At 48.5% G+C, this 228,361-nt stretch overlaps 1 protein-coding gene across 1 annotated transcript; it reads left to right on the top strand.

Annotated features, from left to right (window-relative positions):
• Positions 1 to 67,210: 67,210 nt before the first annotated feature.
• On the top strand, positions 67,211 to 227,009 carry ANKH (ANKH inorganic pyrophosphate transport regulator; the record flags this gene model as incomplete). The annotated part of the gene is made up of 12 exons (XM_080712359.1): positions 67,211 to 67,306; positions 157,051 to 157,267; positions 167,872 to 167,990; positions 172,471 to 172,554; positions 179,360 to 179,530; positions 181,220 to 181,354; positions 183,468 to 183,560; positions 187,273 to 187,368; positions 219,815 to 219,944; positions 223,354 to 223,477; positions 224,007 to 224,106; positions 226,631 to 227,009. The coding sequence occupies 12 exons, from the start codon at positions 67,211 to 67,213 to the stop codon at positions 226,742 to 226,744; spliced, it is 1,479 nt and encodes a 492-aa protein (XP_080568485.1). The 3' UTR covers positions 226,745 to 227,009.
• Positions 227,010 to 228,361: the final 1,352 nt, after the last annotated feature.

Raw genomic sequence — 228,361 nt, 5'->3', positions numbered from 1 at the left:
CCACAGGTCATATGAGCTAAGATGGCTGGCATTCTGAAGACTCACGAGTGGAGCATACAGATACATGAGTACAGTTACAAAATGAATGCTTGAGCCGGACGTGGTGGCGCACACTTGTAATCCTAGCATTCAGGAGGCTGAGACAGGAGGATCACGGTTCAAGTACAGCCTTAGCTACTTAGTGAGGCCTCTGCAACTCAGTGAGACCCTGTTTCAAAATAAAGACTAAAAAATAGGGCTGGGGGTATAGCTCGAAGGTAGAATGCCCCTGGGTTCCATTCCCAGTACCACACATATACAAAAAAAAAAAAATCCTAAACTACAGTTACAAAATAAAAAATAGTACAGTTCTTAGATCAAAAAGATTATTTTTACTCCTTACATAAACAAGTGTGTGCCAGCACTCCAGAAGCCATGTTCTTAGGGCAGACAGCAGGCCCCCACAAAGTAGACCAGGACTTATTCCAACTGATATCTTTTTTTTTTCCAGGTCTGAAGATGGAACCCAGAGGCATTTGACCTCTGAGCTACACCCCCCTGCCCTATTTTTTTTTTAATTCTTTTATTTTGAAACAGGTTGCTGAGGGCCTAACCAAGTAGCTGAGGCTGTCTGTGAACCACAATCCTCCAGTCTCAGCCTCCCAAATGCTGGGATTACAAGCATGCACCACCACACCCGGCTAATTGGTGCTTCCATGGATATCAGACTGCTTTTAGTGTATATCTGGTCATATCATTCAGGGCCAAAAAGCCATCAGCACGTCTCTACATCTTCATGGCAAATGGATTCTATGCGCCAAAGCTCAGCACATTGGTAACCTTTTCAAGGGCATTATTTCCCAAAATCAAAACCTGACAGCCCTGGCCCTGGATCACCTCCCCAACCTTTCTCCTTGACTCTCTTTCCAGTGCCCACTTGTGCTTTGGAGACCAGGGATGGTGACCTCAGGTAGGAAATGAGAAAGGGCTGAAACGGGTGCTCTTCCTGATGGGGACTGCTATTTCAGCATGATTCTTATCTGCAGATGGGCTGTACAGAATGAGCATTTAATTTCGGGTAAATTTAGGCAGCTTGAGAGATTCCTGTGATTCACTGAGGATTGCCACACACCTGAAATAGGCTTCAGGAAGTTTTTATATATTTCTATGCCTTTCTGCACACAGACATTCATGGAGTTTTCTAGAATGATAGGATTTAAGATGCTTTTTATTTTCTGGCATTAAAAATGTGTATTATAAGCCAGGCGTGGTGGCGCACGCTTGTCATCCCAGCATTCGGGAGGCTGAGACCCAAAGGATCGTGGTTCGTGGACAGCCTCAGCTACTTAGTGAGGCCCTCTGCAACTCAGTGAGACCCGGTTTCAAAATAAAGAATAAAAAAATAGGGCTGGGGGTGTAGCTCAGAGGTCGAATGCCCCTGGGTTCCATCCCCAGACCTGAAAAAAAATGTGTATTATAAATACTTGCAGTTTTTATATATATATATTATAGTCAGACATGATAGCCCATGCCTGTAATCCTAGTACTTGGGAGGCAGAGACAGGAGAATTACAGACTTGAGGATAGCCTCAGCAACTCAGACAGACTTTCAGCAACTTAGCAAGACCTTAAAACAAAAAATAAAAAGGACTGAAGGATGTAGCTTAAAGGTAACGTACCCCTGAGTTTAATCACCAGTACCACAAAGAAATAAAAATAAAAAATAAAAATGTAAGTTGGGGGTGGTAGTACAGGCTTATAATCCTAGTATTTTATTGGCTGATATAAGAAGATCACAGGTTGTTGGCCAGCCTCAGATACTTAGTCAGGTACTCTGCAACCTAGGGAAAACCTGTTTTAAAATAAAGAATAGCCGGGCGTGGTGGCGCACGCTTGTCATCCCCTCGCTCGGGAGGCAGGGGATCGCGCAGGTTTGAAGCCAGCCACGTGCGCTGGCTTAGGAGACCCTGTTTCCAAATAAAAATATAAAATAGGTCTGGGAGTGTAGCCCGGAGGTAGAAGGGCTTCCAGGAACCCCAGTACCACCAATAATAATAATAATGAGGAGGAGGAGGAGGAGGAGGAGGAGGAGGAGGAGGAGGAGGGGAGGAGAAGGAGGGGAGGAGGAGGAGGAGGAGAAGGGGAGGAGGAGGAGGAGGAGGAGGAGGGGAGGAGGAGGAGGAGAAGGGGAGGAGGAGGAGGGGAGGAGGAGGAGGAGGAGGAGGAGGAGGGGAGGAGGAGGAGGAGGAGGAGGGGAGGAGGAGGAGGAGGAGGAGGAGGAGGAGGGGAGGAGGAGGAGAAGGAGAAGGGGAGGAGGAGGAGGAGGAGGGGAGGAGGAGGAGGAGGGGAGGAGGAAGAGGAGGAGGAGGAGGAGGGGAGGAGGAGGAAGAGGAAGAGGAAGAGGAAGAGGAAGAAAAAAGAATAAAAAAAATAGAAGCCGGGCGTGGTGACACACACTTGTAATCTCGGCATTTGGAAGGCTGAGGCAGGATGATCACGGTTTGCAGGCGTCCTCAGTTAATGAGTGAGGCCTCTGCAACTCAGTGAGACCCTGTTTCAAAATAAAGAACAAAAATTAAGCCGGGTCTGTTGGCACACGCTTGTAATCCTATTGCTTGGGAGGCGGAGACAGCAAGGTCTGCCGCGGGTATAAGCCGTGCCTGGGCTTCTTGAGCCACCTCTGCAGCTGTGGAGTGCTTTGCCCACTAAAGTGAGGAGCTGCGGGGATCCCCAAATCCATGGAAAGAGCCCTGGGCTCACTGCCCGAAACAACTCTGCCCTGGCAGGCCCCTGGCCCGGCAGGGGGAGCAGCCTCAAAGCTCTGGCAGATGCCCTGAGGCCTCGCTGTAATTGTTCCTGTGGCTGGCATTCCTGCTAATCTCCTTAGCAAGTAGCTGCTTGGCCTTGCCCTCCCTCCTGAACACTCCTCTCTTTGTCAGGCCGTGAATTTTCCGAATCTTCCTGCTCTGTTTCTTTTGCGCTCGACCAAAGCGGCGGTGCTACCCATCCCACAGCCTGAACACTTTGCTGTTTCGAAATCTCCTCCAACAGACGCAGTGGTCCATCACTTGTAGGTTAGGCCTCCCATAAAGTTTTGGGATTTTATAGACACATTGTAGCCAAGTTCCTTGCCATGGTATAGCAAGGCTCCCGCCCTTCCGGTTCCCAACAGAGGAGTCCCGCCTTCCATCCTAAGACCAGCTTCCTGTCTGCCAAGCCCTCACCAGACTCACTTGCAACGCTCCATTTATAGCATTCCAGGCTTGTCTAGCCAGTTTCTCCAAACTTTTCCAGCCTCCACCATAACCCAATTACAAAGCCACTTTCACATTTTTAGTCAGTCGTTATTAACAACAGCTCCTCTGCTCAGTACCAATTTTCTTAGTTCCTTTTCTGTTACTCTAATGAAATACCCAAGATTCAGTGAGTTATAGAGAAAAGAGGTTAAGGTTGGTTCAGGGTTCTGGTACTAGATCACAAGCCCATGTCAGATGACATCCTTCTTGTTGGCAGTATTGACAGGGTGTGATGGTGCACGCCTGTAATCCTAGTACTTGGGAGACTGAAACAGGAGGATCGCAGGTTGGAGACCAGCCTCAGCAATGTAACAACACCTTTAGCAACTTAGCGAGACCCTGTTTCAAAATTAAAAATAAAAATGGGCTGAGGGTATAGCACGGGGGTAAAATGTTTCTGGGTCAAAATACCAGTACCAAAAAATAAAAAAGGTTATTTTGGCTCACAGTTCTAGAGATCCAAGGTTGAGGGCCGATATCTGGCCCTCTTGTAGCAGAGTCCCAGAGTTAACACAGGATATCACACAGCAAGAGAGTTTATGTGTATCTCCTCTGGTCTCTCCCTCTTTTCTTATAAATTTCTCAGAATTCAATCGTGGGGCTACCCCGATGACCTCATGTAATCCTAATTACCTCCCAGAGGCCCTACCTCTCAATACCACAAGCAGATCACATTTCTATCCAGCTAGGCCACTCCTAAGCATCCTTCCAAAGGGACTGCAATCAGAATATTATAGTGATACATGCATATCCATGTTCATAGCAGCACAATTCACCCCGGACAAATCAAGGAACCAACCGAGGTGTCCATCAACAGATGAATGCACTACAAAATTATGGGATATCCATGCACTGGAATTCTACTCAGCAATTCAAGAGGAATACAATAAGACCCCTTTCAACAAGATGGCACTGAAAGCAAAGAAGGAGGCCCCTACCCCTGCCGAAGCCAAAGCAAAGACAAAGGCTTTGAAGGCCAAGAAGGTCGTGTTGAAAGGTGTCCACAGCCACAAAAAGAAGAGCCGCACATCATCCAGCATCCTCCTTCCAGTGCCCCATCCTCCTTCTCTGCAGCTACAGAGGCAGCCCAAATACTCCAGGAAAAGCATCCCCAGAAGAAACACACTGGACCACTAAGCCACCACCGAGTTCCCCCCGCCGGTGAACCAGACATGAAGAAGATGGAAGACACCGCACTGGTGTTTACTGTGGACCTCAAGGCCAGCACACACCAGATCCAACAGGTGTGAGGAAGCTGAGACATCGCTGTGGCCAAGGGCAGCACCTGATCAGGACCGACGGAGGGAAGAAGGCGTGTGGCCAGCTGGCTCCATTACGACGCCTTGGATGTTGCCAACACCACCAGGATCATCTAGTAGGGAGTGGTGGCACATGCTCGTAATCCTAGTACCTGGGAGGCCAAGACAGGAGGATTGCAGGTTCGCGGCCAGCCTCAGATACTTAGCGAGGCCTTCTGCAACTTAGTGAGACGTTGTTTCAAAATAAAGAATGAAAAAGTAAGGCTGGGGGTGTAGCTTGGAGGTAGAAAGCCCCTGGGTTCCATCCCCAGTACAAACTGAAAAAGAAAGAAAGAAAGAAAGAAAGAAAGAAAGAAAGAAAGAAAGAAAGAAAGAAAGAAAGAAAGAAGGGGGGAGGGAGAGAGAGAGAGAGAGGGAGGGAAGGAGGGAGGGAGGAAGGAAGGAAAGAAGGAAGGAAGGAAAAAGAAAAACACCACACACTGACCTCAAATTTGCAATCATCTGGTCCCAGCATCTCAAATACTAAGATAACGGGTGTGCACCACCACACCAGTTTGGAAATGACATTCCAATATATGGCTGGGCGTGGTGGCACATCCTGTCGTCCCAGTACTTGGGAGGCTGAGACCAGAAAGGGATTTTTAAAAAAAAAGCACTTTTCTGGCTATATGAGTCAGGGCTCTTTCAAAGCATAAAAACAATTGGATGTTTGTAGATATAAAGAAATTTAGAATAAGGAACTGGGCCATGCAATTATAGAGCCTGGCAAGCCCAGAGTGATTTTTTTTATGAAATAACTATTAACATTTTGTTGTGATTGAGTTCTAAGAAAAATAATCTCTTAGAGATATGCACCAGAAACCACTACTCTATCGAAGATCTGTGATCTCAGAAGCACAGGATCTTGGTAAGAAGAGGATCTGAAAAGGCACTAAATTTAGAGCAATTATTTATCACCCCTGATTGTGAACTTTTCATATTACTGGATTCATTCAAAGGATAATTTCATATCACTAAATAGTTGATAATTCACTTATATACTTTTACAAAGTAAAATTGAAACACATATAATCTCAGAAGTCTTTTTTTTTTTTGGTACTAGGGTACTATGGATTGAACACAGGACATTTTACCTGCAAGCTACACACCCAGCCCTTTTTATTTATTTATTTTTATTATTGTTATTTTTCTGTGCGTTACTAAAGATTGGACCCAGGGGGCATTCTACCTCTGAGCTACAACCCCAGCTCTCTATATTTTTTATTTTGAACCAGGGTCTCACTAAATTGCTGAGACTGGTCTTTTTTTTTTTTTTCTTTTTCTTTTTCTTTTTTTTTTTTTTTTTTTTGCAGCTCTGCGGATGGAACCCAGGGGCATTCCACCTCCCAGCTACACCCCTGCCCTATTTTTATTCTTTATTTTGAAACAAGGTCTCACTAAGTTGCAGAGGGCCTCACTGAGTAGCCGAGGCTGTCCACGAACCAGGATCCTCCAGTCTCAGCCTCCCGAATGCTGGCATAACAAGCATGCGCCACCACGCCCAGCTTGAGGCTGGTCTTCAACCTGCAATCCTCCTGCTAAGCCTCTCAAGTACTATAATTAAAGGTGTGTACCACTGCACCTGGCTAATCTCAGAAGTCTTCAAGAGGTTCCCCTCCTTTGGCACATTTATATTCCAGAATATTGGTAAGAAGAGGATCTGAAAAAGTACTTTGAGCGTTACTTTGTGGGAGTGTAGGAGCCCCGTCTATGAAACATTAACACTGTCAGACATTCCAAGCCAGTGCCGGGATGCGGTGACTCATGGGTAAGCACCAACTGCACGCCCAGCTCTCCATGTTCTGAAAGACAGCCTGCAAAGGAATTTTAAGTTGTCCTCCTTATCTACTAGCAAAACATACTGGTTTGGCAACAATATTAGGACAAACACAAATTGCTTGCTAAAATGCATAATACAATCATAAAGGATTTCAGCTATTGAGGTAATACAGTTACCACTAACTCTATCTTTACTTATTTATTTGATAAATAATTTATTTGATTGAACCCAGGGCCATTCTACTTGCAAGTTAAGTACCCCAGACCTTTCTTAACTTTTTATTTTGAAACAGAGTCTCACTAAGTTGCCAAAGCTGGCCACATACCTATGATCCTCCTATCTCAGCCTCCCTCTCAGCCTCCCAAGAACTGGGATTACAGGCATGTACCACAGTGCCCAACTTCACCATTAACTGTATTCCCATTTTAAGAAAGACCATAACTCTTTTTGGCTACAGCTAGCAAGAATCATGGCTTCCCTACTGGAAGGTATTATTTCAGACACTAACATCCTATGACTAAAATAACTCTGTAACTAAAATATTCCTACTATCCAGGCATTCCTTCCCCCAGAGGAGAAAGAAAAAAATGAACATTTTTTGACCAAAAAAAATTTTTTTTGCAGTATTGGGGATTGAACCCAGGGGCATTCTACTTCCAAGCTATACCTCCAGCCCCATTTTTTATTCTTTATTTTGAAACAGGGTCTCACTAAGTTGGGGAGGGCTCACAGTTCTGGAGATTTCAGGCCAGGTTACTTCAGCAGAGCTCAGGGTATGGTAACAGGAAGCAGGGGGAGGGTGAGAGAAAGGCTCTTCTTACATCATTGATTTGGAAACAAGATCACAAGCAAGAGATTCAAGGACACACAGCACAGTCCCAAGGTCACACCTCCAGAGGCCCACCCCCTCCAGCCACACCATGGGCTACCACCCAGTAAGTCCAGCACAATGAACTTATCTCCTGATGAGATTTGAACCCTCATTATTTGATTATATCCACTCTCAACATCTTTGTGTTGTGAGCTGTTTCAGGAAACATTTTATATCGAACTATAACAGTTTAAAAAAAAGAAAAAGGAAAATGACAGAATTTGACTGAAGAAGCATGATGGCCACAAAGCTGATCTGAAGGAGGGGTGCCTTTAAGATTGGAGAGACAGCTTGGTCATACCTTCTCTAGGTCATTAGGCAGCCTATGATGCTCTTCAAATAATGCCCTTGCCACTTCTACTCCAGCCAGAGAGATTAGTCAGCATTTCTAAAAGAACACCCGGCTATTATTAAGATATATGATCCTTTCTTTTCCTATTGGATCTGGATTTTATTAATATGGCAGCAAGGTATTAAAAGAGCCACTGTATATTCCCATCTGTGAATTTTACAATGGTGGAAATGGTCCTTGAATAGCAATTTTAAATGTTTCAAGTATTCTGAGTCTCCAGCAATGAAAATAACTGTATAATGAGAAATGCATTATTTCAATTGAGAGTCTTTTATAGAAAAGTAATGGGTTTGAGAAAATCATAAGGCAAATAACTATTTTGCCAAGAATCACAAAACTCAGAAAAAGCTAAAGAATGACATTTCTCTTTGAATAACTTCTAAGAAATCAGGTAGGAATTTCTCAAAGCTTGATGAGTGGTTCCCCACTTGTTGATTTCTATAAGCATCTGGTTTATTTTATTTTATTTGTGAGTGTGTGTGTGTGTGTGTGTGTTACTAGGGATGAAACCCAGGGGCATTCAACCTCAGAGCTACACCACCATCCATATTTTTATTCTTTATTTTGAAACAGGGTCTCATTGACTTGCAAAAGGCCTCACTAAGTAGCTGAGGCTATCCTCGAACCACTCTCAGCCTCCCAAATACTGGGATTACAAGCATGTGCCACCACGCCTGGCTAGCATCTGCTTTAAATAATGTGAAGAAACTTAGACTCAAGACTACCCTGCCCTATCAGCATCCTTTAGAGATACCTGCATGCTCATGTGTATCCCAAGACAATTCGCAATATGATGTGGAATCAGCCTCAGTATCCACCAACAGATGAATGGGTAATGAAAATGTGGTATATAGCTGTGTATGAAGGTGTCCACCTATAATCAGCATTTGAGAGGCTGAGATAGAATCAGCAAGATTCTGTTTCAAAATAGAAATGGCTGGAGATATAGCTCAGTGGTAGAAGCCCATCTGTTAAATCCTCAGTAAAACACACACCCACACACACACAGTGTATGTCATTTTCAGGAAAATGGATCTAGAGAGCACCATGTTAAATAAGTCAGACTCAGAAAATCAAGTGTTGAAAGTTTTTGTTTTTGTTTTCCTGGAATTTTTTTTTTTTTTTTTTTTTTTGGTGGTACTGGGAATTAAGCCCAAGGACATTTTACCCCCAAGCTACACCTCCAGCCCTTTTATTTATTTTTATTTTGAAACAGGGCTCACTAAATTGCAGAAGGCCTCACTAAGTAGCTGAGAACCAACTATCCTTCCATCTCAGCCTCCCAAATACTGGGATTACAAGCGTCTACCACCACATCTGGATTGAATGTTTTTTCTCATATATGAAAGCTAGGGACACACACACACACACACACACACACACACACACACACCTGAAGCAAGGTTTATTGTTATTAGTTTGGATTTAAAATGTCCCCCATGAGCCAGGCGTGGTAGCACAGGCTTGTAATCCCAGTACTTGGGAGGCTGAGACAGGAGAATCATGCAGATTTGCAGCCAGCCTCAGCAACTTAGTGAGGATCTCAGCAGCTTAGTGAGACCCTGTTTCCAAGTAAAATATAAAATAGCTCTGGGAGTATTTCTAGAAGTAGAAAGCCCCAATAACCATATACCCAATACCACTAAATAAACAAACAAATTAATTAATTAAATTAAATGTCCCCCAGACCTCATGTGCTAGACAAACAGCCATTTTGGAGGTGGGAGGCGGGAGCTGTGGGGGGTGTGGGCAGGCTCAGGGTTATCCCAAGCAGGCTGCTGTAGCTTCTTTCTCTCCTGCCACCATAAAGTGATAGCAAGGTCTCTCCCTCTCCTCTCTGCTCCCCATGATCATGCCCTGAGGACCTGCAGCTGTGGTTCCTACTTGGAAGCCGGCCTAACATGGACTAAAATCTCCAGAACCATGAGCAAAGGAATCTTCCCTTCTCTAAAGTTGTGCATGAACACTTTGGATAATAATATGGAGGATCCTCAGAAGAATGGGAACAAATCTACCATATGATCCAGCAAGAACACTTCTGGGTATCTACCCAAAAGAATGGAAACCAAACTAGCAAACTAATGCATGTGTATCTATGTTCACAGCTTCACAATTCACCATAGCCAAACTGTGGAACCAGCCAAAATGTCCATCAACAGACATGGATAGATTACACAATTATGGGATATTTTATTCTTTTCCATGTAATTATTATTTTTCAACAATATTTAGTTAAAAGATTATTATTTCCACCACCAAATGTTCGTGGAAACCTTGTCAAAAATAACTTGACAATATAGGGAAGAGTTTAGCTCTAGGCTTGTATTTAACTCCAATGGTTTATATATCTGCCTTTAGAACAGTACTACACTGTTTCAATTATTGTAGCTTTATATGGTTTGAAATCAGAAAATATATATCTTCTAGCTTTGTTCTTTTTCAAGATCGTTGTGGGTATGTAGAGTCCATATTCCATATTAGGATAGATTTTTTTCTGAAAAATAAATATATAAATATATGATAGTTTCACCAAAAAAAAATAGAAAAAAAATATTCTCTGGTAAGAAAGAAAGTAAAAAGAAATATTAAAATGTTATCTTTAAGTTATCAAAAGCTTGGTATCAGACAAATGAAACTGTTATGTGAGATTATCATTTTTAAATTTGGATAAATTGCTATAATACTAGATGTCAACCACTAAGCCAAGCATGGGAGGGAGGGATGGGGAGAGAATGGGGTGGGGATCGGGTGGGTGCTGACTGGGCGATGTGTGCATGTATGTCTACAAAAGTTTGTATCCCACTATGATGTATGAATACAGATACAGTGCGCCAATAAAAAATTAAAAAAAATAAAAATAAAATAAAATAAAATAAATAAATAAATAAAATATAAAATACATCTGGGAGCGTAGCCCCAAGGCAGAAGGCCCCTGGGTTTGATCCTCGGTACCACAAAAAATAAATAAAAAGTAAAAAAATAAAAATAACTAAAAATTAAAAAAATTAAGTTGTGCATGTCAGGTGTTTGGAACACAGCAATTAGAATGCCTACTGAAACAATCCGTATCCCTGAGGCCAGCTCTGAGGAGGGAGAGCCCGCTGGTGAACCACCTCCCAGCCCTGGGACCTGCTCACAGCCACCAGGGGCCAAGGGTGATCAGGAATTCAAAGTGACCACTCAGGTGGCACCTGCCATTGAAAATGAGACCATTTTTATAGCATCTGAACGTTAAGGTGATAACGCAGAGAAGGAAAGGATTAACGATTTTTACAGAATAGTTGTGACAGATAAGCAACTTGTCACCTGTCACTTAGATAGAAATATTTTATAAGGAATCTACATCAAAGAAACAGCACCTAGAGACAACTGGGGCTCACTACATAATTCAAACTTACTTATGATCTTAATTTTATTTTATTTTCGTAATACCGGGGATGGAGGAGCCAGGCATGGTGGTGCATACTAGTAATACTAGCACTGGGGAGCCTGAGACAGGAGGATCTGGGTTCATGGCCAGCCTCAGCTACTTAGTGAGACCCTCCACAACTTAGTGAGACCCTGTTTCCAAAATAAATAAATAAATAAAATAGGGCTGGGGTTGTAGCTTGAAGGTAAAATGCCACTGGGTTCCATCCTCAGGAAAACACACACCACACACACACACACACCACCTGGGGATGTAACCCAGGAACATTCTACTTCCAAGCCACTCTCCTAGCCTTATTTTATTCTTTTATTCTGAAACAGATTCTTATTAAGTTGGGAGGACCTCACTAAATTGCTGAGGCTGGATGTGAACCTCTGACCCTCCTGTCTCAGCCTCCCAAAGTGCTGGGATTATAGATGTGTGCCACTGCACCCGGCTGGGAAACCTATTTTCTTGCAAGCTGGCTGCACCAGAGTCCTTCTTAAGAATGAGGAGTTCAAGCTGGGTGTGGTGGTGCCTGCTTGTAATTCCAGTACTTGGGAGGCTGAGACAGGAGAATTGCAGGTTCGAGGACAGCCTCAGCAAGCCTCAGCAAGTAGTGAGACCCTGTTTCAAAATAAAAATAAAATAGGGCTGAGAGTGTAGCTCAGAGGTAGAATGCTCCAGGGTTTAATCCCCACTATCACACACACACACACACACACACACACACACACACACACACACACTGGATGACTACAGGGAGGAAAGGCCACTGTCCTCAGGGGAACTAGTTGGGAGGTCAGGGCTCCAAGCAAGAAGTGATGAGGGTCTGGGACAGGTGGTGGCTGCAAAGCTGGGAACACCCAACAGCCTCTTAGAATAAACAGACTCCCATGTCATGCGGGGCAAACACAGAAAGGACAACAATAACATCCTGACCACAACAGAGAAACAGCAAACGCAGGCCCAGCGAAAGGGCCTTTTCTTTCTTGGTTGATTATCCAAGAAGCCAGAGGCAGGCGGAGGAAAGCCAGATCCCACCCTCCACCTCTTCCTCTCCATTCCCCATGAAGGAGGCAGGGGCCACAGCAGCGCTGGGCTTCATGGCTGGAATTCCTCAGTTCCCAGACACGATGATGTCTAGGGTGTGTCATCATTTCCTACTAAATGTTGAGGGCGAAGGGAGCAGAGAATCAAATTTATATAGAACAGCAGGGAGTGGTGGTGCACACCTATAATCCCAGTACTTGGGAGTCTGAGACGGGAGGATCACAAGTTTGGGGCCAGTCTCCGCAACTTAGGGAGACCCTGTTTCAAAGTAAAAAATAAGGACCAAGCATGGTGGTCCACACTTGTAATTCCAGTACTTTGGAGCTGAGACAGAAGGATCACAAATTTGAAGGTAGTCTCATCAATTTAGGGAAACTCTGTTTCAATATAAAAAATGAAATGAGACTTGGAGGTAGAATGCCCCTGGGTCAAATTCCCTGAAGTGGAATTGGACACACATGGACACCCACACATACTTTATATAGAAAAGAAGACATTGGTTCCTGGGCTTGGGATGGGGAATACTGGGGACTGAACCTAGAGGCATTCTACCTTTGAACTATAGCCCCATCCCTATTTTATTTCTTATTTGGAAACAGGATCTTACTAGGTTGATGAGAGTCTCGCTATTTTGCTGAGGCTGTCCTTGAACCCACATCCTCTTGTCTCAGCCTTCCAAGTACTTGCATTACAGGTGTGTTCCACCACGCCCAGCTAAGACACTGGTTCTTTAATGACATTGGGGATATATAGCCCACAAGCTAAAAGCAAACTAACCCATTCAAAGTATTTTTTTTTTTTTTTTTTTTTGGTATTGGTGATTGAACCCAGGGGTATTCTATAACCAAATTATATCATTCATTCAGGGGCATTCTTACCACCAAGCTACAGCCCCAGCCCAATTTTTTATTCTTTATTTTGAAACAGGATCTCACTAAGTTGCAGAGTGCCTAAGTAGCTGAGGCTGGCCACAAACCCAGATCCTCCTGTCTCAGCCTCCCAAGTACTGAGATTACCACCATGCCTAGCTATATATATATATTTTTTTTTTCAATACTAAGGATGGAACCCAGGGGCAATCTACCTCCAAGCTATACCCCCCGCCCTATTTTTTATTCTTTATTTTGAAACAGAGTCTCACCAATTTACAAAGAGCCTCACTAAGTAGCTGAGACTGTCTGTGAACCGTGATCCTCCTGTCTCAGCCTCCTAAATGCTGGGATTACAAGTGTGCGCCACCACGCCCAGCTAATTTTTATTTTTTGAAATAGGGTCTCACTAAGTTGCTGAGGCTGACCTTGAACCTGCAATCCTCCTGTCTCAGCCTTCTAATTACTAAAATTACAGGCAGACACCACCACAACCAGGTAAATGACACTATTAACAGTAGTAAATGGCCTGACACATTCCGGTAATCTTAGTATTTGGGAGGGTAAAACAGGATTACTGGTTAGAGACCAGTCTTACTGAGACCCTCAGCAACTTAGTGCGACCCTGTTTCAAAATAAAAAAATTTTTAAAAGCTGGGAGCTGGGCATGGTGGTGCAAGCTTGTAATCCTAGCATTCGGGAGGCTGAGACTGGAGGCTCATGGTTCACAGACAGCCTCAGCTAATTGGAAAGGCCCTCTCCAACTCAGTGAGACCTGGTTTCAAAATAAAGATTAAAAAAATAGGGCAGGAATCCAGGCGTGGTGGCGCACGCTTGTAATTTCAGTGCTTGGAAGACTGAGATAGGATTGCACAGATTTGAAGCCAGCCTCAGCTACTTAATGAGGCTCTCAGCAACTTAGTGAGACCCTGTTTCCAAATAAAGTATAAAATAGGTCTAGCAGTATAGCCCAGAGGTAGAAAGCCTCTGGGTTACATCCCCAGTACCCAAAAAAAAAAAAAAAAAAAAAATAGGGCAGGAGGCATAGCTTGGAGGTTGAATGCCCCCTGGGTTCTATCCCCAGACCCACACACACACACAAAAAAAGCTGGGGGCATAGCTCAGAGGTAGAATTCCTGAGATTTCATCCTCAGTACCACACACAAAAATAAATAAATAAGTAAATAAATAAACAAATAAATAAAATAAACTCGGCATGGTGGTACATGATTGTAAATCCCAGTACTTGGGAGGCTGAGACAGGAGGATCGCAGGTTCGAGGACACTCTTGGCAATTTAGTGAGACTCTCAACAACCTAGTGAGACCTGTTGCAAAATAAAAAGAAAAAAAAGAAAAATAATTTAAAGTGTTGGGGATGTAACTTAGAGACAGAAAAAAAAAAAATGGCCCCGGATTCAATTCCAAACTCCACAAAAAAGAAAAGGTAATAACAAGGTCTTACCACTAGGAGGTGAGAAAACCTGTCTTGCAGCCTCCACTTGGAATGCCCCCAGGAAGGAATGGCATGCCAGGACAGTCAGCCACCACCGAAATAACGCACCCAGCCGCAGCCGCACAGTGGAGGTACGCACGAGTTAGCTGGCAAGTAGTCACTCCATGGCTCTGTCTTGTGCAGGCAGCCACGCTTACAGTGGTAAGAAAAAGCTGTCCCTTCCTTCATGGCACTCCACACCAATGGGCGCAACAGACATCAAATCTAAAGACCCACAAACACGGAGATTTACAGACTACAAGTCAGGCCTGGCAGGACACACTTGTAATCCCAGCATGTAGGATGATGAGACAGGAGGACAGAGGTTCGGGGACAGCCTCAGCTACTTAGTGAGGCCCTCCGCAACTCTGTAAGACCCAGTTTCAAAATAAAGAATAAAAGCCAGGCCTGGTGGTGCACGCTTGTAATCCCCGCGCTTGGGAGGCGGAGACAGGAGGATCGCGCTGATTGAAGCCAGCCTCGCTGGTTTAAGAGACCCTGTTTCCAAATAAAATATATGAAATAGGTCTGGGAGTGTAGCCAGGAGGGAGAAGGGTTTCCAGGAACCTCAGTACCACCAAAAAAGAAAGAAAAAAAAGAAAAGAAAAAAAGAAAAGAAAAGAAAGAAAAAGAAAGAAAGAGCAGGCTGGGTGTAACTCAGAGGTAGAATGTCCCTGGGTTCCATCCCCAGTACTGCAAAAAAGAGAAAAAGAAAAAAAGGAAGGGAGGGAGGGAAGGAGGGAGGGAGGGAGGGAGGGAGGGAGGAAGGAAGGAAGGAAGGAAGGAAGGAAGGAAGGAAGGAAGGAAGGAAAGAAGGAAAAATAGTTGGGGCTGCAGGGCATGGTGGCTCACACTTGTAATCCCAGTACTTGGCCGGCTGCGACAGGAGGAACCCAGGTTCACGGCCAGCCTCAGCTACTTAGTGAGACCCTGCACAACTTAGTGAAACCCCATTTCAAAATTAAGGATAAAAATAGGACTGGGGAGGGGGATGTAGCTCAGTAGTAGAATGCCCCTGGGTTCAATCCCCAGTACTGAAAATAAATAAATAAAATAAATAGTTGGGGCTTATTTCTGCAAAGACTCTAGAAATAGATATGTGGGCTGTGACATGTCACTTGGTGGACAGGGACTATGCCATTGGCTCCCCGCCGAGCCCTGGGATGCTCATCCCCAGCCCTTAACCAGAATGAGTTTCAGATGTGGGTGGAGGAGTGCTCCCATTTGGAAGGGATTTGGGCTCATTATAGTGAACATCAGGGCTGGATGACTGCATTTAGAAAGGGACGCCGCTGTGAGAATACTGTGCCTGGCTTCCTATTGACAGAAGGCAGCCACAACTGCGAAATAACAGGTTGCCCTTGTCTCTGAAGGATGACTGCCCTGTGTCAGCCACAGTGTAGGAGGCAGAGGGCAATAACAAGACAGCCCTTCACCCTGTTGACTGGAAGTGACCGGACGCATCACAGCGAGGGGGCTGGCGCGGAGGATCCCGCAGGAGCAAATATTAGGGAAATCGCCCACCCAGCCCCTTCCCACAGGAAGCCACGCCCTTCCTGCATTTTGAACTGCTGCGAGAGGAAATCCAAAAGAAAATAGGACCCAAGGATCAGGAAAAACAAATCTGCAGTAGAAGTGGGGAGACTTCAGGAGTCTTAATCCAGTAAAAAGGACTTTAAAATCAGTAAGCATTAGCTGGGCGTGGTGGCGCACTTTTGTAATCCCTGCGCTTGGGAGGTTGAGACAGGAGGATCGCACGGGTTCGAAGTCAGCCTCAGCTACTTAGGCTCTCAGCAACTTAGTGAGACCCTGTTTTCAAATAAAGTATAAAATAGGTCTGGGAGTATAGCCCAGAGGTAGAAAGGCCTCTGGCTTCCACACTCAGTACCACAAAAAATAAAATCAGTAAGCATTCCATATACTACTGAAGAGAATGTAAACTGGTCTAATCTTTTGGATAGCCACTTTAGCAAGCAATGTCTCTCAATAGCTTTTTTTTTTTTTTTTTGTACTGGAAATTGAACTCGGGCATCATACCTCTGAACCACAACCCCAGCCCTATTTTATTTTTTTATTTTGAAACAGGGTCTCGCTAGGTTGATGAGAGTTCCTACTTGCTAAAGGTGTTCACACCCAGTTTACCAATAGCTTTTGGTTTTTTTGTGTGTGGGTCTAGGGATGGAACCCAGGGGCATTTGACCTCCGAGCTACACCCCCTGCTCTATTTTTTATCCTTTATTTTGAAACCGGGTCTCACTGAGTTGCAGAGGGCCTAAGTAGCTGAGGCTGTCTGCAAACCATGATCCTCCAGTCTCAGCCTCCCGAATGCTGGGGTTACAAGTGTGTGCCACCATGCCCGGCTACCAATATCTTTAAAATCTGCATACAAGGCCAGGTGTGGTGTTACATGCTTGTAATCTCAGTGCTTGGAAGGCTGAGACAGGAGGATCACACAGGTTCAAAGCCAGCTTCAGCTACTGAGTGAGGCCCTGTTTCCATGTAAAGTATAAAATAGGTCTGGGAGTATAGCCCAGAGATGGAAGCCAGGGGCTTTTCTACCCCCAGTACCACACACACAAACACACACACAAAAAAAAAAAAAAAAAAAAATCTGCGTACAAGCTGAGCATGGTGACACACACCTGTAATCCTAGTGCTTGGGAGGCTGAGACAGGAGAGTCACAGATTTGAAGTCAGCCTCAGCAACCTAGCAAAACCCTGTTTCAAAACTAAAAACTCAGCCATGCGTGATGGGACATGTTTGTAATCCCAGTACTTGAGAGGCAGAGACAGGAGGTTTGTAGGTTCAAAGCCAGCCTCAGCTACTTAGTGAGGCTCTCAGCAATTTAATGAGATGCTGTTTCCAAATAAAATATAAAAAATAGGTCTGAGAGTATGTCCTGGGGGTAGAAGGCACCTGAGTTCCATCCCCAGTACCACAAAAAAATAAAAAATTAAACAAAAAAAAAAAAGGGCTGGAGTTGTAGCTGGAGATGGAGCACCCGAGTTCAATTCCCAGCCCCACAAAATAAATAAATAAATGTAAATAAATAATCAATAAAATAGGGCTAGGGGTATAGCTCAGAGTAGAATGCCCCTGGGTTCAATCTCTAAAACAACAAATAAACAAACAAATAAATAAACAAATAAATGTATTTTATTGAGACAGGCATGGTGGCACACACTTGTAATCCCAGATCTTCAAGAAGCTGAACAGGAAGGATTTCAAGTTTGAAGCCAGCCTCAGCAACACAGCAAGACTGTCTCAAAAAGTTTTTTTGTATGTTTGTTTGGTTTGGGGTTTGGGTTTTTGTTTTGTGTGTGTGTGTGTGTGTGTGTGTGTGTGTGTGTGTGTGTGTGATACTGGGGATTGAACCCAGGAGCATTCTACCTCCAAACTACATCCCCAGCCTTATTTTAATTTTTTATTTGGAAACAGGGTCTCACTAAGTTGCTGAGAGCCTTTCTGAATTGCGAAGCCTGGCTTTGGACCTGTGATTCTCCTATCTCAGCCTCCCAAACACTAAGATCACAGACACGCACCACCACACCTGGCTGAAAACTTTAAAAAGGCCTGAGGCTCTAACTCAGAGGTAGGTAGACGGCCCCTGGGTTCAATCCCCAGTTCCATACCCACATGCAAAACTGTATTTTATTTTTAGTCGACCTACATGACATCATTTTTCTTAAAAAACAATTCCTCTGCTCCAAATAAATCATGGCCAAAATAAAGGAAGAGGTCAAGATTACATCTGTCCCATTGATCCTAAGTAAAGCCTGAATCCTATGACCGACAAGCAGGAGCCTGTACTGGAAGAGGTGCTAGGTCCAAAGACATTGCCAAATCTGCCGGCATTTTTTATTTATTTATTTATTTTTTTAGTGGTACTGCGGATGGAACCTAGAGGCTTTCTACCTCCAGGCTACACTCCCAGACTTATTTTATATTTTACTTGACAACATGGTCTCACCAAGTTGCTGAGAGCCTTACTAAGTAGCTGAGACTGACTTCGAACCTGTGTGGTCCCCCTGTCCCAGCCTCCCAAATACTGGGATTACAGGTGTATGCCACCACATCTGGCTTTAAGTTACATACCTTTTAATGTCCCCCCACCATGGTACTGAGGATTGAAGCCAGGGGCATTCTACCTTCAAGCTCCATACCCAGTCCAAATTTTTATTTTGAAACAGGGTCTTACTAAGTTGCACAGGGCCTCATTGAGTAGCTGAGGGTGGCTCTGAACCTGTGATCATCCTGTCTCAGCCTCTCGAATACTGGGATTACAAGCATGCACCACCACACCTGGCTTTCTTTTTTTTTTTTCTTTTTTTTTTTTGTGGGTCTGGGGATGGAACCCAGGGACATTCGACCTCTGAGCTACACCCCCTGCCCTATTTTTTATTCTTCATTTTGAAATAGGGTCTCACTGAGTTGCAGAGGGCCTCACTAGGTAGCTGAGGCTGTCCACAAACCGCGATCCTCCTGTCTCAGCCTCCCTAATGCTGGGATTACAAGCGTGCGCCACCACGCCTGGCAACACACCTGGCTTTAGTTAGTGCTTTTTTATTTTCCAAATTTTTCACAAGGAGCATGAAAAGTTTTTAAAAACAGGGAAAGCCAGGCATAGTGGCGCATGCTTGTAACCCCAGAATTTAGGAGGCCAAGACAGGTTGATCCAGGTTCATGACCAGCTCAGTTACTTAGTGAGGCCCTTTGCAACTCAGTGAGCCCTGTTTCAAAATAAAAAAATTTTAGGGGCTAAGTGGGTGATGTGTACATGTACGTGCGCACAAGTTTTTTACCCCAATATGATGTATGAATATAATGCACCAATAAAAAATAAAAATAGATAAAAATAAAAAATCTTTTAAAAGGGTTGGAGGCATATGTTACGGATTGGGAGAATATGGTTTGGGAAAACCGTTCCCCAGGAACCCCTGCGAGGGTCCCGGACACACTTTCCCCCAACCCATAACAAAATCCAAAACGACCCAAAACAGAAAATTACCGCGGGTTCTTGTCCTAAGCTAAGAATAAATATGCATAGCTTGGACAGTTGCTGAAGATTTAAAGAAGTTTATTAGAAAGATAGAAATACAGAAAATAGAAATACAGCCCCATGCCAAGATGGCATGGGTGGGGGGGGGTGACTCGAAATGAATACACCCAAGGGATTACACGTGGACCGGACTTTTTATACCCATGACCTCCATCTTGTTTATGTAATTCTGACATTAGTAAGGGACGTTCCTCAGCGAGGTGTGGCAGGGTGATCCTTTCATGAAGGTCGACCCCTCCTACAATCTTAGCTAGCTTATCCAATCATGTAGATCTGTCTTTAGATAAAGGCCTAGTTCTCTCCTATGGACTTGTTAATCACCTTTTGTTAAGTTGGGTCCTGCACTCATGTGACTTTGTGTCACATGACCTCTGCAGGGCAAGGGAGGGGCTGAAACCCCCGCGAGAATTGGGCGTTCCCACGAGTAAAACCCCCATCTCGCGAGATGCATGCCTTTAAAAGGAGAGCCCGCGTCCTCTAGCTTCGGACAGGCGCGCGGGCCCCACGGTGCCTCGCCCTGATCCCCGGGAGAGCCGTGCCATTAAAACTTTACATGCCACGTGTACCGGACCTCTCTCGTGTTTTTCACACTCCGCCGTACGCACATTATTTTTATTTTACTCGCATTTAATTTTTTATTTTACTTATCACCTTTAACTAGGTTAATTTACATTGGAATAGTTGCCTGCTTTTAGGCAGAAACCAAGTCCTTGCACAGATTTGCCCCTCACCCAATTTTTGAAATATATTAATAATCATAGCTTTCTCAAATCTTCATGCAATGCTGCTGTGTGTGTTCTTTGTTACAGTTTTGGGGAAACTGTTCCCAGGGACCCCTGTTAGGGTACCAGACACAATTTCCCTCAAACCACAAAAAGATAAAAAAGATAAAAAGATAAAAAAGGTAAAAAGCACGGCTTCTTGTCCTGAGCTAAGGATAAATACACATTAGCCCAGACTCTTGCTGAAGATTTAAAGGATTTTATTAAAAACATAGAAATACAGAAGATAGTTACAGCCCCGTGCCATTCAGGAGTGGCATGGGCAGGGGTTCGAACGAATTCACCAAGATACAACATGTGGACCAGACTTTTTATTCACATGACCTCCATCTTGCTCGGTAATTCTGAAGTAGTAAACGTCCCTGTAAGGTACCTCCCCTTACTTTCCCACCAAGGTGTCTCTTTTCACAAAGGTCATGGTCGAAGGTCGACCCCCTCCTCCCATCCTAGCTAGATTATCCAATGATTATGTAAACCTGTCTTTAGACTGAGGATGAGGAAGTCCTAGTTCCCCTCTCCTATGGGCTTGCTAATTACCTCTAGCTAGGTTAATTTACATTGGAAGAGTTGCCTGTTTTTTTGGTAGAAACCAAGTCCTTTCACCAATTTTTGAAATATAATAATCAGAGCTTTCTCAAATCTTCCTAGGCCATTCCCAATACTGGTACATTCTTCACAATCGACTGGAACCTTACCACACTGAGGCCTGCCCTGACAAAGCTCTGGTGGTCTGCAGCAGCTCCCTGTGCTCATTACTAGTTCGTCCACTCATCTCAGCTGCTGCCCAGCGTCCATCAAACAGACACACCACCCTTCATCTGCCCATCCCCAGAGTCAGTAGGTTGTTTTCAATTTTTAATATTATTATTATTATTACTACTACTACTTTGGTTTTTGTGGGGGGTGCTAGGGATGGAACCCAGGGGCATTCTACCTCTGAACTACACTCCCAGTCTGATTTTTTATTCTTCATTTTGAAACAGGGTCTCACTGAGCTGCAAAGGGCCTCACTAAGTAGCTAAAATTGGCCACGAATTGCAATCCTCCCGTCTCAGCCTCCAGAATGCTGAGATTACTAGAGTGCACCACCACGCCCGGCTTCTTATTGTAGGGGTGCTGGAAAGCGGGCTGGAAGAAGCGCTTTCCCCCCAGTATGAGAAGTTAACTAGAGAAGTCTTCTTCCATATTAGGATTAGAAATAAGGTATTAAAATATAGAGTTAAGATATAGAAGTAAGGTAGGATTAGAAATAGAATGGAGATCCATAAGCCCAGCTGCCCAGGTTGCAGGATTCAAGGACGAGGGTAGGGGACCCACAAGGTCAAAGCCTCTAATCTCCAGCTTGCCGGCCAAGGTCTTTGTAAATGGGACCCCATCCCCATATCTCTGAGCTAGATCAGCAAACAAGGCCAGGCTAATCTGCTCTCCAGGCAGATTCTTCAGTGCAGAGATAAGCCTGGCCCAGCCAAGATGGGTGGGAAAGGCAGAGCAGGCTCTGACATGTGTGGATGCATGTTTTAAAATTATTGGTTGTACTTGTTTGTCCTTGTATCCAATTGGTTGTATTCTAAGGTTGGCGGGCTCTGACGTGTGTAACCACTCCCTCGTGTGTAATCACTCCCTCCTAGGGTTATAAAATTCAGAGCGTGGAGTGGGGAGGGGTCGAACCTCGGCCATAATGTCTTGGTCTCGACCCCTGGCTAGCCGGGACAGAGCTGCAGCACAATAAACCTCGCTTGCATTTTACATCTCTTGTGAGTCCTTCGATATTTGGGTTGGTGGGCAATTCTCGGACCCTTCACTTATCTTTAAAGAGGACCTCAATAAGTTGCAGAGGGCCTCATCTCACTAAGTTGCTGAGGCTGTCCTCAAACTTTCAGTCCTCCTGTCTCAGCCTCCAAAGTCCTGGGATTGCAGGTTTGTGTCACCATGCCCAGTTGTTTTCTTTTTTTTTTTTTTAATGGGTCTGGGGCTGGAACCCAGAGGCATTTGACCTCCAAGCTATACCCCCTGCCCAATTTTTTATTCTTTATTTTCAAACAGGATCTCACTGAGTTGCAGAGGGCCTAAGTAGCTGACCCTGTCTGCGAACCATGATCCTCCGGTCTCAGACTCCTGAATGCTGGGATTACAAGCGTGAGCCACCACGCACGGCTTGTTTTCAATTTTTAGATGCTACAGATAATGCTGCAATTATTCTGGGCTTTCATAATGGGAGAGGGAGAGTCATTACATCTAAAATACCAATGACAGAAACTGGAGAGAAGATGCTGGAACATACTGCTGAGCCTAGGAAAGAGAATATTTCTATTTCTATTCCCCAAATTGAGGCTGTGTGTGTGTGTGTGTGTGTGTGTGTGTGTGTGTGTGTAGAGGGGGGTAGGGGGAGAGGGGAGAAGGGAAGGGAAGGAAAGAAAAGAAAAGGGAAGGGAAGAAGAGAAGAGAAGAGAGAGACAGGGGATTGAATCCCAGGCATTCTATCTACCACTGATCTACATCCCCAGCCCCAATTTTTTTATTATTGCGTGTGTGTTGCTAGGGATGGAACCCAGGGGCATTCTACAACCCTGTTTTTTATTCTTTATTTTGAAACAGGGTCTCACTGAGTTGCAAAGGGCCTCGCTAAGTAGTAGCTGAGGCTGTCCGTGAACCCAGATCCTCCTGTCTCAACCTCCCAAATGCTGGGATCACAAGCGTGCACCACCATGCCCAGCTTTAGTTTTTATTTTAAAACAGGATCTCACTAAGTTGCTAAGGGCCTCGCTAAATTTCTGAGGCTGCCCTGGAACCAACATGCCTTTTGCCTCAACCTCCCAAGTACTGAGATTACAGGCGTGCACCACCATGCCTGGCCCAAACTAAGGCTCTTACTCATTATCCCAAGGGCCCTCCAGAGGCCACCTGCCTGGGGCTGGCTCTAGAGCTATAAAGATGGTCCAAAGGTCCCCTGACCAGGCCCTGGGGACCTCACCTCACCCCTGCACCCACACCCTCAGCTGTTGTACAGGGATGTCAGTTTCCCCAGAGCCTCTGCCCAGAGAGAGCAAGCGTTTCAAAAGCATTTCAGACCACTGTACCAGTCTTCGGGATGGCCGAGGAAGATTTGGGAAAGCTCTGATTATTAATATATTTCAAAAACTGGGTGAGGGGCAAAGACTTGGCTTCTGCCTAAAAGCAGGCAACTATTCCAATGTAAATTAACCTAGCTAAAAGTAATTAACAAGTCAGTAGGAGAGGAGAACTAGGCCTTTCTCTGTCTAAAAACAGATCTGCTAGCTAAGATTAGATAAGCTAGCTAAGATGATAGGAGGGGTGGACCTTCATGAAAGGAGACACCTTGCCACGCCTTGCTGGGGGAGGTACCTTACAGGGACGTCACTACATCAGAATTATGTAAACAAGGTGGAGGTCATGGGTATAAAAAGTCTGGTCCACGTGCTGTATCTTTCGTGGGGCATTCATTTGAACCACCACCACCCCACGCCATGGGGCTGTAACTATCTTCTATATTTCTATCTTATTTATTTTTTTTGGTGGTACTGGGGTTCCTGGAAGCCCTTCTACCTCCAGGCTACACTCCCAGACCTATTTTTACATTTTTATTTGGAAACAGGGTCTCCTAATCCAACATGCGGGGCTGGCTTCAAACCTGCACGATCCTCCTGTCTCTGCCTCCCAATCGCGGGATTACAAGCGTGCGCCACCACGCCCGGCTATATTTCTATCTTTTTAATAAACTTCTTTAAATCTTCAGCAACTGTCCAAGCTATGTATATTTATTCTTAGCTCAGGACAAGAACCCACGGTTTTTTTCTGGTTTTGGTTGTTTTGGGTTTTGTTGTGGTTTGAGGGAAAGTTTGTCCGGGATCCTAACAGGGGTCCCCAGGAACGGTTTCCCCAAAACCATACTCTCCCAATCCGTAACAACCACCACCTTTTTTGCTTATTTATTTTATTTTGTTTTGTTTGCAGTACTGAGGATGGAACCCAGGGGCATTCTACCTCCAAGCTACACCCCCAGCCCTATTTTTTATTTTTTATTTTGAAACAAGGTCTCACTGAGTTGCAAACGGCCTCACTAAGTAAGTAGCTGAGGCTGTCCACAAACTGCGATCCTCCAGTCTCAGTCTCCCAAATGCTGAAATTACAAGTGCCACCACACCGGGCTCAGTCTTCTTAACAGGCCTCAGGACTTAGACCCATCTGACTCCCACTTATCAGCTGGTGAAGAGGCACCAGAGGTTAAGTAACTTGTTCAAGGTCACACAGCTAGTAAGAGCAACTCAAGCCCAGGCAGGACTCCAAAGTCCACTTTTTTTTTTTTTTTTTTTTTTTGAGGATCTGGGGATGGAACCCAGGGACATTTGACCTCCGAGCTACACCCCCTGCCCTATTTTTTATTCTTTATTTTGAGACAAGGTCTCACTGAGTTGCAAAGGGCCTCACTAAGTAGCTGAGGCTGTCCTCGAACCATGATCCTCCAGTCTCTTGAATGCTGGGATCACAGGGTGCGCCACCATGCCCGGCTTGAAAGTCCACATTCTGCACTCCAGTGGGGTCATGCAGTTTTCACTGGCTCAAGCCTTATCTCCTTATTTTCTTTTTATGGCCTTCCATCTCTGCAGCTTCACAAAAGAAGAGCCGGCCACCCTAGGTCTGGACTCTGACCCTCTCCTTACTTATCAACCCTCTGGCTCCTGTATATTCACAGCTTTGTCCTCTAAACCACCTATTAACCATCTCTTAACCACCTCTTCCCAAGCCAGCCCTAAATCAATATATATATATATATATATATATATATATATATATATATATATATATATTTTTTTTTTTTTTTTTTTCCTCGTGTCTGGGGATGGAACCCAGGGGCATTTGGCCTCCGAGCTACACCCTTGACTCTGTTTTTTATTCTTTATTGTGAAACTGGGTCTCACTGAGTTGCAGAGGGCTCACTAAGTAGCTGAGGCTGTCCGCGAACCGCGATCCTCTGGTTTCAGCCTCCAGAATGGTGGGATTATAAGCATGTGCCACCACGCCTGGCTTCTGTATTCTTATTTTACATAGCTTCTATATGTTTGTGCGGGGCAGGAGGGTACTGGGGGTTGAACCCAGGGACCTTCTACCTCTGAGCTACCTCCCAGCCCTTTTATGTTTTTGTTTTGAAGCAGTGTCTTACTAGGTTGCTGGGGGTCTCTACATGTTACTGAGACTGTCCTGGAACCTGTGATCCTCCTGTCTCAGCCTCCCAGGGGCTAGGCTTACAAGTGTGTGCCGCCACACTCAGCTTGCCCTGCACTTAATTGCTTAGATACCGAATATTTTAGGTCATCTTCTTGGGCCCCACCCCTGCCAGTTCAATGCAAACCCTGGGTTTGGCCCATCTCTGCCTGCCCTACCCCATCTGAGGGATTGACATTTGTCACTTCCTCAGCATCTCAGCCAGGGAGAGCATCATCTTCCTCAGCATCTCTATCCAGGGAGAGCATCATCTTCCTCAGCATCTCAGCCAGGGAGAGCATCATCTTCCTCAGCATCTCTATCCAGAGAGAGCATCATCTTCCTCAGCATCTCTATCCAGGGAGAGCATCATCTTCCTCAGCATCTCTATCCAGGGAGAGCATCATCTTCCTCAGCATCTCAGCCAGGGAGAGCATCATCTTCCTCAGCATCTCTATCCAGAGAGAGCATCATCTTCCTCAGCATCTCTATCCAGGGAGAGCATCATCTTCCTCAGCATCTCTATCCAGACACAGCATCATCTTCCTCAGCATCTCTATCCAGACACAGCATCATCTTCCTCAGCATCTCTATCCAGGGAGAGCATCATCTTCTTCAGCATCTCTATCCAGGGAGAGCATCATCTTCCTCAGCATCTCAGCCAGGGAGAACATCATCTTCCTCAGCATCTCTATCCAGGGAGAGCATCATCTTCTTCAGCATCTCTATCCAAGGAGAGCATCATCTTCCTCAGCATCTCTATCCAGGGAGAGCATCATCTTCCTCAGCATCTCTATCCAGACACAGCATCATCTTCTTCAGCATCTCTATCCAGGGAGAGCATCATCTTCCTCAGCATCTCTATCCAAGGAGAGCATCATCTTCCTCAGCATCTCTGTCCAGAGAGAGCATCATCTTCCTCAGCATCTCTGTCCAGAGAGAGCATCATCTTCCTCAGCATCTCTGTCCAGGGAGAGCATCATCTTCCTCAGCATCTCTATCCAGGGAGAGCATCATCTTCCTCAGCATCTCTGTCCAGAGAGAGCATCATCTTCCTCAGCATCTCTGTCCAGAGAGAGCATCATCTTCCTCAGCATCTCTGTCCAGGGAGAGCATCATCTTCCTCAGCATCTCTGTCCAGGGAGAGCATCATCTTCCTCAGCATCTCTGTCCAGGGAGAGCATCATCTTCCTCAGCATCTCTATCCAGGGAGAGCATCATCTTCCTCAGCATCTCTATCCAGACACAGCATCATCTTCTTCAGCATCTCTATCCAGGGAGAGCATCATCTTCCACCTTTTTCTAGAGGATGCATGAGCAGGCCTTCTTTCCTTTTTCTACTATAATTCCCCTGAGGACAGGGCTTCCATCAGACGCATCAACACATTGTTCAATCTCAAGGGGCTCCCAGGGAGACAGACACTAAGGGTGTTTGCCACTAAGAGATCCACTTGTATTAAAAAAAAATCTATGAATACTTCAGTCCCAGCCTCCTTTGCGTCAGTGAAGACATGAATATTAATGAATTTCTATAAGCCCAGCGTGGTGGTGGCACAGCTTGTAATCCCAGCATTCAGGAGGCTGACACCGGAGGATCACGGTTCACAGACAGCCTCAGCTAATACTTAGTGAGGACTTCGCAACTCAGTGACACCCTGTTTCAAAATAAAGAATAAGCCGGGCGTGGTGGTTTATAATCCCCACGCTTGGGAGGCTGAGACAGGAGGATCGCACAGGTTCGAAGCCAGCCTCAGCTGGTTTAAGAGACCCTGTTTCCAAATAAATTATAAAATAGGTCTGAAGTGTAGCCCGGAGGTAGAAGGCCCCTGGGTTCCATCCTCAGTACCACCAAAAAAAAAAAAAAAAAAAAAAAAGAATTAAAAAAATAGGGCTGGGGGTGTAGATTGGAGGTAGAATGTCCCTAGGTTCCATCCCCAGAACCACAAAAAATAAATGAAAATTAAAAATAAGTTTTAAAAAGAATTTATATATTGAAACTAAAGTCTCAGCCTGGTGGTGCATGCCTATAATCCCATAGTACTTGGGAAGCTCAGAAGAATCACAGGTTTGAGTCCAGCAATCAGTCATTTAATGAGACCCTATTTCAAAGTTAAAAAAAAAAAAGTAGCCGGGTATGGTAGCACACTCCTGCAATCCCAGTATTTGGGAGGCTGAGAAAGGAGGGTTTCTTGCCTCCCAAAGGCAAGTTTGCACGCAGCCAGCCTCATCAACTTAGTGAGGCTCTCTGCAACTTAGCGAGACCCTGTTTTAAAATAAAAACTAAAGCTGGGTGTGGTGGTGCACACTGCACGCTTATAATCCCAGATTCGGGAGGCTGAGACAGGAGGATCGCCGTGCGCAGACAGCCTCAGGTACTTAGTGAGGCCCTTTGCAATTCAGTGAGACCCTGTTTCAAAATGAAGAGTTAAAAAATAGGGCAGGGGTGTAGCTCAGAGGTAAAATTCCCCTGGGTTCCATCCCCAGTACTGCAAAATAAATAAATACATACATACATACATACATACATACATACATACATACATACTAAAATAGGGCTAGTTGTATAACTCAAACGTAGAATGCCTTTGAGTTCAACCCTCTATCACCACACACACACACACACACACACACACACACACACACACACACATATATAGATAAATAAATAAAATAGGACTGGGGGCATAGCTCAGAACGCCCATGGGTTCAAGCCCCAGTAGCACAAAACAAACAAAAAAATTGAGTCTCAGCCTTTGGGTCACATCTCTCACAGTGAAGAAACACTCCCAGACCATTACCTCCTTTGTCCCTTTGTCAACCAGAAATCCCTGTCTCTTTATCATTGTTGAAAACTTTTCAGATGTGGAATGCTACCAGATTGCATACTTGACCATTGCTAATTTCAACATTATCTGGTTCAGAAAAAAAAAAAGCCATTGCACAACAAACACAATAAATCCATGACACAGCAAGATAGGTCCAGTGCCTTTAACCACACGCAATCTCTCTGGTGTTGCTCTTAAGCTTGTTGCCTCATAAAGGAGGTGTTTTTGTTTTTGTTTTTGTTTTTGGTGGTACTGGGGTTGAAACCCAGGGGCTTTCTACCTCCGGGCTATACTCCCAGACCTATTTTATATTTTATTTGGAAACAGGGTCTCACTAAGTTGCTGAGAGCCTCACTAAGTAGCTGAAGCTGGCTTCGAACCTGCGCGATCCTCCTGCCTCAGACTCCCAAGTGTGGGGATTACCAGTGTGCGCCACCACGCCTGGGCATAAAGGAGGCTTTTTAACTTTGGAGCTACTTAGCAATGAGGGGTACTATCATTACAAGACGGTGGGTGAGCACTGCTGGTTATAAAATTTGTGTCAAGCCAGTCGTGGTGGTGCACGCTTGTAAATCTCAGCGCTTGGGAGGCTGGGACGGGAGAATCGCCCAGGTTCTAAGACAGCCTCAGCTACTTAGTGAGGCTTTCAGCAACTCAGTGAGCCCCCGTTTCCGAATAAAGTATAAAATAGGTCTAGGAATATAGCCCAGAGGTAGCAAAGCCCCTGGGTTCCACCCCCAGTACCACTAAATAAATAAATAAATAAATAAATAAATAAATAAATAAATAAATAAAATGTGTATCAACCGTTTATTGGGTGCAATGATCCATGACTCACCTGGGGACAATAAAGATGAGGTCAGCCACACACCACGCCCTCCCCAGGGTCAAGGTTCCTGCAGAACTGTGTATTATATTTTCTGTTCCGCCGCTTATACATGAGTATTCTTTGTATAGTCATGGGTACCCGATTAATTCTGCTCCAGAAAGCTGAGTGTTGTGAAACATGGGTAAGGCAGAGATTGCAATTGCCTGTGTTTAGCATGTCGGCCATTCTTATGACCAGATTATATGAAGAGTGTGAGAAAGGCGTTCCATGCAACTCTACTCTTTCTGCAATAGAGAAGCTACAACATAAGCCAGGCGTGGAGGTGCATACCTATAATCTCAATACTTGGGAAGCTAAGATAGGAGGATCACAGGTTCGAGGACAACCTCAGCAAATAGTGAGATTCTCATCAACCTGTGAGACCCTGTTTCAAAATAAAATTTAAAAATAAATGGGAGTGTAGCCCTATTTATTTATTTATTTATTTAGCGGGTCTGGGGATGGAACCCAGAGGCATTTGACCTCCTAGCTACACCCCCTGCCCAATTTTTTCTTCTTTATTTTGAAACAGGGTCTCACTGAGTTGCGAAGGGCCTCACTAAGTAGCTGAGGCTGTCAACGAACCGCGATCCTCTGGTCTCAGCCTCCCAAATGCTGGGATTACAAGCATGCACCACCATGCCCGGCTTTTTTAACATTTATTTTATTTTATTTTATTTTTTGGTGTTACTGGGGTTCCTGGAAGCCCTTCTACGTCCAGGCTGCACTCCCAGACCTATTTTATACTATTTATTTATTTATTTATTTGTTTATTTTGGTGGTGCTGGGGATGGAACCCAGAGGCTTTCTACCTCTGGGCTATACTCCCAGACCTTTTTTTTTTAATATATATTTTATTTGGAAACAGTGTTTCACTAAGTTGCCGAAAGCCTCACTAAGTAGCTGAGACTGGCTTCTAAATGCGATCCTCCTGTCTCCGCCTCCCAAGCAGGGGATTACAAGCATGCACCACCACGCCCGGCAGCCCATTTATTTTTTAATGCCCTCCAAGGGTTCAATTTCTAGTGCCTAATAATAATAATAACAGTAATAATAATGGGCCCCAGATAGCTAGCTTGTCCCTTCCGCCATGGGAGGATAGAGCCAGCAGGCACTATCTTGGGAAGAGGATACCTTCTCACCAGATACTGAATCGAGCAGGGCCTTACCTCTGGACTTCTCAGCTTCCAGAAACGCGAGGAGTCTGTGAAACTGGTCTACGTTGTTTTGTTTCAGCAGCTCAAATGGACTGAGGCTGTGATAACCAGGGAAAGGCACGCAATGCCCAGGGGCTTCAGCCCACACTCACAGGTGCCCATTGGAACAGAACTTCCCACAAGGCAAGGCCCTTAACCACTTTCTCAAATCAAGGGGGTGTTCTTTTTATAGATACAGAGTACAATTATCGGGGGCTGCTCAGAGTCAGCTGGGTATGATGGGGAGGGGTTACTTATGAGCCGGAACTTTTACAGCTGTCTCAAAGTCATCTACAAAGAGCACCTGTCGTCTAGCTCTCAAGTAGGTGCTCAGCTGATGTTTGCTTCCTGCTTTCCTGAAAGCAGTCATTCCCCGGCACTGGGGCAGGGAGAGAGAAAGAGAAGGGAGAGAAGAGGACAGGGGAGAGGGGAGAGAGAGAGTGTTACTGGAGATTAAACCCAGGAACATTCTACCTCCGAGCTACACTACCAGTCCTATTCTATTTTTATTTGGAAACAGAGTCTGACTAGATTGTTGAGGGTCTTATTATGTTGCTGAGGCTTTCCTTGAACCTGCAATTCTCATGTCTCAGCCTCCCAAGTACTAGGATTACAAGGGTGTGCCACCATACCCCGCTGGATTTCACAGTCTTTGGGGGATAAAAAGAAAATTTGGGATTATAAATCAGTATGGTTAGTATTTTTTGTGTCAAGTGAGAATTCTTTAAATGAGCTGAGTATGGTGGCATACATGTGTAATCCCAGTACTTGCCAGGCTGAGACAGGAGGATTGTAGGTCCAAGGACAGCCTCAGCAAGTAGTGAGACTTTAATCAACCAATGAGACTCTATTTACAATTAGATAAAAATAAGGCTAGGATGTAGCTTAAAGTTAGTATGCCTCTGGGTTCAATCTCCAGTATCCCCAGTAGTAGTAGTAGTAGTAGTAGTAGTAGTAGTAGTAGTAGTACTACTACTATTAATAATAATAATAATAATAATAATAATGATGATGATGATGATGATGCTTGGAAACTGGGCATGGTGGCACAGGCCTGTAATCCCAGTACTTAGGAAACTGAAACCAGAGGATCGCAGGTTCAAGTACATCCTCAGCAAGTAGTGACACTCAACCTAGTGAGACCCTATTTCAAAAATTAAAATATGAACCAGGTGTGGTGGTGCACACCTATAATCCCAGTACTCGAGAGGCTGAGAGAGGAGGATTGCAGGTTCAAGGCCAGCCTCAGCAATTATCAAGATCCTGTTTCAATCGGGCGTGGTGGCGCACACTTGTAATCCCCGGGTTTGGAGCTTGGGAGGCTGAGACAGGAGGATCACACAGGTTCAAAGCCAGCCTCAGCTACTTAGTGAGGCTCTCAGCAATGTAGTGAGACCCTGTCTCCAAATAAAGTATAAAATAGGTCTGGGAATATAGCCTGGAGGTAGAAAGCCTCTGGGTTCCACCTCCAGTACCACCAAAAAAAAAAAAAAAATCCTGTTTAAAAAAAAATAAGACTAGAGACTGGAGTCTCTGGGTTCCATCCCCAGTAGCACAAAAAATAAATTAATTTAATTTATTAAGGCTGGGGGTATAGCCCGGAGGTAGAATGCCCCAAGTTCAATCCCCAGTAACACACACACACACACACACACACATACACACACACACACACACACACACAGAATGCTTGAAACATACCACAACCATCAGTCACAATCACCGTATTTCATAAAAGGAAGTTCATTTAACTATCAAAAAAAAAAAAAAAAGAACAGAGCTGGGCATGGTGGTGCATGCATGTAATCCCAGTACTGGGGAGGCTGAGACAGAAAGATTGCAGGCTCCAGGCCAGCCTCAGCAATTTAGCGAAGCCCTCAACAACTTAGCGAGATTCTGTTTCAAAATAAAAACTAAAGAAGGCTGTGGAATAGCTCAGAGCAGTGGTAGAATACAGATTCAACAAAATACTCATTAAATTACCAAGATCATTCCTCAGAGACATAGAAAAATTAGTCCTTAAATTCATTTGGGACAACAGCAACAACAACAACAAAAAAAAACCCATAATAGCCAAAGTAGTTCTCAGCAACAAAAACCATGTAGGAGGAATCACAATACCTGACTTTAAACTATACTACAAAGCCATAGCAATAAAAACAGCATGGTACTGACACAAAAACAGATCCATAGACCAACGGAGCAGAAGAGAGGACTCAGAAACAAATCCACACACTTACAACCAATTTATTTTTGACAATGGGGCCAAAAACATACACTGGAAAAAAGATAGTCTGTTCAACAAATGGTGTTGGCAAAATTGGTTAACCATATGCAAAAAATGGAAATAAATCCCACTTTATCACCCTGCACAAGAGTCAATTCAAGATGGATCAAAGACTTAGAAATTAGACCAGAGACCTTGAGGCCCCTTGAAGAAGGCATAGGTCCAACACTGCAACACAGAGGCACAGATACAAACTTTCTCAGCAAGACCCCAAAGGCACAAGAAACTAAAAGGCGAATCAATATATAGGATTGCATAAAACTGAAGAGCTTCTGTTCAGCAAAGGAAACTGTCAAGAACCTCAACCAAGAGCCAACAGAATGGGAGATTTTTGCCAACTACTCTGATAAAGGACTAATATCTAGAATATATAGAGAACTCAAGAAACTCAGCACTAAGAAAACAAATAACCCAATCAAAAACAGAAAGTGAATTAAATAGACACTCCATGAAGGAAGAAATTCAAATTACCAAACTAATGCATACATATCTATGTTTATAACTGCACAATTCACCATTGCCAAACTATGGAACCAGCCAAGATGTCCATCAACAGATGAATGGATTGCAAAACTATGGGATACGTACACAATGGAGCTTTACTCAACCATAAAGAAAAACACAATTACATCATTTACAGGGAAATGAATGGAACTGGAGGACATTATGCTAAGTGAGATTAGTCAGTCACAAAAAATAAGAAATCGGATGTTCTCCCTAATATGAAAAAGCCAGGGAGAAATGGGTTTTAGGAGGAACTCTAGAGGAAGAAGGAGATTCTATAGATGAGCAAAACAGGTGACCTAAGGGGATGGAACGGGGGAAGAGAGAAATTCTCTAATGCCCATGATATACTTTAACAAACATGTCAAAGTCAATCACTAAGCCAAGAATGAGAAGGAGGGAAGGGGAGGGAATGGGGCCGAAATTGGTAAGGGCCAAATGGGTGATGTGTGCATGTATGCCTCCACCATCTTGTATCCCATTAAGATGTATGACTACAATGCACCAGTAAGATAACTAATTCACTGTGGGTACATGCATTCATTTGGTCATTCCAAAGAGGTCAGGAAGAATTCCAAAAGGAGACAACTATTAGGTTTTGCGTGAAGCGGCAGTGTAAAGACACGACAGGAGACCGGAATATGTGGTACCAGCTTTTTTTTTTATCGGGGACGGAATACTCCTCTCCGGGATGGGGGTCCGGTCAGCAAAGGGGTCGGTCCCAGTTGACTGGTGGGACCATCCAAGGCCAGAGTGGAAAAACCTTTCCTTTAAGGGAGAGGTCTCGGGGGTGGGACTAAGCGTGGGAACGCTGCTTCTCTTGTGATACTGCCTGCAAAACAGACTCTCCTCCTGCTGCAGGGTTCCACCTCCTGCAGGGAAGGGGGAGGGACCCGACTTGCCAACAAGCACACCTGCATCTGAAGCCCAGATTCCCCACCAGACAGCTGAGGGTCTTTGACAAGCCACGCAACCTCTACTCCGTTCCTGCTTCCATGTCTACCAAATGAAGCAACAGAAAAAAATAAGTGGTTTTGAGAGTTGAATGAGGATGAACAGCAGGTCGCTGTTTCAACAAACCAGTAATGTGTAACTGGAACCGTTCAAGAACTATACTGGGACTATAATTTGTAATTACAACTGTTAAGAGACCCTTAAGACACAGTTAGAAGTTACCACCTACGCCGGGCGTGGTGGCGCACGCCTGTAATCCCCGCGCTTGGGAGGCTGAGACAGGAGGATCGCGCAGGTTCGAAGCCAGCCTCAGCTATTTAGTGAGGTTCTCAGCAACTTAGTGAGACCCTGTTTCCAAATAAAATAAAATAGGTCTGGGAGTATAGCCCAGAGGTAGAAAAAGCCCCTGGGTTCCATCCCCAATACCACCAAAAAAAAAAAAGAAGTTACCACCTTTTCCTTTACAGAGTTCACAGCCCACAAGAGACCCCCCCAAAGACAGACAGACACATACACACACACACACACACACACACACACACACACACATACACACGGCCAAGGACAGCAAAACCAGTGTTAGGACAGAGACAATAAGCCGGGCATGGTGGCATATGCCTATAATCCCAGGCTGAGACAAGAGGATTATAGGCTTGAGGACAGCCTCAGCAATTTGGTGAGACTCTCAACAACTTAGTGAATCTGCTTTAAAAACAAAAAAAAAATAGTCGGGCATGAGCCAGGCACAGTGGCCCACACTTGTAGTGCTAGCATTTGGGAGGCTGAGACAGGAGGATCACGGTTTGTGGCCAGTCTCAGCTCCTTAGTGAGGCTCTTTGCAACCCAGTGAGACCGTTTCAAAATTAATAATAATAATAATAATAATAATAATAATAATAATAATAAAGATCTGGGGTCTCGCTCAGAGGTAGAATGCCCCTGGATTCCATTCCCAGTACAAAAAAAAAAAAAAATAGCTGGATATGATGACACACGTTTGCAATCCCAATACCTGGGAGGCTGAGATGGGAGGACTGTAGGTTCACTGCCATCCTCAACAACTGAGGGAGACCCTCCACAATTTAGAAAGACCTGTTTCAAAATAAAAAATAAAGCTGGGTATGGTGGCACACGCTGGTAATCCCAGCATTTGGGAGGCCGAAGCAGAAGGATCGCAGTTCACAGACAGCCTCAGCTACTACTTAGTGAGACCCTCTACAACTCAGTGAGACCCTGTTTCAAAATAAATAATAAAAAATGGGACTGGGGGTGTAGTTCAAAGGTAGAATGCCCCTGGGTTCCATCCCCAGTACCGCAAAATATAAAATAGGGCTGAGGGTGTAGTTCAGTGGTAGAATGTCCCTGAGTTCAATCCCCAGTCCTATATAAAAACAAAAACAAAATATATAAAAAGGCATGGGGCCGTGGCTCAGAAGTAGACTGCCCTTACATTCAATCCCCAGAACCAAAAAAAAAAAAAAAAAAAAAAAAATGAATAGAAACAATACTGACTACTGGAGGCTGAGGGACTTGCAGAGGACTAAGAGAGAGAAAGAAAGAGAATGAGAGGCCTTTCAGAGGGGGTGAGGTCTGAGGCAACCCCTAAGGTATGAAAACCTAAAACGAAGCAATCGCAGCCAACCAGCCTGCGACGTGAGAATTACACGGAGTCACCTCCGTGCTGAGCCCCAAGTGTGCAGGTCGGACCGTCCCGCCAGCCGGCCTCCTGTTTTCCTGGGTCAGCCTGTTTATTGATTGAAGGAATGGATTCCATCGAGCAGTAGTTTTCCTTTGCCTTCAGCCTTCTATTTGGGTTGCCCCGAGGAGATGCTTCCCTGCCAGTTCTGACCTGCACAAGATGAGCTTTCAGCAAACAAGGAAACAGAAATCAGAGTGGGGAGCTATCAGGAAGCCTGGGAGCAAAACTCAGAGCAGGGGAACCTGAATACCTGGGTGATGAGACCCGAGTGTTCCAACCCCTTGCTGAACTACCTCCTCCTGTCTCTGTCTCCCAGATGCTGGGATTACTAGCGTGTACCACCAACGCCTGGTTACTTTTTGCCCTTTCAATCCAGTTTAGACACTGAGTGTGGTGGCTCACACTTGGAATCCCAGTGCTTGGGAGGCTGAGACAGGAGGATCGCACAGGTTCAAAGCCAGCCTCAGCTACTTAGTGAGGCTCTCAGCAACTTAGTGAGACCCTGTTTCCAAATAAAGTATAAAATAGGTCTGGGAGTGTAGCCCGGAGGTAGAAAACCCCCTGGGTTCCACCCTCAGTACCACCAAAAAGAAAAAAAAATTCAGTTTGGTGGCGCAGGTTTGTAATCCTAGTACTTGGGACACTGCTGAAACAGGAGGATTGGGAGTTTGCCGCCAGCCTTACAATTTAGTGGGACTCTGTTTCAAGTTAAAAAATAAATAAATAAAATAGGACTTAGACTGTAGCTCAGAGGTAGTAGAATGCCCCTGGGCCCAATCCTCAATACCACACATACACACATAAAAAATGTAAATAGAAACCGGGCTTGGGGCTCACATGCTTGTAATCCCAGTTCTTGGGAGGCTGAGACAGGAGGATCGTGGTTCCCGGACAGCCTCAGCTACTTAGTGAGGCCCTCTGCAACTTAGTAAGAGCCTGTTTCAAATAAAGAGTAAAAAAAATATAGCTGGGCATGGTGGCACACACTTGTAATCCCAGCATTTGGGAGGCTGAGACAGGAGGATCGTTCAGGTTCAAAGACAGCTCCAGCTACTTAGTGAGGCCCTTTGCAACGCAGTGAGACCCTGTTTCAAAATACAGAATAAAAAATAGGGCTGGGAGTGTAGCTAAGAGGTAGAATGCTCCTGGGTTCTATCCCCAGTACCGAGAGAAAGAGAGAGGGAGAGAGGGAGAGAGGGAGAGAGAGAGAGAGAGAGAGAGAGAGAGAGAGAGAGAGAGAGAGAGAGAAGAGAGAAGGAAGAAGGAGAAGAAGGAGAAGGAGAAGGAGAAGAAGAAGAAGAAGAAGAAGAAGAAGAAGAAGAAGAAGAAGAAGAAGAAGAGAAGAGATATAAAAAAAAGAAAAGAAAGCAAGACAGGAATGCTCTCTTGCAGCCCGAGGTGAATGCAGACATCCTGGCTGTGTGGAGAGGAGGGCACACTGAGCTCGAGGAGCCTCTGGAAGCTCTCCTTTAGCTTTTGGCACCTCTGGAACCTCCCAGTGACACTCCAAGGTCAGCCTTGTGACTCAAAGTCACAGCGAAAAGGCTGAGGCCACACAGCCAGCAGTTGCAGAGGCGCTTTCTACCCAGGCATGCCTGGCCCGGAGCCCCAGGTCCCTACCTCAGTTGTTTCTATAACCTACACTACACTACACACTTGTTACACAGGCTGAGAATCTATAATGCAAAATGTACCAGTACTGGGAATGGCTTAGGAAGACTTGAGAAAGCTCTGATTATTAATAGATAGATAGATAAGATAGATTTTTTTTTTTTTTTTTTTTTTTTTTTTTGGTGGTACTAGGGATGGAAACCCTGTTTCCAAATAAAATATAAAACAAGTCTGGAAGTATAGTCCGAAGGTAGAAGGTCCCTGGGTTCTATCCCCAATACCACCAACAAAACAAAACAATAATTAATTTGTAATGGTACTAAAGATTGAACCCAGGGGCACCGCCAGCCCTATTTTTTATTCTTTATTTTGAAACAGGGTCTCACTGAGTTGCAGAGGGCCTCACTAAGTCGCTGAGGCTGGCCTGGCCACAAACCTGCAATTCCCCTGTCTCAGCCTCCCAAATACTAGGCTTACAAGCACCACCATGCCCAGCTTTTTTTTTTTTTTTAACAGAGTCAGCCAGGCGTGATGACACACATTTGTAATCCCAGCATTTGGGAGGCTGAGACAGGAGCATCGCAGTTTGCGGACAGCCTCAGCAGCTTAGTGAGGCCCATTGTAACTCAGTGAAACCCTGTTTCAAAATAAAGAATAAAAAATAGGGCTGGGGGTATAACTCAGAGGCAGAATGCCCCTGGGTTCCACTCCCAGTGCCACAGATATAAATAAATAGCTAACCAGCTAACTAATAGGGTCTTGCTAGGTGGCTAGGATCTCCATATGTAACTGAGGTTGTCCTTGAACCCGTGACTCTCCAGTCTCAGCCTCCCAAGTACTAGGGTTACAAGTGTGAGCCACCACATCCTGCCTTCCTATTGTTTTATTTTGTTTTGGGGGGTTTTTTTTGGTGGTACTGGGGGTGGAACCCAGGGGCTTTCTACCTCCAGGCTATACTTCCAGACCTATTTTATACTTTATTTGGAAACAGGGTCTCACTAGGTTGTTGAGAGCCTCACTAAGTAGCTGAGGCTGGCTTTGAACCTGTGTGATCCTCCTGTCTCAGCCTCCCAAGCGTGCGCCACCACGCCCGGCTTATTTTTGGGTTTTTTTTTGTTGTTGTTGTTGTTGTTTTGTTTTTGCGGGTCTGGGGATGGAACCCAGGGGCATTCAACCTCTGGGCAACACGGCCTGCCCTATTTTTTATTCTTTATCTTGAAACTGGGTCTCACTAAGTAGCTGAGGCTGTTCGCGAACCGCTATCCTCCGGTCTCGGCCTCCCGAATGCCGGCCTCCCGAATGCTGGGATTACAAACGTGCGCCACCACGCCCGGCTCCCTATTGTTTTAAACCACCCAGTTCATAGTGATCTGTTATGGTAGCACTGGGAAACAAATTCATACAGAAATCAACAATCTTTCATTTTTTAACTATCATCTAAAAATCTGTATTGGCACCAAGAGACTATAAAACTTACTTAAACCCCATTTGTGTCTGGACTGGGAAAACCCGTATTTCTCAGAGTATTGAGAAATTTTAAGATATACAGGCAGAAAATAATACAGATAAAGTAGGGCAGCTCATTAGCTACTTTGTTCTCAAGGGGAGAAAATAAAGAAAGAAAATGCTTTTTCATGCAAAATATTTTGCTGTGCATAGATAATATTATTTAGGGATGAGGATTATTTATGCCACCCCTATCGTATCCTAATTAGCTTTTCTTTAATGCACACTGAACAGAAAAGAAAACGAAGAAGAACCAACATAAACAGCTTAGATTTCACCCACCGCAATGCGTGGTAGCCTGCAATCTGTCAGAAAAGCCTGCACGGCCCCCGCTGCATTTTTGGGTATAAACACTTTTTATTTTGAACTCTTCTCTTTCATGCTAATAAGAAAATTTTTAAAGCAATCATGAGCTAAAACGGAAGATAAGTGGTAAAGCAGGCTTCTTCGAAATGCTCTATATTATCCTCCCTCTGGCCTCAATTCGAATCATTCTCAGAAAACTGCAGTCATCTGTCATGCTGCAGGTGGAGCTGAGCCAGGCTTCTGGGCTGGAGCGCTGCTGCGGTTTACCTGGGAGGTGAGGTACTGAGTCCTGGGACTCCAGCACTGCGGGAGAAAGAGAAAGTGCATCTCCAAGTATTCTGGGTTGCAGACGAGGGGGGCTGGAGGTTAGAGAGCCTGAAGGTGACTCCTGACGCACACTTAGCAGTGACACTCTAGCAAGTTACTGTCTCCTCCTTCTCTTCCTCCTCTTCTTCGTGCGTGTGTGCGTGTGTGTGTGTGTGTTACTGGAGATTGAACCCAGAGGCAGTCTACCTCTGAGTTATATCCCCAGCCCTTTTCTTGGCTTTTGTTTTTTGTTTGGTTTTGTTTGTTTGCGGTACTGGGATGGAACCCAGGGGCATTCTACCTCCAAGCGACACCCCCAGCCCTATTTTTTAATTCTTTATTTTGAAACAGGGTCTCTCTGAGTTGTAAAGGGCCTAAGTAGTAGAGGTTGTCTGCAAATCACGATCCCCCTGTCTCAGACTCCCAAATGCTTGGATTACAAGCGTGCGCCACCATGTCCGGCTTGTTGTTTTTTTTTTTTTTTAATTTTTAACTTTTGTGTGTGTGTGTGTGTGTTTGTGGTATTGGGGAATAAACCCAGGGTCATTCTACCTCCAAGCTACACTCTCAGCCCTCCTTTGTGTGTGTGTGTGTGTGTGTGTGTGTGTGTGTGTGTGTGGTACTGGGGATGGAACCCAGAGGCTTTCTACCTCCAATCTACACTCCCAGACCTATTTTCTATTTTATTTGGAAACAGCGTCTCACTAAGTTGCAGAAGGCCTCACTAAGTAGCTGAGGCTGTCTGCAAACCTCCCCTCCCCTATTTTTATTCTTTACTTTGAAACAGGGTCTCACTGAGTTGCAGAGGGCCTCGCTAAGTAGCTGAGGCTGTCCGCGAACCGCGATCCTCCTGTCTCAGCCTCCCGAATGCTGGGGTTACAAGCGTGCGTCACCACGCCCGGCTTGTATTTAATTTTTGAGGAACCTCCCTACTGGTTTTCATCCAGGTAAGTTACTTAAGCCTTTCTGAGCTGTGGCTTTCTTGGTTGTAAAACAAAGCTAATAATGGTGTCCACAGCCTATGGTTTTGAAATCCATGTTGCCAAACCCTGTGGTCAATTCTCAGTCCTCGTCTTACTGGGTCTATCAAAACAAGCACCCTGTCCCAGTTTCCCTTCCCCTGTGGACTCCTCTGGGCGGGGTTCCCTTCGCTGCGTGTGGCCCTGGGAGCGCTGGGTTTGGTCCTTGGCTGTCACAGTCTCCTCACTCCCGGGACCACCTCACCCCAGCCTGCGGCCCCATCTACACCTTCCTGCTGGAGATGCTGTGCTGGAATCCAGCCTTCTCAGGAGCTCCATCCACACCACCCATCTACTCAGTTTAAGACATCTCCACACAAGATTGCCACATCTACCCTCAGCTCTCCATTCCCACCCTGGACCAGCTCAGCTCCTCCCCCATGTGGCCCCTGCCGGGAAGTGGCTGCCGCCCTTGTCTTGGGCTCCAGCCCTGACCTGGGTGTCAGGACTCACAGCACATTCAAGGCCATCTATGCCAGCACGGCCTCGGAGAATACTCAGATCGGCCACTTCTCACCTCCTCTGGTATTAGCCTGGCGCTTCCATCCTTGACCATCTGGCTTCTCCATCATTGCAGCAGCCTCTGCCTGGCCTTTGGCCTCCACCTCGCCTTGGCCCAACCTCTTCTCCAAGTAGCAGAGCCGTTTTAAAGCTTAAAGACAGCAGGGCGTGGTGGCGCACGCTTATAATCCCAGCATTTGGGAGGCTGAGACGGGAGGAGCGCAGTGCACAGACAGCCTCAGCTAATGAGACCCTGTTTCAAAATACAGAATAAAAAATAGAACTGGTGGTGGGGGGGTATAGCTCAGAGGTAGAATGCCCCTGAGTTCCATCCCCAGTACTGCAAAAAAAAAAAAAAAAGTGTCCCTGATCATCAGTCTAACGTTTCCCCACTTCACTCACCACTACCCTGCCCCCACTGCCACTGATACCAGAATCTTTCCTCTCCCAGGCTCTGTATTGACATCCTGTCGCGGGGCTGAAACAATGCAGTTTCTCCTCTTAGTGGGTTCTTGGTCTGAGAAATTTAGTCAACAGACCATAGAAGGGTGGTATAGGGATACAAATGATTGTTTTAAGCCAGGAGTCTTTTGTCTTCTAGAAGACAAAACACACAAACACACACACACACACACACACACACACACACACACACACGGCAGAGATATCTGAAAAAAGCAGCCATCTTTGAAGTTCATAGGAGCTGAGCTTTTATCCCTAACTGTGATTCCCCATCTTCTCTTTTTTTATTTTTATTTTTATTTTATTTTATTTTATTTATTTACTTATTTATTTTTGTGGTGCTAGGGGTGGAACCCAGGGGCTTTCTACCTCCAGGCTATACTCCCAGACCCATTTTATATTTTATTTGGAAACAGGGTCTCACTAAGTTGCTGAGAGCCTCACTAAGTAGCTGAGGCTGGCTTTGAACCTGCGCGATCCTCCTGTCTCAGCCTCCCAAGTGCGGGGATTACAAGCGTGCGCCACCACGCCCGGCTTTATTTTATTTTTTATTGAACATAAGTGGTATACATTTAAATTATACTTGGTGCCCTTTCCCCTCCAACCCCCATTTTCCCTTCCCCCCTCCCGCTAATGATTGTCCAGGGTAACCATGCCATATTCATAATTTTATACATATTCAGATGTAGACCCTCATTAATCAAGTTCAGTCTCCCTCCTCCTCTATCTTTCCATTCAAGCTTTGCTGGTATTTCCCCTCCATTATCTGGAGTACCACTGGTACCCTCTAGGTTCCCTAGTTTGGGCATATTAGAGGAAACATATGTACCTTCTCCTTCTGTGCTTGGCTGATCTCACTTAACATAATGTTCTCCAGGACTTTCCATCTTCTTGCAAATGATATGATTTTGTTCTTCTTTATGGCTGAGTAGAATTCCATTGTGTGTATTTCCCAGAGTTTTGCAGTCCATTCATCTGTTGATGGAGACCTGGGTTGGTTCCATATTTTGGCTATTACAAATTGTGCTGCTATGAACATAGGTATGCATATGTTGCTATAGTTCTCTGAATTCAACCCTTTTGGAAAAATACCCAGGAGTGGTAGGGCTGGATCGTATGGTGGATCTATTCCTAGCTTTCTTAGGAATCTCCACACAGCTCTCCATAGTGGCTGAACTAGTTGCACTCCCACCAACCAATAACCTAAAGAGGAAGCCTAGAGAATGGGAAAAGATCTTTACCAGCCACCACTCTGATAGGGGGCTAATATCCAGAATATACAAAGAGCTCAAAACAAACAACCCAATCACTAGCAAAACAAACAACCCAATCACTAGCAAAACAAACAACCCAATCAAGAAATGGGCAAATGAACTAAATAGACATTTCACAAAAGAAGAGATACAAAGGGCCAATAGATGCATGAAAAGATGTTCTACATCATTGGCCATCAAGGAGATGCAAATCAAAACTACACTGAGATTCCATCTAACCCCAGTCAGAGTGGCAAGTATAAAGAAATCAAACAACAAATGCTGGCGAGGATGTGGGGAAAGAGGTACTCTTTTACCATCTTCTCTTTTGTGATTGGTTGGAATTGGGTGTTGGAGACCTGACATCCATGGCCCAATTCCAACCCCTAACTTGAGTCTCCAGCTTGCAGGTTGGCGGGTGCTTCCAATCTCCTGCCGCCTCTTGCACGCCTCCCCCACTCCCTCTCCGCTTCTACCACGCTTGGGGCTTGTTACACCAGTTGCCCTGAAACTGGCCGGTAGAGGGGTCTGAAATTTCCTTGCCTGGTCATTGTTAACCTCATTATATCTTACTAACCTTTCCTGATTCTGTTCCTTTTTTTTTTATTCTTTTTTATTGATTGATTGTTTGGTGCCAGATATTGAACCCAAGGGCATTCTACCTCCGAGCTACATCCCCTACCCCCCCCTTTTTTTTTTTTTGGTGGTACTGGGGGTGAAACCCAGGGGCTTTCTACCGCCGGGCTACACTCCCAGACCTAACTTATATTTTATTTGGAAACAGGATCTCACTAAGTTGCTGAGAGCCTCACCAAGTAGCTGAGGCTGGCTTCAAACCTGTGCGACCCTCCTGTCTCAGCCTCCCAACCACTGGGATTACAAGTGTGCGCCGCCATGCCCGGCTTCGTTTTTTTATTTTGAAACAGGGTCTCACTGAGTTCCAAACGGCCTCACTAAGTAACTGAGGCCGGCCATGAACCACGATCCTCCTGTCTCAGCCTCCCAAATGATGGAATTACAAGTGTGTGCCACCACACCTGGTTTAGTCTTTTCATGTTTTATTTTATTTTATTTTATTTTATTTTATTTTATTTTATTTTATTTTTGCAGTACTCCCAAATACTGGGATTAGAAATGTGTGTCACTCCACCTCACTTGCTGTCCCCTCCTTGATATATCTATACAGGATATGTAGTACAAAGCTAAAAAACAACACAAAAAAACCCTGTGCAAATTATTAACATCCAACTTGTTTCCCAGTTTTCAAGGCAAATAATCCTACAAGCTTATTCAGTTTGCTACCCCCAGGGTTTACCTAACTTTCTCCCACAAAATCTATATATTTGAATTTTTACAACTTCCAAAACAACATAATGGTCACTAAAGGTAAGATTGATTGTATTTTCTGAGCCCAAAACAAAACAAAACAAGCAGTATGTGGGCTACATTTCAGAATCATTCTGGAGGTATCGTGGGAGGCAGAAATACCTAAGTTTGACTGGCATATAAAGAGAAACACACAGAATACATTATATTAAGTTCTTCCAGGAAAACACATGGTAGCATTTGGCACTCGGACTTGAAGAGCGCATAGTCCCTCTGGCAGGGCCAAACTTGGTACCAACAGAGGAGGGCTAGCCGGGGACATCGTTTCTTGTCATAATAATCTCTTGTTTCTTTCTGGTACTATTCTTAGGCTCCCAGGAGAGCAGATTGGCTGCAGGGATAGAGAGAAGGCAAGGTGGCAGAGTCCTGGACAACTGCTCCTCGCTACTCAACAGAACCGGCGCAGCAGCAGTGATCCTGATCCTCGACACGTCCTCTGCCGTTCTGACACCGGCACCTGGTTGGCTAGTTCACTCGTTCAGTTGTTCAACGGTTATTTATTTATTTATATTTTAAAATTTATTTTTGGTATTGGGGATGGAACCCCGGGGCATTCTACCTCCGAGCTACACCCCTTGCCCTATTTTGTATTCTCTACTTTGAAAAAGGGTCTCACTAAGTTGCAGAGGGCCTCACTAAGTAACCTAGGCTGTCTGCAAACTGTGATCCTCCTGTCTGGGCCTCCCGAATGCTGGGATTACAAGTGTGCGCCATCATGCGCCCCGCTTGGTCTTTTCATTTGTGTGTGTGTGTGTGTGTGGTACTGGGGGTGGAACCGAGGTGCATTCTACCTCCAAGCTACACCCCCTGCCCGATTTTTTATTCTTTAATTTGAAACAGGGTCTCACTGAGTTACATAGGTCTAAGTATTAGCTGAGGCTGTCCTCGAACCACAATCCTCCTGTCTCAGCCTCCCAAATGCTTATTTCTTATTTTATTTTATATCTTTTGCAGTACTGGAGATGAAACTCAGGGACATTCTACCTCTGAGCTATGCTTCCAGGCCTACTTTTTATTCTTTATTTTGAAACAGGGTCTCACTGAGTTGCAAAGGGCCTAACTAAGTAGCTGAGGCTGTCTGCGAACTATGATCCTCTGGTCTCAGCTTTCAAATGCTGGGATTACAAGTGTGTGCCACCATGTCCGGTTTATTAATTAATTTATATTTATTTATTTTTTACTGTACTAAGGATTGGACAGGGTTCTACCTCTGAACTACAGCCCCAGCACTGTTTTTAATTTTTTTTTTTTTTTTGGCAGGTCTAGGAATGGAATCCAGGGTGCATTCGACCTCCAAGCTATACCGCCTGCCTATTTTATATTCTTTAATTTGAAACAGGGTCTCACTAAATTGCGGACAGCCTCAGCTGTCTTTGAACCGCGATCCTCTGGTCTCAGCCTCCTAAATGCTGGATTACAAGCTTGCACCACCATGCCCAGTTTTTTTTTTTGTTTGTTTGTTTTTTTAATTTGAAACAGGATCTCACCAACTTGCTGAGGGTCTAAGTTGCTGAGGCTGGCCTCACACCAGAGATCCTCTTGTCTCGGCCTCCCAAGTACCAGGATTACAGGTTTGTGCCACCACACTAAGCAAGCACAAATTCTCTTAAAAAACTTACGAGTCTTTGGAAAACACAGGAGCAAACAAGATGCTTTTGTTTACTCCTGGGATGGACTTTGTGCAATCAGCTCCCTTGACCTAGGTAGCCCCCACCCAAGATAAGGCTGCCGCAGATCCTTCCCAGACAAGGCTGTGCACGGACAGCCCAGACCTTGTTCAAGGACAGCCCAAATCGGGAACTCACCGGACTAGAGTCAGGTTCAAGTCATACGCCCACCAGTGGCCTGAAGCCCTGGGAGGGACCTGGAAACTCACGAAACCCAAAGCCGGGAGGGCCTGCTGAAGCCCCATCCGCCCTAAGGGCAAAACATTCTTTCAGGGACAAATTGGCAGGGTTCTTAGACTGAAGGAGAAAAAATCACTGACTCAGGGAAACCAGACCCTCGGAGGGCCTGAGCCTTTTAAGGCAAGAATGGAACATTCTTGGGTGGGGCATTTCACTGAAAAACAACTTGAAGAGTTCATCTCCATTCAAAACAAGTTTCCCTGTGAGTGGCCCAGCCTTCCTCCCCCTCAGGTCTAGCCACACCTGGAGGCTCTTCCCAAAGCTCCAGCCTTTAAATGAACCCTGGAGACCACGCCCTGGCTTATCCCAGCTCCTGGCCAGTCCCCAGACCTGTCTTGCCTGCCTACCATCTTACCTGGGTCCAGTTTAGAGCTGCCTTCCCAAGCAAGCCACCTCAGTAAACAGCCCAGACCTACGCGGTTATGGGCAGGCCGAGGGAGGGAGCAGAAACTCTAGCAGCTAAGAGAACTGGCTGTGGACTCCGAGGCCTAAAACCCTGTTTCTACCATTTGCTTCTGTGCGCAGGAGCAGGTCTGCCTGGTGAGCAACTATGGGCACGAATGTGCATTTCCATTTATCTGCCTGCTACCCCCCAAAACACACACGCATGCATGCACCTGCCTGAAAAAGGAACTGCACTGGAACCAACTTCCCATGGGACAAGAGGCAGCCGAGGCGTCCAGGGCGCCACAGCTGGAGCCCCCCCACCCCTCCTCTGTCGGCTGCCACCTAGGCCTAGTGCACCAGGCAGCCGGGCACAAGATGTTTATTCTTTTGGGCAAAGCTATTTTTCCAGCCAAGCATGGTGGCGCAGGTTTGTAATCCCAGCATTCAACAGGCTAAGACAGAGGATAGCGGTTCGTGGACAGCCTCAGCTGTTACCGTGAAATATGTTGCGGCATGTGTGAGGGGAGAAATAATTCCCCCAACAAAACCACACAAAGATAAAAAGTGCAGGTTCTTGTCCTGAGCTAATGGTAAATACACATTCGCCAGGACTCTTGCTGAAGATTTCAAGAAGTGTATTAAAAAGATAGAAATAAAGAAGACAGTTACAGCCCCGTGCCATTCAAGAATGGCACAGGGGGGTGTTTCAAGCGAATACACCAAAGGGACCACACGTGGACCCGGCTTTCTTATACACAGGACCTCCATCTTGTTCACGTAATTCTGACGTAGTCCCCTTATTTCCCTGCCAAGGTGGAGCCCAGGTGTCCTTTCTGCCTAGGTCTCTTTTCATGATCAAAGGAGGCCATGATCAAAGGTCAGGTCGACCCTCCTCCTCCACCAGCGGGTTTTAGGAATACAGAGATCAACCGCGTACTTCATGCGCGGGGGATGTACTACTTGCTTTTCTGCTGAACTGACATCCACTCTAACCAAATTAGTAACCCTGAAGCGGAGAAGGAGATGGGCTTCCCACACCGTGATGGCTCAATGGCGGCTGCTGGCCTGCCTCTTGTCTGGACTACAGAGTCTGAGAAGCAGGAGAATCGCATTTCTCTATATTATCAAAATGCTGAACAGGCCCAGTCGGTTTAACCATGTTATGAAAAAGATAATAATACTCTTGTCATCCTGGAAGTTAAACAGGAAGACATAAAATACTTACGGAAAGCTGGAATTACCTGTATTATTTCACATCTGGTATTGTCTTCGGGGTTAAAGTGAGAGGGAGGAGGAGGTAAAAGAGGTGTAATAGTGTTTTACATAGGTCTCACCTCAAGAAATTTAATGTTTTATGATAGATAGCAGTCTCGCACGCTGGAATAGAAGCGAACGCAGTCCTTTGTGCCAAAATATAAAATGGAAAAAGAAAAGCCAGGCGTGGTGGCACACGCTTGTAATCCCCGCGCTTGGGAGGCTGAGACAGGAGGATCACACGGGTTCGAAGCCAGTCTCAGCTACTTAGTGAGGCTCTCAGCAACTTAGTGAGACCCTGTTTCCAAATAAAATGTAAAAAAGGTCTGGGAGTATAGCCCGGAGGTAGAAAGCCTCTGGGTTCCACCCCCAGTAACCACAAAAAAAAAAAAAAAGAAAGAAAGAAAGAAAGAAAGAAAGAAAGAAAGAAAGAAAGAAAGAAGAAAACATCCAAATTAGTTAGAGTTACACAGAAAATCTTTGTGAAGGCAGCATTTCAAAAAATTAACAGGCCAGGCGTAGAGGCACACACCTGTATCTGGGAGGCTGAGACAGGAAGATCACAGGTTCAAGGTCAGTCTCAGCAACTTCCTAGGACACTCAGTCATTTAGTGAGACTCTATTTCAACATGAAAAATAAGGGAGCTGAGTGTGGTAGTGGGTAGTGCACACTTGTAATCCCAGTACATGGGAGGCTAAGACTGGAGGGTTCTATCCCCGGTAAAATAATGATAATGATGATAATTTTTTTTGTGTGTGTGTGGTACTGAGGGTGGAACCCAGAGGCTTTCCACCTCCGGGCTATACTCCCAGACCTTTTTTAAAATATATTTTATTTGGAAACAGGGTCTCACTAAGTTGCTGAGAGCCTCACTAAGTAGCTGAGGATGGCTTCGAACCCATGAGATCCTCCTGTCTCAGTCTACCTAGGGCGGGGATTACAAGCGTGCACCACCACGCCGGCCATGATGATAATATTAATAGTATTAATTAACAGGACTTGGATAGTAATGTGAATAAAATTTAAGCTTATTAAATTATTATTATTCTTTATACTTTTTTGTGTGTGTGTTTTATTTTTTTTATTTTTTTATTTTTTTATTTTTTATTGGTGCACTGTATTCATACATCATAGTGGGATACAAAAAACTTTTGAAGACATACATGCACACATCGCCCAGTTAGCCCCCACCCAATCCCCACCCTATTCCCACCCCATCCCTCATTCCCATGCTTGGCTTAGTGGTTGACATCTAGTATTATAGCAATTTATCCAAAATTAAAAATGATAATCTCACTTAACAGTTTCATTTGTCTGATACCAAGCTTTTGATAACTTAAAGATAACATTTTAATATTTCTTTTTGCTTTCTTTCTTACCAGAGAATATTTTTTTCTTTTCTTTTTTTTAGGTGAAACTATCATATATTTATATATTTATTTTTCAGAAAAAAATCTATCCTAATATGGACTATGGGCTCTAGATACCCAAAACGATCTCGAAAAAGAACAAAGTTAGAAGATATATATTTTCTAATTTCAAACCATATAAAGCTATAATAATTGAAACAGTATAGTACTGTTCTAAAGGCAGATATATAAACCATTGGAGTTAAATACAAGCCTAGAGATACATTCTTCCATATATTGTCAAGTTATTTTTGACAAGGTTTCCACGAACATTTGGTGGTGGAAATAATAATCTTTTAACTAAATATTGTTGAAAAATAATAACTACATGAAGAAGAATAAAATTGGACCCTTACCTAATCCCATATACAAATATTAACTCAAAATAGATAAAAGACCTAAATATAAATCTTAAGACTATAAACTTTTAGGAGAAAATCTGGGTCATAAAACCTCACAACATTGAAATTGGCAGTGATTTCTTGGATATGATTTCAATGGCACAGGCAACAAAAGGGTATACAAACTCCCTAAAAAATAAAATATTGTATATCCAAGGCAATGTAAACAGAGTTAAATGTTACTAATAGAATTGGATAAAATATTTCCAAATGCTATATCTGAAGGTATATTAATATTCCAACTAGAAATCCTAAAAATTAACAATAAAAGCAAACAATACAATTTAGAGATAGGTATAAGACTGACATAAATAATGAATCTCCACAGATAATTAATCTTATTTGTCTGTTGGATGGAAAATCTTGTTTCTGTGGTTCTGGTGTGTGTTACCTATTTCTTCTTTGTAGTTAATCTCTTTGAGTATTTTATCTAGCATTGGTTTTGAAGACATAAATTCCTTCAGTTTCTGTTTGTCATGGAAGCTTCTTATTTCTCCATCTAATGTGATAGAAAGTTTTGCTGGGTAGGAAATTTTTGGCTGGAAGTTGTTTTCTTTCAGAGTTTGGAATATGTTACTCCAAGCCCTTCTGGCTCTCATGACTTGGTTTGGGAAGTCTGGAGTGATTCTAATTGGTTTGCCTCTGAATGTCACTTGGTCCTTTGTTTTTGTTGCCTTTAAGATTCTCTGCTTGGCTTCCACATTGGTCATTTTGACAATGATGTGGCGTGGGGATCCTCTTCTCCAATCCTGTCTAAAGGGAGTTCTATAAGTTTCCTGGACCTGTGTATCGACTTCTTGCTCTATGTTTGGAAAATTTTCTGCTATTACTTCCTTGAAGAGATTGTTGATCCCTTTGGTTTCACCTTCTTTTCCCTCCTCGATTCCAATTATTCTTAGGTTAGCTCTCTTAAAATGGGCCCATATTTCTTCAATATCAGATTCCTGCTGTTGGATATTTTTTTCTAAATTAGAAACTATGCATTCATTTTTGGAATGATCATCTTCTAAGAGTGAGATTTTATTCTCCATGTGGTCTAATCGGTTGTTTGTACTTTGAATTGAGGCCTTTACTTCATTAATTGCATCCTTTATCTCTTTTTGGCTCTCTCTGAATTCTTTTCAAAACACTTCTATTATTTCTAAAGTTATTTTCCTGATTTGATCTTCTAGAAATCTCTGAATTTCTGTTTTATCAGGTTCTGATGTTGTGGGGTTGTGGGCATTTATTGCTCCATTGTTATTCCTCTTTCCCATGATTTCAGGAGTTTGTGCCTTCTCTGGGTTCTTCCCTTGGGTCACTATGACTTCACTTAAGGTGCTCTGGATCTCGAGTCTGTGGTATCTCAGTCACCACTACTCCTTTACTGGGTTGTATCCTAGAGTCTCAGACCCAGGGAGTCAATAGAGGCTGCTTTAGACTATGGGGGGGTGCCAGGTTGCACGTTCTCCTATGGTGTGATATCTCTGCCACCGCCACTCCCCCACTGGGTCAAGTCCCTGGGAGTCAGTACTGGGATTCTCCTCTGGGGCCCGCAATTTGACTCACTGTTGTTGAATACTCAGATGGAGCTGTAGTGGACTCGGTGAATTCGCTGCCGCTGCTGCTGGTGGCAATATGGTGCCGCTGTTACGCCCTCGGCCGTGAGGCTGCCGTATTTCTTCTCTGTTTTTGAACTCTGCTCTGAGTCCCTGCAGCGTGTGCTGAGCCCAGCCACTGGGAGCTTTAGATGCTTCCTGCGCCGAAAAATCTGCCGAATCCCGCAGGGCTCTTCCATAGTGGCTCACCTCGGCTCGCTGTCCTGGCTCTTCCGCAGCGGCTTACCTCAGCTCATTGTCCCGGCTCTTCCACAGCGGCTCACCTCGGCTCGCTTCCCTCCGCTCCTCTCTGGAGCCTGGTGGGCTGTTGCATGCGTTGGTCTGTAGCCGTAGCCGTCCAGTGAGCTTGCCGCTGCCACTGGCAGTCAGGCGCTGCTGCCGCGTCCTCAACCATGAGGCTGGCGTATCTCCTCTGTGTCTCTGAGCTCTGTTATGAGACCCTCTCCTCTCTGGGGCTGGTGATTTTTTTGTTTCTCTGGTGATGGTGTTTTCTGGCTATGAAAGGCGCTGATTTTGTGGTGATAGAGATTGGTTGTTAGCAGGGCTCTTAAGCCCTGCTTTTCTCGGTCGCCATCTTCCCGGAGGTCCTCTTTATACTTTTTTGTGGTACTGAGGATGGAACGCAGAGGCATTCTATCTCCAAGCTACACCTCCAGTTCTATTTTTTATTTCTTTTTTTTTTTTTTTTTGCGGGTCTGAGGGATGGAACCCAGGGACATTCAACCTCCAAGCTACACCCCCTGCCCTATTTTGTATTTATTTATTTTGAAACAGGTTCTCACTAAGTTGCACAGAACCTCACTAAGTAGCTGAGGCTGTCTGCAAACCACAATCCTCCAGTTTCAGCCTCCCAAATGCTGGGATTACAAGCATGTGCTATCACACCTGGCTTTATTCCTTATTTTGAGGTCTCTCTGAGTTGCAAAGGGCCTCACCTGAGACTGTCCGCAAATCATGATCCTCTTAAATTCTGGGATTACAAGCATGCACCACCATACCTGGCTGTTCTCTCTCTCTCTCTCTCTCTCTATATATATATATATATATATATATATATATATATATATATATATTTTTTTTTTTTTTTTTTTTGGTAGTGGGGGTGGAACCCAGGGGCAGTCTACCTCTGAGCAACACCCCCAGCCCTATTTTTTTTTCTTTATTTTGAAACAGGGTCTCACTGAGTTAGTTGCAAAGGGCCTCACTACTAAGTAGCTGAGACTGGCCACAAACTCGGATCCTCCTATCTCAGCCTCCCAAATGCTGGGATTACAAGTGTGTGCCAGCATGCCCAGCTCTTTATACACTTTATACTGGAAATTGAACTCAGGGGCAGTTTACCTCCAAGGTACACCTCCAGCTCTTTTTTTATTTTTATATTTTATTCTGGAAAGCCGGGCGTGGTGGTGCACGCTTGTAATCCCCACGCTTGTAATCCCCGCGCTTGGGAGGCTGAGACAGGAGGATCACATGGGTTCGAAGCCAGCCTCAGCTACTTAGTGAGGCTTTCAGCAGCCTAGTGAGACCCTGTTTCCAAATAAAATATAAAAAAAGGTCCGAGAGTGTAGAAAGCCCCTGGCTTCCACCCCCAGTACCACCCAAAAAAAAAAAAAAATTATTCTGGGGATCGAACCCAGGGTGTTGGGTTTGTAAGGCAAATGCTTTCTCACTAAGCTGTATTCCAATCCCTCCAGCCCATTTATTTATTTTTTTGTTTGTTTGTTTGTTTATTGGTACTAGGGATGAAACCCAGGGGCATTCTACCTCCAAGATACATCCCCAGCCCTATTATTTTTTATCATGAGACAGGGTCTCACTAAATTGCAGAAGGCCTCACTAAGTAGCTGAACCTCTCTATGAACCACGATCCTCTGGTCTCAGCCTCCCAAATGCTGGAATTAGAAGCATGCACCAGCATACGTGGCTTAGTTTAAATTCTGAATGGACCCCAAAGCCTTTCTAGTCAGTCAGTCAGTCTCTCCCTTCTTTCTTTCCACTTGAACTCATGGACGTTCTACCTGTTAAGTTGGGTCCTGCACTCATGTGACTTTGTGTCACATGACCTCTGCAGGGCAAGGGAGGGGCTGAAACCCCCGCGAGAATTGGGCGTTCCCGCGAGTAAACCCTCCTCTCGCGAGATGCATACCTTGAAAAGGAGAGCCCGCCTCCTCTAGCTTCGGACAGGCGCGCGGGCCCCACGGTGCCTCGCCCTGATCCCCAGGAGAGCCGTGCCATTAAAACTTTACATGCCACGTGTACCGGACCTCTCTCGTGTTTTTCACACTCCGCCGTATGCACATTATTTTTATTTTACTCGCATTTAATTTTTTATTTTACTTATCATTTGGTGCCGAACCGGGAGAACTCTTGGGTCCCTCCGCATTTTTTTTTCCTTTTTTTTTTTTTTTTTTTCTGTTTTCTCTTTTTATTTTTACTCTCTTTTTGAGCCCCGGACTCTCCGACCCGCCAGCAGCTCGACTGTGAGGTCCCACACCAGCGCTCCGCTTGCAGGCGTTGCTCCCACCACTGCCGCCGCTGCTGCCCCGTGCCTGCCCGGACCGTAAGCCATCTTTTCAGCCCCGCGCTCTCCGGGAGAGCCGGCGGCCTTCTTCCAGCCCCGAGCTCTGCTGAGAGCTCACGGCCATTTTTTCGGCCCCGCGCTCTGCTGAGAGCTCAAGGCCGACTTTCCGGCCCCGCGCTCTCCGGGAGAGCCGGCGGCCTTCTTCCCGCCCCGGGCTCTGCTGAGAGCTCGCGGCCATCTTTCCAGCCACGAGCTCTGCTGAGAGCTCACGGCCATCTTTTCGGCCCCAAGCTCTGCTGAGAGCCGGTGGCCATCTTTCCAGCCCCGAGCTCTGCTGAGAGCCCGCAGCCATCTTTTCAGCCCCGCGCTCTGCTGAGAGCCGGTGGCCATCTTTTCCCGCCCATGTGCTCTCTTCCGGAGCGCTGGCGGCCATCTTCCGTGGCCACCACCGCCGGGGCGTGCAGGCTCCACCGGCCGCCAGGCTGCTAGTTCCACCCGCCCGGAGCCAGGCTCCTTGGGTGATGCTGGCACCTGTTCTACTTGCTGACCTCCTGCACGGGCCAGGACCTCTGCCTGCTGCTTGGACCTCCTAAAACCACCGTTCCCGCCTGCCCACGCCGCCCGCCGCTGGAATGGGACCATGCCGCCCGCGGACTGCGCCACACTGCGCGCCTATGTCTTCTCCGCGCCTGGCGTTGCTTAGACCCGCCTGCCGAGGCCGCCTGCCTCCTCCATCTAGGCGGCCGCCACTCTGCTAAACAGCCCCCAGCCCGCCAAGTCCAGCCCGCGCTCCAGCTGGTTCCTCCACTCGGACTCGTGCCCTGGCGCCCTTCACCCTGTGCCTGCCCACCCCTGCTGCCTGGGCCTGGCCATTCCGGTAAGCAGCCACATGGAATTACTGGGGGGGGGGGTCGCCAGCTTTGGCCCGCCATCTTGGACACGTGGAATCACTGGGGGGCCGCCATCTTGGCCCCACCATCTTTAACCCCTCCCACCTCATGGCCTCACTGGAGGCCTCGCCATCCTTAACCCCTCCCACCTCATGGCCTCACTGGAGGCCTCGCCATCCTTAACCCCTCCCACCTCATGGCCTCACTGGAGGCCCCCATCCTTAACCCCTCCCACCTCATGGCCTCACTGGAGGCCTCGCCATCCTTAACCCCTCCCACCTCATGGCCTCACTGGAGGCCTCGCCATCCTTAACCCCTCCCACCTCATGGCCTCACTGGAGGCCTCGCCATCCTTAACCCCTCCCACCTCATGGCCTCACTGGAGGCCTCGCCATCTTTAACCCCTCCCACCTCATGGCCTCACTGGAGGCCTCACAATCTTTAATCCCTCCCACTTTCCACTCCTAACCAATCCTAGGAGTCGGCGGCCATCTTTCCAGCCCGAGCCAGGCAGCTTGGCACTTGCTCTGCCTGCCAACTGCCTGCGCGGGCCAGGACCTCTGCCTGCCGCTTGGACCTCCTAAAGCACCGTTCCAGCTTGGTTCTCCGGTCACCGCCGGGACCTCTGGCCGGTTTGCCCCACCCGCCCCGAGCCAGGCTCACTGGCGGTGCTCCTCGGGGCCCAGCCTCAGCGTCTGGCGCGTGCCTGGAAGCCATTTTGTCTCCACGCCGCGGGCCCGGCAAGCCATGCCGCCTGCGCACCCCCACTGATCCCACCTGCACCAGCCGCCAGTGCCGTCCACACCAGCCACCGGCATCCGCGCGCCCTGGCTCCACCGCGCCCCCAGCAGCTTCTCAGCGCTTGTTACAGCCAGCGCTGGTCGACATCACTATACTCCGGTAAACTGCCTCCTTCCCTTGGTTAGCGGGTTCCGGACTTGGGTCTTCCGGTCCACTGGGACCTTAAAATCCAAGCGCTTGGTGACCCATTGTCCCCTGGTCCACTGGGACCACCCTGCGGATGACCAGGTCATCCTCCGGTTTTGAGAAGGAATGAAGACGTTCTTCCCTATCTCTTAACCTCTGTTTCCGAACGATTGAGCAGGGAAATCGGGGACGCCCATTTCCTGTTCTTCGTTTCTGCCCGCGAACCAATTATGGGGAGTCGAACCTTTATACTAGCAGATGCCCTGAGAGCCTGTCTGCCTTGATACGAGTTGGGAAATAGGTTGCGGTGGCCCAGGAATAGTTAGGAACTTTTATAAGCGGTCTGGTATCCCTCCAAATGCTCTCCCCCATCAGCTTCCATTTATTTTCCCGCCAGCTGCCATTTTGTGATGGCGCGTAGTCGCTGCCTGGTGATGTCACAGTCGCCATCTTGGCCCGCGCCAGACTGCAATTTTGCTGGGCGGCCCGCGTGGGCGCGCCCTAGGTGCTGTGGGAAACGCCGGGGCTGGGGCGACACCCTCTGCCCGTGGGGAGTCTGCGTTGCCATTCTTGCCGGACACCAGCCACGGGAAGCGCTCTTTGTGAGTATAGGTCCGTCACAGCTGACAGAACCTTAACATAGCATCTAAGTTTTAATTCCAGAGAGAAACAGGCGGAAATGGAGCATACACTCCGACTTTGCCAAAAAGCAGATCCCTGGTAGCTGCCCTTTGGCTGGCGGTGGCGGCTCAGCCCCCTGGAGCGCCACCTAGGTGTGGAGGACTGCAACAACAACTACCTCCAGGAGCCTGCCTCAAGTGGGGCAAAGCCACGCCTACCAATCAGACTGCTCGGCGTGTGGCCAGGAGGGCCACTGGAACAGTGCCCTTGGAAAAGGGTGAGCCCCAGGTGCCTCAACACAGGGGGAGCACCTTTCCAGACCAGGCCCCGCCGCTGGCCCTACTCAGCCTGGCTGAAGACTGATGGCTCCTGGATCCCTCAACCTCCATCCTCTTTGCCAGCTCAGGGTAGCTCTCCAGGTACTGAGTAAGCCAGTCTCCTTTTTGGTCGCCTGCTCAATCTCATGATTTGTTTTTTCTTTAATAGCCCTTGCCTGTTCAAGCCTCCTCAAGCGCACATCACTAAGCTGTCCAGGGTAACCTCCAATTCGCACTGCAGCTATGCACCCACCTGCACCCCCTTCTGGGGAACTGGACTCCCGACTCCTCCCGGCCTGGGGCCCCCTGACGACGCCCCTTGACAGCAGGAAGAAGCTAGAGGGTCCAACGTCATCCATTATCCCTACCATCAAAAGGCCGGAATGTTAAGTTGGGTCCTGCACTCATGTGACTTTGTGTCACATGACCTCTGCAGGGCAAGGGAGGGGCTGAAACCCCCGCGAGAATTGGGCGTTCCCGCGAGTAAACCCTCCTCTCGCGAGATGCATACCTTGAAAAGGAGAGCCCGCCTCCTCTAGCTTCGGACAGGCGCGCGGGCCCCACGGTGCCTCGCCCTGATCCCCGGGAGAGCCGTGCCATTAAAACTTTACATGCCACGTGTACCGGACCTCTCTCGTGTTTTTCACACTCCGCCGTATGCACATTATTTTTATTTTACTCGCATTTAATTTTTTATTTTACTTATCACTACCTTCAAGGTACCACCATCCCATTTTGTACCAGTATTGGGAATGGCCTAGGAAAATTTGAGAAAGCTATGATTATTAATATATTTCAAAATTGGGTGAAGGGCAAATCTGTGCAAGGACTTGGTTTCTGCCTAAAAGCAGGCAACTATTCCAATGTAAATTAACCTAGCTAAAAGCAATTAACCAGGCAGTAGGAGAAGAGAACTAGGCCTGTCTCTATCTAAAGACAGATCTTAGTTGAGGAGAACTAGGCCTTTATCCAAAGACTACATGATTGGATAAGCTAGCTAAGATGGTAGGAGGGGTCGACCTTCATGAAAGGAGACACCCTGCCACACCTTGCTGGGGGAGGTACCTCACAGGGACGTCACTACCTCAGAGTCACGCAAACAAGATGGAGGTCATGGGTATAAAAGGCTGAGTCCACGTGTAATTCCTTTGGTGTATTCATTTTGAGTCACCCCCTCATGCCATTTTGGCGTGGGGCTGTATTTCTATTCTCTGTATTTCTATCTTTCTAATAAACGTCTTTAAATCTTCAGCAACTGTCCAAGCTATGCATATTTATTCTTAGCTTACGACAAGAACCCACCGTAATTTTCTGGTTTTTGGTCATTTTTGGTTTTTGTTATGGGTTGGGGAAAATTGTGTCCGAGTCCCTAGCAGGGGTCCCGGGAACAGTTTCCACAAACCATATTCTCCCAATCCGTAACACATTTTATACAATTTTTAAAATTTTTTTGGCCAGGCATGGTGGCGCATGCTTGTAATCCCAGCATTTAGGAGGCTGAGACTGGAGGATAGTGGTTCGCGGGCAGCCTCAGCTACTTAGTGAGCCCCTTTGCAATTCAGTGAGACCCTGTTTCAGAATAAAGAATAAAAAAAATTGGGCAGGGGGTGTAGCTCAGAGGTCAAATGCCTCTGCATTCCATCCCCAGACCTGCAAAATAATAATAACAATAATAATAATTTTATTGATGCATTGTATTCATACATCATAATGGGGTAAAAAACTTGTAGTCATACATGCACACATGACCCATTTAGCCCCTACCCGATCCCCCCCATTCCCTCCCATCCCTCCCTCCCATGCTTGGCTTAGTGGTTGACTTCAATATGTTTAAATACAGCGTGTGCTTTAAAGAGTTTCCTTCTTCCCCCCTCCATCCCTTCAGTTAGCCTGCCTTATTTGCTCCTCTATAGGATTTCCTTTTTCATCTAGAGTTATACTGCTGAGGCGGTCCTTGAATCTGCGATCCTCCTATCCTAGCTTCCCAAGCACTGGGGTTACAGGTGTGTCCACCACACTTAGCTCTATTTCCTTCTTTACTTCAAAGAGGTCAGAATATAGGCTATGGTGTTTCTTTCTTCTCTTCAAGCATTCCCCAGAAAACTACTTGTGAAGGCTTCCAGATACTGGTAATAAATGAGGCACAGGGCCTCATAAGCAGCTGAGGCTGGCCGGGAACCTGGATCCTTCTGTCTCAACCTCCCAGTACAGGGATTACAAAGGCGCACCACCACGCCCTGCTCCAAAATTCACTTTTTAAAGCCACTTTTTAGAAGTCAGAATGACCAGGGGAAAGCCCACCAAGTGCTGTGCGCATATATCACTATAATCTACATTATGATGTGAGTTTACAATGTACCAATAAAAATATTAAAAGTAAAAGTATTAAAAATAGAGATTTATTTTATTTTTGCGGGTCTGGGGATGGAACCCAGGGGCATTCTACCTGCGAGCTACACCCCCTGCCCTATTTTTTATTCTTTATTTTGAAGCCGGGTCTCACTGAGTTGCAGAGGACCTCACTAAGTAGCTGAGGCTGTCCGCGAACCGCGATCCTCCAGGTCTCAGCCTCCCGAATGCTGGGATTACAAACCTGCACCACCACACCCAGCTAACAAAGAGAGATTAAAAAAAAAAAAAAAAGTCGGAGTAGCCCAGCGTGGTGGCACATGCTTGTCATCCCAGCATTCTAGACAAGGAGACCAGAGAATCGAGGTTCTCGGCCAGCCTCAGCTACTTAGCAAGGCCCTTTGCAACTCAGTGAGACCCTGTTTCAAAAAATAAGACTAAAAATAACGCTGTGAGCCGGGCGTGGTGGCGTACGCTTGTAATCCCCGCGCTTGGGAGGCTGAGACAGGAGGATCATGCAGGTTCGAAGCCAGCCTCAGCTACTTAGTGAGGCTCTCAGCAACTTAGTGAGACCGTGTTTCTAATAAAAGATAAATGGGTCTGGGAGTATAGGCCGGATGTAGAAAGCCCCTGGGTTCCACCCTCAGTACCACCAAAAATAAATAAATAAATAAATAAATAAATAAATAAATAAAAATAAATAAATAAATAAAGCTGTGGGTGTAGCTCAGAGGTAGAATGCCCCTGGGCTCCATCTCTAGTACCAAAGAAAAGAAAAGAAAAGAAAAGAAAAGAGAATGAGTTCATCCTTGCCAACGCACAATGCCATCAGGATATATAACTGAGCTCAGAAAGTCTTTCCAAATGCTTTACTGACTGGCAATACAGAAAAATGAAAATTTATAAAAGTTCATAATGCATATATATGTGTGTGTCTGCTTTACTGAACCTGCTTCAAATCCTTTTCTCATATAACAAGAATAAACAAGAAAAAAATCTTTACGACATTTCTATCTGCTCTCCATAATTTTTTCTGTTGATTTAATCTTATTACTTCAACATGTAAAACATGACTGTTTCCAAAGCCAAAATCAGATAATCAGATACAGAGGGAAGTCTGCCCTCCATCCCGGTTCTCTTCCTTCCCGCAGAGATAAACAATTAATTTGGAGCTTATCTTCCCTGTGTGTCTTTTTGCAAGTACAAAGGAAGCCACATGCACATCTATCCTACCAACCAGTGGGCATATTTCTCTTCTTTTTGCTCTCCAAATAACACATCATTTTATTTTTTTATTTTTATTTATTTATGGTTTTACGGGTCTGGGGATGGAACCCAGGGGCATTTGACCTCCGAGCCACATCCCCTGCCCTATTTTTATTTTTTATTTTGAAACACGGTCTCACTAAGTTGCAGAGGGCCTCACTAAGTAGCTGAGGCTGTCTGTGAACCGCGATCCTCCTGTCTCAGCCTCCCGCATGCTGGGATTACAGGCGTGTGCCCCCGTGCCTGGCCCTAGAATGGTATTTATTTCTTTACTGTGGCACTGAGAAGTGAACCCAGAGGCATTCTACCTCTGAGTTACACCTCCAGCCCTATTTTATTTTTAATTTGGGGACAGTCTATTGCTAAATTGATGAGAGTCTCACTACTTGATGAGGCTGTCCTTGAACCTGTGATACTCAGGTCTCAGTCTCCCAAGTACTGGGCTTAGAAACACGTGCCACCATGCCCAGCTTAGAATGATGTTACATGAAGAACATGGCTAGAATCAGAGGCTTTCTCTTGCCCTGGAGCAACATGTCTCTAGGCCTAGACTAGCAATAAGGCTTGAGGTTTTTGGTTTGTTTTGTTTTTGCCAGTCTGGGGATGGAGCCCAGGGGCATTCGACCTCCAAGCTACACCCCCTGCCCTGTTTTTTATTCTTTATTTTTAAACCGGGTCTCACTGACTTGCCGAGAGCCTCACTTAAGTAGCTGAGGCTGTTCACGAACCGCGATCCTCCGTCTCAGCCTCCCGAATGCTGGGATGACAAGCACACGCCACCACGCCCGGCTCATAAGGCTTGAATTTATAGATAGTCTATTTTATCTGGAGGGCTTATGACTCATTCGAAAACCAGAGGCCAGTCTCCAGGGTATCTTCATCAAAACTGTTAAATACATTGGTTAGCCCAGTGTGGTGGCACACACCTAGAATGCCGGTAGTTGGAAGGCTGAGACAAGATGATCACAGGTTCAAGGCCAGCCTCAGCCCTTCACAACTGAGACCCTGTTTTTTTAAAAAAAATAAAATAAAATAGGTGTCAGTTAAAAAAAAAAAAAAGTGGGATGTCAGTGGGCCAGGGAGCCAGATGGGAAATGGAGAGTAGCACACCAAGTGCTATGTCTATGCATGTTTTTATCATTCTGAACCTCACTGTGATATATAGTTACAATGCACCAATGAAAGTATATTAAAAGCCAGGCATGGTGGTGCATGCCTGTAGTCCCAGTATTCCGGAGGCTGGGACAGGAGGATCGAGGTTCAGGGACAGACTCATCTACTTAGTGAGGCCCTCCACAACTCAGTGAGACCATGTTTCAAGATAAAGAATGTAGCCGGGTGTGGTGGCGCACGCTTGTAATCCCCGCGCTTGGGAGGCTGAGACAGGAGGATCACACGGGTTCAAAGCCAGCCTCAGCTACTTAGTGAGGCTCTCAGCAACTTAGCGAGACCCTGTTTCCAAATAAAATATAAAAAAAGGTCTGGGAGTATAGCCCGGAGGTAGAAAGCCTCTGGGTTCCACCCCTAGTACCACAAAAAAAAAAAAAAAAAAAAAGATAAAGAATGAAAAATAAAGCAGGGGGTGTAGCTCGGAGGTTGAATGCCCCTGGGTTCCATCCCCAGACCCACAATAAATAAATAAATAAATAAATAAATAAATAAATAAATAAATAAATAAATAAAATAGGGGGCGGGCATGGTGGCACACGCTTGTAATCCCAGCATTTGGGAGGCTGCGACCAGAGGATCACGGTTCGCAGACAACCTCAGCTACTTAGGCCCTCTGCAACTCAGTGAGACCCGGTTTCAAAATAAAGAATAAAAAATAGGGCTGGGTGTGTAGCTCAGAGGTCGAATGTCCCTGGGTTCCATCCCCAGACCCGCAAAAAAATAAAAATAAAAATAAATAAATAAAAATAAATAAATAAAATTGGGATGAGGGTGTAGCTCCAAGGTAGAATGACCCTGGGTTCAATTCCCAACACCAAAAAACAAAACAAAACAATCAATGCCACCTTGATCTTCCAATGTTTTATAAATATATTTTAAAAATCTGTTTCTTTTTCTAAACTTATATTTGTTCATTATGTTAGATGCAGAAAGTATAAAAAGAAAGTAATAATCACCCATATTCATACCGCATAGCTATTACTAACTACTGCCAGTTGAGCATATCTTCTCCCCGGTTTTCCCCTGTCTGTACATATGTACACTGTAGAGTGTACAGTCTGTAAATCTCATAGTTATCTTTGGCCAAAGCAATCAAATAGAAGACTTTAAAATAGAACATAAAGCTGCACTTGCCAAAAGATAACACCCGATGAATGTAATTTAAATAACTGGGATCTTGTCTTGGCTTCTGGATAATTTAGACAACTTCCTACTCATTACTATTATTTATATTCTGGAGTTATCTTTCCAAACTGTCAAGTTTAAAAGGGGTGGGAGCAAAAAAAAAATCTCTTTAAAATCTGTTATAGGGCTAGGCATGGTGGCACAGGCCTGTAATCCCAGTATTTGGGAGGCTGAAACAGAAGGATTGAAGGTTGAGGACAGCCTCAACAAGTAGAAAGATTGTCATCGATCTAGGGAGACCCTGTTTCAAAAATAAAAATAAAAAGTAGAGCTAGGGATGTAGTTCGGAGGTAGAATTCCCCCGAGTTCAATCTCCAGTACACACACACATACATACATACTTACATACATACATACACACACACACACACACACACACACACACACACACACACACATATATATTTGGTACTGGGAATTGAACTCTGAGGCATTCGACCTCCAAGCTATACCCCAGCCCGATTTTATTTTTTACTTCTTATTTGGAATCAGGGTCTCACTAGGTTGCTGAGAGCCTCACTAAATTGTCAAGGCTGGCTGGCTTTGAACCTATGATCTCCCTGTCTCAGCCGCCCAAGTACTGGGATTACAAGCATGTGCCACCATGCCTGGCTCTGGTTTTGACCCTTTAACAGAAAAAAATGATTGAATACCCCACCTACTTCCACAAAGCTATAGTGTTAATGAAATATCTCTTAAAATTTTTTTTTTTTTTTTTTTTGGTGGTACTGAGGATGGAACCCAGGGGCCTTCTACCTCTGGGCTACACTCCCAGACCTATTTTATATTTTATTTGGAAACAGGGTCTCTTAAGCCAGATGAGGCTGGCTTCGAACCTGCGCGATCTTCCTGTCTCAGCCTCCCAAGAGCAGGGATTACAAGCGTGTGCCACCACACCCGGATCTCTTAAAAATTAAAAAAAAAAAAAAATCTCCAGTGTTCTTTGCTTCATTGAACGTGACATGTAATCACTCATTACAAAACACGCTTTACTTTTAGAATATTCGAGCAAAGATGACTTTGCTCGAATATTCCACTTTAAAATCAGAGGTGAATTTGCATGGCCAGCTGCAGGGCCGTCCCTGTCCAGAGAGCAGAAAAAGCAAACTGGCCTTGTGGAGGATCGATCGAGGACCTCATCAATCCTACACTCTAGACAAAGGTCAGTATAATTAGATTGCGCTAAGTGGAATGAGCCTAGGAAAACCTAGACTCAAAGAATAGCCAAAGCAGGAGGCCATATTTGCTTTAGAAAAGAACTCTTTCCCAGAGAATGTCTTTAAATAACCCTTTATGTGCTCAAAGTAAGAATCCACTACACTGGAACACACCTTCCAGGTTCTTGCTCCTAGGGAGGGTCCTGCACAGGGGAACTTCCTGTTCTGCTGAAAAATCTTATAAATGTTGCTCTTTGATACATTTAATAAAATAAATACCAAAGTTTCGTTTTAATGATAGGTGCTATAACTTGAGTTTACATGAGCCACAAGGTAAATTAGTTTTCTATTTCTCAAGGTCTTGTTCAAACTGTGGAATTTTAAAAGGTATTTTTGTTTTATTATTTTGAATTTTTGTGGTACTAGGGGTTGAACCCACGGGTGTTCTACCTCTGAGCTATACCTCCAGCCCTATCTTATATTTCAGTTTGAAACAGGGTCTCACTAAGTTTGTGGAGAGCCTTGTTAAACTGCTGAGGACAAACCTATAATTCTCCAGTCTCAGCCTCCTAAGTACTAGGATTACAGCTGGTATACCATCATGCCCAGTTTAAAAAGGTTTTCTTTTGTTTTGGTTTTGGGAATTGAACCCAAAGGCATTCTACCTCTGAGATATATCTCCATCCCTTTTGAAAAATTGTTTTGTTTTGAAACAGAGTCTCCGTAGATTGCTGAGAGTTTCACTAGTTGCTGAGACTGCCCTGGAACCTGTAATCCTTCTGTCTCAGCCTTCCAACTACTGGGATTACAGGCCTGTAAAAAAGGTATTTCAATTTTTTTTCCCCCCTAGTACTGAGGATTGAATCCAGGGGCATTCTACCTCTGAGCTACATCCCCACAGCCCTGTTTTTTGTTGTTGTTGTTTGTTTGTTTTTGGTGGTACTGGGGTTCCTGGAAGCCCTTCTACCTCCGGGCTACACTCCCAGACCTATTTTTATATTTTTATTTGGAAATAGGGTCTCTTAAACAGGCGCGGCTGGCTTCGAACCTGCGCGATCCTCCTGTCTTCGCTTCCCAAGCACTGGGATTACAAGTGTGCGCCACCACACCTGACCACAGCCCTGTTTTTTATTCTTTACTTTGAAATAGGATCTCACTAAGTTGCAGACAGCCTCACTAAGTAACTGAGGCTGGCAGCGAACCTGAGCTCCTCCTCTCTCAGCTTCCCCAAATACAGCTTTTTAAAGGTATTTTAGAGCCAGACGTGGTGGCACAAGCTGGTACTCCCAGCATTTGGAAGGCTAAGACAGGAGGATCACAGTTCATGGCCAGCCTCAGCTTCTTAGTGAGGCCCTGTGCAACTCAATAAGACCCTGTTTCAAAATAAAGAATTAAAAATTGGGCTGGGAGTGTAGCTTGGAGGTAGACTATCCTGGGTTCCATCCCTAGTACTGCAAAAAAAAAAGGTATATTATTATTATTATGATTATTATTTCTTTTTTCGAGGTCTGGGGATGGAACAGGGGCTTTTGACCTCTGAGCTATACCCCCTGCCCTATATTTTAAATCTTTATTTATTTTTATTATTTATTTATTTATTTATTTATTTATTGCAGGTCTGGGGATAGTACCCGGGGACATTCGACCTCCGAGCTACACCCCCTGCCCTAGTTTTTATTCTTTATTTTGAAGCAGGGTCTCACTAAGTTGTGGTGGGCCTCAGTAAGCGGGCCTCAGTAACTAGCTGAGGCTGTCCAAGAATCTCAATCCTCTGGTCTCAGCCTCTGGAATGCTGGGATTACAAGAATGCTGGGGTTTACAAACCTGTGCCACCACGCCCGGCTTAATATTTATTTATTTATTTATTTATTTATTTATTTATTTATTTATTTATTTATTTATTTTAGCATGATCCTCCTGTCTCCGCCTCCCAAGTGCAGGGATTACAAACCCAGCTAATCTTTATTTTTTATTTTTTTGCTGGTACTGGGGGAGAAACCCAGAGGCTTTCTACCTCCGGGCCATACTCACAGACCTTTCTTATATTTTATTTGGAAACAGGGTCTCACTAAGTTGCTGAGAGCCTCACTAAGAAGCTGAGGCTGGCTTCGAACCCGTGCGATCCTCCTGTCTCAGCCTCCCAAGCGCGGGGATTACAAGCCTGCGCCACCACGCCTGGCTCAGAGTGGGCGAGGCCCTTTTCACTCACGAGGTCCCGCCCCTCCTGTCCAGTCTCAACTGACTGCTGCAGGCTTGGCGGTAGTGTTGAGTTTTAGGTAAGTCTCTTAGCACCCCAAGCAATTACTGGAAATCACTGGGGACAAGTATTATAAAACAGACGTTTCTTTCCAAATAAGGCTTCAGTTTTTCCACTCACCCACCCACACACACGCACTGGGATTGAATCTAAGGGCATTCTACTTCTGAGCTACACCTCCAGCTCTATTTTACCTTTTTTTTTTTTTTTAACCGGCTGTATAGGTTGCTGAGGCTGGCCTCAAACCTGCTCTTTCCGGTCACAGCCTACCAAGGCTTTCTTTCTCTCTTTCTCTCTTTCTTTCGCTTTCTTCTCTCCTTTCTTTCCTTCTTTACTTTCTTTGTACTGGGGATGGAACCAAGGGGCATTCTACCTCCGAGCTACACCTCCCAGCCTGATTTTTGTGTGTGTGTGTGTGTGGTGACAGGGTCTCATTACGTTGCAGAGGACCTCACTAAATTGAGTTGCTGAGGCTGGCTGCAAACCTGCGATCCTCCAGTCTCAGCCTCCCAAATACTGGGATTACATGCAAGCTCCTCTATGCCCGGCCTTATTTCCTTTTTTGAAACAGAGTCTCAGTAAATTGCTGAGGCTGTTCTGGAACCTACGAGGCTCCAGTTTTTAGCCTCCTAAGTACCGGGATCACAGGCCTTTGCACCACCCAGCACACCCGGCAGCTTGGCATGTATTTATTTATTATTTATTATTTATTTATTATCAGTAGTTACACCACGCTAGAGAACTGCCCAGGACAGGTCTGACTTCCCCCTGAAAACCGACTTAGGGCCGGTCCCCGGCGGCCCTCCGGCATCTCTCCCCCAAGGGATGCGGGTCCTCGTTGCCCCTGGAAACCCGGCGAGGGATGCTCCCCTCCCGGCGGCGGCGCCCTTCTCTCCCTGGGGGTCGCGCCGCCATCTCCCCGCCCCCCCTCCCACTCCCCCGCAGCGGGGTCCCCGCCGGGCCGGGGGCTGCTCCCCGCTCCCCGCTCCCGCGCGCTCCCCGGCGAGGCGGCCCCGGCCGCGCGTGCGCAGCGCCCCCCGCGGGCGGCGAGGGGGGCGGCAGGGGGGCGGCGGCGGCGCTGCCCGGCCCGCGCGGACCCCCCGGCCCGGGCCCCCCCGGCTTCCTCCCGCGGCGGCGGCGCCTCGTGCGCGCGGGTATTTATTTATTTCCGGGCCCGGAGCGCTTATAATGGAGCCGCTGTCAGCCGAGCCCGCCGCCGCCGCCGCCGCCGCCGTCCCTCCTCTTTTTTTTCCCGGCAGATCTTTGTTGTGTGGGAGGGCAGCGGGGATGGACTTGAGCTTGCCGGTCGCTCGCTAGAGCCGCCGCCGCCGCCGCCCCGGCTCCCCCGGCCTCGCCCGGCCTCCGTCCTCGGCCTCCGATCGGCCCGCCCGGCCCCAGCGTCGCTCCGCCGCGGCAGATGAGTGTGGGGTCAGCCCACGGCGGGGACTATGGTGAAATTCCCGGCGCTCACGCACTACTGGCCCCTGATCCGGTTCCTGGTGCCCCTGGGCATCACCAACATCGCCATCGACTTCGGGGAGCAGGTAAGCCCCGGCTCTGCGCCCCGGCTCTGCGCCCCGGCTCTGCGCCCCGGTTCTGCACCCGGCCTGCGCCCCGGCCGCCGCCACCTGCTCCCCGCGCCCGGTCCCGGAGCCCGGGGCCGGGGTCCGCGCTGCCTCGCCCAGCCCCGGGCCCCCTCCCTCGCAGTTAATCCGCAGACTTTTCCACTCCCTTTGGAAAATGGTACCAGACCGGGCGCTGTGAACTTCACCTATGGAAGGGTTTTTAGTGCACTGGAAGAGTATTATGTAATTTGCGATTATGTAAACCGCGGGTCTACAACTCCCCCAGCAGCCTCTGGTGGCTTAAGTGCTGGGGGTTAAGTGCCCTTATCCACGGTGGGGTGGTTGTTGTTGGTGGTGGTGGGGGGGAGATTTTCATCTTATAAATGTCTGCTAGTTGATTTTCCAGGTACTTCCAATTTAAATTTTGTTGTAGTTGTATACAGCCGAGGGAAGGGTGTCCCAAACGTGTAAGGTCGATCGTGGGCTGTCTCTACTTTAGGGTGCCCCCCGCCCCGCCCGCCCTTGGACCACTAAAGAAGGGGAACCATTTGCGTTTGAGGTTGCCTTCTCGTCTGTTTCTTATGCTCTCTCCATGTGGCGTCATGGACAACCCAGCGCCGCAGGCTCCCCAGCAGCGAGGCATTGGTACCCAGCACTTTGAAGGGCCTCCTGCGGGGTACGATTGCATGCTAAGGCCCAGGAGGGAATTGGGGGACGCAGCTATTTTCAGATGTCTAGTGTGCACCTGCTTTTGCACATTGGTTCATTTAACCTCTTTATTGTGCTTCAAAGGAGTTGGGGTAAATGCTCTTTTATTCATTACGAGGTTTTTCATTTTTTATTTTTTATTTTTTTGAGTACTAGAAGAACGGACACATGTAGGTCCTGCCGCCGAGTGGGCAGGTGTATTAATGCCTCTCCCAGTGGAGGATGATTTCTCTATCGGTAATTTACAATATCCAGAGCTGGAGGGGTGACGGAGGAGCCCAAAGGTAATGCAATGTCTGGTCTTCATGCTGCGGAGATGATTAAAAAGTGCAAAATTAAAAATCAAACGTGACTAGTTCTGAAGTCTCCGACTTGCCAAAGGACAAAAGAATAGCCAAAGCATTTTACGTGTTTCTCCCATGAGGGTTTTCAGGATGAGAAGCATCAGGTGTTATTTCTTTAGAAAATATGGGCAGAAGTTTTAGAATGAAAATCCTGTTCTGTGCAAGATTTCCCTGGAAGTTGAGTAAGCCGCATGTATGTGGTGGGGTGAAGGAATTGCACATTAATAGTCTTAGCCTGTGTGTGGAGGGTGGATTACCAAGAAACCTTGGAACAGTCTATCCAGATCTTCCTGATATTCTCCATGTACATTATCTGTTGTGTGTAGATTCCTCTGTCATTTCAGAGCTTGGTCAGAAAGGAAACCCACACTTATGGGATATTTATTCTGGCAAAACCTATTATCTTTTTTTTTTTCTTCCCCCTGGTGGTTGAGACAATAATTTGAAAGGTTGGGGGTAGGATGGATTCTATCCTAAAAAAAAAAGTCATATAGCAATATAGAATAGAACAACCTTATTTAGGAGGATCTCAGGTTCACGCCCAGCCTCCCCTACTTAGTGAGATCCGGTTTAAAAAAAAAAAGAGGCTGGCGGTGGTGGCCCGTAGGTTAGAATGCCCCTGGGTTAAATTCCCAGCACCAAAAAAAAAAAAAAAAGAAAGAAAGAAATGACTTGCTTTTTAATATTAAACATAAGTACCATAGAAAAAAATAAGAATAAGCCAGGAGTGGTGGCCATACCTGGGAGGCTGAGACAGTAGGAATCATAGGTTCAAGGCCAGCCTCAGCAATTTAGTGAGGCCTTGTTTCAAAATAAAATATAAAAAGGACTGGGGGTAGAGCTCAGAGGTAGGATGCCCTTGGGTTCCGTCCCCAGTGCTAAAAAATAAAATAAAATCCAAGAATATATTATTGCATAACCTAAAAATAAATGTTTGTAGGATCCTATAGGTATGCAAAACACATGATGATAATTATATCTGGAACTATCCTTTGACCTTCATTTTTACAGACTGAGAATCTAAAGCAGGAGTCTCCCACTCACAGAGCACCGAGTGTGCGCTTACTCTAAAGTGAAGCCTAGGCGAGGCAAGTTATTTGCCCGTGGTGACGGCAGAGCTCAAGCTCCCCCCACACCCGCCCTGGCCCTTCCCCACTCTGCTGCCCACCTCCTCCAGCCAAGTTTACGCAATGAAATTTGCCCGGATTCCTAGAAATTTGGGGAAAAGTTCTAGCTTTTCCGATTCTCAGACTAACTCTAATTTTTTTTTTTTTTTTTTTGGTACCAGGGATGGAACCCAGGGGCAGTCTACCTCCAGGCTATACCCGTAGCCCTATTTTTTATTCTTTGAAACAGGGTCTTACTGAGTTGCAAAGGGCCTCACTAAGTAGCTGAGGCTGACCTCAAACCCAGATCCTCCTGTCCCAGCCTCTTAAAAGCTGGTATTACAAATGTGCTCCACCACACTCAGCTAGTTTAGCTCTAAATTTAATCTCAACATTTGGACGTTAAAGACTCCACAGACTAGGACAGTCATGCAGACGACTCCCCGGAAAGGGTAACCAAGGTCACTTCTTGGTAACCAAGAAGTTCATAGAGAGCTGGATTGGAGCCAGCTGTGGTGGCGTGCGCCTGTAATCCCAGTGCCTGGGAGGCTGAGACAGGAGGATTGCAGGTTCAAGGCTAGCCTCAGCCACTTAGCAAGACCCTGTTTCAAAATTAAAAATAAATAAATAATAAGGGCTATGGGTGTAGCTCAGAGGTACTGGGTTCAATGCCAGTACCTTCCTATTTAGTTTCCTCCTTAAAAAAAAAAAAGAAAGATAGCTCTGCAGGAAAGACTTTGAAAGTTACAGTTGTTTTCACTTAGGAAGAAATGTGTGTCAGGTGATGCTGTTCAGAATTCAGATGGCTCTGAATTGGTCCCTGAATTTGGAAGGCCCAGCAAGATCCTTCCTAGACCAGAGGAGGTATTTGGGTGTGAAGAGTTTTGCAAATGGATTGTTAGAATTATTGGATATTGGGTGTGGTGGTGCACGCTTATAATCCTAGTACTTGGGAGGCTGAGACAGGAGGATTGCACAGGTTCGAAGCCAGCCTCAGCTACTTAAGTTCTCAGCAACTTAGTGAGATCCTGTTTACAAATTAAAAAAAAAAAAAAATATATATATATATATATATATATATATATATTATATATTTATTAGGTATGAGAGTTGGGCCAGAGATAGAATGCCCCTGGGTTCCATCCCCAGTACCACACACACACACAAAATATTGGATATGTGTAACAGAAATAAATGCTAATGTGTTTCCTCAGCCCACCCTTTTTTTCTTTTCTTTCTTTCTTTTTTTTTTTTTTGTGGGTCTGGGAATGGAACCCAGGGGCATTCGACCTTCGAGCTACACCCCCTGCCCTATTTTTTATTCTTTATTTTGAAACCGGGTCTCACTGAGTTGCAGAGGCCTCACTAAGTAGCTGAGGCTGTCCGCGAACCGCAAACCACATCCTTGATCCTCTGGTCTCAGCCTCCCGAATGCTGGGATTACAAGCATGAGCCACCATGCCTGGCTTTGCAGCCCACCCTTTCCAACTTAGAAAAGTACCCCTTTTTGTGTGTTACTGGGTATGGAACCCAGGGCCATTCTACCTCTGAGCTACACCCCCTAGCCCTATTTTTTTTTTTTTTTTGGTGGTACTGGGGGTGGAACCCAGAGGCTTTCTACCTCCGGGCTACACTCCCAGACCCATTTTATATTTTATTTGGAAACAGGGTCTCACTAAGTAGCTGAGGCTGGCTTCGAACCTGCGCGATCCTCCTGTCTCGGCCTCCCAAGCGCGGGGATTACAAGCGTGCGCCGCCACGCCCGGTTTAGGGTTTCATATTATTAATGTCACAAAATGAAAAAAGAGGAAAAAAAAAAAGCCCTAAGAAGAGAGGTTGATAAATATTGTATCTGTCTATGAAGTAGAAAAATATACCATCTGACCCCTCAAAAATAAACAAAAGCAAACAAATGTTTTCCCTTAGACCAGAAAGTATAGGAGTGAGAGGGTGGATGTGGTCTCCGGCAGCCCCCCTTCCTGGGGAGGGGCTCTCTGAATCCAGGCTGAGCCTTGGGAGCCCCCCTGCCCCCAGGCAGAGTTTGCTTGGAGTAATAATAATCAGAGAATCCTGCTGGGTGTGGTGGTGCAGACCTAGAATCCCAGAACTTGGGACTTGCTGAGGCTGGAGGATGGCAGGTTAGAGACCTGCCTTATCGAGACCCTGTTTCAAACCCCAAAATAAAATTGGCCAGGGGAGGTAGAATGCCTTTGTGTTCAATCCCCAGCACCTCCAACATACATACACACACACACACACACACACACACACACACACACACACAATTATATATTTATATCTGGGATTACAGGCATGTATGCCACCACTCCCAGCTCAATTCTACATTAATGAGGTAAATTTCTTTTGTGTGTGGGGGGCACTGGGAATTGAACCCAGGGGCATTTCACCTCCAAGCTACACCCTCAGCCCTGTCTACTTTTCATTTTGAAACAGGATCTCACTAGGTTGATGAGTCTCACTCTTTGCTGAGGCTGGCCTCGAACCTGCAATCCTCCTTGTCTCTGTTTCCCAAGTACTGGGATTGCTTACCTGGAAGGTAAATTTCAAAAGAATTATTTTTTCTAGTTATCAAAATAGTATATGCCAATTGTTTGAAGTTTGGCGAGTACTGAAAAGTGGGAAAATATGTCTAATTTCACTCCAAAGGGAAAACTCCTTTAATAATTCAGGTATCTCTGGCTAACCGTTTTTTTTTTTTTTAACATGTTTGATGAAATGTGTGTGTGTGTGTGTGTGTGTGTGTGTGTGTGTGTGTGTGTGTAAAATGTTCCATTGAACACAGGTGCATTTTTTCCCAAGTCATTTAGCAGTATTGAAGCGTGATTTTTAAATGGTAGCCTGCTATTTGACTGTATGGCACGTGGAGTGTGATCTTCTTGTCCAAACCCTGAGGTTTCTTGTTTGTTTTTGTGATACAAAGATTCAATGACTATCTTTGTCTAGTAAGTGGTTAATAGGCTCTGACTGCCTTGGGCTTTATGCCTGACATTCTTTGGCGCCTATTTCAGTTCCTCATTCATACATAGAAAATGAGGTCACGCCCAGGTTTAGTGAAGGACACTGTGACCTCCCTGGGCCAGTTGTCCCCACGCCCCTTTCTAGATATACATCTAAGCTTAAAGTGCTTCTTCTGGGATTACTTAGGTAAGCAGGTGGTTTCAAGAGAGCCTCAAAGGTGTAATCCTGTGGTTACTCATTTGTTGACTTACTCAGGTGGTTTAATGACCACCGTAACTACTACTTTGTTCGAATGGTTCTTCCCAAGCATGTCCTTCAGACATGGAGACATGTCCACGCCTCTTTCTAGTAACAGCAACTTCATAGACTGGCCTTGAACCTGAGACCCTCCAGGCTCAGCCTTCCAAAGTCCTGGGATTACCAGCTTGAGCCATCCACCACACCAGGCTCAGATCAAAAAAATTTTTCCCCGTTTCTAAACATTATTTTAGCTATGAAACATGCTTCTTAGCCGGGCATGACGGGGCACGCGTGTAATCCCAGTATTCGGGAGGCTGAAACAGGAGGATCGCGGTTTGTGGATAGCCTCAGCTATTTAGTGAGGTCTGGGGCTGGAATGGAGCAGCGTGTCCTCCCAGGCTGGCCGAGGTGCTCGCTGCCCAGCCAAGCGCCTGGTGTGGCGAGGCGTGATGATGGACACGAGGCGTGTGGGCGTGGCTATCCCGTGGTGCCGCCTGCATCCCCTCTCTAGATGCTCTGAATGCTGTCATCAGAGTGGACAGCACCGGTTACAGAGGGACAGGACCGATCGACACACAAGCGTGGGTTTTGTTTTTCGTGGCTTGTTTTTCTTTTCCCACAGTTTTGGGGTCTTTCATCCATTTCCTAGTTCAACAACCAAGTGGCACTCCCGCTGCAGTGACGACGTGGAGCAGGTACCCCAGTCGGCCTGGAGGCTTATGCACGACTTCATAAGCCTGCTGCTCCGTCCCGTGCAGTTTTTGTTGTAGTTTGGTACTGGGGATTGAACCCGGGGCATTCTACCTGGGAACACATGCCAGCCCTTTTAATGTTTTATTTCGAAACAGAGGCTTGCTAAATTGCTGAGGCTGGCCTCGAAGCTGCGACCTTCGTGTCTTAGCCTCGGGTTGTATGTGTGTGCTACCACGCTGGGCTCCAAAAGTATTTTTAAAGTTCATTGGGGGAAGGCAGATAACTTGGTTATTTGTCAGAGCTAAGAGGGTATTTGTTCTCATACAAAGTTACCTAAAAACAGCCTATGTATCCGGTTCAGGAAATGGCATTAAGTCCTTAGGACAGATTGACTAGCTCTACTCTAAGTAGGGAAGCACATTTTTTTTTTTATGGCCCTTAGGATTGAACCCAGGGGCATTCTACTTCCAAGCTGCACCCCCAGCCCTATTTTATTTTTTATTTGGAAACAGGGCCTCACTAAGTTGCAGAAGGCCTCACTAAGTAGCTGAGGCTGGCCACAAACCTGCGATCTTCCTTCTCAGCCTCTCAAGCACTGGGATTACAAGCGTGCGCCACCACGTCTGGCCAGAGAAGTACACTTTGCTTTAAGTTAGCTCACAAGTCCTTGCTATTTTTAATTTTTTTTTTAAATCTAGACATTGAACCCAGTGGCCCTCTATCACTGAGCTACGTTCCCAACCCTTTTTCTTTTGAGAGATGCGGTCTGGCTAAGGTTCGGCTCTAAAATGGGATAATCCTGCTTCAGACAACTGTACCACTGAGATTACAGACGCATAGTACCGCCTGGCTGGTGTATAGGTTTTTTTTCTCCGTACTGGGGATGCAACCCAGGGGCATTCTACCTCCGAGCTACATCCCAAGCCCAATTTTTTTATTCTTTATTTTGAAACAGGGGTCTCATTGAGTCACAGTGGGCCTCATTAAGTATCTGAGGCAATCAGCCTCCCAAATGCTGGGATTACAAGCATGCACCACCATGCCTGGCTGGTGTGTGGATTTTTTTTTTTTTTTTTTGGTGGTACTGGGGTTCCTGGAAGCCCTTCCACCTCCAGGCTATACTCCCAGACCTATTTTTACATTTTTATTTGGAAACAGGGTCTCCTAAGCCAGCACGCACCTGGCTTCAAACCTGCGCGATCCTCCTGTCTCTGCCTCCCAAGTGCAGGGATTACAAGCGTGCGTCACCACGCCTGGCCTGGTGTGTAGATTTTTAATAGTTTTCATAGGACTCCTTTGGCATGACTTTCATTGATTGTGACATTGTTGGCCCTGTGAGTTGACTGCTTTTCTGTACAGAGGTCACATGTTTGGCAAGATTCTGCAGTTTTCTTACCAGCGTGGGGTGATATCACGGTCCCCAGCTTTGGGGGACTGAGGAGGGGTGCAGGTCCTTATCCTGGAGCACAGAAGGCAGAGGTGCCATCCCCACACCTCCAGGCTCAGCCCTTGACACCTCCTGGTCCCCTCAGACCCTCCCACCTGCACAGGATGGGCTGGGGGGAGGGGTAAAGAGTGTGATTCTCTGGATAGGAAGTTTCAAAGCCAAGACCGCACAGGACATTTAGCTGGAATGAAGTGACTGGAAGCCCAGCGTGCGCTGGTAGGTTGATGAGCGAGATGGAGCAAGGAGGAGGAGGACAGAGGTCCGCCTCGGGCTTGCAGTTCCTGAGAATGTGAGAAGTAAAGGCAGCTTATTTGGGCACTGTTTTGTCTGGAAGCTCTCGGGTTCTGCAGTCCTGTGAAGCTGTGAGCGCTGATAGTTCAGGTGGTTGTCTTGACGTCGGCCAGCCTCTCAGAGCCCGCAGTGGTTAGAGAATGCCCTGTTACAAAGCTCTAGGGAAGCATTTGAGTCCCGGCTGCCATCCCAATTTGCCTTTGGCTTAGGTGTGGCTGTTTTGTGTTCAAAAGGCTCTTTTTAAGATGATAAGAACTTATTTCACCCTGCCCCATAAACACCCCAAGAGCTCTTGGCCACTGGGTCACGCCTTTAATGTAGAGAATCTGAAAAAGCAGATTATATTAAGCATTTTTAACTTCTGGATATCTTTTGTGTGTGCGTGTGGTGCTGGGGATTGAACCCAGGGCCATTCTACCTCTGAGCTATACCCCCAGCCTTATTTTATTTTTTGTTTGGAAACAGTGACTCACTAGTTAGTACTTGCTGAGGTTGTCCTTGAACCTTTGATCCTCTCCCCCCAGCCTCCTAAGTACTGGGATTGCAGGCAAGCACCCTGAATGGCTTGGAAGGAAATCCACCATGACGTGGACACAAGGCTTCCCGCGATGTGTGGCCTAAACTTGACTTTTTTTTTTTTTTTTTTTGCGGGTCTGGGGATGGAACTCAGGGGCATTCTACCTCCGAGCTACACCCCCTGCCCTATTTTTTATTCTTTATTTTGAAACCGGGTCTCACTGAGTTGCAGAGGGCCTCACTACATAGCTGAGGCTGTCTGCGAACCGCGATCCTCCGGTCTCAGCCTCCCGAATGCTGGGATTACAAGCGTGCGCCACCACGCCCGGCTTTAAACTTGACATTTTCTAAAGACCAACAGTGCAAAGGAGAGTCACAGTTGTGCTTAATAAGAAAGAGATGACGCTCCTTCACAGTTCTAGCCAAACCCAGGGCCACCGTAACCAGAAAGCTAGCTTGCACCCTGCCTGATAAGGGAGTCGGGTATCACCCTCCCTGCTTCAGAGGCCACATGCAGGTGGCCGGTGCCTCTCACAACCTTGCAGAGACCTTGTTTCTGTGGGATGGGCGAGGGCTCCAGAGGCAGCATTGCACTGCATTGCCACTCCCACACTGAGCATTCCGCCTCCCTCTCACACCTAGCGGGCGATTGCCTCAGCCTGGGCAGGTGCCCTGGCGCTGTGAGTAGTTCGTCCAGAACTTCCTAGCAAACAGGCATTTCGCCCTGAATAGGAAGGAGCGTGGGCTCAGTTCCAGGCATAGCAGAGACCCACAGGAGAGCTATGTAGGTGATGGCGGTGAGCGTCGGTAGCAGAATTGCACAATTTCTTTTTTTTCCCCTCAAATTCTTTTTGTACCCTGGTATGTCTTCTTTCAGAGAAGAGTGGGGGGATTGCTTTGCTTTCCTTTTTAAAAAGCTGAGTGTAATTTACATTCAGTGAAACCTACAGCTCTTAAGTGTACAGGCCCTTGAGTTTTGACAAATGGCACATGCATAATCCACAGTTGTCAGAATATGGAACATTTTTTTCAGCCCAGAAAGTTCCCTGGTATTCCATCCATCCATCCATCCATCCATCCCTCTCTCCTATCCTGTCCTTCCTCTGAGACTTGAACCCAGGACTTGAACATGCTAAGCAGGAGCTCTACCACTGAGCTACATCTCAGTCCTATTTATTTGTTTGGTATTGGGGATGGAGCCCAGGGGCATTCTACTTCCGAGCTACACCCCCAGACCTATTTTTTATTCTTTATTTTGAAACAGGGTCTCACTGAGCTGCAAAGGGCCTAAGTAGCTGAGGCTGGCCCCATTCACCACCATGCCCGGCTGTTATGTATATTTTCCAAATTAAAAAATTTTAAATTAACCTCATAAGTTTAATGGAAAAGCCTATGGTGTCTCCTTTTGTCTCTTTTTTTTTTTTTTTTTTTGGTAGTACTGGGGATTGAACCCCAGGCCATTCTACCTTTTTGCTACAGCCCCAGTCTAATTTGACTTTTATTTTGAAACAAGGTCTCACTAGGTTGATGCGTCTCTACACTTGCTAAAGCTGTCCTTGATCCTGATCCTCCCATCTTTGCCTTTTGTCTTACTTCTGCTGAGGATCTGCATTAAAAAAAAAAAAAAAAGAACCCAGGTTTGTAGTCTCCTTGTTTGGGAGGCAGGGACAGGAGGATCCCGCTGGTTCAAAGCCAGCCTCTCTGGCTTAAGAGATTCTATTTCCAAATAAAAAGTATAAAATAGGTCTGGGAGTGTAGCCTGGATGTAGAAGGGTTTCCAGGAACCCCGGTACCACCAAAAATAAAAGTAAAGAAATAAAAAACTAAACTGGGTGTGGTGGCACATTTGCAATCCCAGTTTTAGGGAGGCCTCTGCAACTCAGTGAAAACCTGTTTCAAAGTAAAGAATAAAAACTAGGGCTAGGGGTGTAGCTTGGAGGTAGATTGCCCCTGGGTTCCATCCTTAGTACAGCTGAGGCTTAGTTGGGAGGCTGAGACCTGGGGATCACAGGTTCACAACCAGCCTCAGCTACTTAGTGAGGCCCTTCTCAAAATAAAGAATAAAATATGGCTGGGGGTGTAGCTCAGAGGTAGAATGCCCCTGGGTTCAGTCCTCTAGTAACACACACACACACACACACACACACACACACACACACGAAAATGAGAATCTTAGGCAGGCCCACCACCTAGAGATCTGTATCTTATTTTTTTTTTTTGCAGGTCTGGGGATGAAACCCAGGGGTATTCGACCTCTGAGCTACACCCCTGCCCTATTTTTTATTCTTTATTTTGAAACAGGGTCTCACTAAGTTTTAGAGGGCCTCACTAAGTAGCCGAGGCTCTCTGGGAACCGCGATCCTCTTGTCCCGGCCTCCGGAGTGCTGGGATGACAAGCGCGCGCCCGCACGCCCGGCTGCTGTACCTTGTTTTAGTGCCAATGCTTTCCATCTCTTTCTGTGCATGTACTTTAAACACAATTGTAACCATTTCCCACTTGACTTCATGGGCAGTTTCTCTTGATTTGAATATTCATTTGAATATTCATTTGGTGGCATCCATTTGTAATTTCAGTACTTGGGAGGCTGAGCAGGAGGTTTGTGGGTTCAAGGACAGCTTCAGCAACTGTGAGACTCATTACCTAGGGAGTCCCTATTTCAAAATAAAAATAAAGAGAGGCTAAGCCAGGTGTAGTGGTGGCGCACACTTGTAATCTCAGTACTTGGGAGGTTGAAGCAGGAGGATCACAGGTTTGTGGCCAGCCTTAGCTACTCAGTGAGACCTTCTGCAACTTAATGAGATATTGTTTCAAAATAAAGAATAAAGATAGGGCTTGGAGCTGGGCATGGTGGCACATGCTTATAATCTCAGTATGTGGGAGGCTGAGACAGAAGGATCATGGGCAATTTAGTGAGACCCTGTTTAAAAATAAAGAGTAACCAGGGGTGATGGCGCATGCTTGTAATTCCAGCATTTGGGAGGCTGAGACTGGAGGGTAATAGTTCATGGCCAGCCTCAGCTACTTAGTGAGGCCCTCTGCAACTCAATGAGACCCTGTTTTAAAATAAAGAATGAAAATAGGGCTGGGGGTGTAGCATGGAGGTAGAATTCTCCTGGATTCCATCCCCAGTACCACACACAAAAAAAGTAAAAAATTAGGCTGGGGGACTAGCTCAGAGGTTGAATGCTTCTGGGTTCAATCTGTAGCACCACACATAAGAGAGAGAGAGAGAGAGAGAGAGAGAGAGAGAGAGAGAGAGAGAGAAAGCGAGCTGGAGATGTAGCTTGGAGATCAAACGCCCCTGGGTTCAGTCCCTAGTGCCTCCCACCAAAGCAACTAAATATCATTTGAAATGTGATGATTGATGGTTCTAGAATTCTATCACCAGGATATGTCATCATTTATTTAAGCAGTCCTCTGTGGTTAGACGTTCAGGTGGAAACGGTCTATCTCTCCGACTCTGCCGACCGTGGCGTCTCCCTTTTCCCTGGCCCTGGCACTTGGGGTCTACCTTGAAGAAAAGGGGGCAGGAAGAGGGGTGGGAAAGGCTTCTGCTGCTGCAGGAGTGAACTGTGTCCCCGTGCTCCCAGTGCTCCCAGCGGTGAGAGAAAACCCCTACTCCTAGTCAGGATCCCTGGATTTGACCTCTGTCTGCACCCACTGGTCCTGTGACCTTGAGCACAAAACTGTAACCTCTGGGACTCAGAAGCTCCCCCAGCTGTCAGGTGGTAGAGACAGGGTTGGGATGTGGCCCAAACAGGCAGGTGCAGAAATAGTTGGAGCAGCAAGAAGGGCTGAGCGTCAGGATGGCTCAGACTCAGCCCGGCGTGCGGCTGCTGCACCTGTTCATTTGTGCACATTCTGGGCTGATTTTTTTTGCTTTGTCTTCATTCAGGGATCTGCATTAGGGGATTTCTTAAAGTGGAGCCAGCTGGGTCAGGGCACACAGAAGCCCGCAAGTGACAATGCTTGGATTTCACAGCATTCATGCCAGCATGCCGCTACTTATTTTTTACTTTGGGGAAAAGACATTTGAGATTGGGTTTTCTCCGTAATTTTTTTAAAATTTGAGTTTCTAGGATTTAAGTGACGTGGTTTTTGAAATGATAGGTTATAAGCCAGGTGCAGTGGCGCACGCTTGTAAAGCCCGCGCTTGGGAGGAGGAGACAGGAGGATCGCGCAGGTTCAAAGCCAGCCACGCTGGCATAAGAGACCCTGTTTCAAAAATATAAAATAGGCCTGGGAGTGTAGCCCGGAGGTAGAAGGGCTTCCAGGAACCCCAATACCACCAAAAAACAAACAACAACAACAACAACAACAACATCTGAAATGATAGGTTATATTTAAATTTCTTTTCATTATAGGTTGCTGTTTGATGGAAGGTTGGCAGTAGGATGGCTATGGTATACCATCGACCCCTTTAGAGCCTAGACAAACAAGTAGATCTAAACCTTTGTCGATTTTGTCAATAATATTTTTCAGTACAGGGGATAGGTTCCAGGAGCATTCTACCTCTGAGCTATGTATCCCTCACACTTTATTTTTTATTGTTTTATTTTTGGTGGTACTGGGGGTGAAACCCAGGGGCCTTCTACCTCCGGGCTACACTCCCAGACCTATTTTATATTTTATTTGGAAACAGGGTCTCTTAAGCCACCTGAGGCTGGCTTCGAACCTGCGCGATCCTCCTGTCTCAGCCTCCCAAGCGTGGGGATTACAAGCATGTTGCCACCACATCCGGCTTATTCTTTATTTTGAAACAGGTTCTCACTAAGTTGCAGAGGGCCTAAGTTAGCTGAGGCTGGCCACAAACGCAGTTCTCCTGTCTCAGCCTCCCAAGTCCTGGGATTACTAGCGGATGCCACCACCACGCCAGGCTCCAGGAGTGCACTCTTGAACTCATTTGTGTATCAGATGCCTCTTAGACACCTGTCTAAGACGTCCCAGCAGTTCTAGTTACTGAAAACAGAGTCTGGAAGCCAGGTGTGGTGGTACGCACCTGTAGTCAGTCCCAGCTACTTGAGAGGCTGAGGCAGGAGGATCATTTGAGCCCAAGAGTCTGAGGCCAGACTGGGCAATATAGAAAGAGGCCATCTCAAACAAGCATAAAGGGAGACAAGAAACAGGACAATTGGCACCATCAGGAGCGTCTGTCTAGGGGCAAGGAGGCCTGCAGACACGCACCACGTAATGGAATCAGGGCTGACTGAGGAGTTGGCTCCAGAATCTTATAGGAAGAGCCCTTAGCTGGGTGTGGTGGCACACACCTGTAATCCCAATACTTGGAAGGCGGAGATAGGAGGATTGCAGGTTCGAGGCCGGCCTCAGCTACTTAGTGAGACCCTGTTTCAAAAATAAAATAGTTGAGAGTGAAGCACAGAGGGCGAATGCCTCTGGGTTTAACTTTCAGTACTAAAAAAATAGGAAGTACCCTTAACTTATCCTCAAGATTAGGGATTCCCTTCAAGCTAAGGCCTGAATGGAGGGGTGTGCTCCTAGTGGAGAAAGCAAGAGGGTTCCCGCGGAGGAGGGTGCTTGGTGTGCTCAGAGCTGGAAGCGGACCAGGAGGGTGGCAGGAGGTGTGGGGTGGGGAGGGCCATTCGGGAAGCTGAGTTTAGCCTTGAGCGGAGAGGAGAAGGGAGGGTTTTGAGTAGGGTGTGGCGTGCTCCTTTGCATGTGATGGGTAATTTTGGTTTCGGGGTGGCTGTTGAATTAGAGGGAGTTGAGACTCAGGCGAGGCGACCAAGTGGGGGCTGCTATGGTAACCAGCCGGCGGCGACGGCGCCACCAGATCTTACAAGTGCCGGGAGAGGGCTCTGTTCAGCCATCATTACGTTTGTTAGCAGGGTACCGAACTGTTTTTTTGTTTTTTCGGTACTGGGGATGGAACCCAGAGGTGTTCTACCTCCGAGCTGCACTCCCAGCCCGATTTTTTATTCTATATTTTGAAACAGGGTCTCACTGTGTTGCAAGGGCCTCACTAAGTAGCTGAGGCTGGTCATGAACCACGATCTCCTGTCTCAGCCTCCCAAATGCTGGGATTACAAGCGTGCGCCACCACGCCCAGCATCACCAGATCTTAAAAGTTTCAGGTGAGGGCCCTGTTCAGCCATCATTAAGTTGGTTAGCAGGGTACCAAAGTGTTTTTTTTGTTGTTGTTGTTTGTTTGTAGTACTGAGGATGGAACCTAGGGACATTCTACCTCTGAGCTACACACCCACCCCTACTTTTTATTCTTTATTTTGAAACAGGGTCCCACTGAGTTACAAAGAGCTTCACTAATTAGCTGAGGCTGGCCGGGAACCACGATCCTCCTGTTTCAGCCTCCCAAATGCTGGGATTATGAGCATACCCAGCTCTGAAATGGTTTAAATTGCATGCCTAAAAGGATAAAACTTATGGTGGCACACGTTTGTAATCCTTGCGCTTGGGAGGCTGAGACAGGAGGATCGCACAGGTTCGAAGCCAGCCTCAGCTACTGAGTGAGGCTCTCAGCAACTCAGTGAGACCCTGTTTCCAAATAAAATATAAAATAGGTCTGGGAGTATAGCCCGGAGGTAGAAAGCCTCTGGGTTCCACCCCCAGTACCACAAAAAAATAAATACATAAATAAAAGAATAAAACTTATGAACAACAGGAGTTACAATAAATACTTGGTATCTGGATCTCTCTCTCTTCCTGCAGCTATGTCAGTACGTTCTATGTAAATTGAAGCCCTTTCAGGGCTCCTTTTTACCTACATGCAAACTCTATGAATATTCATTTATTCATTTAAAATATAAAAGTTCTTTATTATAATACAGTCAGTTCCCAGCCATTTGCCTTAATGAAATAATGATATGGAAAATTCAAAACTGTTTATGAATATTTGCAGCGGGAATCCATTAGGCCTGGAAGCGGATTCATCTGCAGGAGCATGCTCTGCTAAGGGGAACGTTGCAGCTGGACCAGGTGCCTGGTGACAGCGGGGAGCTGCGCCTGGGATTGAATGTGCCAGGCGCCTGGGTTGGCTCTGTCTCTATATTAACTGCTGTTTGCTTTGTAAACAGTTGGGAGTAGACTAACCTTAGAAGGTTTATTTTTATGTTTTTTTTTATTTATTTAGTATTATCTACAGCTTGGTATTAGCCACATAAAATTCATTTGGAATGCATTTTCCTATAAAAATGATGTTATAAACTGTTAGGATTGTAGGCTCCCCAATGTTTTTACAGTATTATAGATTTGCAATGAGGAGCAGGAGAAAAAGCACGCTGAGTAGTTGTCTTTGGGGGGAGTGGTATTATTGAAAACGGTTATTGTTCGTGTCTTTAAGAACAGTTGGTTTAGCCGGGTGTGGTGGCGCACGCTTGTAATCCCAGCATTTGGGAGGCTGAGACTGGAGGATCGTGGTTGGATTCGCGGACAGCCTCAGCTACTTAGTGAGGCCCTCTGCAACTCAGTGAGACCTGGTTTCAAAATAAAGAATAAAAAATAGGGCAGGGGGTGTAGCCCGGAGGTCGAATGCCCCTGGGTTCCAACCCCAGACCCCCACAAAAAAAAGAACAGTTGGTTTAATCAGAATGTGAGGCGGATGATGGCGGTTTTGGGGGGTAGTTTGGCACCAAGGGCCTTAGAGATTGGATTAATTTTTTTTTTTTTTTTTTGGTACTGGGGGTGGAACCCAGGGGCTTTCCTCTGGTCTACATCCCCAGCCCTATTTTATAATTTATTTGGAAACAGGGTCTCACTAAGTTGCTGAGAGCCTCACTAAGTAGCTGAGGCTGGCTTCGAACCTGTGCGATCCTCCTGTCTCAGCCTCCCAAGCGCGGGGATTACAAGCGTGCGCCACCATGCCCGGCGAGACTGGATTAATTTAAAACCTGAAGGTCTCTGGATGCACGGGACTCGGCTCTGACTGCCATCATTTGAAAACTCACACTGAGAGATGAGTGTAGACCAGCCCGTGGGGATCTTGACAAGACTTGGAATCCAGAGGATGTGTGGAGGGGCCTCTGGCCCTCCTGCGGTGGTTTGGATGGACCCCGGGTGGGGGGGAGGCCAGGGCCCCTGCTTCCCTGTGAGGATGGGGTGTGTCTGGGGGAGAGTGGGTCTGAGAAAGGGATGTGCATTTTGTCCTTTGCATGGGAAGGACATTTTTTCTCTCTCTCTCTTTTTTTTGTGGGTCTGGGGGGGCGGGAATGAAACCGAGGGGCATTCGACCTCTGAGCTACACCCCCTGCCCTATTTTTTATTCTTTATTTTGAAACAGGGTCTCACTAAGTTGCAGAGGGCCTCACTAAGTAGCTGAGGCTGTCCTCGAACCTCGCTCCTCCAGTTTCAGCCTCCCGGATGCTGGGATTACAAGCGTGTGCCACCACGCCTGGCTGGGAAGGACATATCTTTTTTTTCTGTGGGATCAGTAATCATTGGTGCAGTCTAAAGTCCTGGAGCCTCTCCCCGTACCCTCTGCCCTCCCCTAAACTAACTTGAGCACAGGTTCTTTTGCTTATCCATACTCTCAGTAGAGCCGTCTTCAAATCTAATCTTCAGGTGAAAAAAATACTTGCCGTGCCCCCTCCCCCTGCTTAAGTTGGCTGTGCCTCTGGCAGGCAGCGCAGCTTACCTGCTTTTCAGCACCTTCTCATAAATCAGGTCTGTTTTAAAGAGTTTTTTTCCTTGCATGCATTCATTAGATTCAGATGAAGTTGCCACTGTGATGAATTCCTTTCCTCTTCCTAGCAGCGGCTGCAGAGGAGGCAGAGAGAGGCATCGAGTCCATCCCTCCCAACCCCAACCCCTCCCGGAGGCACACGGTACCTCCATCTTGGTCTACCCCGCCTTCCCATGACCCTGAGGGTAGAGCTGCTGCGATGCTGCCTTATGTCCCTGTCTCCTGCTTCTCTCCTGTAGAACTGAGCACACAGTAGGGACTTTAGAAGGACTTGAATGCGTTAAATGCATGAAATAAAAGGGATGCCTAGAGATTCAAGCTACCAAATACAATTGTGTCAAGGTCAGCGTGGAGGTCCCTGTCTTCTATTAGGGGCACGGTCTCCCCTCTTAAGTGGAGGGACAACAAGCTGAGTTTAGTGGATGTTTTCCTGAACACATTAAGCTCAGGGTGTGTGACAGGGAGACCGATGTCACGTGACTGTAGGGGTGACAGCTCCCTCCTACCCAGGGTGGAAGGAGCTTCTCTGTGTGGGATCTGGAGCCAGGTGGGGTGTCTGAGCGGTGGCCTGGACTTGATGTGCCAGCTTGTGAGCCGCTCCGAAGGCAGTTGCTTGTGCAACTGAGGTTCACGTAGGCAGACACACCGACGTGAGGAATGGCGTTGGCGCGAGCCAGCAGCGCTAGCTGTGCGTCCCGGCCGGAGGGAGCGCCGTGCGCTCGGAGGCATCAGCAGGGGCTGTGGCTGCGCCACGAGCCTTCACTGTGCCGCGTCACTGGTCAGACCGCGTTGTCTGTGGTAGCCATGGGGCCTGAACGCAGAACGACGCCGCAGTAAGACTCAGCGCGCCCGCCTCGCCGCCGCTTCGTCTGTGGAGGTCGGAGCAGATCAGCTGCAGTGATTTCCACGCAGGGAGCCCTGGACGTCAGCGTTCTGGCCGCCGTGTGTAGTTAACTTTGTGGGGGACCCTTTGGTGAAGGAGTCCGACGTTGTGTCACTTACCATCACGCAAAGGGAAGGAGCGTGGTCAAAATAGAACCTGAACACTTTCTCACTCCAAATCCAGATGACATGATGAAAGACAAAAGGTATCTGGAAAGTATAACTTACCTGCGTCCAAATCCGCTCAGAACAAAGGTGCTCTCTGGTGTGTGCCGGCTTCTTAGGGAGTAATGTAGAGGCTGGGTCCAGAGGGAAAAGGACAGAAGTAAATGAGAGATGTGGTTTGTTTTTTGTTTGTTTGTTTGCTTTTTTTTTTTTTTTGCGCGCGTTACTAGGGACTGAACTCAGGGGCATTCTACCTCCGAGTTACTCCCCCAGTCCAATTTTTATTCTTTATTTTGAAACAGGGTCTCACGGAATTGCAAAGGGCCTCACTAAGTAGCTGAGGCCATCCACGAACCACAATCCTCCTGTCTCAGCCTCCCAGATGCTGGGATTACAAGCGTGCGCCACCGTGCCCGGCTTGTGATATGTTTTTAAAACATAACTCTGTTTTGTAAACTAAAACCTCTGTACTCTCTCTCTACCCAGAACAGTGATACCTACTTGTTCTGGATCGTTTTAAAACCAGTGTTTCCTTTTGGAAGCCAGCAAATCATTGGCTCCATAACCCTGGCAACATTTCCATAGTGCTGTTTGAGGTTTCCCCTAGTATGATATCAATACAGGCTATTCGACATAAGCCAAATTATTCTTGAAATGGAATGGAGTTCATTCAGGTTTTTTTTTTTTTTTTTTGCAAAAGTTACACCTTAGAAAGTGGGGCATAGATTTGCCATCGAGGTGATAGTGGGGCTTCTAAAAGAAAGTTTTCAACCCAGACTGGAGGAGAGTACAAAACAATCAGTCTTCTAGTGGCTCAAGACCGTGCCGTGGACATGTCACTACTTGATCTCCCCAAATGGAGAAATCGCTTTTTTTTTTTTTTTTTTTTGGTACTAAGGATTGAATCCAGGGGCATTCTACCTCTGAGCTACACCCCCAGCCCTATTTTTCTGTTTTTTGTTTTGTAGTTGTACTGGGAATTGAACTTTGGGGCATTTTGCTTTTCGACTACACTCCTAGCTCTATTTATTTTTCTTTTTTTGCAGAACTGGGAATGGAACCCAGGGGGCATTCTACCTCCAAGCTACACCCCTAGCCCTATATTTAATTCTTTATTTTGAAACAGGGTCTCACTGAATTGCAGAGGGCCTAAGTAGCGAGGCTGGCCGAGAACCTACAATCCTGTCTCAGCCTCCGAAGTACTGGGATTACAAACGTGCGCCATTGCACTTGGCCCCCAGCCCTATTTTGTTTTGAGGCAAGGTCTCCCTAGATTGCTGAGTCTCACTGTTTGCTGAGGCTGTCTTTGAACCTGCCATCGTCCTGTCTCAGCCTCTTAAGTTCTAGGATCACAGGCATGTGCCTCCATGCCCAGCTTCTATTTTCTTTCTTCCTTTTTTTTTTTTCAGTACTAGGGATGGAACCCAGGGACATTCTACCTCTGAGCAATACCCCCAGCTCTTTTATTTAAAATTTTTTAAATTTGAAATGGTCTCACTGAGTTGCAGAGGGCCTCACAAACCGGATTCTCCTGTCTCAGCATCCCAGATGCTAGGATCACAAGCGTGCACCATCATGCCCGGTTTTATTTTCCATTTTGAAACAGGGTCTTGCTAAGTTGTTGAGAGTCTCGCTAAATTGCTCAGGCTGGCCTCGAACCCACAATCCTCCTGTCGCAGCTCCCAAGTACTGCGGTTCCAGGTGTGTGCTGCTGTGCTGGCTTAGAAATAGCATTCCAGTGCGTGTGCTGTTGTTATTTTCCAGGGGTACAAAGCATGTAGGCATGAAAGTATTCTTTTTCTTTTATCTCCATCTTCAGGGTTTGGGGGTTTTGTTGAACTTTTGGGGGTTTTTAGGGGTGTAAAGCAATGAAATGAGGGTAAAAAGAGAGAGAGACATAAGTAAATCCAGTGACCTTTCAGCATATCACCGTGATTTATAACTTACATTTCCACCATAATAAATCTTCTCTTCCCTATAGTGACAGTGTTCTACATAGAGTAGAAGCTTATTTAAAATTAAACAACCTAAAAATCCTTATTGCATTTTCTCCCATTATTCTCCTAGTGTCTCATAACAAGCAGGAGTTATTTGAAAGCACATTATCCAGCCAGACATGCTTGGTGGCACATACACTTCTAATCCCGTTACTTCCGGAGGCTAAAACAGGAGGATCACAAGTCCAAGGCCAGCCTCAGCAACTTAGTGAGACCCTCGGCAGCTTAGCAGAAGCCTTCTCCTTCTTTTCTTTTTCTTTCCTTTTTTTTCTTTCTTTTTTTTTTTTTTTTTTTTTTTTTTTGCGGTACTGGGGATTGAACCCAGGAACAATCTACCTCCAAGCTACACCCCCAGCCCTATTTTATTCTGTATTTTGAGAGAGGGTCTCACTAAGTTGCAGAGGGGCTCACAAGTTGCTGAGACTGGCTGTGAACCTCCTACCCTCCTGACTCAGCCGCCCGAGTATTACCGTGTGCCTCCACGCCTGGCTGCAAGAGCCTTTTTCCAGATAAAAGATAAAAAAGGCTAGGGATGTAGCCCAGAGATAGAATACCCCTGAGTTCAATCCCCAGTACCAAAAAAAAAAAAAAAAAAAAAAAAAGAAAGGAAGGAAGGAAGAGAAAGAAAGGCAGGAAGAGAAAGGAAGAAAGAGAAAGAAAGAATGAAAATGAAAAAAAAAAAAAAAGAAAATCCTCCCATGATAACTGGGAGAAAATCTCTTTATCCTAAGATTGTCAGAGACTGGATTGTATCTGTAGCGTCAAAACAGACTCTTCGCTGCATCCCGATGCGTTGGCAGCTGAGCGGTGCGTGGTCCTTCAGCTCAGGTGGCCCCAAGCAGTTGTTAGGAGGAGGCAGAGGACGGCTGGAAGGAAGCGGCGTCCCAGCCAGGGCTGGTGCACGGGAGCAGCTGGCGGGACGCGTGGCCCTTGCTGATTGCAGCCTGTGTCCACCCAGCGGCCTGTGAGCGTGCTTCTGGTCTTTGCGCCAGCCTGCAGCTCCCAAATGATGAGGACGGAGGACTCCTTGCTTGTGCAGAGGCATCACAGACAGCGGAGGAGAGGCCTTTCCAAAGCTAGTCGCAGCCCTTTTCCCTTGTGGATCTCCATGTGTTCTCCACTGGCCTCCTAATTCAGCTCGCGGTGCTCCCTTCCTCCCCTTTCCCCAGTGCAAGCTGGGAATGGTGGGCTGGAGGCCTCGCAACACCGCCCCTCTGCCCCTCCGTAGAGGTTGGCTTCCTTCCTCTCCCTGAGAGAATGCTCATGCCGGTCCTCCACCCTCAGGACCGCCTGTGAAGGCGATGGCCTGGTGATCACAGCTGGAGGTTTTTTGGTTTTGTTTTTATTTTTGTGGTACTGTACCCAGGGGTATTCTACCTCTGAGCTACACCCCCTGCCCTATTTTTTATTCTTTATTTTGGAAATGGGGTCTCACTGAGTTGCAAAGGGCCTCACTAAGTAGCTGAGGCTGTCTGCGAACAGAGATCCTCCTGTCTCAGCCTCCCGAATGCTGGGATGACAAGTGTGCGCCACCACGCCCGGCCTGGAGGTTCTTTCTTAGCGTACTTCACAGCATGTCAGACGCGTGCACTTTCTCCTCAATAATTTGTGTCGGGTGACGTAAAATCAGACCCCCTGAGACAGTCAGTTGGTGCGCTGGGCCTTTGCTGTTTGGTCTTGAGCCACCATCCCATTGTCCACATGGGAAGTATTCAAAAAGAAATCCTTCAAAAGCTGGACATGGTGGCACACGCTGTCATCCCAGCATTCAGGAGGCCTGAGACAGGAGGATCGCTCTTTGCAGATAGACAGCCTCAGCTACTGAGTGAGGCTCCCAGCAACTTAGTGAGACCCTGTTTCCAAATAAAATATAAAAAAATAGGTCTGGGAGTATAGCCCAGATGTAGAAAGCCTCTGGGTTCCACCCCCAGTACCACACACACACACACACACACACACACACACACACACACACACACAAAGCGACTGATGAAGTCACTCTGAAGCCGATTGTGAGCGAGTCTTGTGTCCATGCCTTGGCCTTGTCCGGCCACGGCCGAGCTCTGGGCTCACCGCCGGCTGTAGGCGCTCTTCCTCGTTGCTGCTCCCCACAGCCCTTGGTGAGATGAGCGGCTGGCATTGCTAATTCTGTGAAAGACTCAAAGAAAGTGGTGGAAACGTAGTCTTAAGGCACTTGCCATATGGAAATCGTATTCTTGGACAGACACTTAGGTAGCAGCCTTGAAACTTTTAAAATTATAACCATTTTCTAGAACTTTGACATCTGCCTTCAGCATGATTTGCCAAAAGATTTCCAGAGGTTCGAATTCAGCTGCATCGAAATAGGAGATTGTCAGCCGGGCGTGGTGGCGCACGCTTGTAATCCCCGCGCTTGGGAGGCGGAGACAGGAGGACCGCACAGGTGCGAAGCCAGCCTCAGCTGCTTAGTGAGGCTCTCAGCAACTTAGCGAGACCCTGTTTCCAAATAAAATGTAAAATAGGTCTGGGAGTATAGCCCGGAGGTAGAAAACCTCTGGGTCCTATCCCCAGTACCACCAAAAAATAAAAAAATAAAAAAATAGGAGCTTGTCTAGAGGCTTGGGCTGGGGGAAGCCAGTGCAGAGGGGCTCCGTGGCGTGGTTCGCAGCACGGGCATGGTCGTGTGTCACCTTTGACTCGGAGCTGGTCGGGCAGACCCTGGTCGCCTTGCACCTCTGGCCATTGGTCAGCGTGGAAGTCACCAGGTGCCAGTGTACCCAGGACCCAGCGTGGGGAGAGTGACGTGAAGTTCCGCCTGGCTCTCTCGGTGGACTGGAACCCAAGGGGGCACCAGCACCCCCCGTGCTGTTCCTCCCAGGCTGGACCCAGAGTCACTCAGCCCACGTCCTCATGGCGGGCTCAGAAGACACTGCAAAGGAATGGGTCTATGTGAGGGCAGGGGCACTAAGATCTCACAAGGAGCCCCCAAGATGGCTCTTCCTGGTCACACCTCTAAATACACATCACGTTTAATTTACATTATACTGTCCTTCCTTCCTTCCTTCCTTCCTTCCTTCTTCCTTCCTTTTTTCTCTTCTTTCCTATCTCTGAGCTATACAACCTGAGCCCATTTTATTTTTTTATTTTGAAGCATGGTCTTCCTACGTCGTGGAGGGCTTCACTAAATGCGGAGACTGAGCCGGGCGTGGTGGCGCACACTTGTAATCCCAGCATTCGGGAGACTGAGACCTGGAGGATCGTGGTTCGCGGACAGCCTCAGCTGCTTAAACTCAGTGAGACCCGGTTTCAAAATAAAGAATAAAAATAGGGCAGGGGGTGTAGATCGGAGGTCAAATGCCCCTGGGTTCCATCCCCAGACCCGCAAAAAAAAAAAAAAAAAAAAATAATAATAATGCTGAGACTGGCCACAAACGTGCCATCTTCCCGTCCCAGCCTCCCAAGTACAGGCGTGTACCACTGTGTGTGGCTTTTCTTGTCCTTTCTTAATGAAACCCGACAGGTTAAAAAACTTATTACCATGCCAATAAAAAAGGAGAAAACACTAGATTTTCTTCTGCCAACAGCGATGCCTCGCTCTGTCCAGTGGTTTCAACACCGAGTAGACGGAAGAAAGACATTTCTAGACTCATTCGTTCTTCCAGACTAAACTTTTAGCACATTTTCTAATTAAAGAGGTAAAACAATACCCATTTTTGTTTTTTACCAAAACAACAGAACGGAAAGCGTGTTACTGGAAAGCGTGTTTCTATCAACACCATTAATCTGGATGCTAAGTGGCCCCATATTGTATTACCGTCTTCTTTGAAAGTCCAGTCGTAGAGAAAGAGTGTTCTTTCTTTTTTCCTTGCACACATAGGTAAACAGGAATACGATTGCAGGAAGAAGTTGATCATATGATAGGTTGGGGTGGGTAAGTAACTTCTCCCCCTCCCCAGGGAAACATTTCTAAGTAGAAAATCAAGACCCTGTGGCTGCAATCTTTCCTGGAGACACTCCGAGAAACTTCAGCTCTCTGAGGCCAAAGCTTGTTGTGCCAAGAGGAAAGTAGGGGAAATATAAAAGGCAGAAATAACTCTCAGACTCAAAACAAATGGGAGAAATCCTTAAAGTCTGAGGACAGAGCCAACACGACATCTGGAATCTGCGAGCTCCCGTGCGCCACTGCGCAGCGGAGCGTTAGAGACAGGGAAGGGGCTTGGCTTTGAACAGCCACTGGTCTTCCCTGGGCCAGCCAGCTTCCATTTGCAATTGGAAAGAGAAAACTTAAGGCGACCTTCATCTCCCCCAGTCCTCCGGATCTCTGAGTTGTAGCTAAGCTGCTCTAATGACCCAGAGTAGCCACGGTGAAAGCATGGCAGAGTCTGAAGCACCAGAAGGCTTCAGTTTAGATGGAGATAGCAGTACTGTCTCCGTGTCACCGAAGGCTTGGGAATGGGTTTGACTGCTTCCCCTGAGCTGGTAGCCAAAAAGTTTGGCCAAAGTACTGAAATACTACGTGCCTCCAGAAACACCGTAGGTCAAAAGTAGGGTCAGAGAAATCCAGCAAGCGGAACATAATTGTGCTTTTTGAAAATAAGCCAGAGTGTCTGGTTACTGTGCAGAGAAAGGATGGATTATGGGAGAGGAGCATGAGATTCAGAGTTGCCTCAAAGTATAAAGGGGAACTTTTCTTCCCTTTTATCTCTCTTGTCTTAGACTTGAAGGAGGAAGGGAGGAATGTGGTGTCCATCACAAAAAGATCACAGTTGGGTGTCTGAAATAGTGCACGCTTCTGTTTACGTTCCCCTTATGTGCAAAACGCGTGTGCTGTGCGTGTGGAGGTGCGGTGCTTCTCACGCACTCTCTTTAGCTCAGTGATGGCCAGAACCCCGCCACCTAGAGAACAAGCCACGCCGTGCCTGGAGGAAGCGGGCGGAGGATTGGTAGAGCAAGGCAGGAGGAGAGCGACCCACCTGGCCCAGCGCTCCCTCTCCTTCCTCTCCGTGTCGTCTTCAGCCAGGTCTGCCCCTCTGCTCTCGCCTGCATCTCCTACTTCATCTTTCTGCCCCGGTCGGTGGCCTCTTCTTCTGTCACCTTTGACCAGCCCCTGATGGTTGTGAGGGAAGGCGGCTTCTTGTTGGGGTCTGATGCGTTATATAATACCTCCTTTGCTAGAGAGCTGAATGGCCCAGGAGACTGGCCGCCCGCTGCGGAGCCATGGACAGTTACTGTCCTCAGGAAGCAGGGTGTCTGAGGCTCAGTCTGTCCAGGGCATCTGGCCCCAGTCAACTCAGGTCTCTTACCTTGGCGCTCAAAACAGCCTTCGCTGTTCCTAAGCAGAACTGCAGTGGGAACACAGCATGCCCAATATGGGGATCATTGGGCCGAGCAGGTGTTTTATCTAGGAGTCTTCTGTGTTCCTCCTTGAAGTGTTCAGAACACTCTGTTCTGGGTGCTGTTGCTGAGAACGAGGGGGAGGATAATCACCATTCCTGCGTGGCACAGTGCTCCTGGCAGGTTCGTGAGCACTGGTGGGTGGAAGGGACCCTTCACAGTTGCCCTGCAGCCTTGGGCTAGACAGAAGCAGCTCCCACTCTCTGCCCTGCAGCCTCATCCCTTCCCAGCCTGGCTCAGGAAACCTAGCTGAGTGTTTTTCAGGATGCTGTAGACTAAAGCCTTTGATGCTCTGATGCAGATCGAGACGTAGCCAGTCCCTAAGGAGGACCACAGGGTGGTTTTATGGTCATCTATAGCCTAACCAGGCTGGCCAAGACTGAACCACCTGGTCCCTCCTGGAGCCTGCACTGAGCTGGCCTGGACTCCAGGCCAGGCTCTGTGGGCTTGGTGCTGGCTCTGTGTCTGGTGTGTCCCTCAGATCTGCCAGGGAACTGAGCCTTTGATGTGGTTCCCGCCTGCCTCAGCAGCCCTGGCCCAGCAGGTGTGGAAATGACTGGCAGGGTGCTCAGCCAGGTATGAAACCACACCCCCGCCATCAGCCGCTGTCAGCTGAGATCGGCATTGCAGAGGGTACTAATTAGCTGTTTACCATCTCTGCTTTAAAGCAGGCTGGACTGGTATTTAAAATTTCCTCATAGTAAAGAGCCTCTTATGTATCTATTTCCTAGGAATTCATCAAATATTAGTGAAAGCCCTATCTCTTTGACCTTTGTCTTTTGGGGGTAGAGAGTGCTGAAAGTTTATTATCCCCGTATGAAACACAAATTCCTTTAAAAAAAAGAAAAGAAAAGAAAGACAAACTAATTTCTTAGTGCTTTGGAATTGGCATCTAATTCTGGAGTTCTAGGGTTTGTGACCCGTGATCATATACTGACATGTGCTACAGTATAACATAGAGGAAGATATTATGCTAAGTGAGGTAAGCCAGCCACAAAAAGATACTGTATGATTTTCTTCATGTGTGGTACTTTTGATAGCTAAATTCATAGGAAGTAAGTAGTGGATAGCAGGGGCTGGTGGGGGGACAAAGGGGAATTAGTGCTGGGCGGGGTGGTGCACGCTTATGATCCCAGCACCTGGGAGGCTGACATGGGAGGATCGCAGGTTTGAGAACAGCCTCAGCAAGTAGTGAGACTCTCATGAACCTAGTGAGACCCTATTTCAAAATAAAAATAAAGTAGAGGCTGTGGGTGTAGTTTGAAGGAGAATATCTCTGGGTTCAATCCCTAGCACCGGGATTAACGTTTAATGATGCAGAGTTTTAGTGTTGCAAGGTAAAAAGTTCTGGAGATAGACTGCGATGATTGCAGATGGTGAATGTTATATTATGTATGTATGTTTTATCATGATTTTTTATTTTTTATTTTTTTTTTTGGTGGTACTGGCAGTGGAACCCAGGGGTTTTTCTATCTCTGGGCTATACTCCCAGACCTATTTTATACTTTGTTTGGAAATAGGCTCTCACTAAGTTAGCTGAGAGCCTCACTAAATAAGTGAGGTGTACAGAGAGAAGGTGTACAGAGAGAAGATGTGGCGAGGGTGGAGGTGAGTGCCGCTCCTGTCACTCACGTGGCAGGAGCCCTTCTCAACATTAGCGCCTCCCTCTAGTCCTTCTCAGACTGTCTCCCTGGCATTCATAGATGAGAGGGGTTTAATGTCTTAGAGATGACCAGCTTAGTTATTAGGCTCAAGCACAGAGAGGTCAAAGTTGGTTTATTTTCTGTGGTTTAACCTGCTGGTGGTGAGATAGGCCTTTGCCAGTTAAGGTAGTGTTTCTGATGGGGAGTGAATGATCTTCTATTTTTACATTTCTTTCCAGGTCAAAAGACATACTGGGTCAGGCGTGGTGGCGCACGCTTGTAATCCCCGCGCTTGGGAGGCTGAGACAGGAGGATCACACAGGTTCAAAGCCAGCCTCAGCTACTAAGTGCGGCTCTCAGCAACTTAGTGAAACCCTGTTTCCAAATAAAGTATCAAGTAGGTCTGGAAGGATAGCCTGGAAGTGGAAAAGCCCCTGTGTTCCACCCCCAGTACCGCGTGCGCACGCACGCGCGCACACACACACACACACACACACACACACACAAATACTGGGTCCCACAGACATCTATGACATATATAGTATCTTATTTATGGTGCAAAATTAGAATATTGAAGCTGAAAGGTTAAAGAGTGAGTGCCATTAGGACTTTCATCATGTTATCCAATGTCCTGTAGTTTCTTTTAGGGAAAAAAAAAAAAAAAAAGACCTAGGGCTTGGCGTGTTCATACTCTTCATTTCAGCGGGACGGTAATGTGAGTTTGGAGACTGATCAAAATCTAGCCAGCCCAGGAAACAAGACCAAACAAAACCCCTTTATTATACTGCAGGGAGGAGGGAGAATCTACGGGTGAGGAGGTGAGGTACTTGGCCTTGGCACAGTCGCTGGTGCATGTTCTTTAAGAAGATTGAGTAAGACACACTAAGTCAAAGCCATTCGGTGTGTGTGTTTAAGTTGTAAAGTTTTAATTATGCTAGCATTCTTTTTTTTATATTACTAGGTATGGAACTCAGGGGCATTCTACCTCTGTGCCACACCCCAGCTCTTTTTAATTAATTAATTGTTTATTTTTACAGTACTGGGGGTGGAATCCAGGGCCATTCTATCTCCGAGCTACACCCCCTGCCCTATTTTTTATTCTTTATTTTGAAACCGGGTCTCACTGAGTTGCAGAGGGCCTCAGTAAGTAGCTGAGGCTGTCCATGAACCGCGATCCTTCGGTCTCAGCCTCCCGAATGCTGGGATTACAAGCGCGCGCCAGCATGCTCGGCTTCTATTTTATATTTTATTTGGAAACAGGGTCTCACTAAGTTGCTGAGAGCCTCACTAAGTAGCTGAGGCTGGCTTCGAACCCGTGCGATCCTCCTGTCTCAGCCTCCCAAGCGCGGGGATTACAAGCATGTGCCACCACGTCCAGCTGGTTGCTGAGATTTTTGTCCAGCGTTTTTCGCGAGGGTTTTTCGCGCGGGTCGTTGTTCAGAGAAGGTGCTGCGCTGCTTAGATACAGCAGCATCTCCAGCGGTCAGGCCCTGAGTGTCCCTTGTCTTCTTGTGAATAATAATTTCATTCCTTGGCCAACATAGGTACAATTGGCGGGCAGGAAGGGCTTGGCTGGGCTTCTGCAGGGACACACCTGCAGTTTGTATACACTGGCAGAAAAATGCACACCACACAGTGTGTTGTTATGCTCATTAAGTAATTTATTGAGAAAATAAGCTGTTTCTAAACTTGCCTCTATCAGAAAGTGTTCAAAGAATCAGCTGCCAAATTAAACAGTCCCGTCGGGGGTGAACGGAAGTCCTTTAGGTGGCTTGCTTGTGTGCAGCGCATCCCCTCCGGCCCGTGGTCACCTGTGCAGGGCGAGGCCGGCTGCCTGCCCGGGGTGCCACCGCAGGCCTTTCCGGTTCAAGCCTGTGTCTAAGAGCGTGGCTCATGAGACCTGTGGTTTCCTGGCCTCGGAGAGGACTGCCCTGCAGTGTGATCCTGTCAGGGGGCAAAGAGAGGACTAGTTAAGCAGAAAGACAAACAGGAAAGGTAACTGGGAGCCAGCAGAAGCATCTGCCAGAATCCTAACAGGCAAAACACGCGCAGTAATATGGCGTTAGAGTTTCTGGATGGACGGTAGGACCAGAAGCCGTTAGGACAGAGTGCAGGATTTGCGCTGTTTACCAGCAGATGCACCACGATGTCTGCAAGGATTAATGGCCCAACTGGAAAATGGTTTTTAAGTAAATGGTGCAGGATTCAGGACGCATTGTAACATGTACCCGCTGGCCATGGGCAGGGACTGTGAGGTTTTCAAAGGGCTCCTTCACAATGGGGCCAGCTCTGCCAAGAGACAGAGGATTCTAGTGCTTAACCAGAAGTGCAGCCGTCGTCTCTTCTGGAAACATCTGTCTCTTTTAGTCTCAACAGAATTAAAAATGTATGGGGAAGCACTTTAAAATTTAACAAGGTCTGTACAAATCCAGAGCTTCTTAAAAAAAAAAAAAAAGCCTGTTAAGAGATTGTATCATCATAAAAATGAAAATTAATTGTGCCAGTATCAGAAATCACAGCGAGTCCTGCGTGGTTTATTAATGTGGATGACATCAGAAAGCCTCTTCTTGCCCACCCCGGCCATTGTTTGGAGACAGTGCTGTCTTGGCGATGGCGAGAGTGCTGGTTATGTGGCCCTGACTTCCTAACTTCTTACTAGTACTGCGAAAGCTTTACTGTGGTCATCGCTTCTCAAAGTGAGGGGACCAAGGCTCGGGAAGGACAGGCTGACTTGCCCAAGACCACACAGTGGATATTTGTTTATTTGTTTATTTTTAAGAATCTTAGGAAATTCTCAAGTAAATCCCCAGAATATATACAGTGTTTCCCTCCCAACACGACGATGTCAGTGTCTCCCCAGGGTCTTTGAGTGTATTTGCCATTCTGTGGCGGCCAGCCACGAGCTTGTTACCCACGCTTGCCTGGCCTGGGTGCAGTCCCGGTGTTATCTCCATTTTACAGACGGGGAAAGTAAGGTAAACGCCGTTAGATAATTCGTCTGGGTCAGAGAGCGGAGTGCTTATCAGGGCTCCAGACAGACAAACATGAGAGCGCTTGCGCCTTCCCGCTCTGCTAGTCCTTCTTTCATTGGACTTTCAGATTTTATACAGAGCCTCTCTGGCCGGGCCCTGCACTCCGCAGATGGCCGCGTTGTGGACGGGAGCGTTCTGTGTGCAGGCCGGGTGGTGCGGGTCAGCGTGACCCCACAATCTCCAGCTGGGTCCGTTTGGTTTCCGAATTCCATTGTGCTGCCGACTCTGAGGCAGTTGAAAGGGATTTGAAGACCAGAGGGGAAGGTCGAGTGGTGCCAGGACAGCAGACCCGCCCGTGCCACTGCTCACCAGGGTTTATGTTGCCTGAGTGAAGACATGATCCAGAAGGGGATGTGATTGTGCAGGACTCCGCGGGGCCTAGAGGCCGGTTGGACTTTTCCCTCAGGCAGGTCTGGGAGGTCGCTGGCAGGCACCACCACTGGCCTCTGGTGTAGTGCAGCAGCGAATGTGTAAGGTCCTCGCCCTTTTTACCTCCGAGTTGGTCCAGGACCACATACTCAGACCAGGGAGCGAGCACGCAGGAAGCTGCCCTAGCCTCCCCTGCTCCCAGGCTTTCAAACGTTGGCTTTGCCCATCAGCTCAACAAGCTCTGCAGGGCAGTCCATGAGAGCTTTTGCTGTGAGTGCCATGAGCCTGACACCTAGTGTGTGTGGAACTTCCTCCAGGCAGAGCTGGCCAGAGCAGAAGTGGACTGGCCAGGCTGATGGCTCGTCTTTTAAGCTAGGATTTCTCTTTCTCTGTCTGTCTCTGTCTGTCTGTCTGTCTGTCTCTCTCTCTGGCACAGGGGATTGGACCCAGGGGTACTCATCTCTGATCTACACCCCCAGCCCTTTGTATATTTATTTATTTATTTATTTATTTATTTATCTATTTATTTATTTATTGCAGTACTGGGGATGGAACCCAGGGGCATTGTACCTCCAAGCTGCACCCCCAGCCCTATCTTTTAGTCTTTTTTTTTTTTTTTTTTCTTTGCGGGCCTGAGGATGGAACCCAGGAACATTTGACCTCTGAGCTACATCCCCTGCCCTATTTTTTTTTCTTTATTTTGAAACAGAGTCTCACTAAGTTGCAGAGGGCCTAAGTAGCTGAGGCTGTCCACAAACTCCAGTCCTCTGGTCTTAGCCTCCTGAATGCTGGGATTACAAGCGTGCACCACCACGCCTGGCTCTAGTCATTTTATTTTTGAAACAGGGTCCCACTGAGGTGCCAAGAGCCTCGCTAAGTAGCTGAGGCTGTCCTTGGACTGTGATCCTCTGGTCCCAGTCTCCTGAATGCCAGCGTGCGCCACCATACCCGGCTCCTTATTTTTTGTGTTGCTACCTTGCCGAGGCTGCCCTTGAACCTGCAAGCCTCCTGTCTCAGGAGGGTGTGCACGTCAGCGTGACCAAGTCCTGGGATTACAGGGGTGCAGGTGTGTGCCGCCACTCCTGGCTCAGTATCTCTCTTTTAGTTTTAATTCTCTGGTAGAACTCCCAAAATGTACGGTTGTGGAATGGGCATTTACCTGCTTCTGGGACATCTGAGGGTGTAATTCTTCACGAGCCTTCATGTGAGCAGCAGGGAAGCCATTGCCCTGTGATCGTTGTGTGTTACCTGACGAATCCACCTGGAAGGAGTGGAAATACCAGCTGGTGGAGAGCAAGGTGGCCGAGCTCGGGCTGCCAGAACTGGCTGGTGGCCACATGGGCAGACGGAAACTCAGGAAAGCCCCAGATCATCGCTCATCCACAGTTGTGGCTGGTTGGTTTTTTGTTTGTTTGTTTGTTTTTGTTTTGTCTTGTTTTGCAGGTCTGGGGATGGAACCCAGGGCTATTTGACCTCCAAGCCACACCTCCTGCCCTATTTTTTATTCTTTATTTTGAAATAAAGTCTGGGTCTCACTGAGTTGCAGAGGGCCTCACTAAGTAGCTGAGGCTGTCCGCGAACCGCGATCCTCTGGTCTCAGCCTCCCGAATGCTGGGATTACAAGCGTGCACCACCACGCCCGGCTAAGGCTGGTTAGTTTTAATTTAATTCCCAGGCTGGAAATAACTTGTGGACTGACTTTCTCCTTTTCAAAACAGTGAGGTGTTGGTGTGTTCTTTAGTATCTCAATAGCCACATTCTTTTCAGATTTTCCATTCCTCTCCCAGTGGAACAGATAGCCTTATCCTCCTGTTGAACCTTGCTCAGCCTCCCTGGCTCCAGATTTTATGAAGATTGGTTTTTCCAACAGCCTGACGAGCTATGTGCTTAGTAGTGGACGACGGCTTTACAACTAGCAAACTGGAGCATGAACAGTAATTAAGACTTAGCTTAACCTTGTTGGAAACTTACTTTTTTCAACCCCTTCTTCAGCACTTTGAAAGTGATCTGTTAGAGTTTTATATTAATTCTTATGCTCTCATCTTCTAGATGACCTGAACAGCCTATAAAGCTGCTTATTTGCTGGATATAATCCACATATTTTTATTTCCTCTCCCTGTGTGTAATGACCCTTAGTACCACTAAGTAGCAATTTGATCACTGACTTTAGTTATTAAATTTTTATTTTATTTATTTATTTTTTTGGTGGTACTGGGGTTCCTGGAAACCCTTCTACCTCCGGGCTATATTCTCAGACCTGTTTTTTATACTTTAAAAAAAAAAATTTGGAAACAGGGTCTCTTAAAGCCAGCACAGCTGGCTTTGAACCTGTGCAATCCTCCTTTCTCTGCCTCCCAAGTGTGGGGATTACAAGGGTGCGCCAGCATGCCTGGCTAGTTATTGAATTTTTTTTTATAGAAAGGATATCTCTTGCTTATAATCTAGAAATATTTTCCCTTTATTGATGCTAATTTGGCAACTTATAACAAATCACAGTTGTAGAAATAATATTTATTCACACCTGGGAAGCTGTCAGAATTTCCACTGAGACAATAAAATTTATGGTGCAGTTTGTAATCCCAGTACTTGGGAGACTGAGATGGGAGGATCTCAGGCTTGAGGACAGCCTCAGCAAATAGTAAGACTCTCATCAACCTAGCAAGACCCTGTTTCCAAATAATAAAATAGGGCTGAGGGTGTAGCTTGAAGGTAGAATGCTCTAGGGTTCAATCCTCAGTGCCACAAAGAAATAAAAAATATGTCAAGTAACAGCAACCTTTTAATAATTTTTAAATATTTTTGTTATGTTTTTAGTTTTTGAATTATGTTGTATTTTGGAAAGATCACTACTTAAAGAGTATGTCATAGCATAATTTTCAGACCAGAAAAAAAAAATCACCTATGTTTGTAGGTTATTGATCTAAAAATTCCTTTTATTGGAAGAGTTTTGCCAGGAAATTTTACTGTGATCTTGAGTAGAGCCGGCGCCATGGGTTTTACGAACTATTGAGTAACACCAGAGAGAATTGGGTATTTCACTAGGCAAGGACTTTTTTCCCCCCAGAAAAAAGGTTAGAGAAAATTTTAAAAGCAAAATCTTTTCTAAATTATTAATCCTTGTTCCTTAAGGTAATTTCTCTTTATCTTTGCCTTTTCTCAGTTGGCGAGGTTAACATGCTAGTGGGGAGATTGCTTTTACTTCTGCAGATGCCTTAGTTGGGAACATTCCACAACCTGCGCGGTGCAGGTGAGCCTCAGGGGAAACTCAGACCCTGTGTCAAGCCAGTTTGGGCAGTGTTCAGCTGGCCTCAGTAAAGATGGCTTCCCGTGGATTCTCAGGATGAAGGTGGGCGGTGAAGCGCCTTCTCTGGCATTTGACCAGAGACTCCTTGCACCGTGGTAATCACCACATGATGACATTTTGGCCAATAATGGGCCACATCTCTGGCGTTCCCTTGTGATCGCAGCGCCTGGTGATGTTGTGGTTTGTGCTATGTGCGCTCTGTGATGGACACATAATGTCCGAATCTCGTTTCTCAGCGCATGTCCCCATCATGAAGCAACCCAGGACTGTGTATCTTAGATCTTTTCATTCTCTCCACATTCTATGAGCAGGCATTTCCTACAGATAAAGAAGCGAGGAACAAGTGTTTAAGGAATGAAACGTGTACCGCCAGCGTAAGTCGAGGAACCAGCCGGGTGCCAGCTTCAGCTGAGCCCTAGACGTCAGACTCCCAGCCGCTAGTGTGGACCGCCTGTTATGTACAAACGTACACGTATCCAGCACACACCTATGGGATCTCTCACCCGTGTGTGCTGTAGGGTCTGCCCTGGCACAGGTAGGACCTGTTGTAAGTAGGGGATCCTCAAGGCACCCTTTTGCAGGCACCCCGCTTTCTCAGTTAACCACACACCTCCTCAGGTAGCAGGGAACTCAGTAGCTTTCCTCTGGCTTCCTGAAGGATCCTCTCTGGGTGCTGTCCATTCTCTGGACATTTGCTGTTTTCTCTCATATTAAAATCGGTGTCCTAAGGCCTGTTTATCTTGGGATCCCGCTCCCTGAGAGCAGGTAATCTTTTTTTTTTTTTTTTTTCAACAGAGGGCTTCTTTGGGTTACAGTGCCATATCTGCGATGGTCATTTGATGGCCAGCAGCCCCACCCTTCCCAGGTGAGTGTAGGTGCCACGCGTGCTTGGATAGAGAGGCGCACATCAGCCACGTGGGCCCTGACAGCGCAGGTCAAGCGTGCTCATTGCAAACTGTGAAACGCACCACCTGTTCCCAGGGCGTTGCTGCAGTGCCCCCCTCCTCTCTGCGGTGCTGCTGATTGAAGCCAGGGCCTGTGTACCAGGCAGCTCTCTGCCACTGAGCTGACCCAGCACGCTCTTTAATCTGCAGTCTACTACGTATGCATGCACTTAAACCTCACCATGCCGGGCACTGCACAGTCAGGGATGGAGCAGCTCGTGGCGGTCAGCGTGGAGCTGCCTGGATACCTTCTCACAATCAAACATCGGCCTAGCAACGTGGGCAATATACTTGTGCAAATCTTACTTGGCCTAGACTCTAGGCACACTATTGGGAATCGTCAGCTTATTAAAATAATGCACAGCCCCTGTCCTATGGCCAAGTCAAAAGTAAGAGAATATGATGGAAGAGACATCGCTCATGTCCAGGGTGTGTAAGATCCGAGTCATCCAGGGAATTCCTTATATGGCAGTCATTCTGAAGCCATTTCAAAGCATGGACCTTAAGTTTTACTTAGTTGATGAGTTTTCTTTTGCATTTTAATGAAGAAGACAATAGAATCAAAAAGGTCTTGTTTAGTACCAGCTATGAACTCTTCATGCTTGATGGAGTCAGAAATTCAATACGACTGCTTCACCATCCTCTCTCTCTCTCCCTCCCTCCCTCCCTTTCTTTCTCTCTTTATGGTACTAGGGCTTGAACCCAGGGCCATCTTGCCTCCAAGCTACACCCCCATCCCTTTTTTAAAATTTGGAAACAGGAAACGGGGTCTCTGCTAAGTTGCTGCTGGCCTCGCTGAGTTGCCAATGCTGGCCTCAAACCTACGATCCTTCTGTCTCCGCCTCCCAGGTACTGGGCTTACAGGCGTGGGCCCCAGGCCTTCGCCGCCATCCCTTTACCATCTGTTTATGGTGGAGGAAGCAGGCTGGGAGAGGTGAAGCGGCTTGCCCAATTCCCATCATCGTTAGCAGGCAGTAAAGCTGGGGCTTGAGCTCAGGTTATTGTTACCCACCTTCACACTGTGTATAACCAGGAACACTTCTTTTGCTAAGCACATGCCCGAGACCCCTCTGTTCTCCTTCCACAGCGTGGTGGTCAGGCTTCTAGAAATAATCCAATCAAACCACCAAAAGCTGATTATACCATGCAGTTAGGATTTAGCTTCTACTGGAAAATGTCAAAGTTGTACAAATAGTACAGGCTCTGAGATGTGAAAGCAAAAAGTGTCAAATCCCGACTTTATAAATAAACTGCCAGATGCCTAGGGCGGTGTGTTTGGGCAGGTTGCCTGTTCTCCTGCAGCAGATCCACAGGAAGGCCCGGCGAGGGGCCTGGAGCTCGCCTCTGCTGGGCTGGGGACACACAGCCGCTACCCATGGCTGAGAGCAGCTCAGGAGGCAGCCCTGGAAAGCGCCTCCGCGCGGGATCGCCTGCAGTGAGGTGTAAGGCGCCCCCCCAGCCCCGGGATAAAGGGAAGCTGGGGTTCAGGAAGGAGGCCAGCGTTCTCCGCAGAGTGCACCGCCTCATAAGCAGTTGTTTCAGCCAGGAAGCAGCGGCCTGGCCTCTGAACTCATCCCTCGTTCTTAACAGTAGTGACCTGGCCAAACATATAAATCAGAAAATTATCATGTCGTGGATTCTGATCCTGGTTTCGCAACTTCTGAATGAAGTTTCATTCTTGACCCGTAAGATGATCGGAAGGGTGAATTAATGTGAAGAAAGTCCCATGTTTGGGGCTGGGAAGTCCCTTGTTAAATGATAACGCGCACGTCCCTATGGCAAGCTGAATATACCGAAGGCCGACTTCTAAGCACGTATTTTTAAGTGAGTGCTGAAGGGAAAATTGTTGCCTGGAATTCTCCCTGTGTATCTGAGGCTGCCCTTCAAACCCATCCTCTTGAATATTTGGGCTCATTGGGCAATCGTGTTTCATAATGTCGTGCTGTATATACCGTTGTGCGGCTTGTCCCCAGGGCCGGTGACCTCACGCCGTTTATACACCTACACGGGCCGGAATGAGCCACGGAGGGGACACCAGGAATAGAAAGTCAGAACGTGTGCTCTGTGTCCCGGGCAAGGGCCAAGCCAAACACACCTTTGGCTGGGGCGGGGGTGCTGGGAAGGTGTCCCGATGGCTCGGGATGTTTAAAGTTTGCGGGGTAGAAGTGGGCAGGAGTGTGCCTGCATGTGTATTTGCTAAAAAACTATCTTAGAAACATTTTAATTTGGCCATAACTGAAAGCGAACCGCAAAACGAGTCCGGGCAGGCTAGCGAGAGCTGGCTAGAGCCGGGTCACGGCCTCTCCTCCCAGCTGCGGCCATCCAGTCTCTGTCCAGAGGGAGTCTGGTCGGCCGCGCTGGGTTTGTGCTTCCCTTCCAGCCTCTAGCCTGCTTGGCATTCGGCAGCCGCCGTCGTCCCGGTTTGTCTGGGACTCGCTGGCCTGAGCGCTGCAGGCCTCACATCTTGGGAAACCCTCGGTTCCGGGTACACTGGGTCAGCTGGTCACTCCAAAGGACCCCCACGTTGAGCCCTTTTTTTAGTGTACCTTCATGGAAAGGCAGTTGAATGGCTTCTTCTTTCTTTTTAAGGACACACACTTTCAGATGCAGTGACTGTCTTTGAGTTGAGAGAATATAATTCAAAGGAAACTATAACTTTGATTATTCTAAAAGCTGAACCATATGGAGGGTGATAAATCCCAAAGCACTGAAAGCTGTTTTTAAAGTCACACAGCTATCTCTCATCTATATATATTTTTTACATTAAGAATTACTATGGCAGATGGGTATAGTGGTTCCTGCCTTATAATCCCAGTACTTGGGAGACTGAGATGGAGGATTGCAGCTTTGAGGCCAGCCTCTGCAATTTAGCAAGACTGTGTCAAAATAAAAATAAAAAACTTAAAAGAGTTGGAGCTATAGCTTAGAGGTAGAATGCCCCTGGGGTTTAATCACCAATACCAGAGAGAGAGAGAGAGAGAGAGAGAGAGAGAGAGAGAGAGAGACAGACACAGAGAGGCCGAGCTACACCCCCTGCCCTATTTTGTATTCTTTTTTTTTTTTTGCAGTATGGGGATGGAAGCCAGGGGCATTCCAAGTTACACCCTCAGTCCTATTTTTTATTCTTTATTTTGAAACAGGGTCTCACTGAGTTGTAAAGGGCCTCACTAAGTTAGTAGCTGAGGCTGTCCTTAAACCATGATCTTCCTGTCTCAGCCTCCCAAATGCTGGGATTATAAGCATGTGCCATCATGCCCAGCTGTATTTTTTTTTTTTTTTTGGGTGGTACTGGGGGTGGAACCCAGGGGCCTTCTACCTCTAGGCTATACTCCCAGACCTATTTTATACTTTATTTGGAAACAGGGTCTCACTAAGTTGCTGAGAGCCTCACTAAGTAGCTGAGGCTGGCTTCGAACCCGTGTGATCCTCCTGTATCCGCCTCCCAAGTGTGGGGATTACAAGCGTGCGCCAGCACACTCAGCTGTATTCTTTATTTTAAAAAGGGTCTCACTAAGTTACGGAGGGCCTAAGTACCTGAGGTTGTCCACGAACCATAATCCTCTGGTCTCAGCCTCCCAAATGCTGGGATTACAAGTGTGCACCACCACACCTGGCTGCCCTCTATTTCTTAATTGGAGAAATTAAAGTTTCAGTATGTAGTCATGCCTTTCTTTTTTGAACCCAGGGACATTTCTGCTTCTGAAATATACCTCCAGCCCTTTTTCTTTTCCTATTTTGAAATGGGCTAGCAAGTTTCTCAGGGTCTTGGTAAGTTGCCAAGGCTGGTCTCGAACCTGTGGTCCTCCTGTCTCAGCCTTCCAAGCACTGGGAGTAAATGTGTTGGAGTCACTTAAGGACGTGAAAGGAGGATCAGTCACGGATCCCAGCATGCTTGCTGCTGGGCTCCGTGCAGACCCTGGTCTCGTCCTGCCTGTCTTGGCTCCACGCACACATCTAGGGATCATGACCCCCTGAATGAAGTAGTTCCGCCATATTCCAGGGCCTCCGAGCTCCAAGCTCTTCAGTGGTTTTTAGCATCTGACCAGCGGTCGAGGGAAGAGAAGGTGTGCACAAGGTTTGCACAGGGGTTCTTGGGGACCAGGCCTCTCCCGCATTCCCACCTCTCACACCTGCCATCGGCTTTACTACTTCACCAGTTCTCCCACGTTTCATTGGCCTCGCCTACCCCCACAGGAAACTGGGAAATGTAGTTCAGCTGCGTGCCAGGAAGCAGAGAACATAGGTATCAGTCAGAAAGAACATGGCTAGGTCCCCAAGCGCTGCGGAGCTGGGTGCCACGGAGCTGGGTGCGGCGGATAGAGCGGAATTGCAGCGCCTGGTGGCGGCGGGGCAGCAGAAGGTGCAGCTCACCGCACAGGTGCATCACTTCATTGTCAGGTCAGCATCAGGCCATAACCGCTCACTGGTGCTAAGAAGTAACAGGCCACATGTTCAGAAAGTGAAATTAATTTGGGATTCAGAAATTCCAGTTTGTATCACATCAGCTTATTCAATAAATGTGAATTCTTACCAAAAAAAAAAAAAAAAAAAAACAACGTGGCTACACCAAGAATCAGTTGATGATTTTGACTTTGGTTAAGTGTTTCACTATGAAACATAGGCAATTTTAAGAATTAATATGAAAATCTCCCTTATTTGATATGTAACACGCAGATTCTTTTGTTTTTTCTAGTATTCATGCAGGAATTCCACTACATTGAATTTTTTATTTTTATTTTTTTTGCAGGTCTGAGGATGGAACCCAAGGGCATTTGACCTCTGAGCTACACCCTAGCCCTATTTTTTATTTTTTATTTTGAACAGGGTCTCACTAAGTTGCGGAAGGCCTCAAATGGCTGAGGTTGTCAGTGAACTGCAACCGCAATCCTTCAGTCTCAGCCTCCCAAATGCTGGGATTACAAGCATGAGCTACCACGCCTGGCCACGTTGTCATTTCTAAGTAAAATGATGAAGCAGGCGTGGTGGCACATGCCCGTAATCCCAGTAGGCTCAGACGGGAGGCTCACAGGTTCCAAGTCAGCCTCAGCGACTTAGCCAGACTCAGCAACTAAGCATGATCCTCTTTCAGAATAAAAAATCAAAAGGGCTAAAGGTGTAGCTCAGAGGTAGCATGCCCCAGGGTTCAATCTCAAGTAGAAATAAAAAGTCAATTAACTGCTGGGTGGGTGGCGCATGCTTATAATCCCAGCATTTGGGAGGCTGATACAGGAGGATCATTCAGGTTCAAAGCCAGCTCCAGCTACTTAGTGAGGCCCTTTGCAACTCAGTGAGACCCTGTTTCAAAATAAAGAATAAAACATAGGGTTGGGGATGTATCTCGGAGGTAGAATGCCCCTGGGTTCCATTCCCAGTACTTCACAAAAATTAATTAATTAATTAATTAATGAACGCTAACATCTATAAAAATTTACTGTGTACCAAAATAGAGATACAAGCAGATAAACTACTTGTTTGATTTTGTTTAATAAGATGAAATTTCCTTAATTCCCACTAGAGCCCTTATGAGGTGGGATAAGAATTATACTCATTCGATAGGTGCCGGAACTGAATTACAGAGAAGTTTTTCATCCAAATGGAAGACACGAGTTGATGAAGAATCAGCAAGAGGCTTAACAAAAATGCCAGTTGTTTTTATTTGCTGTCCATTTACTTTGTAACCCGATAAGATTTGGTAGTGAGAGAGCTTGGTTTATTCTGCTTTCTCCTAAGGGAGATCAAATCTTAGATACATTGCAGAAGCATATGGTTAAACGACTTCATCAGTACAGCGTGTTCCTGTCCGGGTACAGCACCCACCACCCTGTCATGATCCAGGTGGTTTTTCAAGAAAATCTAGTGTACAGATGCATGGAAAAACACGTCAGTGTGTATTTTGTCATTGGATCTGCTTTGTTTACTCATCAGGTTAATCATGTGTGTACTCCATTGGTCTGGAAAGGTGGCTTTAATATCTTAATCTCTGCTACCTGTTTAGTTATTCCTTGAAAAATCATCTAGGCCCTTGGGGCCACACTGAGAATTTTAAACCATAGAAGTTAGCTGCGGGTGGTGGCTTATGCTTGTAATCGCAGCATTTGGGAGGCCGAGACAGGAGGATCGGGGTTCGCAGACAGCCTCAGCTACTTACTGAGGCCCTTTGCAACTCAGTGAGACCCTGTTTCAAGTTAAGGAATAAAAAGTAGGGCTGGGAGTATAGCTCAGAGGTAGAATGCCCTTGGGTTCTGTCCCCAGTATCACATACATACAGACACACACACACACACACACACACACACACACACACACACACAACAAACAAACAAACAGCACAGAAGTTAAAGAACCTGGTGTTCCTGGTATTAAAAAAAAAAGGTAAGGCACAGCTCTATACAGTTCTGTGAGCCGCTTAAAGGAACAGTGTCAGCACACATCTTTGAATTAGGCATTTATAAGCCGGGCACGCTTGTCATCCCCACGCTTGGGAGGCTGAGACAGGAGGACTGCGCAGGTTCGAAGCCAGCCTCAGCTGGTTTAAGAGACTCTGTCTCCAAATAAAATATAAAATAGGTCTGGGAGTGTAGTCCGGAGGTAGAAGGCCCCTGGGTTCCATCCTCAGTACCACCAAAAAAAAAAAAAAAAGTAATAATAATAATAATGAATTCGGCATTTATTTCCTAAAGCTATTCTGCTGATCATCTAAGACAGATCAGCTCATTGCCATTTTACCAGTTCCATACGTCCAGGTGCTGTGGTGGAGCTAAGAGATGTATATAAACCCCACATGGAGGTGCTGGCCTGTTGTCCCAGTACCTGAGAGGCGAAGACAGGAGGACTGCAGCTTCTCAGGTTCAAGGCCAACCTGGGTAGTTTATCAAAACCCTGTTGGAAAATAAAAATAAAAAGAGCTGGGGATGTAGCTCAGAACTCCTGGGCTCAATCTCCAGTATCATGAAAAAAAAAAAAAAAAAAGAAAAGAAAAAGAAATATTTGTACAAGCAGTGAGAAGGGACGATTTTAAGCCCCAGATGTGTAACTGAACAAAGAGCCCCAGCAGGCGAAGGGGGCGCGGAGCCAGCAGTCTCCGTGTGCAGCAGGGCACCTTGAACACTCCCGACCAGCGCACAGGAAGGCTGAGGGATCTCCCAGCCTTCTGCTGTCTGAAAATCTAGGCAGTGGCTGTGCGATGCAGGAGGCACCTGTTCTCACTTGCCCTTTGACCTTCTCCCCCATTTTGCTTTGTTTGCATTTTATAAGAGCATGAGGCCCATTAGACAGACTGTCCAGTCACTGTGTGACTAATAGCCGCGATCCCATTCACCTCTAGCTCTCAAAGCATTTTCCACTCTGCAATTAGAGTCTTTATCATATTTGTTCTTCAAAGTAATTTTCACCGAGTTGAGAGGGGGTATGGCTCAGGTTTTAGGGTGCGCAGCTGCAACCATGAGTCACTGAGAGAATCTTTGACGAGCCAAACTGAAGTTAGGGGCCAGGCAGAGAGCAGAGGTACCCAGGACTCGGTGCCTTTGAGCAGAAGCAGAGGCAATTGAGTAGGGACTTTGGACTTGGGGCCTTATTCTTAGGAGCCAGGACTCCTTTATAATACACTGGGAAACCGGAGTATCTTGTAGCTCTCATGAGCAGATAGATGATCTTACAAACTGTGGGACTTCTTTTTTTTTTTTCTTTTTTTAGTTCTGAGGAATGAACCCAGGGGCATTCTTTCTACCTTTGCGCTACACCCCTGTCCCTATTTTTATTTTTTCTTTTGAAACAAGGTCTCACAAGTTGCTGAGGGCCTTGCTAAGTTGCTGAGATGGGCCTCAAACCTGTGATCCTCTTGTCTCAGCCTCTGAAGTAATGCAAGTACAGGTGTCCACCACTATGCTTGGCTTAATGACCGCCTATTTTTATTATTATCATCACGCAGCTATTCTTATTCCATGAATATTAAAAATTTTGTTTGGTTCTCTGGCATGAGTTGAATTATCATTCTTTTCTAATTCACATATAGCTCAATTTATTTGTCTGTTTATTCATTTGTATGCTGCTGAGGATTTAACAGAGGGGCATTCTACCTCCAAGGTACACTCCTAGGTCTATTATCAACTCTTTATTTTGAAACAGGGTTTCACTAAGTTGATTGTGGAGGGCCTCACTAAGTAGCTGAGGCTGGCGGCGAACCTGTGATCCTCCTGTCTCAGCCTCCCAAGTACTGGGATGATAGATGTGTGCCATCATGCCTGGCTAGAAAAGAGTGTTTGGTTGTGGATATGACTTTCTGTAAGTCAGAGGCCGTGAACTTCAAAGTCATTTGTGAATTTTGATTTCTAGTTTGCTTGAAAACATTATTTTCCTCTATCAGGCTTCCAATCACTGTATCGTTTAAAGGAAGAGCGCCCACTTAAACTCCACGCTGAACTGCTTTCTTGCAACATAAGATTGTAAATTGCTCATATGTACAGAAAAATGTTCTTTTATAAATAGAATCTATTATTGTTATTCCTAATATTCCGGGCAATGGATACAATGACATTTAAGTGAGGCACAGTTTGAAGCACGTAGGACCAGTAGAATAAATGTCTGAAAGTGATTTTCTAGTAATCTGGTAGAAAACACTGAGCCATCCCATCATCCAGGCAACCGTTCCTAGTCTCTCAAGTTCAAACTTTGCCCTTTGTAACAGATAGAGTCAGTGTCAGATGTGTAGATGATTTTTAGGTCTTATTTAGTGTTATAAAATTTCATAACAGTGCAATTAATAGCACAAGCCTAGATAGCCTGACACTAATTATATTATTAGGGGAATTTAGTGGCAGGTACATAGGGCACAAGAAAAGGGAAAAGTGTTTTTCATGTATTTTTTGGATTTAAAGATTTGTGGTCTTGACATCTTTGTTTACTTGCAGTTTTTATGACTGTAGTTATTACTGCTTCTCCATGCGCGCTGTGTCCTGCAAAGTAAAGGCCACTGCCTGCCTTTTTTATATGTTAAAAAGGTTACGTAGCAGAGTGGAATCCATCAGAGCAGATGGGCTCAGGGTCGGGTCATCATGTGACTGCCGGCGTGCTGGCGTGCTATTTCTGAAGTGTGAATATTTTCTCTGAGAAGGCTCAGAGAAAGCCACCTCCCCCAGGGAAGCGCTTTCCCGGGCCCTGTCCAGCAGAAACATCGTAGGAGCCACATGTGAGACGAAACAAGCCCCCAATTAAGAGTCAAAATAAACAGGCGATAGTAACTTTAGCACCATGTTTCATTTAACTTAATGTGTCAAAAACACAGATTTTGATTGAAAATTCTTACTGATGTATTTCTTCTTTTTTTTTTTTTAACTGAGTTTTTAAAATCCAGCGTGTATTTACACTCACCGCACAGACCAGCCACTTTTTGATGGGCATCAGCTCCACGGGTCCCTGGTGGTGCGTTGGACAGCACAGGTGTAATATTCCCGTGGAGTGGAGGGAGTTTGTTGATGGCTTCTTGCCCTGCAGATAGGAATGTGACGGGTCTATCCCTTTGCAGGAAACTAAATGTGGTGTCAGTTCTTGAAAGTGTTGACAGGCCTTTCTGGAAAATATAACTATGTTTCTGGTGTTTATTTGCTCAGGCCAAATGCTGTTCCATAGCAGAGTTAACTTTATTTTCATGGAGGAAAAAGAAAGAAAAAAAACCCCCACCCCTCTGGTTTAATGTTCGTCATTTGCTCAAGGAAGTTGGGACTCCACATTAAGTTGAGAGCCTTAATGTATAGGATTCCCTTTTTCACTCTCTGACTTGGGTCTGCTGTTGCCATGGTCACAAGGATGGGATCCAGTAGAAACGAGACTCCAGTTATAGGCACCGCACTTGTTTCAATTATCAGATTACTGTATCAGGCTTTTCCCCCTGAAAACGTGGATGTTTTGCTTAAACATTCACGGGGGGGGGGGTTATGTTTTATTTAATGTGGTCAGTGGAAAAAAAGCACAGTGGAAAAATGGGTAATGCGGTTTTGAATGCTTCAGAGCCCTTATTACGTGGAGCCATGGGCACCGAGAACAGTTAGGGTTAACTCGTACCAGCTAGTCACACATTTGTATCTGGTCCGATTTTACTTCCTGGTGCTTCTCCAGTTATTTTATGTTACAGTTTTCAGAGCAAAAGAGCTGAGACTGTTATTCCAAGGGGGGTGAAAACCGACTCTGTCTCCCTGGCCAGTTAAGAGGTTGCCAGCCAGGTGGCCCTGACTTTGAAGAAGCTCTGCCTTTTTAGTTTATTAGTATTGATTGGAGACGAGGTTTTGCTGGATTATTACCCTGAAGGCATTAGTAACTGGGGTGTGTGCGTGGAATCAACTTGAAATGTGTCTACAGAACCACAAACCCGTCACCACGTGGTGTCAGGCCTTCGGAACATCTCAGCCTGTTCTTAAGAGTTAGCACCTTAAGTTTGCTATGTGGTCGTAATGGAGTGTCTCGTCGAGATTCTCTCCTTGACAGCTTCAGGAGGGCTCCTCTGAGCTGTTCTCTCAACCCTGGCCTGCTCTGTTCTTAGCAAGAGTCCTGCTAAGAGTCGTTTTAGTGAGAATCCTCTTCTAAGTCTCCTCTTTGGATTGCCTTCAGAAAGAATTCCTTTACTCTGGATGTCTCCTCTTAGTAATTTCCCATCTACTGATTCCCTTCCTCTTATGGTTGACTATAAATCCCCACTTATTCTTGTATTTAGAGTACCTTCTCTTCCCCATATTGCAGTAGAGTTGACACTTGCGGAGATTGTCCTGAATACAGTCTTCCTTACCATTTTAAGTAGTGTCAAGGAATGTTTCCCCTCCTCCCTCCCCCTCCCCTCCTCCCTCCTCCCTCCTCCCTATCTTCTTTCCTTCCTTCCTTCATTGAGTGTGGTACCAGGGCACTCTCCCTCTGAGCTACACTCCAGTCCTTCATCAGGTTTTGTTTTGAAACAGGGTTTTGATAGGTTGCTAGTGTCTTGCTACACTGTGGAAGCTGTTCTGTAACCTGCAATCTTCCTGTGTCGGCCTCCCAAGCACTGGGATTATAGGCGTGTGCCACTGTGCTCAGCTAAGAACATTTTTCTTTATTAAAATTGTCCATAAGTTGCTTAGAGAGCTCATATATTAAAACTTTAGGACTATTTTATCGGAATGATATACAGTAACTTCATATTTCATCCCATCTAAGAAACTAAGAAGACACTACCCTAGGTAGGCTAATGTAAATTCTGTGGTTAGAATTGACGTTCATAATAATTAATAATTTATCAATATCATATTGTATAGACATTTTATTATACTTAACAAAATAATAAAAATATTATCTTAAGATTATATTATAATCTATAAAATGCTGAGTTTTCCCATTCTCAATCTTGTGGAATGTTTATGTTTCAATTTAGTGCAGTCAGTAGAAAAATGGCCCTTTAAATGAGATGCTCTTATGCCACCCCATGGGGTTTGGCTCAGTCTGTGAGCACATACACACCCTCTGATGCTGTATGCTGAGTTGCAAAGGTTCTTAGAGATTAGACCTGTAGGAATCAGCGCGGGTTGCATGGAAAGTGAAGACGTTGCCATGCACCTCGCTGAACCACGCTCACAGCCGAGAAGACGGCCTTGTCTCAGTGCCCGACCCTGTCGGGGGGCCTCTTGCCCTGGGAAGTCCCGACCCTTGTTGGAGATTTTCGTGACCACGTTACAGCGATAGAGCCCAAAAAAGACACGGATGCCCAGGCGGGCTCTCGGCCAATTTCCTGCCCAAATGTCTTTCCTCACTGTAGTTATCTTGCAAGTAGTGCAAAAGAAAGGCTGAGAGGGCAGAATAATCATGTAGTTTCCATATACCCTTTTTCTGAAGATAATTGTGGAGCCCCCTGGAGATTGACATTCCAGGATTCCACCCGCTCCTTCCGGAAGCTGGAGAAGGAGCCGGTCCCTGAGCCGTTCCTGACCGGCCAGGGCTTCCCTCTTGCTGGCGGCCCATCAGTGATTTCCCTCTCAGAGGAGTTGAGCCTTTAGTGCTGTTGGCAAAGCCACCTTCAGTCTCTGTGTTTGTACCTCAATACATTTTTGCGCCGTTATTTTTAGAAAAGAGTATTCCATGATTCAAGGAAACGAGCTCTTTCCAAAAGCAAGCGTTGCATTTAAGTTGTAGGTCGAGGCCAGTGCCGCGGAGTCCCCCGCTAAGCATCCATTGTGTGTGCACTTCAGAATGCCATCGGCTAGAATGATGGTGCTTTCCATGAGGCTTTTATTTCTTTGTGAAACACACAAGGGTGGAATCGCTCCATTTCCATGAAGGAAGTGGCAGCGTGAGACCGGGGTCATACGGAAGCCACTTTGCATGGGTGCGTTCATGTGCGAGGGAGAAGATGGGGGGAGGCTGATTTTCTGCTCTACCGGTTCTACTGGAGACAGATACTTAAATACAGAGGTGGTGGAGTTCTGAGCGTCCATGTAGAATATAGTAGGAAGAGAAAAGCGCTGAAGATTTGATCCTAATGAACGACGACTGTTAGGCCCAACGGTGAGCTAGGTGGCCTCGCGCAGCTAGCCGTTGTTTCCTTTGAATCTCGCCCTTTCTGCCTCGGCTTCTCCATGGCAGAGCTTACCGCTCCCCCCACCGCAAGCCCTTCATGTTTACAGTGAGTGGTGTCTGCCGAATATTGCCTTTACAGGTGCGCAGCGTGTCTGAGACATTGCTGCCGCTGGAAAGCACTTCTCTAGACAAAATACCCTGGGGAAATAGGCAGCCCTTTGATTCTTCACACGTGTGAACCTGAGCAGATGAAGCAGTGGCAGGTGTCACGCTTTGTAAAGCCAAGTCGGCCTTCTTGTCTGGTTCTATGTTGGGTAAATACAGTTGGAGGGGGAAGAGGAAGAAGAAGGCTGGTTAGCCAGTCTCTGGGGAGCGCGGAGTATAACTGGGGGAAGATCCATTTATTTTATTTTACTTTGTGATGCTGGGGTTTGAGCCCAGGGGGCAGAGAGTTCTACCTCCCGAGCTCCACCCCCAGCCCTTTTAACTTTTTATTCCGAAACATGATCTCACTGAGTTGCAGAGGCTGGCTTCGAATGCAGGATCTTAGCCTCCTAAGTATTGTGATTACAGGTGTGTGTCAGCAGGTTCTGCTGGGAAGACTTATTTATTTATTTATTTATTTATTTATTTATTGTGGTACTGGGGATGGAACCCAGGGGCCTTCTACCTCCAGGCTACTCTCCCAGACCTGTTTTATATTTTATTTGGAAACAGGGTTTCTTAAGCCAGCTGAGGCTGGCTTCGATCTGCGCGATCCTCCTGTCTCTGCCTCCCAAGCGCGGGGATGACAAGCGTGCCCACCGCGCCCGGCTGGGAAGGTCAGTTTAGCGTGGCAGATGTGCTCTTACAGCTCCCTAGGTCATTTCTCAGATTCTTTCCAGCTCTTTATTCGTTCGGTCCCTTTTCGCTCTTCTTACGATTCTTCCATCTCACTCCCTCCCGCTCGTGTTTAACAGTTTCCATCGTTTAGGGTCACACGTCAAACCTCGCCGCCTCCAGCGAGCGCCCTGCGCGGTCAGCCCGCGACACTGCCGCAGGCAGCACCAGAGCGGAGCCAGCGCCTCGATTCTCACCTCTGCCCTGCAGAGTCCAGGCTGGACGATGCATCCTTTCCCTCTGCCTCTTTGGCAAAAACAACAGAAAAAGGAGCGCTCGTGTCTGAAGGAACTGGGGCATTTTATCCAGTGAAATATTTAAATTTAGAAAACACCATGCCATGGAGTCATCAAAGCAGATTTTATATTTTTTTCCTGAAAAAAAAAAACAAAAACAAAACTGCATCCAACAGAAACTTGTGATCTCGGTATTCACAGATCCGAAGAACCCCGTGAGAGCAGGCGCCCGGCCTGCGGCCGCGGCCTCTGTCCTCACGTGCTGAATGGCGCTTCCCCTCTGGCTGGTTCCTTTGCCGTCGCGCGGCCCGTTGGTCAAAGCTCGGGCACTGGCTGCCCTGCCGCCTGGTCGGGTGGATTAGGGGAGACATTTTTTGGCGCCAGACCACTCTGGTATAGATGCTGCTGAGGAATAGTCAGGTGTGCTTGACGAGAGTGTCCCGAGAAAGCTGGCCGAGACCCTTGGGCCTCATACAAGTACTGGCGCTCAGAGAGAAACCGTCTGAGTAGGGGGGCCAGGGACACGAGCCATCGCCACCGCTCCCTCACGATGGTCGGGATTCATCTCACTTCTGGGCTTGACAGGCTCCAAGCCGAACCGTTCTTTTCTCCCGTGCTGCGTTCTGTTCCTTCCTTATGTCTCCAGTCACTCTTTGGTGCTAAATCAAATCTGGAAGCAAAAGCTTCTTGAGGGAGAAAATCGTCAAGGCAGCTCTTTGGGGTGTAGAAGACATTTAACTCAGATAAATTTAACTCAGATAAATGAGCTGCTTAAGATAGCTCATTTCTATGAGCTTCTAATCTGACTCTCGTATGTACATATGTATATATGTATGTATGTGCTTATGTATGTATGTGTGTACGTATGTACGTGTGTATGCACGTACGTATGTATGTGTGTATGTACGTATGTATTTTGGGTACTGGTAATTGAACCCAGAGACATTCTACCTCCGAGCTCTACCCCATCCCTATTTTTTTTAACTTAGAAACAGGGTCCTATTGAGTTGCTGAGACTGGCCATGAACCCGCGATCCTCCTGTCTTAGCCTCCCAAGTCCTGGGATTGCAGGCATGAGCCACCACATCCGGCCTCTTTTATCTTGTGTCTGAGGAAACTGAGGACCATAAACGTGACTTCCCAAAGGTGAGCCACTCCCGTGGGCTGGCCAGCCGGAGGATGTCCTCTTTGCAGGCACTGGCCTCCTGCCTCCGGTCACCTTAAGCCAATAAAGTAAAGATGATTTTCAGTTTGGAAAGGAGAGAAATTCAGCAGAGTGTGCTTGACTGCACATGACAATAACAACCGTAGGCATCTTGGAGCCAAGACCTTTGTCACCAGTTTATCTTCAGAACTTTTCAGACTGATAACCGAAAATACCGTCAACTGGAAGCCAGCACCGCGCAACCCGGTGAGCACAAACGAACGAACGCCCAAGCTCAGGGTCGGCGCTCCCGGCCGTAAACCTTCCATCTGCACCTTACGGTGACTACACTCAACCAGCCGAGATTCGGAATCCTCCTGGACTTGCGATTCAAGGTTCGGTCTGTCCTCCGACCCGCAGGTTCGGTACCTGAACAGTCTACCAGCCTTCCCATTGAAACTATCCAGGAAGCCGGGCGTGGAGACAGGAGGATCTGGGTTCAGGGTCAGCCTCAGCTACTTAATGAGGCCCTTTGCAACTCAGTGAGACCCTGTTTGAAAATAAAGAATGAAAAATAGAGCTGGGGGGTGTAGCTCGGAGATAGAATGCCCTGGGTTCTATGCCCAGTACCAAAAAAAAAAAAAAAAAAAAAAAAAAAAAAAACTATCCAGGAAAACATCGCATCTGTGCAACATATCCATAGACTTCTTTTTTGTGTTATTATTAAATACTACAGTAGATCATCTGCTTCCATAGCGCTGACATTATTTTAAGCATTACCAGTCATCTAGAAGCAACGGAAAGAATGCAGGAGGATGTGCATCCAGATACAGGTTACATACAGATACTATGCCGCTTTCTGCAGGGACTTGCTCCTCTGTGGGTTTTGGTACCCAAGCGGGCTTCCCGGAACCACGCCACAGGGTGGCTGTATTGGTTCCTGCGCTTGCCGGTGCCGCCGCCGTGCTCTTGGGTGCTTGTCATCGCGTCTCTCTCCTTGTATCCCCGCCTCTGTGTGTACAACACTTGGCATTCCTTTTTCTGTTTGTGTGGGAAAACCCTGGCAGTGATATTTATTTTATAAAAAAAAAACCTCTTTGATAGGAGCTAATGAGGGTTTTGTCTTCTATAAAACTGACTCAGAGCCGGGCATGGTGGTACACACCTGTAATCCCAGTAGTTGGGAGGCTGAGACACAAGGATCACAGATTTGAGGCCAGCCTCAGCTTGTAGCCAGACAGTCAGCAACCTAGTGAAACTCTGTTTCAAACAAAAATTTAAAAAGGCCGAGGCTGTAGGTCGGAGGGAGGCAGGATGCCTCTCATGACAGCATAATGAGCATCAATGTAAGTGTTCCCATGTAGTTGAACGTGGGAGAGTTTCTGGAAGATGCTAGTTCTGCTCCGGGTCAGGAGGTATCGCTGGCAAATATCATACGATGGTGAATATCGGGACCAGGAGTGCACGCTTGACAGCAGGAACAGATTTATTTGGGGGTAAATCTGGGAGGAGGCACCTGGCAGGGAGCGCATCCCTGAGAGTCAGGGGCCCCTGCCCTACAGACTGGGGGTCTTTAGGGGGCATCAGGAGGGAGGGTAGTTACACAGTCGGGGCTTTTCCCATTGGTGGTCTTGACAGGGGGCCGGACGGGCATGTTTATGGGCTGGGCCAGGGGGTGGTGAGGCCACTTTCCCTCCACTGCCGGAGCGCTTGGCTCTGCCTCCTCCAGCGAGGCCCCACCTCACCGTGCCACAGGATTCACTGTGTACAGCAAGCCACCGTGGCCTCCTACTTTTCTGGAAGACTGCAGCACTAGAATATTGTACGTAGTTTGTGCCTGTGTAGAATTACAGGGTTTCCAGAGAGGGAAGTGATATTTCAGAAAGAGAGAACGGAGCCAGGGATGGTGGTGCACACTTGTAATCCCCGCGCTTGGGAGGCTGAGACAGGAGGATCGCACAGGTTCAAAGCCAGCCTCAGCTACTTAGTGAGACCCTGTTTCCAAATAAAGTATAAAATAGGTCTGGGAGTATAGCCCAAACCCTGTTTCTAAATAAAGTATAAAATAGCCTGGAGCTAGAAAATCCCCTGGCTTTGACCCCCAGTACCACCACCACCACCACCACAACAACAAACAAACAAACAAACAGAAGGACAGAATGGAGATGCTCGGTACAACAGCACAGTACCAGGGCTAGACCTCTGGACTAGAAACACCAAAGCTCTTGTAAGTATGAGCAGAGAAAAAAAGGCTTCTTAATAAATGCTGGCATTCTGAGGTTAGAAAAAACCATCCCCTGTGCAATTCGAAGGAAGTAGACTTGCCTTTAGAGAAGGGAGAGGAGAGGAAAGCGGATCAGGCCACTATCTATGAACCCCGCGGCTCTAGGGATCTCTAGGAGCACTCCCTCCCTCCATCTCTAGGAGCACTCCCCTCCCTCGATCTCTAGGAGCACTCCCCTCCTTGATCTCTAGGAGCACTCCCTCCCTTGATCTCTAGGAGCACTCCCCTCCCTCGATCTCTAGGAGCACCCCCTCCTTGATCTCTAGGAGCACTCCCCTCCTTGATCTCTAGGAGCACTCCCTCCCTTGATCTCTAGGAGCACTCCCTCCCTTGATCTCTAGGAGCACTCCCCTCCTTGATCTCTAGGAGCACTCCCTCCCTCGATCTCTAGGAGCACTCCCCTCCCTCGATCTCTAGGAGCACTCCCTCCCGTCATCTCTAGGAGCACTACCTCCCTTGATCTCTAGGAGCACCCCCTCCCTCGATCTCTAGGAGCACTCCCTCCTTGATCTCTAGGAGCACTCCCCTCCCTCGATCTCTAGGAGCACTCCCTCCCGTGATCTCTAGGAGCACTCCCTCCCTTGATCTCTAGGAGCACTCCCCTCCCTCGATCTCTAGGAGCACTCCCTCGATCTCTAGGAGCACTCCCTCCCTCGATCTCTAGGAGCACACCCCTCCTTGATCTCTAGGAGCACTCCCCTCCTTGATCTCTAGGAGCACTCCCTCCCTTGATCTCTAGGAGCACTCCCCTCTTGATCTCTAGGAGCACTCCCCTCCCTTGATCTCTAGGAGCACTCCCCTCCTTGATCTCTAGGAGCACTCCCTCCCTTGATCTCTAGGAGCACTCCCCTCCCTCGATCTCTAGGAGCACCCCCTCCTTGATCTCTAGGAGCACTCCCCTCCTTGATCTCTAGGAGCACTCCCCTCCTTGATCTCTAGGAGCACTCCCCTCCCTCGATCTCTAGGAGCACTCCCCTCCTTGATCTCTAGGAGCACCCCCTCCTTGATCTCTAGGAGCACCCCCTCCTTGATCTCTAGGAGCACTCCCCTCCCTCGATCTCTAGGAGCACTCCCTCCCTTGATCTCTAGGAGTACTCCCCTCCCTTGATCTCTAGGAGCACTCCCTCCTTGATTTCTAGGAGCACTCCCTCCCTTGATCTCTAGGAGCACTCCCCTCCCTCGATCTCTAGGAGCACTCCCTCCTTGATCTCTAGGAGCACTCCCCTCCCTTGATCTCTAGGAGCACCCCTCCCTCGATCTCTAGGAGCACTACCTCCTTGATCTCTAGGAGCACTCCCCTCCCTCGATCTCTAGGAGCACTCCCCTCCTTGATCTCTAGGAGCACTCCCCTCCTTGATCTCTAGGAGCACCCCCTCCTCGATCTCTAGGAGCACTCCCTCCCTTGATCTCTAGGAGCACTCCCCTCCTTCATCTCTAGGAGCACCCCCTCCCTCGATCTCTAGGAGCACTCCCTCCTTGATCTCTAGGAGCACCCCTTCCCTCGATCTCTAGGAGCACTCCCTCCTTGATCTCTAGGAGCACTCCCCTCCCTTGATCTCTAGGAGCACTCCCCTCCTTGATCTCTAGGAGCACCCCCTCCTTGATCTCTAGGAGCACCCCCTCCTTGATCTCTAGGAGCACTCCCCTCCCTCGATCTCTAGGAGCACCCCCTCCCTTGATCTCTAGGAGCACTCCCCTCCTTGATCTCTAGGAGCACCCCCTCCCTTGATCTCTAGGAGCACTCCCCTCCCTTGATCTCTAGGAGCACTCCCCTCCTTGATCTCTAGGAGCACCCCCTCCTTGATCTCTAGGAGCACTCCCCTCCCTCGATCTCTAGGAGCACTCCCCTCCTTGATCTCTAGGAGCACTCCCTCCTTGATCTCTAGGAGCACTCCCCTCCCTCGATCTCTAGGAGCACTCCCCTCCTTGATCTCTAGGAGCACTCCCCTCCTTGATCTCTAGGAGCACCCCCTCCCTTGATCTCTAGGAGCACTCCCCTCCTTCATCTCTAGGAGCACCCCCTCCCTCGATCTCTAGGAGCACTCCCTCCTTGATCTCTAGGAGCACCCCCTCCCTCGATCTCTAGGAGCACTCCCTCCTTGATCTCTAGGAGCACTCCCCTCCCTTGATCTCTAGGAGCACTCCCCTCCTTGATCTCTAGGAGCACCCCCTCCTTGATCTCTAGGAGCACCCCCTCCTTGATCTCTAGGAGCACTCCCCTCCCTCGATCTCTAGGAGCACCCCCTCCCTTGATCTCTAGGAGCACTCCCCTCCTTGATCTCTAGGAGCACCCCCTCCCTTGATCTCTAGGAGCACTCCCCTCCCTTGATCTCTAGGAGCACTCCCCTCCTTGATCTCTAGGAGCACCCCCTCCTTGATCTCTAGGAGCACTCCCCTCCCTCGATCTCTAGGAGCACTCCCCTCCTTGATCTCTAGGAGCACTCCCCTCCTTGATCTCTAGGAGCACTCCCCTCCTTGATCTCTAGGAGCACCACCTCCTTGATCTCTAGGAGCACTCCCCTCCCTCGATCTCTAGGAGCACTTTCTCCCTTGATCTCTAGGAGCACTCCCCTCCCTTGATCTCTAGGAGCACTCCCTCCTTGATCTCTAGGAGCACTCCCTCCCTTGATCTCTAGGAGCACTCCCCTCCCTCGATCTCTAGGAGCACTCCCTCCCGTGATCTCTAGGAGCAATCCCTCACTCGATCTCTAGGAGCACCCCCTCCCTCGATCTCTAGGAGCACTCCCTCCTTGATCTCTAGGAGCACTCCCCTCCCTCGATCTCTAGGAGCACTCCCCTCCTTGATCTCTAGGAGCACTCCCCTCCTTGATCTCTAGGAGCACTCCCCTCCTTCATCTCTAGGAGCACCCCCTCCTCGATCTCTAGGAGCACTCCCCTCCTTGATCTCTAGGAGCACTCCCCTCCTTGATCTCTAGGAGCACCCCCTCCCTCGATCTCTAGGAGCACTCCCTCCTTGATCTCTAGGAGCACCCCCTCCCTCGATCTCTAGGAGCACTCCCTCCTTGACCTCTAGGAGCACTCCCCTCCCTTGATCTCTAGGAGCACTCCCCTCCTTGATCACTAGGAGCACCCCCTCCTTGATCTCTAGGAGCACCCCCTCCTTGATCTCTAGGAGCACTCCCCTCCCTCGATCTCTAGGAGCACTCCCCTCCTTGATCTCTAGGAGCACTCCCTCCCTTGATCTCTAGGAGCACTCCCCTCCTTGATCTCTAGGAGCACCCCCTCCTTGATCTCTAGGAGCACCCCCTCCCTTGATCTCTAGGAGCACCCCCTCCTTGATCTCTAGGAGCACCCCCTCCCTTGATCTCTAGGAGCACTCCCCTCCTTGATCTCTAGGAGCACTCCCCTCCTTGATCTCTAGGAGCACTCCCCTCCTTGATCTCTAGGAGCACTCCCCTCCCTCGATCTCTAGGAGCACTCCCCTCCTTGATCTCTAGGAGCACTCCCTCCCTTGATCTCTAGGAGCACTCCCCTCCCTCGATCTCTAGGAGCACTCCCCTCCCTCGATCTCTAGGAGCACTCCCCTCCTTGATCTCTAGGAGCACTCCCTCCCTTGATCTCTAGGAGCACTCCCCTCCCTCGATCTCTAGGAGCACTCCCCTCCTTGATCTCTAGGAGCACCCCCTCCCTCGATCTCTAGGAGCACTCCCTCCCTTGATCTCTAGGAGCACTCCCCTCCTTGATCTCTAGGAGCACCCCCTCCTTGATCTCTAGGAGCACTCCCCTCCTTGATCTCTAGGAGCACTCCCTCCCTTGATCTCTAGGAGCACTCCCCTCCCTCGATCTCTAGGAGCACTCCCCTCCTTGATCTCTAGGAGCACCCCCTCCTTGATCTCTAGGAGCACTCCCCTCCCTCGATCTCTAGGAGCACTCCCCTCCTTGATCTCTAGGAGCACTCCCTCCCGTGATCTCTAGGAGCACCCCCTCCCTTGATCTCTAGGAGCACTCCCCTCCTTGATCTCTAGGAGCACCCCCTCCTTGATCTCTAGGAGCACCCCCTCCCTTGATCTCTAGGAGCACTCCCCTCCTTGATCTCTAGGAGCACCCCCTCCTTGATCTCTAGGAGCACTCCCCTCCCTCGATCTCTAGGAGCACAGTCCTCCCTTGATCTCTAGGAGCACTCCCTCCCTTGATCTCTAGGAGCACTCCCTCCCTTGATCTCTAGGAGCACTCCCCTCCTTGATCTCTAGGAGCACTCCCCTCCCTCGATCTCTAGGAGCACTCCCCTCCTTGATCTCTAGGAGCACTCCCTCCCTTGATCTCTAGGAGCACTCCCCTCCTTGATCTCTAGGAGCACCCCCTCCTTGATCTCTAGGAGCACCCCCTCCCTTGATCTCTAGGAGCACCCCCTCCTTGATCTCTAGGAGCACCCCCTCCCTTGATCTCTAGGAGCACTCCCCTCCTTGATCTCTAGGAGCACTCCCCTCCTTGATCTCTAGGAGCACTCCCCTCCTTGATCTCTAGGAGCACTCCCCTCCCTCGATCTCTAGGAGCACTCCCCTCCTTGATCTCTAGGAGCACTCCCTCCCTTGATCTCTAGGAGCACTCCCCTCCCTCGATCTCTAGGAGCACTCCCCTCCCTCGATCTCTAGGAGCACTCCCCTCCTTGATCTCTAGGAGCACTCCCTCCCTTGATCTCTAGGAGCACTCCCCTCCCTCGATCTCTAGGAGCACTCCCCTCCTTGATCTCTAGGAGCACCCCCTCCCTCGATCTCTAGGAGCACTCCCTCCCTTGATCTCTAGGAGCACTCCCCTCCTTGATCTCTAGGAGCACCCCCTCCTTGATCTCTAGGAGCACTCCCCTCCTTGATCTCTAGGAGCACTCCCTCCCTTGATCTCTAGGAGCACTCCCCTCCCTCGATCTCTAGGAGCACTCCCCTCCTTGATCTCTAGGAGCACCCCCTCCTTGATCTCTAGGAGCACTCCCCTCCCTCGATCTCTAGGAGCACTCCCCTCCTTGATCTCTAGGAGCACTCCCTCCCGTGATCTCTAGGAGCACCCCCTCCCTTGATCTCTAGGAGCACTCCCCTCCTTGATCTCTAGGAGCACCCCCTCCTTGATCTCTAGGAGCACCCCCTCCCTTGATCTCTAGGAGCACTCCCCTCCTTGATCTCTAGGAGCACCCCCTCCTTGATCTCTAGGAGCACTCCCCTCCCTCGATCTCTAGGAGCACAGTCCTCCCTTGATCTCTAGGAGCACTCCCTCCCTTGATCTCTAGGAGCACTCCCTCCCTTGATCTCTAGGAGCACTCCCCTCCTTGATCTCTAGGAGCACTCCCCTCCTTGATCTCTAGGAGCACCCCCTCCTTGATCTCTAGGAGCACTCCCCTCCTTGATCTCTAGGAGCACTCCCTCCCGTGATCTCTAGGAGCACTCCCCTCCTTGATCTCTAGGAGCACTCCCCTCCTTGATCTCTAGGAGCACTCCCTCCCTTGATCTCTAGGAGCACTCCCCTCCCTCGATCTCTAGGAGCACTCCCCTCCTTGATCTCTAGGAGCACTCCCTCCCTTGATCTCTAGGAGCACTCCCCTCCCTCGATCTCTAGGAGCACTCCCTCCCGTGATCTCTAGGAGCACTCCCCTCCCTTGGCGGCACATGCACTTCCATCGTTAAGTGTCTACATCGTTAAGTGTCTGCATATGCTGTGCAGAACCTATCTGCACAGCATATGCAGTGTGTGCTGTGCAGATAGGTTCATAGGTGGGTGGATTCAAAGCACATCCTTGAATTTAAGTCAAGGAGCACCATAAAGTTCATCTTAGTGTCAGAAACAAACTATATTGAACTGAAAAAAATTAAATCTCACTTAGTGCCTTCACTTTGGGGTCTCGTCATTGACACTGTCTTGCCAAGGCTGGTCCTGATCTTGCGAGCCTCCTGTCTCAGCCTCCCAAGTGCTGGAATTACAGGTGTGCACCCCAGCCCAGCTAGATAACAGCTAGATAACTTTTAAAAGCCATATAGGAATGAAATGTCAAAATGCCACGCAGGACTAACAGTTGTTTCCAAACACAGTGAGCAAGCGTGACTGGATCTGGGCTGAGGGGTGGGACTTGAAGGACAGCTGGGCAGGGGGCGAGGGCGCCAGGCAGTGGGCTGGTGAGGAGCCAGGACAGCAGGACAGCAGGAGCACGAGGGCAGGGATGGAAGCAGTAAGACTGGAAGAAGTTCAATAAAGCTGGATTCTTAGCGGAAAAGCAAACAAACAACAACAAAAACAAGGGCATCTCCCATCCTGGGGCCTGGCTCCGTGGATGGATGGATTGGTTGGAAAAGGACCAGCAGCACTCAGCTTGGTTTAGCAGAACGCGGGAACTTAGGAGAAAGTGGTAAAGTTCCTCTTTGAGTAGTCCCCGGGGACTACAAGGAAAGAGGCTTTGAGGTTTCATCTGAAACAGAAACGTGTTAAATACCAGTGAACTAAGATCCCAGTGTGTTGCCACCCAGGCTCTGCTGTCCTTTGCTGTTGTCTTGTCACTCACAGTTACTTGTTTGCTGACACTGGGGTTGTATAAGCAGAAGTTCTAAAGCTGTTGGCCCTGGTGAGCAGACGCCACAGGCAAATCAGAAGGACAGACGCCCGCCCGGGAGTCGTCCTGGGAGTCCAGCACCTGCAGCCACGGCCCTGAGCCGGTGGAGTTGCAGGAGGAGAGTCCTGGTGTCCACTAAGACCACAGTGGCCTCTCCCCTCCTTCCCCGCCTCTGTGCTGCAGTTGGTGGTCAGCCCTGCCTTCCCTCACGTGTGGAGATGGACATAGAGTGACTGGGCTGGTGTCGCCGGCAGAGCAAAGTGACTGTTTTGTTACCAGCAGCAGTGACGGGTTCAGAGCACAGGAAGCTGCTCGGCGCTGGGGTTAAGTGACTTAGGAGGCTGCGCCGGCTGCAGCAGAGGGATCGTGATCTACCTGCACAAGCATGATTTATCCTCTACCTCTTATACTCCACCTGTTTCCCGCCTGCCTTCTTCACCCTGCAGTGCTCTGCTGAAATCATAATTCTCTGTTCAGTGGCACCTGTCACCACGGAAATGACAGCATCGTACCTGGAATTTTATGAACGCGCTGTCCCGCCCCGCAGTCTAGTTGAAGAAGACGTAAAACAGGACCTCGAAAAAGACTGGCGAGGCTTCAGCCGGCGCGGTGGCACACGCTTGTAATCCCAGCATTCGGGAGGCTGAGACAGGAGGATCGCGGTTCGCGGCCAGCCTCGGCTACTTAGGCCCTCTGCAACTCAGTGAGACGCTGTTTCAAAATAAAGAATAAATAATAGGTCTGGGGGTGCAACTTGGAGGTAGAATACCCCAGGGTTCCATCCCTAGTACCGCAAACAAACAAACAAACAAAGAAAAAACACATTTAAACACTGTTCTTTAAAAGTGTCACTTTAGTGGCACAAACACTTTCTGTTGGGAGACTGAGTCCACCTTTATAATCTGAACAGGTGACCCGTGAGGTGCCCATGGAGGCATGCACACAGAAGTGGAACATACCTCACCAGATCTCATCTCTCCCCCTCCCCCTCCCTTGGATTGAATCCAGGGGCATCCCTCCCTCCTCCTCCTCCTCCTCCCCCTCCTCCTTCTTTGTCTCTCTCTCCCCTGCCCTTCCTCCTCCTCCTCCTCCTCCTCCTCCTCCTCCTCCTCTTCTTCTTCTTCTTCTTCTCTCTCTCTCTCTCTCTCTCTCTCTCTCTCTCTCTCTCTCCCTCCCTCCCTCCCTCCCTCCCTCCCTCCCTCTCTCTCCCTCCCTCTCTCTCTCTCTCCCTCTCTCTCTCTCTCCCTCCCTCTCCCACCCCCCCCCTCTCTCTCATTGAATCCAGGGGCATTCTTTCTAAGCTACACCCCCAGCCTTTTTTATTTTGAAACAGTCTTGCTGAGTCACTGAAGGTCTCACTAAATTGTTGAGGCTGGCCTCGGTTTTAGATCCTTTTGTCTGAGCCTCCTAAGAACTGGGATTACAGGCACACGCCACTGTCCCCAACGAGGCTTATCTCCCTCTCAGATGGTTCACGTTAAGCATTGGTACCCAAGTAAACGATGCCCATGACTAGTCTCATCCTTAGGCCTCCTAATTCATTAGGCGACCTGGCAGCATAGTGTGGAGCATATAACAAGCCACCCAGGGCCACGGGCAGCTGGGACCCAGCAGCTGCGACTCTTGGTGACACCTACTGCCTGGAAAGGAAGAAAGACAGAAACATTTTTTTCATATGGAACAAAGTTAAAGCAAGGGGTTTGTGTTTGCTTGCTGAACTGGGAATGGAACCTAGGGCCATGTACATGGTGGGCCAGCGTTCCACCATTGAGCTACACCCCCAGGCCTTTTTTTTTTTTTTTTTTTTGCAGGTCTGGCAATGGAACCCAGGGGCATTCAACATCTGAGCTACACCCCCTGCCCTATTTTTTATTCTTTATTTTGAAACAGTGTCTCACTAAGTTGTGGAGGGCCTCACTAAGTAGCTGAGGCTATCCGCCAACCGCCATCCTCCAGTCTCAGCCTCCCAGATGCTGGGATTACAATCATGCACCACCACGCCCAGCTTCTCAGGTCTTTCTTAAAATTTTATTTTATTTAGAGACAAGATCTTGCTAAATTGTACAGACTGGCCTTTTTGTTTTTCTTTTTTGAACCCAGAGGCATTCTACCTTCGAGCTATATCTCCAGCCCGATTTTATTTCTAATTTGGAAACAGGGTCTCACTAGATTATTAAATTTTACTTGCTGAGGTTATCCTCAAACCTGGGATCCTCCTGTCTCAGCCTTCCAACTAGTGGGATTCCAGGCATGCACTAGCGCACCCGCTCAGGCAGGCCTAAATCTCCTGCCTCAGCCTCCCTCAGCTGGAATTACAGATGTGCACCACCACTTCCAGATTTATTTTTAATTAGAATTATATTTCCCAAGCCGGGTATGGTGGTGCATGCTTGTAATCCCAGCACTTGGGAGGCTGAGACAGGAGGATCACACAGGTTCGAAGCCAGCCTCAGCTACTTAGTGAGGCTCTCCGCAACTTAGTGAGGCCCTTTTTCCAAATAAAATATATTTAAAAAAATAGGGCTGGAGGGCATAGCTTGGAGGTAGAATGCCCCTGGTTCCATCCTCAGTACCATAAATATATATATATATATTTATATATTATATATAAATATATATATATATAATATAAATATATATATATTCCCAAATTAATGACAGCCAATGTTGTTCAGAATGTGGGGAGTTCATTTTATATGTAAAGTAACATGGACTTCTCTTTATATACTTTAGTTAGTGTGTTATAATTATACGACATAGCGAGACTCAAAGGGATTCGCTTGCGCCTGCGCACAGCGTTTGGCACACCATGGGATTCAAGGACTAGGAGCCTGCCCAGTGTGACCTGCTGCATGCCTGTTTCTTCCTTGTTTGTTACTTTATCAAGAATTAGTTCAGGATTCACTGAATCCAGCATTTCTTTTTTCTTTCTTCACTTACAAGAGGACGGTTAAAACCAATGCCTAGGACAAGTCTCATCTAATAGCGCCGCTCCGCAGCCCTTCCCACCAGCAGGGCCTCCAGAAACAACACACGCGGGCACGTGTTCCACACGGTTCTCTCGGGCCAGAGTCACCCCTGCCCTAGCAGCAGGAGGTGACCTGCCGCAGTCTCGCGGGGTCCCTGACCCCTTGAGAAAAGGGATCCTCATATGAAAGAAACAGCAGACGCTGTCAGACCGCCGCACAGCCAGTGCCCTGCAGGAATCCCAGATTACTGTTAAGTGGCAATTACTAAAATTGGGGTGAATGTGCTGCTTCAAACATTAGAGTCCCTGGCGTGATGGCGCATGCCTGTAATCCCGGTACTTGGGAGGCGAGACAAGAGGATTACAGGTTTAAGGTCAGTCTCAAGAACCTTGCAAGACCTTGTTTCAAAAACAAAAGGAGCTGGAAGTGTAGCTTGGAGTAGAATGCCCCGAGGTTAAAAAAAAAGTTCTTTTGACACTTACCCAAAGGTTAGGAAGACTTTATCTCAGGACTATCACATTAAGGGTCAACTCTATCACAATATGGGGAAGAGAGGGAACTCTGAACACAGAGCCCCTAGCTCAGTGTTCACCTTAAAAGGTTGAAAATAGAGTCAGGGAGTTTAGGAGGGAGGTAAAAACACCAACCACGTTATCAGAGACTGCTGCTTTATTCGGACTCAACTCGGCACCCTCTGGGAGTCAGCCGGCCATGGGGGAAGGTACCGAGCCATGCGTCTGGAGAGTTGTACATAGTCCCGATTGGCAGCTGAATCATGTGGTGGATCAGAGGCACCGATGTTTTATAGGCATGCCGATTCTCTGGCGACATCTGTAGTCTCCTGATCTCAAGTATGTCTCTGGCACCTGTAGTCTTGCGATATCTCTGCTTCTGGCTTCTGGGGTTCGGCCTCCTGTTCCCACTGTGAGATCACATGGGGGAGGGGAGGGACCCGACTTATCAAACCTGAGCTTGGAAAACATCACACAGACTGTGGAATCAGTAATGGTGCTGACTTCTCGAGGCAAGGGAAGGGGAAATATTTTTACGCTTGCTTAGTACCATCTGCAAAGCAAGTATATATCCAACTCGATAACATCACCCCACTAATCAATGTGAGGTGCTCTCCATGTGGGGAGAAACTTGTGCTTTGGGTCCTTAGACCACAGACAGCAAGGCCATTGGGAAGGTCAGGCAAAGTCTAGGCAAACTGGGATAAATGCCCTGAAGAAAGGCTAAGCTCCAGTCAGTCTTTGGTCCTCTCCTGCGGCCTCAGGGGAGCCTACAAATATATCGAAAACTGCAGAATCAGATGTCAGAAGACATCAAAATTATGAGGGTGGCCACCTGTTTGAACCATCAGTGAAGTACAGATAAGGAGTCCCCTGCTCAAAAACACAAAGTACCCATCGCCTCTGTGGCAAGCACATGCCCAGCAAGAGAATATTCTATTTAGCCAAGTCAGCAGCAGTTTCACAAAACTTTATTCCACTCTTTAGCCCTGGGCAGGGGCTCCAACCAGTTTCCAGCCCATCCCTGGCAAGTACACTTTTACTGAAGAAACAAATTAAACCCCAAGCAGAACAGACCCTCCTCTGGCTGCCTCCTTCCCTGCTTTCTACTTGAAAAAGTATTGATTCTGAAAATATAGACTTGAAAAAAATTTAGACTTGAAAAAATCTAGACTTGAAAAAATCTATTCTGCATCCAACAAACAGGTGACACCTCTGTACGGCTGGGCTTTGAGCCCCAGGAGGACACAGCAAGCCCCCTATTGTGACGCGGGGAGCACTGCCCTCACAGGGAGGTCTGGAGGCTGGGAAGTCTGCGACAGACCAGGATCCACTCTTCAACTCTGGAAGAAATAACAGCATCTACTTAAAAGATTATTTCAGACTGAAGGGACAAAGTTTGAACAGACCAGAGACTGCCTTGTAGCCAAGATTTATTGGAGGGGCCGGCACGAAAGGAAGAGATAGAGAGAGAGAGAGAGAGAGAGAGAGAGAGAGAGAGAGAGAGAGAGAGAGGGAGGAAGGAAAAAAGAGAGAAGCAGAGGGGGAGAGAGAAAAAAAGAGAGCGGGGCCAGGGTTATAAACCACTCGGGGTTAGTGTTGGGGACAAGCAGGCCAGGAGAAATGCCTTTTGAGCTCATTGGCTGGGGCCCCAGGGCGGGGGGTTGTGGCAGGTGATTGGGCCGGGTCCGCAGGGAATGTCCTTTGATGTCCTTTGCACTGAATGGCCAAGGTGGGCCAGGAGAGGGCAAGTGTTCCTGGTAACTGACCAGGTCCGGCTGGAGGGGAGATGGTGCCTTATCTGGTCAGATCAGGGCCTCTCAGGAAATGGACACTTAGCTCATGGGGAGTTTCTGAAATAGAAACTTAATTCATCTAACAAGGACAAAGTGATAAAGTTGTTCACACACATTCCTTCCTGATCACAAGTGGCAGTTACCATTGCTGTGGCTGCTGTTATTACCGTGTGTGTGTGTGTGTGTGTGTGTGTGTGTGTGTGTGTGTGTGAACAGTGTTTACTGGGGATTGAACCCAGAGGCATTCTACCTCCAAGCTGCCCCACAGCCCTTTTTACTTTTTGTTTTGAAACAGTCAGTCTAGGTTACTAAGGGTCTCGCTGCTTGCTGAGACTGTCCTCAAACCTACAGTCCTCCCGTTTTAGCCTCCAAGTACTGGGATCATAGGTGCGCACCGCCATGTGGGCTGAGCTTGTTACTTTGAAAGAGCAGAGTGGGAAGGCGCTGGAGAGGCCTGGGGAAAGCGCACATGGTTGGAGAGGGAGCAGGTCTGAACTTCCAACTCGATTTTAGAGTAAATGAAAGCTTGTTTCTCTGTGATCAGGGGAGTATAGAAGGAGAAGAGGTAAGCCCGGGGTGGGAGGCTGAGACAGGAGGACCATGGTTCGCCACCAGCCTCAGCTACTTGGTGAGGCCCTTTGCCGCTCAGAGAGACCCTGTTTCAAAAAAAAAAAAAAAAAAAAGAATACAAAATAGGGATGGGGGTGTGGCTCGGAGGTAGAATGCCCCAGGGTTCCATCCTCAGTACCGCAAATAAAAAATAAGAGGTATATACAATATGATAATTTTATGGCAAAAGGTAGAACAAAATACGACAGTGATAAAAAAAAAAAAGACCCCAGAGAGCCGGGCGTGGTGGCGCACGCTTGTAATCCCTGCGCTTGGGAGGCGGAGACAGGAGGATCGCGCAGGTTCGAAGCCAGCCGCGCGCGCTTAGGAGACCCTGTTTCCAAATAAAAATATAAAAATAGGTCTGGGAGTGTAGCCCGGAGGTGGAAGGGCTTCCAGGTACCCCAGTACCACCACCACCACCAACAAAAGAGACCCCAGAGAGCGGGATGCCCAGGGCTTGCTGCCCCGCCTCAGGCCGCAGCTCTGTTGTGGGGCTTTCAAACTTTCCGACCACCTGACACACTAGTAGATCTCACACCACAACCCAGTATTTGCACACTATCACCCCACACCCATCAACCCATTCCATGAGCAGCCATGGACTGCGCTTCACAGGAAAACCCCAGTATGTCCAGATACTAGGGCGCTCACTCAGCATTCCTACATGTTGGTTTCAGGGCTAGCAGCTTTTTTAAGTGTGTGGTACTGGGGATTGAACCAGGGGCATTCTACCCCTGAGCTATACCTCTGGTCCTTTTTATTTTCTGTTTTGAAATAGGATCTTGCTAAGTTGCTGAGGCTGGTCTCATACCTGTGATCCCCCTGTACCAGCCTCCCAAGTACGGGAGATTACAGCTGTGCGCCACCACCCCCAGCTGAGCTGGTAGTTTTGAGTTCAGTATCACTGCTTCGAGATGGGCAGGAGCCCTGCTCTTTCCAACTAGTATTTATTGAGGCCCCCGGGGTGTTGAGTAATTCTGTGAGCTTGAGTGGTACTGTAATGGGCTCCACACCTGCTGTGGGAGAATGGGAATGAGGTGGGGGTGGCTGACCCTGCCGGGCCAGAGAAGAGGGGTATGAGGCAGGGCAGAGGGGGCGGAGGCTGGGGGCAGTGAGGCTGTGTGTATGTGTGTGTGTGTGTGTGTGTGTGTGTGTGTGTACATACATACATGCACACATAGGACTTTTTTTTTTGCGGGTCTGGGGATGGAACCCAGGGGCATTTGACCTCTGAGCTACAGCCCCTGCCCTATTTTTTATTCTTTATTTTGAAACCGGGTCTCACTGAGTTGCAGAGGGCCCCAGTAAGTAGCTGAGGCTGTCCTCGAACCGCAATCCTCCGGTCTCAGCCTCCCGAATGCTGGGATTACAAGCGGGATTACAAGCGTGCGCCACCACGCCCGGCTCACATAGCACTTATTAACATCTAGGTGAAATTGTGTTTTTCACAATGTTTTTTCAAGCTGGGTGTGGTGGCGCAGGCCTGTAATCCCAGCATTTGGGAGGCTGAGACAGGAGGATGGTTGTTTGTGGACAGCCTTAGCTATTTAATGAGGCCCTCTGCAACTCAGCGAGACGCTGTTTCAAAATAAAGAATAAAAAAAATAGGGCTGGGGTATAGGTTGGAGGTAGAATGGCCCTGGGTTCCATCCCCAGTAGAGCAGGGAAGAAAAAAAAAAAAAATCAGAGGCAAAACCAGCAAGTCTGGAACATGCTTGTGATCCTGGGACTGGAAGACTCTAGATTTAAGGCCAGCTTCAACAATTTAGTGAGACTCTCGGCAACCTAAAGAGACCCTATTTCAAAATAGAAAATAAAGCCAAGTGTGGTGGTGCGCGCCTGTAATCACAGTACTTTGGAAGCTGACACAGGAAGATGACAGGTTCAAGGACAGCTAGGGGTGTAGTTTGAAGGTAGAATACACACACACACACACACACACACACACACACACACACACCACACCACAAAAAACAGAAGAGGGAGGAGGAGGAGTAGAAAAGCCAAAGGGCTGATGGTGTAGGTAGGAGGTAGAATGGCTTGGATTTAAATACCCTGTACCACATATGAAAGGAAGGGAGGGAAAGCAGGAGAGAGCCAGCCTCGCCTTGTTAATTTCCAAATCCAGAGTGTTTCAGCATGAGTACTCACCTGTAGGTATTAGGAAGGGATTGAAGTAGTGGAGTTTGTTTCCAGGAAGACCACAGAAAATGTAAATACTCAAAGCCAAAGAAGGTACCTGATAGGGTGCAATATTAAGGTAAGAGATACCGGGCGTGGTGGCGGACGGACACTTGTAATCCCCGCGCTTGGGAGGCCAAGACAGGAGATTGCACAGGTTCTAAACCAGCTTCAGCTACTTAATGAGGCTCTCAGCAACTCAGAGAGACCCTGTTTCCAAATAAAATATAAAATAGGTCTGGGAGTATAGCCCGGAGGTAGAAAGCCTCTGGGTTCCACCCTCAGCACCACCAAAAACAAAACAAAAAAGATAAGAGATAAATGAAACAACTTGGTAAAGAAACCTTTAAAACCAGTGATTCTGCTGAATCTGCAAATATACACACATATATTAAATTATACTCAAAAGATGCAGATATAAATTTATTGATTTTAAAAATCATAGCAGCCAGGCCTGGTGGAGCACGCCTGTAACCCCAGGCATTGGGAAGCTGAGACCTGAGGTTAGCAGGTTCCAGGCCAGCTTCCGAAACTTAGTGGGACCCTTATAGCAATTTAGTGAGATCTTGTTTCAAAGTAAAAATAAAAAAGCTAGGGGTGTAGCTCAGAATATAAAAATGTAGAATGCTCCGGAGTTCAGTCCTCAGTACCAAAAAATTAAAATAAAATAGTTTAATTCAGCCGAGGTCCACTTTAACAATATAGGAGGAAAATGTGTCCAAAATAATTTTGATTGTAAAAGGATCCATAGAACAGGTTTCAGCTGCAATGGGAATAGTTAGCCAGTGCCCCAGTCTCTGGGCTCATCTCAGGGATTTGCTTTTATACAGTTTCAACTCTAATCTGCTTTTATAATATTCCGTGTGCAGTTCTTATTTGAAAAGAGTGAGCATTTGCTTAAAGAATCCAACATTTTTTAAATTTTTTTTTGCGGGTCTGGGGATGGAACCCAGGGGCATTCAACCTCCAAGATACAAGCTATGCCAGGTGTGGTGGCGCACGCTTGTAATCCCCGCATTCAGGAGGCTGAGACAGGAGCATCACTGTTCGCTGATAGCCTCAGCTACTCAGTGAGGCCCTTCGCATCTCAGTGAGACCCTGTTTCAAAAATAAAAAAGACTAAAAAATAGGGCCTGGGTTTGTAGCTCAGAGGTAGAATGCCCCTGGGTTCTATCCTCAGTACTGCAAAAGAAAAAAAAAAAAAAAGAAAAAAGAAAGAAAGAAAGAAAGAAAGAAGCTATATTTTTAATTTTTTTCTTTCAAATGCAGAAAATGCTGCCTCTTCAAATAGTTAGCCACAGTATTGGGTCAATTGTGACTGGATTTTTACCGCCATGGTTTAAGGTAAATCGTTGTACCCTCTTGTTGCTAACTGCATTTTTGTATTTGGCGGTAATGGCTCTAAGCCAGGGACCAAGTTCTGCTTGCCATTAGCATGCTATAGAGAAAATGGAAAATGTTTTGGGGCACAAACAAGAAGGATTCAGCTCCCAAAAAGAGCAGCTGGCTGCTGGTGAGTGCACAGTGGGCGGGGCATAGTGCCCCCGCCTGGCTGCAGGCATCAGGGCTGGCCCGCACACTGGCAGTGGGAGGCGCGCCCCGCTTCTGCGCACCAACCTTCAGTTTTATTACTCAGAAAACACAGGAGCGCAAGGGAGACTCGTGAGCATGGCTTCCAAAGCCCAAAGGGCCCTCTCTTGCCTCACCCTACACCCAAGCAAATGCAATGTATATTTCTTCAGAGTCCTAGGACAGTGTAATCTGAGTGCACCCTGAACATAATTCTCAGAAAGGAAAGCTGGTTACTTCCAACCTTGACTTGCGAGTCTGGAGACTGAATCTGTTAGAAGGCAATCTTTCAGAAGGACGTGGAGCAAGGTCTCCTGTGCTTATGCTCGTCACCCCCACAGAAGCGTAATTGGCTGTGCCGGAAGACACGGTCTGCCTAATGATCTGCCTATCCGGGAGCCCGCTTTTAACCACAACCCATTTCCAAATTACAACAGCTGTCAAAATCTGGGAACATTTATCTTTCGAATGTGATCTAACTGTAAGCCAAAGGAGTTTTTCTGGTAGGAGCTCTGTTAAGTAATTAGGGAGAGAAAGAAGAAAGGAGAGGGAGAGGAAAGGTCTTATTAAAGCAGCCTCTAGGGCCCTCAAAGGCCTCCCTGGGGCACCAGCTGCCTCCAGTTCATGTTCAGGGCTGCTCCCTGTAGCCCCACGCCTGTCTGATGCCTGCAATCGCACCACGGGTTGTCTTCAGTCCTGGGCACACACAAACTGCCCCAGACAGTTCAAGCCTGAGTAGCTCAGCGTTTTCCAGGTCTCAACTGTGGTAAAACAGTGTCCTTTGAAAACAGGCTCGGCTTCACCCCCCTCCCCCCGGCCCCGTCAGGCTGGTGCTCCCAGCACACTCCCCAACAGTGCGTTCCTGCCAAAACCTTGAGGGTTCTCCAGAGTTCCACCCCAGTCACCCACTGCGGGGAGAAATGAGCCCTGCGGTTAGTCAGCATGGACTCCATCCACCCCCTCTGAGAGTCAACTCACCAGGGTAAACAGATCCCAGTGATATTTCTGTTTATCCCAACACAGGTCTGCTATCAGATAAGTTAGCTTAGCAAACACATTTGCTCTGCAGGCCAGAATGGATCATTGGTTAGCATTACTCCTTCCACTTAGAGAAAAGCATTTCCCCCCCAGTGGGCGGTTGCTCCATTCATTGCTAACAGTCAGCAACACAGAAATGCAGTGAAAGCAGATGTGGGGGGGAAAGACTCACTGGCCCAAGGGCAGAAAGCCTGGCTCCAGCCTGGCCTGCTGCCTCCCAAGGCCACCCAGCTGGTCACTTCCCCATGCACAGTGGGGCTGGGTGTCTGCAGAGCAGGAGGGGCGGAGGCAGTGAAGGTGGACAGCCTGGAGGCTTCAGCAGCTGTGCCTGCCCCTCTCCTGCTTCTGGCCGCTGGCCCTTGGCCTGTTTATTTTGCCTCTTCATCCCCTGGGTATCTCCTTGGTACTCAGGCTCTTACCATTTACCCTCCGGTACCTTCTGTATCCTCAGGGAACTGTTCTTCTGCTACCAGTTCTGCATGGGCCCAACCACTGGGAATTTGGGAAACCATAGAGCTACTGGGCAAAGCTGCCAGAGACCAGGGGCCTCGTGGGATCAGGCTGTTGTCCATGATGGAGCCAGGATGCATGGGTACCGTAGCATCCCCATCTCATTTGAGAGAGAATGAGAGGGCTTAATGTCAATTAACCCTAAAATCTGTCCTACAGGAGACAGATTTGAGGGCGCATTCCTGTTACACTGAAAATTCTGACTCTCAGCAAGGTTAAGTCATGTCTATAGAACACAGCTAGACTGTGGGAAACTCAGATAGAAAGCTGATGGGCCCCCAGCTTTCCAGCTCACCTGGCTGCATCTAGGTCCAGCCTAGTAACGTAAGGTCGAGTCTCCTCATCCTTCAGAGAACGAAGACGCCCCCCGCACCACCTTGCTGGGTTTTCAGGAAGATTAAATGAAATATGCTAACTCAAGGGAAGATGCCCAAAGCAGACCTGTGCACACTTAAGAAGATACCTGAAGATAGCTGGATCTTTGAGCGTGTGTAGCACTGGGGACTGAACCCAGGGACATTCTATCTCTTAGCTGTACCCCCAGCCCTATTTAATTTTTTTATTTTGAACCAGGGTGCCCCTAAATTGCTGAAAGTCTCACTAAGTTGTGGAGGCTGGCCTCAAACCTGTGATCTTCCTGTCTTAGCCTCCCGAGTACTGTGATTACAGGTATGTGACACCGGACCTGGACACAGTTGGATCTTCATACAATTCTGTCTCCAGGGATGAATGTAAAAAAATAAAAAAAATAGATTTCTACTTATCAGTTTCTTTAAAAGATATTTTGTAAAAAGAGGGAGAAAGGAAAAAAAAGACAGTGAATAAGTGATTTGGTCTCATTCCAAATATATTTTAAGGTTCTGTTCCTTTTCAAAATTTGCAGCCAATGTCAGCAAATACTTAGTTTGTCTAATCTTTTTGTGGTTTGCATAGAAGGTGGATTGGGTGTTTTTCAAAGTCAGGGCTTCCTGTTTTTCCCTGATCAGTGTTTTTCTCTTTGAATTCTTCAATTTTTTTTTCATTAGCCAAGAAAACATGTAACAGTCATATGGGACTAGGCTCAGATTCCATGTGTTTGAGAGCATTAGGAACTAGGTGATAAAATAGTCTGACATTTTTAATCTGTTTAGTGTTCTTCCATCTTTGAGTGGAAGTAAATAACTGGTGAGAAACATTTTCCTTCTGTATTTTTAGAAAGACGAGGGGGAGAAACTCGATGCGTTTTAACTTGTGAAGAAGCATCAGATTCCATATCGTGGCATTGGAAGGGATCAAAAAACTTGCTTTAAAGCAGACTAAACTCTTATCGTCAGCATTATTAATTTTACACAACGGGAAAGATCTGTGTCCTACTCTTAAGTCCAGAATTATCATTGATTTTTCTCCTTAAAGTGCAATTTTTAAAATCTGCTTTGGGCCATTTTGAATTTAACATCCCTGGGAGAGTCTCTTTTACTGTGGGTAGAATCTGAAGGTGTGTTTACTGTGGTGTGTTCCTAAGCGTTGAAAGTTGACAAACCAAAAGACGGAGTACTTTGGAAAATGTCTAAATGGATGCAGCTTAGAGAAGGGTCCTGGCTTTCCTTATCTCTGCCCACCTGGAAGCACAGCATTCATTTGGAATAGCTGCTGGACCTACATTAGATACAAGACTATGGAATTTGCTTTCAAAAATGCATTTAAGCCATAAGAAGCCTCAGGGTGGGACTTGGTTAAAACACAGTGCTGACATTGAGGTTGGAATGATTATTAACATTCTTAAACACAAGCTGTAATACAGAATTGCCAAAGGAATTTGATGTAGTTTATACCCAAAGAGCCCCATTACATTGTGACTTATGAAGCACATCCCCCCTTTTTGCAGTTTCTTCAAACACATCCCATAAGCCTTTGTTCCAAAGTCCCTTTTCTCATTCTTTTTGCTCAGTTAGACTGCTCAGCCTGTGTACCTGTGTAGCAACCCTGCCTGCCCCTGAGCGTCCGTTCCTTTCGTGGTAGTCCTTCCTCTCTGAGTTTCTCTCCGCCTTTCTCCAGTCTTCTCCCCATCGTCTCCATTTCCTCTTCTTTGAGTCAGCTCCAAGTGACTTTATTGTCACTTTGACTTTATTGTGGGGCTCTGCTGTCCCCCAGGAGTGCCTCATCTGCTGGGCAAGCAGTCCCAGTGCTTGGGAGGCTGAGACAGGAAGATCACAGGTTCGAAGCCAGCCTCAGCAACTTAGTGAGGCCTTCTGCAACCTAATGAGACCCTGTTTCAAAATTTAAAAAATAAAATACAATGGGCTGGGTATGGCTTAGAGGTAGAATGCCCCTGGGTTCAAACCCAGTCACCCACCAAAAAAAAAGTATATAGGAACTGATTATCCAGTAACAAGCTGATTCTGGGGTTTGCTAGGGATATAAAGAAGTATGTAGAAATCCTAAAAAATATGGGGATTCTGCCAGGGACCAGGCTGTCTTTACTGACCCATGGACAGACTGGGGGGGGGGGGGGCGCATAAAAAGTTACAGCCAGTCAGTAACAAGCATGGTGCCGGGCAGAAACCACACTCAACCGAGCGCACCTGAATGAATGAAGTGGCTCTGTGCATCCCTGGGCCGAGCAGTCACTGGGCTCAGACTAGTTAGTGAGAAACCTGGGAGACAACTTGACCTTGATGTGGGAAGATGGGCAGAAGATAAGAGGAAGGCACACGCCAGCGATGATAAAAGATAACAGCGAGGAAACCTAAAGGTGGCCTCCATAATCCAGAGCGCTAACGAGGGCGGCGCTGGCAGTCCCGGTCAGTCTCTGACCCTCAGCCTGTGCCGCCAGTGCACTGCAGTTGTTTTGTCTATTCATAAAGAAATCATGACTTGAGGGAGGGTTAGCAGAGAGAAGGTTCCCTTTTCTCACGCCTGGGTCTAGGTTTGGAACCTCACAGCCGTCTTTTGGCCAGCACACTAATATTTAGCCTTGTGTCAAAAGCGTCAGACAGCACAGCATTTTTCAGATGAGATGTGCAGGATGCTCTGCGTATAGAGAGCTACAAGCATTACTTTGAGGAATGGATATTTGAATTTAGGCATTTCATTCACTTTGCGTGCCTTGACAAAGGTGCTTTTAGTTTTTGGTTTTTGGTACTGGGGATTGAACCCAGGGGCATTCTACATCTTAGCTACACTCCCATCCATATTTTATTTTATTTTATTTTATTTATGGTTTTTTTTTTTTTTTTTCGGTACCGGGGATGGAACCCAGCAGCATTCCACCTCTGAGCTACGCCCCCAGCCCAATTTTTCTATCCTTTATTTTGAAACAGGGTCTGACTGAGTTGCAAAGGGCCTCACTAAGTAGTAGCTGTGGCTGTCCGCAAACCCTGATCCTCCTGTCTCAGCCTCCCAAATGCTGGGATTACAAGCATGCGCCACCACGCCCAGCTTGTATTTTGCTTTTCTTTTGAAACAGGAGCTCCTTAAGTTGCTGAGGCTGGCCAAAACTTATGATCCTCCTGTCTCAGCCTCCCAAGTACTGGTATTTCAAGCGTGCGCCGCTATGCCCGGCTGACAAAGGCGCTTTTATTATCATCAGTTTCAAACAATAAAAACTAACACCTGCCTTTGGTAATAAGTAAAAGAGCAGAGATGTGTGTAAAGTTAGTGATTTCTCCCTTTCTGCTCACCTCAAGTCCACCTTCCTAAAACAGCCAGTACCAACGGCTCGACGTCACTCTCCAGCTCACCCCCTCTGCTTGCATAAATATATTTACACATTTTTCAGTCTTTTTTTAAATTTTTCTAACAGCTCGAATCTACTCTTCTACCTGAGGCCCGGCTTCCCACTAGCTCAGTACCTAGAGTTCACCTCGCCGCCCGGACGGACGTAACTGTTTACCCCTCCCGTGCTGATGGACAGTTGGGCTGTTGTCGCCGTCTGACAGTACACGGAAGGCTTTAACGCACGGTGCGGGCCTGCCGCCGTGTCCTGCGCTTTTGTTTAGATAGGATTCTGAAGGGGATACCGGATCAGGGAGCTGGTACGCTCTAATGCCGCTCGGCACCCTCTTTTCCCTGAGTCACAGCAGTTTCCACACCTGCCAATACCACAGAGCATTTCCCGTTACATCTTACCTTGCTAAGCGCTAGATTTTATCGGGTGTCGCAGTTCTTTTAGCCTGGCAATCCTGTCGCCTTGTTACTTCCCTGACTCCTGTCGCGGGTGTGGCGTCTTTTCACACAGGTGTGCCCCCGGCTCTGTGAGCCGCCTTCTCTGTCATCACTACCAGGGAGGCCAGTGCTCTTTGCTGGTTTCACGTTTTTCTTTAATATTTTTCTTTCTGTATGAAGTTAAAAATAACGTTGCCTACGGCCAAAAAGAAAATCCAAATTGCTGAAATTCTGACCAAGACTCCATAGACTGAGAGATAAATTCAGAAAGCTCTCTTGACATCTTTATGACGTTATCTTGTCATCACGAAATATAGTTTGAGTCTCCAGTTATTTTCCTGTTTTATGTTCTTCAACAATGCTGTGATTTATTTAATTTTTTGCTCCTGTAGGTAAGTGGGGATTAGAAGGCAGGTGACTTGGAGACTTTTCTTTGGGGATTTCCTGGAAGCTTCAGGACAGATAGACCTCCCTGAGCTGCTGCAGGTCCTGCAGGAGCTGTCTACCAAGAGCCCAGGGCAGTGGCCGGGCCTCCCTTACTAGTGCCAGGAGCCCACTCCCGCCTCCAGCAGAGGGAGGGAGCGGCCTGCTGGGAGTTTTCACTCAATCCAACATGGCCTCTTTTTGTTGGTTTTGGCTGTGTGTGTGTGTGTGTGTGTGTGTGTGTGTGTGCGTGTGTGTGTGCGTGTGTGTGTGCGTGTGTGTGTGTGTGTGCACGCACATGTGACTCCAGGAACATACTACCTCTAATCTATACCTACAACCCTTTTTATTTTAAAACAGGGTCTTGCTAGGTTACTGAGAGCCTAGTTACATTGCCAAAGCTGGCTTCGAACCTATAATCGTCCTGTCTCACTTTACCAAGTACTGGGATTGCGGGGTATGCCGTCATGCCCAGCTCTCACATGGTTCTTTATTATAAGGATATCCAGCCCCCTCTGGCAGTTACTAGCCAAATTACTAACCCCAAATAGCCAAGACAACCATTTCCTTTAGAACAACCATTTCCATAAAACAACTACTTCTTTTAGAATAATTTTTCCTTTTTGATACTTTTATTGGCACATTACAGTCTCCCATCATAATGTCATTGATCGTGTAGTGCCTTCCACAGCACTTGCTGGGCTTTCCTACAGCTCCCTGCCTGCTCCACCCCGTCCCCATACAGGGAATTGAGATTGACATTGGTATTCTCACATATGCAATACAATTATTTTATTAAATGTCTGGGCAGGTCACACAGCATTTCTTTGCAAGCACACACCCCCCTCCCTGCTTTGCTAGCCTGACAGTGGCGAGCCCCGCCCCTCCGCTGGCTCCTGCCCAGGGTTAAACACTGGGCTGTCAGCCCTGCTGGTTCAGGTTAGGGGCCACCCTATATGGACCAAGAACCTTGAGAAAGTCGTGGCGTCTCTTTGGGCCGCAGTTTCCTCATCTACAACTTGCGAATTTTCGATATTCACCGGTGGCTAGTGTTGTTAGAGCCACTTGGAGATCGTGTGGCGTCAGATCTGCGTCTTTGTGGCACCACATATATAAGAGGTTATTATTAATCGTGTGATCCATAAATGCCTCTGGAAAGAATGGTTGACTCCATCAGCAAATATGCCTTCCGATGGGCCAGCGCCCTGCAAGACCCTGAGGTAGAGTGGAGAAGGGAAGGGGTCATCTGCCCTGGGCCCCGTGTCCCCTCACTTATGTAGGCAAAGGGCAAAGCAAGAGGGCTTTCTAATTCCCTGGGCTCCTTTCATTTTCAAAGGTACTAAATTATACCTAAATTATAGTGAATCTGGCTTTATGGAATGAAACTTCAACAGGTCCATTTTATTCGTTTGTTTATTTATTTATTTATTTATTTATTTTGGTGGTACTGGGGTCCCTGGAGGCCCTTCTACCTCCGGGCTACACTCCCAGACCTATTTTTATACTTTTTATTTGGAAATAGAGTCTCACTAAGTAGCTGAGGCTGGCTTTGAACCTGTGCGATCCTCCTGTCTCCGCCTCCCAAGTGCGGGGATTACAAGTGTGCGCCACCACGCCCAGCTCAACAGGTCCATTTATTACCTCGTATATATGAAATGGTAACTGATAAAAATGTATTCCGTTTCCTATTTTTAGCCTTGAGTTTTCAAAGCACTTCCATTTTCTCCACATTATTCTCCAGCTTACTACTTTACATATCACTTGTTTAAGAAGCATCAGGCCTAAAGCATGGCTGTGGTTATAAGGACGGCATCAGTTCAGCTCTATAACTCAAATCCCTGCTGCAGCTCCCAAACCCTGCTTTGCCTGTGCCACGACGATGTCCTTTGTCCTTCCCTGTATTGGGTTCTGGACATCTTTGTTTAGAAAGATGATTTTATTTTACTGAGAATACCATAAAACAATCATATAAGCCAATGACAGCAGTAGCGAGATGGAGAGGGAATAATTGGAGGGTTGGGAGGTAATGACAAGCCTTCTTACACACAGCAAACGCTGAAGACACTGTGTCACAACTAAATATTATCTGTTTGAAAAGTTTGTTGGTATTCCCGTGTGTGTGTGTGTGTGTGTGTGTGTGTGTGTACAGACATGTGTGTACATGTGTGTGCCTGTATACAGCAGAGGCCACATCATGCCTCAGTGTTTTTTTGTTTTACTCTTGGCCTTATAGTTGCAGGCAATCATGTTAGCTTTTCATCAGTGTGACCAGAATCGCTGATCAGCAAAGGAAAGGCTTATGTGGCTCATCTTTTCAGAGGCTCAGTCCATGGCCAGCTGGTTCCAAGGCAGAAACATCAGGGTAGCAGGGCTCAACTCAGGGCAGCTGCGAATCAGAGAGAGAGAGGTGGCGGAGTTGGGGCCGACTAGTCCCAGGGCCATGCCCCAGTGACCTGCGCCCTCAGCCACACTTAACCTGCCTACAGTTACAGTCAGATTACTAACCCATCAGTGCAGCAATCCACTGGCGAGGTCAGAGCGCTTGTGATTCAATCGTTTCACCTCTGAGCATTGTGGTGTTGCAGCCAGTGAGCCTCCTGGGGGGTCTTTGGACACAAAGCACAACAGCATCCTCAGACTCCCAACAAGCTGGGCTTTATGCAGCTCATCATGGCTTGGCGAAAGCCCTGTTGAGTGACTACTTTTACCTTTCTCTCACTCAGCGTCTAAAAACAATTATGTCCAAAGCCTCGGCCCCTTGGAAATCATTCATTCATAAGACCTGGTGTGCGCCAGTTGCATAAATACCCTTGAGTCCTAACTGGACCGTCAGGCCAAAGTAAATGGATCCCATTGCTGAGAAGCAAATAAAAACATCAGACAAGCTCAAGACACTGGGATGATGCGTAAGTCCGTGTATAAAAGGAGCCTGTGGGCATTGTTGGACGTGCCTTGTGCATATGTGTGCATACAGCATCTCCATGTTGTATTTATTTTGAAACAGGGTCTCACTAAGTTCCTGAAGCTAGCATTGTACCTGTGATCCTCCTGCCTTTGCCTCCCAAGCACCGGAGTTACAGGAATGCGCCACCATGCTCGCCTTCAGGAGGCCGCTAGAGAGATCCTCTCAGCGTCCCTCCTCCATGGGCAGTGGCTGGGCCCTCCTGGCCAGCCTTCACAGGGCCGACTCGCAGCTCTCCACTGAGCTGTCCGGTGCTGATTGCAGAGCACCATTGACCTGGCTCCTGTTACTTTGTCTTGGTGTGGCTCAGATATATGATGCCTTCACTACACTTAGTCCATCCTTCCTGGTTACGTAGCATAGTACTGTTAAAAAAAAATAGCCTTTAGAGCTTTCAGGATTTTTTCATAAAAAATGGTCTTTGTCTGAAAGTTCCTATTGACCTGATAGCGTGTCCTCTCTTTAATTTGTTGACAGTAGGCAGAATTTGGCACCATCGGTAATATCTGCTTCAGAGTGAAAGGAGGGCTTGGTCTTTGTACAGTGGAGTGAGGCTTAGGGCCACAGCTCTGGGGTCTTCTCCAGCTTCAGCTCGATCCTGGGCAGGCGCCCTAGTCATCGCCAGCAAGCTGGGCATAACAGTCGCTCCCTTGAGAGCTGTCAGGAGAAGTGGACGGCTTAGAACAGCATCTGCCACCGAGCAGGCGCAAGCTGATCCTATTCTCTCATTACTGCGGCCATTGGATTTCAGAAGGTCCAAATTCAAACCGATGTGGGCATTGTCTTCACTTTGTACAAATGCACTAAAAAAAATAAATAAATAAACAGTGGAAGCCAGGTACACGGGTGAGCGCCAGTAATCCTGGTACTTGGGCAGCTGAGACAGGAGGACCATAGGTTCAAGGCTAGCATCAGCAACTTATTGAGACCCTTTTTCAAAGTAAATAAGTTTTAGAAGCTGGGCGTGGTGGCACATGCTTGTAATCCCCGCGCTTGGGAGGCAGAGGAGACAGGAGGATCGCGCTGGTTCAAAGCCAGCCTCGCTGGCTTAAGAGACCCTGTTTCCAAATAAAAAAATATAAAATAGGTCTGGGAGTGTAGCCCGGAGGTAGAAGGGTTTCCAGGAACCCCAGAACCACACACACACACACAAAGCAAATAAGTTTTAAGTTTTAGAAAGGGCTGAGGGTGTAGCTTAGAGGTAGAGTGCCCCTGAGTTCAATCCTCAGTACCAAAAGAAATAATAAATAAAGTCAGTGGAAGGCAAGCTCTCCATGTTGTAGTTAAGTCAGAAAAAGAGCGGAGGTTCTGAGCTGCTTAGCGATCGATCCTCAGGTGCTAGAGTGATCGAGAGAGAACTGTGACTGAGCAGGGTCAATATGGAGAGCTGGTAAAGAGTCATGGGACCACAGAGCCATTCTTTTGTTCTTTTTTTATCTTTAACTTTTATTGGTGCACTGTAGTCATACATCTTAATGGGGTTCAGATGCCAGAGGCATACAGCACACATCACTCATTCAGCCCTTCCCCAATGCCCACCTATTCCCTTCTCATGATCGGCTACTAGGATTACAGGTGTGCACTACCGTGGCCAGCTCTCTCAAGTTTCAGTTTGATGATCTACGTCTTTTAAATGGCAAGTTTAGTTCCTTTATAGTTGCTGGGAGTATACCAATACAACATTCGGATCTACTTTTACCATCTTAATTTTTATTTCTATTTGTCCTTTTAAAAATTCTCTTTTATTTTTCTGGTTTTTCTTTTTTAAATTTTCTTATCGGCGAATTGTAGTCATACTTCTTTGTATTCCAAACTGTTGATTAGAGAGTTGTTGTTTAAACATGAACACATTTAAAACTCAATTCTTAAGCTAATGGGCATAATCTTGAGATACCAACCAAGAAATAGCACTTGAACCATGTATCTTTTTTATTTATTTATTTATTTATTTATTTATTTCGGTGGCACTGGGGGTGGAACCCAGAAGCTTTCTACCTCCGGGCTATACTCCCAGACCTTTTTTACATTTTATTTGGAAACAGGGTCTCACTAAGTTGCTGAAAGCCTCACTAAGTAGCTGAGGCTGGCTTCGAACTCGTGAGATCCTCCTGTCTCAGCCTCCCAAGTGCAGGGATTATAAGCATGAGCCACCACGCTCGGCTACCATGTATCTTTTTAAATATCAAAGATTAGTAAGAGCCAGGTGTGATGGCACACATCCCAGTACTTGGGAAGCTGAGACAGGAGGATCACAGGTTCATGGCCAGCCTCAGCTACTTGGTGAGGCCCTCCCCAGCTTAATGAGACCCTGTTTCAAAATTTAAAATAGGGCTATGGGTGTAGCTCAGCGGTAGAATGCTCCTAGGTTCAATCTCCAGTTCAAGCCCCCCTCCCCCCAAAAAATGGTGGTCATTTCTGCAACAGTAAAAACATGAGATCAAGATGAGAAGTACCTAAAGCTTCTTAAATGGCTCAAGAAGCCTTTGGTTTTTAAAGAAGAGTAGAATTTTCCTAGTAATATTCCTTCTTTGTCAGACCTTCCACCATCTCTAAGTTAAAGTTAGCCAGGCAAACAAGGTTCATGTTTACATGAAAGATCAGGAGGATTTGAGGAGGGTCCTAAGCTTAAAATGTGCCCTTTAATAAGCAGGCATGTTTTCACATTGAGAATATCCAATAAATGCTTTTCAGTCCCGGCAAACTTATCAAAGAAACCAGCAGGAGAAAACCGAGTTAGCCAAACTTTGTCATACCCTGTTCAATAGTTTGTCTCTACCCTCCCTTCCTTCCTTCCTTCCTTCCTCCCTTCCTTCCTTCCTTCCTTTTGTTCCTTCTTTCTTCCCCTCTTTCTTTCTTTCTTTCTTTCTTTCTTTCTTTCTTTCTTTCTTTCTTTCTTTCTTTCTTTCTTTCTGTGGTACTGGGGCTCAATTCTTTACAGAGACTCTGCTCCAGGTTTAGGAAGTGACAGAAAATACCAGTGTCCCATTTTGGCTTGCGCAGAGCTGTCACAGGGTTTGAGGCACAGGGCAGTAGCTTTGGCTTCTGGAAACCAGGCTCCGTTTGACGGCGGGTTCCTTTAAACCGCAACCTTGTGTGTGGGTGTCAAGTTCTTGGCTGGGGCTCCAGCTAAACAGAGCTAGGCTGTCTCATTTAGAGCAGTATAGATCCTTGAGAAAATAAAACATAGCTGGAAAACTACCGGGAAGACAAATGATCTAATTTAACCCAAACCACTTTTTAAAATACAGACAAACAGAACAATAACAGTGGAAAATTACAGGAACCCAGAGTCCTGGGGAGGACCACAGTCCAAAATGTCGTTGAGGAAACGCTTCTACAGGTGGCTGTAGCTAGACGTGTCCTTCTGATTTGCCATATTTCCACAAATGTACACTGTGAAGACGTTGGGTTTCAGGAAGGTTTTCTAAAGTATGTCCTACCTGCCATAATAGGTGAACCAGAATGCACAAAAACATAGATGGGGAGTCATTTTTATTTTTATTCTTTTGGTGGTGCTGGGAATAGATCCCGGGGGCTTTCTACCTCTTAGGTATAGTCCAGCCCTTTTTATATTTTATTTTAAAACAGGGTCTTAGTTGTGAGCCATCCTCAAACTTACTGACGCTCCTGTCTCAGCATCCCAAGTAGTGGGATTACAGATATGCACCCCCACGCCTGGCTGGAGGAGTCCCTTTGATCAAAGATTAGAGTACAGCCTGGCGGTTTTTAGCAGGGTAAAATGATTGTCTATCTTTTAGGTCACACTCATTTCTCTAATCCAGGATGAAGAAAATGAAGGAAGTATCGTATTAAAATGGAGCTAGGCGCATGGGTACATGCTTGTAATCACATACTTTGGAGGCTGAGACAAGAGGACACCTTAGCAATGTAGTGAGATGCTCAGTAACCTAGCAACCTGTTTCAAAACAACAACAACAACAAAAAAAACAAGGGTTGAGGTTATAGCTCAGAGGTAGAATGCCCCTGGGTTTAACCCCCAATACTACCAGTGATAATAAAACAGGACTTTCAGTATTTCATATGATAATCTCTTGCTATTTTAGGGAATAGTATCAATTTCCCATTGGACCTTGTAAAAGAGTTGGAAAGCACCAGGCGTAGTGGCGCACACTTTTAATCCCTGCACTTGAGAGGTTGAGACAGGAGGACCGCACAGGTTCGAAGCCAGCATCAGCTACTCAGTGAGGCTCTCAGCAACTTAGTGAGACTCTGTTTCCAAATAAAGTATAAAATAGGTCTAGGAATATAGCCTGGAGGTAGAAAAGCCCCAGGGCTCCACCCCCAATACCATACACACACAAAAATAGAGTTGGGAAGCCATTTGCATATGCTGTATTTCCCCCAACAAGGCCGTGTGCCTGGTGCAGGATGGGCCTCATAGCCATTTCTCTTTAATACACTGTTGCCCTTGCAAGCACTCATCTTGAAATTTGGAGATTGCCACCCGGCATCAGTCAGCGGCACACGACCCTTTGCTTTTGTTTGCAGTACTGGGGATGGAAGCTGGGGCCCACGCATGCTCAGCAAGGCTCTCCACCCACAGCTGCACCCGCAGCCCCGCACTCAGCCCTTCACAGGGTTCCCTCAGCCTTCCAGGGACTGGTCTGAACAGTCCGTTTTCTCTTCCGATAGCAGCCAGCTTCTGCTCCAAAGTTTTAGTGTATAAGGGAACAATTTGTCCTGTGTTCCAACCTTCATCCGAAGGGAATTGGAAGACCCTTCGCTTAAGCTTATACCTACAGGCCAGTGATGTGGCGGCGATCGATTGGTGTCCTTGAATCTACGGTTAAGTGGCCAATGGAGAAACAACAGGGCCCCTGCCTCTCTGTCGAGGAAAATATCAGAACTTCCCACACGTGTACAGTCTTACTGTGATCACTCTGCACATTTTATTTTTATTTTATTTTATTTTTTTTTGTGGATCTGGGGATGGAACCCAGGGCCATTCAACCTCTGGGTTTATTTTTTATTCCTCATTATGAAACCCCCTGCCCTATTTCTTATTCTTTATTTTTAAACAGGGTCTCACTAAGTTGCAGAGGGCCTCATTAAGTAGCTGAGGCTGTCCGCGAACCACGATCTTCGGGTCTCAGCCTCCCGAATGCTGGGATTACAAGTGTGCGCCATCACACCTGGCACTCTGCAGATTTTAAGTACATAGTTTTACCAAAAATTGTTTGGCTTTTAAAAACTAGAACTAGAATCAGGGGAGTCTCTTCATGAATAACAGAACAGAAAGTAGAGACCCCAGTCAGCGCACACATTTGTTCCTGCAGTGGGTTCAGGAATGCGCTGCGGTAAAAATGCAGGAAAACTGGTGGCAAATAAATCGGGTCCCTGCCTCCAGGAATTGCCTCCTGGAGAGAGGGGCCATTGGGCAGCCAGCCACAGCCTGCCCTGGTGCCAGCAGGGACGGGGTGGGAGTGTGTACAGCGCGCAGCAAGGGTGAGAAAGGGTGATAGTCAGAGTTGAGAGAGGCTTCTCCTTCGAGAGAGGAGACACTTACCATGGCAACCTCAGGAGGAGGGGGTCTGTCAAGTAGCCAATGTCAGACAGGCGAGGAAGGCCTGCATGTGAGCCAGCATCCATGCCAGGGCCTATGGGTGGCTCAGCCTAGCGCTCCTTGTGGTAGGAACACGAGTTGTGTGAGGAAGAGGTGGGCGAAGGTGTGTAGCGATGGCTTTTTTGCTTTAGGGAGAGAGCAGGAAGAATTTAGTCTCTCCCCATGGATTTCCCTGCAGGTAAAGTGAGAAGGGTGGTTATCTGCTCAGTAAGGGGGACGAGGCTGGCTCGGGATGCCGAGAAAAGGGAAGGGTGATGGCTGGGTGTGTGACCCCAGCCGCTCCCAGAAGAGCCCCAGTGGATGTCTCCACACCACTGAGGTGGCCTAGCTGAATAACAGGCTGGATCCAGGTAGATTTGCAGATGGTGAGTCGTGGGTGCTGGCACGGTGTGGCTAAGGGCGGCCATGAAATGTCAGCTAGAGTCCTAAGGCAGGGAAGACAGGTCGGGGAGTCGAGTGTGACCGGTTTAATGAACATTAGGATCAGTGGAGTGGGGGGACCAGGACTGACGGGGCAAAGGATTCCTTTGGGTTGACACTTGAGTCAGATAAGATCAGCATCAGATAACGATGTCAGAGGTACATAGAGGGGTTTGGGGGCTGAGGCACAGCAGACAAGGTCATTGGCGTGTAGGGGTCAAAGAATGGAGAGCGTATCAACCGGGCTGACCACCGGCCACTCAACTTCCCCCAGAGTTGAGGCGTATGGATTCTGAGGCCCGTGGCAGTAGGTCCAGGGCAAGTCAGAGGGGCCGGGAGGACCTGACTTCTCTGTTGGGAATTCTGCAGGGCGCTTTTGAGTGAACATGAACCAGACGGGAATGTGGCTAGGTGGTGTGAGTCTCTGGAATGGAGCGTTTGCGGGAGATCCCAGGAGGAATGGCTGGAAGCCACCATGGACCAGGGCTGCATACCCCACCCCGGAGCTGAAAGAGAGGGACCCCAGGCCTCACCTCATGCCTGCCGCCCCTTTTCTTGACCCTGGCAAACTCTTCAGCCCCTTAGGACTTCCATCCTGTGGTGGACATCACCAGCCAAAGCCAGTCCAGGGAGGTGACAGTTTTGAGTGTGGCTGGGGCACGGAGGTGCAGGGTCTGAAAATGCAGGGGGATGGGAAAGGAGTGCTGTCCCCGAGGCCAGGAGGCATCGGGATGGTGCACTCCTCCGTCGCTCGCCGTGGCCGCGGTTGTCACTCAATGGCTTAGACTTTGCGTCTACTCTAGAAAAGCACTCTCTGTCTTTGCGCGCCCCCCCCCCCAGCGCATCAGCCTGCTTCCAGACAGGAGCCTCTGCCTGCCCTGGGCCCCGAGGTGCCGCCTTCTCTCCCAGGGGCAGGAGATGTGCCGGGATCAGCTGACTGGCAGGTCGGGGCAGTTGACGACCTGACCTGTCCTGCAGCATCCTGCTGGCCTCCAACCCAAGTGTAAAACGCTGGGAACTGCCAGGATTTACTGATCTAGACAGTTCAGAGCAGAGAGATCAGTTAATTCCTGTGGGACTTAGTAGCCTTTCCCCAGGAGGTTGTGTTTCTTACTTTTTTAATATCCTGTGGTTGCGCAACCTTACTGTGGAAGAGAAAAAAGCAAAAAACAAAACCTCAGGCCACCGAAGGACATGAGCCTGGCAGATACCGAGGCAACTGTGCGGCGAAGCCAGACCCCCCACGGGGCTGTGCGCCCCACACGGGGTCTGAGGTAAACAAAGGCCAGGCGTGCCTTCCGGATGCCAGCTAAGCTATTTTCAGTTGTTAGTGCTCTGAGGTCTGGCCCTCCCCTGATGTCAAGTGCGTGCTTGGAACGCTGTGAACTCAGGGGGACTTGCCTCTGAGCCGCGAGCGAGCCGCGGCACTCGCCTTGGGCCAGTACTTTGCTTCGAGGTTGCGTTCATTCCGCAGACATCCCCGATCTTCGTCCTTGGTGAGCTGACTTGCAGGTTGGCAGCCTGGTCTCCGGCCCCAGCAAGGGGTGGCAGTGGAGGAAGCAGGCTGGACCGGGAACCCCAGTCCCCACACTTGCATCGGAATGTTTCTCGAAATCAGGATTGGCTTTTCAAATAACCTGTACATTTAATGTGATCATAAACCAGTGGCGTATCTTATCACCAAACTTATCGCCGAAACTACAATGGCGTGAGATGTAGCCACGGCTTCTTGTTCTTAGCTATTTGTAGAAAAGAATAGCCAGAACTCTTGCTGTAAGCTTGAGCTATTTTATTATTACAAAGGCAGAAAGAAAAGGACAGAACTCACAAAGCACTGCATTAATGAAATAAGTGCAGTGGACTAACTTAAAAATAAGTTACTGAGCCGGGCGCGGTGGGCACGCTTGTCATCCCCGCGCTTGGGAGGCAGAGACAGGAGGATCGCGCAGGTTCGAAGCCAGCCGCGCTGGCTTAAGAGACCCTGTTTCCAAATAAAAATGTAAAAATAGGTCTGGGAGTGTAGCCCGGAGGTAGAAGGGCTTCCAGGAACCCCAGTACCACAAAATAAATAAATAAATAAATAAATAATAAGTTACTGAAGTTTTTGGATACAGAGGAGTTTTTGTACAGCTACGTTATCCTTCCATCTTGCCCAACCAGTAATCTTCTGGCCCCGTGTGAGCCCGCCCACTGACTCTGTGCAGGCCCCTTTTGTATGATGATGGGGATTATGATTAGGGGATTTCTTGCTCCTGCCTTGGTGCAGGTGTAGGCCCAGGTCTTTGTTGGGACGGGAATGATTAACAAAGTCAGGGGTCTGCCCCCATGTGGACAGATACCGGGGGCACCTGCCCCCTCTTGACCGAGGCCTGTACCCTCCTCCCGCATTCCTGGGGAATTCTAGCCAATCTGCTAGAAGTAATTTATTATGTAAACCTGTCTTTAAAATTGGAAGGCTGTGCGTCCCACCTGTTGCTAATTACTTTTGCTGAGGGAACTCTGCATTAGAACAAGCGGCCTGAGTGCCTGGCAGCAACCAGGCCCTGACTACTATTTTACATTTTTAGAATTAGAATTAGTACCAGAGCAATTTTCCAGTATATTTTGAAGTTAGTACCCAAACCATTTCCCAATACCGGCACAATTCCTGTGCTCATTCCGCGGATATCGGGGTGGGGGTGTGGTATTACCAAGGTGGCAGGGGTGCATGGTCAGTAGAATGGACAAATCCTCGCTGTGTGGTGTCTTTTCGAGGCCAGTCACCGCTGGCGCCCTGTGTGCCCCTGGCTGTGTCCCGCCTGACACCGGGGGGTTGTTTCAGGGAGATCAAATCCCTTGGCCACTGGGCCGCCAAGTGAGGAGCAGGGCCCCGCTCAAGCCTGCCTGCCCTGAACCCTGGGCTCCTGCAGTTGTTGTTTTTTTGCCAAGAAGACACATAAACAGCACAGTCCTGCATTATTTAGGTGCCCTGCAAGAAGCTTCGGAAACTTGTCTAAATAACACACGTTGTTTAAGGTGTTTTTGGCTTTTGGTTTTTTTTTTTTTTTTTTAGTACTGGGGATGGAATCCAAGGGCATTCTAACTCTGAGCTACACCCCCAGCTTTTTTTTTTTTTTTTTTTTTTTTTTTTTTGGTGGTACTGGGGTTCCTGGAAGCCCTTCTACCTCCGGGCTACACTCCCAGACCTATATTTATATTTTTTTTATTTGGAAACAGGGTCTCTTAAGCCAGCGCAGCTGGCTTCAAACCTGCGCGATCCTCCTGTCTCTGCCTCCCAAGCACGGGGATTACAAGCGTGCGCCACCACGCCCGGCCCCCAGCTTTATTTTTTTATTCTTTATTTTGAAACCGGGTCTCGCTGAGTTGCAAAGGGCCTCGCTAAGTAGCAGAGGCTGTCTGCGAACCGTAATCCTCCAGTCTCAGCCTCCCGAATGCTGGGATTACAAACGTGCGCCACCACGCTCGACTTTAATTTTTATTTTAAAACTGTTTTGCTAGGTTGATGAGAGTCTCACTACTTGCTGAGGCTTTTGAAAAAAAAAAAAAACGGAAGCAATGATGAGAAACCAGCGTATATGATGCCAGCTCTATCAGAAGGGTGATAATGATTTCTTACTGCGCGCATGTTTTTTGGGGAGCACCGGAGAGCAAGCCCAGGGGCATTCTACTTCCAAGCCGCACTCCCAGTACTATGTTATTTTTTATTTTGAAACAGGGTCTTACTAAATTGTGGACTCCTGAACCTGTGAGTCTCTGGTCTCAGCCTCCCATGTACTGGGATTACAGGCATATACTACCACACCCGGCTTATCATACATTTTTATTCTAGATGTTTCCAAAGTCATGTTTACATATTGGTATATTTGCCTGCAAATTGATATACATATACATGTGTGGTGCGCGCGCGCTCACACACACACACACACACGATTTTCCCCCTAACAGTGCTTTGCAAAGACTGTTCAGTTCTGCTAAGTGTGCATGGTGTCTGCCTATATCTCCTCGGAGAGGGAACAGAACAAAGTGCAGGCACAGATTATGAAGCCCTGGAGTTCTGCCATTGGTCCCACCTGTTCTTGCGTTGAGTGGAAACAGAGACCCAGACCAGCCTTGAACCTGAGGAACAGGAGCCCGGCACGGTGGCACAAGCTTGTAACCCCTGTGCTTGGGAGGCTGGGACAGGAAAATCACAGGTTCGCAGCCAGCCTCAGCTGCTTAATGAGACTCTTTGCGACTTAGTGAGAGCCGGTTTAAAAAAAAAAGAAGAAGAATAAAAAAATAGGGCTGGGAGTGTAGCTCAGAGGAAGAATCCCCCTGGGTTCCATCCCCAGTATTGCCAAAAAGAAAAAAGAAATTGAGGAATAACCTTTAGTGGTACATGTAGTACCTCCTTCCATAGCTCCTCAGCCAGGCTCCCTTCCTTCCCATTTAAATATCTCTATAACCCGGAAACATCTTACAAATACTTGACTTCCAGTTATAATTGGGAGTATTTTTTTCCTTATGATACATAAGCTAATAGTGGACCTCGTGGCTGACAGTGTCGCGGAGCCCATGCAGCACAGTAGATTTGGTTTATTTGTGTGGCTATGATGCGCTATGATTCCTGAATATTCTGTGTGCAGATTTGTTCTTGGATTCACTGGTTGTGTCCAGCCTCTCCTTCTTGGCATCCCCTCGATGGTTCAGAGCCAGCCGTGAGCTTTGGTGAGCACAGCAAGGCAGTGCTCGGACCATGCCTTCTGATCACAGTTGTAGGGAAATTATGAGCCGCCATCTGCTTAATAAAAAGCAGGAGCAGACTGGAAAAAATGCGTTTCTCCCACTTCAGGTGGGTGGGTCTTGTGAGTCTCTACTGGAAGAGTGATAATGGCAGTCAAAGACTTTAGCAATTTTTTAAAATGCTCTATAATGACGGACACATGTCATTCTACAGCTTAAAACCCGTGGAACGTACAGCACCGAGAGTGAGCCCTAATGTGAAGGCTTAGAGTGCGTATGATGGTTGGGGTCAGTGCTCAGCTGTCATGAAGAGGCCCCTGGCGTGGGGTGTCAGTAGTGGGGATGGCTGTGTGTCTGTGGGGATAGCAGGTCAACGGGAACTCTGGGATTTCCACTCAGTTTACAATAACCTAAAACTGCTTTAAAAATTAAGGTCTGCCAGGCGTGGTGGCGTACGCTTGTAATCCCCGCGCCTTGGGAGGCTGAGACAGGAGGATCGCGCAGGTTCGAAGCCCCTCGCTGGCTTAAGAGACCCTGTTTCCAAATAAAATATAAAATAGGTCTGGGAGTGTAGCCTGGAGGTAGAAAGGTTCCATTCTCAGTATCACAAAAAAAAAAAAAAAAAAAATTAAGGTTTGGTTTTGAAAATCCACAACTACACTGAAAGCTATCTTTCCAGCTCGGATGCCTTCTTCCATGACCATGTTCCGGAGGCCTTAAGGCAGAGTCTCTACCTGGGCCTCATTTCCACGCCCGCGGCCTATTTATTTGTTTGCTTAGGTAGGAGAGTTGATTTGGGAATGTTGTCTAGACATGATGACCAGCCTAAGAGGGTCTCTCCTGCACAATGGTTAAAGTGGAGAGAGAGAGAGAGAGAGAGAGAGAAAGAGAAAGTATGTGTGTGTGTGTGTGTGTGTGTGTGTGTTTATAGGGGGCTGCTGGGAGTATAGCTCAGAGGGAGAATGCCCCTGGGTTATTCAATCCCCAGTCCATCTCTCTCTCTCCCCGCCCCCTCATATGAACAGCCTCCCTGGATGGTAAAATGCCAGTTTTCACATCATAGACATTTCTCTGTGCCGTGAGGGACATGCACATAGAACATATGTCATATGTAAGGTCAGTGAAGCACATTCAACATTTCACACACGAACCTTCTTGAAAGAAAAACTTACCCACCTTATATAAAGTGGGCAGTTCAAGCCAGGTGTTGTGGCACGCACTTGTAATCCCAGTACTTGGGAGGCTGAGAAAGGAGAATCGTACGTTCAAGGCCAGCCTCAACTACTTAGTGAGGCCCTCTGCAACTTATTGAGACCCTGTTTTAAAATAAAGAATAAAACATAGGCCTGGGGGTATAACTCAGAGGTAGAGTGCCCTTGGGTTCAATCCCCAGTACTGCAACACACACACACACACACACACACACACACACACCCCTCTACACACACACACACACACACACACACACACACACATATAAAGTGGTCAGTTTAACTTCACAGACTCATTTTTCTGATATTAACATAAAATACTTATTTTTTTTTTTTTTTTTGCGGGTCTGGGGATGGAACCCAGGGGCATTCAACCTCCGAGCTACACCCCCTGCCCTATTTTTTTATTCTTTATTTTGAAACCGGGTCTCACTGAGTTGCAGAGGGCCTCACTAAGTAGCTGAGGCTGTCCGCGAACCGCGATCCTCCGGTCTCAGCCTCCCGAATGCTGGGATTACAAGTGTGTGCCACCATGCCCGGCACTTATTTTTTTCTATTATTTTAACACCAATACACAGGTATCTCCCCCACAAAAACGTACTCAAACTGAAGCTGATGTAGGTGAGAATGAAAACCAATAACCTTTATCAAATGACCGCGCGGTCCACCTATACGCCGTGCCGTGGGCTGCGTCTTATTTCCGAGCCGTGGTCCCCAGAGTCGAGCCGCGTCGCTAACGCTCTTGCGGTCCTTCCCTCCGCAGGCCTTGAACCGGGGCATCGCCGCTGTCAAGGAGGATGCGGTGGAGATGCTGGCCAGCTACGGGCTGGCCTACTCCCTCATGAAGTTCTTCACGGGCCCCATGAGCGACTTTAAAAACGTGGGCCTGGTGTTCGTGAACAGCAAGCGCGACAGGACCAAAGCCGTCCTGTGCATGGTGGTGGCCGGCGCCATTGCTGCCGTCTTCCACACCCTCATAGGTAAGGCTGGGCCGCCGCCCCGTGGCTAGCTGTTTTCTTCCTCTTCATGGACCTCAGGACTTGCTGGAATGAGGGGTTCCCACAGGCATCATCAGATATTTCTCATGAAACGTCAGGGATGGAACATTCAGAAGGATGGAAGGAGTTTCTACTCAAGGGAATACTTCTTCAGAGAGAGTCATTACATCCATAGGTGATTGTACCTAAAAATAGCAATCCGTAAGATGGACAGAAGAGCAGGCACTTAACCTAATTCATCTGGAAAATAACGGTTCCTTAGCATGAATGCTCATCAAGAGTGTAGACAAATTAGATTTACTTATTAAAATTAATTTGTTCAGGTGAGTGTGGTGGAGCAAGCCTGTATGTGATTCCAGGATTTGGGAGGCTGAGACAGGAAGACTGTATGTTCGAGGCCAGCCTCAGCAACTTAGCAAGGCCCTTTTTCAAAATAAAAAATGAAGCTGGGCGTGGTGGTGCACGCTTACAATCCCTGCATTTGGGAGGCTGAGACAGGAGGATCACAGTTCGTCGACAGCCTCAGCTACTACTTAGGCCCTTTGCATCTCAGAGAGACCCTATTTCAAAATAAAGAATAAAAAAATAGGGCTGGGGGTGTAGCTCAGTGGTAGAATGCCCCTGGCTTCCATCCCCAGTACTGCAATAAATAAATAAATAAATAAATAAATAAATAAATAAATAAGAAGTTGGGGGTGTATGTAGCTCAGAGGTAGAATGCCCCTGGCTTCAATCCAGTACCACAATAAATACATACATACATACATACATACATAAATACATAAATAAATAAGCAAGCAAGCTGGGGGGCATAGCTCAGAGGTAAAATGCCCCGGGTTCAATCCCTAGTATCAAGAGAAAATTGTTTTTATTAATTTGTTCTAGGGCTTCTCTGTGCTGGTTTATTCAAAGACATGAACATTCTTTCCATGAAACAGGAAAGTTAGGTCATACTTAAGAGAGACTGCCTGCAGTTTCACCTTGGACAAGCCCACCCTTCAGGGCGCACAGGGCATACGCCTAGTAGCAGTCCGTGGAAGCACTGTGGGTGCCGCCTCCTACGTCTCCCGAGTCACAAAGCTGTATGAGAAGCAGGGCAGTCAGCGGCAAATGGGCACCCAGGAGATTAACCTGGGCCCCTCCGTGTACTCACGGGCAGGTTGCGTTTCCTCACGTGACTGTGAATCTAAAAGTAAATAGGGACCGCCACTTGTGTTTTTCCTCTTCAATATGGCGTATTTTCTGTTGTGGGTGGTGTGGAAGAGCACGAGTAGCTGATAGGCCACTGTCTAGCCACGGTGCCAATACTGGCCACTCATTGGTGCTCAGAGCCTCAGGGCGGGCCGGGTAGCCAGGGATGCCTTCCCTCTCTCGGTTGATGGCCTGAATGCTAATCATGAGTGTTCAGAGACAGTAGAAAAGGGTGACAGGGAAAGGTGGGCGATGGAGATTGGATCTGGGCCACCTCCGAAGATGGTCTGTGTTGAGAAAATCCCGTACAGTTTTCAAATCAGGGGCTTAACTAAATAGGCTCATTCCAGCCGGGCGTGGTGGCGCACGCTTGTCATCCCCGCGCTTGGGAGGCGGAGACAGGAGGATCGCGCAGGTTCGAAGCCAGCCGCGCACGCTGGCTTAGGAGACCCTGTTTCAAAAATAAATAAGTAAATAAATAAATAAATAAATGTAAAAAAATAAGAATAAAAATAAATAAATAGGCTCATTCCATTTTGATTTGGACCCCTAAACAAATCTAGCATCCTGTTTCATCTATGATTGAATGAGACTTCGGGATAAATAACTACTAGCTAGCAATAACTAGGGAAGAGAAAGTCTCGGCTTCGTGTGTTATTGAAACTGTTGTGAGGAAATTATGATCATTGAAATAAAAATGAACATTGTTTTCTAAGTTAAATCGAAGTTTTTCAATTTTAAAGTAGAATCATAAAATCTTAAATTTAAAACAAATATTTTCTACATCCCAGTTATATTTAATGATCATTTTACTCCATTTTATTTATTTATTTATTTTGGTGGAACTGGTAATCGAACCCAGGATGTTCTGCCTCTGACCTATATCCCAGTCCTATTTTATTTTTATTTAATTTTGAGGCAAGATCTCCCCAAGTAACTGAGGGTCTCACTAGATTGCCGAGCCTGGCTTCTGACCTGCAATCCTCCTGTCTCAGCTTCCCAGCACTGTGTCTGCAGGTGCGCACCACTGCACCTGGCCGCATCGGATTTGTTTTCACAATTACAGCTTTTATTTCTTGCATCATACGCTTTACATCGTTGCTACGAAAGGACTTAACATTTTCTTTTGAGCACCTGAAACTCAGGTTTTCAGGATTTCTCTCTCCTCGTTCCCTGGCCTCGTTTCCGTTTTCTGCCCAACACTTTAATCATTCTTCTTCCTGCCTTCTGCTACAGCTGGCATCTCTGCTCATCTCCCTCCCTCCTTCCTGTGTCCGTGGTCTGAAGGACTTCGCCTATTCTGGTTTCTACCAGCTTGACCACAGTGCTGTGGCAGGACATTGCTCACTCTCCACCCCCAGCCTTCCTTGTCACCTTTTCCCTTATGCTCCTGAGCAGGTCCCTCCTCCCCTCCCTCCTCCCCTCCCTCCCTCCCTCCCTTGTCCCCTCCCTCGTCCTCTGCCTGTACTTATGTGTTACCTCCTGTAGACCTTAAAACTCTTTACTTCTTAGTGGTGCTGAAAACAGCTTCCTCCATTGCTGCCTTAACTGTCAGCTCTTGGATAACCATGCTCACGGTAAGGGAGTGTTGACATCGATAAAACAAAAACACAAGTGCTCCGGATGATGGCTGGAGAAGCCAGGGCATGATTTCAAGCGGCCTCCCTAATCATGTCTGGCTGGGCGGATGCTGAAGTGAGCATCCCGTACAGCCCCGAGTGGAGTCTGCATCAGCGAAGCCGTGAGTTCCCGATTCCTCATGCACAAGTCACGGAGCAGAAATACACACCAGAGAAATCTAGCTTTAGCTCTGGCTTCTCAGCCAGGCATGGCGGTGCATGCCCATAGTCCTAGTACTTGGGAGGCTGAAGCAGAAGGATTGCAGGTCTGGAGCCAGCCTCAGCACTGGTCTGTCATTTATTTCTGTCTACCATTAGGCAGACCTGGCTCTAGCATCACCATGACACTTTGCATTTTTTTTTCCAATTTAATGGCTGTTAAAGACTGAAACCCAAAGGCTGGTTTTCCTTTATTCCTTTCAATTTGCTTTCTACTTTGTTTGACTCTTTTGCTTTGCTTTTTCTTTACCTATTTGCTATATTTATTGATTGATTGATTGATTGATGCTAGGAATTGAATTTAGGGGCATTCTACCTCAAAGCTATACCCCCAGCTCTTTTTTAAAATTTTGTATATATATTTATTTATTTATTTATTTTATGATACCCTTCTACCTCCAGGCTATATTCCCTGACCTACTTTTTCATATTTTATTTGGAAACAGGGTCTCTTAAGCCAGTGCGGCTGGCCTCGAACCTGCGCTATCTTCCTGACTCCGCCTCTCAAGTGCAGGGATTACAAGTGTGCGCCACCACGCCCTTCTTATTTTGTATTTTGAAACAGGGTCTCACTAAGTTGTGGAGGGCCTCACTAAGCTAAGGCTGGCCGCAAATCTGCGATCCTCCTGTTTAAGTCTCCCAAGATGAGGTTCCAAGCAAGCACCACCACACCTCACTGACCCCCCACCCCCGGTAATGGGGATTGGACCCCGGAGCATTCTACCTCTGAGCTACACTTGCACCCTTTTTATTTTTTTTTTATGTTTTATTTTTTGGTGGTACTGGGGGTAGAACTCAGAGGCTTTCTACCTCCGGGCTATATTCCCAGACCTTTTCTTTATATTTTATTTGGAAACAGGGTCTCACTAAGTTGCTGAGAGCCTCACTAAGTAGCTGAGGCTGGCTTCGAACCCGTGCGATCCTCCTGTCTCAGCCTCCCAAGCGCAGGGATTACAAGCGTGCGCCACCACGCCCGGTGCACCCTTTTTATTTTTAATTTCAAAACAAGGTCTCGTTGAGCATGTCACTAAGGTGCTACGGTTGGCCTCTAATCTGAAATCCTTCTGTCTCAGCCTCCCAAGTACTGAGATTACAGGTGTGCACCGTTGCGCCTGGCTGTTTTACTCCTTTCAGACATTAGTTAACTTTCCTCAGCATGATGCCTTCTGTACATTTAATGAATATATTTCTCTTTTGAGACATTCTCGAACTCTGATAAATCTGTCTGTTTTTCATGTTAAATGTGAATGTGAACCATTTTAATTATAAAGAAATACATCATTAGTGTTACTAGGACTCACTGTCCTGCTTTGAATGTTGGGGCTTTTATTCCACAAAGTATCCTCCGACTACAGATGAGTGAGTTAAAAACTGCCCTTTATCCCATTCACTTTGCGAAGATCTAGTCTCCATCCTCCTATACAGTAATTTCCCTTTCTTCCTTCCTTCCTTTTCTTTTTTATTTTTTATGTTTATTTTTGCAGTACTGGGGATTAATCCCAAGGGCATTCTACCTCCGAGCGACACCCCCACACCTATTTTTTATGTTTTTGTACTGGGGATTGAACCCAGGGGCTTTTCTCCCTCCGGGCTATTCTCCCAGTCCTGTTTTATACTCTGTTTGGAAACAGGGTCTCACTAAGCTGCTGAGTAGCTGAGGCTGGCTTTGAACCTGTGGGATCTTCCTGTCTCCGCCTCCCGAGTGCTGGGATTCCAAGCGTGTGCCACCACGCCCGGCTCTTGATTCTTTATTTTGAAACAGGGTCTCACTAAGTAGTGGAGGGCTCACTAAGAAGCTGAGACTGGCCGCAAACTGGCAGTCCTTCTGTCTTAGCCTCCCAAGCGCTGGGGTTACAGGCGTGCACCACACCCAGCTCTAAAGAGTGATTTAACAAACTGTATATGAACATGTAGAATGTGTGAGTCATTGCAAGGCCTGTTGGTCAAAAATGCACAGTATGGTGGCCATGTGTACTCTTCCCTCAAGTAAGAGGCAGCTGATGGGTCTGAGTGTGTTTTCAGCACTGACTTCTAGAACACCAGCAGGCGCTGTTCTCAGCCTGCAGATGCCTTTTAAGATCCCAGAAGTGAGCCAAAGCTGAGGTGGGGAGATAAAGTCCTGGCCTGGGCCTGAGCGGGCACAGCGACCCCAGACAGAGGACAGAGAAGGCGCTCTTGGCGAGGCAGCTGTGGCCGAGGCAGGCAGTAGCCACGCGTTTATCTTTATTTGTTTATGGCATATGTGTGTGATACTGGAGATTGAGCCCAAGGGCAGTATATTTCTGAGCTTTATGCGCAGTTCTATTTTATTTTTTGAAATAAGGTCTCACTAGGTTGCTGAGGCTGGCCTTGAACCTTTAATCCTCCTGTTTCAGCCTCCCAAGTACTGGGATTATAGGTGTGTGCCCACACCTGGCTTAGTAGTCACACTGATAAAGCAGGGGCTGATGAAGGAAGAACGAGTCCAGTACTGGATGGGACCTCACCGGGGTGGCTGCCTTGTGCTGGGGCAGGAGGCACACAGCCAGGTGAAGGAGATTTGAAGTCTGGGATTAGGAAGAGTTCTGTTGACCCCATGGAAAGCCAGAGGTAGGAGGAATGGGGAGAGGGAAGGGGAGCACCGTGGTAGTGCTCCTGCTGGGTGCAGAGACCTTGGAGACCCTTTGACCCCAGTGAGCATCTTCTGTGACGTCTCCTGGACAGCCATATCGAATATGGGTGATTTACGTGTGTGTTACTGTGTGCTTAATGGATTTTTAGCCAGTAGAGGTCAATGTGTTCTGCTTTATGCATCTTTATAAGCTCGTGGCCTCTAAGAAATGGATATTTAGAAAAGTTAGCTGTGCCCAGTATCGTCCACCACCACCTGAGTTACGAGTGAGGGCCTCAGCTAGGAACGCCAAGATTCCTTTCCAGTTCTGTGTGTTCCTTGGTGCTTCTAGTCGTTAGACAATGTCTGGTTCTCTAAGCAGGGTCTTCTCCAGCTGAGATCCCCCTAGTCCAGATGAACTCGAACACTTCTTACTTCTAGTGTTTACCAATAACTCTCCAGTCCCCGGAGGAGCTCCTTCGCTTGGGGATTTCCAGCGTGACCCTCTCCAGCTTTGAGAAGTTGGCTGCAGATGCAGCTGTTTCCTCACGAACCTGATCTCTGGGTCATGAGTTAACAGGTCGCTGCAGGATGATGGGAACAGGCTCAGGCCAAAGAGCGCTAAAAGCCTTCTGGGGTGTCGTCCTTTATACACCGGAGGAGTGCTTTGGCCGGGTCCTTCTCATCACACTGGCTGTGGTGGAGGAATTCTTCTCATGGTGTCTCACTTTTTTTTTCTGATGTTTTCTTTCTGGCCCCTGCTGGTGAGCAGGCCATTCCTCCATCCTTGAGGCGTTTGCGCATGGGCGTGGGTTTCCCCAGACCTGGCTGGAGCGGGATCCGCTGGCCACAGGCTCCCCAGGACGCCTGGTAGAGCTGGGGGGGGGCAGTTGCGGCACTCACGATGCCCCGCCCGGACCTTGTTTAGTGGACCAGAGGCGTGGACACTTGGCACTGTGCTGGATGTGATGGAGTCGATGTCCAGCGGCCCCACTGGCCCTGACCATACCTTGGCTGTGGCTACCCAGACGGCAGGACAGTTGCCGGTGAGCATCTTTTAAGCCTAACTATAAACCAGGCATGGCTGCAAGCTTCTGTAATCCCAGTACTTGGGAGTCCGAGACAGGAGGATCGCAGGTTCACGGCTACTTAGTGAGGCCCTTTGCAACTCAGTAAGACCCTGTTTCAAAATAAAAAAAATAAAAAGGGCTTCGGGTACAGCCCGCCAGTAGAATGCCCCTGGGTTCCATCCCTAGTACCCCCACACACACACCCACCCTCAGTGTGGCCATGACTTTGCCCATGGATCGTTCACGGGGTGCCATTTATACCATGCAGAGCCTGGTATTTGTCAGCACTGAGCTTTAGTTCAGGTCAGTGATGGCTGTGTGTGCAAAGTCCTGTGTCTCACTCTTAACGAACCTATAAAAGAGAAGACTTCGTGTTTGGTTTCATTTGGGTCCAAGTTAATTTGACCTGTAAAAGAATTAGTGTTTCCTGGCTGCCTCATGCACAGAGCCGTAGGTGCCGCTGCTGCAGATTTTAGCCTCCCTCCTCCCTCAGGCTCGCTCTCAACAGTGACCTGTAAGGCCTTGACCATGTCCTGGAGCAACCTGAGCCGTCAGCAGAAGGCAGGGATAGTAAACTCTGCAGGCTCCTATGTGGGCAGTGGAAGTGACTTTTTAGGCTGTTTCTGTTTGCCAGTCTTTTCTTTTTCAGCATCTCTGTTTGTAGATTATAAATGAGCCCTGTAAAGGATGGCTGGGCCCAGTTTGACATAATTCAGAGCAGCAGGCACTGTGGGGATGAAGTAGTCTCTCGATTTGTCATCTGAATGCCACCCCGGTGCTTAGTGGTGCGCCCGACCATGGCTTGACTGGGCGGTTCTCTTGACCTGGCTGGCTCCTGTCTCTGTGGTCAGCCGAGGGGTGCGAGGTGTCTGTGCTGACTTGAGGGGTGCCAGGGGGTCCTGGGAGTGGTCAGCTGACCACAGGCCAGCCCAGGGGCCTCCTGGGGCACCAGCTCTCCCATACTTTCCATCATGGAGCCACATACTGTCCTGGCTGCCTGGGTGACTGGTGAAACCCCAAGCACATGGAGCCTCCCAGGGCCAAGAACCAGGCGGCACGCCGTCACCCACCACGCCCTGCCGACCGGAGCGCATCGCAGCCCAGTCAAGGGTAGGGCATACATCCCAGCTTCTGACAGGAGGAGCCAGGAATCAGAGTGGAAATGTGAGGAGGACGGAGGATCTGGGGACAGTTTTACAACCATTTCTTCCGGGGATAGTGGATTTGGGCATCTGTTTAATCAACATTTATGAGACGCCCACTGCGTGGTTAACACTGGGATAAACCCTGGGTATTCAGACATGAATAAGACATCTTCTCTAGAGAGAAGCAGACACCAGATTCTGACAAGCATTAACACCAGCAAAGTAGGGTTTCTGTTTTGGGGTTAAAATTTCCCATTTACTTCGCTGACCTTATACCTAGGTTTATAATCTCTCTCCCTCCCAAGCCTAGCTGTGTTCACACAGACGAGGCTGGGTGCAGATGACAGTCATGTCAGCCTCCCAGCCCTATTAAGAAGCCGCCACTTCACAGCTGGGCTGGTTGGCACAGAGCCTGGTACATTCACATAGTGCAACGTGTGTTTGCAAAGGGATTTAGAAATACATGGCCCGCCAACCATGCAGGCGCGCACACACTCGGGGCGTGTGCCTGGGGTGCATATCTGAGGGTGAAGTTGCTTGCTCCCATGAAAAGCCCCACCACGGGCCCCAGCAGGTGAGGAAGTAAAACCTTCAAGTGTTGCTAACTTGAGAATTTGAATTAGAGCAAGGAAAGTCAAATTTGCAGGTTGGAAATACACATATTATTCTGTTGCTGTGAGGGGGGAGGGGGCCTTTTTCATTCCCCAGGGGAAAATATATGTATATAGATTTGTTTTGATTACTGTGAATATTTCATGGTTTGTAATAAGTACCAGTAACTAGTGCGAATATCTCATGGTTTGTAAATAAGTGGACGAGCAGGTCGGAGGAGCGCTGACTCCAGAAAGCGCTGTCGTCCTGGCCCGCTGAGGCTGGAGTGCCCTTGAAGTGCCTTTCTGCCTCTGTGTTGGGCAGGGCCAAAGCCAGCGACCCAGAAACAGGTCAGGCCAGGGTCCTCTTGGGGTTGCGGCATCCCCAAACCTGCGTGCATCTATTTGGAAACCTTGTTGAGTTTCGGTCTATAACTTTCAGCCCTTGGTAAGGGATACAGGCTGCCTCAGCCGCCTTGGCAAGGCCGCTGACGGAGCTGCAGGTTCCTGAATGCTGCCAAGGCAGCCAGCCTGGTAATTACGGACTCTGCAAAGCGCTTCAAGCAAGTCACCACCAGCCAACAGCTCTCCCTGAAAATAGCTCAGGGCTGGCGCCCCAGCTTGGAGCTGGGGGCGGGGAGGCGAAAACAGACGCTGGGGTTTCATATTCACCTCCCCGAGTGGAAGCAGCCTCTGTAGATATAATCAGACGACTCTCCCACCAGGGAGGACAGGGTAGAAGGAAGTGAGAAAACCTGAGAGGAACGGCTCCTTTCTTTGGCTTCCATTTTTTTCAAAATGAAAAGAAGTAACCCCAGAGCTCAGGGACCCCCCCCCTGCAGGATCAGGGCGAAACCCTGCTCTCCAGGAAGCAGAAAGCTGAGCAGCTCCTCCCCAGGAGCTGGGACCAGGGAGCCAGCAGTCCTTAGTACCCATTACACCCGGTGCTTTTCTTCCAGATACTGCATAAGGGCACTGTCTCGATGTTTTGGTTAAAATATCCAAATACGTAGCTGCACTTACAGGGAGTCCAGAAGCTTACTTTGGATGCCTCTCATCCTGGGCAACACACGCAGACAGCATGCCCTGCTCTCGGCCACTCAGACCCACGGGCCCTTTTGGCTTCTGTGGTCATCGATTGTTAAAGCGAGAGAGGAGCTTTAACTTCTTGTTGGAGCTCGCGTAAACACGTAAGCACGGGACTGATGTTTTCATACACAGCCTTGACCTGTCTCAGCGAGGCTGAAGCAGCGCGAGGTGCCGGTGAGGCTGCTGGCGACACTGCTCAGGAAGCCTCGCTGGTGCCTGGGAGGGCCGCCGCCCTCCCCTGTGTCCTGTGGACCTGTACACAGGGACCCAGCCCATCGGGGTTGAGCGCCTGTCTGCTCCAGTCACACCATGACAAACCCTGACAGAGGGGACTGCAGAGCCCCTCCTGGGCGGCGCCTTCCACTGCAGGGCTTCACCCAGACTACAGCTTCCTCCCAAGGAAACAAAATAAAAGGACTGACAGGTGTGCAAAGCTTGTGTTGAAAGGCGTGTTAACACCGGGAAAGCTGATCTTTGTAAATAACTAATATGTATAAACACTGGATTTCAAGTCTCTCCATCACTTTTTCCTTTATAACTCAAAAGGATAACACAAACGTGCAGGGGTAGGAGACCGACCAAGTTAATACCGAGAAACCTACAGCAAGGAATCCATCCATCGAAAGGAACTCAGGCGTGATGGCATATGTCTGTAATTTCAGTTCTTGGGAGGCTAAGACAGGAGGATCATAGGTTTGCGACCTGCCTCAGCAACTTAGTGAGACCCTGTTTCCAAATATAAAAATGGAATAGAGCTGGAGGTAGAATGCCTGTGGGTTCAGTGTCTTGTACTATCAAAGAAAAAAAGAAATTCAATGCATTAGAATGTAGATGCTTAACATGGAAAGATAGTCATGGTTTATAAAAGAGTATATGTATATCCCTTTTTTTTATATTAACACATGTCCATAAAAGGACCAAGCACTTACAAACCAGGTGTTGGCCCTGACCCTTCTGGGTAGAGGGATGAGAAACAAATATTACATGTGAAGTTATTTTTAAGTTTTTAACATAAAAACATGTAGAAATCTCTTTCTCTAATCGTTGCCGTGTTTGGTTTTTGCCCCTTGCAGCTTACAGCGACTTAGGCTACTACATCATCAATAAGCTGCACCACGTGGATGAGTCCGTGGGCAGCAAAACGAGAAGGGCCTTCCTGTATCTCGCTGCCTTCCCCTTCATGGATGCCATGGTAAGTACAGGAAGCTGCTGTCCAGCTCTTTTCAATGGAGAAATACAGATGCCTAACATCTGCTCTTTTAACTCCGATGCGTGTAGCTCAGTGACGTAAAGAGTATTCATGTTTTTCTGCAGTCAGTCTCCAGAGCTCTTTTTCGTTTTGCAAAGCCTAAACTATACCCATTAAATAGCAACCCTCGCCAGGCGTGGTGGCGCACGCTTGTAATCCCCGCGCTTGGGAGGCGGAGACAGGAGGATCACGCAGGTTTGAAGCCAGCCGCGCTGGCTTAAGAGACCCTGTTTCAAAATATAAAATAGGTCTGGGAGTGTAGCCCGGAGGTAGAAGGGCTTCCAGGAGCCCCAGTACCACCTAAATAAATAAATAAATAAATAAATAAATAAATAGCAACCCTCTTTGCCCTCCCCGGGACCCACCATCTGCTTTTCTGTCCCCATGGGTTTGACACCTTTGGACAGCTCATGCAGTCTTTGTTCTTTTGCGGCTGGCTAAACTCACTCGCGTAGTCCTCAGGTCTTGCGTGCTGTAGCTGGGGTCACAATTCCCTTCCTTGTTAAGCCTGAACCGTCCTCCACTCTGTGGATGTAGCACCCGTTGCCTCTCCATTCAGTGGCACTGGTTCTGTATTTTGCCTTAGTGAATACTCCTGTGCACACGGGTGTGCAAATACCTGTCTGAGTCCCTGCGTTCGGTCGTTTTGGGTTCACAGCCAGAAATGGAGACGCTTTGTCATCCATGATTTCACTGCTGTGGCAGACTGGACCCAGGACCTTGCGTCTGTGCCAAGCACATGCTCTACCCCTGAACAGCACTCCAGCCTGTTTCTTATTTAAGGAATCGTCATACTGATTTCCTTGACTTTTAACCAGTTCATCTTGTCAGTGTATTTTTTTTTTTTTTTGGTGGTACTGGGGTTCCTGGAAGCCCTTCTATCTCCGGGCTACACTCCCAGACCTATTTTTACATTTTTATTTGGAAACAGGGTCTCCTAAGCCAGCGCGCGCGGCTAGCTTCGAACCTGCGCGATCCTCCTGTCTCTGCCTCCCAAGCGCGGGGATTACAAGCATGCGCCACCACGCCCGGCTTGTCAGTGTATTTTATGAAAAATGTCTGCATTTTACACAAGTTCTGGCAAGCGGAAAGTCCATTTGAGAAAATTGAATCAAATATGAATTTTTTTCTGATATATTTAGGACCAAGCCATCAGAACAGCTTTCTGATAATTTATCACTGTGTGGTCTGAGCATCCAAAGTTTTACAATGAGAATGCCCCGGGCGCCCTGACGGATCTCGTTAATTTGATAACCAGCTTTCCTATGTTAGCTAGGGACTGGTTATGTCCATAAATTCTTTATTATGATACTGAAGACAATGCTTTTATCTTATTTTCATCTGTGACAGATATAGAAAGATGTAGGATTAAAAAATAATGACCTCCAATAATGTCCAATGCTGGAAAATAAACCCTTTCTTTGGGCTCCATTTTAAATTACTTTTGGGAGAAGACTTAAAAATATGTTCACTTGTGTGTGTGTGTGTGTGTGTGTGTGTGTGTGTGTGTGAGTGTGTGTGTGTGTTACCAGGGATTGAGCCTGGGGCATTCAATCTCTGAGCTATACCCTCTTTTTTATTCTTTATTTTGAAACAGGGTCTCACTAAGTTGTAGAGGGCCTCACTAAGTAGCTGAGGCTGGCCTCATATGCAGTCCTCCTGTCTCAGCCTCCCGAATGCTGGGATTTCAAGCACGGACCACCTTGCCCAGCACTTGTATAATTTTTAACTCCTTCCACTTCAGGTTGCATATGCATTAGCCATATAAATAGTTGGACACCTGGGTCAAGGTGAGGCTGCAGCCCCCAGGCCTCAGAGGGGTGAGGTGAGGTGAAGCCGTATGATCCATGCTCCTCAGGGTCCTCAAGTCTTCATCTGCAGTGACTGACAGCTTTTTATCAACCTGCAAGGCCAGTCTTAAATATCACTCTCCTAGCCACTAGTAATCCTAGTGCTTGGGAGGCTGAGACAGGAGGATCTGGGTTCACAGACAGCCTCAGCTACTTAGTGAGGCCCTCTGCAACTTAGTGAGACTGTTTCAAAATAAAGAATGGAAACTAAGGCTCAGGGTGTAGCCCAGAGGTAGAACGTCCCAGGGTTCCATTCCTAGTATCAAAAAAAAAAAAAATCAATAACAATAGTAAATAAATAAATATCACACTCTTTGTTTTGACATCAAAGTGCTGGCTCTTCACTGCTATGACGTCACTGTAGGTGGGAGCATCGGCCCTGACACTTGCACCTGCTATGACATCACTGTAGGTGGGAGCGTTGGGGCCGACACGTGCACCTGCCATGACGTCACTGTAGGTGGGAGCGTCGGGGCCTACACTTGCACCTGCTGTGACGTCACTGTAAGTGGGAGCGTCGGCCCTGACTCTTGCACCTGCTATGACGTCAGTGTAGGTGGGAGCGTTGGCCCAACACTTGCACCTGGGTTTGCTTTTCTTGCTTGTTGCTAGGTATGTTTCCTCCAGTTGCTGACAGAGGTGATCTGGGGGCAAGAAAAGGGCAAAAGGGCTGCGGTTTGTGGAGCAGCTTGCCCCCAGCTCAGCCGGGAGCACAGGGCTTTAGATCCCTTCATTGGAGAACTGACTCCGGAGGTGTCGAGGCCTGACTTCCCACACAGAAGCCACAGCTGTGGCCGCTGTGATGTCCCACCTCCCCTGAACCAGAAGTGGGACCCGAGCAAGAGAATGAGAGTCACACAGTGAATTCTGGGAAGGTGGGAAGGTGGGGCTGTTAGTGGAAGGGACGCTCAGACCCTCCAGCACCCTGTCCTACACTGCCCTTTGATTCTGCCTGTTTGCCAGAAGAGAGTTTCAAAACCAGCACAGCTGGCCCTGCTGGCGCAGACCTCTAATCCCAGTCCTGGAAGTCCTAAACAGGAGGATCGCAGGTTCTAAGCCAGCCTCGGCAACTTAGTGAGACCATTGAAAAATGAAAAATAAAAGGGCAGGAAGTATAGCTCGGAGGTAGAATGCTCCTGGGTCCGATTCCTAGCACCAAAATAGATAAATCTCAATACAGGTTGGGCTTTGCTAATCCAAACCCCTAAATCCTAAGTCTAAAACTTCTTAAGTACCAACGCAGGACCACAACTAGAAAATTCCACTCCCAGTCTTATCTGTGAAACTGTTTCATGCTCAAGATTTTACAATATTGTATAAAACTACCTTCAGGCTATTGTGTATATAGTGGGTATAAATAAATTTTGTGTGCTTACTTAGGTCTCAACCCCAAGATACTTTGTTTTACATATATATGTATGTAATCCAAATTCTAAAAAAAATTTCAAAGTGTAAGACACGTCTACTCACAACATTGTGGATAAGGAATACTCAGTCTGAATAGCACCGGAACATCTGTGATTGGTACATTTTTCCCCCTGTGTATTATCTACAAATTTCCCCAAAGACCTTAACTAAACCCTAGACCGATACACATACGACCACCCACACACATACGACCCCATATGTCTGTTGGAGGGATGATGTCTGGAAGCACAGTCCGTTACCCAGATGCCTTCCAGACAGCAGAGATGGCCGCAGGGCTGGCTGGGAGTGTCATCTACAGTTGACTTTTCTCTAACACTTGCAACCTGATCCCTGAGCTGAGGAAGGAAGGAAGGAAGGAAGGACGCAGGCGGGGGAAATAGAGCGCCCTTGCCTGGTAGTGCGCAGCTCAGATGGAAAGTTACTCCTAACTCAGTCCGAGTTTGCTTGCAAGGTGAGAAGAACAGACACCAGGCAGATCCCTCCCTGAACTCCCAGCCTCCTGCAGTCCCGCTGGCCCCTGGGCTCTGGGCCGCCTGCCTCTCTCGTGGGACCTTTGCCTGAACATCCCTTGAAGATGCAAAATGTCAGATCAGATCTTGCCCACACCTGAAGGCAAGAAAGTAGTGGAGCTGAGCATGCACAGTTTTGAGGACAGCCTCAGCAACATAATGAGACCCTCAGCACCCAAATGAGACCCTGTTTAAATGCAAAATATCAAAAGGCTGGGAGTGTAGCTCAGAGGCAGAGCACCCTAGGTTCAATCCCTGGTACCCTCCATACCTGACTGTCATCACCGGGAGCCTGGCAGTCCCCGTTACACCCGCAGTATAGGAGGAGGGGCTGCTACTGGCCGCCGGGCTGCTCCCAGCAGCTCTGCTTCCTCCGCCCTTGCGCCCAGACACACAAACCGAAGGGCTGTGCGGACTGTATAGAATCCTACTAAGTCAATGTGTACAATCATACATCTCACTCAGAAATCTAATGTGGACCTCGCCACCAGATTAAATAACCAAAGACTTACCAAAACTGTGCCGCCAAGATCGAGGGGGGTTATATAGTAACTTTCAAGAATTCCCTGTACACTACAGTGATAAGTGATATAATCCCAAGAATGTATCTCATGGCAAACTCTCTTCTTTCTGCAGGCGTGGACCCATGCTGGCATTCTCTTAAAACACAAGTACAGTTTCCTGGTGGGCTGTGCCTCCATCTCAGATGTCATAGCTCAGGTAACTGTGGCCTGGGTGTCTGTCGCTCAGAGCTCCTGAGGGCCGCCTTCCGGAGAATGGCCTACTGGACGTGACGGAGCGGGCAGGGCCATATTCACGCCCAGGGCCTGGCCTGGGTGTGGTGCAGTGCTAGAATTTTCTCCTGCCACGTGTGAGGCCCTGGCTTCCAAGCCGGCACCGGGAAAGACACATTCACGTGCTGTGCCACAGCACCGCAACACCAAGTGTGGTCTTCGATAAATGTTTATTAATGAATAAGAAAGGAAGCATCTTATGAAACCAACATGTATCCTCTTACTAGAATAAGAAATGGGAAAATTTTTGGGAGGCTGAGGCCGGAGGATCGTGGTTCTCAGCCAGCCTCAGCTACTTAGTAGGCCCTTTGCAACTCACTGAGACCCGGTTTCAAAATAAAGAATAAAAAATAGGGCAGGGGGTGTAGCTCGGAGGTTGAATGCCCCTGGGTTCCATCCCCAGACCCGAAAAAAAAAAAAAAAAAAGAAGAAATGGGAAAATTTAAATGTAGTATTTGAGGGTTTTTTATTTTTTATTTTTTGGTGGTGGTACTGGGGTTCCTGGAAGCCCTTCTACCTCCAGGCTACACTCCCAGACCTATTTTATATTTTTGTATTTGGAAACAGGGTCTCTTAAGCCAGCGCGATCCTCCTGTTTCCCGTCTCCCAAGCGCGGGGATTACAAGCGTGCGCCACCATGCCCAGCTCTGAGGTTTTGATTTACTTATTTTTTGCAGTTCTGGGGATTGAACCCAAAGGGTGCTCTACCACTGAGTTTTATCCTCAGCCCTTCTTACTTTTTATTTTGAGAGAGATTCTTCCTAAGCTGCCTAGACCAGCCTCGAACTTATGATCCCCCTGCCGCAGCCTCCCGAGTGCCTAGGATTACAGGCACGCACCACAGCGCCAGGGCTCTTGACCATTATTTTTGACGGATCTGCGTGTGAAGTGACTACTGTCACACCTGGTGGGTTTTCAGGGCCCACGGGGTCATCGTGCATCCCGCCAAGCTTCCTCTGAGTGGTCTCAGGTGTGCAGCCTGCCTCCGGTGCCAGAGGGAGGCTAGGTTCTTGGCCAGGTTTCTTTTGCTGGAGAACCAAGAGGTGGCCTCGCTGCCCTTGCCTTGTCTGAGCAGGAGGCTGCACGTCCAGACCTTCTCAGACCTTCTCCAGGTCCAGACCCCTGAGGGCTGCACCTGGCCCTGGCTTTCTCTTCTTTATCTCTTTTTCCACCAAGGATGCCACACAAAAAACTGCAGCAGAAAACCAGGTTTAATTTCTTTAGTCTATCAAGTAGACCAGGTTCCTGCATTCTGGGACTTGTAGAATGATCTCTTGGTGGAGGTGAGGTTAGACCATGTTGCAAGCGCCCTTCCATAGTCTCCACTTCTGTCAGCCTCTCCATGTATTTTCCCCTGTCGTGCACCCCCATCATTGAGCCACCTCTTTGAAATAATCTGCTGCTGAACAGTTATTTTTACCTCCCTAAGGCTAATAATTAAAATTCCAAATTAGTTGCATGTCTCCCATGGACCACTACTACTGAGGTAATTTAAATTAATTTCCACTAATTGTGTGTGTGTGTGTGTGTGTGTGTGTGTGTGTGTGTGTGTGTGAATACTAGCTAACATCATCTTTTAATATATTTTTGTTAATTTTCTTGGAAAGCCATTAGACCAGCTTACTTGCAGTATCCTCCGCGAGATGAACTAAGTTGCCTAATTCAGTCTCGTCACTTAATTCGGGATGAAGGGAGCAGCTCCCATTTCGTGGGGTGGCATCAGCACTCCTGAGCATCTGTAGAAGGTGTTATCACAGAGGCAAAAAGGAAAAAGAAGCCAGCCCTTGGCTCTGTCTAAGATTGAATGTAGTAGCAATCAAGGGCAGAAGAAAAAACATATTCATGAAAAATACGTCGCCAGTGCGCCCACAGCCCTCTTCCCCTCGGTTTCAAACCTGATCTTGGCCCTTTTGGCCTAAACAGATCTGGTTAGTAGGAGCGAGGGAAGCCGAGTCCAGAAGCCATCTGGCCTTGGGCTGTTCCTGGTGGAGTAGTTATTTTAGACTTGGTTGGGGGAATAAGTTCCATTTTGTTCTTAGTCTCCCTCCCATCACTCCCAGCTTTGTTCCTCTTGTTGGCTGAGCACATTTGCTTGTGACTTAGTTCGGTAACATGTAAATAGGTCCTATGCACAGTGCTTTGAATGCTGGCAATAGATAGCGAGTCGTCGCCAATGGCAAAATAAAATGTGTTAGTAGTGCTTGAATTTCAGTGGCAACTCTCATTTTTAAAAAATCTGCCCTAAGCTAATTGATTTCACAGTATAGTCCAAAACTCTCTTGCTTTGGTTCAAACATGTTTTAATTCCAGTTCTTTTGTGTGTGGGGTGGGTACTGGGATTAAACCCAAAGGCATTTTACCTTTGAGCTACATTTTCAGCCTCTTTTTGTTTCGAAACAGATTCTCACTAGGTTGCTGAGGCTGTCCTTGAGTTTACACTCTTTCTGTCTCCGCCTCCCAAGCACTGAGATTATAGGCGTGTGCCACCACACTTGGTAGTTCCACTTCTTCTAATCAGTGATATTATTTCTTTATTTCATGGTCATCTGGACTTTCTTGGCTTGCTCAGTGTCGATTCTCTGGAGGCCATTTGCCCTTCCTAACCCATCCTGCCTTCTCTTTAATCATCTTCCTTCACAGCTGAGTTCAGCTGAGACCCAAGAATGATCAGCCCGGAATCTCCCTGGAATATTGTAAATTCTCTTGCCTGCTGCTTTTTTTTTTTTTTTTTTTTTTTTAATCTCAGCTTCCTGGCAAAATCTCAACCTTGCCTGAACTCATGCTGTGCACCCCGCTCCAATGGCAAATGCTTCTGCAGAAACTTCCACAACGGGACAAGTGGCCAGACTGTACGAGCAGAACCTCCCGCTCTCTCAGCTGACCCTCAGGAACTGCTTCTTACCCAACACACACTTGCCAGCAGCTGACCTGGCTCCTAACCCAGAGAAAGAAAAAGCAACCAAATTCTTCCGCTTCCAGCCAGCTTGCCCTCCGACCTGGCTGTGTCTCCCTTTCCTTCGCTGTAGGGGAGGAGTGCCTCCTCCATCCAGGGCCCTCCCTCACCTGCACCTGGCCTGCAGCCTCGGGAGCTGCCTGTCCCCACTCTGTCTCCCTGCTCTCCCCTGGCATTTCTCTGGGTGTGTAAACGTGACGTGAGGACGTTTCCTCTGGATCTCCACCTACCTCTTTAGCTACAGTTCCCTCTCTGTTACTTCATGGCCAAACTCCTCGGAAGGCTGGCTCCCACTCACTGTGTCCATATTTTCACTCCTTTCCCCTGCCCAAGCCTGGCTGCCCCTTGGTCAGTTCACCAGGATAGTTCTCCCTAATGACCTCCATGCCACTGGACCCAGGGGGCAGTCTCAATTGTCTCAGCTGCTCTTCCCTCAGTCGACAACCTCTGCTCTGCGAAGCTCTCCTCCTCCTGGCCTCTCAAGGCAAGCTTGTTTTATCTATCAATCTATCTACCTATCTAGATATAAAAAAGTTTACTTAGCTCATACTGAGTCTAGACAGTATAGCGCAGACTCTGGCAGAGTCCTCTGCTCTGTTCTGAAGACACTAATGCGTGCCCACACTGCTTAGAGGTGGTGTGTCCTCCAGTGTTCATGGGCTGCAGGTTGGTCCTCAGTGTGATGGGACCTTTAGGAGGTGGGGCCTAGTGGGAGGTGCTTAGGTCATGGGGGATGCCCTTAGAAGGGGTAGTGAGACCCTAGTCTTTGGCTTCCTTTTGAGCTGTGGTCTTTTTTTTTCTGTATGTGTTCCCATCATTGCCATCAGCCATAAAGTGACTTAGCTAAAGAAGAAGGAGGGGACTTTGCCAGAGCCTGCACTATACTGTCTAGACTCAGTGTGAGCTAAGTAAACCTTTTTATATCTATATAGATAGAAAACAGATAGATAGATAGATAGATAGATAGATAGATAGATAGAACAAGCTTGCCTTGAATATTTTGTTACAGCAGCAGGACAGACTAATACAGCCCCCTAGGTCTATAGCATCTATAACAGGACTGATGTCCTGTTAAGCATCTTCAGCCACCTCCTCTGCTCAGAGCTCTGAACAAGGCTATCCAAGTGCCTCTGATATTTCCACTCAGATCTTTCAAAGTTGCATTCACTCTCAAGTAAAGACCTCTGTATGAAGCATTTTGTTGAATAAATCAGTGGCTCTAATATCGGATCAGAAGCCCAGGAGCTGGGACTGTCAGACTTTAACCCTAGACCTTCCTTTATTTTGCCAGTCTTAGCTGCTCTGGCCCTGGTCCCAGGGGTCCCCTGCAACCTGGACTGCTGAGAAGCCTCCTCCCACCACTCTTTCCCCCTGAAAGTCTGACCGCCTCACCTGCTGCTTTAAAGATAAATAGCATTCTGCTCTTCCTGATAAAAATCCCTTGGCCTGCTCATGGCCCACAAGGTGCTGAAGATCCTCCGGCCCTGCCGCCGCTCTGGCCCAGCACTCTCCCCTCCTCCCTCGCCCTCCACCTGCTGCTGCTCCTCCTTCCAGGGCCAGGGCATGACTGAGCCCCAGGGTCTTTGCAGGTCTGCTTCTTCTGCCAGGAGCGTGCCTCAGTTTCCCCCACCGCCCCCAGTAGACACGCCCTTCCTCTGCAGCACCACGCTCTGTCCTCAGGACGTCGTGGCAGGCTGGCAGTGGGTGCTCGCCTGGCCCTCGTATGTGGGCCTCCTCCTCCATTAGAATGTCAGCTCCGGGAGATTTAACAGGGCTTAGTCACCACGCCCCAGCTCCTGGCTTGGGGCCTGCACATGCCGGCTCTCGCCAGGAGTCTCCTCACCACTGAGAGAGCAGCTTCCCTCAGCAAACGAGCTGATGGGTTTTTGATGCTGTATCAGGTTTGGAATTGTAACTCTGGCTTGAAATAAAAGGGCACAGTGTTATTTTGAGGCGATGAATGATAGCCTGCCGTGAGAACATCAGCCCTATGACAAGTGCCGGGTCACAGACCATCAACCCGTCAGCAGTGGGGGTGGGGAACGTCTGCAAAATCTTTTCCTCAGCCATGGCTGCGCCTCTGGCCCCCGAGCCCGGCCACCGTCCTCCCGCACCATCTCCCAGCTCCACCGTGGCCCTGGCTGCCCTCGTCCTGTCGCCCTCCTCCTCCTCCATCCCACCCGTCAGGCTCCTGCAACGCCTGCCCTGGACTTGGCAGAGGGTGTGCCGACGCTCACAGGCTCACTTTTCATACCACCCGTTTCCCAAGCCTCAGCATCGTGATTGACAAGCAGGAGCCAGCCGCAGATTGTGTCCTTACTCTGAGTGTGCATATGAGGTGCCCAGTGCCTTTACTTAGATAAATAAATGGGCGCCGTGGCTGCCCCCCAGGACTCCCCATCTGTTCCACTCTTCTCGCTTTCAGCGAACACATTTCAGGCGGTCCACTCGGACGCAGCAGTCATGGGGACAGTCCCAGGCACCCTTCTTTCCTGCCCTGTGTCCTGGCTGCTGTCCACAAGCGAGTGTGAGCGCCATCTGGACTGTGCCCGCTCACGTCGCGCATGCCCCAGGCAGCCTGGCCGTGGCCTCTGCCGTCTGAGGACCCGTTGATGAGGTCGGCCTCACTGGGTCTCAGAATGAGAGCCTGGACACAGGCGTCAGTCTGGGCTTTGCGCAGTCCGCCCGGCCTCTGAGATGATTTCATTCAGAAAGGTTCTCTTGTCGCCCCTGTGATCCTGTGGCCGTGGGACACACTGAGACCATGAGTCCTGCCTGCGCCAGCTCCTTCTGTCCTCACTGTGTCTTGATGCAACAGACAGACCTTTGCTTGACATCACTCAGTAGTATCATATTAGTTTTATTATTATTGTTAGTGTGTGTGTGTGTTGGACCCAGGGCCATTCTTTCTCTGAACTATACCCCAGCCCTATTTTTTTTTTTTAAACAGGGTCTTGCTAAGTTCTTAAGGCTGGCCTTGAACCTGCAATTCTCCTGTCTCAATGTCCCAAGTGCTGGATCACAGACGTACACCACCACGCCCAGTAGTAGTATCACAGTTGACATGCCCATTTTCCCATGGGTAGTTAGCCATGACTGCTATTGGTCAGGCATAACTCCTGCGCAGGTACCCTCTACAGTTACACTCTATGCTTCCAGAATCTTCTGCATTCATGGATCTCAGAAGGCAGCTGGACAGAGGCTGGGCCACGGCCCTGATTCTTGCAGGATGGGGAGGTTAATATGTTGTTAAATTGGCTTTAGAGACTGTGCCATTTGACGGAGATTGACACCTTATTAGGGTGTCCGTCTCACGTGCTTCTAGTAATTTCAGCCTGTTCCACTCTTGTAAGTTAATACTTTCCATTTTCATTTAGGTTGTTTTGTAATAACTACTGGTGGTGTCTTTGGCGGCATTTTTAGTGACTTCTATAAATGTTCACGTCCATCTGCAGCCTCCAGAGGGAAAAGCTCTACTATATTTAGGGAGGAGGTTGGGAAGGCAGCGTTTCTGGATACTTCTAGAATAGAATAACTGTAACCAGAGGTGCAGTTGCTATGAAGGATTACTCCTGGCTGATCTGACACAGTGCTGGATGCGTCCCTTCTGTGTACCCCAAACGTACGCACCCCCCCCCCACGAGAGCAACGTTGGGTCGGAGCTCGATTTTGGCCCTCTGCATAGAGGCCCGCCTCGGCTGGGTTCTGGTGGCGGGCCTGCGCCCCCCAGGATGCTCCCTCTCCTGCCACTCACTTGTTTCTGTCTTCTCTCTCTCAGGTTGTCTTCGTAGCCATTTTGCTTCACAGCCACCTGGAGTGCCGGGAGCCCCTGCTCATCCCCATCCTCTCCCTGTACATGGGCGCACTCGTGCGCTGCACCACCCTGTGCCTGGGCTACTACAAGAACATTCACGACATCATACCCGACCGGAGCGGGCCAGAGCTGGGGGTACGTCTGCCAGCTCGCCCGTGGCCTGTCTGAGACACAGGGTCAGACAAGATGGCATTCTGCCTCTGTGTGACATGGACACTCAGTATGAGAAGCAAATATTCCACAGTGCGCACCCAAAGGCCAGTGCTGCCAGGTGTTGTGAGGAAGAGACTTGGAGAATTAGTCTACTCTCGGTCACTGTCCGGCCCCTCGTCACCGTGGGGAGACTGAGGCCCAGCGCCTCGTGTCAGACCATGGGCATATCCCTTCGTGCCTCCTCTCACTCCCCCATGGAACGTATTCTGTAATGAAGAAAGTTAGGAGCTGTGGAACCTTTGGGTTGACAGTGTATTATATTGAGTTTGACGGCACGCATTGAAGCTTTGTGTGTGTGTTTTGCACTGGCCAGTCCAAATCGCTTATTCAGTACCCAGCTCCTGGAACCAGGGAGTGCATTAGGCACCTTGACAGATGTGGAGATGCAGTCCATACCTCCAAGCAGCTCTGCAGCCCACGTGGCAGATAAGGGCAGCAAGAGGCGGCGGTTAGGCATGGGTCCGAGGCAGCATGTGACCCCGAGGAAGGCCTCTGAGATGGCGGGCGTCATGCTGTGGGCTAAGGGCTCTCGGGAGGTCAGGTCAGGCCTGTGCCTTGGAAGTGGAACAAGAAGTAAGAGTGTGCTTACGTCCATGTTCTTTCACAATGGGTACAGACAGTATGTGATTTATATCCCCGCTAATTTTTCCTACCCGCAGGCATTAGATACCATTGGGTTTCTTTTCGTCTAGCTAGATAGCCCTGAATAAACCACCACATTCCACCCCAGCTCCCTCCCTGGCCACAGGTCACTTCTGTGATATCATATAATAATCACCTGGACCGCTCGCCTCCACCCGAGGTCGGGCCGTCCGTCAGGTCCTACTTGGTGATCTCCAGCACTGGGCCGACCACAGCAAATTGGCCTTGGCATTAACAATGCCCTCTCAACCTCAGCTGCTAGTGAAGGGGGATAAAGTGGCCGAGGTTGTCCTGTGATGTAACTCTTACCCTCTTGAAGAATCGAAACCAGAATAACACGACGAAAGCCAGGCTTTCCCACGAGCACACTCCTCAGCCACAGAGGTCCCGGGAACCGCTCTCTCTTTGCCTTGCTTTTATTTTGCTTGTGTTTCTGAGCGGTTATGTGCCTTCTGTGAAGGCTTTGAGCACAAGAACCTCTGTAGCCGATTTACACAGTGCTGAAATAATTAGGCACATTTATATATGCTGACTGATTCCAAAATGGATTATAATAATTTTTCATTTCTAAGAGTAGCCTCCTACTGACATGGCTGCTAGCCAGTCAGTGTGATGATATAAACAGAGACTAATTTCAGACCTGTTTCTCAGGACATGGCGCTGGGTTCTACCTTGGCTAGAAAGTCCCTGTATGGTAACTAGTGGTTGGGAACCGTTGAGCTTCAATGCGTGTTTTGACTTCGCACTGGCTTGCCAGCTGTCTGAATTAATTTTTAATAGGACTGTACGTTTTATTTTAATTTAACTTGGCTTGTCTGCAGAGGCTTTTCTTCATATTACTGTTAAGTGTAGTGAATTGACTGGTGATTGGCATAAGGAGGAAAAGCTTTGATATTCTGAGTTTTGGGGATTTTTTTTTCCGTTCTACTTTTAGAGCTTAGCAAAATGTTATGTCCACTCTCAATGCAGGGAGATGCAACCATAAGGAAGATGCTGAGCTTCTGGTGGCCCTTGGCCCTGATCCTGGCCACACAGAGGATCAGCAGGCCCATCGTCAACCTCTTTGTCTCTCGGGACCTGGGCGGCAGTTCTGCGGCCACGGAGGTATCGTGCTGGGGTGTGCTCACCTCGAGGTGGGAGGCTTTAAGATGAATTTTAGCTCATCTCAAGGGCTCAGGTAATTCTGCAACATCCACTTACTTGACACGGTCGCACTAGGAAGCCCTGAGGAACTCATGCAGTGACCCTTAGAATCGTGTCATTTTAGAGACATCTACTTGTCCTTCTCATTTACCACCTGAGCTACGGCGCAGAAAGCCAAGGCTGAGGGGACACGAAGTAGTGAGAAGCCGGGCGGGTCAGTCCAGGTCTCTGGCCCCGCACGTGGCCGTCCATCTCCCCACGGCGGCGGCATGGGCCCTCTGGTAGCAGGGCCGGTGCCCAGCCGCCCTCATGTGCGCCCACCCCGTAGGACTGGGCACGCTCGCTGGCATCCTGCCTGCCGCCTTCCACCTAGGGTATGCTTTATTTACTTGCTCAAGAAGTTTACCTGGAAACTGGCAGCTACTCCTGAGAATGAGTTGACTCATTTTCCCCCCTTTGGAGCTGGGTATGAACAAACACAGTGACTTCACTCGTTCCCTCCTCCTCTGCCTTCTGGAGAATCCATTCCATCTCTGGCCCGCGGGCACTGGGGACGCCTGGGGCTGCTCATTAGGGCCTCCCGGCGACGCCGCTCTTGCGAGGGCTGCCCCGTCAGCAGGTCTCTTCTGCAGCCCTGCCAGTTTCCATGTCCTGGGAAGCCACTCATGTTGGCCAGGAGGGAGACGCCCCTAAATCAAAAGCAGAATGCTTTCTCTAGCCTCAGTTTGTCCTTGGATTCTGTTTTTTTTTCTTTTTCTTTTTTCTTTTTGGGAGGCCCTTGGATTGGAACCCAGGGGCATTCTACCTCCAAGCTATACTCCCAGCCTTATTTTTTATTCTTTATTTTGAAATGGTCTCACTGAGTAGCAAAGGGCCTCCCTAAGTAGCTGAGGCTGTCCACGAGCCACCATCCTTCGGTCTCAGCCTCCTGAATGCTGGGATTACAAGTGTGCGCCATCACGCCCGGCTGGATTCTGGTTTTTGAGTCACAGATGTCATCTTGGGTGGCTTCTGTGACCTAGCAGCTTTTTTACTTGAATATTTAAAGCTTCCCAGTCAAAAAGATGGAAGCCCCTCAACCTGGGTGCTACAACTCCATCTTCCCTGTAAAACACCCCATTTTTTTTTAAAAAGGACAAATTTTGTCTTGGCGCCATCTCAGAATTGCTGGCCGTGACAGAGCCGCATGTGGGGCGCAGAGCTGACATTCACCGGGTGGGGAGTGGGGTGCTTTCATCGACGCCCCATCAGCCCAGGAGATGGCTATTTTCCCACTGTTCTGCTGGAGGACCGGGAATGGCGGTCCCTCCCAGGGGTTGCTGTCGCGCACAGCCATGAGGTGAAGGCTTGCACCTAAGCCCAGCTCCTCACCACTGTCTTTTCTGTGCTGTCATGCTGCACCGCAGCTTCCTGTTGCTGGCGTGCCGGGCCCTGCTCCTGAGTTCAGTAAAGCACACGCAGCCCGATGTCCTCCTTTGCCAGCCAGTCACGGAGCCGAGCTCTGCCAGAATGTACCGTTAGATGCTGTGCTTTCATTCTTCCTTTCCATTCACATAAGAAACTCTCATTTTCCTGGAAACACATCAGTCATTCTCCCTGTACAGACCATTTATTACACTGACCAAGTCACAAGCTGGGCCATGCCGGAGCGGGTGGAGCTGGTGATAATGCTGCCGTGTGGGGAGCACACAGCGCCGTGTCAGCCACCGCAGAGGGCGGAACAGAAGTGGAGAAGGCAGGCCCTCCAGGGAGCAGCGAGGGCCCCCGGTTTCTCTCTGAGGCCTAAGAATTATGCTCGAGTGGAGGGTTAGGTTTGGCCCACTGGAGAGAGCACGGGTCTGGAGTCTGCGGAGCCTGGGCTGAAACTGTGGCTTCTCGGAACCTGCTTCGCCTGGATGTGTGAAGCCGCCTCCTCCCGTGCCACCTCCCCTCCATCCTGGGCACTGGCGTGGCTGGCTGTGCTGGTCACCCAGCATGCAGACGTCTGTTGCTGGCCCTGCCACGTGGCAGAGCGGCCCGGGAGGGGGGGCTGCTGAAGCCATGCTCACGCTGCCCACTCTCCTTCCTCTTGCAGGCTGTGGCAATTCTGACAGCCACGTACCCTGTGGGTCACATGCCCTACGGCTGGTTGACGGAAATCCGCGCTGTCTATCCTGCCTTTGACAAGGTGAGACCTGTGTGGCGTGGCGTTGGGAGCGCGCTTTTAAAATGACTGTTTGATGGACAGGGATCCCCAAGGAGGAACACTGCTGTCCCTCCATCCCGTCTCCCTTTGGAGGGATAAAGTGGTCTTGGGCAAGTAGACGGTAGCCATTAGATATTTTCCTGTGAACATAACAGGGCAAATTGAAGCTTACTTTGATGCCAATTTCGTAATGCTTTTCTGAATTAATATTCTTTTTTTTTTTTTTTTTTTTTTTTTTTGGTGGTACTGGGGATCCTCGAAGCCCTTCTACATCCAGGCCATACTCCCAGACCTATTTTTACATTTTTATTTGGAAACAGGGTCTCCTAAGTCAGTGTGAGGGGCTGGCTTCAAACCTGCGTGATCCTTCTGTCTCCGCCTCCCAAGCGCGGGGATTACAAGCGTGCGCTACCACGCCCGGCTGAATTAATATTCTTAGGGTCACTTTTAGGTTATTCCTGTTGAGAAATTAGTTGATTGCAGAAGGGAAAATAAACTCCAAGAAAAAGTGTTCTTGAACGTGTTGGATGTCGTTTCTGTGGTTTGTATCTTTAAACCAGCGCCTTGCTGAGCTCATAACAGGTGGCTGAGGTGTAGACATGACCTGGGGGCTGGCTCACAGGCAGACGGCTGGGGAACGTGCACACACACCCGTCCACACCGCAAGGCTTGTGTCCAGTTTGGTTTGACGTAGCAGACTTATTCCAGCAGAACACCTCTGTGGACAACAGCCCCGTCCTCCCAGCTGCTGACCCGCCAAGGAAAGTGCGTAGCCCTCTGACCTGTGGCCTGTGACCCACTGGGACTGCCCTGCTTCTCACCCAGTATATGTCTCTTTCCTTATAGCTACATTATTTAAACCTGCAGACCTTTACAAATGGCCCAGTGAGACACAGCAAAAAATACTATACCCTGTTTTAAAAGGAAAAATAGAAATGGACTGCCACTTGCACTATTAATGGCAACTGTTCTGCGTTGAATTTCCATAGCACTAGCTCAGAGCCACTTCCGATACTGCTTTACCTTATCCCAACAAGAGCTCTGTGAGACGAGTTGAGGAAAGCGGGTCACCCTGGCCGATCGGGGAGCTTGAGATCTGAACCTGACTACCACTGGGCCCCTCCTTCCTCCCTCCACCCTCACCCAACCTGGGTAGCCTCCCTTTTCCTTCACGCAGCAGCAGCCTTCGAAGTGTCCACCCCACCTTGCACCCTGAGCTGAGGGCGTCCCCCAGGCATCTCAGGCAGGGATGGGGGGAGCTGGACCTCCAAGTCGCAGGAGACACCACTCGCCCACTCCCTGTCCACCTCCTCTTCTGCTCCTGTGATTCCACAGGCAGAATCCCCCATTTGTGCGAATGTGTGCGAATACGCACACCTCTATGCTCTCACGCCACGCTGCGCTGCTCCCCCGCCACCTTCCATTTCTCTGTCGCCTTCCTCCTCTGCCTGCATCCCCACACTCCCAAGAGCGCTAGCCACAGCTGACCTCACCTCCAGACCATAGGGATCCCAACAGGCGCCCAGTGCGAGGCAGGCTAGCGGCCCTGCACAGGACCCTGCCAGGCTGGGGCCTCTTGAGTACCCACTTGCTGCAAACACTGGGATGCAGCGTGGGGCAGCCAGGCTCCTCCCCAGAGAGGCTTCTGCTGCTGTCCCGTGGGCCCGAGGCTGCAGCTGAGGAGCCCGGGGCACTTGCAGGAGAGGGCGGCCACGAGGTTGAGTGGGTTGGATGCACTCTACAGATAGAAGTCACCTTTCATTTCAAGGAGCTTGCACACAGAGGTAAATCCTAGGAACCAAAGTGGACACAAGTCTTCTTGCTATATTTCACGTCTAGCGCTCGAGAAGCCACTTATATAATGCAGCTTGACAGGCGCAGGCACTGAGAACCTGCTGCCGCGGGAAGTCCCAACTGAACTCGGTTTGGGCCACGTTGAGCTATTAACTGAACAGTATCATATCATACTGTGTGGCTTTAGCAGGAGCACCCAAGAAAAACGGGGCTTTATCCTAATCACAGAACCAGGAGCTGTGAAAAATATCTGTAATGACTGCACCACTGGCCGAAACTCGAGCTGCTCAGAAACCTCAGCGACACCAACCCGTTTATGGGGATGTCGTCCGCGCGCCGACACCGTGCGCCCCTGCGCATGGGCTTCCAGAACGTGGTGCCTAGACCCGGACTGTCCAAGGATAAGAGATCTGTGGGTTCTAGATTAAGAGATTGAAATCTTCTGCCATACCTTGTGTTGGCTAGCTAAATATAAACCGAGAGAGGTTTGTGCTAGTGCAGCTCCTCACGTTCCCTTGTCATCTGTGAAAGGGTCTGACTCCGTGCGGATCAGGCAAACGAGACAAAACGTGTGCTCACGTACTGATGCACGTGAGTCTGCTTCGACCATGTTGGCAGAAGTACTGGCCACTGCTGGAGCCCCGCATTGCCAACAGCACAGGTCGCGGCGGCTCCGTCTCCCCGACCATCCCTGGATAGATGGAGGCTGAGGCCACCGCTGGGGCTTGTGCTTTGCTATTGCAGCAGCCAGCTATTGGAAAAAGCTGATCGTTTTAGAGACTAGAATGGTAAAATGTGCAGTCACTCGGGTTCCAGGTCTGCAAGAGGAAGGGATTGGGAGCGATACGGAGGGAGCGAACGCACTTTCCCTGAGCCGGCTCCTGGGATGGCCCTGCCTGTGTCCTCTTAGGCCGGATGCGGGCCGGGTGTGGTATATTGTTTTGTTCGTCAGCTCCGGGGCTAATTGGATCTTAACGAGGCAGGGTTCCTTCCCTCTGCTCATTGTCCTGGCGGTGGGGCCAGGCGTGTGTTTTGATGGGGTGAGGAGCACGCTTGGCACTGGGCTGGGAGGGCTTCAGCCAGCCTCACAGGGTGGCCGGTGACCGGTCAGGACAGCTGAGCCTCCAGCAGTGTGTACTTAAAATTCAGGGTAACAAAAGCTCCTTGAGGCTGTCCTCTATGCAAGGAAGATTGGGCTAAGTGCTTCAGCGCCAGAGAGGTGGGTGAGACGCCGGTGCTTGACCTCGGGCGCACAGCCCAGCCCATGGGAATCCAGACACGAGCCAGGATGAGTGCCCTGGGCTTGTGGGAAGGACAAGAAGCGAGGCCCAGGGACAGCCTGGGAGGCAGCGGTCACATGGGTTCTGGGGAACAGCCGAGCCTGGGACAGGGGTGCTTGGAGAACCGCAGATCCACAGAGAGGGGAGCAAAAGCACAGACGTGTTGGGGAGTGGCAAGGAGCCCCACTTGGAACGCAGGTGCAGAAACTGGGGAAGTGGGCTGGCGTCACACTGAGCAAGGCCTGGATGCCCGGGATTTAAATCCATTCGTAATGGAGAGATGCCAGAGGTCACTGAGCAGGGCATGGTACTTAGGGGGCAGGGCCAGGAGGGGGCACAGGAGACACGGTGCTGCTTCAGCACCAAGGCCCCCGGCAGGGTGAGGCGGGCGGCTGGCGCCAAGGGGAAGATCCAGTCAGCCCAGAATCCTCTCTGGTTAATGTTCAGTCTGGGAACCTGACAGCTGTCTGAGAGGGACCCAACATGACAGCTGTCTTCCAAGCTGTCACTTGGAATCCATGTTTCAGGCACATCAAATAAAACAAGGTGCTCTTTGAGAGCCCAGGGGTCAGCCCAGGCTAACCCAGAGCCCAGTCATCACTGCTGCTCTCTCTCCCCAGAATAACCCCAGCAACAAACTGGTGAGCGCCAGCAACACGGTCACCGCCTCCCACATCAAGAAGTTCACGTTCGTCTGCATGGCCTTGTCTCTGACGGTAAGGGGCGGGTGTGCGCCCTCCTCCCTCCTCCCTCCCTCCCTCTCTGTTTTTGTAAAAGGGAAATTGTCACTTTAAAGGAAGAAATCTTGTATTCCATAATGTATCAGTATGCTCAGTTAATGAACAGTTTCTTCAAAACATTTCCCTTCCTAACTGTGGACGACGGTCATTCAACGAGGCCTTTGAACCTAGAAAGAAAAGTCACTTCGGGCATCCCTCAAGGCCCTCAAGTGACCAAGCAGGGAGGCTTTGCCTTTCGTTTGAACAGTACTCTTATCTTGCTAAATGCAATTCTCAGTCACTTTTAGCCATCCCTGGCTTTCCCCCAAGTTTAACTGGCATTATTTTCGTTTCCTTAGCAACGGTTGCTTCCCTAGGTACACTAAGCTCATGCAGCCCTTTTACTTGTCCACACTGTGGACCTCCTGCCCCATCCCCAGCCTCATCCGTCTACTGTGAACGAGGGGCGGGGGCACTCGGCCTCAGTGTGTCTGGCAGTGCCTGGGCGCACATCCTTAAATAAACAGCTTAGAGCTGGGGGTTGTGGCACATACCTATAATTCCAGCACTTGGGAGGCAGAGACATGAGGATTGCGGGTTTGAGGCCAGCCTCCGCACCTTAGGTTCTTAGCAACTTAGTGAGACCCTGTACCAAAATAAAAAATAGGACTAGAGGTATAGCCCAAAGGTAGAATGCTCTTGGGTTCTAAGTTCCATACCAAAGCAAAAACAAAAATACCCCATATTATTCCTCTAAAAAGAGCCCTTGGGCAATTCAAATGTGTAAGATGATATTTTTTTAAAAAACTATGGAGAAATATTCATGTTTTATAATTCAAAGGACATGGTACATAAGTTAAGGTGGTTTTTAACATTTACCAAAGCAGCAAAACGTTTACAGCAACCTTGCAGGATAGACTGTGTCCTTTGGGCTGTAGTGACGGGGCTGTGAAGAGGCTCAAAAGAAATACGGGCCTCGTGACTCAGTTCAGTTTTCCTTGTTTCCTTAATTTTTTGTTGTTGTTGTTTTTGTGGTACTGGGGTGGAACCCAGGGTCTTTTCTACCTCCGGGCTACACTCCCAGACCTATTTTATACTTTATTTGGAAACAGGGTCGCACTAAGTTGCTGCGAGCCTCACTAAGTAGTTGAGGCTGGCTTCGAACCTGCGCCATCCTCCTGTCTAAGCCTCCCAAGCGCGGGGATTACAAGCATGCACCACCACGCCCGGCCTGTGTACTTAATTTTTTTATCAAGACCTGTAGACTATTTCATGTACATATAAAAGTATGTGACAGACATGCCCGGGAGTGTGCAGCCGTCATCATAAATAACCAATAAAGAGGACTGAGAGCCTTTGAGGTGCTGGGTTGTGCTGAGAACAGGAACACAGAACCATTGAGCCTGATAAGCCCAACGAGAAGTCGTTTAAAATCAAGACCCTCACACTGTAAACCTTCCATGGACATTGTTTCGGTGTCTGCAGCTTAAGATGTAATCCCCTCATCCAACACCTGAATAGATCGCCACAGGGACAGCTGATGACAGAGGCCAGCCAGAGACCTCCGGCCCCGGCGTCGCCGGCCCGTCCCCAGCGCCCGCTCCTGCTGCTTCCTCGCTGGCAGGGGTTCCTGCCAGCCTGTGCTGCCGGAGAGGGACCCGTGACCCCAGGCAACCCCGTTGCTCCACTGGCGTTCTTTCTTCCTATGGTGCACAAGTTTTTCCATAGTTCCCTAAGATATTAGCAAAACACTGAACAACTTTGAAAACATTCAGAAGAATATTTTAGGAAAAAACAGAGAAGTGTCTATTCCAGGAACAGACCTCAGCGTTTGGAGACTCCGTTAGATGACTGGAGTCGGCAGCTGGGTATGAAGCCAGGTTCTGCGCTTGGACTTCATCCGGGGACACCCGGCCACGCCAGTGTCCCCACGGCTGGACTCCAGTCTGTGCGACAGAGCACACTACTGCGTTGGGATAGGGACAGTCCCCCTCTCTGTGGTTCACGGGTACTAATTTGTTCCTCCAAAAAAATTACTCTGCCAGGCATCGTGGCACACACCTGTAGCCCCAGCTGCTCAGAGGCTTAGGGGGATCTCAAGCTCCAGCCTCAAAAAATAGCCTGGACAAAATAGTGAGCTCTTCAAAAGAAGAAAGAATGAAATTAAAAAACATTGTGCCGTAGCAAGTTTATTTCGAAATGATAATGACTAGAAAATGTTTACTACATCTCCCAGGTAGAGCATTTATGTACTCAAATTATTCTCACCCTAGACTGAAACCCATCTGAAACTAGAAGTATCTCAGGGTAGGTTTTTACCCTAGAAACAGAACTCGCAGAATCCTCTCTTGGGGGGGAACCTGGAGATGAACTAGTCAGAGCCTGTAATTTTCAGAGAAGGGCTTGATGATCAGTACAAGTTGACTTGTCTGAGCAGCAGCCATAGAACTGGCTAGAACTCGGCCCACAGGGACCCTGTCCTGTGAGCCGTGATGTTTCAAAAAGGCCTTCAGACTGGGGCACCTGATGCCTGGTGAAATGGTGGTTTCTTCAACATGGAAAACCATAGTAAAAGCTGGGTATGGCAGTGCATGCCTGTAAACCCAGTACCTGGGATGCAGAGAGGAGGACTGCAGGTTTGAGACCAGCCTCAGCAACTTTGTGAGGCCCTCACCAATAGGCCTGGGGTATCGCTCAGACATAGAATGTTCCTGGGTTCAATCCTTAGTACCCAAAAAAAAAAAGTCACATAGGAAAATCTAAGGGAGGACTTTACCAAATGGAGCGTGAGGCTGTCTCTAGGATGCGTGCACACCTTCCACAGCACTTCTCACTCCTGTGAACGTGGCTGCTCGTGGGCTCTGAGCTTCCCGAGGCAGGTCCGTGATTCAGTCCCTGGGCCGCCACACAATCACCATGGACCACCCAGTTCCTGACCATAGGAGGAGGGAGGGTCAGGAAGACACCCACCCTTCATGAGCGGCAATCTCTGCTCAGTTTATCCTACTCTTAAAGCTTTAAGAGTAGGATTAAAGGAGCCATTTACTCTTGAGTCGTCTTTATTTTCCTGACTTCTCAAATTTCTTTTTTTTTTTTTTTTTTTTTTTTTGTTTTTTTTTGTAATCTTTTTTTTTTTATTGGTGCACTGTATTCATACATCATAGTGGGATACAAACTTTTGTAGACATACATGCACATATCGCCCAGTCAGCCCCCACCCAAACCCCACCCCATTCTCTCCCCATCCCTCCCTCCCATGCTTGGCTTAGTGGTTGACATCTAGTATTATAGCAATTTATCCAAAATTAAAAATGATAATCTCACATAACAGTTTCATTTGTCTGATACCAAGCTTTTGATGACTTAAAGATAACATTTCAATATTTCTTTTTACTTTCTTTCTTACCAGAGAATATTTTTTTTCTATTTTTTAGGTGAAACTATTATATATGTATATATTTATTTTTCAGAAAAAAAATCTATCCTAATATGGAAAATGGACTCTAGATACCCAAAACGATCTTGAAAAAGAACAAAGCTAGAAGATATATATTTTCTGATTTCAAACCATATAAAGCTACAATAATTGAAACAGTGTAGTACTATTCTAAAGGCAGATATATAAACCATTGGAGTTAAATAAAAGCCTAGAGCTAAATTCTTCCCTATATTGTCAAGTTATTTTTGACAAGGTTTCCACGAACATTTGGTGGTGGAAATAATAATCTTTTAACTAAATATTGTTAAAAATAATAATTACATGAAAAAGAATAAAATTGGACCCTTACCTAATCCCATATACAAATATTAACTCAAAATAGATAAAAGACCTAAATATAAATCTTAAGACTATAAACTTTTAGGAGAAAATCTGGGTCATAAAACCTCACAACATTGAAATTGGCAGTGATTTCTTGGATATTATTTCAATGGCACAGGCAACAGAAGAGTATACAAACTCCCTAAAAAAATATTGTATATCCAAAGACAATGTAAGCAGAGTTAACAGTTACTAATAGAATGGGATAAAATATTTCCAAATGCTATATCTGAAGGTATATTAATATTCCAACTAGAAATCCTAAAAATTAACAACAATAAAGGCAAACAATACCATTTAGAGATAGGTAAAAGACTAACATAAATAATGAATCTCCACAGATAACTAATCTTAGTTGTCTGTTGGATGGAAAATCTTGTTTCTCTGGTTCTGGTGTGTGTTACCTATTTCTTCTTTGTAGTTAATCTCTTTGAGTATTTTCTCTAGTGCTGGTTTTGAAGACATAAATTCCTTCAGTTTCTGTTTGTCATGGAAGCTTCTTATTTCTCCATCTAATTTGATAGAAAGTTTTGCTGGGTAGGAAATTTTTGGCTGGAAGTTGTTTACTTTCAGAGTTTGGAATATGTTACTCCAAGCCCTTCTGGCTCTCATGACTTGGTTTGGGAAGTCTGGAGTGATTCTAATTGGTTTGCCTCTGAATGTCACTAGGCCCTTTCTTTTTGTTGCCTTTAAGAGTTTCTGCTTGGCTTCCACACTGGTCATTTTGACAATTATGTGGCGTGGGGATCCTCTTCTCCGATCCTGTCTAAAGGGAGTTTTATAAGTTTCCTGGACCTGTGTATCGACCCCTTGCTCTATGTTTGGAAAATTTTCTGCTATTACTTCCTTGAAGAGATTGTTGATCCCTTTGGTTTCACTTTCTTTTCCCTCCTCTATTCCAATTATTCTTAGGTTAGCTCTCTTAAAATGGGCCCATATTTCTTCAATATCAGATTCCTGCTGTCGGATATTTTTTCCTAGATTAGAAACTATGCGTTCATTTTTGGAATGATCATCTTCTAAGAGCGAGATTCTGTTCTCCATGTGGTCTAATCTGTTGTTTGTGCTTTGAATTGAGGCCTTTACTTCATTAATTGCATCCTTTATCTCTTTTTGGCTCTCTCTGAGTTCTTTTCGAAGCACCTCTATTATTTCTACAGTTATTTTCCTGATTTGATCTTCTAGAAATCTCTGATTTTCTGTTTTATCGGGTTCTGATGTTGTGGGGTTGTGGGCATTCATTGCTCCAGTGTTATTCCTCTTTCCCATGATTTGGGAAGTTTGTGCCTTCTCTGGGTTCTTCCCTTGGGTCACTATGACTTCACTTAAGGTGTTCTGGATCTCGAGTCTGTAGTATCTCAGACCCCACTACTCCTTTACTGGGTTTTATCACAGTGTCTCCGGCCCAGAGAGTCGATAGAGGCTGCTTTAGACTGTGGGGGGTGCCAGGTTGCACGTTCTCCTATGGTGTGATATCTCTGCCTCCGCCCCTCCCCCACTGGGTCAAGTCCCAGGGAGTACAGTATTGGGATTTCTCCTTTGTGGCCCGCAATTTGACTCACTGTTCTTGAGTACACAGATGTAGCTGTACTGGATTCGGTGAATTCTCTGCTGCTGCCGCCGGTGGCAATATGCTATGCCCTCGGCCGTGAGGCTGGTGTATTTCTTCTTGGTTTTGATTTCCACTCTGAATCCCTGCAGCATGTGCTGAGCTCAGCCACTGGGAGCTTTAGATGTTCCTTCGCCGAGAAATCCCGCCTGGCTGTTCCTCAGCGGCTCACCTCGGCTTGCTGTAGCTGTCCAGTGAAGTCGCCTCTGCCGCCGGCAGTATGGCGCTGCTGCCGCGGTCTCGGGCGTGAGGCCGGTGTATCTCCTCTGTGGCTCTGAGCTCTGTTCTCAGTCCGCTTTCTCTCTGGAGCCTGGTGATTTTTTTGTTTCTCTGGTGATGGTGTTTTCTGGCTATGAAAGGCGCTGATTTTGTGGTAATGGAGACTAGTTGTTAGCGGGGCTCTTAAGCCCCACTTTTCTCGGTCGCCATCTTCCCGGAAGTCTCAAATTTCTTAACGTGGAAGTTAAGGGCATAGAATCCCTCAGGAGCAGCCTGCTTCTTCTGCACTGCAGTGGAGGGCTCTGGACAGTGAGCTGGTTCTCCCTTCCTGTGTGTCACCGAGTGCTCGGCCCTCTGGGAAAGCCAGCGCTTGTCCCGCATCGCTGAGGGCTGACCCCGTGGCCTGCACACTCTCGATGACTCAAGGATGCTAACGTGCTTAAAGGGAAAACATACATTGTCCAGAACAAAAACTCGTCTTTTTCCTTAGAAAGGGCCTACTTGTCAGGCCCTGGCATCTTGGGTTCAATATCTGACTTTGCCTGTGAAGAATATGACTACGTCCTCTTTCTCCCTTCCTCCAGTCCTCTCTCCCTCCTTCCTTCTTTCCTTCCTTCCTTTGTTGTACTAGGGATCTAACCCAGGGCATTCGACCCCCGAGCTACCCCACCAGCCCTTTTCATTAGCTTCACTCCGGTCTTGCTGGGTTGCTGAGTCTCGCCGTTGCTGAGGCTGGTGTGGAATCCGTGGTCCTTTTGTCTCAGCTTTCCCCGCGCTGGAATTACAGGTGTGCGCCACCACGCCCGGCGACCGCGTCACTCGGTACTTTAATGTCACATTTCACAGTAAGAGACTGATGTTAGAGTGTGCCACAATGACTGGTGCTTATTTATTCCTCCTAGAGCTTTTCAATTTAATACTACAAAAGTTGGTTCTGCCTTCCTGTTCTTACACAAAACTTTTGTTTTTAATCACTGGGTTTCAAGAAAAGCAGCAAACATTTTGTTCCCATTTGGAAGTCAAGTGAATCCAGGGGTGCAGAGTAGAGAAGCAGGAGCCGCCTCCCGCTCGGGTCCTGCCTCCGGCCGCAGGGCGTGTCCCACAGTGGCCGAAGATCACTGGAGCCATCCTGTGGGAGGGAGGGTGGGGAAAGGGGTGTCTACGGTCAAAAGATTGCCTTCAAAATGGTAGCTGTCACATGTGTGTGAACCCCCTCAGCGGCAAGGAGGCGTGGACACAGTGGGACCGGGGTCTGCAAGGTGACTGCAGAGGCCCACGCCGCCCTTTGAGGTGTAAGACATCAGTCCAAAAATACACCGAGTGAAGCCATTTGGAAGGACAGCTCCGAAGGGCGCACCTGTCATGGAAACCCGCGTGTCCCTGCCACACAGGCTAAATTGCAGGCCAGCGGTCACACGCAGAAGGACAGTGGCCGCCAGAGATGGCCACAGCAGTGGCCGCCGTGCCCTGCTCCTGCAGTGGACCCGCCCTCTGGGCTGATGTGCTCGGCAGTGAGCCGGTGGCCACCAGTGCTCTAGAAGGCCACGCTTGTCTCGGTAGACAGTGGGGTTGCACGGAGGAGGGTGGCGGCGAGCTCAGAGAGGGGGCTTCCTTAGTAGCAGCACTGAACTTCTAGCAACTTCTGGAAAAACTCTCCTCTGTCAGAGGAGGGGAGAGCAGGGACCAGGGAAGGGAGAGAGACCGAATGTCAGAGAGGCAGAGCGGGTGGAGGTCAGGAGCCGGGGGCAGCTGTGAGACGGCACGCAGTGTGGGAGTGGGGTGCAGACAGACATGACAGCCCTGTGACATCTGGCACGGCCCCTCCTGGACTCTAAAGTAGAACACAGCCTGCTAGCGCAGGGGCCACGTCTTCCCAGCAGTACTGCTGGTGGGGCGCAGTGTCCCGATGGGTGGCCGGCCACCCTGCTCCTCGGTGTCAGGCTGTTGGTGAAAGCCAGCAGACCCAGGCTGCTAAAGTTACCACTTTTGCCAAGATGCCCAAAGCACGGTTTTTCAAAACTTTCTGAAGTTCCTAACAAATCATGCTAAATGGGGACGTTTGAGCAGCTTTGGCCACGTTCAGTCGACCCGTCTTCATTTTGACTTCACAAATGACATTTTCAGAGCGTTTGGCGTTTCTCTGCCCAGGCTCCCTGCTGCCTTGGCCCTGGGGAGCTGGTGCCAAGAGCGAGGGCCTCGCCTCAGAGCTGGAGAAGAATCTGTCCGCAGCACTGGCGTGGCCGCTGCCAAGGCCTCCCGAGCCCTCTGCGCACAATGGAAACGGGCCTCCGTCCAGATGGAGCTTGGCAGGCGGGGCCGCGGGGACTGTTGTGGGTTGACAGCCTGCGCAGCCATGCCCGGCGCCCCATGCCAGGCCCAGAGAAGCCAGAGGGGAGGAGTGCAGAGATCAGGGGAGGAGAGTCAGTGTCAGAGGCAGAGCGGCACGAAGGTCAGGAGCAGGGAGAGAGAGGAGGCTTTCACAGAAAGATGGAACCAAGGGCAGAAGTGGGGCGAGACAGGCAGAATGTGGAGCAGAGGCCCGAGCCTCTCACTGCAGTCTGGGCTCTGCCAGTCTCTCTGTTCCAACACAAGTTGCTATAAACTTCATGAGACTTTAAGAGAGATAGGTTTTTAAAGAAATCAATGACTGACAAATTGTTGGTTGGCCCAATCAGTTATTCCACAGGTTGATTTTTGGTGAACTGACCTGTTTCTCAAGAAGGCAGGTGTGGGGAGGGCATGGTGGCGCTCGTCCGTAAGCCCAGCTACTCGGGAGACTGAAACGGGAGGATCACAGGTTCGAGGCCAGCCTGGGCAGCTTACCAAAACGCTGTCCCAAAATAGGAAATAAAAAGGGCTGGAGATGTGGCTCACTGATAAACACCCCTGGATTCAATCCTCAGTACCAAAAAAAGGAAGGAAGAGAGAAGGCAGGCTGGAATGCATCCCTCACCAGACTGCGTGCCCACACATAGGGGCTGCCAGAGCGTGCGCCGCACTGCATCTCCTTGGCCAGCCAAGAACTGGCCTCCCGCTCCCTCCAGAAATGGAGTCTGCTGGAGGCGGGCAGTGTGGCTGTCACTAAGGCAGACGTGGACGCCTGCCGGGAGGCCGTCAAGCTGCGCTGCCTCCAGCGAGGCTCTCTGAGGGCACTGGCTGCCAAGACTTAGGACCCAGGTTCTTTTTTGCACATTAATTGTACACAGATAGTGGGCTTTGTGGCATACACATACATGCTCATAATAGAACTTATCCCCGGTGCCTCTTGTTGCCCTCCCCTTGACATAAGCATACACGCTCGTAATAGAATTTATCCCCAGTGCCTCTCGTTGCCCTCACCTTCCTTCCCCCAGTCCCTTTCGTCTACCCTAAAGTTCATGGAATCTCTTTTTTTCTTGTTTCCCCTCTAGCGTCCACACACGAGACAAAACACGACATTTGTCTTTCTGAATCCGGCTTTTTTCACTTAGCATGGTGCTGCCCAGTTCCCACCATTTCACTGCAAACGACAAACTTTTCTTCTTCTTCATGATGGTGTAAAATGCCGCTGTGTATGTCCCGCACTTTCCTTATCCATTCATGGACTTTTATTATTATTATTATTATTATTATTATTATTACTATTATTGTGTGTGTGTGTGTGTGTGTGTGTGTGTGTGTGTGTGGTACTGGGGATGGAAACCAGGGGCCTTATACCTCCGGGCTACACTCCCAGACCTATTTTTTTATATTTTATTTGGAAACAGGGTCTCTTAAGCCAGCTAAGGCTGGCTTCGAACCTGCGCGACCCTCCTGTCTCCGCCTCCCGAGCGCGGGGATTCCAAGCGTGCGCCACCACGCCCGGCTCCATTCATGGACTGACAGGCACCTTGGTGGGTGTCGTGATCTGGCTTTCGTGATCTGTGCTGCTTTCACCCTGGGCAAGCACGTGTCACCACAGTGTGCTCCCTCGGATCCGTGGACAGATGCCGCGGCGGGCATAGCTGGATCAGGCAGTAGTTTACACTTAGTTGTTTGCGGCAACTGCTGGTTCCCATGGAGGCCGTGCTAATTTACATCCCACTCACAGTGCTGCAGCGCTTCCTTCCCCACACCCCTGCCCGCGTTTATTGTCATTTGTATTCCTGATGACTGCCACTCTGATGGGGGCAGCATGGGATCTCGGTACAGTTTGATTTGCGTCTCCCTTCTGGTGTAAAGATGTTGAACGTTTTTTTTTTTTTTTTTTCATAAATTTGTTGGTATTTGCGCCTTTTCTGAGAAGAGTGTTGAGTTCATTAACTCATGTATGGATTGGTGTGTGTGTGTTTTGAGTTCTTTTTATGCTCTGGATATTAATTCTCTGTCAAAAGAGTAACAGGCAAAGCCTCCCCGTCTGTAAGCTCTCTCGGGGTGTTAGCTGTTTCCTTTGCTGTACAGAAGCTTTTTAGTTTGATGCGACCCCATTTACTGATCCTTGGTATTATTTCCTGAACTATAGGAGTCCTATCAGGGAACTTTCTTCCTGCACCTCTGTGTTAGAGTCTTGACCCTATGTTTTCTTCTAGCAGCTGCCAAATTTTCTGATCTAATTTTTATGTCTTTAAAAGATCTAATTTTTTTTGTTTTGTTTTGTTTGTTTGTTTGTTTGTTTGTTTGTTGGTGGTACTGGGGTTCCTGGAAGCCCTTCTACCTCCGGGCTACAGTCCCAGACCTATTTTATATTTTTTTATTTGGAAGCTGGGTCTCTTAAGCCAGCGAGGCTGGCTCCGAATCAGCGCGATCCTCCTGTCTCCGCCTCCCAAGCGTGGGGATTACAAGCGTGCCCGCCACGCCCGGCAGAGATCTAGCTCTTTAAAGAAAGTTAAAATAGGTTTTCACTCTGTATCTTTCTGTCTTGCCTTTTGCAGTGAGAGATAAAAGGTACACCACGAACCAACCTAGAACCTTCTATTCAGATTATTATGGGTTGAGTCTGCCAAAAATATGAGTTGTGTCTGCCGGAAAGGTATGCCTTGAGCCAGGTATGGTGGCACATGCCTGTAATCCTGGTACTTGGAAGACTGAGATAGGAGAATTGCAGGTTCTAGGATGGCCGCAGCAACACAGCTGGACTCTCAGCAACCTAGCGAGGCCCTGTTTCACAATAAAAATTTAAAAAGCACTGGGGGTGTAGCTCGGAGGTAGAATGCCCCTGGGTTCGATTCCAGCTCTACACCCAAACAAACATGAATCACTGCTGTCATGTTCACCCCAGCCCTCGCATGTGACTTCATGGGAAACAGGGTTGAGATGAGATTCTGAGCCTATAATGCCAGCAAAGCAGGAGGCTGAGGCAGGAGAATCACAAATTCCAGGCCAACCTGGGCAACTTAGAGGGACCCCATCTCAAAATCAAAAAGAAAAAGGCCAAGGGTGTAGCTCAATGGTTAGAGCACCCCTGCCTTGGATTCCCAGTGCAGAAAAACAAACTAACAAAAAGAAAACTTCTGACGGTGAGGGGGGCTGCGGATCCAGCCTGACCGGTGTTCTCACAAGAGGAAATTCAGGCAACGGCTGGGAGCATGCCTGTGAAGGCCGGAGTCTGCGTCCACCGCGGAGGGACCCTAGGTGCCAGGGGAGGCCTGGAACAGGTGCTCCTCCCCGACTGCACCTCGGCGTCTGACTCCAGGAGGGTGAAACAATGCCTTCCATTCCAAGACACCACAGTGCGGTGCTTGCAGCCCCGGCAAGCGAGTACACTGACATTTATTTTTATTTTTTTGGTGGTACTGGGGTTCCTGAAAGCCCTTCTACCTCCGGGCTACACTCCCAGACCTATTTTATTTTTTGGAAACAGGGTCTCTTAAGCCAGCGCGGTGAGCTTCGAACCTGCGCGATCCTCCTGTCTCCGCCTCCCAAGCACGGGGATTACAAGCGTGTGCTACCACGCCCGGCCCATACACTGACATTTCTGTGAGAAAAGAGTCGTCTCTTCATCGCCTCAGGGACTGGTGGACCAGGATTTTAACTACCCAACTGTCTTGTTTTAAAATAAGTTTCCATAAGACATCTCGCTTTTGAACGGACTCTCCCTGTGAGTAGAGGACTTGCCGAGAAGTACTGAGTGCATGCAGCTCTGGCCTGCACGTCTGGGCCTCCCTGTATCTTTACTGATGGGTTTTAGGGGCAGGGTCTTGGCGTCATGGCACCTGGCAGAAGTAAGTACCAGTGCTAGGTTTAGCTTGCTTTGTTTGTTCTTGTTCTATTCGTTGCTGTTGCTGGTAATCGAATCATCTGATGCACCTCAACTGGGCCCTGGCAAAAACTAGGACTAACCTGTGCCACTGTTAACACTGACAGGCTCAAGTTGCCAGGGTTTTAATCCAGTTGTATTTACCCTTCCAAAGTGTCTCAACCTCGATCCCTTTCACCATTTTCTGCCTGAAACTTAGACATTGTGCCGTGCGTGCCTATTTTCAGTGACACGGCACCACACGCTTGATAATTTTTTTTTTTTTGGCAGTACTGGGGATGGAATCCAGGGGCATTTTGGCTCCAAGCTACACCCCCAGCCTATTTTTTATTCTTTATTTTGAAGCAGGGTCTCACCAAGTTGTGGAGGGCCTCACTAAGTAGCTAAGGCCGGCCGTGAACCATGATCCTCCTATCTCAGCCTCCCAAGTACTGGGATTACAAGTGTGTACCACCATGCCCAGCCTCACACTTGATAATTTTTAGTGAAAAGGTTAATTTTGGCTCATGGGTGATCAAGGGCCCACACATGGTCATGGTGGTCATCCTACTGGCAGTGTGAGGTGGGGCAAGGTGTCACATGAAGAGATTTTATGTGTGTGTGTGTGTGTGTGTCTGTCTGTCTGTCTGTCTGTCCACAGATCTGTCTTCTTTTTTTATTTAGATTTTTTTTCTTTATTGAACATAAGTGGTATACATTTAAATTATAGTTGGTGCCCTCTCCCCACCCCGCCCCTGTTTTCCCTTCCCCCCTCCCACCAATGATTGTCCAGAGTAACTATGCCATATTCATAATTTTACACATATTTGGATGTAGACCCTCATTAATCAAGTTCAGTCTTCCTCCTCCCCTATCTTTCCATTCAAGCTTTGCTGGTATTTCCCCTCCATTACCTGGAGTACCACTGGTATCCTCTACGTTCCCTAGTTTGGGCATATTAGAGGGAACATAAGTACCTTCTCCTTCTGTGTCAGTCTTCTTATAAAGCACCAGGATTTTGTTGCGGCCCTGCCTTATCTAATCCTAATCACCCCCAAAGGCCCCACTTCAAATACCACAGCCACTTTCCTTCCTCTCAGTATCTCTCAGTGACCATTAAATTTTCAACACCTGAACCACTGGGGACACATTCAAAACATAGCGTGGATGGAACCTGATTTGGCTTAAAGTTATAAAAGTTATTTATTTTCCTTTGAGCATCGGTACCCACCTGTGCCCTGGGGGGGTGAGGACAGTGTGTTTATCCCAGGGCTGCCCAGCGCTGCACCCAGCCCCTCCAGCACTCGGCCTGGGCTTCCCTACCCACACTCTCCCGCATTTCCTGAGCAGAGGAAGCCAGGGAGAGGCTGGCTCACCACAGGCTCTGGCTCCACACAAGTGAGAGGTTGCTCAGAGGGCCTCGTTAACAAACTTCGGGAAGGATGCCTCAGGATCTCTGTGGCTGTTTGAAAACTTTTCATTAGCTCAGCTTAAATACAGAAAAACAGCCAGTCTAGGGCACGTGGCAGGCGTTAGGTGTGTAGGAAGCTGACCTCAACTCCAGCAGGGCCCCACTGCCATGCCCTGGGAGGCGAGGGAGGACAGAGTGTGGAGTTCAGCACCTCTTGGGGCTCTGCACTCAGGGCTGCCGGTGCTGGGAGCTCTTTTTTTTTTTTTTTTTTTTTGGTGGTACTGGGGTTCCTGGAAGCCCTTCTACCTCCGGGCTACACTCCCAGACCTCTTTTTACATTTTTATTTGGAAACAGGGTCTCCTAAGCCAGCGCGCGCGGCTGGCTTCGAACCTGCGCGATCCTCCTGTCTCTGCCAAGCGCGGGGATGACAAGCGTGCGCCACCACGCCCGGCTGCTTGGAGCTCTTGATTGATTTACATGCGTGCAGCAGGCAGGAAGCCCAGCAAAGCCCACTGGGTAAGCTGCCTCAACTATTCTAACGTAAATGATCTCAGAATACCTCGAAAACGACCAGGCAGCTATGAAGGGAGCACGCGGAGGGGCTGGACACTGCCTGGCCCTGGCATGTGGCTGCCAAAGCAAGAGGACAGACCACTGAGGCCATTCGGCCAGGCCCGCCGCGGGCTTCCTGTGCCCTCTGCAGGGCCGGGTGGAGAACGATCGCCGGGAAAGCACTGGCGCTATCGCGCTATCGGCTCAGGAAAGGCCTTCTCTAGGCCTTAATTTCCTCTTCAAGGGCTCGCTGCCAAATCCCAGGACTAGGGCAGTCGGCCCACTTTGTTCAGGGTTTAAGTGGCTCCGTGAAATTATTCTGGGGACAGGCACGATGGCACGTTCCTATAATCCCCGCGCTTGGAAGGCCGAGACAGGAGGATCGCACAGGTTCGAAGCCAGCCTCAGCTACTTAGTGAGGCTCTCAGCAACTCAGTGAGACCCTGTTTCCAAATAAAGTATAAAAGAGGTCTGGGAGTATAGCCCAAAGGTAGAAAGCCTCTGGGTTTCATCCCGAGCACCACAAAAATAAAATGAAATGAAATAAAATAGGCCTGGGAGTATAGCTAGGAGGTAGAATGCCTCTGATTAACACAGAAAGGAGGAAGAGAGAGAGAGAGGAAGGGAAGAAGGAAGTAAATTATGCTGGGTCCTTTCATCCCTTCTGAGCCCAGTGCAAGCCCACAGGGACCACAATAATCTGCCGAGAGACGGCACGTGTGGTGAACAGCAGCATCTCACACGCCTGCCTGCCACTAACCAGACGACATGACGAAGGCCCAGAGGGCTCTTAACAGTGCTCCTCCAGGAGTGCATTGACCTCGCCTCACAGAAGTCTCCAGAGGGCTGGACGCACTCACTGGGGCCTCGGGGCTGCACAGCATGGTGATCACGACCCTGGGCCCTAAAGTCCAAATCCCAACTCCACCGCCACCAGCGGAGGGGCTTTGAGAAAGTAGCTTCAGAGCGGAAGCCTGTTTCCCCAGCTACCACATGGAGATGATAAGGATTACTTGCTTGATAAAGATTTTAAAAGGGTAACAGCTAGCAAGGTGCACTCCTGGCATCCCAGCACTTGGCAGGCTGAGACAGAAGGATCGCAGGTTTGAGGCCAGCCTTAGCAACTTAGCAAGACCCTGTTTCAAAATAAAAATGGCTGGAGGTGTATCCTGAGGGTGGAACACCCCTGGTTCAGTCCCTAGTAGTACCAAAAAAAAAAATAAATATATTAACAAAAATAAAAGGGGTAATTGCATGGTGAATGTTACGGTTTAAACTGTTATGATTTGGGGGGGTAACTGTCCCCAGAGACCTCTGTTAGGCTCCCGGAAACCGTTCCTGTAAGCGCGTGTCCCTGTCCAGGCTTAGGATAGATACACACTAGTCCAAACTCTTGCCGAAGACTTAGATGCGTTATCATTGCAGTGACAGGAGTGCAGGTTGTGACTGTTCTGGCGCCTGGGGAAGCGGGAGAGCTACAGCTTGGAGTAAAGCCCTGGCCACAGGGTGACAGTGGGACCAGTCACCCGAGTCCAAAACACACAGCAGCGTTTTAGACACAAAGGCCCCCATCTTGCTCTACGGTGTAATCCTATGAGCTCGGTGTAAGTCCTACCTTAACTCCCTGCCTAGCCGCTGGTCTAAGCCTAGGTTTCTTAGTTTAGACCAGAATGATTCACAAGGGTCTCCGCTCCCCTTTCACAGAGGTCAGCACCCTCCTCCCACACTCTTGGGGAATTCTTAGCCTCTTGCTAGATATCATTTATTATGCAAACCCGTTTTTAGGATGTGAAAGTCCTAGATCCCAACTCTGCTATCCACTTGCTAATTACTTTTAGTGAGGGTACTGTGCATTATAACAGCTATTACCAGGCCCTAACTGCTTTTCCTGGCAGATGCTGTCAGCTCCCACACATAGGGTAGATTGAGGAAAAGATGGCTGTGTGTACGTAAACGGCGAGTGGCATGTCTGATGCCAGTGAATAATTTTATAGAGTGTGTGTGTGTGTGTGTGTGTGCGCGCCTTTTAAATTTCTCTAGACTTTTCTGGGCTGTTTACAAGTCAGTGCCTTGACAGATAGCAGCGTCCATTCCTCCTCTAGACAGGCTCTCTGGCAAGAAACATGTGCACCTCGCTCTCCTCCCTGTGGCTGTGGCGCCTTGTGGTCTGGTCCCCTCCCTGCCCACCACTTCCTGACCCCAGCCCCAGCCTTCTGCTGATACAGAAGTCGCTTTTATCAGCAAGGTGCGGTGGCGAACACTTGTAATCCCAGTGAAAGGACAAAGTTTGATCACACCAGAGACCACCTTGTAGCCAAGAGATTTATTGGAGGGGCCAGTATGAAAGGGAGAGAGAGAGAGAGAGAGAGAGAGAGAGGCAGAGAGACAGGGGGAGAGAGAAAGAAGAATCCGGGAAGAGAGAGAGCATGTGCTGGGATCAGGGTTATATAGGGGCTTGGGGTTACAGATTGGGAGCCAGTAGGCTAGGAGAAATGTCCTTTGAACTAATTGGCTAGAGTCCCATGGGAGGGGGTCGTGCGGCCAGGTAATTGGCTTGGGGGTCAGCGGGGAATGTCCCTTTCACTGATTGGCCAAGGGCACTAGGAGGGGGCAGGTCTCCCAGGTAAGTGACCAGGTGCAGTCAGAGGGGAATGGTAGCTTAACTGGTCAGACCAGGGCCTTTCAGGAGACTTAGCTTATGGGGGGGGGGGATCTGAAATAAGAACCTAATTCTAACACCCAGCATTTGGGAGGCTGAGACAGGCGGATCGCAAGTTCGCAGCCAGCCTCTGCAATTTAGTGAGACCCTGTTTCAAAATAAAGAATAAAAAATAGGGCTGAGGTTGTAGCTTGGAGGTGAATGCCCCTGGGTTCCATCTCCAGTTCCACCAAAAAAAAAAGTAGCATTCATCCACCAGGGTAAGGTGAGCACACAGAGAGGAATGAACACATCCTGCCCTCTGATCAGACCTCTGGTAAAACTGCAGGCACCAATCAAATAGTAGAAAACACCAGTAAGGGCAGATTGTAAATTGTACCCAAGCCTGGGAAGCATGTTTGCATTTTTGGAGTCTTCAGACTAAAACGAACACCCATGTGTAGGTAGAAAACCTGTATCCTCGGGGCGCTGCTGGTCCCCAGAGCCAGGAACATTTTCTAAGAATGTCCTCCTCGGTAATCTCAATACTTGGGAGGCTGAGACAGGAGGATGGCAGGTTAAGGCCAGTCTCAAGTCTCAGCAATTAAGACCCTCAGCAACCTAATGAGACCTGCCTTAATTTTTTAAAGAGAGGGAGGAGGCTGAGGTGTAGCTCAGAGGTACAAGGCCCCTGGGCTTAATCCTCGGTACCCCCCAAAAAAGTCATCTTTGCCTCTGCTCTCTGTCCCCATTACTAGCATGGCTCCTGGCCCCTTCTAGAGTCTCCCAGGCTGCTGGGTCTCACACAGACGGAGGCAGCATAGGCAGTGCAAGGCCATGAAGTGGACACTGCCTGTGGGTTGGTGATGCCTGGACATTCTCTGTGGCTGGTCACGGTTACCCAGAGGAAGGCTGCAGCTGCATACTTACTCACCATTCCCCCGGCGAAATTGGGGTGACACTACTGAAATGTTGAAAATGGAGCCAGGGAGTCACGAAGGAGGTAAAATACCAGCCAGGTTATCAAAAGCTGCTGCTTTATTTGGACCTGGCACCCTTGGGGAGTCAGCAGGCCGTGGGGGAAGGGACCAACGAGCCACGCATTTGGAGAGTCTGGAGAGTAGCGCATAGTCCTGTGGGCTGGCTGAGTCACATGGCAGGGAGAAGCACCGATGTGTCATAGGCATGCCAATTCTCTCACATCTGGAGTCTCACGACCTCTGGAGTATGTCTTAGGATGTTTGGGGTCTTGTAACACCTGGAATCTCGCGATATCTCTGCTTCTAGTTTCCAGGGTTCGCCTCCTGTCCTCGCAAAGGGGTCACAGTGGGAGAGGGGGACTCAACCTATCAACTACACCCAGCCTCCCTTTCTGTTCTACAGTGTGTCTCCTCTGGGGCCGTGGAACGCAGGCTCCGCATCACGTCTGACTTATCCACGGCTAACAGATGAGGGTTGTTCAGTTCTGACTTCCATTTTCATTAATTCGGCCCAAGGTCACACTTCTGTTGTTACAGTGTAACTAGCCACACTGCACTGTTACAGGGTAACTGTGAGCCCCTCTCAGATCCAGTTGCCCGTATCCTGTGGTGGTCAAGACTGAACCCTCTCTGAACTGTTTGCCAGGCTTGGGACTCTGGGCGTCGCCTGAGCTCTCTCAGTCCCGTCGGGCGCCTTCACCCCGCGGTGTCTGAGTCACCACAGGACGCTGCGGTCATTTTGGTCTTAGGTCCCTCTCAACCGTGCCTGCACATGTTCCCTCCCTGGTTGTAAGATGCCCCTCTGTCTTAGTGTGTTATATGCTGCTGTCACCTAATACCACAGACGGGGTCACTTATAAAGAACAGGGATTTCTTGCTCCCGGTTCTGGAGGCTGAGAGTCCACAATGGAGAGCTGGCCTCTGGAGAGGGTCTCCCGGCTGCACCATCCCAAAGCACAGGGCAAGGTGAGGAGGAGGGGCCAGTGGGGCTGAGCCATCCTCTCAGGAGGACCCTGCTCCCGAGCCCACCCCACCCCAGGGGGGGTCATACATTAACAGCTCTTAAAGGTCCCACACCTAATACACTTATGCAGGCAGCTAAACCTGCCCTGCGTGTGGGTCGGAGCCCAGCACCCCTCTGTGGAGACGGCAGACACAGAGGCAGGTTGCCCTGGTGCTGGCTGATCTCTGCCTTCTCTTCTTCCTTGACCATATTTTCTACATCTCTATTGTATTGTATTGCATTGTATTTATTTATTTACTTATTTATTTATTGCAGTCTGGAGATGGAACCCAAGGCTTCAAGCTACATCCCCAGCCCTATTTTTTATTCTTTATTTTTGAACCAGGGTCTCACTGAGTTGCGGGCCTCACTAAGTAGCTGAGACTGTCTGTGAACCATGATCTTCCTGCTTCATCCCCCAAATGCTGGGATGACACGCATGCGCACCACACCTGGATCACATCTCCTTCCCGATCTTAGTCCCTGTGCCTGTTTGACGAGGTCGCACCCACCTTCCAGAGCCTGTGCTTAAGGGGCTTCTACTTGGCACCTCTGATCCCCGCCTCCCCCAACCTGGTCCACTTGGTCAGCTGCCGCCCCTCCCTGGGCACCCACCCATCCCTGACCACCCTCCCCTCCGGCTGCTGCTGGGGGCTGAGTGGCCTCACTCTCACGCCCCCGGGCCCCTCCTGTGCGTGGTGTGGAGGTGGCGCCTCACTTTGGGCCAGCAGCTGCTGCCGCCACCTGCTTCCAGGCCTCTCCAGGCACAGACACACCAGGTTCTTGCTTTTAGCACATGAGGCCATTAGTGCCACCTTGGACTGGCCCAGGGGCTCTGGGGCCTTGGAAGGCGGCAGCACTAGGCCTGGCTGAGCCTGCCCGGCTTGGGGTCACAGCAAGCACGCGGCCGTGTGCTTGTGGGCATCAGTGCCCCTGTCCTCGCAGGAGCCATGCCGCCTCTGGGTGCTTCTCTCCCGCTTCGCCGGCCTCTCCTAGCCTCTTTCCTGGGAATCTCTCTTCTGAGAGCTTTCGCTCTAGAACCCTCGAGGTTCTATGGCACTATTAGGTTATACCTTTTATTCACAAATGTTGAAATGTTCTCCTTAATTTCTATTTATTTATTCTTTTATTTATTGTGGTACTGGGGGTGGAACCTAGGAGCCTTCTACCTCTGGGCTACACTTCCAAACCTATTTTATGTTTTATTTGGAAGCAGGGCCTCACTGAGCTGCTGAAGCTGGCTTCGAACCTGCGCAAACCTCCTGTTTTAGCCTCTCAAGGACTGGGATTACAAACTTGTGTCACCATGCCTGGCTCTCAATTTCTTTTTAAATGTCCCCAGTTCTGTGACCTCAAAGAGGTCACAGCCATGCCAGGCGTGGTGGCGCACGCTTGTAATCCCCGCACTTGGGAGGCAGAGACAGGAGGATCACACAGGTTCGAAGCCAGCCTCTCTGGCTTAAGAGACCCTGTTTCCAAATAAAAATATAAAAAAATAGGTCTGGGAGTGTAGCCCGGAGAAGGGTTTCCAGGAACCCCAGTACCACCAAGAAAAAAGAAAAAGGTCACAGCCACCGTCTCTTAGTGCAACAGGGCCTTCCTCTTCTTGCTTGTCAGAATGAGTTCAATGTGGCTGTCCCTGGGACCCGCCTGCCTGGGAGGGATGAGGTCGGAGAGAGCCTCCAGATCTGCCGGGGTCTCCTAAGGGTTTCATGGTCGGCATGGGAGCCAACCACAGCGGGCTGTCTCTGTGTGGCTTCATGCCTGCGGGAGACCCAGGGACACGGGTCTGTCCTGGAGTGGAGAGGCAGAGCTGTCTGCTGGATGGAGCTGTTTAGAACGTTGTGGTCCTACAGCTTCAGCACCACAGGCCTCAGAGACCCCCCAGGAAGGGGAGGGCGCAGGCACAGACTCTGCTGGTCCTCCCTGTGACACACGCCCTCTCGGGGGCGCCCCTCAGATGCTGTCAGTGCTGCTGGACAGATCCCAGAGGCAGCACCCCGCTGTCCTCGCCTGCCCCCAAGCAGCAAGGTCAGGGCACTGTTTACAGTTCCCTCGTCCTCTGGCGGTCCTGGCTCTGTCCCCCAAGGTCAGTAAGGGGGTCCTCGGAGCTGTGGCTGATAAAGGCAGAGGCGCCAAGACCAAAGCCCCCACCAGCCAGCAGTCAGCAGCCTCAGCTGGGCTGGCACTGCCTCTTGTGACCTCAGTTTCCCCAGGTAGGAGGCTTTCTCCCTAAGTGAAGAGTTGATTTCACCCTGCGCTTCAGGCCAAACTCCTGCGCGTCTGTGCTTGTGACTCCATCTTTAACAAGAGGCTCTCAAATGCCCTGCCATGCTGGCTCTCGGCTCTCCTTTTTACAACCCATTATTCAAACAAAGCTGTGTCTCAGCTCCCGCACTAGAGAGCAGAGTCCACGCTGGCGGAGCGAGCGCTCTGCCCCGGCCCTGCCCAGAGAGCCTGCTCCAAGTGACCTGGAGCCGCCTTCCTGTTGCCCAGCTTCTCAGAATCGCCCTCCAGCGTCCTGGTCACTCAGCCGCCCTGCGGCCTGTCCCAGCCCTGGTACCAGGCGGACCCTTTGTCTGGGACAAAGGCCTCCTGTTTTGCGCTTTGTCTCTGCCGGCCCCACCCCCGGGCCTGAGGTGGAGACTGCCTCATTGTTCCCATTACCCAGCGAGGAAAATGACTCTCTGTGTGCACAGGATGAAGGAAAGGCCCAAAGGTAACTGAACGTTCACAGCTCTCATACCAGCGCGGTGTTCCCACCCGGCACGTCCTGGAAAGGAGATCAGAGAGCATGACCTGAGTTAATCGCCCCGCCTTCCCCAGCAGGGGACCTGTGGCTTCTGTGTCCTTGACACAGGAGCCAGGAATAAGGCAGTGTCCCCGCGTGTGGGGTGCAACGCTGTGGTGTATGGGAAGCGCTTGGCCAATGATAAGTCATCCTGAGAGTTTCTTCCCGTGAAACCGCTTCCCTTCACACTTCTAGAAGCTTCTATAGTCCAGCATTGGCTTTGTGAGTCAGCACACCCTGTAGACTTGAGGGACATGGAGAGATTAAAATAATTAAGAGCGGTGCCTCAAACTCTACCCGCACCCTCCCAATTAAATGTCAGTGCAAATCGGCACGCGTATTTTTAGATCAGTTAGCAAATGAACACGCCTGTTATACTGTTATGAGCAGCTTCCAGTTTTTTACTTATTTTTAAAAAAAATCATGGTAGCCGGGCGTGGTGGCGCACGCTTGTAATCCCCACGCTTGGGAGGTGGAGACAGGAAGACCGCGCAGGTTCGAAGCCAGCCGCGCTGGCTTAAGAGACCCTATTTCCAAATAAAAGTATAAAAAATAGGTCTGGGAGTGTAGCATGGAGGTAGAAGGGTTTCCAGGAACCCCAGTACCACCAAAAAGAAAAAGAGAAAAGAAAAAAAAATCATGGTAAAATATACAACATAAAATGTACTGTCTTAATGATTTTTTTTTTTTTTTTTTTTTTTTGGCGGATGGAACCCAGGGGCATTCAACCTCTGAACTACACTCCCAGCCCTATTTTTTTATTCTTTATTTTGGAAGAATAATCACTGAGTTGCAGGGGGACTCACTACATAGTAGCTGAAGCTGTCTGCGAGCTGTCATCCTCCTGTCTCAGCCTCCCAAATGCTGGGATTACAAGCGGGTGCCACCACACCCACTTGTCTTAAAGATTTTTGACTGTACAATTAAATACATTTACATAGTCGTGGTACTATCTCCACCATCTCACCACACAATTCTTCATCTTCCTGGGCACCACAGCGACTCGGGAGGCTGAGGGAGGAGGTTTGCGAATTCCAGGACACCCTGGGTGACTTGGTGAGACCCTGTCTCAAAATAAATCTAAAAGGGCTGAGGAGGAAGCTCAGCGGTCGAGTGCCCTGAGTTCCATCCCCAGTGCCAGAAGGGAAAAAACAAACAAACCTCTGACCCACTGCAACTCTGCTCCCAGCCCCTCCCTGCGCCCCAGTCAAGTTCCAGGTTGACTGTTGACAGTTAAAGACAAGGAAAAGCCACATGGAAGCCCTAGTGTGGCACTTTCTAAGTATTCTTGGGCTTAGGGGAGAATAGGAAGGAGGAGCAGGAAGCCTGGAGAGCGCAGAGGCGGAGGGGGGCCTGGGGCCTGGTGCACGGCGCCCCCTGCTGCCAGAGGCATGTCATTCCTCCTGCTCACAGCCCACGGCCTTCCCAAGAGTGGTTTTTGGCTTGGATCTAAAGACGGGCATTGCCTTCATGAAGAGTGTTTATGTGACATTTGTCTTAAACTTCAACCTCAGCAGGGTAGATTTAGTCTTCACATTCTTTTTATTTTATTTATTTATTTATTTATTTATTTTGGTGGTACTGGGGGTGGAACCCAGGGGCTTTTCTACTTCTGGGCTACACTCCCAGACCTATTTTATATTTTATTTGGAAACAGGGTCTCACTAAGTTGCTGAGAGCCTCACTAAGTAGCTGAGGCTGGCTTCGAACCTGTGTGATCCTTCTATCTCAGCCTCCCAAGCGCTGGGACTACAAGCGTGCGCCATCACGCCCGGCCTCTTCATATTCTTAAAATGGGGTTATACAACTTCATCTTAAAATGTTCGTTTTTATATGACTGACAGGTGTTGGTCGAATGCCAGTTCCTTCAAGATAGATGTGTAATAATAAATACGATTATCACACACCAGAAGAGTATTAGGCACTCTACAAATAGGTTCTCCACAAACACTTCCTCAAATGCTTTTCCAAGCTTCCTAGACTAGAAGACATATTTCCTACCCTATTGCAGTCTCTCCTTACAGATGTAGTCTAGCTACTGGAATTTGCCTGTCTGAGCTTCCCTGAGAAGTTCCAGGGCTGGACTGCAGCTCCATGTAGGGCGCTCTCCTGGCGTGTGTAAGGCCCTGGGCTCCATCCCCAGCACCTTCCAAGAAAAGTCAGCCTCCTCTCCCCACTGGCAGTGATATGACAGTTGTCAGTCATCCTTCCTCACCCCACTTCCCCACCTGTCACCTCCTCTGAGAGCAGAGAGCAGAGCGTGGCTGGGCGGCGGCCTGACCTTGAGCGGTGGTGCCCGGCTCATCCCCTTCACCCATCAGTCAGGGCTGAGCCCCAGGAGCAGGCGGGGCACTGGCTTCCACACCCTCTGGTGCTCAGGCATTTCTGCCCTGGTCAGACTACATAGCTTTTCCCTTCAAACTGGACCTGGACCCGCTGGGACACTGTGCCGTTCCTTGTTGTGATGTGGTGGCACCTCTTAAACTGCGTCCGCCTCAGGAAGGCTCGTGTCTCAGCATGAGACACGCAGTGAGGATAGGCCAGGAGCGGCCCCAGAGCGCAGCCCAGCTCCCTCACACACACCGGTCCCGCCCTCCTCTTCATTTACCCTCACAGAGGACGGGCCTTGCTTCCCCACGGGCCCAGCCTGCTTGGCTATCTCCTGCCTTGGTGCGACGGCCCCCACTTCTGCCCTGTCCCCACACAGTGCTGATAGGCTGTCTCCATGTCAGTGGCCTGCCTCCACCTACGATGTACTGTGGCTCCCATCCCTCAGGGTGAAAGTGGGAGTCATGACATGGCCTGCAGGACCCTCTGGGAAGTGTGTGTGTGTGTGTGTGTGTGTGTGTGTGTGTGTGTGTGTGTGCGTGCAGCCAATGCAGTCTGATGCTCAAAGGCCAGCTGGTGGTCCTCAGGTCCACACCGCCCCGGTACCAGGGGTTTGAGCACCGATCAAAAGAGGTTGATCCAGGTCCCATGACTGCTCTTCCTCACTCAGTGAAGAGGTGAAAGTGGGCAAGGCCAGCGGTGGGCAGGTCGATGAGGTAGCGAGTCGGTGTCTGCTCCTGGATCTTGAGACTTTATACAGAGGTGACCGCTTCTCCAGATGAGCAGTCTTCTGGTGCTGCTGTCAGGAGCGGCTGATAATCCCTGAGAAGAAGCTGGTTAATGTCTGATTAGAAATCTGGGTGATTTGGTCTTGGAGGCATCAGATGATGCGGGGGCCTACCATCAAGATCAGGACTAAGGTCAGAAAGGGGCCCAAGAGTGGTAATAACCATGGGCCATCCCTTCCCATATTCCCAAGGAAGCTTCTTGGTGCCACGAAGTTCTTTTCTCCTTTAGGTCCTGTACTCTCCCCTTAAGGCGATTTAAGTTATACTCCACCCGGCCTGACTGATGGACGTAATAGCCACATTCCTCCCCTATGAAAAGGCAAGCACCCCCCCTTTCAGAAGTAATCAGGTCGAGAGCTCTCCTATTCTGGAGCACAACCTCAGCAAAAGAGGAACGCTGTCGTAGAAGTGCCTGGGTGGACTGTGCAGAAGCCTCGGCCGTGGTAGTTTTTCACTGAGATCTAAAAGTTCCTGCCCGAAGGATTGTGCCTGGATAAGAGAATGTGCCAGTCCCCCTGCTGCCAGCCCCATAGCTGTAACTGCTGTAACTAAACTAACCCCTACAAGGACAGCGAGGGTGGCTGCCTGTCCATCACATGTCCTGGATAAGTCACGGTTAGGTCCAGGGAAGTTTTCAGCCTTGGGGGAGGTAGGCAGGTCGGTGGTGACTAAGTCAGTGATCTCCGCCTCAGTATAGAGGGTCAGGCTGGGAATCAAGGTCACTGAATGGCAGGGCCCGTGGTGGCGGACCCGAGACAAGGGAAAACTTGAGAGGAGCATGGGAAAAGCGTCCCTGGGGGAAGGGCAATTGAGTCCCCATTTATCGGGATCCATCAGGTCGCAGGTGGGCATGAGGAACTGTTGCTGGCTCAGCAGGAAGTGAGACTGAGAAAAGAGGAAATGGGGAAAAGGAGGTTGGGTGGACGCAATGTTAAAGGGCGTAACTGATTGGAATTAACAAGGACCTCTGGAGCACATAGGAAACAGAACTGACGTTTGAAGTTTGCCAGTAAGGGGAGGGAGAGAATTGTGTCCTATGAGAAGGAAAGGGTGAGACTGAGGTGTCTGAGACGAGCCACTGTCTGTTGCCTAGTGACATTGAGGGCTTCCAGAGCCTTAGTTGTGCGAGAATCTTGGATCATCTTTATTATCTCAATTTTTCCTCGGCCATGGAAATAATCGTGATTAACAAATCTCATGGCTGCAGCGTGGCTCTGCCAGGTAGTAAGGTTGTTAATTTTAAAAGTTACATTATTTTCGCCACTTTCTCACAGCAACTGGGTTGGCGTAACTGCCCAGGTGTTAGTTGTTCCCCTGTATGGGTAGGACCCGTGGTACCTGCATGTCCAGTGTGGGCATCCCTCCCGGCCTCCAGGGTCCCTGCCTTTGGTCCTCCTGGAAGCAGAGATATTTAATCCCCCTTGCTTTCTTATGCTGTGACGGGCACTGATGAGCACACATGGAGACTGCATCAAACATGAGGAGAATGAGTGGGCAGTTATGAAATGGGCACGATTTCTGATCAAGAAGACAGACTTGCCTTCCCAGGTTATCTAGTTGCCAGACTCCAGAAACGTACTGGCAAGGAGGTACAGTGCAACTAGGCACTGAGCAGCGTGTGGAGGTAGAAAAGGCAGGGGAAAGGGGCCAGAAAGAGGTAGGGTCGTGTTTTTTCGGGGGTGGGAGAAGGGGGCGCGAGCACGGGAAAAGTGGAGTTTAAGTGGATTGTCAAGAGAGGGTATGCAAGTGAAGTGAGAGGAGGGGTGAGGGATATTCAGGGCTGAAGGACCCACAGGATTCCTTAATGTAAGTAGTGGGGTCAGTCATGTAGGAACCCAAACACCTCTTGATTTCAGAAAGATCTGCCATGGAAAAGGAAAAATAAAGGCAGACAATTCCCTCTGCCCCCGCAACCTCCCTTAGGGGTGCTAGGACCTGAGCAGCAGGATTTAGGGGGAAAGAAGGAGTAAGGGAAGACGCCGGAGGGTGTGCGATCCCGGATGCTAGTAAGGGTGGTTAGGGAGGAGACGCGTCAGCCTGAGTAGCCAGCACCAGAGGAACCAGAATCCGCGCAGGTGGGGTGGAAGGAGGAGAGTGGGGGAAATGAGCAGCCAGCCAATGTGAGCGAGTGAAGGGCGGACTGAAGGCAGGGGCAGATGTGCAGGATGGAAGGAGGAGGGGGAAGCAGCAGCACCACTGCTCCCGGAGCAGCAGCTGCAATGGCAGGGAGAACGGTGGGCATTCCCAGGGGAGGGGTTGCGGCTGTGGCGGAGGACACTGAGGTGGGGTCATGGTTCCTGCAGAAGAGGAGGAAGGGTGAGGAGCAGGGACTAGCTGCTAAACGGCTGCAGGAGGAGGAGTTGTGTTTATGGTGAGGGGCTGGGGACTACAGAAACCCTTTAAAGCTGAGGGGGAGGGGTCATCCGCTGGGTCTGGACCACAGAGAAATTGAAGGTAGAGGAGCAGCGGGTTGGCAGGCTGAAAGAACAGCTTTTGGGGAGCAGTTAGTGTGGAGAGCGGGATTTAACAAAGAGGAGGAGGAGGAAAGCCTGTACATAGGGGATCTCTGTCCGTTTTTTCTGTAGCTCACAAAAGTTTAAAAGATCCCTCAGCAGGGAGGGATCCAGGGACCCCTCAGGGGGGCATCTGTTCCGGTTATCTAAGGGATACATGGGCCACTCCAGAGTGCAGAGCTTTAGAAGTCGTTTGGGTTTGACATTGGACAGGTTAAGGGCCTTTAAATGACCTAAAAGACATCTAAGAGGAGAATCGGACAGAATAGGAGTTTCCTATGGGGCGGGGTCTTAGCAGCTGAATAGCAAGAGAAGAGTCCTTCTTGAGCTAACAATAGCTGGGTATCCGGCTGGCTCTCAGAATCCAGGTGTCACCAGAATTCAGGAGGCGGAGAGAGGTCTCCAGAGAATGGAGATTGTGGGTTATGTGCCAGATTTCTCCCCTAGGGGGAGTGCAAGAGAGGGAGGGAGAGACCCAAGATCTGAGGGGAGGGAAAGGGGAAACACCTCTACTACTGGCTGAGATCCAGAAAATAAAAGGGGGAGGCGCCACGAGGTCCACTGTGACCTTGAAGGTCTAGGTGGGATGCATTCCTCCCTGTGGAGATCCTTGAATGGGTTGCCAGATTCTCAACGGTCAATCCCACCAGACAGATCTCGTGAGCCCAGGAGGGTAGGGGAAACTTACCAATCAGAGATCGATGGTGAGTGCTGCTGAGGAGTGATCGAAAGGATGGACCCTGACCAAAGGGGCCCGGTGAGCCTTTGTCCTCCGGTTCAGATGGGGTCCTGCCCGGGACTACCACTAGGCAGGGAGTCCCATTCGAGTTATGGCACCACTGAAAGGACAAAATTTGACCACACCAGAGAACACCTTGTAGCCAAGAGATTTATTGGAGGGGGTTGTTACAGATGAAGGAAACATAGGAGAGAGAGCGCGGGCCGGGGTCAGTGTTATAATAGGCTTGGGGTTAGTGTTGGAGGCTAATAGGCTAAGAGAAATTGGCTAGGGTCTCACCGGAGGGGTCGTGCAGCCAGATAATTGGCTTGGGGTCAGTGAGAATGCCCCACTTACTGATTAGCCAGGGGGCACCCGGGGGGAATAAGTCTTCCTGGTAACTGACCATGTCTGGTTGGAGGGGGATGGTAACTTATCTGGTCAGACCAGGGCCTCTCGGGAAATTTAACTTAACTCATAGGGGAATTTCTGAAGTAAGAACTTAATTCATCTAACACCTGGGAGCTGGTCAGCCCACAGCCTACACTGAGGAATTGGCAAGGCGTGCGTGCTCCATACCGCAGAGACCAGTATCCAGTGTTAGAAAGACATCTGGCCCTCCTCTCTTATTGTTTCTTTCTTTTCTTTTTTCTTGTGTGTGTGTGTGTGTGTGTGTGTGTGTGTGTGTGTTTGATAATGGAGGTGAAACCCAGGGGCTTTTTCTACCTCCAGGCTATAATCCCAGACCTTTTTCTTTGCTTTTTTTTTTTTTTTTTTTGGCGGGTCTGGGGATGGAACTCAGGGGCATTTGACCTCCGAGCTACATCCCCTGCCCTATTTATTCTTTATTTTGAAACCGGGTCTCATTGAGTTGCAGAGGGCCTCACTAAGTAGCTGAGGCTGTCCGCGAACCGCGATCCTCCGGTCTCAGCCTCCCGAATGCTGAGATTACAAGCGTGCGCCACCACGCCCGGCCCCAGACCAATTTTTACTTTTTTTTTTTTTTTTTTTGGAAACAGGGTCTCACTAAGTTGCTGAGAGCCTCACTGAGTAGCTGAGGCTGGCTTTGAACCTGTGCGATCCTCCTGTCTTGGCCTCCCAAGAGCGGGGATTACAAGCCTGCGCCACCACGCCCGGCCTTTATTTCTTGTTTCTCCCAGTGTGGACTTGTGGACACGTGTTGAACACTCTGGTTGCAGCACACTGCTACATAGGTTTGTCACTCAGACATTGGCACCCGTCGCCCCGCTGTGTCCCTGAGCTCGCCCTCACTTTCTTGCTCTGCAGACACCCCAGGCCTCACCCTACAAAGGGTCATTTCCCCAAGGAGCCCTGCTTCCTGCGATTGAAAAAGAAAAAGAAAAACCAAGCTCTGGCACAGGGTGGGCAGTTCACCTGTGGCGGCTGCTTCCTAATGAGGTATTACTAACAGCCCAGCCCTGCAGCTGCTCGGAGGAGCCAGTCGTGTTCACTGTCCGTAGTTTACTGGGTTTGTATTCTGGTTTGGAAAAGCCAATGACACCGGGCGAATATATGTGCAAATATTTGTCATGGTCAGCTGGGAGGTGTGGCCTGGTCAGGACGAGGCCGGTGGGCACACTGTTCCTGAAATGTTGTCTTTGTTTTCTGAAGCAGTCAGTTAAATTAGGTCTCATCGTGCTGGGACCCAGCGCTTTGCCCAGGGAAAGCTGGCCGGCAGACAGGCGCAGGGGTTTTCAGCGGCACACTGCTTCTGAGCTGCATGTATTGCTTTCTGGACAGTGCAGGTGTATTCACTCATTGGAGAACTCGCTGGAAGGGGAGACAGTACTTTGATAGGAGGAGCATGGCAAAGGTTCCCGAGACATGCGGGAGAGAGAAAAAGGAATCGTAGAGAAAGCAGCGCCCCTCCCTCCGGTCGCAGTGACCCCTGGCCCACGCTGGACTGACAGCATGTGGTTCCATGGCTCCTGGGCCCAGCCTCTCCCAGCTGTGTGTGGCTGAGAACCCACAGAAGCACCTCTGGCGTGGGACCTTGCTGAGATGCAGGTCAGGTGTCCTAGCACAGAGAGACGCCAGGCAGAAAGCAGAATGGCTCCGTCGCGCCCAGTCATACTTGGAACTTCAGAAAAGGATGAGGCGCAGCCGCCCACGGAGCTCCCGTCAGTCCCTCAGACCTTCACCTCCGGGTCGTGCTCAAAGGGCCGGGTCTGCAGTCACCTGCCCCGGTGAGCCGACAGTGGCCTAAGTGTCTAGTGACGCGGGCGCACCCAGGAGCCCCGAGGCCTCCAGAGGACAGCAGGACCTTTCCTCCCTGGCAGTAAAAAGCCTCCTGCCGGACATCTGGGCTGCGAAGAGGCCGGAGGGAGGGGTACCTGGCTGTTGGCTGCAGAGGCAGCCGGCAGGTCCTCTCTGACGTGCAGTTACACCCGCCTCTCTCCCTGGTTTGGTGTAATTTAAAAGCCACTTCACGGTGATTTTGCAAAGCTCAGAGAGATCACAACGTATGTTTGAAGCATCATCTCACATTCAGATGATTGTTGGTTGCAAAATAAGGCATGCTGTTGACGCTCCTGGAGCTTCCCTTTGGAACAGAATGCAACCTCTCCTCGCTCCCGGGCCCGGAGCGGCTGGCCCTGTGCAGGTCTCAGGTCTCCCTCTCAGGGACACAGAGCAACTCACCCTGGGCAGGTCTCCTCACTCCTGGGGAGACAGCACTTCCCTGCACAGGTCCTGGGCACGCACAGTCCACACGCGTGGGTGCTGCTCCGTTGGCTCAGTTGATAGTCTAGTAGCTGGAGGGGGAATGAGGGCCTGATACAAAGCAAAGCTGGGAGGATGGGGACACATCTGGGGGATGGGCTGGAGACAGGAATAAACTGTCCCAGCGCTGCTCAGTGGTGTTATATGAAATTACTGCTTTGCCCGGCTAGAGCCATGAGTGACATCTCACCGTTTTAGGCGGCAACTTTGCAGGGGGGAAAATGATCAGCCACTCACCCAGGGCACTCGAAGTCCCCGAGCTCCAAGTCTGAAAAGGGACTTCTCCCTTCGTGTCAAAGTGTCTGTCTTCTATTTTTATTTTTATTTATTTATTTATTTATTTATTTATTTATTTATTTATTTGTGGTACTGGAGATAGAACCCAGGGGCCTTCTACCTCCAGGGTACACTCCCAGACCGATTTTATATTATTTGGAAACAGGATCTCACTAAGTTGCCGAGGGCCTCACCTAGTAGCTGAGGCTGGCTTCGAACCTGCGACCCTCCTGTCTCAGCCTCCCAAATGCTGGGATTACAAGCGTGTGCCACCACGCCCAGCCATGCCTGTCTTTTAAATACCCTCGGGCTGGGGTGCAGCTCAGTGGGAGAGTGCTCACCTGGTGCCCACTAGGCCCCAATACCACGGAACAAAAACAGACAAAACTGATAGTTTGGTTTAGTTTTAGGAGAGAAACCATTTTCCTCCATACTCATTGCTCAGGCCTTCCAGCCTTCGTGGGTCCTCTGCCCAGTATTGCTCAGCCATGGCCCTGCTGGGTCCCCTCATGGTGGCCCTTGCTGTCTCAAAGCCCCCCCCCCCCTCCCAGCTTTCGGCTGTGAGAGGGTCTCAGTTCCCTCTCCTGGAATTTCTGTTATCTGAATGTCAGGCTGATATTTTGCCATAGTTTATTTTAAAGCTCTTCTGTACTCCTCGCCTTGCTTTCCGCCCTGCTGTCTGTCGGCCAGGGGCCTTTCGCTTCCGCTGGGGATTAAACGCAGGGCATTCTGGGACACAGTCACCAGCTGTGCAGGGGCCAGCCTGAACTGCTTACAGCTGACTCCCCACGCCTGTGGGGCTGGGAGGAGGGGAGAGAACCCGCTTGCCTGGCGGCCTAGGATCGCCTCCCTGCCTCCCTTTTGTGGTACTGGAGCTTGAACCAGGGGTGGTTGCCTCTGATCCCCGTCTCACACCTGGGGTAGGATTTCATTTTCCTTGAAACAGTTGAGTCTGTTTTCCACTCGCCCTTCGCTTTCCAAAGTTGCAAATGTTGAGGTTGTTTATCTTCCTTTATTCTCCTAACTAGACCTTGGAAAGTTTGCAGACTGATCGCCGCTATAAGTTTTAGTATCTCCTCCATCATCACGAGAGCTCATTCAGTGTGGTTCTGGACATGTGTCCAAATGCTATTTTGCTAAGGTTATATATTGTGTGTGTGGCCGGGCGTGGTGGCGCACGCTTGTAATCCCCGTGCTTGGGAGGCTGAGACAGGAGGATCGCACGGGTTCGAAGCCAGCCTCAGCTACTCAGTGAGGCTCTCAGCAACTTAGTGAGACCCTGTTTCCAAATAAAGTATAAAATAGGTCTGGGAGTATAGCCCGGAGGTAGAAAGGCCCCTGGGTTCCACCCCCAGCACCACACACACACAAAAAAAATTGTGTGTGTGTGTGTGTGTGTGTGTGTGTGTGTGTTTTACTGGGGATTAAACACAGGACATTTCACCTGCAAGATATACCCCCAGCCCATTTTTACTTAGAAACGTGTCTCACCAGGTTTCTAAGAGTCCCGCTAAATTGCTGAATCTGCTCTTGAACCCGCGATCCTCCTGCGGCATCCTCCCAAGTACTGGGATTACAGGCATGCGCCACCATGCCCATCTAAGTCTGTAAAATTTAAATCACTAAACTGTCCACCCAGAACTGACGGAGCCTGGCAGGAGCCCACGGGTCCCCCTCGCAGGCCACAGCAGAGGTGCCACAGCATCTGGCCGCGGGGTCCCTGGCGGCCCGCTGTTGGCAGGCACCGTGCGGCGGGCGGCGGGCGGGCTGCCTCCTCCCAGAGCCGCTCAGGCCGGCCCACTCGGGGCCCCTGCCGCCCGCCGCTGCCGCCTCCCAACCTCGCGCCCTCTCTGCCCCCCAGCTCTGTTTCGTGATGTTCTGGACCCCCAACGTCTCCGAGAAGATTCTGATCGACATCATCGGGGTGGACTTCGCCTTTGCCGAGCTCTGCGTCGTCCCGCTGCGCATCTTCTCCTTTTTCCCGGTTCCAGGTAAGGGAGGGGCAGGGAGTGAGAAGCCCGCCCCGCACGCCCGCGAGCTGGGCTCCTTGGAGCTCTTTGCTGCCATGTCACCAACAAAAATGTGAAATTTCACAGTGCATCAGAAAGAGGCAGAGACATGGGCCAGCAGGTTGGGAGGAGAAGCAAACAGGCATGTTTTTTATTTCTTTTGTGGGGAGGGTTCGGGTGGGGGGCTACAGAGGATTAAACCTGGGGGCATTCTATACCTCCAGCCTTCCTTTTTTTCTGAAACAGGCCTTGCTAAATTGCCGAGACTGGCCTCAAACTTGCAGTCCTGCTATCTCAGCCTCCCAAGTACTAAAATAACAGCTGTGTACCACTATACCCAGTCACAAAATTTTTTTCTGTAAAGACAGTAAAAAAAATATTAGAAAAAAAAAAAGCTGGGTGTGGTGGCACATGTCTTTAATCCCAGTACTTGGGAGGCTGAGAAGGAGGATCACCGGTTCTAATCCGCCTCAGCAACTTAGTGAGACCCTGTTTCAGGATTGAGGGTATAGCTCAGAGGTAGAATGCTCCTGGGTTCAAGTCACAGCATCATAAAAAGTAAAAGACGGTAAAATAAAAGCAGACTTTAGAGAGAAAATGTGGAGCTTTGAGGGAGATGATAGCGACACTGTCTACTGTGATATTTACTCAAATATAGGCAACAAAACTGTACAACAAAAAGTCAGTTTTAGCCAGGTATTGTAACACACACTTGTAATCCTAGTATTTGGGAGGCTGAGACAGGAGGGTCACAGGTTCGAGGCCAGCCTCAGCTACTTAGGCCCTCCACAACTTAGTAAGGCCCTGTTTCAAAGTAAAGAATAAAAAGTAGGACTGGAGCCAGGCATGGTGGTGCACGCTTGTAATCCCAGCATTTAGAAGGCTGAGACAGGAAGATCACAGTTTGCGGACAGCCTCAGCTAAGTGGTGAGGTCCTGCAACTCAGTGACACCCTGTTTCAAAATAAAGCTGGGGGTGTAGCTCAGAGGTAGAATGCCCCTGGGTTTTAGTCCCAGCACCACAAAAACAGAACAAAAAAATAGAACTGGGGGTGTAGCTCAGAAGTAGATACCCCTGGGTTCAATCCCCAGATCTGCAAAAAATAATAATAATAATGATAATTTTACAGTATGATAACTTTAAAAGTAAAGTTAATAAAAAAGAAAACAGAGTGAGCTTACTGCTAAAACCTGGAGATACATGAAGAAAGACTCAGATAAAAGCAGAATCCAGGGCCAGGTTGAGGCCACATGGCCTATAATCAAGAGGAATGTGTTCACAGCAAAAGCCAGCCAGTTTGAAAGTCACGGAGCTGACTTGGTAACATCAAAGTGAAGTGGTTCTAGATTAAATGAGAAAACGGAGTTACAGGATGGGTGCTTAATTCATGACCATCGCTCTAATAAATGTATAGCACACATATATGTACAGCGCTGTTAGGCTGGACATACAAGTGCTTGCATGTCTGTGCTCTGTTTCTAGAAGTAGTTAACCAAGCTGGTAACCGTGGTTGGCTGTGAGGGGCAAGACAAGGGCCTAGGAAGCCATGATTGGAAGGTTGAGATAGGAGGATCTCAGGTCCAAGACCAGCCTCAGCAACTTAGCAACAAGACTCTCAGAATTAAATAGGGCTGGGAGGATAGCTCAGAGGTAGAATGCTCCTGACCTGACTTCAGCCTCCGATACCACTAAATAAACAGAAATAATTGCCAGGGCTGGGGGTGTAGCTCAGTGTTAAGAGAGTGTCTTTAGCATGAGTAAGGCCCTGGGCTCCATTCCAACACCAAAAAAAGAAAGCAAATTAATTGCCAAAAAAGCCTACCTAAATCATGACTCCTGTAAGGCAGATTCTACAAAGCTCTGATGAGGGTGAGATACGGGCCACAAGCTGGTCCGGGCCAGGGCCAGTGGTCATCCGCCATCGGTGGACCTTGTGTTATCCGCAAGTTTGGTAACAACCCCCACTCCTTGATGCCATGTTGCCCTGGGGGCCAGGTCTTACAGGTGTCACCTTCTGGGCTTTGGCAGGAATGGAGAAAATGACAAAGACGGCGGGCACTAGGTCACCTAGGGGGGCTGCACTGGCGCTCAGGACACATGAGGCTCATTTCCCGCAGCTGGGACCTGAGGCGGCCAGGCAGCCCCAGCTGGGACCAGGCATCCCTGGGCGCGCAGGACACCTCCGTCCCTCGGCTCCTCTTCCTGCCTGTAAAGAGGGCTTCCGGGCGCTGCCAGGCCTCTCACGCTTTTGGCAATCTTCTGGGTTTGGGCCAAGATCAGCATGCGCCTGTGACCCCTGTCCAGATTTAAGTAGGTCAGACTGTGCCCGAGACAACAGAATGAGCCTTGTCAATACAACACCCCTCCACAACTTAGAAAGACCCTGTTAAAAAAAATAAAGAATATGTATATTATTTTCAACATGTTCTACATATAAATAAAAATAAAGAAATAAATAATAAAATAAAACCTTATAGCTAAAATGATAAAGAAAATAAAGAATAAAAAAAATAGGGCAGGGGATCCGTAGCTCATAGGTATTGAATGCCCCTGGGTTCAATCCCAGTACTGCCAAAAAAAAAAGAAAGAAAGAAAAAAGAGCCAGGCCTGGTGGCGCGCGCTTGTAATCCCAGTACTCAGGAGGCTGAGACAGAGAATCACACAGGCTCAAGGCCAGCCTCAGCTACTTAGGCTCTCAGCAGCTTAGCGAGACTCTGTTTCAAGATAAAATGTAAAAGAGGTCTGGTTGTGTAGCACGGAGGTAGAAAGCCCTGGGGTTCCATTCCCAGTACCACAGAAAAGGAAAGGAAAGGAAAGGAAAGGAAAGGAAAGGAAAGGAAAGGAAAGGAGAGGAAAGGAAAGGAGAGGAGAGGAAAGGAGAGGAAAGGAAAGGAGGAAGAGAGAGGCCGGCTAGGACTGCAGCTCAGGCTCGGTGGCAGAGCGCTTGCCCAGCACGTGAGAGACCCCGGGTTCAATCCCCAGAGCCACAGGAGAAGAGTAAAATAAAACCCTGGACAGGCAGCTGGTTCTGCCTTCCAGACAGACGGACCCTGGAAGCCAGCGGTGGCCGGGAAAGAGCTCCCCCTCAGGAGCCTTTGCTGGAGCCCACCACATGGGGAAGCCCCCTCCCTGCAAGGCCCCTTCCGGTCTCCTGTAGGATGTAGACACCCAGGGCGGCCCTCATGGGCAAGGGCGCCCCGGCTGGCAGCTGCCTGCGCCCTCCTCTGGATGGGGAGGTGTGTGGTTACTGTGCAATAGCAAATACCAACTGAAGGGCTGCACCATGCCAGGCGGCGGGAGATGCCAGCCAGCTCCGGGTCTCCAGGCGCCTCCCAGGCCAGAGGAGACAAGACAGTTGGGGGCACAGCTGACGCGCCCACTCTCTCCGCAGTCACCGTGAGGGCCCATCTCACCGGGTGGCTGATGACGCTGAAGAAGACCTTCGTGCTGGCGCCGAGCTCCGTGCTACGCATCATCGTCCTCATCACCAGCCTGGTGGTCCTGCCCTACTTAGGGTATGGCCTGGGGTGGGGGCGCGGGGTCCTCCTGCCACCAGAGGAGCAAGGCCTGCCTTTGCGGGTGGAATCCCTGCACACGTCGGGCTAGGAGCGCAGAGGCCATCCTGCGTGCCAGCAGCAGGCGGAGGCTCCCAAGACCCGCGCTAGCCGCTCGCAGAGGATGCTGGTCCTGCACTGGGCCCAGTACGCACGAGAGGGTGACACCAGGAGGAGCAAGGGCCACGTCCCTATGGGCAGCGGGGCATGCTGTGGGGTGGAGCGAGGGCGCAGCTGACGAGCAGGGCCGAGCCTGCAGTGTCTGTCCCCAGGGAGAGGCAGCTCAGCCCCGAGTTCCAGGTCCTACCCCTGCAGATGGCTGATAGTTAGGTGCAGCCCTCCCAGAACCCAGCCAGTTGGGAACTGTTCGCCTGGTCTCCATTCTGCACCTTTTCTAGATTTGAGTGGCACCGGTTGGGTTTTGGCCTCTACCCTGGTATGCCTCAGCTAAGCTTTAACAGACAAACCACCTTTGTGTTCTCCTCCCCAGGGTCCACGGAGCCACCCTGGGTGTGGGCTCCCTCCTCGCGGGGTTCGTGGGCGAATCCACCATGGTCGCCATCGCAGCATGCTACGTCTATCGGAAACAGGTAGGAGACTTCGGCCACAGCTGCGCGCCTCCTGGGCGTGGGGATGCTGAGTCCGTGCCACGCACGCGCGAGGCCACCAGCGTAGGGCCGCTTCACCGTCATCCCTGCTAGGAGGTTTGCACCGCCACCATGACTCCAGGGCCAGCCAGCCTTCAGCAACAGCCCCAGTGTCAGAAAATAGGTCCTTCCTAGCTGGGCGTAGAGGCACACGCTCGTAATCCCAGTGCTTGGGAGGCAGAGACGGGAGGATCGCAGGTTAGTGGCCAGCCTCAGCTACTTAGTGAGGCCATGTTTCAAAATAGAGAATAAAAAAATAGAGCTGGGGCTATCGCTCGGAAATCACCAGTACCAGAAAAAAATAAAAAAAAGATAGGAGGTCATTCCTTACACTGCCTTTTTTCAAAAGGCAGCCATATTTCCCAGCGGAGACAACTGAAAGGATAGATGTCTAAGATCTTACAACCTGGTGTTGCCGCCGGAGAATTAAACATAGACACTAAGTGGTTTTGATCATATAAAATAAATCCTGAAAAGTTGAAAGTTGAGCCCCCTGGGAACCAAATTCCTAAATCCCCATCAGCAGACTGACTCACTGAGGTGTGACGGTCTAGGAGATGAATGCTCAGCAGACACATCTCTCTCGGCCTCTGCAGATTCTTTGCCCTCCGTAGTCCCACTCTAGGAAGCCTCCTGGCTTTGCCGGGCCACCGCAACCCACACCCCCGAAACACACACAACACACACAGTGTGTTTTAACTCGCTTTTTTTGTCACTGGGACTGACTACCTGTTGAGGCCAACTTGGAGGAGAAGTTCATTTGGCCCACAGAGCAGAGGTTCAGCCCGTGCTGGCAGGGCGTGGCAAAGGAAGGCTGCTCCCTGCAGCAGAGAGCTCAGGGGAGGGACCAGGCCACACTCAGCTGACCTGAGTCCTCCAGACACAGCCTACCCACCCACAGCAGCCACTAAGGAGGCCCATTCACATTATTAACCCACCCATGAGGTTAGAGCCCTGGTTCAGTCATTCCACCTCTGCATGTTGCTGCCTGCCAGGACGTGAGCTTTTCTGGGAGAGCGTGTTCTCAACCTGCTCGCACATCGCTAGCGTATCCTGCAGGTGTGGTTATCCAGCTGTATGCCGAGTATATTAAGACTTAAATGTTCCCATGGAACAGCAACCACGTCTTGCCTAGTCATTCTGCAGAAAAGGGACAGCATTAGCCGGGTGTGATGGCGCACGCTTGTAATCCCAGCATTCTGGAGGATGAGACAGGAGGATCGTGGTTTGAGGATGCCTCAACTACTACTTAGTGAGGCCCTTTGCAACTCAGTGAGATCCTTTTTCAAAATAAAGGATAAAAAAATAGGGCTGGGGGGTGTGGCTTGGAGATAGAATGTTTCTGGGTTCCATCCCCAGTACTGCAAAAAAGGAAGGAAGGAAGGAAGGAGATGAGATTAACCAAGGAGTGGATATGGGTCAAGAAGGGGCTCAAGGACTGAGCTCTGCGGTACCAGCTTTCATGGGCAAGGAGCTGGAAAGGAACCAGCAAAAGCCAGCGAGAAGAGTGCGGGGCAGGAGGGCAGCCCCGAGAGCCAGGTGTCCTGAAGAATCGCCCGGGGAGGAAGCGGCCTGCTGGTCTAATGCTCAGGGAGGGATGGACACCAGGGTTGTTGGTGGCCTGCCCAGACAGTTTCATGGCACGGTGGGCTGGAGTCTAGGGAGCGGAGTCAGGAGAATACGGGAGGGAATCCTCAAAGCAAGTACAGACAAGCCTGTCGTGTTTGTTCTGAAGGAGAGGGAGGTATGGGTACGGACTTCAGGAACCAGTTCAGATGGGCGAAGTCCAGCTTAGCGCTCGCTTTGGGGAGGGACCCAGCAATGAGGGGTGCTGCTGTGGGAGGATTGGCAGGGAAGATGGATCCGGCGCCCGGAGGAGGGCAGCCCCGCAGAGCCCAGACCGTTACCCAGGTGGGATCCTCCCGTTGCTTCTGTTTCGACCAGTGGGGCAGGAAGCTGGGTCCCCAGGTGAGGGTAGTGTCGGAGGCTCTGGGCAAGAGAGGACCAACGTGCGCAAGGGTGAGAGCCGCCCCGGAGGGTGGAGGGCGATGGCCGGGAAGCGGCGTGGCGCCGGGCCCCACGGGCCTGCTGCGGCCTGTGATCTCAGTGGTGTCAAAGTTCCCTGCACGGCCCCCCAGGGACTGGCAACACAGCGGTGAATCAACTAGGAATCGGGCCCCCTAACGAGCAGGGGGATGACAGCCCTAGCTGCCCCAGAGGAGGCCCACTTTGATGGAGGAACATTCTAGAACGTGAAGAGGCAAGCATGTGGCCCTGAGCGCTGGGGGAGCCCAGGCTGCTCTGGAGGGCCGCGGGGAGGTGATGGTGGCCCCGTGTGTAACAGTGCCAGGAACACCACAGGAGAGAGGCAGGTGCTGAACCACGGCAGCCCAGTACCCACCGCGGCCCCGCCCGCCCAGCTCTGCCGCCATCCTCCGCCCGCACTGATGAGTCCACTTTGTTCTAGAAAAAGAAGATGGAGAACGAGTCGGCCACCGAGGGGGAAGACTCTGCAATGACGGACATGCCTCCAGCAGAGGAGGTGACGGACATCGTGGAAATGAGGGAGGAGGACGAGTGAGGCCCGGCCCCCACGGCGCCGAGGACAGAGGCGGCCCCCGCGCCCTCACCTCCCTCTCCCGCCAGTTTTGTTCTTTTCCTTTTTTTTTTTTTTTTTTTTTTCCGGTAATGCAAGAGGCCTTGATTTAAAGGTTTCATGTAAATTCTCTAGCATACTGGGTATGCTCACTCTGACGTGGGGACCTAAAGAGAGGTCTTTTCTGCCGCTTTGTTAACACAAAACCATTGACTTCGTGCCCGGCTTCATGAAACCCAAAAGACATGGCTGCCTCCTAGTCGACGTTTCTACTCCTCCCTCGGACAATCTCCACTCGGAACCAAAGGACCGCGGCTGTGCCATCACCTCCTGCCACCGCCGCCCAGCAGGCCACAGATTCCTTCCTGCCCTCCTCTCTCTTAGAATCAACAGGTTAAGCTCGGCCTCCCTGGACTTGCTTCCCAGTAACGCGTCAGTACACGGAGATAGGGCCCGGTGGCCAGTGTCACTTCCCCGCCACCACGGGATTATAAACCGTCTGCCGCACGTCAGCAGAAGGAGGACAAGAGGCTGCCGTCTGGAATTTCTGTCACACTGAGGACCAGACTTGTGGCCACGCTGGGCCAGTGTGTGGGAATGGCCTGTAGAAAGGTCTGCGGTGCCATCGGAGGAGCAGACCGACAGTGGCATCTCCCGTTCCCTCTCTGCACTGTCCCAGGTCTGCGCGAGCTGTCACACCCACCGAACGCACACATGAGCTAACTTCTGGCCGTGGTCACAAAAGCGCATCTCCAAACATCCGCATCCCTCGCATGACTCTGCCCGCAGGCTTGCTCTTCACCCGCCTCCCCTGCAGGTGGCGCTAGAGCGAGTTAAACGGAGCGTTCTGACTTTCTGTTTAGTTTTTCCAGTGAGCTGAAGCTTTAAGTCATAATCTAGCATTCTAATGCCAGGTTGCTGTCTCGTAACTTTTGAAGTAGATGTATTACCTGGTTCTGCCATTCCTAGTCACCACTCTGCGGTACAGGTAATTCGGAGCGTACTGCGGTACCTCCCTCTCACACACACCATAAAGCAAGACATTTTATAAAGTCATCCAAGTCACTATGTGATATTCCCTGAAACAATGCATTGGAAATCCATTTAGTGCAGTATATTTTTCTAAGTTTTGGAAAGCGGGTTTTTTCCTTTAAAAAAAAATTATGGACACAGGTCACTAAATTCTTGATGTAGTCAAAAAAAAAAAAAACTAGACTGAAAAGAACCTAAACAAAAAAAAATATTTTAAAGATTATAAATATATGCTGTATATGTTATGTAATTTATTTTAGGCTATAATACATTTCCTATTTTCGCATTTTCAATAAAATGTCTCTAATACAGTACGGTGATTGCTTGCGTGTGCCACAGGCCTCCGGTCGAACCCTGTCACTGGCCGTTGGAGCCCATCCGCAGCAGTTTCCCAGAGTTCCTCGTGTGTAGATGAATGTTAGGCTCGGTAAATGGCAAGAGGACGATTGCATTGTGGGTAACCCGGAATTGACGTGGGTCCCCCGTTGTCCAGTGGGAATGAGCGTGTGACTGGGAAGGGTGAAAGAGGCGGAGGGCAGCCCTTTGCGTTTCTCATTCCCCGTCCGTGTA

The sequence above is a fragment of the Muscardinus avellanarius genome, assembly GCF_963383645.1.
Source record: "Muscardinus avellanarius genome assembly, chromosome: 1".
Lineage (NCBI taxonomy): Eukaryota > Metazoa > Chordata > Mammalia > Rodentia > Gliridae > Muscardinus > Muscardinus avellanarius.
The sequence above is the reverse complement of the archived record's forward strand: the minus strand, read 5'-3'. Positions and strand labels throughout refer to the sequence as shown.